At 41.1% G+C, this 243,793-nt stretch overlaps 2 protein-coding genes, 1 long non-coding RNA gene and 7 pseudogenes across 47 annotated transcripts; 2 read left to right on the top strand and 8 right to left on the bottom strand.

The window, feature by feature from the left end:
* Window positions 1–1,725: 1,725 nt before the first annotated feature.
* On the bottom strand, window positions 1,726–108,792 carry C2CD5 (C2 calcium dependent domain containing 5). Of its 41 annotated transcripts, XM_065031657.1 has the most exons (30): window positions 108,621–108,791; window positions 108,340–108,449; window positions 104,131–104,217; window positions 59,967–60,138; window positions 57,586–57,681; window positions 56,881–57,036; window positions 54,262–54,460; window positions 51,495–51,646; window positions 48,452–48,646; window positions 45,985–46,070; window positions 45,020–45,052; window positions 40,226–40,334; window positions 38,328–38,393; window positions 28,013–28,127; window positions 25,335–25,523; window positions 23,546–23,737; window positions 22,196–22,382; window positions 21,003–21,167; window positions 20,547–20,687; window positions 17,421–17,484; window positions 14,059–14,120; window positions 12,820–12,918; window positions 12,318–12,407; window positions 11,448–11,535; window positions 10,303–10,389; window positions 8,866–8,916; window positions 7,746–7,847; window positions 6,716–6,906; window positions 3,912–4,058; window positions 1,726–3,238 (listed from the first exon to the last, which is right to left on the bottom strand). In XM_065031657.1, exons 2-30 carry the CDS (start codon window positions 108,427–108,429, stop codon window positions 3,107–3,109), a joined length of 3,543 nt encoding a protein of 1,180 aa, XP_064887729.1. In that variant the 5' UTR covers window positions 108,430–108,449; window positions 108,621–108,791; the 3' UTR covers window positions 1,726–3,106. The 41 variants fall into 41 exon arrangements, 40 of the variants coding, with proteins under 40 accessions (XP_064887729.1, XP_064887733.1, XP_064887686.1 ...); XM_065031661.1 differs by lacking the exon at window positions 104,131–104,217 and having other exon boundaries at window positions 108,621–108,792; XM_065031614.1 differs by lacking the exon at window positions 108,621–108,791 and having other exon boundaries at window positions 7,746–7,817; window positions 108,340–108,555.
* On the bottom strand, window positions 63,685–67,920 carry LOC135578284 (uncharacterized; annotated as a pseudogene).
* On the bottom strand, window positions 68,102–71,953 carry LOC135578283 (uncharacterized; annotated as a pseudogene).
* Window positions 76,799–80,019, bottom strand: LOC135578282 (uncharacterized; annotated as a pseudogene).
* On the bottom strand, window positions 77,180–88,086 carry LOC135578281 (uncharacterized; annotated as a pseudogene).
* LOC135578280 (uncharacterized) lies at window positions 87,262–92,119 on the bottom strand (annotated as a pseudogene).
* LOC135578279 (uncharacterized) lies at window positions 96,329–100,186 on the bottom strand (annotated as a pseudogene).
* Window positions 100,378–102,244, bottom strand: LOC135578278 (uncharacterized; annotated as a pseudogene).
* A 975-nt stretch (window positions 108,793–109,767) lies between the features above and the next one.
* Window positions 109,768–120,726, top strand: LOC135575565 (uncharacterized). The gene is made up of 3 exons (XR_010466549.1): window positions 109,768–114,376; window positions 115,346–115,453; window positions 120,536–120,726. It is a non-coding gene; the product is annotated as an uncharacterized LOC135575565 (long non-coding RNA).
* An 11,399-nt stretch (window positions 120,727–132,125) lies between these two features.
* On the top strand, window positions 132,126–166,994 carry ETNK1 (ethanolamine kinase 1). 5 transcript variants are annotated; one of them, XR_010466548.1, is made up of 9 exons: window positions 132,542–132,964; window positions 144,331–144,590; window positions 145,428–145,568; window positions 147,547–147,689; window positions 150,995–151,029; window positions 154,291–154,374; window positions 156,092–156,252; window positions 158,851–158,924; window positions 160,079–166,994. XR_010466548.1 is itself a non-coding variant. In XM_005511328.3 (8 exons), the coding sequence occupies exons 1-8, from the start codon at window positions 132,343–132,345 to the stop codon at window positions 160,149–160,151; spliced, it is 1,092 nt and encodes a 363-aa protein (XP_005511385.1). In that variant the 5' UTR covers window positions 132,126–132,342; the 3' UTR covers window positions 160,152–166,994. The 5 variants fall into 5 exon arrangements, 4 of the variants coding, with proteins under 4 accessions (XP_005511385.1, XP_064887967.1, XP_064887970.1 ...); XM_005511328.3 differs by lacking the exons at window positions 132,542–132,964; window positions 150,995–151,029 and adding an exon at window positions 132,126–132,498; XM_065031895.1 differs by lacking the exon at window positions 150,995–151,029.
* Window positions 166,995–243,793: the final 76,799 nt, after the last annotated feature.

The following is a 243,793-nucleotide window of genomic DNA, read 5'->3' as shown; positions in this document are numbered from 1 at the left end:
GGAGGGGAGAGGCACTCCAGGCGCCGGAGCAAATATTCCCCTGCAGCCTTTGGTGCAGATCATGGTGAGATCGGCTGACCCCTGCAGCTCATGGAGGTCCATGGTGGAGCAGTGTTCCACCTGCAGCCTAGAAGGGATCCCATGCTAGCGCAGTCTGTTCCTTAAAGTCTGCACCCTGTGGAAGGGACTCACGCTGGAGCAGTTCATGAAGAACTGCAGCCCATGGGAAGGACTCATGTTGGAGAAGTTCATGGGGGACTGTCTCCTGTGGAAGGGACTCCACACTGGGGCAGAGGAGGAAGGAGCAGAAGAGACAATACATGATGAACTAACCACAACCACCATTCCATGTCCCCCTGTGCTGCTCGGGCGAAGGATGTAGAGAAAATCTGAAGTGAAGCTGAACCTGGGAAGAAAGGAGGGGTGGGGGTAAGGTATTCTTAGGATATGGTTCTATTTCTCATTATCCTACTCTGATTTGACTGGTAATAGATTAATTTCCCCGATTTGAGTTTGTTTTGCCCATGATGGTAACCAGTGAGTGATCTCTCCCTGTCCTTATCTTGATCCATGAGTCTTTGGTCATATTTTCTCTCCCCTATCTAGCTGAGAAGGGGAGTAATATAGCAGCTTTGGTGGGCACGTGGTGTCCAACCAGGGTCAACCCGTCACAGAGCAGAGCACAGGGTATCTTGCATTAACTGCTCCCATTTCAGCAGAAGCTTCAATGATCCTCCCTCAATCAATACTATGTTATTACGTCATGACTAAAGGGGTAACAGTCATTAACGCACGACGTACCTTTGTACCATTTGCAGCCACTCTGAACTCAGCAAGGCACATCAATCAGCTTAAGTTGTGGGCACACAGCTCCTCAAAGGTGTTTTGGGCACTAATTACTTAAATTTTTAACTCATGTTTTACTTTTCCTTTCCTTTTATACTTTAATAATTTCTTGAAGTTCATCTTACATTTGTACAATCCTTTTTTGCCTCTGAGAAATGTATGAGGTTTGATGTTCCAAATGACAATGGATTTGCACAAACCCTTTTTTTTTTTTTTACACTGGAAAAAAGAAAATAACAATCAAAGCAATTTAAGCGTACAGCTTCCTACAGGTTAAATGTATCCAGCTAGATACATTACGAAAAGCTAAATCCCAATTAGTAACAGCTAAAAATCATGTTTGTCATTTCTGGAATATTAATTAAAGAGGAACTAGAATGTCTAAATAGGAAGGTTCTTCCTCTACGTCTAATGAAATACACTAGAAGAAACTGTGACCATTTAAGCAGCTAGAAATGAAAAGATGGCATTGATACTTCCATAGAAGCTATCAAAAACCCCCACTACACACACAGAAAAAAGCAAGAGCAGCTATTTTAATGTCCTACTTCAGAGAATATTTCCATGCTTAATACTTATGCTGAAAACAACTTCTTGTGCCAGATCCAAAACCTTCTGAAGTTATTAATATTCTGCCATCAGCTTTAAAGGGAACAAGATTTGCCTTGCAAAGCAACCAAGAAAGCTACAACTATTTACAAGGTGACTTAATTTATGGCAGGTTCGGTTGCAACAGCTACAGAACTTAGAAGTACAATTAACTGTATGAGTAGAGTGTTCTGGTAAGCACCCAATTCAAACACTTTCAAGATAATTAACTCCAAATTTTAAATAACCAGGTTGCAACATTCTACATTAAAAACATTCTTCTGAGGAGAATGGAGGCAGAATATCTTTAATATGCATCCAGCATACACATTTAACTATTACACATATAAAAAGGCAATAAATTTTATACAGAAATTTATTGTGCAAGAATGATCTTCATGCTCATTTACAATAAAATAATTAGTTTTAACAAATAATCATGCCATTGCTTAATTTCAACACTAAGCAGAATATTTACATTCAAGTTTACATGTTTGTTCAAGTTCCATGTATGGTATTGTCAGAATTAAGTCAGAATGCATCTTCAGATCAAAGTTTGCATTTTTTACATTGAAATATCACTGCCTTTCAGATATTTACTGGAAATCACAAATTTCCTTTCTTTGCAGTACCCTCATTTCCCAGCTACTGTACTGGAAAAAAAAAAAACAAAAGCTAATTTGCAGAAATCAGCATCACAAACATACATCAATCTCCAACTTGCCAGGCATTTCCAACTTGTTAAACGGAAAGGAGGCTGGAGCAAACCTCTGTGTAACTGACTTGGAGGACTGTTTATGTCATCCTTGCAAGAGATCATGAGTTAAGAAAACAAGCTTCAGGACAGTTCTGTCACAGAATTTTGTATAAAAAAGGGACGTTCTGTCAATATGGAAGTGACCGTGTATCATAGCACCTAACATTTTGGAACTTTTCTTTTTTTGAGCCACAGGGATGACTAGGAAGAGAGCATCATGGTCTAGCAACTTTTAAAAAATAAAAATGAACCAAAAAAACCACAAAACACCCACCCAAAACATATGCTGTATGGTAATAATTAAAAAAAAAAAATCAGTTTACAAACAGTTGAAAAATATTTTTAGTGCGCAGAAATTCGAATTGTGACTTTTTGATGCTGCTTCTTCCTCTTCACACTCCAGGATCCAAGAAAAATTCAGACTTCACCTCATATTTTATTAGCCTGAGCACCAATCCCTTGCTCCTTTTTAGCAAATGTTGCTAATACAGGCTTCTCAGTTACCTCCCACCCACCCTGATCCCTCTTTTATTTTTTAAACTGAGCCGAGAATCAGCTAATACAATATGCAAACCCAGAGATGGTTATCTTAAATAGCTGCAATTGCAACAGAATTTTTGTTTAATTTCACAGTTCCATGTGATGCCAACTATTTTAATCCACATTTTCGTATCAGTGCTTCACCTTCTGTCTAGGTTTGAAAGGGGCCTGTAATTATAACAAAAGAATCAGAACATACTTGCCAATATGCTGCCCTGACTATATTACATAAAACTGAAGGACAAAGTATAGTGATTGTCTTGGATTTTGGCTATTAATGTTATCGGACACACTGATTTTGAAGATGCAAACCTGAACATTCCCACATTTTAAACAATCTTCATATTTGGCGGAGACTATTTCGCTCTTTTGTCTTCACGTTGTGACATCTCCTCCAGAACTTGTGGGCTGAGAAACAACCGTGGAAGGCTGTACTGGTAACATTTCTAGCTCAGATTCACGTACAAAGATGACTGCATCACCACTCACATTTATTAAACACTGGGCCTGAAAAAAAAGGCCAACGCACAGTTACCAAACATTACAGAATTACGTATTCTATGTTCACTGACATCTGCTAGATGTAACTACATACACAATAGAAAAGACAACAGAGATCAGAGAAGGACAAATTATTAAATATATTAGTGAGGCAATCCCTACCACATTTCCTTCTATATCCACTCACTTGTGTGCCATCAAACACATAGACAGATTCTCATAAGGCTATCACAAATCAAGTATCTGTGTAGCTGTACTTTCTTTTTCACTACTGTTTTGAACAAATTTCATGTACCAGAACAACCACATTCAGTTGTTGCCCTTACTAATGAAGTTTTGTCCCTTCATGTCCAAAATGAAGCATTTTATATCAGCAACTCCACGTGAAAATGATGAAAATCCTAACACTGCAACACTGGAAAAGCTAAGTACAGCTGTTTCCTGCAATTTACTCCATTCTAGTGAACTTAGACCCATTTGGGGATTTAGGAAGCATATTTGTAATTTCGTGCTAACTCAGGTGTTCAAGAACACTCTTGGCTTCTTTAAACAGACATGATTATGAGAGATCCACAAGTGTTACACAAACATGGCTCTACAGCGTTCCTTGTTTTTTAAATACACGTGTATTTGTGTCATACTGGTCACAATAGCATTGCTATTTCATATAATTATTTACCTGATTTTTGTTTGGATTCTCCATGAAAACACACTGCTTCATTATGTATGAGACAACGGCATTCCCCCCTAAAGCTGCAACATGAGCTCTCACCATTGCAAATACTTCAGCAATAAATGCATGGAGAAAACCACTGACACCACCCTCCTAAAATGGAAATTGAAAAATACATTTGTGTTAGGGAGATGCTGAATACTTTTTTTACATTTTCACCAGCCGAATATTTCAGTGAATCCTAAATAGTATATTGTACAAAACTTAAAAGCTATTTACTGTTTAACGGGTCACAGTTGAAAACCAGACCAATGGAACTTACTGTTTGAGTAAAAGATTCACAAGTAGGTTATTCATTTGTGACTGGTATTCTTTGCAGTCAGTATATTACACATAATCATACTTTTCAGACATTCCTACACCTCTGCAGGAACATGTAATACTTCACTGACAGTTGAATAATAGGTTTTTCTTTCATCCAGAAGGATACTACCCATTTTTTGAAAACTGGGAGGCAGATAAAGGATAATTTCTACTAAGAATCAGAAGAGATTTAGTCTTCTTGGAAATTACTGGTAAGTAGTGGCTGTTACCTTTGGTCACTGGCAGTTCACGTATGCTAACAACTGTCATGAGTTCTCAATGTTCACTAAATAAATGATCCCTCAAAATACAAGGTATTTTGACAGAGACTTGACATCAGCTATTCAAGCTTTTTTTTTCCCCCTTGAAGCCCAGAACTTCTAGCCATCCCATTTTGTTAAGTTTTTTGACTTCATGGTGCTTACAGGGGATTTTTACTTCTTTAGTGCCAAACTGAATAATTTAAATTGCTGTGAAAGGAAAAGGGAAACAAAGAAGTACAGGGTTTTTTTCTACACAATGTTTAAGAAAGAATGTGAGCTACTACATTAGGGGAAAAAAATACACAAAAACCAGGCAACCTACACAAAAAAAAAAATCCACAGAAAACTGAGGAAAGAAACTGATGAAACAGAGCTCACTATTGGTTCAAAACGTCTGTAAAATTTCAAAATGAAAGTGAAAGGCAGGACCACTAGACTTCTCACATGTGTGTGTGCCACTGGAGAACATGAGAGAGGCAGGCAGAAGAAGAGGCTAGCTAAGGTGAACTTCAGCAAATACTGACTGCACTCATATCTACCAGAAAAAAGTATAATACATCCTAAACACACTCATAAAGACATTAGAAAACATATCTTAGATGAAAATTAACAAAAGGGCAAGTATAATTTCACTGCTCCAAGCATAACCCAGGAATGAACTGCAGCCAGAAATCAAAATTTCAATACAAGTTTGTAATTCCTTGTGAAATTTTGATTTTTGTCCAAGTGTTTTAACAGTCACAGCAACTTATGGGGAAAAAAAACTGTAATATTATAAACCTAACACAAAATGTGATCACAGCAGATAAGATTTTAAGTATCTACCCGCAAACAACAAAACCTAAGAGCAATGGATAAATTTAACTTAAAATTATCATTAAGTTTTAAAGCACAGCATCTGATATAAACTTCAGCTTATGAAAGGATTCATAAGGCCTCAATATTCTGTAAACTATCATAAGCAAAATATAAAGCAATACAAACAAAAATGCTGCTAATTATTTTTTCTGTAGAACCTGGAACACATTGCTTGAGTTTCATACAATGACTATTCTGTTTTGACTGCTGGTGCGTCAGGGCAATACTGTGCAACTCGGATTAAAACTGGTTTGTGACTCAGCCTACACAGCCGAAATAGATTTAAGTTCACTGCCCTGAGATCTGCTACCACCACTACCAAAGCTTGCTTATCAGCTATTTTTATCTACAGAAGCTGCACTTAGTACAGCAATCTCACGTAACCACTTCCCTGATCCTACCATATACATCCTTTTGAAAACATTGCCCTTCTTACATAGATTTCTTAAGTTAAAAGGGGCTGTAACTTGCTAGATCCAAAAAAGAAGTTTGTCCAATCAAAGTTTCTCTAGAGAGATCGCAACTCATGTTTACAAAGGCTGATCATTTTTATAAAAATCTGCTCTGTAATTTTACCAATGTGTAATTAGGAACAAACAGCATACTCCTCTGCATTAACAAAGCTGGCAAGAGGTACACTTCCATGGCCAGAAATTGTAGCAGAAGGATGCAGCTACTTCCCAAAAGAACATGAAAAGTATAATGAATATTTCTTGGATTTTTTGCATGCTCAGAAGAGTACCTGTTGTCCAGATCTAGACTAACGACCAGTGTTTAAGTACCAGTAGCTACAATCTCTAAGCTGCTTGTGTGATTATATACCCTACGACATTCTTTTTAGACATTAATCACACATAGCTGTGTTACTGAAAATGCACAAAATGTAATATTAACCATCAGCAAATACACAGTGAAAATTAATCATTGAGCTTGCTAAAAGAAAGAAGAATTGATGTTTTTTGTTGTTGTTTTCACTTAAATTGATCTCAGTTTTGGATTCAAAGGATCCCAACTCACACTGCTGGCCAAAGACCTATTTTTTCCAAATAATTCTGTTTAAGAACTCACTGATTTAGTGTTATATCCAAGTCCAACAACAATGGCACTGGTTAAGTAGCCCCTTCCGAACATCACGAAACACAAGGCAGCTCTAAATGCTCTATAACAAGAGCAGTACAACGCCACTTTCTCTCCATTCAGTACCACCTTCAAGCTACAAAAGCTCCATTCACTTGCTGTGCCATACCTCAACTCAAACCTCTTCAGATATTTACCTCTGATTATAATAAATAAACAAGAAGTGCTAATCCCTGATATAAAGCTCACCTCACGCAAAGAAGTGGTTTCTCGTATAAAAAACATGTTGATTATCCCAAGATATTTGGTTATTTTTGCCCCAGGTAGAAAAGAAAGAGGTGTCATCTTAACAACTGAGACAGTAGAATTGGTGCATGATGGAACAGAACGGTGCCGTAAGTATCCCTCAGCCAATGGACTTGTTTTATCAAGTGAAGCAGCTAAAAAGATGGGAAAAAAGAAGAGAAAGTAACTATCAAGTGAGATCGATTACCGTTTCTCAAAACACAAAACCTCTTCTTTATGGTTTCCAAATAGCTTGGTGACAACATTCAGCTGCCTGTGATGCTCAGCCATACCACGTGAGAAAGGAAATTATCATGCAATGCATGCAAAAGGAGACAAAAAGCTGAAATGGAATTTATTTGGAAGAGTGGCATTCCTGCAAAGGAAAACATTGAGGCGAGTAGCTGCACATACAACAATCAGTTATAAAGTGAAGGTAAAGAAAAAAGTGCCAACATTTTGAAATATGTATTCTGCTGGAGGAACAAATTACAGAAAGTGTGAAAGTTGTTGTGTTTCCCCAGTGCAGCATTTTTCATTAAAACAGATATTAATCTCTGCTAATTAAAGCAAGATAGTCAGACCTGTGGCCAAAGCACTACTGAAAAATAACTCACCACTTGCTAATTTAGTGACCATTGCCTTGACTGTCACCTTGGTGATTGCTTCCTGTTTCTCACCAAAAATTTTCCAAGATCATACATACACCTACATCCATGCAGTGTATGTTACATAATTAGTAGGCGTACACATTTATGGACAACTAATTTTTACTAAGTGAACAGAAATACTGTATTTTGCTTTTTATGATACTGGTTCATAAACCCTAAAGTAGCTTACAAAGTTATGAACAATGTCGGCAGTTTTCACGCTCAGGTATTCATTCTACATGGGATCTGCAATATTATTGCTGGGCAGGAAACTCCACTATTCACCACTGGGAAATCAGAGATATGTCTCAGATTATCATAACGTGGTAGAAACAGCCGCCTACTTGTCTTAATTGATCCGCGCCTTATGGTCTGAGCTTTCAGTTTAATGAGCTCTATCCAGCTGTTGCATCTGTCTGCAAAGGAACTGTAATCAATTGACGTTGCTGAAAACACAGACAGAAAAACAAAAGAAAAAAAAAACAAAGAAAAAAAATATGGATGATGTCTCTTGCTCATCTCAATGCTCCGTTTGAGGAAGCAATTCTCTGTGTCTGAGAGAGAACAAACATCCCTTTCCAGGTCCATTTAAAAGAAAAGTTACAGTATAGGTTTGGACAAGTCCACTTTGTTTCTTTGGACAGTATACCGATTTCTGGTCATGTCCCAGCTGTGAATAAATTGCCTGACTGGGACTTCATCATGAAAAAACATGCATATACAGTCATTAACGACTTACGCTAGATTTTTTTAAAATCTCATTTTACGTATTAAGTTCTGGTTTCTTTAAGTTTCTTTAAACCTTGTTTTAATTTTCATTGCTATTCTTTTCCTCATGATGAACTGCTGATCTAGACTTAATCTTCCTAACTATCTTTATCAATATCTAACCTACAGACTGAAGAAAAGCTTTGGTAATGAGGACAAGAGTCACATGCTGAAACAACACCTCAGTTTTAAACACAAATGAATTTTCCTTACAAAACACTGTCCTCCTTCCCCCAATGTCCCCTCTCCAGTACCCCCTTCCCCTGTTATCATTACAATGACAAGTAGAGTTGTTTCTGCTATGACTTTTGGTATTAGTTGCAGGGGTGTTTGCACATCTTTAAAGAAAAAAAAGTTTTGCAAACATTGTTTCTTCATTACCCTGAAGAAACGGAGGAAGACATGCTAACTTCAAAATAAGACAAGCAAAAAAGCTCTCTCTCTCAGGGAACTAATTTTATGTCAGATAAAGAAGTATCAATATATCTGACAGACACTGTTATTATTAAGAATCTGATTTCTGTAATTAAAAAAAAAACACATCAAAATATCATGATATAGTTAAGCCACACCAGAGCATGCATTCTCAGTTAACTAGTAAACACTTCCTGGATTAAGACACATCCAAAAAGAGTATACCAATATCCCAAGAATGCTCTTTCTGTTCTGGCATATGGCTGAATTAAGTAAACTCACCTCTCTGAGCAGCAGGAATACCTGTGTGGGAAGTTGCACCCTCCAGGACTTCTAATAAGATAAAATGAATTGCATTCAGATAATATATGAGCAGAGTCATGTACTACAAGACAACAGCTTTCTTTTATTAAAAAATTTTAGAGTTAAAGATGAGAAAAACAATCTCTTATATATACTATACTATGCACTTTGAGCGCACATAATAAATAGGTATAAATAATTAACTTTGTTAAATCTGTCTTGCGAATTATAACATTTACTGAAGGTCATTACAGTATAAGGTTGAATACAAATATTTTTTTAAATAACAACCTTACAGAAAAGTATGTTAAAAAAGATAATATATTAAATTAGCTGCTAAGTAAATGTAACTACAATGAAACCTTGAGTCTACTTGTGAAGAAACGACAGATCAAATAATTATTTACGTGAAAGCCTCTGAAGTGATGTACAGTACAATATGGAATGTAAAGAACATCAGGAAAAGTGATACACGTGAACAAGCTACCCTCTACTGGTCAGTGCCCATTATACAAGTAGCACACTCCAGTAACAGTGAAGAAGACATCAGTCAGAAATTTCTGGATAGCTCCTCTTTTTGGAAATGAAAGTTTAACAGTATCATAATGTGACCAATTAGAAGTTAAGCACACAAAAATGCATAAAAAGAAAAAAATAGAAAGCAATAAGAAGATTGTTGTTGAAATTAAACTGACCTCTGAAAATACAAGTACATGCGGCAGACACTCTCCTTTATACAACATATGGAATGGGGAAAAAAGGAAGCTGATTTCAATGGATGATGACCTAATTTTTATTGCAGTCATAAAAGAATTATGACAATGATTCTTGAAATGCAGGTCTATCTCGGATAAAATCAAGGAGCTGTTTAACAGCTAAAATGTGCTACACTGTACAAATAGTTTATAATGCAAGTTTAGGCTCCTTTCACTTAAAAATAAATTGCATGCAGTTTTGCTCAGCTGAACAATCAGTATTTGCTAATTAAATATTTCCCACCGTGAAAACTATTAGCTTAACTATTTGAGGCTGACAATAAATGGAGTTATTTTATGTGGGCCTTTTACAGAAGCAAAGCAGTATGAAGCAAGCCTAATTATGGAGTAATTTGTAATTCTTTAAGTCAAATGACACCCAACACCTAGTGGTTTGCAGCATTTTAAAATACTCTAAATGCAAAGATAGAAGAACTACAAAAAAATCTTAAAAAGAATACATACAGAACAATTAGCCAGCCAATCTTACGTGACTCTCAAAAAAAATGATTTTAAGAGTGAAGAAAGCCATTATGCTTAGGTAGCAAAGAATATTTAAAGCACATGAAAGTACAGATATTTTAAAGCTACTGCAACAATGGAAGAGCAGGACTCAAAATCGGTAAAACAAAATAGTTCAGCATTCTTCCATTTCACTGACCTTTCGCTGGTAAGGATGGTTGAGAAGCAAGGGGATCAGGGCAAAGTTCCAATGGAAATTGTAACTGTTCTTCATTGTCTGTAGATGCTTCAAAGAGAAGATACCCAGTTGATAATTAACCCACAAAACAAGATTTGTGGGCAGTAAGAAACACTGCAGATTCAACTTAGGCCTGACTGCAACAGATTTTTTCAGCATATGCATATAGTGATGCAGTTCTGCAGGAACAGTTATATGTCTGACACTAAATCCAGCTCCAAAATTGAACAGAAGCCATGTTCCATCAAACAGGATCTGATTTAGTATTTTCGGGAAAAAATATTAAGTTCAAGTCATGTGTTTTAGATTTGATTCTGCAGCTGGAACCAAGTTAGCTTTACATTACAGTAAAAACTAACACGATTTATTTCACATATAAGAAAACAATTTACTGTTACTATTTAAGATGGTATAAATAATGTTTTAGAAACATATAGCTCTGTTCTTCTACCTAATTCCATTCTTCAGAATGCAGTATCTTCAAAGCTCTGTCTACATTCCCACATCCAAATTGCATACATACATTTCTAGCATAAGATGGTACTTCATTAGCAAGATGATACACACAGATTGCAGCATTCTCTTCTATTACCTCCATAGTGCTATATGCTTTACTGACCTCCAAAAATATTACTGATCTACTTAAGGGGTTTTTGAATATTTTTAAAATATTATTAATAATTTTTTTGCTGCCTTCTTGAAGTAAGGATGAAATTTGCTACTTATAAAGAACAAGTATTCTCTAATGACACACACCATGTTTCACAATACAATGGAAATACTGTCAGCTGTCCCACCAATTCTTTAGAGAAAAATATTCAAAGAAAGATAATACATAGAATAAGGAAATACCCAAACTATTTTCATGTTACTGTAAGTTTGTTTTTTACTTACAAGAAAATACCTAATACTTGTTAAATGATCCTGCTGGAGGTCACATATATTAACTCTAAAACCCTCTATGTTATGACTTTACGATTTTCTAGAACTTTCCCATAGAAATCTGCATATGTAACTGAAATGAAAAAGGTGACTCATTAGGTATTAGGTGGAAAAAATGAAAGAAAGATATTATCTCTTATCTTTACATGCCTCACAACATTTACCTCTTTGCTGTGATTTTTCTGTAGGGGCTTTGTTGGCTTGTAATGTTTGGTTTTTGTCAAATGTAATGGCAACAGCTGTGACTGCAATCTGCAAATCAGAAATATATGGCATATTAGGTAATCTAATCTCTCATGTAATCCGCAAAAATAATTTTGCAAACAAGCAAGCTTTTTAGATAGAAAAATAATACGGAAAAAATAATTTAAGTACGTATACTAAAACCCCTTCACAGCGCAGCATAAAAGGCAATACTAAGGTCCACTGTTAGAACATATATCTGACAGTGTTTGTCCAAGGTTTATGATTTTGTTCATCAGTTCTTTCCTTCTTCATTGGTGAAGTGACACAAAAAAGAAACATAAAAACTCACTATCCTTGTATTTTTAAGATAAAGAAAGAGATGTTTAATTGATCACAAGAATGGTGCTATGCTTTCTCAATAAAACACTTTCTTTATAAATAATGAAGTATATTGCATCATCTTGAAATGGCAAGAAAAAAATTAGACAATTTTAATGACAGCATATTTAGGAAACTAGTGTGCCATATTCTTGTAGTGTATGTGGTAACAATTTTTAATGGCTATTTAGTCAGGACTTGTAGTTTCCTACATAACTAAAAAGATACATACTACTAAGATGCACTGTGTTCATGAGAAGCCACACAGTTCCATGATTATCAAAACTGATAAACTCAATAGGTCATTTTTTTTCTTGAGCAAACATTATGGCCTTAACTTTTACTTCAAAATTATTCAGAAATACTAGTAAATCAAATCCTAGCCTAGTTTACTTTGAGTAGCAAATATTCATTAAAGGCCAACAGTGGCATGCCTATCCGCTGGAAGTCAAAAGAAGCAGTTCATTTACCTGGACTAATTCATCCTCCGGTAAAGCAACTGTAAAATTCACATGACAAAGGCAGCAGGGAACCATAGATCGTAGTTTAAAATACAAGCTCTGTTGAAGACAAGACATAATTTGTGTTAACTCCAAAAAAAAAAGTAGGGTTTATTTCAGAGAAATTAAAGATCAAAACTTTTCATAGTAGAAAACATCTAAATCATATTAATTTTTTATTGCAGAAGAATTAGAAGTGTGGAAAAGTCAGGATAGATTGCAGCCTTTTAATTTCTGATTCTAGAGTACACCACCAATCAAAGGACGCATTCAGATTCAAAAAGCTTTAGAAATCCTTAATACATTAAGGCAGCTGAATCTATCTCTAGAGCAGCTTATGAACTAATTACAGACACTCTGTAGTCTAATTCTGAAAAGTAATTACAAAGAAAATGTTATTTTCAGCACAGCCTGATTTTACTTTGCTTTTCTTTGAACAATTCAAAAAAAATGTTTGAAATAAGATTCTTACCTTCAAGAGATTCTCACAGAGATCATTAAAGTTTTTATTAAGTGTTTGATTTGTTAGGTTAATGTTGCTTAATCTGGATACTCTTACTGCTGTGAACATCTGAAATAGAAACACACGCTTATTTATTTTCCAACAGATGCCTGCATGTTATATTAAAACCAAAACTAATTCATAAAGGCAAATGATGCCTAATATGGTATAGGCTGGGAAAGGAAGAAAGAGAAAGAAAGGAAAAAAACTATAGCAATAGTACATGAAGTGCTTATTGTTCATGAAATTTTACAAACAAAAGGCAAATTTTCTGTGAACTAATGCATATGAATGTATGAAAAAAGTGATTAAGCGAGATATTAAATACTCTTATGTCCTTTTTACTTGCTTCATAAAGGAGTCATTCTACCTGCTATGTATTTTCATATAATCACAGAAGAGCTTGGGTTGGAAGGGACCTTCAAAGGTCATCTAGTCCAACCCCCCTGCAATGAGCAGGGACATTTATTTTGTTAACTGCTGTTAAAAAGTATATCTTGTTCACAGTAATGTAGACAATAACAGAATGTCATATATAGGTACAGAGGCAATCCTACCAACCTGAGAGTATGCAGCTGGTAGAGTCATATTGTTTTCAGGTTTGAGCTGTGCCTCTGCCAAAGCACAGTCTTGTACTGTGCTGATTAGCTGTGAAAGCTCATTTAGATATAATACCTCTGTTTTAACTCTCGCCCTATGAGACTGAATTGTGTTGGATAAGCATGACCAAAATGTTTAAACTTAATTACAAATGGAATTTTTCTCTACTCACTGGACTGGCTTTATCTAATTCTTATTTATCTTAACCTATTAATGTTATCATATTCAGAATCTCACACTAAATAACAGTCAGCAATTTACTTCTTTTAAGAGGCTGTAAAATCTAGCCAAGTTCTCAAAAGTGCCCCAAATCTTAAAGTTCATATTTACTGTAATGATTTTCTAATATTTGTATTTTTGTACCAAGTTCTCTGTAACATTAATAACATTAAAACAAAACAAAAAAACACACCAAAAAAGCCCCACGAAGAAACATGTTCTCGTATCCTATTTTTCTTACCAAAAATACTACATTTATTTATAACACAAGAGTATCCTTTTAATTTATCTTTAAAAATTAGTGTTCTCTTAATATATATTTAAATTACTACATCATATTTCAATACAATTTGGGAAAAAAAAGTTTTAATTTACTTTGAATAAGCTTACTTGAATTTCTGGTGTCCAGTTATTTATACCAGGCATAATTTCTGTGTTGCAACTGTAAAAACCTGCAAAGAAAATATTTGGGGAAATGTATGTTGCATACTGAAATATAAAAATACTTTTAAATGAACTGAAGTGACTTGACCTGATGTTTTGCAAGTATTCTCCCTCCTGTGTTTTTGAATATTGAATAAGACCAACATTCAAAAACCAAATGTAGTATTTGAAGAATACAATATAACATACAAAAGCAGTGCATGCTTTCTGTTATCCATACTGCAGTGACAAAATTGATAGAAAAGATGGAACTCACCACTTCTAAACCACTAATTCAGTACAGAATTCTTATGCTGAATATTTCTTGAACCGCCGAAAAGCAAGGCCAGAAATGGTATAATGTTGTGGAACATGAGAGAGGCTACAATGGCATGAAATGCAACAGTGACAGTTGCTGCCCATGGAGACAAGGGTAACTCATGTCATCTGATGCCAAGACTGATTGATAAGAGGCTCCCTGACTGCTCCACGGAACCTCTCCTTGTGGAACCCCACAAACCAACAAACTCCTGACTAGTTGGTCCTGAGCATGAAGAAGCATTCAAAGAAATTGTAGGAAGCGTAAACACCCAAAATCCACTACTGCTCTGTCTAGCTTCTAACAGACAAACTACATACGAATGAGGAAACCTATTAAAAAGGTGATATGGGAAAAGCTAAAAAGCTAACCTTTGACAGACAGCATACAGATGCTTTAAAGATACTACCTAGAGACTGAGTGCAAATATGTAGCACTTACTAACAGAGACTTGAAAATACTAAAAAAAGTATAAAGAATAAACAGCAGGGTAAGAAAAGTTATAAGCAGCAAACAGGCAATGTTGAAAATGTAATGACATAGCTAAATGAGCACAAAAATGAAAAAACTGGTAGGGCCTATGTAAATACACAAAATAAGCTAGAAAATAAATTGTGTAGCAGCTTGTGGAAGGTATAAATATTAATAGGTTTTTCTTTCGGAACATCAAAAGCAGAAATCTCAGTGAAGAGTCAAATAAGATACAGAAAGAATACACAGACATGACAACACAAGAGTGGAGAATATGCTTTTTTATTTTTAACATGAGTGTTGACCATGATAGTGGAGCTTTCCACAATAGTGAAAAAACCCTTGTTTTCCATCAGAGAACCTGCCTTAAACAAAAGTGTTTGAAGGAGATATTGAACAAATAGGCAACTGAAAAATAAGCATTCCTGTAAACAACAGGAAAGGTAAAAGATTAAATAGCTGCCTAATCAACACTGAAGTCTTAATTTAAAATTGCCCCACTATCAGAGGAGAGGATTTTTTAATCTTCAGATAGTGAGGTGCTTTTAGTGACTGAGACCTACTGATTTGCCTAGTACAGATATCTATATTAATGGCTTGTATGTGGTTCATGGGCAGATGGAAAAAGAAGACACTGCAGAGGAGCTGATACCACCTTTCTAAATAAGAGTCACGGCTCACAAGCTGCCAACAAGCATGTAGACAAAAGGCTGATAAGTCTACTTCAGACACCAAAAGAACTTTAAGAAACTAATACGCTGAAGGGCAGAATGGAATACCACTGCAGGAAATACAATTATTGTAAGACTGGAAAGAGAGAGTCAAAATAAATGCAAAATTTTCAAAGTGGAGACATCCGTAACTCAGGATTGTGTGCTTCAAGCATTTGCATAACTTATCTGCAAAAGAGGATGAAAGAAGGTCACTGCTGATGGCCTTATTTTAGGGTAGTAAATTAACTGCAGCAGGTCCTAGCAATTGTTAATCGATGAGGCATAAACAATTCAGTGGTAATAATAGATAATTATTACAAGGACAGTTCTGAGCTCAACAGTACTCAGAATGATAAACATTGATACCAATTGTAGGGAAGGGAACAGATACGTGCTCAGAAGGAACACAGGGACACTCACAAAGGTAAGAGAGGGAGAACAAGGACAATCAAATGTACAGAGCAACATCCACATAATGGACAACTACTTTACCCTCTTATCCACATCCACGAGTTCTATGGAGGAGGATATGACAGATACCTATACAATCACCAATATCCTAAAGAAGACTGGTAAGAAGCAATGATTCACTGTTCTTCCCAATATAAGAAAAAGGAAAAAGTGCTGATATCAACCAAGCATAAGAAAGTGACTCTTACATGGGTACAGATGCTGATGCAAAATTCTATGAACACTGAAGATGCACATGGGCTCAAAAAAACAACAGCCAAATGCACAGGAAAGTCCGTCAAAGCCTGTTGTTTACAAAGACAGTACTTTTCCTTCTGGATGTTGTCGAACTACTAATATAATAACTGCTGGCATGTTATTCTGTGGGATTTCCCCCTGCCTCATTCTTACATTAATGGAACATGCAATCTTGCCTGATCCCTATCAGCAAGCAAACGTTGAGTGATTCGGTACACCTCCCCCTGTATCGGATTCCTAAATGATTTTTAAATACAGACAACTAAATAGACATCTCACAAAGTTCTATTGCCAGCAATGCAACCCCAGCATTCATATTCACACGGTGAAGTAAAAAGAGACTGATTTCAAGTCGTATGATTGAATTTTGAACATTATTCACTTTAAGCAGTTTTAGTTCTCAAGTTGCAACATTTTAAAAAATACATCTATAAAAAACTCCTAAGAAATCAGAAACTATTTCTATTATTTGACTTTACTGCCTTCTACAGAAAATGACCAATACTGACTTGGGTAAAAATATTGTGAGTGATTTAAGAACTCCAAATCATTTCAGACTTTGCTTTTTTTTTAAACAGCAAAGACTACAAATTAGTGAACACAAAGGTTTTAAATGACAGTATGGTACAATCACAAAGCAAAGAAAATACTTCATAAGCAAGAGTGCTGGAAGGGCAAATTGCTCACTTTAAATAACATTCTTGGATTACAACACCAATATGTCCCATTATATAGCTACAAATACTTAAAGGTCATTCTGTTCTCTATATTTCTACTTTCACTGTCCTGAAACCTACAAATTAGCCATTCAGTCTAAAAAGCTTCAGAAGCTGGGACACTAGTAGAAAAGATCCAATTGTTATACCCACATGTAGTAACAACAAATTTGCAACAAGAGCACACATCAGTGAACCAAATGCCACTCAAATACTGTGTTTACGTTAGTTTTCAATAAGCAACAATCCCCGTAAAAGGCTTAATGACTTTTCACATGTATATCTGACAAGCTAAACATTTCAGGTATATTTTCACTGTTACTCTTGAACTTTTTTTCCTTTTAATACAACCATTCTATTTTGTCATTTTTAAAATAAGAAAAAATACATTTTTAACTATACCAGAAGGTGGTGGAGCATCTGTCAGTAAAGAATGTACATCTTCCATTGCATCTGTATCATCAATCTGGAGAAAGGAATAATTGATAAAAATCATGTTGCTGTTCCAGTCAGAAGTCTCAGAAAGAGGTAAAAACTTTGTCATCAAGAGATCTACCTCTGGCAGGTAAGTTACAATTTTAAAAAAGGATTCCATCAACTAGACGTCTGAATCCTAACCAGCAGCCTATGACATGCTTAACACTTGAAAAATAGTTCCCTTAATTAAATTGTATTAAAAATGATGCAATAAGTACAGAGCGCACAGAAACTGCAGTAGATCAAGAATGATAAACAGAGGATTTTTAGAACAGTTTAAAATGCTGAACGAGGTTCCACACAACTTACAACTTCTTCCAGCTAAGGACCTTTGGTTACTAGAGCTCTCATAAGGTCTGTTTTACACTCATGTGATCATTCTCTGCCTATTCCAATGACACACAAAAATCTTTCCAGGATTTTAAAAACCTCGCTTAGTAGGAACAGCAGAAAAAATCAAATAGGAAAAGGTAAATTTCTGGATTATTAGTTTTTCCTATCCAAATAACCTCTACTCCGTCCAATCTTTAAAGGCATTTTTTATTTTAGATCAGTCTGAGAACATGTCTGCCATACTACTTTCTGTGAATATTTGTGTGTCACGTGTCTTTAGGTTTATTCTACCTTATTGATCTGCAAGAGATCCAAGTTTACCTCTAACTTCCAACATTTTCTTAACAAGTATTTTGGAAATTGTTTATATTTTAACTCCAGTATTCAAGTGTTCCCTGACAGGTATTGTTTCTCCTTCTCCTAGTAAGAGGAGTCTTTTTTTTTTCCCTTCCAAAAAATACAGCCAGCCTTACCTCTCATAATTGCCTTCTCAGCATCTCCTAGCATTTCCTCATCACAGAGAATTTTCTACCACTTTTTCTTACATATTTGCAGTGAGCAATGATTTTACTCTCAAAAAGTCAGAGTCAGGAGCTTCACTAAAACTCCTGGAATACTGTTTCTGATATTCAGTTTCTTAACAAAGACAGTAGTAAGCGGTTTCACGTATGAAAGGTCCTTTTTTCTATAAATAAAGACCGAACTACTGAAACACAGGGGAGCATATTTTAGGACCAACATATTCACATAATGTAAGCCAGTAAATGATGGTCCTTAAAACATCAGATCTTATTTTTCTCTTTATCACCATTTATAATGTACTCTATAGTACACTACAGTGTACTTATGTTTTCCCTTACACACGGAGATCTCCTCCTATCCTCCCAAGTGCATATACTGCAGTTAATAAATAAAGTAGAAGAATACTCCAAAACTGTAAAAAAATAGCTGAACTCTGTTTGCAATATACAATGCAGTCTTTAAACAGCTGAGCTTCACTTATAACACATCAAGCCTCTTTATGAGGCAACTGGACAGAAGTATGCCAAGCTTTTATGATTGCTCTCTCTCTTCTATTAGACAGCCTTTAGAAGTGAATTAGAAACTGGGCTTATGTTTTTCCAATTTTTTTCATAATTTGTCCAAAGGGTGTCCTGCCATATAACAGTCTTTGGATTGTGTGTTTTGGTTTGGGTCTTTGTTGTTGCTTGGTGGGTTTTTTTGGGGTGTGTGTGTTTGTTTGTTTTGTTGTTGGGGGGTGGGGGACTGGTTTGTGGGGTTTTTTTTGTTGTTGTTTTTTTTGTTTTGTTTTGTTTTTTTTTTTTTGTTTTTTTGTTTTTTTGTTTTTTTTTTAGTGTTTTGGGGATTTTTTTTTTGCATTTTTTGTTCAGCTTCGGGGTTTTTCTGCCTTACACATTCTTCTGCTTTTCGCAAAAGCATTCAACCCTTTTTGCATTTATCCAAGTATTTTCTGATTGGCTCATTCATTTCAATACAGTGCCTCAGAGAACATCTATCCTAACTTTTGTTTTGAGGGTACAATTCCAATCCTGTCAGCCTACAGAGATGATGATACTAAAACAAAACCATAAGCCTGTTAAGACCAGCTTACAAAAAATACTTGATGAAAACTGTCCTCATTTCTTTTTACTGTGAAAGCTGATCCTGGTATGCCTATAATGCACTGGAGAGCAAAAATTTACTTGAAGCACAGAAGCATCAACCAATCTCAATTTATTATACCAGCCTCTCCCAACATGTTATTTTTTCACTGTCTTTATCTCTGTTTTCAAATTAACTGCTGTTACAGCCCTCTCTCATTCTCCCTATCTATGACCTCTTCTTCCAGATTATTTTTTATGAAGATAGTGATTTGTGAAGATCAACATAAAGGAAAGCCCTTAATGTACCTTAGCCTCAATTACAGGCTGTAATTTAATTCAATTGTTTTCTTTTTCTTAGATTAGAATCTTGTAGATACCTGTATCTACAAGAAGATGATCAAAACTCTAGCCTTAGTTAGTACTTGGCTCTGTCAAAATTGTACAATGTTAAAATCACATCTTTGAATTTTAGTGAATGAGAGGTTAAAGAAATCTATTTTCTTTATCTATAGGTGTTGTCTCTAGTTGTAGCTGTACAAAGAATTTGAAGGTATTCTCTGAAGTTTCAAATACTTTAACTCTAAAAAGTAGCAGCTGAACTGAGGAAAGCAAGGCTTTCACATGCTCTCTTGACACGGGTTTTTTTGAATGCTTGGACTACTACCAGTTCTGGAAACTAGTAACTAATTATTCAACTATAAGAGTGTTGAAATGGGAAGAGTATACTAGATTTTTCTTTGCTAAGTGTAAAGTGTGACAATACAGAACCTCAATGTTAATAAAAAATATATCTAAGTTTTGGAACTGCTGCTTGAAATAGGCAGACGGGCATTTCCTACAGTCCTCAATTGTTATTCTAGATATTGCTACATGCTCACAAACAGCACAGTGATCTTTTCAGATATTGTCCCTAGCATAATACAGCTATGCTTGAAGCAAATAGAATAAGAGAGAGACAATGCAAAATCCAATACTTAACATTTTCTATTCATACAAAGTGGAAACATTTATATACAATTCAAGAACTGTCTTTGGGCATGAGTAAGAAAACTTTTCTCAATTTTTTTAACGTATATTTCAGGAAAAGTATGAAAATGAGTACAGAAAACATCACCTCCAAGACAAAAGCATCCTTCTTCCCATGTGAAAGATCTAGCTCTGTAACTTCATCAGAGCTTTCTGACTGAGATCTTAACAACCTGGAACGTTGTCTTGTCTCTGGAATGGGAGACCCAATGATTTCTTCAGGTAGCTCCTAAGAAGGATACAAAAAATAACAGTTTTTCTAGGTAACTTAGAAATAATTTCAATTATAAGCAATTTGTTCCGAATGTTAGACTTGTTAACATTCTCAAAATGATTTTACTGAGAAATAAATCTAAATAAGTACAAACTGATTTGGATATGTGGCTTAAGAGATCTGAAAACTCCAGTAGGTTCCCAAAAAACAATGAAAAGAATCTATCTAGTAAAAACCAAGTTATGTTCTGAATTATTCAGTCAATAAAACATGGTGTATATCTGCCTGACTCAGAATGGTTTATTTTTAAGAATACAAAAGTTTACTTACTGGAGGATTAATCTCATAAAGCTCCTTGTTTTTTGCAATCGTATCATTTATTTTCTTTTGCATATGAGATATATGTTGCTCATAAGTGCCATCATTCGGAGTCTTCCCAGCAATCTGAATACCACCAGGTGTTGGCAAAGCTGCCAGATACACGCCTGTTGCAGACTTTAAAAAAGGCATTAAGAAAAATGATAATTACATAAGCACGTACATCCAATATTTTCATATGAAATTTTCCACAATGCTTATGCTCTAACAGACAGCATTGTACCATGCACATGACAGCATGATCTCTTTCCATAACAAATGAATCTCTCTCTCCTTTCACTTATGAAAAAAACCCACTACTCTTTTTAATAAACACTCTCCTCCTCCTGGGTCTTTTCCATGGTGGAGCTCTTAACTTACCTAACAGTTCCAAAGTATGAATTAAAACCTCTACCTTAGTATATTTTGCATAGGCAAGGGATGGTTTCAAGGATTTAAAATGTGGCCAAACCATTTACAGTATCACTGAAGTTGTGACAATCCCATTTCTATTTACAGAAAACGGATCATCATTTCAGACAAAAGAACACACAAGTCAGTCAACATTACACAAGCATCCTCTTACACCGAAGCAGAAAGAAGCAGCATACTTCACTATTCTAAATCCGTATGACAGAATAAGGCTAGAAAATATTGGTAATGGATACTTCTTGCTTATCTCTAAGACACTTCCAATCTATCACTTATTTCTTCAGTGCCATCGAAGAGGCAACAGAATGTCCTTTTGTTGGCAACTAACCAAAAGATTTATTGAGGACTTAACTGACATTATTGTCATAGAAATGTATTGCAACTTAAGGAACAGGGATATCTTTGGCAGGACCTTTAAAGAACACAGTCCCTTTTCTAAAACTTATGCCATTAAACCATTTGATGTTTATTTTCCTCTCATTCCCTTTTTAATAATCCTGTCCTCTAACAGAATTTCAAGAGATTTGAGTCTTCTTTTTCTGGTGCTGAAAGACAGTCTGCCCTGATTTGCCAAAGAATTAGACATCTCATTCCCTTCCTACACTTCACTTAATTCTTAAAATGACATTTTAACGTCTCTAGTTACTCTGCGTTCCATAACACTCATACATCTTTGTGTCCTGAGAAAATACTGTAAGAAAGCAAAAGAACCGCAAGATTAAAACTGTACTTACTGCCAACCCCATTAGCATATTTTCACCCACAGTGATCTGAATTCTCAACCCAAACAGAGCATTCATTCCTCTCAGCTTAAGTTTATTCATCAGTTGAGTGTGCACTTCATATTCCATAAATGGCAAAAGATTACTGATAGATGTCGCATTTGCTTCAGCTTGAGCTTTCTTTTTTAGACGGCATAACCTGACAATATGAAACAGCACATGACATCAGCAGATAAACAGTTTTAATGGACTGTTGAACATCAAGAGTGATCACAGGGTATTTTGATTCCCACCACCCCCACCCCCCCCACTGCATAAGCTAATTTAATCAGTTTCTTTTTAACGTATTTTAAAATCCTGTAAAATACTAACTTCTCATCAGGAAGATCAACGCAGACTGAGGTACTGAGTCTCAATAAATAAGATTAGATTTTCATTTTTAATTGGAAACTGTGTATTTATATTAATAATAAAAACAGATAACATAAAAAGTAAAATTATAAACCAGAACAATACATAGCCTTCAGCAACATTCAATAATATTCCCTATCAAAGAAAAATACAAAATTGCAAATACTGTATTTTTGTAAACCACTGAATGAAATCATGTCTCCTTTCTTGAAACATGCTCCAGCACTAGAAACAACATGCATCACATGGGGTTTTCTGTCATAATAGCCTGACAGCACTGAATAACTACGCAATATAAACACATTTTCTACAGATCCCAGATAACCATCTAAAAGTATTAACACTCCTGTCATACAGCAGCAACTGCTGTATTAAAAAAAAGTATTAACACTCCTGTCATACAGCAGCAACTGCTAAACACTTGCCCTGCTCACTTTTGTCAAAGCAAATACTGAAGACAAACACAACTTTGCTACTGCAGATTGTCCGGCATTTGTTAAACACTCCTCCATAAAAACAGATTATTCAAGGGACAGTTACTGCAGCCCTTTTTGGTTGAGCCTCAGAACTGATGAGGTATATTATTCTAGATTGCTGCAACTGTAAAATGAAACGCCAGTTCTTTAAAAGAACTCCTTGAGACTATCTTAAAAAAATTTGTATTTTCAGCTTTTCTTCTAGTAAGATGTCAAATGCAAACATCTATTTCTGCTGCAACAACCCTCTTAAACACTTAACGTACAAGCACAGTAAACTACATCAACTGATACGACACGTAACACAGGTGGAGGAATAGCCTGTCCTTCTCCTCCTGTACCCTAATACACTGTCATTAACTCCTAGCATTTAAACATAAAAATTTAAGGTTTAATGACATACTGGATTTTAATAGCAACAGGAATTTTTTTAAATATCTCCAAAACTTTACTAAGAAAACATTTTGATAGATACCTGGCTTGAATGAGACATCCCTTCCCAATAACTATTGCCTCTACAGGAAGATCAATTGTGGTGAAAAGGACATCAGGAACTTTTTGCTTCCTGCAGTTGTAACAATAAGTGAGGTGAGCAGGGAATGGCATGTTCAATTCATCATATGGTATATGGCAAAATCCACAACCTGGTGGTGAAGCTTCTTCAATCCTAAAAATACATGATGGAGAACATACTTAAAACATCTGCATCTTATTAACAATGATCAATATGTGCACATGTGTATAAACAGCTACAGAGACCTACTTAAATCATACACTGCAGCTATACTCTGCTCCATTACACCAATGTGACAAGTATTACATTTTATGCATTAGAAGAATAAAATCAGTCTGCACACTAGTAGCTAAAATACTATAAATAAAACTTTCATTTAAACTTGTTATGCAGGGATTAAGAAAAAGTACATACAATGACTAACAGCTTATATAAACCTAAAACATTACTGAGCTGGCTTTAGGAACTACGATTTCTTAACTAGTCCATGGTACAACAGTTGTATGGAGAATTTGCTGTACCAAATACAATGAAAAGACTCTTACATGGATTGTGTCCAAAAACATACACTAATCAATGTAAGCAACAGAGCAACCATCCTACTGAGAAGCAGCAAAATATATATAAACATTGTAAGAAGATTATTTCCTAAGATAAGGTATTAGGTAAAACTTGTTATTTACTTAGAACACTTAGTCACACTAATACCCTGGAATGCCCACTATAAAGATATGAACAAGGAGAGCATAGGCAAACTGCATCACTGCAAATTGGTTCTGTTTCACATAAACAATTCTTCTCAGTGAATTCTGAAGAAATGCTTAAGCAAATCTGACAGACTTGGAACATTAGTTATCATAGACTTTGGCAAATATATTTTGTCTCAAACATGGGCTTTGTCTATTTATCTATGCCAAGACTCTTAGTAGCATTAAAATACACACCTTCATAAAATGCAATTTTCTTCACATTATGAACATGACATTTCTTTCTCTCCATCATATAGTGAATATGGAAACAAATATTTTTGTTCTAGCTACAGTTTTCAAAAGTCTATCTACACAAGAAGATAATTGTCTCCTGCTAACCAAGTAAAATAATAATAAATAATACTACGTTGGCAGGGTTATTATGGAAAGAGTAACTCAAGTGCCAAGGTGGAATAAATAGCCTTAGTTACAACTACAATAATCCCTTGAAATATTTTGAGTATCCTGGTGAACACATAATAAATTACCAATATACATTAGTTAAGCTAATTATTTTTTCCCAAGAATAACTGTTTGGGAATAGTGATTCTTCAAATTTCATTTGCAAGAGCAGAAAGAAAGGGAAACTTCATGTTTTTCCTTCAGTTTCATGATTTTGTTTACAATCTTAAACTAAAACATACATCTTTAGTAAATACCTGGCATAATCTTTTTTTTTACAACCAAGCTATTTCATTTACCATGCAGCTCTTATACACACATTACAGCCACAGCAGTTTTTGGCTTACGTAATTCATCATACACCTATCATTTTTATAGTGTGATATAAAGTTCAGAAAGATACCTGAAGAGTGGCAAAGAAAAAAACTGAGTTATGATCTGTGGTTAGTAGTCAAATGTGTTACCTTATTCAGACTGTTAGAAATAAAAACAGAATATCTAATTTGGTGCAGAGTTCCATTACTTCTGTTGTTGTTGTTGTTAGTGAAAAGCAGTAAAGTGGTTGGTCCCGCATCCTGCACTGTAACACTGTAACCTACCCTAATAGAGAAGAACTATCTTGGCTCTGAGGAAAAAAATCAACCTCTCCCTTCTCTGACCCTATGGAAAAGAAGCCAGGCTGCCAAGACAACCTTTGTTCCAAACAGCCTTCCACGGTGCCATCCTGAAGAAACCTAGGGTTCAGTACAGCTGCTGTGCCAGACGCGGACAAAATACAGACCTCTTCACTATAAGAGAGAAAAGAATTACAACAAAGTGAATTCCTGCTACTTGGTGCTACTTTTCTTTAAAACTATTACATTAAAAGGCTGCTACAAAAGTCTTAATTAGTTCAATATAACTACTGATTTTGTGCATTTGTGCAATTTTATCCATTAAATCTCACAAACAATCCTCTTCCGATTTTAAACCATTGTGTAAGTAGGAGATGCAGAAGGATTGAATAGAGAGACTAAAGAGCTCTGCCCCATGTTGGAAGTAATATGCTATAACATCACAAAGGCTAACCACGTTTACATATGGTTTTCAGCACGAGGGTTAATAATGCAAAGAAATCAAGCCAACCAACACAAGCAAAGAAACATTAAAAAAAACAAGCTGTAATTGTTTACCAAAGAAAAATGGAAGTTGAGAGCCTCATCATCTTATAAACATTCACTCTCAAAATGAAGTTACAACACAACACTGACGAGGATGCGTCTTGGTGGATTTAAAAGTAGCAGAACAGTATAATTTTACTATGAACAACTACAATAATGGTACATGTAAAGTAACTGACCATATTCATGATTTAGTGAAGTTAAAGCTCCCAGAAGTGCAAACTATGATCACAGAGCTCTTAATATTTCTGAAACTGTTAAATAAGAAACAAATCTCTAACATTCAGTACTTAAAATACTAAACTGGAAAAAAATACAGAGAAAAGCTTTCCCACATTTTCTAGAATGACACACGTGCCTTTTTAATATGCTGTGTCTCCAGAATAATTTTTTCATATATAACCCGTCTGGTAGACCAGTACTTAGAGTTTTGCATGGAATACAGCTGAACTGATAAGTAAGCAGGGCGACTCTAATAAACTATTTTATCAGTGATCAAATACTACCACATTAAATTCCCAAAGAAAAATGAAAGTGTGAAATAACCCAATAACTGACTGCCTTTCTACAATCTGTACAATCCTTCCACACAGTTAAGGCAGAAAAAAAACCCCCAAATATTCATGCTTTTTACAAGGAGACTAACAGTCAAAAGAATAAATTTTCCATTTTTGGTGTAAGTTAAGCCCTCATGAATGCAAACTTCCACATTGCAATTCTGAGGTAAATATGATCTTTAGTACACCAAGCAAGACAAAACATAACCAGACAAGACAGCCTAAGGAACATAAACTATGCCTTGTCCGCAAAGTAAGTTCTTGTTTTCCTACTCCCCTAGCACAAGCACTCGACTTCCAAAAATTGTTTTAAAGTTTTGTGAAAGTTCAATATATCTGGTGTTAACCTGAAGCGATGCAATAAATGTAAAGGAGCAACATGTGAAGTAATCCATGCTGTGGCTTTCAGACTGATCACTTCCAGTTATCTTACTACTTTGCCAACATGTAGAGTGTACTCATGAAAGCACTGTATAACTCTGTATTACTTTCTTCTCCTTAATCAATTGCAAAGTAAAATGTAACTTCTTTTTCTCACTTCTCTCTTTAAAAAAAGCAAACCCTTAGTGCTTTTTCTTTAAAGTATTTAGGCAAAATCAACTTGACAGAAAATAAATTTAGATGTTCTGAGTTTGCTTCAGTTACTTTGCTAAAGCTACTCAAAGCCAGTAGGGAGCCAGAGTACTTTTCTGTTCGCTACCAGTCAGACACACTTGGCCACAGGAAGAGCTCTTCATAGATTACTTTCTGGAGCTAGAAAGAGAGAACCTTGCCTGGGCAAGGACAAGTAGTTAGATTTATCCAAATTACTTTTCCCAGTCTCTGAGGCTTTCACAAAGTTTGTTATTAGGCCACCAAAATACATGGAAATTTTCTTAGTCAAGATAGATTGGAATCTTCTTAGTCCCATGGAATACAGTAAGACACTGGAGTTTTGGCCTGAATAGGATGCAGGGCTGGGGAACTCAACCTCAAGACCAGTGCAGAGCTCCAGTTTAATTTAAACACTACTACTGAAAGATAAAAGTAATGACATGCATTTTACAGAAAGTAATATAGAACGTTTGCACCTAAAGTATTCTATATCTATCAGGCCACATATTCTCCTTTAATTGAAAATTAATACATTTCTAGTAAAGAATCATGCTTTAAGTTTGAAGTTTACCATTTAAGTACTGGTCTGCCAGCTGTTACCCAATAGTGAAACTGCAATAAATATACTTTTAGGAACAGTCTTAACTATTTAGGTAGATTAGCTTTAGAAAATTTCATAGATAAATTAATATTGTTATTACAAAAGCAAATATGTAAGTTTTAATTTTTTTAAATTGTTAATTAGAAAAAAGCTTAAAACCCTATCAAAACCCAAACCAAAACATTTTTTTTTTTAAAAAAAGCAGCAGAATATTGAAATTAGAAAGTTACTTTAACAAACTCTCTGAAGTAGGTATACTAGACAGTACCAACAACTGTGTTGAAATAGTTCATAATTTTTAATCCACGGACGATGAAATAAATTTTCTGTAGCATTTTGAAAATGAAATCATCATCATGATTTACCAAATGCTAGTTGATTCACTGTAGCCCACTACAGCATGACAACCCAATGCCTTGGCATGGGATTTTATTTCTTGTCTGATTTCTGCCCACCATGCATCTCGTGTCTCTGGTTCATCTGAAAGACAAAGTATAAATCAGTTCACTATTCTGCACCATGTCAACATCAAGCTTCATGCAGTTAATCTGATAAGTCAAATTTTTCAGATTCAAGTGTTTTGTTGTATCTAGACATTTTTTATTTCCTAGCTATCACACTTCAGGCAAACACTATGGGGCTTTTTGGTTAATTTTCTTGTTTATCACCATGCGAACAGGTTCTGACAAATTACTGCATTCTTGCTGTTGTCCATGTGACAAATAACACCAACATACTGTAGATGTTCCAGTCTCTACCCACTTGAAGACCACACTGTCAGTGTCCAACACCACAAGAGCAGCGTGTAACTTGAAACAAAGCATCACAATTACTCTAATATTGAAAACCTAGTAATGAAACAGTTTTTGCAGTAATAAAGTAATATTTTACTTTTGTATACACTCAACATCTTTGAAATAAACTCAACAGTTTTTCCTACTGCAAACAGTTCTGGTAACCAGATTTTTAAAATATTTGTTCAATACTCTATCACTCATCATATACACAGCTCTGTAGTTCTTACTTCAGCACTTCTAACTTTGAGAAACCATAGGTATTCAAAACTACTTCTACAGTTACAACATCATACAAGATCTATGTTGACTATACATCTGTCAATACTTTTTTGCTTCAGTACCTCAGCCACCACACCTTTTTGCTTCCCCATCTTCCCCCGCCCCCCAAGGATTCTAATTACCTTTATAGTCTTGGGGGTTATATGATAGAATGTACCTTGCCCACTTTTCTTGAATACTACATTAAAAATGCAAAAAAGAATGCTACTAGAATAAGTTTTTGCAATCCATTTATTTTAAATGTTCAGCAATTACTTTCCCGGAACTAAAGCTCTTGTCTCACAAGCTTTTTACAGATGAAGTCAATGAGTATTACAGTTTACAGTTAGAGTTTGTCAACTGTTTCTCCTTTCAAAATCGCTTACCTGTATCAATGAATTTAATTTAAAACTACATTAATTGTGGATACATAAAATAAGGGAAAAAAACAAATAATTCTTTTCAGCAAAATTGTGTGAGTGCCTGTTATCGCATGATGTCCTGAGTTGGAAGGGACCCAGAAGGATCATGGAGTCCAACTCCTACCCCTGCATGTGACAACCGCACAGTTCACACCATGTGTCTGAGGGCCTTGTCCAGTCTCTTCTTGAACACTGTCAGGCTTGGGGCCGTGACACCTCCCTGGGGAGCCTGTTCCAGTGCTCCAACGCCCTCTGCGTGAAGAACCTTTTTCTTTACCCTTTGAACTTTGCACAGATACTTCTAGCCACTGAGATCTCCTTGCTGAATCATAATTTAAAATAACCATGTCAAAACTTGAGATCCACTGGGAATAAATTTTGTACTGTCAGGAATATTTATAAATGTAGTGTATGATAGCCCCGTATCATACACTAGGTTCTCTGATAACATGACAAACAAAAATGAAAGATGCAGATATACACATATTTTGAAATTTACCGAAACAAAAATATTGTACAGCAAGATGCATTCATTTATGAATTTACCTCAACTTTTAATTTAGAACTAGGCTTTTTTCTTTCTGAAATAAACTAATGATAATTTTCTAAATTAAAAAAAAAGAGCACAGAGGTATGTACATTCAACTGTACCTAACTCTAGATGTTAATGCTTTTGTAACTCATAGCATTGTTGCTGACTAACAGCAGCCTTGGGTGTCCAGACTAAAGTTTACCCAACCTCTGAACAGGAGAAAAAAAAACAACCCTACAGTGATAGTTCTTGGGGAAGTTCTCCAAAATCAAGACAAAAATATACATATTAAGAAGCAAAAGAGACTAAGGATTTTCATGAACTATTATCGATCATGTAGCATTATATCCGACTTCAGATTCAGCATGTTTCAATGCATTACTAGTAGAATCTCATGGTGCTGCGGCCTCTTAATGTAAATCTCACGGCCTCTTAATGTAAAAACACTGCTGAAACACTTGCACTGACCAGTAAAATCAAATGCTCTAGATGACATATGGTGACCCTGACTCAGAAGACTGGAGCACCTGCTAGCATGGTCTCACACTTTTCAGCTTTCAAAAGCTACGAATCATGCAGAAATAACCCATCACACCATAGGGTTGGAGATTCCAAGCTCAGCTATGAGAACCATTAGTGGTACACAAAGGAAACTGGGAGGCAAAATGTCTTCTCTTTTGCATATAGATGTCTGAGCAGAGGCTGCGGTTGCTGCCACCAGTTAATAGCAGTAGCGTTAGGGGAACAGAGCAACTTCGGAAATCCATTTTAAGGCAAAATGGAGAGCTGTACGGGAGATGTGAGACCACAAGCACATTCCATAAATGCTATCGCTAACTCTTCATGGTGGAAGGGACATGGATCCTGGGAACAATTCGTCTTTGCCCATCCACTCACAGACAAGGTTGCTTATCAAAGTGTGTTTCTCTCTCAAACAAAAAAGTTTAAGTAGTAGGAAAAGTGGTTCACTGACTACACAGAACAATTCTTGCTCAATTCGACTTGATCGCAGGCAGCAAGCTATAAACTCTGACTGAACAGCCACACAAGTTAACACCTGCAAAGGAGAAATAACCTTTTCCTAGACATAAACAAGGACAAAAAAACACAGTTTTACTAAATCATCATTTTTCACACCTTTAGGGATCATTTGGGCAAAAACTCCTACTTTTCATCAATGACCTTTCTACGACAAAAAGTGCAAGAAAATGAGAAATCATAACGGAGTTGAAAGTGAGCAACAGGTGAAGTGACTGATGGTGAACAGGGAAAGCTCTGGGGAATAAAGGGTAAGATTACAAACAAGAATATGACACTGAAAAGGTATGTTGTCACAGTGAAAACTGAAACAGAATGAAATGTTGAAAAGGAAGAGATAAGCATAAGGGGAACAGAAAAGGTAGAAATAGTGACGGGTCCCAGACTCTGTGCAAACCTTTCATCCATGAAAACGTATAGTTTAAATTGAAGTTTAGGAACAAGTTCCTAAGAGAGTTAACACAACTTTCTTACCTAACTTATCTATGAGAACACTTTATCATAATGGAAAGAACATATTATCGTGAGGTTGCTCAGCACTATGTCTTGCTAAAGCAACAATCAACCCTTTGCTCTGTTCAACATCAGAACTAACAAAACTATTAACTACAGTAATATAATGGATCATTTTCTTTCTTATTAGAGATAAGAACAATTTTCCAGCCATCATCTTCAGTGTTAACAGGATCAGGCCCAATATCTTTAAAAAAATCCAACAAAATCTTATTGCACAAGTTCAAAAATTTCTATACGAGCCATGCATGCATAAACAAGTGTCTGTAAAGAAGATTGTGTCCTCTGTTTAAGACATTTAATCAAGTATTTTTTCTTCCAGAGAGGGGCCAAAAGTACAAATCAGTATGTTTATATAAAAATACTGTACATTCACAGTTTACATGAACTTACCTTTGCATACTAAAACACAAAATGATTGTCTACAATTAAAATCAAACACCATGACATTGCAATAATAAATTGATACAAAACACTGAATGCAGTGCAATGTGTAGCATTCGTATTCTTCTGACAAATATTTTCACAAGCAGCCTTTTTTGACACATGAGCCACACAATTTCACAGGGGGATGCCATTGTAGCATTTACAAGTTTAGTAAAGCTAAGGATTTACATAAACAATCAGAGGAGTTAAGGAAGCAGGATGGCATGTGTCCAGTACACTCCATAAGAGTGTCTGTTGTTGGTTTTTTGCTAAGGCAAAAGCTTAAGAACTAAGGGTTTGCAAAGCAGATTCAGCAGACAGTAGCCAGAAACAGTGGGTATTTTGGCGCATGCTTGGATCAGGTGACAGTACAGACTGAAAACTATGGCAGCTCACTGAAATGGTTACAGAAAGTAATGGCCCTGGATTCTAGGTGGAAGCAAAAAGGCAAGCATACAGAGCACTCAGTCACAAGCTTTTCTAGCAAATCTACCAAGTAGTTTATAGCAAGGTTTATCTACAATTTTAAGCAAAGAAGTTTGCAAAAATTATACTGCTGCTAGGTGTCTTTACTGGGAACCAAAGACTGAATATTAAACCCACTTTTATAAATGTTTCAAAACTGGCACAGTATTTATAACGAAGTGGAAGCTATGCACACTCTTTCTAGAGCTGAAGACTTGAGAAACAGAAGTTGTCAACAGTACAGTATTCTGTAAAAATTGTGCCAACTCAAACCTCCTCCAACCAAAAGTTTCCAGAATTATTAAACAGCTTTAGAAAATACAAACAGCACTGCATTTATTTTGTGTCCTGAACGTCTTTGAGTCAGTTCTATCCACCACTAGTTCACCTATCTCTTTCCTTCAAAATGAGAGGCTGACTTCCCTGAGGCTGTATTGTTATTGATAGGAAAATGTCCTGTCCAAATCTTCCATCTGGAAAGAATCCTAGACACTATCAATACTTTCTGATTCATAAGAAGCAACACCTTTCCAAAGTTATTTATAGAGGTTCACCTGTACACGGCCTTTCAAGATTTAGCCAGAATCTGCATTATTATAGGTCTATATAGATTTTTAAAAACAGGAGAAAAAGACAAATGGTCTCTTGATTACACAGACCATACTCAAGAGGTACTGTTTTTAAGCTGAATCCCTAGACACCCTGAGACAACTAGTTTTAAGTATGAACTATATGGTCCAAGCTATTTTAATATTGTATAATTCAGGAAATATTTACATTTATAATGTAATATTCTGAAATGAGGAGGACAATCATCCTATGAAAGTTTTCACAATCTCCAAGTGACTCATTGTTCCGTTGTCTCAAAAACAGTAATGGAGACACCAATAATATTCTTTCAAATACTATCTTTGAGTCTGTCACTAGGCAGAGCCATTATCCACACCTTCCTTATCTCCTTATTCTTCTGTCTTCTTCATTGCAACCTATTCAACAGCTTCTACAGAAAAAAAGAGAGGGATTTTTGGTAGTTGGTTTTGTTGTTGCTTTTTTCATGTGTGGGGTGTGGTTTGTTGTTTTTTTTCTTTTAAAGAGAACCCTTTGTTAGGTTTACAAGCACCCTTCCCTGGACCTTAATTTAATCAGCTCTGGCTATACCATCAACATTGATATTTCCTATAATGTTTCTAAAATATTTAACAATTAAATAAGTGCACAAAAAGCCAAATCATCTTGTCTGTAAAGTTTAAATACAAAACTTGTGTAGCAAGTAAGTAAATCTAGAACAGACTAACCTAAAACTCTCAAAAAATTTCCAAAGCCACTCCATCCTTTTAAAAAAATTACTCCCTATATTCATCTTAAAGACTAAAAGATATGAAAATGAAATGAAGTAAATTACTGGGATTTATCAAATGAAAACTAAGATACACTAAACCAGCAGAAAACAGTGCAACAACATCACCGAATAGAACAGGTACACTTACTCCTAAAAAGCTTAAACTAAACATTCAGCCTGTAGAATAATATTGAATTTGTGCTTTTCTGCTGCATGAGGTCAGAGCACGTACTTCACTCCTCAAGCCCAAACTGCTGAATGTGCAACAAAGCAGGTTTAAGTTTGGATGTTGAAGAAATTCTTCAATTACAGAAGAAACACTTTTAAGAACATTTAGGATTAAAACTGCATCCAGCTTTCATGCACATACAGGATGAGCTATTTCAGCTGACTGACTGAACACAAAGCAGGGCTAGTTTTCTATTGGCTCAGTCAGGCCAAATCACTATATGACCACCAGATGACTGCAAGAGCACACGGCAGAAATCATACAGAAAAGCGGCATCATTCCTCTTAGTGGCAGCTCACTATTGAGGAGCATTAGCTTTAATATCAAGATATAGCCCAAGATGGAGAAGCAGCAAAGTGTTCCTATTCATAACACTCCCATCAAAACTCCTGTATTCTTTCTTATATTCTGAATTCCATGGAAAACAAACAAACAAACACACAAAAAAGCAACTTAACAAACCTCTATCACTCCTAGGAGGCTAGAGAATACTCTGGTTTTTTCTTGCAAAAGAAAAAAAAAAAAAAAAGTTACTTTAAGTTTAAACAGAATTAACAGAATCTCCATAGAGATTCTGTATCTCTGATATGGGGGCATGTATTTGTAATTTAGACAGAAACACATGGAATTATACTTCCATTAAGGAATTCTACAGTGGATCTGGACATGTTTTTTACCTATCTCACCCCTAAAAGGAAATTACAAAAATCCTACTTCAAAGTTGGGCTTTTGGACTCCTACCTTAACTCACAATGAGTCATCTCAGCCATATATTCCTGAACAACATGATATTCTCAACATCACTGACAGCAAGCCCTGAGAGGTCTCCCTGCATTTGTTCCTCAAGTTCCTTGAACTGTTCCTTGAACAGTTTAAATGTTCAGATACCTAAAGATTAGCATCTTGTAGGCCCTATGACTGGCATTTCTGAACACAAGTATTTCACAGTCAACTATGACATAACATCTGTGACATAAAATAACTCAGTCACACATTGCAAGTTATATATGTAATTGATCTCAGGAATAAACATGCAAGAATCACTTTGACAGACTACAGTATAATTTATCCCTTTCTAAATATTAGAAGTGATCTTTGACGCAATAACTTTTGATAAACTAGTTCAAGAAAATCTGCTGCAAATACCACCAAGCATTAACTACACAGCCGTAACAGTAATACATCCTAGAATTTTTGCTTTTAATTGTAGCTGAAGATCTCATAGGAACACCACAAGCTGCAAAACAGTTTCATCTAAAAAAAAAAAAATAATCCTGCAATAATAACACAACTGCAGTAACAATTTAATTTCTAGCTAAAGGAAACCACTATGTGATACGACTTAAATAAATTTTTTAAAAACTATAATAAAATCAAAAGATACAGTATTTGAAGACAAAAAAATGTTCATAGTATTTATATATTAAAAATTAAACCTAAAATTAAACTATGAAGATAACACTTAAAATACAGATTTACACTTCACCAACTTCCTTAGAATTATAAAAGCTCAAAAGTACTGCCCAGCCACAACAAAATATTAAATATCAAAAATTATTTTGTCTCTGGAAAATAAGTGTGCCAGGCCTAAATAGGTAACTGTTACTCCAGCTTTTAGTTATTATTTCAATCAGTCATTCACCCAATAACAGTGAAGTCCGCCCAGCTGTGCATAAGGTTCCTCTGATCATAAGATGAATGGGACACTAAAGAAGATCCAGGAATCTGGTTTAATTGATCCTATTACAGTAACAAGGGCAAGGTCTGACACTTTGAAGAGCTGCTGGGTAATAAAGAAACTACTTATTCTACCTTGTATCTCTCTGTTGCTTTGTCATCTTGGCACAATAAATGCAACTTATTTTAAAACATGAGCAATCTTCAAAGGACATCTTTAAATGACAGTTACAAAGGGGCTATTACCCAAGCCTGGAGACACTATGCTATAACAAGACAGGTCTTCTTAAACCACATTTTATCTATTTTATAACTAGTATCACAAAACGAACTAGAAGTACTATTTAAAGCTTTAAACAAGAAAAACTGGCTGGGATCTTAAAACCAGCAATGATACTACTAATTTATCTAACACAGTCCTTGAAAGAAAAACATACAGAATTTTAAACAAAAAAACTCTTCTCTCAACAAACATGGATGTTCACAGACAAGACTGCTGCTTTCTTGCTGTCACACAGACTCTCTACCTCACTGCACAATCGCAGAAACGGGATGGCATTATTTGGCACAAAATGATACTGGCCCTTCTATTTCCTAGTCATTGTTTGCACTCCTCAGGCTTTTACTTATTACATCCACAGAACCTCTGCATTCATTATTTTTGTACACTCACAACTGTTTATTTTGGTTTAAGACAAACTAGTCAGAGAAACCTCTCTGAACTTCTAGATCCAATGAGCCCTTCCTACAGTGTCTTCTAGAGTGAATTCAGGATCTCAATGAGACCACATTAATAGAGACCAAAACTCAAAACTTACAAAAACACTGAAAGTATTAGTGCAAAATGCACAGTTTAACAGAATCCAAAGTGCAAACTGCATCAGAGAAAAAAAAATAACAATGGTATTTCTTTATAAGAAACATGGCATACTGAGGAACTTTAGTCAGGACTTAGAAGGAAAATCTCTTGCACCTAATTCAGCTCAGATAACGATCTTAACCATTAACACGTAACCAGAGTCATTTCTAAAATCCTGTTACGGTCAGTTAGAACTTGTGTTATCTGCTATCTTCCTACAATTTTGTCCGTACCTACTTTAGGTGAACATGTTTACCTGTAATTACGCAGTAGTTAGGACAATGTCCTTTCAAACAGAAACTTCTAGTTTTCTTCTAACCATAATATATTTTGAGCCAGGCAAGAAGTGCTATGACTATATCTTTGCAACCACAGTATGACACATCACAAGTCTGAGAAAACTCTTTGTAACCCATTGAAGATATTGTTTTAAGATAATAGTTTTAGGCAAGCCCCTTATTTTGAAATTAGGAAGAGTTAAGTGCAATAACAACAATTTTCCATAAGACCAAGGTCCTCTCTCTTACGTACTATGAATTAGAAACCAAACTGTAGTCGTGCAATAAGCAAGCAACAGCTTTACTGGAGCATTTGTGCACAGAAAAGTCTATGATGACTTTCAAACCGTAAGCCAAACTTCAGGGAGGCTTATAGCAACGTGAATAAATTGAACGGCATTACTTACTATTAGACAAAGAATTCTAAAACAAAGATTTTAAATACCAAGTTTGTTAATTTATGAATCTTTAACAGAACATACGAATACTATTCTATACTCCCTCACAGTGACCACCCTTTGGTCAGTTACATAAATAGCTACGCAGGACTCTGCAACAGAAAAATAATGCACAGTCCCAAAGAAAATTATTTCATTAATACAAGGGCACATGTGCTCCAAAAAAGAATATTCAAACACTATTCATATTAACCATAAAAACACTTAGGAATATTCAGTCCTCTGGAAACATTGCAGCAAAGTAGAGTAAAATATTACTGAAAAACTTGACACCCTCACTCTGTTCAGAAAAGCCTCTGACAACTGCTTTAATCTCCCATTATCAACACACACTGATGTACAAGAAGTCAACTTGGAAATTCTCCCAAAAAAAGGCAAAAGGTCAAGCTTAAACGTTTTTCAACTAGTTCTGAATGATAGCCACATCAGACACTAGCAAAAACATGGACGTTTTCTACTGTGTTCTTTCAAGCACCCCACACTACACCCAGACAACAGTATGAAATGTAATTTGCACATTCACTGTATGTTTATATTTCTGTGAAAGAAAATAATTCAGTTACAGAACCAAAACATATTCAAGCTTTATATCTTCCCCTATACGGCTTTTATGTAGACTGCATCATCAACTCATCCATTCTCTCTGCAGCTACACAAAGAAGTTACACACTTTGATCCCTAAAACTGCATTAAAAATAGAATATTGGGGCTTTTTTCAAGTTAGGTGTTAAAGTGATTAAAAAGTTCGAGCAATTATGCTGTAAGTCCTGCAAGTTGGTTGCACTTTACAATACAAGATTTATGAAACAAATCCCAGACTAAACGCTATTCTTCTCTTTAAAGAGATAGTCCTCTTCATCTATGTTCCGTTCTCTCAGACAATTTTTGTATCTATTATTTAGAACATACACATTCATCAATTTCCTGAAATTAACAGAAGTACAGTCACCTTTGAAAAAAGTGCAAGCTCATGCAAAGCCAAACCAAAACTAAGCAACAGCCCTCCCCAAATCAAACCAACCAACAACAAAAAAAAATTCACACCTGATATGATTCCAACTGTATAAATAAGAATCCATTATCTTTCCCTAAATTACTTGCTTCACGGACACTGAGCTGAAAACTACTACAAAATAATAATCTGAACATTCCTCTTTCCAGATTGATATTAAATTATTCTTAGCAATACTATTTTATACTTGAAACAACATTTTGCAATTTTAAAGAAAGCCTTTAACAACATTAAAACAAGACATTTAGGCATTTTTGATGATTAAACAGATTTCAATTTGAAGCATTAACCTAAATATCCTACAGCATTTCTAATAACTTCACTGAGCTGCCATAATTTCTGTCAGCATATGTAGTACTGAATGACTAGTAAAATACCTGAATTGAAACTATTCCAGTCTAGCAGTTTGTATGATCTTGTGTTACCCATAATTCCGACAAAGGCTGAGTTCAAAACAGCAAATTAGTAGATCAGTTATAGGAGCAGAATAGTGAAAAAAAGAACTACCAACAAGAACACAATTGACAACACCACTCCACAGGAACTGGAAAGACACAGACAGCAGAGTTAATAAGAGGCTGAAATAGAAAGGGAAAAAAGGAGCATGCTATAGCAATCTAGCACTAGGCGTGATCAAAGTGTACAGTATATAGCAATTATCATCTTATTCACAAGTTCTCAATCCACCTTCAAATGTTCTTTCCTCTTTCACATTCCTGTTTATCCGTTGGGCAGTTTCTTTCTTTCCTTTAGTATTTTACAGACTTATTTGACTCAAATGCTTAGTATGATCATCACTATATCAGAAATTCTTTTTCTACTTTTTCACTTTCCCTCCCATAGCTATGTGCCTTCAGTTCCCCCCTCCCATTTTTTTCTTCATTGTTTTGCAATATACTGAGTTCAAAGTCTCATGCATCTTACAGTCACTTGTCAGGAGCAATCTATATGTCCCACAAAAACACTGCAAAGACCAATTTAGTTGTGCAAATATGCATCTCTATCTTCTCCTATTTCTTATACTGCTTTCAGTCAGTTGGTAAAAATAAAGGAGTGCATAATGCAAGAAATTAGTTTTTAGACCTTCTGAGCAAAATTGATTTTTTTTTTTTGTAAATAAATTTATCACACATTATATTTTGCACATATGTGACCTGTATCAGAAATCCATTGAAAATAGAGAAGCCTAAGACAACTAAGAAAAGGAGGACTCACATATAAATTATACTTCAACATTTCTCTGAAATCTTTTCTCCACTGCACAAATAAATTTTAGAAATATGAAAAAAAAAAAAAAGATACCGTATACTCATATGCTTTAAAACCCCCTACTTTAAGGGACTTTTAAAATTCAAATTAAGTCTCAGATGTTACCTTATGTTGTTAGTTTACTGAATCTTTAGATCAACAACAATCTATCTGCTTGCAGAATTACTTGCCTTGGCCCACATGAAGAAGAAAGAAAAAGGTAAAAATATATATATATTTTTAATTGCTTTTAAAAGATGCATTTGCACAAACTTTGTTTTATTACTCCTGACTAGTGCACATAAAACCACTACAGGTGCTATTTTTCACTCTCCTCTGTCTGCATTTTTAAGTGGGCTGTTAACTCCAACTTTTTACAGAGTATTCTTCCGCTTCTCTCAGTGAATACAACAACAAAGTCTTAAGAGTCAAAGGTCACCTAATTGTGATGTCAGAACTAGGACATGCAAAATCACATGTTCCAGTACTGGGGTTCCCAGGTAAATACCAAATAAAATTCTTAAGGTCCTGTTGAGTACATGTTTTTAAGAAGACAAAGCAAGCTGCAAAGGTAGAGGTTAAGAATATGTACTGAGCTAAATTGTAGTCATTAGTCTTTAAGGATTTCAATGAGCTGAAAATTAAAAAACATTAATAGTTAGGATCAAGTATTTCATCTCATTTTTGTTTGAATGGAAAACTTGCATCAAGTTTTAATATTAAAAAGTAGTAAAAAAAATAATTAACCCCTCAAAATTCAAAGACAGCTTTTAGTGCAGAGTTACTGCATTCACAGTACTTTATTTCATTAGCTTGCTGAAAAGTTTCTCACTAAAAACATACCCACTGAATGACTACTACTTGTCAAGTTTAAATGATTGTCTGAAAAAATATTGCTTTTAATATACACTGTTAGAATAGATTTTTACCTATTCAAATACTGATACGTTATCAAGTCACAAAGATTAGAAGTACATGATCATTACAACAGGACTTGGGCAAGGAAGTTGTTCTTGTGTTAACATACCAGGATTGTGAATGCGATCCAGAAGCTTCACGGACCGTGCACTGACAACACCACCAACGTGGACAAGAAAGCCTGGTGGAAAGGTCGTCAAGGTAAAAAATGGAAATTCCTGTTATGATTAAAAACAAACATCAAATGACTGCTTACCAACCACTGCTAATTGCCAACAAACATGCAGTGAATTGATAACTTCCCTGAAATACAGGCAAAGCAACTACATTAGGCCAAACGCATCCTGCAGGCTTACTAAGCACTCATAACCATACGTCTTCATATACCCACAGTATAATAAAAGCAGAAGTATTATACAATGTAAGAATACTTTTCCCCCATAGAGTTGTATCTCAGCACAATATTAATAAATAATAAATACCTGACATATTTGTTTTAACAAAGCCTCTACTGGTCCACTTTTAGGATGGCAACTAAACAACATAATTCTACTTTCATTAGCTAATACAAATAAAGTAACATTTTTCTCCATTTTTTAGGTCTTATTATTACACCTGACTGCAGTTTGATCCTCAAGCACAGGGTAAAACAAACTGCAGTCTTGCAAGAATGACAAATGTCTTAAAACAGGAAAACATACCTAAAAAATATTATCAGACTGTTCTGCTAGTGTCATAAGCTCTAAATGTAACAAGTAAATATCCATCTTCTAGGATAAAGCATCAGTCTTCAATATACAACTTTAAGTTCTTAAACTAGGGAAATTTACTTCCAAATCATTTGCATAAATTAGTTTTTACCAATTCATAATCAAAATGAAGAATTAACAAGTTTCAGCAACTACTCAAAAATGCAGTCCATACAAGAGGCAAGGTAACAGTATTTTTTCATTACACAAGTGATAAAGTAAAACAGTCATATTTAAAGGAGGTGAGCCCAAAACTGGAAGTTTTTATTTTCTACAGACGTTTCATGGAACGTCTAATAAACACGTAACAGCACATTTATGGGGGAAAGGTAATAGATTTATGTTCATCAATAGTAAATGCATAGAGAAAAAAAAAGAAAAATCATGCAATAATGGTTTGTATAGTCATGATGATTGGCTAAATGTTTAAAATAAACACCATAATTTTATATGAGAGAAAGTATAGTATAGATTCCTTTCTCACATACTTAAAGCACTTGCAACAGTACAGTTCAACTGAGCTTCTATCTTAACAGTATATATGATGCAGATTAAATGAGGATCGCAGTTCTTCCAGCAATACATGGCATGAAAAGTCCTCTTAAACTAAAGCCCAATGTTGATTTTAAAATTAATACTTCAGACTTCTTACTGCTCTAGTCATTAGAACTTGTACAACTTTTAAAGGTCCTACAAACTTCAAGTTTTCTGGATTTTCGTTTGGCTTAGACTTTCGAAATTAAGAGAAAAACTTCGAAATCAGCAATTATAGGATCAACAACCAGGACTGGGAAAAAAAAAAAAAAAGCCCCAAAACCCACAAAAGTCCAGAAGTTGTGCCTTATGCACATGCAATTAAAAAGCAGGAAGATTTCACCATAGGACTCTGCAAACCTCCTTGACTAATCTGTGTGCAGGACCACTGATGGATCTCTAGAGAGGACTACAGGAAAGATTCCCCTAGAAGGTTCTAAAAGATCACAAAGTGCTTTGCAATTTATCAGAAGTCAGAAACCTCTGACTACAATACGGTCTGAATGCCTTTTCTGTACGTCTTTCAAGCTGCAAAATGGAAAAAATGCAGTACATCAACACTTTGTTGGAAACCTCTTTCACTGTGGCTCTGTTATATCAACTGTTTAGTGATTCACAAGTATACTAATATTTGTCCCTGTATAATTCCATAATACTCATTCTGCATAACTTGTAACTAAATATATAACATACATGCTTGCTCTGTCCCTTGAATATAGTTACCCACATTGATATTAAAAATAATTAGTTTTCCACGAACTATCAAAATCAATGAAATTCTACCTACATGAAATTCCATTAAGCCTATACTACATTTATATTTTATACATACATATATACTCAACACATTGTGCTAAAGCAGTATGTAGTGAACGATACTCCGTGCTCTAAAACATAAGCAAATCTGATGCTTTTTAATCTATATGGAGATTCAGAAATTACTTTCATTTTTTGTTCATTTTCATAAGGCTAAGTATTGCAAGTAATTTTAACATGTTCAGACTTCCAGCTTGCCTGATTGCCTACACTTCAAACCAGGAATAAAACTTTGCAGTAATAACATGGTTTTATCTCAATCAATATATTGACACTCGTAAGTCTATACTACCATACACACTATGTCCTATCAGTTAATTTCAGCCACAGACACATCTAGCTGACTCACTGAACCTTTCTGACGTGCTCTTACTCCATTAGCAACACCTCATTCATTCTCACGCAGATGGAATTCCATCAGTTTCTATGATGGGTTTGTTTTTTTTTTTTTCCCCTCTTTTTCTATTTTTTAAGCTCATTTAGATGTTTTGGAGTTTTAAATATTATGTTACTCAAATACAAGTTCCAGCTTCAACTACATGTGGTATGCTGTCATACTTCAAAACCATAAAGCTATACTTACTCCATGGAAGGCAGATGGGAGTGTTTCCACATTATAGACCTCCTCTGCTACTGTAATTTGCAAAGGACTATCCTTACATCAAGGTGATGCAAGGACAGAATATTCCCATGTGTGAGAAGCCACGATGATCTTAAAGTTTCTAAGCTACAACTGAAAATGGTCAATCATTTTACAAATACCAACTCACAGTCACTGACTGCACAGACCATGAAAGAACTGTCACTGGTTCAAATCCTTGCAACTACAGAGATTTTACAGTTGGCATTTGGGGAAAGTCTGATAAGGTTACAATAAAATCCTCATATATATTCATTTAATACAATGCTTTAAAATGATTTTGTCTATGCATACATGTATTGCTAGTATTCCTCTTTTTTAACTACATTTCATACAAAGACACACAAAATAATGCAAAAGCACATGGAACAAGGCTACACACACGTATCATTTGGTGTTAGTGCCAGCTGAAGCAGTTCTCAAGATTCCCTTCCAGCCACTCACTCATTCCCATCGTTGTACCACTCCCTCAGACAATGCTCACAATACTCAGGTATGTTCATAGAGCTTTTGGGGCTGAACCACAGTGGGGAACTGGTCCATGTTAACATACTGTTAATTTCTTGGTTGAATTATTTGTACTCTAAGCACATTTACTGTGCCATCTCACAAAATGGCCAAACAACCTTAGAATTTTTCTTTGACTGAACTGAGGGGATGGGCTGGATAGTAACAAGAAGTTGCTGGGAAAAAAAAAAAGCTGCTGAAATCAGCATTTCAACCAAGAGAATCAGAGAGAACTGCACTCTAACACAACAGGTATCTAGCAGTGCTCTTCAGAGATGAAGATCAACAGATCTCCATTTTGAAAAGGCAGCAGTAAAGATCTCTCAAGCACTTGCAGAATGCAAATGTGGAGGAATAAGACAGCATATGTCCAAGTTGAGGTCAACAGAGATACAAAATACCATCCAGAGCAGCATTTGGCCATTGCTACAAAACATAGGCTAAGTTTTTATGAGTAAAGTAAGCTCAAATTTTCCCACTGATGGAAATATAGTGTATACATTTATAGATAAAAATATAGACAAACATAGTTGTGCTATAGCTACACTTGTTATCAACAGGCATCCTGGGAATTGCTAAAAATATATTAATGTACAACATAACACATATGTGAGTTTTCCACAGCTGGTGTATTTTCCCTGGAAGAAATGGAGTAATATTACCCTTCCAACAATATCTGTTCTGGTTTGCATTTAGGGTTATATAAGTAACACATTAAAACCACATTTAATTAAAAAAAAAAGCAGCTGTGGAGACATCCAGTTAAATGAACTGGCTTTATATCTTTATATCTTCATATCTTAGGTAATTTACCATATACCCAAATAAACTGAACTAAGACTCAAAAGAACTTATGATATATCTAAAACATGTGGAAATACATGTTTGAATTTATTCTTTGTTTTCCCGAATAAGTGCTACCCTAACTAATCCAGACAAGTAACTAGAGTGCACTATTTCTGCGTGAAACACTAAACCAGACAAAATAACCTGTGTTATTCTTTCTAGTTAAGTAACTCAACCTTAAGGTAAACATAAGAGGTAACCATACCAAAACACATCCAACAACAGATTTTCAGAAAGACAGTAGGAACATATTTTTTGTATCAATTAACAGTCTGCATGCTTTTCTGCGTCATCAATAACAGGCTCAACATGTTTCCCATTTTACATATTTTTTTTCCACTAGACAATATACAGGCCTTATCAAAACAATGTGCAAATAATTCAAGCTCTACATATAAGTGCTCTTAATTTAAATTTTTAATTATTTTAAAAACCTTCCTAAGGAAATGACAGATCAGCCATGAAATGTCTGAAATGCTAGCAAACCCAAACGTAAACAGAGAAAAGGCTCTTTTTAAAGCATTTTTTTCAAACTAAAACACTAAAAGCAAAAAGCCATGAATTTGTATTTAAAAAGAAATTAAAATTTTAACTGAAATGTATCAACATGCAAAATATTAAGCAAAAATATGTCGATCTGATAAATGTTCTTAAAAATAACAACAAATATTTTTAAAAACCTGCATAAACAAGTTTACAAAGAAATGTGCAAAACCTCACAAAAAAAAAAAATATTCAAATAATTGTTTAGAAATCCTCAACACAAGAAAAATGGGCTGAAAAAAGAGTCACACAATGTTTTGGAACATACCCGCCTTCTACAGAACCTATGAGGCGATCCTCCCTTAGAAATGGATAACACAAAAAATGAGAAGAGAATCATCCACTTACTCAAAATAGGAGCTATTCACTTATATTTCACAGATGTAGCTGATTTTATTTTCAAGAAACATATATGGTTCTATGTGAGTACTTCAGGTATTCAGACATTGTAATTAAACTGGAATTTATTTCTGAATAGGAAACATTCACATTTCTTCTTTCAAGACATCTCCCTAACAACATTTTCACAAATACAGTATATGATCTATTGAAAAGAAAAGTTGCAAAGGCTCATTTCCAAAATTTAAACAAACAATTAAACCCACCATTTTTATTATACAGTCTATTCAGCATAACAACAGATGGCATTTTTAGTCCTATAGAGGTTCTTCGAAAAGCTGTAAATTCATGAAACCCTTTTATTGCTTGGGAAGTGGTTTAGGTTTCAGTCACCATTTTTCAAGGCTACATGCACACCATTTCATGTAGTAGAATGAAGCCAAAATTATGCACCAACACTTTTTCAAAACTGAAAGTTTTTGCAATGATAAATGGGATTTTCATCTGTTTAAAGCTATTCCAATGTTTCTGTATGTGGCTTCCGTAAAAATTTAACTAAATACATGATGGTAAAGTATTAAACTTCTACATGCATCTGTGACTTAGACTAAATAGCAGCAATTTTTACTATATGTTTCTTATAACACCAACTGTAATCACTTGAGTGCTGTGCACATTGCGGTTGTTGCTCCACTTTTCTTAATGATTTAGTAATATATTAAAATTTAAATAATTTGTGTATAAAAGGGTTATTAAACATTCAACATTTGCAATAAGTTTTCAGACCTTAAAATTACGCATATTTTTAAACAGACAGTAACAGGAAACATTTAACTTATTACAAGCTAAATTTTCACTTTAGTAGATCAAAAATATAGGTATAAAATGCCTTACCCTTTGTTCCAGAGCTGACTGAGTCTGTTGTCTCAAAAGAGTTTTAAATGGCCCCCCTTCTTTTCCAGCACTCCCACTGCCCATTCCTGAAGAGTATCAGTACAAATGACATTCAAAGAAACATATATTATAATTTGTCATCAAACTTTGATTTAAACTTATATAAAATCGTGATTGAAAACAGTCAAATTATCCCCATCATTTTAATTTTCAGAAGAAAATGCTGAGCATCACAGTTTAATTTGGGGGACACACACATGGTGTTCTGGGGTTTGGTTTTCACATGACTAGCAGTGTTTTTTTAGCATTTGGACAAAACCTCCCGATCCAAGATCTTTTTCTGCTGTTAACCTGAACTAAAAAAAAAATACAAAGACAAAGATCTGGGCTTGCAATTATTGCCTATAACATCCAACTCCCATTTTTGTTTTCCTGTTACTACTGGGAGTTTTGCTGATGATTTCAAGATAGATCTACCTCTTCTGCTGTTCACAGAAAGTTTCTACATAATCACATTTTCGCCCCTTATCAAAAAGGGCTGCAAAGTCATCATTAATTCCACCCTGTTGAATGATGCCTCTCTGCTAGATGGCTCTACAGTCAAATATCTCTGTCTACTATCATTTTTTTAAAGTAATAAAAATCTGGCTGAGAGTTTCAGAGTGATTAAATCAGCTTTCCTAACCACTAGGAGGAGACGGTACACATAACCACAGCAGTGGCTATATAATGCATAATTGGGACCAAACAAAAAATTGCATAGGCAAGGCACATCCTCTGACTGGAAATATAAACTCTGAAAACAAAGACCAATTGTTTTTATTTTCTTTAATATCTATGCAATGAAATATTCACTCATCTGATTCATTCAAATAAGCTAAGGACTACTGCTCAGCATTTAAAATTGCCAGACTTACTTGATTACTCTATTTCCACACACATAACCTGCAGATTATTTGTAAATGAAAAGAAATAAATTCCAATTTTGCATAATATGGGTAATTATCTCTTTCCTTCTTTCATGTATCTTGCTCCCACTCCTACCTCCCAGTACAGGAGCTTTTCTGAAGAGATGGAAAGTTTATTAGATACAAAAATATCTTTGCTGTTGAATTATCTGTTATCAAGGAACTGTACTCTTAACTGAGTGTGTCAAGATGCAGGTTATATGTATGACAGTAAGTTATTTGCTCTACGGTTATAAATCACAAAAGTAAAAAATAAACACATACCAAGATTGTGTTTTTCCTAAAGTAAACACAATGCTGGTGAATCAGATTTTCTTGGTAATATTTCATGCCTAAAAACATACTATAATTGGTATTTCTTGTATCTAAAATCATCAGTGCTAACTTGACAAAGCAAAAATAAACACCTAAGTTGTATAGAAAATCACAGGATAAAGAACAAAAAATGTGTCAGGAGCAGTATGAAATACAAATACCACAGTGCAAATAGTTATGAATGAAGCCAAGATTTTCTTTTACAGAATCTGTAACTACTTTAATATAAGATCTCCTTGCTAGTTTCATTCTTCCTCTGATCAAGCATCTAATAAACATGAATTAGATTGTACATATATATCAAAGTACTGGTTTTTGTTTTAGCTAAAGACTAGGAGAGGTGGAAATAATACCAGACAATAATGTATGTTAATTCATTCCTAACATTTTCAAAACATTACTAGGCTATCATTACCATATAATTATATATAAAACAAATATTTTTAGCTGTTCTTGGATAAGGAAACAAAAATATTAGTACGTGTATAGTCCCATTAAACAAGATTAAATTGCTTTTACTATTTGACATTGATTCTAGACATCATTGTCAGGGACTATACAATATTTAATACAGACAAACATAGCATAAATACAGGACATAAAACAAACTAAAAAAAAATACAAACTGATCAAAATAGTTTCTACAGAAAAAAGTAGTAATATCAACCATTTACACTATGAAAATAATGCATGTCAGTGAAATGGAAAAGGAGGCAGTAAAAATAAAGTTTGTATGGGCTTTAAAAATTTTTTAAAAGCTTAATTTTAAGAGCAGAGTTGCTAGCCTTTTGATAGCCATTATTTCAATAAATTATGAATGAATTAATGAGCAAGTGCTTGTTCCATGCAAAATACAGGAACAACAAAGTGAAGGGAATGAGAGGGATTAAAAAAAAGAAATTATTTTAGTTAAATTACCAAAGGAAATTTTGCAAGGGAAAAGGAGAAAGTTCTGTAGCATGAACTACATACGTTTCAAATCCTATAAGAAGCTCTGAAGCTGTTTTGAGCTTTTGGGGCAGAGGCACGAGATGATATGAATAGTCATGTAGCCAGCAGTTTTCAGAGGCTAACTGAACAAAAACATAGGGTTATAGAAGGCTGTGTGTTAAATGCCCCCGTATCAAATAACAACAACATTTTCTTAAAAGTTTGCTTAAAAGGCCATAATAGATTGATCCTACCAGAAGCAGCCAGAAGCAGCTCTTCAGTGAAAGAAACACTTTTCCTCAGAACAACTGGGCTGACATGGCTAGAGTGTAGAGGGTTAAGGGCAGACCCCGAGAGGAGGAGACAGGACTTTTTAAGATGTGGGGAATCACAAGAGAGTGTAGGGGAGCTGGGAAACAGGAAAATCCTAGGTCCCTGTGGGGAAGGTGCTGTGGAGGAAAGTAATAGAGACAAAGAGATGTAGATTCAGAAGATGACTAAAGAAACAGACGGAAGAAATCAAAATGAAGCATTTTTTTCTCCAAATGAACCAGCCCTTACTGCTAAATTATTTCTCAACATACAGAGAAATGGAATGACAACACAACTCCACAATGTCAATGAGAAGCATGTTCTCAAAAATCATGACCTGATTAACTTTATTTTGAAATTATTTTTTTTAAAGCCATGCTAATCTAATATGTATTTTAAATGTTATACAAAATTTGATAATAAATACTATGGAGTAAAGGCCAAATAACACAGTCTTCTCACATATTTAATCTATGTTTTATATACATATGTTATATATAGGTTTTTTTAATATATATGTATATCTTTTATATAGGTATAAAAAGATATTTTCCAGAGAAGTCATGGATTTGTTTTATGATTTGAGAGTTGTAAATCTTGCAGAATTTTAAGTTCCCACAAAGAAAAGGAGTTCCTACCTTCTCAATTTCCTCCAAACATATACTATATCACATCAAAATGTATTACCTGATTGCAATATGACATGCTTTTTGTCAGGTTAATATTTTGTTAGTTTGCATTGGCATAAAATACATCACTATTCACAGAAGTCTGACTTCAAACCAAAACAAGCTTTTTCATCACAGAATGATTTCTCTTCATATTTAGACCAGATATAAACCAGAATAGATAACACAATCACAACTGTACTTTACAAACGATATTATGGCAATATTATTCTGATTTGGAGCTATTGAAAACTAGATACTTAGGCAGATCCAAGCTTCAATCTCTTCTATTTAGTTATTCATATTGTGAAATTGTGGTATCTGCACTCTTTTTCCAGTTTAGTCTCCATCTCAAACACATGAACACACTAGCTATCTGACTGAGAAATAGAGGTAATATACTGCGGAAACATCACCAAATACTTCATTTTTCCTATCAGCCAATCTGAGTAATGTGTATAGCAAATTTGATAATGTTTAATATGCCACATGACGTTTGCCTTTTTTTTTTTTCAACTACCACCAACTTTCACATTGAAATATTCCAACTTAATAAGTCTTAGGAAATGACAACAGATGCCTAAACATATACAGTGAATTATTTAATGATAACATACTGAATTTAATATGTTATGAAAGTATCTTCTGCACATCATCAAATTTTTGGTAAAATATAAAACAAACAGCTCATTTGCTCTTAAGCTAATAAGATTCAAATCTAGTATGTGACATCAAGATACGAAATTTTTTAATGCAGCCACCAAATCCTCTTAAAACAAGTTTCAGTAGAGTTACAGCTGCTACAAAGACAGTGCTAGCAAGCAAAGGTATGCCCACTGTTGGTTTTGATACTAAAAAGATAGTGAAAAGGTATCTTTATATATTTGAAAAATCCCTAAGAATAAGAGGTACCAACTACTTTCACTTCTGAATGAACTGACTAAAGACAAGAGGGTCCATCCATCTACATAACGTTACCAGGAATGATGCAAGGTTGTGGCTTTAAAAACTTGACAAATTCACAGTCAGCTGCCACCTTCATAAATCCAGAACCTTGATAAAGACGATCATCTGTGTTACATTTAAATCCTTACCACAGGTTTTCAAATATTCAGGAAAGCCAAACACATGAATTTGTGGTTCTCCTACATAATAAGCACCCAGTTATACTTGTAGGTCCTTTAAACAGGGGACCACTACAGGTTATCAACAAAAGTCTTTATGTACACAAAAGGACTAACAAAAAAAGTGTGCTTTTCTTTGTTTAAAAAGGGACAGAGAAGATAGTACTAAGAAAGATAGCTCCTCACTGGGAACATTTTTTAACAGATACCAAGGGAATAAACTGGGTAAAATACTTAATATAACTGCATTTGGATGCAACATTTAGCTTATCTGCCTGCAAAAATTATTGAAAGGTGTGCTACCAAGTAAAGCTGAATCAAATACTTTAACATGCTTTAAAATTGTCTAGATTAGATGGAGACAATAATGCTCTGAGCTTCAAATACCACAATTTAAAACACCATTTAAAAAGCAATCAAACTTTTATAATAAACAGTTCTGCAAAATATTTTGCCCTAGAGTAGCAAAACTCAGTGCATTGGTCACATAATGGAGAATAAACAGGCAATAATTCTTTGAGTTGTGCTGACATTGTTACTGATATGATTCTAACCACAGACTAAAAAATAAGGAGGGAGGAAACAAGAAGTTGAAGAATTTATGATAGACCAATGGAGAAAGAAAAATGCTTTTTGAAGATGGCTGGAGTGTAATTTAAGTTACTTTCAGAATGCATACTGCATATGTAAAGCCATTTCCATATACCAAGGAGAATAAAAAGACAGCAGCTGCTACATTTCTAGTATCACACTTGCAAAAAGGAGTTAAAAATCACAGAGATATGTGTACAATATACTTGTGGCACAACATGTTAGGTCTGAAGACTACATAGCTTTAGTAATACTGCCATTAATACACTGTGGTTGGAAATGTTCTCCCATGATTTGTAATATGAAATGGAGGAAATAAGAAAAAGGCAATTACTTAGAACTCCCTTAACACTGAGATGTTCTATTTTGACTTGAATAGAGTTGCGTTACAAATGTCATTTTAATGTTATCCAGAATAGTGGAAATATAGGCAGGATTTAAATTTTCACCTTACAGAAACTCTTTCAAACTCGAAGTGTGCTACCTGAAGTCTCCAATTCCACATCATTTTGATAACTCAATGTCAAAAAGCAAAAAGGGGTTGAATGAAAATATAAGAAGAGAAACACAAATTAAACAAAAAGTGGGTGGAAGCGCCTTACCAGTTTTGGGTGTCAAACTCAAATCTGTGTCAGAAGAAGAGGACTGTCGACTGTAGGACTTGAAAGGTGAAAAGGAATAGGTTTGGTTTTTCAGAGGGGTGGAGGGTCCTGATGAATGAGTATTGGGATTGGGATCTTCATTGAAGGGAATCCTGCCAGAAGAAGGTGGAAACATGTTCAGTAATCCTGTGCCAAAGGACCTGGCTGACAGCAGCATGATCCAAACACCAGGATGGGATTGGGGCAGGGCCAGCAGCTATTCTTTAGGTGCGAGACTGGGGATGAGGCCAGAGGCAAAGAAATTCTGTTTTACCCATTCAGCATTCTGCAGATAGATGCTGATAATCTACAATGAAACAATTAAGCCAAATGAAAGGCATGAGATGTCACCAAAAAAAAAAATGCAAAAGAAAAAACTGAAAAAGAGTTTATGGCTTAAAAATCTGATCAAATACACAATGCCTTGAGTTAGTTTAATAAAGAAAAAATGATTTCAAATTATATTTGTGTTTATACATATTCATACATTTATGTATGTACACACATATGCATTTTAAGAAAAAAAAAAAATGTTTCCTTATCCTATAGCATCAGCAGCATGCCACAGCTAAAAACAGAGCAAAGAGGAAAATCTTATGGGAACATCTATATTGACAAACAGTTCACTTATGCACAGATTGACTTACCTGCTCTCTAAAACCATCTCTTCCACAAATTGCACATACCCTTCCTATAACCATTTTAAAACCTAAATACCATATCTGAGTTGTGCTTGAAAGCAATTATGAACTCAAATCAAAATGTGATTTCCTCCAATTATTGTAAAATAGTGAATGTTCCCCAGATACACCAACTTATTTTTACTTAATTTCTTAGGAAGTACACATCAAAAGAAATGAAGAGTGTGTCTTTGTGGAAGAGACTCCGATGCATTTTCAAGAAACTATCGCCTTTGTTTCAGCAGCTGCACATAAAGGAGTTCTTTACTGACAACAGAAGGTGTCTCCATGAGAAAATGAGGGAGAAAAGATGGGTGGTACCTGCCTACACTGCCTGCCTGCCTGCACTTTGTGACCACTGTGCCTGTGGCCTGCCTCTCCCCAGCTCTTGAGTCTGAGCAGTCTCGTACCAGTGTAGATGAGAGTGGGAACAGACACAGAGAAGTTCTGAGTAAGTCGTGAGCCAGTAGCAGTGTGAATTGGGCTGTTGTGAGTCGAGCGGCATCCATGGCTTGGCGGATGAACCAGCGGAGACCTGAGAGAATTTGCAGCCAAGGTGGAAGAAAAGAAAACAATACATACAAACAGGTTGCAAAGTTATGTTATAAATGATTTCAGGGAAGTTTAGCTAGAGGAGATCTCTTACTTTAAGCAGACTCAGAAATCCCTAGCATGCAAGAGTCCAGATGAAATAAAAAGAGAGAAAGGAACAGCTTAAGCACTAGCTTGTGAATGCCTAATTGATTCTTTGGCAACAGGGCATCAAGTTAGTAAAGCCAAGAACAAGAAGTATTAGTTGATTTTGCTGGCTTTGAGAAACATTCCTATATTTTGGACTGAGAAACAATGATTCTGGCAATACACACCCCCAAGCTAAACATGGGTTAACTGAGGGATGGAATTTCCACATTTTGCTCCAGAGTGAAAGCTACTGATTTATTTATGAATGCTTTTTAAGTTGGTAGTTACTAGGTCCACCTTTTTTTTTTTAATCACCACTGTTATTTTATGCTGCATTGTATCCAGAAGCTCTTTTGATGGAAAATTTTTAAAATTCAAACAAGTTAAACAAGTTATGATTTGAAATAGAAACAAGTAATTTTGAGAAGTCAAAGCACACTGATGCCTGCATGACAAAAAAGCCTAATTGCTATTAATGACACAACAGTGCAAGTTAATGAAAAAGGCTAATTAAATTGATACCTCTAGAAACAAAGCATAAGCAGTATACTTTTTGATGCTGCTTTTTTTCTTCCAGAAATTAGATCACTCTACCAAACAGAAAACAGCAAATTTATTCAAGCAACAAAGTAGTAACAATTTGAAGACTGCAAGTATTTTTATATTAATCTGTACGCACAATAAAAAAAAAATACATTCAAACTGAGTTCGGTGCTTCAGTAGATATAACAAAGATCAATAAATTCTACCTCTCATCGTAAAAAGTTTCTCTGCAAGTACTCTGTTTAGCTGTACCTGTTTTGCAATAGCACTACTTGTTTTGCAACAGTAAAAAGCAAAGCACACAAGAAAAGACGAGACTTCTTCAAGGTCATTCTCTAAACCACTGACAGTACTGTGTGAATTCAAAATGTACCTTTTCTTATATGCTCAGCATAAATGCTTAAACCTGACTGTAACGAACTTGAAATATCTTGAACAGAAGGTATATCATAAGAAGCCCTCAAAAAAATACTCAGTGTACAAACACAGTCAAGACAGAACTAATTATAAGTTAGAAAACTGGTGGATCACAACCCAAGAATAACAAATACTATTTCTGTATAAACTCAGAAAAGTCATTTTAAGGTTTACTACTCCAGCTTCAAAAGAAATAATGTAAGTAATCCAAGCTAAACCATTTCAAAATTGTAGAATATAAACTGACTTGCACACAAAAAAAATACCAAAAAAAATACCAAAAAAAAAAAAAAAAAAAAAAAAAATCTGGGGAAAAAAAAGAAATCACACTAGTTATGTAAAACTGAATGAATATGAAAAGAAGAGAGATGAAAGTTGTTCCCTACACACTATTAATTCATACTTACTCCTTCATTTCTTTGGATGGGGAGTTACATGCAGGTAAAAATGCCGATGTGTTACTTAATTTATCCAACGTGCAGACTGTTCCTATGGCTCGCACTACTAGTCCAGACTCTCCCTCCAAATCAAAGCACTGCAAATAACCAACAACAGCATTTCCTCTCATTTCAAGTACCTTCAAGCCAATCTTCCTTTGCAATTCACCTACAAAACAAAATGCAAAGAGCTCATAATTGCAGTGAACTTTCCATATTCTCTTTTGTGGTCTTTGGCCTCTGCTTTTGGAATTGCCACCCAAGTCAGTAAAACAGGTAACAGATCCAATCTTACAGAATTATGCCAAGCAACTGGTCACAATCTCTTGCCTCCTATAACATACTGTGATATTTATGATTTGCACAGCTTTCTTCCTCTTTGTCTAAATCTATTCTGATTGCCTAAACAACATGTTATTTCAGAAATGTTTTTCTCTGAGTTTTATTTTCATTAGGTTTTTTTCCCCTTTTTTTACTTATTTAGACAGAAAGAGATGAATAAACATGTGCTGGAATACACATAAGTTGCTAAATACTCCTTCATACAGTTCTGAACAAAGCAACACCTTTGAAATCCATGTGGATAGGCATCTGTAATTTTTTCACTTACAAACTTATTCAACCTAATTCATTCTTTTTGCTCTTTTTAATAGTGCTTAATACAGCAGCCTCATCTACAAACTGTAACACCAAATAAAACAAGATAACAAATATGCCACTCAGTGCAAACGAAAGACTGCCTCTTCTGTATTAGCTGCATACAAAGACTGGAAGACTGTAGCTATAAGACAATGGTCTGCTATAGATGCATACTTAGCAGCATGTTCTAAAAAAAAAAAAAAAAACAACACATTGATCTATGTAGCTAGATAGCCTTGGTAATACTAGGTGGAAAATATAATCTCTCTTCTGATGAAAGATTTCCAAAATCCTCTGTTAACAAACTGGAAAAGCCTCACTGTCGCAGAGGATAGCCTAACAGTTCCAATGTCAATGATGTTAAGAAATAAGTGAAGTGATCACTACGGCTTTCTAGAATTGGTTTTAAAATTACCAGAACAGGTTCCTATTGTAAACTTCTTAACAGAGGCTGAAATTATGCCTGTACTGGTCTTGAAAAATCTTTAAGATTGAGTTAGAGTATGAAATTTTCTAGCTGAGTGAAAATTGCTATGGATTCTCTTCAAGCCAAAGTCGAGACTGAATTATTTTTTACATACACAACATGTAATATGACAGATCTTTGAAACAGCTCGGGTCATTCTTAGAAGTTACAGATTTCTTCAGGATTCTTTAGGTGTGGCCACCAGTAACAATGCCTGCAATGTGCAGTATTATATTACATTACATGAAACAGTAATTCTATGAGGTCTGGTTTTTTTTTTTTCCCTCTTAGCCACTGCAATGAATCAAAATATTAATAAAATCTAGCAGAATACCACACGTGTTACTTTATCTACCTTCACTATTTATGCAAGGTAAAAGATACGCAAATATTAATCTTATAACTGGACATACCAGGGGAGCCATATTAAAAACCTTAGAAAAAGTGAACTCATGTCATTTATGACAATATTGTTTTTTCACATTCTTCCTCAAAATGTGCTGGCTTTCCTAATGAAGATACTGGATAACATTTACATGATCTCTTTTATGTTGCCCCACTTACTAAAAATCTCCATACATGCTTGCAAAACTCAACTCACTTTTTCTTTTAGTATATTCCTCAAAACAGAGCTGTGTGTACAAAAAGCCTCACCTTAAGAGCCCATCAGAGAACTGACACCACTGCCTATCATTCTAGTGGTTATTCTTCATAATTTATTAGTATTCCTCACACCTTCAACATTGTCCACCTCTATTACCTGATTTTTCTCTTGTCTTAGTGTGCAAGTACTCTAGAGTAGCACTGTTTTGTTCTGTTCTATTGGCACTGAAATAGGGTAATCTTGGTTCACAACTGCTGTTTGTAAGCATCAGTAACACAAAAAAAAAAAACCTGTGAAGATGCTTTATACTACCGAGACATCAACTGACGCCAATCACTGGTCTCTCAAGGAACTGCAAGTGTCCTGCAGAATCCATGCAAGGCAATAGAGAAGTATGCTTGAGAACAAACAAACCAATCTTGACTTTAAAAAGATGGGATGAGTAAGATAAGTATTAGTACACGTTGTATCTAAGACAGTGTATATTTGTTCACATACTTCACAGTAGTTCAAAGAGGGCAGAGTAGTTCATTATTTTAACTGTTTGAGTCAAAATTCTAGTAATACTGCTCATATAAGTTAAGAACATCTTCAAGAACGTTCCACAGGTTTCTTTGATCTTGCTAAAAACAACCAACAAATTCAACAGCAGCATGGCCTCACCAAGAAGGAATTTTTATTATTTTTTTTAGGTCAGTCATACCGGCCAACTGGCCATCAGTCAGGACAATAGAACCTTCAGAAACAGAAGACACTGTGAAGTGAAAAAATAAGCATAATACCCAAAATCACAGACAATCTTGTTTTAAGCAAGTTGCTTATTTAAATCATTAATATTTCTAAAACCAGCAATAAGCATTACAGCCTACATGTTTAATACCTGACATGAGTGAAATAAGTCTTTGTCTAGCCTCATTCGATGCCCTTGGTGTACGAATTCGGTCTATCCACTGGTATTCTGGGTCTTCATTAACTACAAGTTCTTCCACAAACCCATGGATTATTACTGCTCTGTAACACTTAGGAATAGATGTAGCTGTTAAAAAAAACACATATATATATATATAAAATACATAAGGCATGAGTCTATGAGGCAAGAATTTCAAGAAAAACATAAAATTACACAGAGAAAATTATGTGAATGATTCCAGAAAGAAATCCTCATGATTTTCTACTAAAATGTGGACATACCCAAACAGTTTTGTTCAGGGAGATCCTGGAACATTGATAACTACACAGTGTATCAGTTATAGCATGTACTGTTACAAAAACTTTCCACTTTGTGCCTTTTTAACAGAATATGTACCCAAATTAGCACAGTGTGCATATGCACATGCACTGAAATGCAACTTAAGAAAAAGGGAAGAAAAAACAATTATTTACATTGTTCTGAAATACAAACAATAAAAATTTATTTAAAAAAAGAAAAAAGAAAAATAAGCTAAACAATTTTCTGTGTTACTGTAATCTCCATTGGGCTTATGCACCGAGCTGGTGAAAGAAGGGAAACTGACAGAATAGGCAAAGAAAGAAAAGAAGGGAGGAAAACGTTTTCTGTTCAAATAAACTTTTTTCCTCTACTTACTGCAAAAAAACTTGACTCCACAAGATGACTGCCTAAATCTGTTTAAGTCATTGAAGAGATCTACTTTCACCACCACATTGATCTCCCCACGAATACCTATCAATAAAAAACATGAAAAATGGGAAGCTGTATGAGAAATGAATACAAAACTAGCCCTGTTAATTATTACCTGTTAATAGTAATTAATGCACTATTACCAATGAGTTAGTTTTTCTGCAAAGAAAGTACTATAACCCTACTAGAACCGTTTGATCCAACAGGCAGTTCACATGTCAGGTCTAGCCTGGGCCAGAGGAGCAGGAAGACATTTCCTGGCCTCTCAGGTCTGCTGCAGAGGTACCATCTCAGAGGAGGTTTCTAGTTCTGCACCGCCTTCGAGGCTGAAGCAAGCAACAGTCCTCAAATACCTGCTGCACAGAACAGGACTTCAGAAGACGGGATTGGGAAAACAGAAGTCGTCAACCTCATGATACTGCAGTGACCTCCGCTGCAGTGAGCAAGTGCTCTCTCTGATCCTTTGCCCCGCTCCATCGATGCACGGAGGGTATAGAATCAGTATATAAGTACCATGACTGTCCCAAGGTACCCTTCGCACAAAAGGTCAGAAGCACTAACTTTCAGTATAGATGCCTTCCAACTGGAATTCTGTCCACGTCAAAAAGCTCTGACCAACACCAAAAAGCTTCTACATTTTCTCCCTGAAATGGTTTCCAAATCACAGTAGGGCTACTCTCTGAAGTCCAATCCAATGAGAAAATGTATGGTTCTTTCTATAACCACTAAGTGGTACATAAATGTTTGTACAATACATTGACTGTGAGAAGAAATATACAAAAAGTAAGGTATTACAGACTTCTTAGACAAAGCTTTGGTTTTGGACACAATTAAACCTTACTAATAATGGACTATTTCCCCCACACACAGCCATTCCTTTTTGATTTTTCTACTTTCCTCTTCTGAGCTTTTTCTTCTTTTTCCCCAGCCAGCTGCGAAATCATTTCACATATTATAGGTTCTGACATATTGAGGACTAAACTTCTTGATGAGTCTGATCTCTCGTGTCTTCAGAACCCTTTATTACATAAGTATATGACACAAAAAAAAAGCATTAGATTTGTAGATCAACTCTGACACTACTGCAATAAAGTCACCTCTATCTATCTTCCAAAATGCCAATAGAAAGAAGCCTTCAGTTACTATAACAAGAAGGGCCTCAGGTTCAGGTACTTTCACAAATAATCATGCTGACGGACGTGCAAAAAAAAATTGTAATAAAATACTAAAAATATTATATTATATTTTTTTCAAGGAAGCATCGATTATTGTTTGCCAAGGATCAAGATAAATAGAATCTACCACTTAAAGTATGAAAATATCACAATTATATTTTCACTTAACTAGAAAAAAAAGCTTTGAAATACTAACATCTAGGAAAATATAGATAAATACAATTCTCTCTGATGCAGAACTTGTACATATCATGACACAAGTGTTCACCTAATTTAACTTCAAAAGAAAATATAGGATAGGAAAACTTGAGTAGAATAAAAGGGTAAGTAAGAAAACTACATGCAATGTTTTTAAAAAAACCTCTTCAATAGAACTGTTTTAAAAGTAAAAAAAATGTTGCATCAGTTACAATGATGATCAAGTAAATATCATTAATTATTTCAAATTATTTATAATTAGGTTTTATAATAACATAGTTTGGTTATTTAATTCATACTGGACAATGAACAAGCATGGTAATGACAACCACACAGATGTTCTGCAATAAGGTATTCAAGCAGCAAGCTAATTGCTGTAAACTGACCTTGACTTTCTGGGGCAAAATTTGTGTCTCATTAAAATCAAAGGTAAAAATACCATTAACTTCATTTTCTCATACCTTCAAGATATTCTGATGAAATCTACCTAACAATTAAGGTACTTCCTGCAGGGAAAAGGAATTTCATCCTGTACTTTATTTTGAAGTCCTTCCTTCCATCTCAAGTGAAGTTTATCCAACATCCCAGCAAGGCACACCCCAAATGACTTCAGGAGAAGTATATTCTTTTAGTAAACACATGGTAACTGGAAAACCATGTCTGGATCTCTTTTTTTTTTTTTTTTTAATCTTAATTTTGCAGTAACTACTTTAAATGCCATGCATAGATTTTTTTCCACTTGTCACAAGTTCTATGGGCTGCACTATTCTGAGCTACTACGCCAGAAAGTTTCTCATGCCAGGAATAAGGAAAAAAACTGCCAGAAAAGTAGCCTTGCACCTCCCAAGGCTAAACTTATTACAAATTTCTGAAGACAGATTACAGAAATGAAGATTGCAGGAAGCAGATTACATTTCTAACAAATTCTTTCACTTAAGAATTAGCAAATCTTACCATGAATGGTATCATAAATTGGAAACCATCCTGAAATGACTGTAGCTGCTTCGCTATAGAGCAAAGGATCAATATCTATGTACACTTTGCCAATGGCATCATTAGCGCTGTAGGTATCATGATCAAGAACTGTGATCTGGAGAGGCTCATCTTGTAGCTCTTCATCGTCTACCTAGAAACAAACATTAACATGGAATCTGAGTAATTAAACAAACAAACAAAAAAAAAACACACACAGAGAAACACTGCTAGAAAACAAATGCAAAAAAAGAGGAGAGTTAGTTATGTACAGTGACCTGACACAGATAAATCAGTAATTTTTATTTCTTGTATCTAAACAACACATTCACTTGCTTTTATTTTACCCTTCACAGACTGGTGGGATCACAGAACCACTGTTATCACTGGGAGAAAACCAGAAAAGCAAGATTACAGTGAGTACACATTTTAAAATTCCACATGATTTAAGTCACATTCCCTAGATTATCTGCCCATCTCCACAATACATACTTGCCAAGAAAAGAAAAAGAAAAAAAAAAAAAAGAAAATTTAAGATAAAACATCTCAGAAGACTATTATACTTTGCAATTGTCATAGAATAATTTCAGCTGGAAGAGACCATCAGGATCATCGAGTCCAACCATAACCCAAGCTAACTCTAGCACTAAACCAGGTTCCTAAGAACCCTGTCTAAAGCCTTTCAAACACCTCCACTGATGGTGACTCCACCACTTCCCTGGGCAGCCTGTTGCAATGCCTGACAACCCTTCCCACGAATAATTTTTTCCTAATATCCAATCTGAACCTCCCTTGGTGCAAATTGAGGCCATTTCCTCTTGTACTATCACTTGCTGCTTGGGAGAAGAGACCAACTCCCTGCGTGCTACAACCTCCTTTCAGGGAGTTGTAGACAGCAATGAGGTCTCCCCTCAGCCTCCTTTTCTCCAGGCTAAACAGCCCCAGTTCCTTCAGCTGCTCCTCATCAGACTTGTGCTCCAGACCCCTCACCAGCTTTGTTGCCCTTCTCTGAACTCTCTCTGGTACCTCAACGTCCTTCTTATGATGAGGGGCCCAAAACTGAACACAGAATTTGAGGTGCGGCCTCACCAGTGTTGAGTACAGTGGCACAATCGCTTCTCTAGTCCTGCTGGCCACACTGTTCCTGGTATCAGCCAGGATGCTGTTGGCCTTTTTGGCGACCTGGCCACACTGCTGGCTCATATTCAGCCGGCTGTCAATCAACAACCTCAGATCGTTTTCCCCCAGGCAGCTTTTCGGCCACTCTTCCCTGAGCCTGTAGCACTGCCTGGGGTTGTTGTGACCCAAGTGCAGAACCTGGCACTTGGTCTTGTTAAACCACATACAGTTGGCCTCAGCCCAACGATCCAAATCCTTCTGTATGGCCTACCTATTCTCCAGCAGATCAACACTGCCACCCAAGTTGGTATCATCTGCAAACTTACTGAGGGTGAACTCAACCCCCTCATCCAGATCATTGATAAAGACATTAAACTGAACTGGTCCCAATACTGAGCCCTGGGAAACACCACTCATGACCGGCTGCCAACTGGATTTGGCTCCACTCACCACAACTCTTTGGGCCCGGCCATCCAGCCAGGTCTTTATCCATTGCAGAGTACACCCACCCAGGCCATGAGCCGCCAGCTTCTCCAGGAGAATGCTGTGGGGTACGGTGTCAAAGGCCTTACTGAAGTCTTAAGTACACAAGATCCACAGCTTTTGCCTCACCTACTAGGTGGCTCACCTTGTCAGACAGTGAGATTAAGTGGGTCACACAGGACCTGCTTTCATAAAGCCATGTTGACTGGGCCTGCTCACTGGGTTTTCTCGTATGTGCCGTGTGATGTCACTCAGGATGATCTGCTCCACGACCCTCCCCAGCACCGAGGTTAGACTGACACGTCTGTAGTTCCCTGGATCCTCCTTCCAGCCCTTCTTGGATATGGGCGTGAAGTTGGCCAACTTCCAGTCAACCAGGACCTCCCCAGATAGCCAGGATTGCTGAGAGACAATGGGAAGTGGCCAAGTGATCCCTTCCGCCAGCTCCCTCAGCACTCTTGGGTGTATCCCGTCTGGTCCCACAGACTAGCGGGTGTCCAAGTGGGGCTTCATTCTGCTCGCCACGCCTGTCTTCTGGCTCAGGGGGCTGGGTACCTGCAACACTACTCTTCTGACTACGAAAGGCTGAGGCAAAGGAGGCATTAAGTAGCTCAGCCTGTTCCTCAACTTCTGTCACTACGTTTCCCCCCACATTCATCAGGGGATGGAGGTTCTCCTTAGTCCTCCTCTTCTTGCTAACCTATTTCTAGAAGCATCTGTTGCTGCCTTCCACAGCGGTGGCCAGGCGCAGCTCTGCTTGGTCTTTGGCCCTCCTAATTTCCTCCATCCATAACCTCACAGGATTCTTGTGTTCCTCTTGAGTAGCCTGCCCCTCCTTCCAAAGCTTATACATTCTCTTTTTATTCTGACGTTCCAGGCGCAGCTCCCTACTCAGCCAGGCCAGCCTTCTTCCCCGCTGGCCCGCCTTCCGGCACACGGGGACAGCCTGCTCCTGTGCCTCTAAGATGACCTTCTTGAAGAGAGACCAGCCTTCCTGGACTCCTTTATCCCTCAGCCATTGCTCATCACACTTGTGCTCCACACCCCTCACCAGCTTTGTTGCCCTTCTCTGAACTCTCTCCAGCACCTCACACAGTGGTCAAACTCTGAGGCTCGGTATTCAGTCAGGCATTGACCAAAATGGTGTTCTAGAAAGTCGTGACCAGTAGAGGTGGCATGAACCACTCCAGCACTAGGAAAATGTAGATTTGCTGTCTTTCAAGTGGCCTCTATCCAGTCGGGCAGCAAAAAGCTTCATGAAGAAAGCCTAAGGTGCCAGAGAAAGTTCCAGGATGGTGCCCTGGTGTCTGTCAGGAACCAGAGAGCTCTGAAACTCCATGGGAGTCCAGCACCCTGATCATGCGGGCATGACCTCCTGTCTTAGCAACACGAGTACACCTCCCTGCAAAGGCATGAGTGGGACCATCTCACTACCTGGTTAGACCTCCAGGGTACAGTGATAGCTACTGGCCCTGAGGTAACATTGATAGTTTGGAATCCAAAAATACCTAGGGTTCCATGCTATTTCTAGGATCATTTTACTCCCTTTAAAAAACTATTATCCAATTATTGATGTTGCAGCCTTAAAAAGCCACCCAGAATGTAAGGCAGCAGCAAAGCAGGAAGGTGGGCATGGGAATGGAAAGGGCCTCCTAGTCAAAGACAGGGACCAGGAGGTGTCACAGGAGCGCAGATGCACTCACCAAGGTGTCAAGTAAGCTTGGACAAAAGAGTAAAAGATTTTTTTCTTGTCGTTTATTGTCTGATTATGAAGGTGTGGAGGATGGGAGTGGGGAGCTGACCGGGACCTCCCGTGACGCTGTTTGCCACCACGTCACGCACGGGAGCCTGATGGCTGGGGAAATGCCAGATGATCCCCGTGGCAGGTGGAGCCATCGCCACGGATGATGGTTATTGAGGTGGATCCACCTCCATGGGCTCCTCACTGTCCTGTGGTGCCTGAACAGACAGTGGCCCCACGCCGTAGTCTGGTGGATCCACCTCCATTGGCTCCACCTTGTCCTTTGCGGGGATGTCACACCGGGGCCTCAGCAGATGCAAGCGCCGCGGCCCCATGCAGTTCCCCTGCCTGCCCACAGCTGCTCGCTGCATGATGGCATTCATGAGAGCGTGGGCAACGGCTCTCACGGCACGAGGGGGAAAGTTCCTCTCCCTCCTCTGCTCCTTTGCCTTCCCCAGGCTCCTGGGAGGTCCCAGTCGCACAACCCATCTCTCCCATGTCCTCCGCCAGCGTGGGCAGCCACCCACCTGGTTGCTCAGCATCCTCTTCATTCCAAGCATGCTTGGTATCCGAGGGCCTCGCACTGTGGGCCAGCTGCAGGGGCCCCCGCTTTTATAGGGCCGGAACAATGGGCAGTGACGTGGCTGGTGACAGGCATGATGTCACAATGGTGGCGATTGTGACGTCAGAGGTGGCAGGTGGGGGCCTGTGTCCTGAAAGATGCCTGAATGTGGGAGAAGGAGGAGGGTGTTTGGGTCTGATGGCCCCTCTCCTGGGGCTCGCTCCTGCCTGTCATGCTTCTTGCCCAAGAGAAAGGACACCCATTGGGCACAGGGACTGCCTGCCACCTCGTCTCATGAGCCCTGGGCTCCAGCCCCTTCTCATCCCATGCCTGGGATGGTCTTGACGAGACGGTGGCAAGAACGTTCCAGGAGGGTTGGGGTTCCTCAGGGACCCCCCCAGTGACCTCACACCCTGCAAGAGCCGCAGCCCCCCGCGCTCACCAGTGGCTGAGAGGGAGCAAAGCATCCAGAGATCCCGCTGGTGGGAACGGGAGGCCCAGCCGCCTGCACACGGTCTCCTGGCGCTCCATAAAGGAATTGCTGTCTGCCAAGTGTTGTGTGGACTCTTTTTTCCCTAGGGATCCCTTGGCCCTGCCCCCAGAGCGTGGCCACACGCCACCTCTTGTGCTCCGTGCCCCGGGGGAGACAGGAGCAGAGGGCCTGGTGTCCTTTGGGCTGTTGCGCCAGCCCGACACAAGGAGCCTGTGGGAGGCCACCAAGAGAGGTCATGGAATCACAGAATCATAGAATTGTTTTGGTTGGAAGAGACCCTCAGGGTCATTGAGTGCGACCATAACCTAGCTCAGGCACTAAACCATGTCCCTAAGCACCTCATCTAAGTGCCTTTTAAACACCTCCAGGGATGGTGACGCCACCACCTCCCTGGGCAGCCCTTCCCAGTGCCTGAGAACCCTTTCCGTCTAGAATTTTTTCCTAATATCCAATCTAAACCTCCCCTGGCACAACCTGAGTCCATTTTCTCTTGTCCTATCGCTTGCTCCTTGGGAGAAGAGACCAACACCCTCCGTGCTACAACCTCCTTTCAGGGAGTTGTAGACAGCAATGAGGTCTCCCCTCAGCCTCCTTTTCTCCAGGCTAAACAGCCCCAGTTCCCTCAGCCGCTCCTCGTCAGACTTGTGCTCCAGACCCCTCACCAGTTTCGTTGCCCTTCTCTGAACTCTCTCCAGCACCTCAAGGTCTTTCCTGTAGCGAGGGGCCCAAAACAGAACACAGGATTCAAGGTGGGGCCTCACCAGCACTGAGTACAGGGGGACAGTCGCTTCGCTAGTCCTGCTGGCCACACTATTCTCGATACAAGGCGTCTCGATACACTGCTGCCTCATGTTCAGCTGGCTGTCAATCAGCACCCACAGATCCCTTTCTACCAGGCACCTTTCCAGCCACTCTTCCCTGTTGTTACGACTCAAGCGCAGGACCCGGCACTTGGTCTTGTTAAACCACATACAGTTGGCCTCAGCCCAATGATACACCCAGTCCAGATCCCTCTGTATGGCCTTCCTACCCTCCAGCAGATCAACACTCCCAGCCAATTTGGTGTCATCTGCAAATTGACTAAGGGTGCACTCAATCCCCTCGTCCAGGTCATTGATAAAGAGATTAAACAGAACGGGGCCCAACAGTGAGCTCTGGGGAATACCACCTGTGATGGGCCACCAACCGGGTTTGTTTCCGGTCACCACAACTCTTTGGGCCTGGCCATCCAGCCAGTTCTTTATCCATTGCAGAGTACACCCACCCAGGCCATGAGCTGCCAGCTTCTCCAGGAGAATGCTGTGGGGTACGGTGTCAAAGGCCTTACTGAAGTCTTAAGTACACAAGATCCACAGCTTTTGCCTCACCTACTAGGTGGCTCACCTTGTCAGAGAGGGAGATCAGGTGGGTCAAACAGGACCTGCTTTCATAAAGCCATGTTGACTGGGCCTGGTCGCTCGGTTTTCTCGTACGTGCCGTGTGATGTCACTCAGGATGATCTTTCCACGACCCTCCCCAGCACCGAGGTTAGACTGACACGTCTGTAGTTCCCTGGATCCTCCTTCCAGCCCTTCTTGGATATGGGCGTGAAGTTGGCCAACTTCCAGTCAACCAGGACCTCCCCAGATAGCCAGGATTGCTGAGAGACAATGGGAAGTGGCCAAGTGATCCCTTCCGCCAGCTCCCTCAGCACTCTTGGGTGTATCCCGTCTGGTCCCACAGACTAGCGGGTGTCCAAGTGGGGCTTCATTCTGCTCGCCACGCCTGTCTTCTGGCTCAGGGGGCTGGGTACCTGCAACACTACTCTTCTGACTACGAAAGGCTGAGGCAAAGGAGGCATTAAGTAGCTCAGCCTGTTCCTCAACTTCTGTCACTACGTTTCCCCCCACATTCATCAGGGGATGGAGGTTCTCCTTAGTCCTCCTCTTCTTGCTAACCTATTTCTAGAAGCATCTGTTGCTGCCTTCCACAGCGGTGGCCAGGCGCAGCTCTGCTTGGTCTTTGGCCCTCCTAATTTCCTCCATCCATAACCTCACAGGATTCTTGTGTTCCTCTTGAGTAGCCTGCCCCTCCTTCCAAAGCTTATACATTCTCTTTTTATTCTGACGTTCCAGGCGCAGCTCCCTACTCAGCCAGGCCAGCCTTCTTCCCCGCTGGCCCGCCTTCCGGCACACGGGGACAGCCTGCTCCTGTGCCTCTAAGATGACCTTCTTGAAGAGAGACCAGCCTTCCTGGACTCCTTTATCCCTCAGCCATTGCTCATCACACTTGTGCTCCACACCCCTCACCAGCTTTGTTGCCCTTCTCTGAACTCTCTCCAGCACCTCACACAGTGGTCAAACTCTGAGGCTCGGTATTCAGTCAGGCATTGACCAAAATGGTGTTCTAGAAAGTCGTGACCAGTAGAGGTGGCATGAACCACTCCAGCACTAGGAAAATGTAGATTTGCTGTCTTTCAAGTGGCCTCTATCCAGTCGGGCAGCAAAAAGCTTCATGAAGAAAGCCTAAGGTGCCAGAGAAAGTTCCAGGATGGTGCCCTGGTGTCTGTCAGGAACCAGAGAGCTCTGAAACTCCATGGGAGTCCAGCACCCTGATCATGCGGGCATGACCTCCTGTCTTAGCAACACGAGTACACCTCCCTGCAAAGGCATGAGTGGGACCATCTCACTACCTGGTTAGACCTCCAGGGTACAGTGATAGCTACTGGCCCTGAGGTAACATTGATAGTTTGGAATCCAAAAATACCTAGGGTTCCATGCTATTTCTAGGATCATTTTACTCCCTTTAAAAAACTATTATCCAATTATTGATGTTGCAGCCTTAAAAAGCCACCCAGAATGTAAGGCAGCAGCAAAGCAGGAAGGTGGGCATGGGAATGGAAAGGGCCTCCTAGTCAAAGACAGGGACCAGGAGGTGTCACAGGAGCGCAGATGCACTCACCAAGGTGTCAAGTAAGCTTGGACAAAAGAGTAAAAGATTTTTTTCTTGTCGTTTATTGTCTGATTATGAAGGTGTGGAGGATGGGAGTGGGGAGCTGACCGGGACCTCCCGTGACGCTGTTTGCCACCACGTCACGCACGGGAGCCTGATGGCTGGGGAAATGCCAGATGATCCCCGTGGCAGGTGGAGCCATCGCCACGGATGATGGTTATTGAGGTGGATCCACCTCCATGGGCTCCTCACTGTCCTGTGGTGCCTGAACAGACAGTGGCCCCACGCCGTAGTCTGGTGGATCCACCTCCATTGGCTCCACCTTGTCCTTTGCGGGGATGTCACACCGGGGCCTCAGCAGATGCAAGCGCCGCGGCCCCATGCAGTTCCCCTGCCTGCCCACAGCTGCTCGCTGCATGATGGCATTCGTGAGAGCGTGGGCAACGGCTCTCACGGCACGAGGGGGAAAGTTCCTCTCCCTCCTCTGCTCCTTTGCCTTCCCCAGGCTCCTGGGAGGTCCCAGTCGCACAACCCATCTCTCCCATGTCCTCCGCCAGCGTGGGCAGCCACCCACCTGGTTGCTCAGCATCCTCTTCATTCCAAGCATGCTTGGTATCCGAGGGCCTCGCACTGTGGGCCAGCTGCAGGGGCCCCCGCTTTTATAGGGCCGGAACAATGGGCAGTGACGTGGCTGGTGACAGGCATGATGTCACAATGGTGGCGATTGTGACGTCAGAGGTGGCAGGTGGGGGCCTGTGCCCTGAAAGATGCCTGAATGTGGGAGAAGGAGGAGGGTGTTTGGGTCTGATGGCCCCTCTCCTGGGGCTCGCTCCTGCCTGTCATGCTTCTTGCCCAAGAGAAAGGACACCCCTTGGGCACAGGGACTGCCCGCCACCTCGTCTCATGAGCCCTGGGCTCCAGCCCCTTCTCATCCCATGCCTGGGATGGTCTTGACGAGACGGTGGCAAGAACGTTCCAGGAGGGTTGGGGTTCCTCAGGGACCCCCCCAGTGACCTCACACCCTGCAAGAGCCGCAGCCCCCCGCGCTCACCAGTGGCTGAGAGGGAGCAAAGCATCCAGAGATCCCGCTGGTGGGAACGGGAGGCCCAGCCGCCTGCACACGGTCTCCTGGCGCTCCATAAAGGAATTGCTGTCTGCCAAGTGTTGTGTGGACTCTTTTTTCCCTAGGGATCCCTTGGCCCTGCCCCCAGAGCGTGGCCACACGCCACCTCTTGTGCTCCGTGCCCCGGGGGAGACAGGAGCAGAGGGCCTGGTGTCCTTTGGGCTGTTGCGCCAGCCCGACACAAGGAGCCTGTGGGAGGCCACCAAGAGAGGTCATGGAATCACAGAATCATAGAATTGTTTTGGTTGGAAGAGACCCTCAGGGTCATTGAGTGCGACCATAACCTAGCTCAGGCACTAAACCATGTCCCTAAGCACCTCATCTAAGTGCCTTTTAAACACCTCCAGGGATGGTGACGCCACCACCTCCCTGGGCAGCCCTTCCCAGTGCCTGAGAACCCTTTCCGTCTAGAATTTTTTCCTAATATCCAATCTAAACCTCCCCTGGCACAACCTGAGTCCATTTTCTCTTGTCCTATCGCTTGCTCCTTGGGAGAAGAGACCAACACCCTCCGTGCTACAACCTCCTTTCAGGGAGTTGTAGACAGCAATGAGGTCTCCCCTCAGCCTCCTTTTCTCCAGGCTAAACAGCCCCAGTTCCCTCAGCCGCTCCTCGTCAGACTTGTGCTCCAGACCCCTCACCAGTTTCGTTGCCCTTCTCTGAACTCTCTCCAGCACCTCAAGGTCTTTCCTGTAGCGAGGGGCCCAAAACAGAACACAGGATTCAAGGTGGGGCCTCACCAGCACTGAGTACAGGGGGACAGTCGCTTCGCTAGTCCTGCTGGCCACACTATTCTCGATACAAGGCGTCTCGATACACTGCTGCCTCATGTTCAGCTGGCTGTCAATCAGCACCCACAGATCCCTTTCTACCAGGCACCTTTCCAGCCACTCTTCCCTGTTGTTACGACTCAAGCGCAGGACCCGGCACTTGGTCTTGTTAAACCACATACAGTTGGCCTCAGCCCAATGATACAGCCAGTCCAGATCCCTCTGTATGGCCTTCCTACCCTCCAGCAGATCAACACTCCCAGCCAATTTGGTGTCATCTGCAAATTGACTAAGGGTGCACTCAATCCCCTCGTCCAGGTCATTGATAAAGAGATTAAACAGAACGGGGCCCAACAGTGAGCTCTGGGGAATACCACCTGTGATGGGCCACCAACCGGGTTTGTTTCCGGTCACCACAACTCTTTGGGCCTGGCCATCCAGCCAGTTCTTTATCCATTGCAGAGTACACCCACCCAGGCCATGAGCTGCCAGCTTCTCCAGGAGAATGCTGTGGGGTACGGTGTCAAAGGCCTTACTGAAGTCTTAAGTACACAAGATCCACAGCTTTTGCCTCACCTACTAGGTGGCTCACCTTGTCAGAGAGGGAGATCAGGTGGGTCAAACAGGACCTGCTTTCATAAAGCCATGTTGACTGGGCCTGGTCGCTCGGTTTTCTCGTACGTGCCGTGTGATGTCACTCAGGATGATCTTTCCACGACCCTCCCCAGCACCGAGGTTAGACTGACACGTCTGTAGTTCCCTGGATCCTCCTTCCAGCCCTTCTTGGATATGGGCGTGAAGTTGGCCAACTTCCAGTCAACCAGGACCTCCCCAGATAGCCAGGATTGCTGAGAGACAATGGGAAGTGGCCAAGTGATCCCTTCCGCCAGCTCCCTCAGCACTCTTGGGTGTATCCCGTCTGGTCCCACAGACTAGCGGGTGTCCAAGTGGGGCTTCATTCTGCTCGCCACGCCTGTCTTCTGGCTCAGGGGGCTGGGTACCTGCAACACTACTCTTCTGACTACGAAAGGCTGAGGCAAAGGAGGCATTAAGTAGCTCAGCCTGTTCCTCAACTTCTGTCACTACGTTTCCCCCCACATTCATCAGGGGATGGAGGTTCTCCTTAGTCCTCCTCTTCTTGCTAACCTATTTCTAGAAGCATCTGTTGCTGCCTTCCACAGCGGTGGCCAGGCGCAGCTCTGCTTGGTCTTTGGCCCTCCTAATTTCCTCCATCCATAACCTCACAGGATTCTTGTGTTCCTCTTGAGTAGCCTGCCCCTCCTTCCAAAGCTTATACATTCTCTTTTTATTCTGACGTTCCAGGCGCAGCTCCCTACTCAGCCAGGCCAGCCTTCTTCCCCGCTGGCCCGCCTTCCGGCACACGGGGACAGCCTGCTCCTGTGCCTCTAAGATGACCTTCTTGAAGAGAGACCAGCCTTCCTGGACTCCTTTATCCCTCAGCCATTGCTCATCACACTTGTGCTCCACACCCCTCACCAGCTTTGTTGCCCTTCTCTGAACTCTCTCCAGCACCTCACACAGTGGTCAAACTCTGAGGCTCGGTATTCAGTCAGGCATTGACCAAAATGGTGTTCTAGAAAGTCGTGACCAGTAGAGGTGGCATGAACCACTCCAGCACTAGGAAAATGTAGATTTGCTGTCTTTCAAGTGGCCTCTATCCAGTCGGGCAGCAAAAAGCTTCATGAAGAAAGCCTAAGGTGCCAGAGAAAGTTCCAGGATGGTGCCCTGGTGTCTGTCAGGAACCAGAGAGCTCTGAAACTCCATGGGAGTCCAGCACCCTGATCATGCGGGCATGACCTCCTGTCTTAGCAACACGAGTACACCTCCCTGCAAAGGCATGAGTGGGACCATCTCACTACCTGGTTAGACCTCCAGGGTACAGTGATAGCTACTGGCCCTGAGGTAACATTGATAGTTTGGAATCCAAAAATACCTAGGGTTCCATGCTATTTCTAGGATCATTTTACTCCCTTTAAAAAACTATTATCCAATTATTGATGTTGCAGCCTTAAAAAGCCACCCAGAATGTAAGGCAGCAGCAAAGCAGGAAGGTGGGCATGGGAATGGAAAGGGCCTCCTAGTCAAAGACAGGGACCAGGAGGTGTCACAGGAGCGCAGATGCACTCACCAAGGTGTCAAGTAAGCTTGGACAAAAGAGTAAAAGATTTTTTTCTTGTCGTTTATTGTCTGATTATGAAGGTGTGGAGGATGGGAGTGGGGAGCTGACCGGGACCTCCCGTGACGCTGTTTGCCACCACGTCACGCACGGGAGCCTGATGGCTGGGGAAATGCCAGATGATCCCCGTGGCAGGTGGAGCCATCGCCACGGATGATGGTTATTGAGGTGGATCCACCTCCATGGGCTCCTCACTGTCCTGTGGTGCCTGAACAGACAGTGGCCCCACGCCGTAGTCTGGTGGATCCACCTCCATTGGCTCCACCTTGTCCTTTGCGGGGATGTCACACCGGGGCCTCAGCAGATGCAAGCGCCGCGGCCCCATGCAGTTCCCCTGCCTGCCCACAGCTGCTCGCTGCATGATGGCATTCGTGAGAGCGTGGGCAACGGCTCTCACGGCACGAGGGGGAAAGTTCCTCTCCCTCCTCTGCTCCTTTGCCTTCCCCAGGCTCCTGGGAGGTCCCAGTCGCACAACCCATCTCTCCCATGTCCTCCGCCAGCGTGGGCAGCCACCCACCTGGTTGCTCAGCATCCTCTTCATTCCAAGCATGCTTGGTATCCGAGGGCCTCGCACTGTGGGCCAGCTGCAGGGGCCCCCGCTTTTATAGGGCCGGAACAATGGGCAGTGACGTGGCTGGTGACAGGCATGATGTCACAATGGTGGCGATTGTGACGTCAGAGGTGGCAGGTGGGGGCCTGTGCCCTGAAAGATGCCTGAATGTGGGAGAAGGAGGAGGGTGTTTGGGTCTGATGGCCCCTCTCCTGGGGCTCGCTCCTGCCTGTCATGCTTCTTGCCCAAGAGAAAGGACACCCCTTGGGCACAGGGACTGCCCGCCACCTCGTCTCATGAGCCCTGGGCTCCAGCCCCTTCTCATCCCATGCCTGGGATGGTCTTGACGAGACGGTGGCAAGAACGTTCCAGGAGGGTTGGGGTTCCTCAGGGACCCCCCCAGTGACCTCACACCCTGCAAGAGCCGCAGCCCCCCGCGCTCACCAGTGGCTGAGAGGGAGCAAAGCATCCAGAGATCCCGCTGGTGGGAACGGGAGGCCCAGCCGCCTGCACACGGTCTCCTGGCGCTCCATAAAGGAATTGCTGTCTGCCAAGTGTTGTGTGGACTCTTTTTTCCCTAGGGATCCCTTGGCCCTGCCCCCAGAGCGTGGCCACACGCCACCTCTTGTGCTCCGTGCCCCGGGGGAGACAGGAGCAGAGGGCCTGGTGTCCTTTGGGCTGTTGCGCCAGCCCGACACAAGGAGCCTGTGGGAGGCCACCAAGAGAGGTCATGGAATCACAGAATCATAGAATTGTTTTGGTTGGAAGAGACCCTCAGGGTCATTGAGTGCGACCATAACCTAGCTCAGGCACTAAACCATGTCCCTAAGCACCTCATCTAAGTGCCTTTTAAACACCTCCAGGGATGGTGACGCCACCACCTCCCTGGGCAGCCCTTCCCAGTGCCTGAGAACCCTTTCCGTCTAGAATTTTTTCCTAATATCCAATCTAAACCTCCCCTGGCACAACCTGAGTCCATTTTCTCTTGTCCTATCGCTTGCTCCTTGGGAGAAGAGACCAACACCCTCCGTGCTACAACCTCCTTTCAGGGAGTTGTAGACAGCAATGAGGTCTCCCCTCAGCCTCCTTTTCTCCAGGCTAAACAGCCCCAGTTCCCTCAGCCGCTCCTCGTCAGACTTGTGCTCCAGACCCCTCACCAGTTTCGTTGCCCTTCTCTGAACTCTCTCCAGCACCTCAAGGTCTTTCCTGTAGCGAGGGGCCCAAAACAGAACACAGGATTCAAGGTGGGGCCTCACCAGCACCGAGTACAGGGGGACAGTCGCTTCGCTAGTCCTGCTGGCCACACTATTCTCGATACAAGGCGTCTCGATACACTGCTGCCTCATGTTCAGCTGGCTGTCAATCAGCACCCACAGATCCCTTTCTACCAGGCACCTTTCCAGCCACTCTTCCCTGTTGTTACGACTCAAGCGCAGGACCCGGCACTTGGTCTTGTTAAACCACATACAGTTGGCCTCAGCCCAATGATACAGCCAGTCCAGATCCCTCTGTATGGCCTTCCTACCCTCCAGCAGATCAACACTCCCAGCCAATTTGGTGTCATCTGCAAATTGACTAAGGGTGCACTCAATCCCCTCGTCCAGGTCATTGATAAAGAGATTAAACAGAACGGGGCCCAACAGTGAGCTCTGGGGAATACCACCTGTGATGGGCCACCAACCGGGTTTGTTTCCGGTCACCACAACTCTTTGGGCCTGGCCATCCAGCCAGTTCTTTATCCATTGCAGAGTACACCCACCCAGGCCATGAGCTGCCAGCTTCTCCAGGAGAATGCTGTGGGGTACGGTGTCAAAGGCCTTACTGAAGTCTTAAGTACACAAGATCCACAGCTTTTGCCTCACCTACTAGGTGGCTCACCTTGTCAGAGAGGGAGATCAGGTGGGTCAAACAGGACCTGCTTTCATAAAGCCATGTTGACTGGGCCTGGTCGCTCGGTTTTCTCGTACGTGCCGTGTGATGTCACTCAGGATGATCTTTCCACGACCCTCCCCAGCACCGAGGTTAGACTGACACGTCTGTAGTTCCCTGGATCCTCCTTCCAGCCCTTCTTGGATATGGGCGTGAAGTTGGCCAACTTCCAGTCAACCAGGACCTCCCCAGATAGCCAGGATTGCTGAGAGACAATGGGAAGTGGCCAAGTGATCCCTTCCGCCAGCTCCCTCAGCACTCTTGGGTGTATCCCGTCTGGTCCCACAGACTAGCGGGTGTCCAAGTGGGGCTTCATTCTGCTCGCCACGCCTGTCTTCTGGCTCAGGGGGCTGGGTACCTGCAACACTACTCTTCTGACTACGAAAGGCTGAGGCAAAGGAGGCATTAAGTAGCTCAGCCTGTTCCTCAACTTCTGTCACTACGTTTCCCCCCACATTCATCAGGGGATGGAGGTTCTCCTTAGTCCTCCTCTTCTTGCTAACCTATTTCTAGAAGCATCTGTTGCTGCCTTCCACAGCGGTGGCCAGGCGCAGCTCTGCTTGGTCTTTGGCCCTCCTAATTTCCTCCATCCATAACCTCACAGGATTCTTGTGTTCCTCTTGAGTAGCCTGCCCCTCCTTCCAAAGCTTATACATTCTCTTTTTATTCTGACGTTCCAGGCGCAGCTCCCTACTCAGCCAGGCCAGCCTTCTTCCCCGCTGGCCCGCCTTCCGGCACACGGGGACAGCCTGCTCCTGTGCCTCTAAGATGACCTTCTTGAAGAGAGACCAGCCTTCCTGGACTCCTTTATCCCTCAGCCATTGCTCATCACACTTGTGCTCCACACCCCTCACCAGCTTTGTTGCCCTTCTCTGAACTCTCTCCAGCACCTCACACAGTGGTCAAACTCTGAGGCTCGGTATTCAGTCAGGCATTGACCAAAATGGTGTTCTAGAAAGTCGTGACCAGTAGAGGTGGCATGAACCACTCCAGCACTAGGAAAATGTAGATTTGCTGTCTTTCAAGTGGCCTCTATCCAGTCGGGCAGCAAAAAGCTTCATGAAGAAAGCCTAAGGTGCCAGAGAAAGTTCCAGGATGGTGCCCTGGTGTCTGTCAGGAACCAGAGAGCTCTGAAACTCCATGGGAGTCCAGCACCCTGATCATGCGGGCATGACCTCCTGTCTTAGCAACACAAGTACACCTCCCTGCAAAGGCATGAGTGGGACCATCTCACTACCTGGTTAGACCTCCAGGGTACAGTGATAGCTACTGGCCCTGAGGTAACATTGATAGTTTGGAATCCAAAAATACCTAGGGTTCCATGCTATTTCTAGGATCATTTTACTCCCTTTAAAAAACTATTATCCAATTATTGATGTTGCAGCCTTAAAAAGCCACCCAGAATGTAAGGCAGCAGCAAAGCAGGAAGGTGGGCATGGGAATGGAAAGGGCCTCCTAGTCAAAGACAGGGACCAGGAGGTGTCACAGGAGCGCAGATGCACTCACCAAGGTGTCAAGTAAGCTTGGACAAAAGAGTAAAAGATTTTTTTCTTGTCGTTTATTGTCTGATTATGAAGGTGTGGAGGATGGGAGTGGGGAGCTGACCGGGACCTCCCGTGACGCTGTTTGCCACCACGTCACGCACGGGAGCCTGATGGCTGGGGAAATGCCAGATGATCCCCGTGGCAGGTGGAGCCATCGCCACGGATGATGGTTATTGAGGTGGATCCACCTCCATGGGCTCCTCACTGTCCTGTGGTGCCTGAACAGACAGTGGCCCCACGCCGTAGTCTGGTGGATCCACCTCCATTGGCTCCACCTTGTCCTTTGCGGGGATGTCACACCGGGGCCTCAGCAGATGCAAGCGCCGCGGCCCCATGCAGTTCCCCTGCCTGCCCACAGCTGCTCGCTGCATGATGGCATTCGTGAGAGCGTGGGCAACGGCTCTCACGGCACGAGGGGGAAAGTTCCTCTCCCTCCTCTGCTCCTTTGCCTTCCCCAGGCTCCTGGGAGGTCCCAGTCGCACAACCCATCTCTCCCATGTCCTCCGCCAGCGTGGGCAGCCACCCACCTGGTTGCTCAGCATCCTCTTCATTCCAAGCATGCTTGGTATCCGAGGGCCTCGCACTGTGGGCCAGCTGCAGGGGCCCCCGCTTTTATAGGGCCGGAACAATGGGCAGTGACGTGGCTGGTGACAGGCATGATGTCACAATGGTGGCGATTGTGACGTCAGAGGTGGCAGGTGGGGGCCTGTGTCCTGAAAGATGCCTGAATGTGGGAGAAGGAGGAGGGTGTTTGGGTCTGATGGCCCCTCTCCTGGGGCTCGCTCCTGCCTGTCATGCTTCTTGCCCAAGAGAAAGGACACCCCTTGGGCACAGGGACTGCCCGCCACCTCGTCTCATGAGCCCTGGGCTCCAGCCCCTTCTCATCCCATGCCTGGGATGGTCTTGACGAGACGGTGGCAAGAACGTTCCAGGAGGGTTGGGGTTCCTCAGGGACCCCCCCAGTGACCTCACACCCTGCAAGAGCCGCAGCCCCCCGCGCTCACCAGTGGCTGAGAGGGAGCAAAGCATCCAGAGATCCCGCTGGTGGGAACGGGAGGCCCAGCCGCCTGCACACGGTCTCCTGGCGCTCCATAAAGGAATTGCTGTCTGCCAAGTGTTGTGTGGACTCTTTTTTCCCTAGGGATCCCTTGGCCCTGCCCCCAGAGCGTGGCCACACGCCACCTCTTGTGCTCCGTGCCCCGGGGGAGACAGGAGCAGAGGGCCTGGTGTCCTTTGGGCTGTTGCGCCAGCCCGACACAAGGAGCCTGTGGGAGGCCACCAAGAGAGGTCATGGAATCACAGAATCATAGAATTGTTTTGGTTGGAAGAGACCCTCAGGGTCATTGAGTGCGACCATAACCTAGCTCAGGCACTAAACCATGTCCCTAAGCACCTCATCTAAGTGCCTTTTAAACACCTCCAGGGATGGTGACGCCACCACCTCCCTGGGCAGCCCTTCCCAGTGCCTGAGAACCCTTTCCGTCTAGAATTTTTTCCTAATATCCAATCTAAACCTCCCCTGGCACAACCTGAGTCCATTTTCTCTTGTCCTATCGCTTGCTCCTTGGGAGAAGAGACCAACACCCTCCGTGCTACAACCTCCTTTCAGGGAGTTGTAGACAGCAATGAGGTCTCCCCTCAGCCTCCTTTTCTCCAGGCTAAACAGCCCCAGTTCCCTCAGCCGCTCCTCGTCAGACTTGTGCTCCAGACCCCTCACCAGTTTCGTTGCCCTTCTCTGAACTCTCTCCAGCACCTCAAGGTCTTTCCTGTAGCGAGGGGCCCAAAACAGAACACAGGATTCAAGGTGGGGCCTCACCAGCACTGAGTACAGGGGGACAGTCGCTTCGCTAGTCCTGCTGGCCACACTATTCTCGATACAAGGCGTCTCGATACACTGCTGCCTCATGTTCAGCTGGCTGTCAATCAGCACCCACAGATCCCTTTCTACCAGGCACCTTTCCAGCCACTCTTCCCTGTTGTTACGACTCAAGCGCAGGACCCGGCACTTGGTCTTGTTAAACCACATACAGTTGGCCTCAGCCCAATGATACACCCAGTCCAGATCCCTCTGTATGGCCTTCCTACCCTCCAGCAGATCAACACTCCCAGCCAATTTGGTGTCATCTGCAAATTGACTAAGGGTGCACTCAATCCCCTCGTCCAGGTCATTGATAAAGAGATTAAACAGAACGGGGCCCAACAGTGAGCTCTGGGGAATACCACCTGTGACGGGCCACCAACCGGGTTTGTTTCCGGTCACCACAACTCTTTGGGCCTGGCCATCCAGCCAGTTCTTTATCCATTGCAGAGTACACCCACCCAGGCCGTGAGCTGCCAGCTTCTCCAGGAGAATGCTGTGGGGTACGGTGTCAAAGGCCTTACTGAAGTCTTAAGTACACAAGATCCACAGCTTTTGCCTCACCTACTAGGTGGCTCACCTTGTCAGAGAGGGAGATCAGGTGGGTCAAACAGGACCTGCTTTCATAAAGCCATGTTGACTGGGCCTGGTCGCTCGGTTTTCTCGTACGTGCCGTGTGATGTCACTCAGGATGATCTTTCCACGACCCTCCCCAGCACCGAGGTTAGACTGACACGTCTGTAGTTCCCTGGATCCTCCTTCCAGCCCTTCTTGGATATGGGCGTGAAGTTGGCCAACTTCCAGTCAACCAGGACCTCCCCAGATAGCCAGGATTGCTGAGAGACAATGGGAAGTGGCCAAGTGATCCCTTCCGCCAGCTCCCTCAGCACTCTTGGGTGTATCCCGTCTGGTCCCACAGACTAGCGGGTGTCCAAGGGGGGCTTCATTCTGCTCGCCACGCCTGTCTTCTGGCTCAGGGGGCTGGGTACCTGCAACACTACTCTTCTGACTACGAAAGGCTGAGGCAAAGGAGGCATTAAGTAGCTCAGCCTGTTCCTCAACTTCTGTCACTACGTTTCCCCCCACATTCATCAGGGGATGGAGGTTCTCCTTAGTCCTCCTCTTCTTGCTAACCTATTTCTAGAAGCATCTGTTGCTGCCTTCCACAGCGGTGGCCAGGCGCAGCTCTGCTTGGTCTTTGGCCCTCCTAATTTCCTCCATCCATAACCTCACAGGATTCTTGTGTTCCTCTTGAGTAGCCTGCCCCTCCTTCCAAAGCTTATACATTCTCTTTTTATTCTGACGTTCCAGGCGCAGCTCCCTACTCAGCCAGGCCAGCCTTCTTCCCCGCTGGCCCGCCTTCCGGCACACGGGGACAGCCTGCTCCTGTGCCTCTAAGATGACCTTCTTGAAGAGAGACCAGCCTTCCTGGACTCCTTTATCCCTCAGCCATTGCTCATCACACTTGTGCTCCACACCCCTCACCAGCTTTGTTGCCCTTCTCTGAACTCTCTCCAGCACCTCACACAGTGGTCAAACTCTGAGGCTCGGTATTCAGTCAGGCATTGACCAAAATGGTGTTCTAGAAAGTCGTGACCAGTAGAGGTGGCATGAACCACTCCAGCACTAGGAAAATGTAGATTTGCTGTCTTTCAAGTGGCCTCTATCCAGTCGGGCAGCAAAAAGCTTCATGAAGAAAGCCTAAGGTGCCAGAGAAAGTTCCAGGATGGTGCCCTGGTGTCTGTCAGGAACCAGAGAGCTCTGAAACTCCATGGGAGTCCAGCACCCTGATCATGCGGGCATGACCTCCTGTCTTAGCAACACAAGTACACCTCCCTGCAAAGGCATGAGTGGGACCATCTCACTACCTGGTTAGACCTCCAGGGTACAGTGATAGCTATTGGCCCTGAGGTAACATTGATAGTTTGGAATCCAAAAATACCTAGGGTTCCATGCTATTTCTAGGATCATTTTACTCCCTTTAAAAAACTATTATCCAATTATTGATGTTGCAGCCTTAAAAAGCCACCCAGAATGTAAGGCAGCAGCAAAGCAGGAAGGTGGGCATGGGAATGGAAAGGGCCTCCTAGTCAAAGACAGGGACCAGGAGGTGTCACAGGAGCGCAGATGCACTCACCAAGGTGTCAAGTAAGCTTGGACAAAAGAGTAAAAGATTTTTTTCTTGTCGTTTATTGTCTGATTATGAAGGTGTGGAGGATGGGAGTGGGGAGCTGACCGGGACCTCCCGTGACGCTGTTTGCCACCACGTCACGCACGGGAGCCTGATGGCTGGGGAAATGCCAGATGATCCCCGTGGCAGGTGGAGCCATCGCCACGGATGATGGTTATTGAGGTGGATCCACCTCCATGGGCTCCTCACTGTCCTGTGGTGCCTGAACAGACAGTGGCCCCACGCCGTAGTCTGGTGGATCCACCTCCATTGGCTCCACCTTGTCCTTTGCGGGGATGTCACACCGGGGCCTCAGCAGATGCAAGCGCCGCGGCCCCATGCAGTTCCCCTGCCTGCCCACAGCTGCTCGCTGCATGATGGCATTCGTGAGAGCGTGGGCAACGGCTCTCACGGCACGAGGGGGAAAGTTCCTCTCCCTCCTCTGCTCCTTTGCCTTCCCCAGGCTCCTGGGAGGTCCCAGTCGCACAACCCATCTCTCCCATGTCCTCCGCCAGCGTGGGCAGCCACCCACCTGGTTGCTCAGCATCCTCTTCATTCCAAGCATGCTTGGTATCCGAGGGCCTCGCACTGTGGGCCAGCTGCAGGGGCCCCCGCTTTTATAGGGCCGGAACAATGGGCAGTGACGTGGCTGGTGACAGGCATGATGTCACAATGGTGGCGATTGTGACGTCAGAGGTGGCAGGTGGGGGCCTGTGTCCTGAAAGATGCCTGAATGTGGGAGAAGGAGGAGGGTGTTTGGGTCTGATGGCCCCTCTCCTGGGGCTCGCTCCTGCCTGTCATGCTTCTTGCCCAAGAGAAAGGCCACCCCTTGGGCACAGGGACTGCCCGCCACCTCGTCTCATGAGCCCTGGGCTCCAGCCCCTTCTCATCCCATGCCTGGGATGGTCTTGACGAGACGGTGGCAAGAACGTTCCAGGAGGGTTGGGGTTCCTCAGGGACCCCCCCAGTGACCTCACACCCTGCAAGAGCCGCAGCCCCCCCGCGCTCACCAGTGGCTGAGAGGGAGCAAAGCATCCAGAGATCCCGCTGGTGGGAACGGGAGGCCCAGCCGCCTGCACACGGTCTCCTGGCGCTCCATAAAGGAATTGCTGTCTGCCAAGTGTTGTGTGGACTCTTTTTTCCCTAGGGATCCCTTGGCCCTGCCCCCAGAGCGTGGCCACACGCCACCTCTTGTGCTCCGTGCCCCGGGGGAGACGGGAGCAGAGGGCCTGGTGTCCTTTGGGCTGTTGCGCCAGCCCGACACAAGGAGCCTGTGGGAGGCCACCAAGAGAGGTCATGGAATCACAGAATCATAGAATTGTTTTGGTTGGAAGAGACCCTCAGGGTCATTGAGTGCGACCATAACCTAGCTCAGGCACTAAACCATGTCCCTAAGCACCTCATCTAAGTGCCTTTTAAACACCTCCAGGGATGGTGACGCCACCACCTCCCTGGGCAGCCCTTCCCAGTGCCTGAGAACCCTTTCCGTCTAGAATTTTTTCCTAATATCCAATCTAAACCTCCCCTGGCACAACCTGAGTCCATTTTCTCTTGTCCTATCGCTTGCTCCTTGGGAGAAGAGACCAACACCCTCCGTGCTACAACCTCCTTTCAGGGAGTTGTAGACAGCAATGAGGTCTCCCCTCAGCCTCCTTTTCTCCAGGCTAAACAGCCCCAGTTCCCTCAGCCGCTCCTCGTCAGACTTGTGCTCCAGACCCCTCACCAGTTTCGTTGCCCTTCTCTGAACTCTCTCCAGCACCTCAAGGTCTTTCCTGTAGCGAGGGGCCCAAAACAGAACACAGGATTCAAGGTGGGGCCTCACCAGCACCGAGTACAGGGGGACAGTCGCTTCGCTAGTCCTGCTGGCCACACTATTCTCGATACAAGGCGTCTCGATACACTGCTGCCTCATGTTCAGCTGGCTGTCAATCAGCACCCACAGATCCCTTTCTACCAGGCACCTTTCCAGCCACTCTTCCCTGTTGTTACGACTCAAGCGCAGGACCCGGCACTTGGTCTTGTTAAACCACATACAGTTGGCCTCAGCCCAATGATACAGCCAGTCCAGATCCCTCTGTATGGCCTTCCTACCCTCCAGCAGATCAACACTCCCAGCCAATTTGGTGTCATCTGCAAATTGACTAAGGGTGCACTCAATCCCCTCGTCCAGGTCATTGATAAAGAGATTAAACAGAACGGGGCCCAACAGTGAGCTCTGGGGAATACCACCTGTGACGGGCCACCAACCGGGTTTGTTTCCGGTCACCACAACTCTTTGGGCCTGGCCATCCAGCCAGTTCTTTATCCATTGCAGAGTACACCCACCCAGGCCATGAGCTGCCAGCTTCTCCAGGAGAATGCTGTGGGGTACGGTGTCAAAGGCCTTACTGAAGTCTTAAGTACACAAGATCCACAGCTTTTGCCTCACCTACTAGGTGGCTCACCTTGTCAGAGAGGGAGATCAGGTGGGTCAAACAGGACCTGCTTTCATAAAGCCATGTTGACTGGGCCTGGTCGCTCGGTTTTCTCGTACGTGCCGTGTGATGTCACTCAGGATGATCTTTCCACGACCCTCCCCAGCACCGAGGTTAGACTGACACGTCTGTAGTTCCCTGGATCCTCCTTCCAGCCCTTCTTGGATATGGGCGTGAAGTTGGCCAACTTCCAGTCAACCAGGACCTCCCCAGATAGCCAGGATTGCTGAGAGACAATGGGAAGTGGCCAAGTGATCCCTTCCGCCAGCTCCCTCAGCACTCTTGGGTGTATCCCGTCTGGTCCCACAGACTAGCGGGTGTCCAAGGGGGGCTTCATTCTGCTCGCCACGCCTGTCTTCTGGCTCAGGGGGCTGGGTACCTGCAACACTACTCTTCTGACTACGAAAGGCTGAGGCAAAGGAGGCATTAAGTAGCTCAGCCTGTTCCTCAACTTCTGTCACTACGTTTCCCCCCACATTCATCAGGGGATGGAGGTTCTCCTTAGTCCTCCTCTTCTTGCTAACCTATTTCTAGAAGCATCTGTTGCTGCCTTCCACAGCGGTGGCCAGGCGCAGCTCTGCTTGGTCTTTGGCCCTCCTAATTTCCTCCATCCATAACCTCACAGGATTCTTGTGTTCCTCTTGAGTAGCCTGCCCCTCCTTCCAAAGCTTATACATTCTCTTTTTATTCTGACGTTCCAGGCGCAGCTCCTTACTCAGCCAGGCCAGCCTTCTTCCCCGCTGGCCCGCCTTCCGGCACACGGGGACAGCCTGCTCCTGTGCCTCTAAGATGACCTTCTTGAAGAGAGACCAGCCTTCCTGGACTCCTTTATCCCTCAGCCATTGCTCATCACACTTGTGCTCCACACCCCTCACCAGCTTTGTTGCCCTTCTCTGAACTCTCTCCAGCACCTCACACAGTGGTCAAACTCTGAGGCTCGGTATTCAGTCAGGCATTGACCAAAATGGTGTTCTAGAAAGTCGTGACCAGTAGAGGTGGCATGAACCACTCCAGCACTAGGAAAATGTAGATTTGCTGTCTTTCAAGTGGCCTCTATCCAGTCGGGCAGCAAAAAGCTTCATGAAGAAAGCCTAAGGTGCCAGAGAAAGTTCCAGGATGGTGCCCTGGTGTCTGTCAGGAACCAGAGAGCTCTGAAACTCCATGGGAGTCCAGCACCCTGATCATGCGGGCATGACCTCCTGTCTTAGCAACACAAGTACACCTCCCTGCAAAGGCATGAGTGGGACCATCTCACTACCTGGTTAGACCTCCAGGGTACAGTGATAGCTACTGGCCCTGAGGTAACATTGATAGTTTGGAATCCAAAAATACCTAGGGTTCCATGCTATTTCTAGGATCATTTTACTCCCTTTAAAAAACTATTATCCAATTATTGATGTTGCAGCCTTAAAAAGCCACCCAGAATGTAAGGCAGCAGCAAAGCAGGAAGGTGGGCATGGGAATGGAAAGGGCCTCCTAGTCAAAGACAGGGACCAGGAGGTGTCACAGGAGCGCAGATGCACTCACCAAGGTGTCAAGTAAGCTTGGACAAAAGAGTAAAAGATTTTTTTCTTGTCGTTTATTGTCTGATTATGAAGGTGTGGAGGATGGGAGTGGGGAGCTGACCGGGACCTCCCGTGACGCTGTTTGCCACCACGTCACGCACGGGAGCCTGATGGCTGGGGAAATGCCAGATGATCCCCGTGGCAGGTGGAGCCATCGCCACGGATGATGGTTATTGAGGTGGATCCACCTCCATGGGCTCCTCACTGTCCTGTGGTGCCTGAACAGACAGTGGCCCCACGCCGTAGTCTGGTGGATCCACCTCCATTGGCTCCACCTTGTCCTTTGCGGGGATGTCACACCGGGGCCTCAGCAGATGCAAGCGCCGCGGCCCCATGCAGTTCCCCTGCCTGCCCACAGCTGCTCGCTGCATGATGGCATTCGTGAGAGCGTGGGCAACGGCTCTCACGGCACGAGGGGGAAAGTTCCTCTCCCTCCTCTGCTCCTTTGCCTTCCCCAGGCTCCTGGGAGGTCCCAGTCGCACAACCCATCTCTCCCATGTCCTCCGCCAGCGTGGGCAGCCACCCACCTGGTTGCTCAGCATCCTCTTCATTCCAAGCATGCTTGGTATCCGAGGGCCTCGCACTGTGGGCCAGCTGCAGGGGCCCCCGCTTTTATAGGGCCGGAACAATGGGCAGTGACGTGGCTGGTGACAGGCATGATGTCACAATGGTGGCGATTGTGACGTCAGAGGTGGCAGGTGGGGGCCTGTGTCCTGAAAGATGCCTGAATGTGGGAGAAGGAGGAGGGTGTTTGGGTCTGATGGCCCCTCTCCTGGGGCTCGCTCCTGCCTGTCATGCTTCTTGCCCAAGAGAAAGGACACCCCTTGGGCACAGGGACTGCCCGCCACCTCGTCTCATGAGCCCTGGGCTCCAGCCCCTTCTCATCCCATGCCTGGGATGGTCTTGACGAGACGGTGGCAAGAACGTTCCAGGAGGGTTGGGGTTCCTCAGGGACCCCCCCAGTGACCTCACACCCTGCAAGAGCCGCAGCCCCCCGCGCTCACCAGTGGCTGAGAGGGAGCAAAGCATCCAGAGATCCCGCTGGTGGGAACGGGAGGCCCAGCCGCCTGCACACGGTCTCCTGGCGCTCCATAAAGGAATTGCTGATTGCCAAGCGTTGTGTGGACTCTTTTTTCCCTAGGGATCCCTTGGCCCTGCCCCCAGAGCGTGGCCACACGCCACCTCTTGTGCTCCGTGCCCCGGGGGAGACGGGAGCAGAGGGCCTGGTGTCCTTTGGGCTGTTGCGCCAGCCCGACACAAGGAGCCTGTGGGAGGCCACCAAGAGAGGTCATGGAATCACAGAATCATAGAATTGTTTTGGTTGGAAGAGACCCTCAGGGTCATTGAGTGCGACCATAACCTAGCTCAGGCACTAAACCATGTCCCTAAGCACCTCATCTAAGTGCCTTTTAAACACCTCCAGGGATGGTGACGCCACCACCTCCCTGGGCAGCCCTTCCCAGTGCCTGAGAACCCTTTCCGTCTAGAATTTTTTCCTAATATCCAATCTAAACCTCCCCTGGCACAACCTGAGTCCATTTTCTCTTGTCCTATCGCTTGCTCCTTGGGAGAAGAGACCAACACCCTCCGTGCTACAACCTCCTTTCAGGGAGTTGTAGACAGCAATGAGGTCTCCCCTCAGCCTCCTTTTCTCCAGGCTAAACAGCCCCAGTTCCCTCAGCCGCTCCTCGTCAGACTTGTGCTCCAGACCCCTCACCAGTTTCGTTGCCCTTCTCTGAACTCTCTCCAGCACCTCAAGGTCTTTCCTGTAGCGAGGGGCCCAAAACAGAACACAGGATTCAAGGTGGGGCCTCACCAGCACTGAGTACAGGGGGACAGTCGCTTCGCTAGTCCTGCTGGCCACACTATTCTCGATACAAGGCGTCTCGATACACTGCTGCCTCATGTTCAGCTGGCTGTCAATCAGCACCCACAGATCCCTTTCTACCAGGCACCTTTCCAGCCACTCTTCCCTGTTGTTACGACTCAAGCGCAGGACCCGGCACTTGGTCTTGTTAAACCACATACAGTTGGCCTCAGCCCAATGATACACCCAGTCCAGATCCCTCTGTATGGCCTTCCTACCCTCCAGCAGATCAACACTCCCAGCCAATTTGGTGTCATCTGCAAATTGACTAAGGGTGCACTCAATCCCCTCGTCCAGGTCATTGATAAAGAGATTAAACAGAACGGGGCCCAACAGTGAGCTCTGGGGAATACCACCTGTGACGGGCCACCAACCGGGTTTGTTTCCGGTCACCACAACTCTTTGGGCCTGGCCATCCAGCCAGTTCTTTATCCATTGCAGAGTACACCCACCCAGGCCATGAGCTGCCAGCTTCTCCAGGAGAATGCTGTGGGGTACGGTGTCAAAGGCCTTACTGAAGTCTTAAGTACACAAGATCCACAGCTTTTGCCTCACCTACTAGGTGGCTCACCTTGTCAGAGAGGGAGATCAGGTGGGTCAAACAGGACCTGCTTTCATAAAGCCATGTTGACTGGGCCTGGTCGCTCGGTTTTCTCGTACGTGCCGTGTGATGTCACTCAGGATGATCTTTCCACGACCCTCCCCAGCACCGAGGTTAGACTGACACGTCTGTAGTTCCCTGGATCCTCCTTCCAGCCCTTCTTGGATATGGGCGTGAAGTTGGCCAACTTCCAGTCAACCAGGACCTCCCCAGATAGCCAGGATTGCTGAGAGACAATGGGAAGTGGCCAAGTGATCCCTTCCGCCAGCTCCCTCAGCACTCTTGGGTGTATCCCGTCTGGTCCCACAGACTAGCGGGTGTCCAAGGGGGGCTTCATTCTGCTCGCCACGCCTGTCTTCTGGCTCAGGGGGCTGGGTACCTGCAACACTACTCTTCTGACTACGAAAGGCTGAGGCAAAGGAGGCATTAAGTAGCTCAGCCTGTTCCTCAACTTCTGTCACTACGTTTCCCCCCACATTCATCAGGGGATGGAGGTTCTCCTTAGTCCTCCTCTTCTTGCTAACCTATTTCTAGAAGCATCTGTTGCTGCCTTCCACAGCGGTGGCCAGGCGCAGCTCTGCTTGGTCTTTGGCCCTCCTAATTTCCTCCATCCATAACCTCACAGGATTCTTGTGTTCCTCTTGAGTAGCCTGCCCCTCCTTCCAAAGCTTATACATTCTCTTTTTATTCTGACGTTCCAGGCGCAGCTCCCTACTCAGCCAGGCCAGCCTTCTTCCCCGCTGGCCCGCCTTCCGGCACACGGGGACAGCCTGCTCCTGTGCCTCTAAGATGACCTTCTTGAAGAGAGACCAGCCTTCCTGGACTCCTTTATCCCTCAGCCATTGCTCATCACACTTGTGCTCCACACCCCTCACCAGCTTTGTTGCCCTTCTCTGAACTCTCTCCAGCACCTCACACAGTGGTCAAACTCTGAGGCTCGGTATTCAGTCAGGCATTGACCAAAATGGTGTTCTAGAAAGTCGTGACCAGTAGAGGTGGCATGAACCACTCCAGCACTAGGAAAATGTAGATTTGCTGTCTTTCAAGTGGCCTCTATCCAGTCGGGCAGCAAAAAGCTTCATGAAGAAAGCCTAAGGTGCCAGAGAAAGTTCCAGGATGGTGCCCTGGTGTCTGTCAGGAACCAGAGAGCTCTGAAACTCCATGGGAGTCCAGCACCCTGATCATGCGGGCATGACCTCCTGTCTTAGCAACACGAGTACACCTCCCTGCAAAGGCATGAGTGGGACCATCTCACTACCTGGTTAGACCTCCAGGGTACAGTGATAGCTATTGGCCCTGAGGTAACATTGATAGTTTGGAATCCAAAAATACCTAGGGTTCCATGCTATTTCTAGGATCATTTTACTCCCTTTAAAAAACTATTATCCAATTATTGATGTTGCAGCCTTAAAAAGCCACCCAGAATGTAAGGCAGCAGCAAAGCAGGAAGGTGGGCATGGGAATGGAAAGGGCCTCCTAGTCAAAGACAGGGACCAGGAGGTGTCACAGGAGCGCAGATGCACTCACCAAGGTGTCAAGTAAGCTTGGACAAAAGAGTAAAAGATTTTTTTCTTGTCGTTTATTGTCTGATTATGAAGGTGTGGAGGATGGGAGTGGGGAGCTGACCGGGACCTCCCGTGACGCTGTTTGCCACCACGTCACGCACGGGAGCCTGATGGCTGGGGAAATGCCAGATGATCCCCGTGGCAGGTGGAGCCATCGCCACGGATGATGGTTATTGAGGTGGATCCACCTCCATGGGCTCCTCACTGTCCTGTGGTGCCTGAACAGACAGTGGCCCCACGCCGTAGTCTGGTGGATCCACCTCCATTGGCTCCACCTTGTCCTTTGCGGGGATGTCACACCGGGGCCTCAGCAGATGCAAGCGCCGCGGCCCCATGCAGTTCCCCTGCCTGCCCACAGCTGCTCGCTGCATGATGGCATTCGTGAGAGCGTGGGCAACGGCTCTCACGGCACGAGGGGGAAAGTTCCTCTCCCTCCTCTGCTCCTTTGCCTTCCCCAGGCTCCTGGGAGGTCCCAGTCGCACAACCCATCTCTCCCATGTCCTCCGCCAGCGTGGGCAGCCACCCACCTGGTTGCTCAGCATCCTCTTCATTCCAAGCATGCTTGGTATCCGAGGGCCTCGCACTGTGGGCCAGCTGCAGGGGCCCCCGCTTTTATAGGGCCGGAACAATGGGCAGTGACGTGGCTGGTGACAGGCATGATGTCACAATGGTGGCGATTGTGACGTCAGAGGTGGCAGGTGGGGGCCTGTGTCCTGAAAGATGCCTGAATGTGGGAGAAGGAGGAGGGTGTTTGGGTCTGATGGCCCCTCTCCTGGGGCTCGCTCCTGCCTGTCATGCTTCTTGCCCAAGAGAAAGGACACCCCTTGGGCACAGGGACTGCCCGCCACCTCGTCTCATGAGCCCTGGGCTCCAGCCCCTTCTCATCCCATGCCTGGGATGGTCTTGACGAGACGGTGGCAAGAACGTTCCAGGAGGGTTGGGGTTCCTCAGGGACCCCCCCAGTGACCTCACACCCTGCAAGAGCCGCAGCCCCCCGCGCTCACCAGTGGCTGAGAGGGAGCAAAGCATCCAGAGATCCCGCTGGTGGGAACGGGAGGCCCAGCCGCCTGCACACGGTCTCCTGGCGCTCCATAAAGGAATTGCTGATTGCCAAGCGTTGTGTGGACTCTTTTTTCCCTAGGGATCCCTTGGCCCTGCCCCCAGAGCGTGGCCACACGCCACCTCTTGTGCTCCGTGCCCCGGGGGAGACGGGAGCAGAGGGCCTGGTGTCCTTTGGGCTGTTGCGCCAGCCCGACACAAGGAGCCTGTGGGAGGCCACCAAGAGAGGTCATGGAATCACAGAATCATAGAATTGTTTTGGTTGGAAGAGACCCTCAGGGTCATTGAGTGCGACCATAACCTAGCTCAGGCACTAAACCATGTCCCTAAGCACCTCATCTAAGTGCCTTTTAAACACCTCCAGGGATGGTGACGCCACCACCTCCCTGGGCAGCCCTTCCCAGTGCCTGAGAACCCTTTCCGTCTAGAATTTTTTCCTAATATCCAATCTAAACCTCCCCTGGCACAACCTGAGTCCATTTTCTCTTGTCCTATCGCTTGCTCCTTGGGAGAAGAGACCAACACCCTCCGTGCTACAACCTCCTTTCAGGGAGTTGTAGACAGCAATGAGGTCTCCCCTCAGCCTCCTTTTCTCCAGGCTAAACAGCCCCAGTTCCCTCAGCCGCTCCTCGTCAGACTTGTGCTCCAGACCCCTCACCAGTTTCGTTGCCCTTCTCTGAACTCTCTCCAGCACCTCAAGGTCTTTCCTGTAGCGAGGGGCCCAAAACAGAACACAGGATTCAAGGTGGGGCCTCACCAGCACTGAGTACAGGGGGACAGTCGCTTCGCTAGTCCTGCTGGCCACACTATTCTCGATACAAGGCGTCTCGATACACTGCTGCCTCATGTTCAGCTGGCTGTCAATCAGCACCCACAGATCCCTTTCTACCAGGCACCTTTCCAGCCACTCTTCCCTGTTGTTACGACTCAAGCGCAGGACCCGGCACTTGGTCTTGTTAAACCACATACAGTTGGCCTCAGCCCAATGATACAGCCAGTCCAGATCCCTCTGTATGGCCTTCCTACCCTCCAGCAGATCAACACTCCCAGCCAATTTGGTGTCATCTGCAAATTGACTAAGGGTGCACTCAATCCCCTCGTCCAGGTCATTGATAAAGAGATTAAACAGAACGGGGCCCAACAGTGAGCTCTGGGGAATACCACCTGTGATGGGCCACCAACCGGGTTTGTTTCCGGTCACCACAACTCTTTGGGCCTGGCCATCCAGCCAGTTCTTTATCCATTGCAGAGTACACCCACCCAGGCCATGAGCTGCCAGCTTCTCCAGGAGAATGCTGTGGGGTACGGTGTCAAAGGCCTTACTGAAGTCTTAAGTACACAAGATCCACAGCTTTTGCCTCACCTACTAGGTGGCTCACCTTGTCAGAGAGGGAGATCAGGTGGGTCAAACAGGACCTGCTTTCATAAAGCCATGTTGACTGGGCCTGGTCGCTCGGTTTTCTCGTACGTGCCGTGTGATGTCACTCAGGATGATCTTTCCACGACCCTCCCCAGCACCGAGGTTAGACTGACACGTCTGTAGTTCCCTGGATCCTCCTTCCAGCCCTTCTTGGATATGGGCGTGAAGTTGGCCAACTTCCAGTCAACCAGGACCTCCCCAGATAGCCAGGATTGCTGAGAGACAATGGGAAGTGGCCAAGTGATCCCTTCCGCCAGCTCCCTCAGCACTCTTGGGTGTATCCCGTCTGGTCCCACAGACTAGCGGGTGTCCAAGGGGGGCTTCATTCTGCTCGCCACGCCTGTCTTCTGGCTCAGGGGGCTGGGTACCTGCAACACTACTCTTCTGACTACGAAAGGCTGAGGCAAAGGAGGCATTAAGTAGCTCAGCCTGTTCCTCAACTTCTGTCACTACGTTTCCCCCCACATTCATCAGGGGATGGAGGTTCTCCTTAGTCCTCCTCTTCTTGCTAACCTATTTCTAGAAGCATCTGTTGCTGCCTTCCACAGCGGTGGCCAGGCGCAGCTCTGCTTGGTCTTTGGCCCTCCTAATTTCCTCCATCCATAACCTCACAGGATTCTTGTGTTCCTCTTGAGTAGCCTGCCCCTCCTTCCAAAGCTTATTCATTCTCTTTTTATTCTGACGTTCCAGGCGCAGCTCCCTACTCAGCCAGGCCAGCCTTCTTCCCCGCTGGCCCGCCTTCCGGCACACGGGGACAGCCTGCTCCTGTGCCTCTAAGATGACCTTCTTGAAGAGAGACCAGCCTTCCTGGACTCCTTTATCCCTCAGCCATTGCTCATCACACTTGTGCTCCACACCCCTCACCAGCTTTGTTGCCCTTCTCTGAACTCTCTCCAGCACCTCACACAGTGGTCAAACTCTGAGGCTCGGTATTCAGTCAGGCATTGACCAAAATGGTGTTCTAGAAAGTCGTGACCAGTAGAGGTGGCATGAACCACTCCAGCACTAGGAAAATGTAGATTTGCTGTCTTTCAAGTGGCCTCTATCCAGTCGGGCAGCAAAAAGCTTCATGAAGAAAGCCTAAGGTGCCAGAGAAAGTTCCAGGATGGTGCCCTGGTGTCTGTCAGGAACCAGAGAGCTCTGAAACTCCATGGGAGTCCAGCACCCTGATCATGCGGGCATGACCTCCTGTCTTAGCAACACAAGTACACCTCCCTGCAAAGGCATGAGTGGGACCATCTCACTACCTGGTTAGACCTCCAGGGTACAGTGATAGCTATTGGCCCTGAGGTAACATTGATAGTTTGGAATCCAAAAATACCTAGGGTTCCATGCTATTTCTAGGATCATTTTACTCCCTTTAAAAAACTATTATCCAATTATTGATGTTGCAGCCTTAAAAAGCCACCCAGAATGTAAGGCAGCAGCAAAGCAGGAAGGTGGGCATGGGAATGGAAAGGGCCTCCTAGTCAAAGACAGGGACCAGGAGGTGTCACAGGAGCGCAGATGCACTCACCAAGGTGTCAAGTAAGCTTGGACAAAAGAGTAAAAGATTTTTTTCTTGTCGTTTATTGTCTGATTATGAAGGTGTGGAGGATGGGAGTGGGGAGCTGACCGGGACCTCCCGTGACGCTGTTTGCCACCACGTCACGCACGGGAGCCTGATGGCTGGGGAAATGCCAGATGATCCCCGTGGCAGGTGGAGCCATCGCCACGGATGATGGTTATTGAGGTGGATCCACCTCCATGGGCTCCTCACTGTCCTGTGGTGCCTGAACAGACAGTGGCCCCACGCCGTAGTCTGGTGGATCCACCTCCATTGGCTCCACCTTGTCCTTTGCGGGGATGTCACACCGGGGCCTCAGCAGATGCAAGCGCCGCGGCCCCATGCAGTTCCCCTGCCTGCCCACAGCTGCTCGCTGCATGATGGCATTCGTGAGAGCGTGGGCAACGGCTCTCACGGCACGAGGGGGAAAGTTCCTCTCCCTCCTCTGCTCCTTTGCCTTCCCCAGGCTCCTGGGAGGTCCCAGTCGCACAACCCATCTCTCCCATGTCCTCCGCCAGCGTGGGCAGCCACCCACCTGGTTGCTCAGCATCCTCTTCATTCCAAGCATGCTTGGTATCTGAGGGCCTCGCACTGTGGGCCAGCTGCAGGGGCCCCCGCTTTTATAGGGCCGGAACAATGGGCAGTGACGTGGCTGGTGACAGGCATGATGTCACAATGGTGGCGATTGTGACGTCAGAGGTGGCAGGTGGGGGCCTGTGTCCTGAAAGATGCCTGAATGTGGGAGAAGGAGGAGGGTGTTTGGGTCTGATGGCCCCTCTCCTGGGGCTCGCTCCTGCCTGTCATGCTTCTTGCCCAAGAGAAAGGCCACCCCTTGGGCACAGGGACTGCCCGCCACCTCGTCTCATGAGCCCTGGGCTCCAGCCCCTTCTCATCCCATGCCTGGGATGGTCTTGACGAGACGGTGGCAAGAACGTTCCAGGAGGGTTGGGGTTCCTCAGGGACCCCCCCAGTGACCTCACACCCTGCAAGAGCCGCAGCGCCCCGCGCTCACCAGTGGCTGAGAGGGAGCAAAGCATCCAGAGATCCCGCTGGTGGGAACGGGAGGCCCAGCCGCCTGCACACGGTCTCCTGGCGCTCCATAAAGGAATTGCTGATTGCCAAGCGTTGTGTGGACTCTTTTTTCCCTAGGGATCCCTTGGCCCTGCCCCCAGAGCGTGGCCACACGCCACCTCTTGTGCTCCGTGCCCCGGGGGAGACGGGAGCAGAGGGCCTGGTGTCCTTTGGGCTGTTGCGCCAGCCCGACACAAGGAGCCTGTGGGAGGCCACCAAGAGAGGTCATGGAATCACAGAATCATAGAATTGTTTTGGTTGGAAGAGACCCTCAGGGTCATTGAGTGCGACCATAACCTAGCTCAGGCACTAAACCATGTCCCTAAGCACCTCATCTAAGTGCCTTTTAAACACCTCCAGGGATGGTGACGCCACCACCTCCCTGGGCAGCCCTTCCCAGTGCCTGAGAACCCTTTCCGTCTAGAATTTTTTCCTAATATCCAATCTAAACCTCCCCTGGCACAACCTGAGTCCATTTTCTCTTGTCCTATCGCTTGCTCCTTGGGAGAAGAGACCAACACCCTCCGTGCTACAACCTCCTTTCAGGGAGTTGTAGACAGCAATGAGGTCTCCCCTCAGCCTCCTTTTCTCCAGGCTAAACAGCCCCAGTTCCCTCAGCCGCTCCTCGTCAGACTTGTGCTCCAGACCCCTCACCAGTTTCGTTGCCCTTCTCTGAACTCTCTCCAGCACCTCAAGGTCTTTCCTGTAGCGAGGGGCCCAAAACAGAACACAGGATTCAAGGTGGGGCCTCACCAGCACCGAGTACAGGGGGACAGTCGCTTCGCTAGTCCTGCTGGCCACACTATTCTCGATACAAGGCGTCTCGATACACTGCTGCCTCATGTTCAGCTGGCTGTCAATCAGCACCCACAGATCCCTTTCTACCAGGCACCTTTCCAGCCACTCTTCCCTGTTGTTACGACTCAAGCGCAGGACCCGGCACTTGGTCTTGTTAAACCACATACAGTTGGCCTCAGCCCAATGATACACCCAGTCCAGATCCCTCTGTATGGCCTTCCTACCCTCCAGCAGATCAACACTCCCAGCCAATTTGGTGTCATCTGCAAATTGACTAAGGGTGCACTCAATCCCCTCGTCCAGGTCATTGATAAAGAGATTAAACAGAACGGGGCCCAACAGTGAGCTCTGGGGAATACCACCTGTGACGGGCCACCAACCGGGTTTGTTTCCGGTCACCACAACTCTTTGGGCCTGGCCATCCAGCCAGTTCTTTATCCATTGCAGAGTACACCCACCCAGGCCATGAGCTGCCAGCTTCTCCAGGAGAATGCTGTGGGGTACGGTGTCAAAGGCCTTACTGAAGTCTTAAGTACACAAGATCCACAGCTTTTGCCTCACCTACTAGGTGGCTCACCTTGTCAGAGAGGGAGATCAGGTGGGTCAAACAGGACCTGCTTTCATAAAGCCATGTTGACTGGGCCTGGTCGCTCGGTTTTCTCGTACGTGCCGTGTGATGTCACTCAGGATGATCTTTCCACGACCCTCCCCAGCACCGAGGTTAGACTGACACGTCTGTAGTTCCCTGGATCCTCCTTCCAGCCCTTCTTGGATATGGGCGTGAAGTTGGCCAACTTCCAGTCAACCAGGACCTCCCCAGATAGCCAGGACTGCTGAGAGACAATGGGAAGTGGCCAAGTGATCCCTTCCGCCAGCTCCCTCAGCACTCTTGGGTGTATCCCGTCTGGTCCCACAGACTAGCGGGTGTCCAAGTGGGGCTTCATTCTGCTCGCCACGCCTGTCTTCTGGCTCAGGGGGCTGGGTACCTGCAACACTACTCTTCTGACTACGAAAGGCTGAGGCAAAGGAGGCATTAAGTAGCTCAGCCTGTTCCTCAACTTCTGTCACTACGTTTCCCCCCACATTCATCAGGGGATGGAGGTTCTCCTTAGTCCTCCTCTTCTTGCTAACCTATTTCTAGAAGCATCTGTTGCTGCCTTCCACAGCGGTGGCCAGGCGCAGCTCTGCTTGGTCTTTGGCCCTCCTAATTTCCTCCATCCATAACCTCACAGGATTCTTGTGTTCCTCTTGAGTAGCCTGCCCCTCCTTCCAAAGCTTATACATTCTCTTTTTATTCTGACGTTCCAGGCGCAGCTCCCTACTCAGCCAGGCCAGCCTTCTTCCCCGCTGGCCCGCCTTCCGGCACACGGGGACAGCCTGCTCCTGTGCCTCTAAGATGACCTTCTTGAAGAGAGACCAGCCTTCCTGGACTCCTTTATCCCTCAGCCATTGCTCATCACACTTGTGCTCCACACCCCTCACCAGCTTTGTTGCCCTTCTCTGAACTCTCTCCAGCACCTCACACAGTGGTCAAACTCTGAGGCTCGGTATTCAGTCAGGCATTGACCAAAATGGTGTTCTAGAAAGTCGTGACCAGTAGAGGTGGCATGAACCACTCCAGCACTAGGAAAATGTAGATTTGCTGTCTTTCAAGTGGCCTCTATCCAGTCGGGCAGCAAAAAGCTTCATGAAGAAAGCCTAAGGTGCCAGAGAAAGTTCCAGGATGGTGCCCTGGTGTCTGTCAGGAACCAGAGAGCTCTGAAACTCCATGGGAGTCCAGCACCCTGATCATGCGGGCATGACCTCCTGTCTTAGCAACACAAGTACACCTCCCTGCAAAGGCATGAGTGGGACCATCTCACTACCTGGTTAGACCTCCAGGGTACAGTGATAGCTATTGGCCCTGAGGTAACATTGATAGTTTGGAATCCAAAAATACCTAGGGTTCCATGCTATTTCTAGGATCATTTTACTCCCTTTAAAAAACTATTATCCAATTATTGATGTTGCAGCCTTAAAAAGCCACCCAGAATGTAAGGCAGCAGCAAAGCAGGAAGGTGGGCATGGGAATGGAAAGGGCCTCCTAGTCAAAGACAGGGACCAGGAGGTGTCACAGGAGCGCAGATGCACTCACCAAGGTGTCAAGTAAGCTTGGACAAAAGAGTAAAAGATTTTTTTCTTGTCGTTTATTGTCTGATTATGAAGGTGTGGAGGATGGGAGTGGGGAGCTGACCGGGACCTCCCGTGACGCTGTTTGCCACCACGTCACGCACGGGAGCCTGATGGCTGGGGAAATGCCAGATGATCCCCGTGGCAGGTGGAGCCATCGCCACGGATGATGGTTATTGAGGTGGATCCACCTCCATGGGCTCCTCACTGTCCTGTGGTGCCTGAACAGACAGTGGCCCCACGCCGTAGTCTGGTGGATCCACCTCCATTGGCTCCACCTTGTCCTTTGCGGGGATGTCACACCGGGGCCTCAGCAGATGCAAGCGCCGCGGCCCCATGCAGTTCCCCTGCCTGCCCACAGCTGCTCGCTGCATGATGGCATTCGTGAGAGCGTGGGCAACGGCTCTCACGGCACGAGGGGGAAAGTTCCTCTCCCTCCTCTGCTCCTTTGCCTTCCCCAGGCTCCTGGGAGGTCCCAGTCGCACAACCCATCTCTCCCATGTCCTCCGCCAGCGTGGGCAGCCACCCACCTGGTTGCTCAGCATCCTCTTCATTCCAAGCATGCTTGGTATCCGAGGGCCTCGCACTGTGGGCCAGCTGCAGGGGCCCCCGCTTTTATAGGGCCGGAACAATGGGCAGTGACGTGGCTGGTGACAGGCATGATGTCACAATGGTGGCGATTGTGACGTCAGAGGTGGCAGGTGGGGGCCTGTGTCCTGAAAGATGCCTGAATGTGGGAGAAGGAGGAGGGTGTTTGGGTCTGATGGCCCCTCTCCTGGGGCTCGCTCCTGCCTGTCATGCTTCTTGCCCAAGAGAAAGGACACCCCTTGGGCACAGGGACTGCCCGCCACCTCGTCTCATGAGCCCTGGGCTCCAGCCCCTTCTCATCCCATGCCTGGGATGGTCTTGACGAGACGGTGGCAAGAACGTTCCAGGAGGGTTGGGGTTCCTCAGGGACCCCCCCAGTGACCTCACACCCTGCAAGAGCCGCAGCGCCCCGCGCTCACCAGTGGCTGAGAGGGAGCAAAGCATCCAGAGATCCCGCTGGTGGGAACGGGAGGCCCAGCCGCCTGCACACGGTCTCCTGGCGCTCCATAAAGGAATTGCTGTCTGCCAAGTGTTGTGTGGACTCTTTTTTCCCTAGGGATCCCTTGGCCCTGCCCCCAGAGCGTGGCCACACGCCACCTCTTGTGCTCCGTGCCCCGGGGGAGACGGGAGCAGAGGGCCTGGTGTCCTTTGGGCTGTTGCGCCAGCCAAGACACAAGGAGCCTGTGGGAGGCCACCAAGAGAGGTCATGGAATCACAGAATCATAGAATTGTTTTGGTTGGAAGAGACCCTCAGGGTCATTGAGTGCGACCATAACCTAGCTCAGGCACTAAACCATGTCCCTAAGCACCTCATCTAAGTGCCTTTTAAACACCTCCAGGGATGGTGATGCCACCACCTCCCTGGGCAGCCCTTCCCAGTGCCTGAGAACCCTTTCCGTCTAGAATTTTTTCCTAATATCCAATCTAAACCTCCCCTGGCACAACCTGAGTCCATTTTCTCTTGTCCTATCGCTTGCTCCTTGGGAGAAGAGACCAACACCCTCCGTGCTACAACCTCCTTTCAGGGAGTTGTAGACAGCAATGAGGTCTCCCCTCAGCCTCCTTTTCTCCAGGCTAAACAGCCCCAGTTCCCTCAGCCGCTCCTCGTCAGACTTGTGCTCCAGACCCCTCACCAGTTTCGTTGCCCTTCTCTGAACTCTCTCCAGCACCTCAAGGTCTTTCCTGTAGCGAGGGGCCCAAAACAGAACACAGGATTCAAGGTGGGGCCTCACCAGCACTGAGTACAGGGGGACAGTCGCTTCGCTAGTCCTGCTGGCCACACTATTCTCGATACAAGGCGTCTCGATACACTGCTGCCTCATGTTCAGCTGGCTGTCAATCAGCACCCACAGATCCCTTTCTACCAGGCACCTTTCCAGCCACTCTTCCCTGTTGTTACGACTCAAGCGCAGGACCCGGCACTTGGTCTTGTTAAACCACATACAGTTGGCCTCAGCCCAATGATACAGCCAGTCCAGATCCCTCTGTATGGCCTTCCTACCCTCCAGCAGATCAACACTCCCAGCCAATTTGGTGTCATCTGCAAATTGACTAAGGGTGCACTCAATCCCCTCGTCCAGGTCATTGATAAAGAGATTAAACAGAACGGGGCCCAACAGTGAGCTCTGGGGAATACCACCTGTGACGGGCCACCAACCGGGTTTGTTTCCGGTCACCACAACTCTTTGGGCCTGGCCATCCAGCCAGTTCTTTATCCATTGCAGAGTACACCCACCCAGGCCATGAGCTGCCAGCTTCTCCAGGAGAATGCTGTGGGGTACGGTGTCAAAGGCCTTACTGAAGTCTTAAGTACACAAGATCCACAGCTTTTGCCTCACCTACTAGGTGGCTCACCTTGTCAGAGAGGGAGATCAGGTGGGTCAAACAGGACCTGCTTTCATAAAGCCATGTTGACTGGGCCTGGTCGCTCGGTTTTCTCGTACGTGCCGTGTGATGTCACTCAGGATGATCTTTCCACGACCCTCCCCAGCACCGAGGTTAGACTGACACGTCTGTAGTTCCCTGGATCCTCCTTCCAGCCCTTCTTGGATATGGGCGTGAAGTTGGCCAACTTCCAGTCAACCAGGACCTCCCCAGATAGCCAGGATTGCTGAGAGACAATGGGAAGTGGCCAAGTGATCCCTTCCGCCAGCTCCCTCAGCACTCTTGGGTGTATCCCGTCTGGTCCCACAGACTAGCGGGTGTCCAAGTGGGGCTTCATTCTGCTCGCCACGCCTGTCTTCTGGCTCAGGGGGCTGGGTACCTGCAACACTACTCTTCTGACTACGAAAGGCTGAGGCAAAGGAGGCATTAAGTAGCTCAGCCTGTTCCTCAACTTCTGTCACTACGTTTCCCCCCACATTCATCAGGGGATGGAGGTTCTCCTTAGTCCTCCTCTTCTTGCTAACCTATTTCTAGAAGCATCTGTTGCTGCCTTCCACAGCGGTGGCCAGGCGCAGCTCTGCTTGGTCTTTGGCCCTCCTAATTTCCTCCATCCATAACCTCACAGGATTCTTGTGTTCCTCTTGAGTAGCCTGCCCCTCCTTCCAAAGCTTATACATTCTCTTTTTATTCTGACGTTCCAGGCGCAGCTCCCTACTCAGCCAGGCCAGCCTTCTTCCCCGCTGGCCCGCCTTCCGGCACACGGGGACAGCCTGCTCCTGTGCCTCTAAGATGACCTTCTTGAAGAGAGACCAGCCTTCCTGGACTCCTTTATCCCTCAGCCATTGCTCATCACACTTGTGCTCCACACCCCTCACCAGCTTTGTTGCCCTTCTCTGAACTCTCTCCAGCACCTCACACAGTGGTCAAACTCTGAGGCTCGGTATTCAGTCAGGCATTGACCAAAATGGTGTTCTAGAAAGTCGTGACCAGTAGAGGTGGCATGAACCACTCCAGCACTAGGAAAATGTAGATTTGCTGTCTTTCAAGTGGCCTCTATCCAGTCGGGCAGCAAAAAGCTTCATGAAGAAAGCCTAAGGTGCCAGAGAAAGTTCCAGGATGGTGCCCTGGTGTCTGTCAGGAACCAGAGAGCTCTGAAACTCCATGGGAGTCCAGCACCCTGATCATGCGGGCATGACCTCCTGTCTTAGCAACACAAGTACACCTCCCTGCAAAGGCATGAGTGGGACCATCTCACTACCTGGTTAGACCTCCAGGGTACAGTGATAGCTACTGGCCCTGAGGTAACATTGATAGTTTGGAATCCAAAAATACCTAGGGTTCCATGCTATTTCTAGGATCATTTTACTCCCTTTAAAAAACTATTATCCAATTATTGATGTTGCAGCCTTAAAAAGCCACCCAGAATGTAAGGCAGCAGCAAAGCAGGAAGGTGGGCATGGGAATGGAAAGGGCCTCCTAGTCAAAGACAGGGACCAGGAGGTGTCACAGGAGCGCAGATGCACTCACCAAGGTGTCAAGTAAGCTTGGACAAAAGAGTAAAAGATTTTTTTCTTGTCGTTTATTGTCTGATTATGAAGGTGTGGAGGATGGGAGTGGGGAGCTGACCGGGACCTCCCGTGACGCTGTTTGCCACCACGTCACGCACGGGAGCCTGATGGCTGGGGAAATGCCAGATGATCCCCGTGGCAGGTGGAGCCATCGCCACGGATGATGGTTATTGAGGTGGATCCACCTCCATGGGCTCCTCACTGTCCTGTGGTGCCTGAACAGACAGTGGCCCCACGCCATAGTCTGGTGGATCCACCTCCATTGGCTCCACCTTGTCCTTTGCGGGGATGTCACACCGGGGCCTCAGCAGATGCAAGCGCCGCGGCCCCATGCAGTTCCCCTGCCTGCCCACAGCTGCTCGCTGCATGATGGCATTCATGAGAGCGTGGGCAACGGCTCTCACGGCACGAGGGGGAAAGTTCCTCTCCCTCCTCTGCTCCTTTGCCTTCCCCAGGCTCCTGGGAGGTCCCAGTCGCACAACCCATCTCTCCCATGTCCTCCGCCAGCGTGGGCAGCCACCCACCTGGTTGCTCAGCATCCTCTTCATTCCAAGCATGCTTGGTATCCGAGGGCCTCGCACTGTGGGCCAGCTGCAGGGGCCCCCGCTTTTATAGGGCCGGAACAATGGGCAGTGACGTGGCTGGTGACAGGCATGATGTCACAATGGTGGCGATTGTGACGTCAGAGGTGGCAGGTGGGGGCCTGTGTCCTGCAAGATGCCTGAATGTGGGAGAAGGAGGAGGGTGTTTGGGTCTGATGGCCCCTCTCCTGGGGCTCGCTCCTGCCTGTCATGCTTCTTGCCCAAGAGAAAGGCCACCCCTTGGGCACAGGGACTGCCCGCCACCTCGTCTCATGAGCCCTGGGCTCCAGCCCCTTCTCATCCCATGCCTGGGATGGTCTTGACGAGACGGTGGCAAGAACGTTCCAGGAGGGTTGGGGCTCCTCAGGGACCCCCCCAGTGACCTCACACCCTGCAAGAGCCGCAGCCCCCCGCGCTCACCAGTGGCTGAGAGGGAGCAAAGCATCCAGAGATCCCGCTGGTGGGAACGGGAGGCCCAGCCGCCTGCACACGGTCTCCTGGCGCTCCATAAAGGAATTGCTGTCTGCCAAGTGTTGTGTGGACTCTTTTTTCCCTAGGGATCCCTTGGCCCTGCCCCCAGAGCGTGGCCACACGCCACCTCTTGTGCTCCGTGCCCCGGGGGAGACGGGAGCAGAGGGCCTGGTGTCCTTTGGGCTGTTGCGCCAGCCCGACACAAGGAGCCTGTGGGAGGCCACCAAGAGAGGTCATGGAATCACAGAATCATAGAATTGTTTTGGTTGGAAGAGACCCTCAGGGTCATTGAGTGCGACCATAACCTAGCTCAGGCACTAAACCATGTCCCTAAGCACCTCATCTAAGTGCCTTTTAAACACCTCCAGGGATGGTGATGCCACCACCTCCCTGGGCAGCCCTTCCCAGTGCCTGAGAACCCTTTCCGTCTAGAATTTTTTCCTAATATCCAATCTAAACCTCCCCTGGCACAACCTGAGTCCATTTTCTCTTGTCCTATCGCTTGCTCCTTGGGAGAAGAGACCAACACCCTCCGTGCTACAACCTCCTTTCAGGGAGTTGTAGACAGCAATGAGGTCTCCCCTCAGCCTCCTTTTCTCCAGGCTAAACAGCCCCAGTTCCCTCAGCCGCTCCTCGTCAGACTTGTGCTCCAGACCCCTCACCAGTTTCGTTGCCCTTCTCTGAACTCTCTCCAGCACCTCAAGGTCTTTCCTGTAGCGAGGGGCCCAAAACAGAACACAGGATTCAAGGTGGGGCCTCACCAGCACTGAGTACAGGGGGACAGTCGCTTCGCTAGTCCTGCTGGCCACACTATTCTCGATACAAGGCGTCTCGATACACTGCTGCCTCATGTTCAGCTGGCTGTCAATCAGCACCCACAGATCCCTTTCTACCAGGCACCTTTCCAGCCACTCTTCCCTGTTGTTACGACTCAAGCGCAGGACCCGGCACTTGGTCTTGTTAAACCACATACAGTTGGCCTCAGCCCAATGATACAGCCAGTCCAGATCCCTCTGTATGGCCTTCCTACCCTCCAGCAGATCAACACTCCCAGCCAATTTGGTGTCATCTGCAAACTGACTAAGGGTGCACTCAATCCCCTCATCCAGATCACTGATGAAGAGATTAAACAGAATGGGTCCCAACACTGAGCTCTGGGGAATACCACCTGTGACCGGCCACCAACTGGATTTCGTTCCGTTCACCACAACTCTTTGGGCCTGGCCATCCAGCCAGTTCTTTATCCATTGCAGAGTACACCCACCCAGGCCACGAGCTGACAGCTTCTCCAGGAGAATGCTGTGGGATATGGTGTCAAAGGCCTTACTGAGGTTCATCTACTAGTTGGGTCACCTTGTCATAGAAGGAAGTCAGGCTGGTCAAACAGCATCTACCTTTCATAAACCCAGGTTGACTGGGCCTGATCATATGGTTCTCTTGAAAGTGCTGTGTGATGTTATTCAAGATCATTTGTTCCGTGACCTTGCCCAGCACCAAGGTTAGATTGACAGGTCTGCAGTTCCCCAGATCATCCGTCTGGCCCTTCCTGTAGATGGGCATCATGTTAGCCAACTTCCAGTCAACTGGGACCTTCCCAGTTAGCCAAGATTGCTGGTAGATAATGGAAAGTGGCTCAGTGATCACCTCCATCAACTCCCTCAGCACCCTTGGGTGTATCCCATCTGGCCCCCCAGACTTGTGGGTGTCCAAGTGGTGTAGCAGGTCACTAACCATTTCCCCTTGAATCATTTGGGCTTCATTCTGCTCCCCATGCCTGTCTTCTCGCTCAGGGGGCTGGGTAGGTACCTCAAGCACAACTGCTAAAAACTATTAAAAACTGAGGCAAAGAAGGCATTTAGTACCTCAGCCTTTCCCTCATCCTCTTTCACTATGTTTCCCTCTGCATCCATCAGGGAATGGAGATTCTCCTTAGTCCTCCTCTTGTTGCTAATGTATTTTAGGATTATCAGTGCTCTCACCCATCCAAACTGGTCAGTGGCTTACAAGACTTTATACAACCCGCTTAAAACTTCAGTAGTTTCAGACATGCGCTTTCCTAAGTAAACACAATAAGCCGCCTGCAGATACAGCAACAATTTTTTAGCATACACATAGACAGACATTCCACAACTTTTTGTGTTGAACATCACAAATCAAGAAACAGGTATGCTAACTGCAACCGGATGACTCATCTAAGCGTTTGCAGAACTGTAACATGCAGTCTTGCAGAAAGATTGAACTACACATACACACACATAATTATGATGTTTTAAGCAAATAGTGTTTTCTCACTCTTTAAAATGTGGATTTTTTTTTTTTCCCCACAGTGTTGCTGTTTGGCTCTTTTCGTTCCCAAATCTATTTTTCCATGCAAAAAGATAAAATTTTGAGATTTCTGTTATTGTTAATAAACCTCTTTCTCTATGAACAGAATTAACCCTCCACAAAGATCAACTCTTTCCCCTCCCTCAAAAAAACTACTCCAGGAACTGAAAGATTAAAAAAAAAACAAAACAAAACTGATTTCAGCACGACAGTATGACTTTCTTAATCAACATGGACTGACTCAAGCATTCCATGCTGATTAATAATCTACCTAACATTACTATTTTATATTTGCTCTAAAATATTTCTAACATCATCAGCTATTACATCACTCACTATATGCTCGTATGTTTACAACCATGTTTATACTGTGATATTATCTTAAAACATTATAAAGGAACCAGTAAAGTATATGCAAATGTTTTAATAATTAGTCTATTCTAGATACCATTACATAATTTAAAAAAAAAAAAAAAGTAATAAAAAATGCAGTAACAAGAAAGAATATTTAAACACTTGTTCAGGGCATAATGTCAAAGGACATCAATGAATCAGATACTGGAAAGCAACAAGCAATTACAGGAAAATGCTGAGTGCCCTCATTATTACATAAGGAAACGGCAAAAGCAAGTGTCCGCTAATTGTTGTCCGTGCTCTTTCTTCTGTAATTTTCCAACAGGAATTCCCCATTTTCTTTTTTGTCAAGTGCATTATTTTTGCAACTCAAAGTCACATTTCAAATATCAAATAACTTCCCTTACTGAAAATTATCGCTTTAAAAAAATACAAGCATACCCACAGTGATATCTGAAAGCCTGATCCGTAATGCTATTTTCCCCTCACTTTCACCTCTCTCATCTTTTTTAGTATTACCAAGAGTAATATTTGAATTGGATCTACTCTGGCAAGAATTTAACTTTACAAGCAGTCCTAAAAAGCGAATGAGACACCTTTAGCAAACGAGGTCTAACTGTAGATAGGTTTGCTGAAAAAGCTTCATGTGTATATAAACAAAAATACTCTTCTCTCTGCAGAACTCATTTTCTGCCTGAAATGAAATTATTTAATTAAGGGCATCTAAATCAGAGTGTCTATATGAATACAGGCAAACTCTTAGTACTTACTTCAAATTTGAACCACTCGGAATTCCACTGAGGATTAAGTGATTTGGGATACACATCTGTCTTAAATGTTGTATTTCCAAATTTTACCTAAAAGTATAAGCATTCAATTATTAATAATAAATATAAATAAATTTAGAAAATCATTAAATCTATACCTGCAAATAATTTCAAGTACATATTTCAATAATATCAACAACTTTTCAGTGAGAGTGACTTTTTAATGAATATACACATATCAGTAACTTTCAATGTATCAACACTTCTATTAGATCTCTCCCACTATTAAAATTGTTTCTTTTCCTCCTCAATCACTTGAGAGGTTAAAAAAAATCACTTATATTGGCTATTCAAAGTTACTTGGTATACTCTTTTTGCCTTCTGTTTAGAAATACCGTAAGCAAAAATATTCTGTCTAAATACTGATAGTTTATGTCTTATTACTGTTCTCCCTAGGGTTTCCAAATAAGCTTAATGACAATTTATAAAAGAAACACAGAAATAAAATTATAACATTGGTAAATTTATTTGTTAAATTTAAGAAATCTCCCCAGATACACACCAGAAAATAAATGAAACCATCTCCATCAACTGCAATCTTAATATGCTGGACAGATATTAGTAAATTCAGAGCATCAAGGGGAAGCACCTATCAGTTTCTACTCCTTTCTTAAAATATAGAAAACTCCAGAAAGCTTATAGGCAAAAAAGCTGGAGGGACTACATATCTATATACACACGTCTAGATATCCCTGTAACCTCCAGTTACTGAAGATTAAATATTCTCCACATTTCTACTGATTAATGAACCTTCAACCACATAATAGCCTATTTCAGGAATCTCCATTTGATCTCCACAGGAGTCTATTTCAGGACACCCCTTTTTTGGCGTGTTTTTGTTTGTTTGTTCGTTTTTTAAAAAAAGTGAAACTGAATTTCTGTGATGCCACAAACATCAAGAAACTATGCTGCACAATGCAAGAGCCTTTATTTCACTGCAGCTTTCATTCCAAACCATTTACAAACACTTGTATTTCTCTGAATGTTGCCTCTAAAAATACTTAGTACTTGAACTCATACCAAGTATCAGATACTTACTAAATACCCAGACTTATGTTTTTTAATTTATTCAAGACTCTTAAGAAAATAATGAATGTGCTGATATAAAGGAAATGCAGCAAGCAAAGACAGTTGTTGATTTTGAAGTAATTTTATTTTTAAAAGTCTAAATGGATTTTGGAGACTAAATTTAGACTTTGCTTTTGAAACTATATAGCAATTTTTGAAGCACTTTTGCTCCAGAAAGCATTGAACAAATGCTTTATACGTTTCAGTAACAGAGCGATTATTTTGCATAGGTGCATACTCCAGCTTTAAAGAAATTATGCACTCGCTTAAGTACACTCAACTCAGTTAATGTAAAAAGCCTAAAGCACTGTGGAACTGGACTATGAGTTGACACTGAGTCCTGTATATATAAAGGTACATGCCTCAGTCAGCAGAACTCTATACAACATTCATGACCAAAGAAACAAATTAAAGAACAGTGGGGCCAGCTATTTGATTCAATAAACAATTCTTTTTGAAAATTTTCAATTTCAAAATTTCTTTGAATTCTTTTTTTTTTTTAATTCAGAATTTCTTTGAATTCTTTTTGAAAAGAAATAACTTCAAAGTAAGCTTTAAAGATAAAAGCCAGAGTGGTATGAAAACACCGGACTAAGCAACCTTACTGTAAAAAAAATCACCTCACTATCAGAAGGTGGATGCGGTCTATGTGCACACTGAAAACTAACAGCACTGCCTCTTAGAATGTGTATTCACCACACAAAGCAGTATAACAAGGTGATACTGACAATTGTTTCAACATTAAATGCCAGAAGCTGCCAAGAAGCAGCAGTGCAGAGCTCCACCCAATCTATTTTTATATGTTATCTAGGGAGTAAATTAGTTCTCTTGGAGCCTCAGGCAGCTATAACTGAACTTCTCCAGTAGTCAAGCTAGTTGATTAAAGCTAGTAGAGATAATCAAGCACTACACTGCTGTCCACTGTAGAAATGTAGAAACACCATTACAGAAGAAACTGTGCTGATTTGCATCAGATTGCACATGCTGGCAAAACCCAAGTTATGCATAATCTGAGTCAAGTGGAAGCTCTAAAGCAAGGATGTCAAACTCATTTTCACCAGGGGCAACATCAGCCTCGTGGTTGCCTGCAAAGGGCCAAATGTAATTTTAGGACTGTATAAATGTAACTACTCCTAAAGTATTACTCATTTTCTTTTCTAATTTTAGATTTATATTAGAAAATTTAAAAAGGAAATTAAAGGCTTGTAATCAACTAGTCCCTTAACATTACTTCCGCCTTTCATTTTTATTTAAGTGAAAATGTTTTGTAAAGGTTTTCAACAACCTTACACTGAAAAATAATACAATTGTTTGAATCTTATTTTAACATAAATCTCACCTGCTGCTGATTTGCCTACTCCGCATGTGGAAAGGGTAGTTCCCACAGTCTAAGTAACAATTCTAACACCAATGCCCCATCTACGTATTTCTTTAACCTTATTTGTGCCAAGACATTCATGAAACTGCACATTAACCCAGCTAAGCCAATTGATCTTTCTGAAAAACTTTCTTTTCCTTTTTAGCTAAGGTAGTGTTTAACCAGATGTATTTCCAAATCTATTTTGCTACATAGCTATTCAGACAGTAGGGCTGGCACAGATGGAGCAGGGCTGAGAACAAGCGACCACCAGTAGAGGAGAGCTGTTTCTCGTCAAGGCAGCATAACAACAGGCCAAACGAAACTCAGAGAACTATATTTCCTGTTTTAGTTTTCTGTGTCTCCTAGTAGCACACATCACATTGCTGTAGGCTGCCTATTACTCAAATTTAAAATTACAATAGAAACGTTTGTAAATTAAAAACTGACTGATGAAACACGTGAAACCAAACATTAAAATGTTATGTTAAATGATTATCACTCATGAATAAAACAGAACTGTGTCCTATTTCAGCTTCACTGAAAAGCACATGAGAAATATGTTTTCATTTTGTTGCCAATTTACTGTCCCACTAGACAATGCTTAGTGTCTAACGTAAATCAAATTTACCCCAAATCTATTTTGATATTGATATCACCAGACTTTTCAATTTATACAGTCTTAGAAAGACACTCTGTCGTCCTACCTTAATTCCAGTATTGCACCAACCTCAATTACCATTTGTGGTGTAAGCATTTATTCACATAGCATTCCATTTTTAAACAGCTCTTTGCTTTTTCCGAGAGTATGATTTCTGAATCTACAGCACATTACTGAAATTTCCTAGTTTATTCATACTAGAAATAATGAATCATAAAACAGAAGGATCATGTTGACTTTTTTTTAATACGTCTTCCTGGGAAACACCCTGTATATTGCCTGTTAACTATACGACTGTAAAGAAGGTTGGGGTTACATACTTCCGGTGCAATAAACTGATTTAAACATGTAAACAATATTTTTGTCCAAGAAAAATCCCCTGCGAAAGTATTTTATTATTTCAAATACTTCAAGTAGAAATATGAATATTTGCCTTAAAATAAAAGCCTGTACAATTCTGCACTTCAGAGATACAAATGACTTAAATGTACTTTTACTGCTTCTCTATCCCACTCACAACACGTCAAACGGAACCCTGAAATGGATTCCATTCGGCTGCCGTATCACCAAGAACCATTCATCAACAACCTTCAGCCAAGAAAGGCTGAAAAAAAAAAACAACCCCATAGAATATTTCTAAAATGCCATTCAAATTCTACACGGTTGTCAGCTAAAAATCACACGGAGGTGTAAACCAGAAGCCGCTTTAGACACAGCCCCGCGGACAGGGGCTCAAGGCGCTCCCTGCCACTTCCGCAGCCCCCTCTGGCCGGGGCCGGCCCATCCTCCAGCCAACAGGGCAGCGCTCAGGCCGAGCCCGGAGGCGGACAGGTCGGGGCTGCCGCGGGGACCCGGGCCGGCAGCGCCCCGAGCAGCCTCGGCGGCGACACCTGCCACCGCAGCGCCGCCGGCCAGCAGGGGGCGACCTGCGCGCCCGCGGGAGCTGCGCCCCCCACAGCCCCGCCCACCGGGGGGCGCCGCGGCGGGGACCGGCAGGTGCGTGGGCCCCACGCGTGAGCCGGCAGGGCCACCCTCGCCCTCCTCTTCCTCCTCCCTTCCCACAAACCTCCACAAAGGCGTCGGTCAGGTCACTGGCGCGGTCCATCACCGGCAAATGGCGCCCTGCCACAATCTTGACCTTCAGCTTCCCCGGCATCTTACCCGGCTGCCCCCCGGCTGCAGGAAAAAAACAACAGCGCGTGTCCCATGGAGCGGCACGGCGGAGGGGCGTGGCGGGGCAGCGAGCGCGCATGCGCCGCGGCGAGCAACGGTCCGCAGCTGCCTGCCCGTGCCCGGCGCCGCAACGCAGCGGGGTGGGAACGGCAGTTGGGCGCATGCGTTACTTACCGGGTCACCGCCGCACGCGGCTGACGAAGCGGGGATGGGAGCGGGCAGGCCTTCGCTCCGGCTTCCGCTCCGGCCTCCGCCCTGTCCCGCGGGCGGCAAGGCCCCGGGGCGCCCGGCCGCGCAGCTTTCCCCTTGCCAGGATCGCCCCGCCCCTACGCCAAGATGGCGCCGCGGGCACGGAAAGTGCGCTGTAAGTCGAGCGCCGACTCCTCGATGCTTTCCGCGCTGGCGCTGCGGCAGCGCTTCCAGGAGATGTCGAGGTGCCTGAGCGCCGAGTCATCGATGCGTGGGGAAGCGGCGCGGGGCCGTCTCCAGCCCCCTCCCAGCCGGGCCGGCACCGCGACCGCATCTCTGCCGCCATCCAGCCTTGTGTCTGCGGGGAACAGAGCTGGGTGTCGTTGGGCTGGACTGCTCAGCGTCCCTGGCCGCTGCGGAGTGTCTGTTCTGGGGCAGCTGGCCAGGCCCGGCCCGCTGGGAGAGCCCTGCCAGCGGCTCCGGTGGCTCGGACTTGCTGTGCCTCCAGGCTCCCCGGAGGAAGGAGTTGATGCAGTGTCAGGCTTGGGTGCTCAGTGGGCGAGTCCTTTAAACTACTTAAACCTCACGGGTTTAGATTTGGGTGTTTTTTTCGTTTGTTTGGTTGTTTTTCTTAATCAAGTAGAAATACTTTAAGTATTTGAGGGATTATTAATAGATTAAATGGAATTTAGTTATCAGAAGTAGGATTTGATATGGTTCTTGTAGCCAGGTTTTGACTTTTTGATGGAAAAGCTCTTTGTTTAGGAAATAGTGCTGTGGAAGCTTGGGGGAAACCAAAGCTGGGCTGGTTAGGAGTTACATCAAGTGTGTGCCTATGGGTGGGAGTATGAAACAAGGTTGTGTGAGAATCTGTGGGTCACGGGTTGGACCGCTGGTATGGTCTTGAACAAGAATATAGAAAACCCCTTGTGTTTTGATTAAGCAGTGCGCAGATGTTGAGCCAAATAGTAGATCTGGTTGGATTATTTTTCCTTCTTTCTAATCGTACAAGACTAAATAATGGTATGGGCCAGAATGTGATACTTAAAACACAGACTACATGAATGAAATACAGTAGTGTGTGGCATAGCAAATTAACGTATAGATATTTGGCTATTTGTCCTCCAGCTAGCTCAGGGGTGTCAAACTCATTTTCACCCGGGGCCACATCAGCCTGGCAGTTGCCTTCAAAGGCATTACAGTCCTAAAATTAGATTCAGCCCTGTTTGAGGGCAACTGCCAGGCTGATGTGGCCCCGGGTGAAAATGAGTTTGACACCCCTGAGCTGGATGTTTCATTTCACTAATATAGCATTCCCTCTCTTTAGCTTGTTTTGAAGTTACCTTCCAAGCAATTCATATTCTTGCTAGTGTTCATATTCAAATGAATTATAAACAGGCTATTAGATGTATGTTTCTTGCTCATCCATCCTTATTTGAGTGAAATACTGGAATAAGGCTGCTCCCAAGGCAGGATAGCTGTAAAGAGCAAAGACCCAGGAAGGCAATCAAAACTGGAAAACATGCTGCTAACATCAGGGTTTTAGTTTAGACCAGAAACATGCTTTTTGAATCGAATTTCCTGATCTCACCTGCTTAAATGTTGTTTTGGCTCACATAATCGAGTAGTTACAGAGCATTTGAACTGAATATGTCATCTGGATAAGACTGAACTGGATCAGACTAGCATACCAGCAGTAAAAAGTCTTAATCATTTATGCAAAATCCTAGCAGTATATACACGCCCTCAGGGTAGTCCCGTAGGGCTAATTGGTTACAACGTTTGCATATAAATTATACAACCGTATTCTTAATACGTGTGCCCAGTGAGTAGGGGGTCTTCTCCTGGAGGCAGGTAGCCTTTGATGAGGAGGTGTGGGTTTGTATTCAAATCATATTATAACGAGCAAAGTTTAGTTGAAGCACGTCCACAAATTTTGGCAGTAATCACTAGACAGTCAATCAACTGTTCATGGTTGACTTCTCAATTCCCAGATAGGCTTTGTTCTACAATTAAAAAGTGAATTGATGCTAGACATCTCATTTATTATTCATCTAATATTAACTTTCTAGTAGGCCCCATGGTCAGGTCTTTTGGCCTCTCTGGCAACATTCGGGCTGAGAATTTTCTACAGTAGCAGAACGAGACCTGTCTTTCAATAAATTAGTGTGTTACATAACACATTTCATGCCAATAGTATTCCAGTTCTCTAGGGCCAGCAGGAACTTATGGAAAGGGACACATAGAAGGCACTCAGCTGAAAGTTTAGTCAAAGCCCTAGAATATATAGACTATTTGAGGCATCTAAAGTAGCATTAGATTTCCCTCAGGTTTAGGCAAATGCTGCTCAATATAATGAATATACTTGAAACTAAAGCTGTAGTATGTACCTTCTCAGTAATATGCATGGCAGAAGTCCACAGAAAAGTGGTGTATTTTCATCATAAGGAAAAAAATAAAGATGTGACATCTGACTTGGCACTTTAGTATCTGCTTTTTTTCTTGCTGAGTTTTTCCCCTTCTGCTTAAAAGTGACCTTTTAGCAGGTTGTGACAATAGAAGTGTTTCAGCAAGACAACAAGTGTGATATGCTTAAAGAAAAGCAACATCATATTTGAGCAGGTATTGTCATATATTAAATGGCATTGTAACCCAACTATACAAACCAAGAATATTGCTAATGGAAATATTAAAGATAATATTGTATGGAACGAGTGTCATCAAAATAAGGGAGTTTTGTGTGGGGAAGCTGGGAGATTTTACCATCTGAATGTAAAGATCCACGTATCCTTTTCCAGTTGTTTTAAGTATGATAGGATTTTGTTTTTTGTTTTGTTTTCTGCTTGACTGCTAGCTCCGTGTATGCTTAGATTTAAAAAAAAAAAATAAAAAAAAGATATTTCCTTTGTGATAGACGTGTGTGTTGAACCCTTGGTTTAGAAATTGATACTCCAAAGAAAATGTTTTCCCCATAATTTCCGTCTACTGACTCCTGACTTCAGGGGAGGTTTCAGTTCCATTACTTTACTAGCTTTCTTCAAGGTACAGATTAGCAGATGGTAGCCCAGGCTTTCCTGAGGTTGCAACATGTCCTAAGATCATAGAATCATGTGGTGGGCTGTGTCTTAACCATGGGGAAAAGTGCTTTTTTGTTTATATTGCATTGAGTTGATTTGAACAAAAATGAATGAAAATGGTTTTTTGTTTTTTTTTAGTTTTTTGAAACACACCAAAGATACTTTTTATCAGCCTGTGCTTCTTAGCATTCACAGAAGATACTGGCTCAATTTCTACTGCAGTTACTGTCATAAGTAGTCTTTGAAACAAGAGTCTTTGTCAGCTGTTACCAACAAAGAAAACTCTGCAATGCCAGTTTTTTGCTTCTGGAAAAATCCCAGTATTTCATTGTAAAACTACACATTTCAAAGCAACCTGGCTGAAATCTAGAGGACACCAATCTCAAAAAACTTTTATTAATGCTCAGAGACGTCCTCTGTCCAGAGTAAAATATATATATATGTATATGTCTATACCTATATCTCCTTACCCTGTTCCCCTGAAAATAAGACAGGGTCTTACACAATTTTTGCTCCAAAAGATATTCACATATAGCTGCCTGGACACTATTTCAATTAATTTTTTAAATGAACTGTAACTAGGGCTTATTTTTGGAGTAGAGATTATATTTTGAGCACCTTCAAAAATCCTGAAAAATCATGCTAGGGCTTCTTTTTGGGGTAGGTGTTATTTTCAGGGAAACAGGGTAGTAAAAGACGCCTACATCTCAGAAAACAACCACTCTGACTATATGTGCTATGCTGTGTGCTCCTAGTGAGGGTTTAGATGGGCAAAATCCTGATCACTACTATTTGTTATTGCCTGTATGTATTTGATATGGCATTGCAACCCCTAATCCCTCTTGTTAGATTAAAAGATATGGAGTGAAATCCTGTCTCAATAAAATCAGTAAGGTGAAACTCTCACTGAAATGAAGAGATGGGTTTTATTACAAACTCCTGTGGGTAATAAGGGTTCATTATTGAGATTTCTGATTTACACTAGAGGAGCTCACTGTAGTTAGCCTGTTTAAACGGGAGATAAAGAGCAGTATTAATGTCTATTACTGTCTATGGGAACAAATTCCTGCCACCATAAGGGTCTCTAATATAGCAAGCATGGTAAGGAAAGGATGAAAGTCTGAGCAGGACAAATTAAAACTGGAAATATGTAGACATGACTAATGGAAATGTGGGTTATTGAGCAAATTATCAAATATAGGCATTTTTTAATTCCCTGTAATCGTAAGTCATTTGGAGCACTTAGAATCTGTAGTTCCATCACTGAGACTGCCTTTTGTCCTGACCTGTGAGTGAGAACAAAAAAGAAGAGGCCCATGGCCTTGGAAAGATGAGCACCATGCAGAGGAAGGTGACTCTGGGCAGGCTCCAGTCCTCCACAATTGTCCCCTAGCTGCTGGGATGGCTCTCTCCCTGGTCATGCCCATAGTATGGGTGGAGAGTGAACCTGGGGACAGTGGCATAAAGAGACCACGAAGGCAGTTGGGAGATGTTGGCTACCTAGTACTATAGCCAAAAGTTTCACTTTGATTCTCAGTTACTGGTGGAGAATCTTAGGGGCTCATTTTGCTGGCTTTATCCTACTTTGCCTAAACCTGATTCTCTCAATAATGCTTTTTAATCTTGATGCTGTAACTGTTAGGTAAAAATCAATTGATTGTAATAAGTGATTTTCCTGATGAAATTAAATGAGTAATGGTATACACTGGTGGTTTCCTTCTGTCCTGAATCTGTTCAAAGTTGTTCCCCAGCTAACAGAACTAAGTCAAGCTGACATTGGTGATAGATGATTATACAGTCTGTTCTTTTATTTTTTACAGGAGTTGAATACAGAACTTGTTTGGACTTTAAAAGGACACAGTATCTTGGAATTAATTTTTGAAGTTAAATATTATCAGGGTATTTAAATACTGTACTACTGATACAACAGATAGTCAGATCCATATAAATGCGCTAATAGTCTATAATTTGTATGGAAAAAAGCTTATCCAATGAAAACTCTTTACTGCCAGTGGTATTCTAAGATATTCCCATGCAGATCTAGTGAATTGAATAAAACCTGGTTGTTCTTTGAGGAAAAACAGAAGCCAAGAATTATTCACAAGGCTTACATTAAGAGTGTAAAAATAACCCCAAATATGTGTTAGGACTAAAATTATATTTCTGGGTTGTTTATGTACACTTGTTTCCTGGATCTCAAATGGAAGTATTTCCTTTGGAAATGAGATCTCATCACTTCATATTCTTTTGAACGTGACTTCTTTCCAACACTCAAATCAATCTTCTGTTGACTTCAGGAGTTTGCGAATTGGTCCATATCAAATGGGTCGTAAGAACAGAGACACATCAAAGTATTCCATTTCATGCTATTATTGCTGTATGCAGGTCTCAATTTCCATATAGACTTAAAAGAAATTGGATAAAATAAATATTCACTAACATGGGAATGTATGCAATTACCTGCTGAGGGAATCAGACAGCTGGATCTGATGTCATATTCTCAGCTAGTAATTAGATATCATTTATCTTTCTTACAGTTCCATGAGGGAAGTAACATTGCATATGACTTCGTGCGTTTTTTGAGCAATGAGTGGCAATGGCATAATTGGGGTATCAGTTCACAGAGATTGCAGCAGAATCCTGTGTATACATGCTCTAGCAAAGGTATTTAGTTACAAGCAGTATAATAATAATAGAGATTCAGAGTGCTTCACACTTACAAAGCTCTAGTTAATTAGTCGACACCTAGTTAATAATTTAATTAAAGTAATCGTCAGCACCAGTGTTTATATAATTAGAAGATAATTAGTACTTCAGTGATATTTTCAACATTTCTGCCCTTCTTCCTTTTAAGGATTGAGACAAAGAAATGAAATCTTTCACTGTGATTGTGATATGTATTAGACTTCCACAGTTACTAAAATGGTTATATTAATATTTGCTGGTTTTTTTTAATTCTGCTTAGCATTGTTGGTATTTTCTCTTTCCATTCCTGTATAAATGTAACAAATAGATCATTTATTCAGGTCCCATCCAAAAACATGGAAATATAAATGAATGTGTATATTTATGTATTGAAATTGCTGTCAGGATCAAAGATGATGGTTCTGAAATTTTGAAGTAGGTTAATGCTTATTTAAGCTACAGTCCTTGTAGTCTGTCTTGTCAACAGCAATGGCACAGGCACCGAGACGACATACATACTGCTCAGCAAGTCAGTCCATGTCTCAGAGGAGACTATTTTAAGTATAGTAACTCTGTATAAGCTATCTATAGAATAGTCTTCAAGATCCTTCATAAAATATGCAAGTTATTTGCTGGTGCATTAGAGAGATTAAATTGGATTACAATGAAAACAATAAATCTTTGTATTCTAAAGTGTGGAGTGAATGCAGTTCTTAATACCCGTGTGATGCTTTTGCTTCTTGTGCTCCATTTGGAATAGACATTATGATGTTATTCAAGTTTTCATGTATAAACAACAAAAATACATTAATGAAGCAAACTGGCGGAGTTTTGTTTCAGCAGCATATAATGCCTTATGTTCAGCTTCTTATAAAAATGTCTGGACTGTGATACTCCTTTGCTGTCAAAACATCTGACGCAGAGGGGTTCATGTTGTTTTTTTTTCAGAGTTTAACTTTCATGCTGAGCCAGAGGAGACAGAGAGGCTCCTGAACTGAATTCTGTCTCCTCCCTTAGTATGTGGAAGCAGAAAAGCTGGATTCCCAGCTCAGGCTGGTAAGGTTAGAAGCTTAAACTATAAACCAAAAGTAACGTCCTTATAATTTGCTTTCCATCACCATTCAATTTCTTGTGAAAAGTATGTTCCACTGCTGCAGAAAGTAGTAATCAAGCTCACCTTAGCAAAGTGGTCATGACACATCATGTGAATAAAATAGGGGGAACTGTGATGGATATGAGATGAAGCACTTCACAAGCTAGAAAGAAACTTTCCCTCCAGCCACACAGTGGTGGGGAAAAGGTGGACAAACAGGAGAAACTGTCCCCTTCTCATGCAGACCTCTCAGGACAGAGGGGTGGGCAAGTCCCGAGTTAATTTTGTGTTTTCTGCAGAGAATGTACATTGTGACTTTTGCTGTGTGGCAAGAGAAAATGGTGCTTGTGCTACAGGATTTGGGGCTCTGTGCTACGGAGCAGCTCTATGTGGTCTTAGCAATAAAATCTTAGTCTGTATAAGAAGCCATACAGAAGTTCCAAGTTAGAAAAGAGTCTTCTTATCCATGGCTGGTGGGTTATTGAAGGAATCAAGATTAATACTTCTAACAAAGCAAATATTTTTTTTAGTCCTATCATGATTCCTGAACACATTCCTGAGTCCAACCTGTAGTCAGAAGGAAGCACCCATTCACAGAGCAGAAAATTTCAAGACCTGCAGGATAACTGAAGCACCATAAAGCACACTTAAAAAAAAATCCTGATTTATATATAGTCCTGGATGTGTAGAACTGAATTATGTATGGTGGAAAGGAGAGGAGATGGATGGTCTCAGTACTGACCCCTTATTTATTATCCAACTTGAAATAATCCAGTTCACTCTCTTGATTACTAGTCATTGAAACAAACTGTTTATATTCACTATTTGCCACTTTATTTCTAAAGTAAAAACTGTTATAATAAGAGTAGAACCTGGATCACTCAAGTAGGATCCTGTCATCTGTACTTGTTCACTGAGTACTATCTTAATTCATTCCTGACAGAGTTGTGTTCAGTGCTGCATTTGACCCTGTTAACAGCAATATATTGAGCTTTGGAAATACAAGGACAGTGTCTTCAAACTGCTTTCAAAGTACAAAAATTCTCATTCATCAGGCTTGTTTTGCTCTTTCTTTGCTTTTATGTATGGAAGAATTACAGTTGTCACCTTGGACTGTCTTGACAGCAGCTGAGGGAGGTGCTGCTTTGATTTTATTAGCAAAGATGATTATGAACAGCACAAGGTGAAAAATACATACTAAATACATTGCTTAATTATATGTTATAATTCTGCAAAATGACCGAGCATCTTCCAATGCATCAAAATTAAATACAGACTTTAAGTAAGCAAGCAAGCTAGGAGATAAGGGTGACATCAGGCAGGGGCAATATCACCCACCAGGGTGCAGTCCCACAGCAACCAAACAAGAAGAGCTGAGTGGGTCCAGTGTTGATAGCAGAGTTCAGCAACTAGCCATCAAGTCTATAGTAACAAGTCAGGTGGAGAGTCAAGACAAGGCAGGCAGGTGAGGCCATGATCTACAAGGCTGGATGGGGTCAACCCAACCAAGCTCTCAGGCAAGGGCTAAGAAGCAATGGCCTGAGCCGACACTCAGCTTCCCACCAAAGAGCAGAAGCTGCAGTAGCCTCAGGTGAGAATTTTCTCACCACTTACCTATTTTCACAAAAGCTATACAGCTGTGGTGGATTAGTGCTCATCTTGGACACTGGCCGCTAAAAGCTGGGGAGGGAGGTAAAAGGCATGGGGAAGGAGAAAGTGGGAACAGGCTGGTGAGGGCAGTTAGACCTGGTTTAATTGTGTTGGTATGTTCAGTGCCCCGATGAGAATATGCCATTGAAGCTGGATGTTAAGATAAGTAGGCTGGTAGCTAACATCAAAATTTCTAGCAGCTAGGAAAATTCTGTTAAGATAAATAAATGTTGTAATACACAATAAGGAGACATACTGCTGTATTTTTAAGGAGTAACAAAAAAATCCTCTCTACAGTAGTCCAGAAGAGTTTTCATGTGTGCAAGTATGTGATTGCCATCCTATAATAGCTGTATCCTGCAGTTTAGCCTTAGGATGAAGAAAGATCTCTGCTATCTTGCCATTACTAAATATAAGGACTAAGTACAGACCTGCCTAGGCCAATTTTAGCAGTGTGAAAGAGGCAAGGAGGAATAATATTCCACATCCTCATTTTTAGACACATTCACTAGCCTTGTGTCTTAATTTTACACTCACAATCTAGAGATGTCTTGCAAATGACTTTAAATAATATGAAAATCTACTGCTTTTCCTGCTTTTTATTGCTGTGTCTCCTGAAGCCTCCACTGAGCAAAAGCAAGCAAAATTGATATAATCAGGTTGCAAAGACAATTTTTTATATAATTTTAGTGAAGTTCAGCTAATTCCAAAATTCATTGCAAAGTGTAGCTGCATCTGTGTGAAGAAAAGGCCTTGAATTTTTGAAGACCTAATGGTCACACGATTCTGAATCCGAAGAGTTAACTGCTGTTACCTTTAGTATCATGTTTTGTCCCTGGCCTTCCTTTCCAGTGATTTTCCATTTATGCTGGGGATTATCTCAAGGCACTCTGTAAATTTCAGTGCTTTAAACGAACAGATTAATCACTTCATCAGCCTTCACTTCATTTTGGAGGATTGTTTTGAAATTAAGACAGACTTAATATTATTTTAACCTTGTTATTGTTTGCCTGTGTGGAGAAACAGCTTGATAGCATTGAATTTCAAGTTTAAAAAGGCATGGACTGTCTTGAATAACATTAGAAACGTTTTTCTTGTGATATTTCCAGTGTAAGATCTTACATTATGAAAACAAGCACATAGTGCTGGGTTTTGATTTTTAGGTGTCACTGAGATAAGACAAGGTGTGAACTATCACAATTGTTTGAGTTCTACTGCAGTTCACTTATTCCAGTTAACCTGTAGCCACTGATATGGGTCTGGTAGTTGGTGTGGTCAGGCTACTTGTCGTGTAGAAGCAGAGTCAATAGTCTAGGGGGAAGCTAAGCTGGAAGTGTACTGCATACTCTCCATGGGTAGTGATGCTAATGCATGGGTTATTAAGTGTTTGATATGCACAGGTTTTATCTGTTTGACCATCATGTATTCTGATATTCCTCTGAGCCAAGGATTCTTAGCCTGGTGCCTTAGACAGACCAGAGCATGGGTGAGAACCAAAAAGTGAAGGCAAAATCTCTTGGGAAATGGTGCTGCCAAGCTAAGGGAACTAATAAAGTGCGGAAATGATGATGAACTCCCCCTGTAATTCTAGATATTTGCCTGTCCTTTGTAATTCACATCTTGCAAGTTTTTTTTTACTCATCAGCAATTGTTAGATAAGCATACAAAATTGTGTCCATGCACACTTTTTTGTGTGCAGCAAAGAATTTAACAGCTTGGTCTTTCAGATGCAAACTTTGCAGCTGTGATCTTTTCCAGTCTCAAACTGAGGCTTTGCTATCAGAGCACGTTGTTACAGAAGTTATATTTCAAATCTGTCTGTAATACTGAATAGCTCCCAGAGGAAATGGAACCTTCAGCTCATAAACCAGATATGTGTCACGGTTGCATTTTCTGTTTTTGATGGCTGTATACATTTTTTTTTCAGACAGTCACTGAAAAGTACTTTGATATGTTGGTAAAATGCAATCATTGCTCACGGCTTCGTTAACTGGCAGTACCTAAATTGTGGTGAATTAAATCAGCTAGTTGAAATTGAAGCTGATAAAAAGTAATCTGGAAAAATAATAATTCTGTTTTAGCCACATTTGATAACCATGTGGTCAGATACAAAGAAGAATCAAAAGTACTAAGTAGGGGCGAGCTGGATGTAGAACTGGGTTATGCTTCTGTGCCTAACCCTGCTAATTCCAAATGGCCACAATTGAGAACAGTAAGAGGCTGAATTTAAAGTACGGCTAACTGGCTCTTGTTCTCCACTTCCTTTTCTGATGAGAATAAACTCATGGGAATATCTGGTATTTCTTAGAGATAAGATATGACCCACATTAAGAAACCGAATATTTTTGATTCAGTATCAAAGAGGACAGAGGTATCAAGTTTCCTGTGATTTAACTATGCTTGTTAAAATAAATAAATAAATAAATAAATCAAAGATATTTTTTGTCCCTGTTACTAATATTTGAAGGCTGTTCCAGAACCTTCATGCATGATTAGAAATTTTCAGCTAGAACTCCAGTATTCGTGCCTATTTTGTGCACACCAATATTGGTTTTTAGCCTAAATGAATCTTTTCCCTTTAGTATTTATCTGTCCAGAAACTTTTGTGATGGGCAGTCCTGTACATATACAACTTTTCTTGTACTCAGTGGAACTAGCCAAGATCCAGAGTTCTCATACAAGAGAATGGGGCTCTCCATTTACCTAATGTTATTATCTTTTGTCCATACCTGTTTCGTTTTTCAATATATGGGTCCAGAATTGTACATGGTATTTCAGATGAGACCTCAACAGTGCTTTGTACTATAATCCCCCTGCTTCTGCATCCCGTGTACCTCTGTATTTGCAGGTACTTCTTGCTGGGACTGTCTTGCCTCATACATCCTAGGATTCTTTTTGCCTTTTTGACAAGCATGCTGTATTTGTGCCCCACAGGCATGTTTATAGAGAGAGAATAATGCTCTATCAGGGCGCAGTTATAAAAATAGAGGTATAGAAACTAAAAGTGAATCTCTGTGTGTTCTACACACGCAGCACCAGTTGATATGCAGCTGGGCTTGTGTACAGAAAAAGCACTGAGAATCATGCAGAGCCCTCTGAGGACCCGGATTTCCCCAGCAGCTTGTGAAGGGCTAGGGAGCTCATTAAGGGAGCAGAAAGGCTCCGTGGCACAACTTTCTCTTTCTCTCAGATCTCCATGCCAATGTGCAGCAGCATGTCTTCCAAATACTCAATGTAGAATAAGGTTCTAATAAGGTTCTAATTCTTAAGGAGCACCAAGCTAAAAAATTAAAAGTGTAATGAAGATGGCTACATTAATGTTTTAACATAACTTTGAGTATATAAACAAAACAATACATTGTTCTCACTATGAATTTCTGCTTGTGTGTTTGCAGGCCGTGTGGGTTTTCAGCAAGGACACCAAAAATTATCTGCTGCCTGATGATATCACTGTTTCACTCTCCTATTGTCAGCCATATCCAAGAATCAGAGGCTTACAAAAGTGGGTGAACATATTGTAACGTTCCCTACAAATATACAGAGCGCAATAATAAATAAAGTTTGGGAAAAAAAATTCCCTCCTGGATTTGCCAGTTTAGTTTATACCCTACAAGAATAAAATTTAATTACCGTTATCTTAATTATCCTTAGCTTGGTATGTGCAGTAACTGCAGGTATTATTATCAGCCATAAAATTATTCAGCCACAAAATTTACCTAAACTGCCCAAAGCACTATTTTCCATACACTTATCTCAGTTAAAAATGCTTTTCTTCAATTTATTCTAAATTCATTGGACATAAATTTTATTGGAGTGAATTCCATGTTTTGCTGATAAAGGACATAAAAGTAGTGATTAGTTTTTGGAAAAGGTTTTCATAGGGTATGCCTATGGAAACAGCTTATCTTCTTTTTTAAATGTCTGTACTGCTTTCACTCACCTTGCATCCACAGGGCACATGTAAAACTGGAATTCACTTCAGGGTCCTATAAAATTGGGTCAAAGACTAAGAAATTTATCTCCACAGCTAGTTCTGCCCCTGTTTCACCTGCTTCTTGAACTTTGAGCCTAAGCTTCTCTATCACACAGTTTTTCTATAATTTCCTTCCCCCCTCCTAAAATTAAGATTGTGTTTCCCAATACAGTATTCAAAAAAACCAAACCCTGTACTAATTACATTTCATTTTCTAACCTTTTTCTGATCTTGTTTACGCTTTCAGCAGCCACATCAAAAGTGTGCTTTGTTCTTTTACATGTGTTCTGTTCTGTGATCCTTCCCATATGAAATTCAGATTTTGCCAGATTCTTTTGGCCAGGTAAAACCTCTTAATTGTGAGCTTTTCTTTCTAAGAGAAGACTCACTTTTTAAATGAAAACAACTAGTGAATTATGAGGATCAGATTTGAACAGCTAGCTGAGGAAAGAATGCCAAAAACCACCACAAAGATATAAAAGGGAAAGTTGAAATAAACCGGAAAAGAGCAGAAACATAGATTTCTGGAAACAGTTAAGGAGTTTGCTTTACAAAAGAGTAAGCAAGGGAGATGTTATTGTTGGAAAAAATACCTTCTGCCAGGGGTTTGGTTTCTGGCATCAGCTTTCATGTGCACACAGGATTAAGGAGAACTTTTCCTGGTGGAAAAGTTGTCCTCCATGGTGGAGGAAAAGTAAATCTCTGGCTGGCGGAAAGTGAACTACAAATAAGCTGTGACCTTAAATTTGTCAAAGGGGTTTTAAAGGTGATTTTTTTTAAATGGGTTCTGAAGGTTCAAATGTGGTTTATTCTACTTTCGTCATCACAGGTCCCTGTATGGTAGTGGCTTGTAAGATAGGATCTGGTTGAGTCTGTGGCAAAGCTGGTTTGGGGACACTATAGGAATGCCATAAAAGTTGACCTTGAGCCAGTGACTTTATGCAACCTCGCAAAGCAAAGTGAGACAATGATTTATTGAAAAAGAAGCGACCATCAGATAAGAGCTATCTCATGGGTTTAACTTATCCACCACTAAGGATCTATGCATGGTATCACAACTGTTTTTATAAATACATGATCTGGGCAAATAATCCATGTGATTGTAAGATCAGTTGATCTACCTTTCAAACATTCCTTCAGTGTTTCTGCTTTTGTATACTTAGGCTGAATCAGCAGGAGCATGGCCAACAGGCCAAGGGAGATGATTCTGCCCCTCTGCTCTGCTCTGGTGAGACCCCACCTGGAGTCCTTCATCCAGTTCTGGGGCCCTCAGGACAGGAAGGATATGGACCTGTTGGAGAGGGGCCAGAGTAGGGACAGAAAAATGATCAGAGGGCTGGAACAGCTCTGCTGTGAGGACAGGCTGAGAGAGTTGGGGTTGTTCAGCCTGGAGAAGAGAAGGCTCCAGGGAGCCTGTAAGAAAGATGGGGATGGACATTTTAGCAGGGCCTGTTATGACTGGACAAGGTTAATGGTTTGAAACTAAAAGAGGGGAGATTCAGACTAGACACGAGGAAGAAGTTTTTTACAATGAGGGTGGTGAAACACTGGCCCAGGTTGCCCAGGGAGGTTGCAGATGCCCCATCCCTGGAGACATTCCAGGCCAGGCTGGATGGGGCTCTGAGCAACCTGATCTAGTTGAAGATGTCCCTGCTCATTGCAGGGGGTTGGACTAGATGACTTTTGAATGTCCCTTCCAACGCAAACCATTCTATGATCCTATGATTCCTGTTCCCAAAGACAATGGGAAGCAAATACTTGTAAAGGTAAGCAGAGAGTTCAGTGTTCAATGAATAAGGTTTTGGAAATGTCTTTGTCATTTACTCATCGTAATGAGTACTATGTCATTTACTCATCGTAAATTGACACCTTTTGGCATTGCTCTTAGCGATACATTTGATTACATGATCAATAACTGCAATAGTAATGGCTTCCAAGTGTTTCTTTCCAATGTAGGTAGTTGCTCTGGGTGCCAGAAAGATTATTTCTGGTAAAAAAAGAAGGCGGAACAATAATTATCAGGAAATGGTATTAGAATGTAACCCATTTTGAGGAACTTGAAAATTCTTTTAAGTTCCGTACTTTTTTTTCTTTGCAATTTACTTGTAAAAGAGATTCAGAAAAGCTGCCGACTGGCTGCTTTGCTTACTCTAGGCAAAGAAGATTAAATAAATACATTGTTGCAAAAAAAGCATGAGAAAGCGATTTTATTATTTTTATTACAGAAGAGGGAGTTGGATTAGAAAAAGTCCTTCCCCTGAGAAGTAACACATCCAAAATAATCTTGCAATGGAAAACCAAACCAAACCAAAACTAAACTAAACTAAACTAAGAATGGTAATTAACAGAGCTAGTTAACATGCTGTTCTTTAAAAGTTAAAGATGTACATCAGTTTGAGACAGGATATCAAATATCAGTAGGGAGAACAGCAGGAAACTTTTTCCACTGGATGAAAGGGATAAAAAGAAGAAAAACAAGCCTCGGTTGCACTAACAGCTGACTAAGCTCCTGACGTACTCAAAGCACAGCCAGTTGTAATGAATACCAGGGAAAACAGTATCTTCTAAACAAAAATGCTGCTTGTTTAGAAACTTGAAGTAAAGATAAACATGTAAATCTCAGAATAACGTTGAGGCAGAAGATACACCGATCACAGTGAAACACAATGTTGCAGTTGCGACCTGCTTGCAAAATATTTTCTGCTGTACTCTGGGTGAACCTGAGCCTTTAGGGATTGTGGGCAGGGAGGCCCAGCTGGCATAGAAATGCAAAATTCCAGTGTGTGAGAAAGAACAGGAGGCATTACTCTGTACCTCTGGGCTTTAGAGAGAGGGAGGTGAAGCCGGAATGAATATTCTTTCCTTTTCACATGTGAAAAACTTTGCGAGTTTAAACAAAGGAGAAACGTTGTCACATTGTCAAGTGTAAAGACTGCAGAGTTAAATCTGCTGCACAAACCAGAATATTTTAAGGGAAGATGAGAAAGAAACAGTATTTAGGAGAGCTGGTAATGATTAAGAATGTGTGTTTGCTTACCGTTCTCTTTCAAGGTGTTTTCGTAAAACTTAAACTCTGAATTCCACTCGCACTGGGAGCTTCTGAGTAAGACACGATGTTCTTGCAGTAGCAACTCTTGCTACCTTTCTGCTTGATTACCCTCCTGCTTACTTATTGTCCAAGCTGGCAGGAGTTGGGGAAGCAATTTTCCTGCCCTGCAGTCCTCTCCAGTTCTGTGGTTTTTGAGCTCTACAGCCCTATGGAGAGGAAGACAGAGACTTTGGCAAAATTAGCCCTTTACCCTTAGTATATTTGCTGTCATTTTATTGTCCTTAACTTTTCCAATGGGAAAACATAGTTTTATTAGCCCTAAACTTGAAATGTAATTTAATTAATGTTCCAGGCTCTCCCTTAACAAATGAAGCTGACTAATTCAGTGATTTCCCATGCTTAGCAACAGTTGCAAACAGAGAAATCTGTAAAAGGTATTTACAGCATATGATTAAATATCAGGCTGTTTTGAGCCATTCTTCCCTTCTGCCCACTGTACTTCTTTGACAAGCTCCCTAAGATTCAACACCTCAGGAGTAAATAAAACCTGTAGGACTTTCTAAAGCAGCCTGAGATGGCGACGTTACATCTTGTAGGTTTGGAGTGGAAACATGAGTCAACCCCTCTGAAAGTCAGATTTGCTTCTGCCCTACCCCCTTGAGAGCAGGTTGTTTTCCTCCAAAGTGGCACTAGGGGGGCTGCTGCCAGGCCCTGGGGCACTCATGGGCTTTAATGGCCCTGCCCAGCCTCCCCAGGACCCCATTTCAGCCCAGCCTGCCCTGCCCCTTGGCTGAGGTTGGTGGGGTGAGCCCTGCCCTGCTGCCCCAGGGGGAGCCCCAGTAGCCCCCAGCCCCCAGGGCATCTCTGGCTGCTGCACCCCGAGCGGTGGGTGGAACATGAACGTGCCTCGTCACTGGGTGAGGGCTGACGGCAGCGAGGGAGCAGAACGCCGCTCTGAACTTTAATCCAGGCTCATGTGACTGTACAGACGTAGGTGGCCTGTTTCACTTCATTTGGCTCCTAATGAAGTAAACGGTCGTTTTCCTTGTGACGGCAATGGAAGATGACTGGGCTGCTCAAAAGATCTGCTCCTCTGGCATAGCTGATTTTAACCATGCTGGTATACAACAAAAGAAGGTGAAGACCACAAGGAAACAGGAATAAGCTAAAAGCAACGTAAACCACGAATCGCCACTGGAAAAACAAAACAAAACAAAAACAAACACAAAACACAAACCAAACCAACCAAACAACAAACAAAACCAAAACAAGATAAAATGAGCACCACAACAACAGAAAAACACACAAGCAAAAATAAGCGTGTCTATTACAGAACAAAAAGAAAGGCTCCAGAAAAGGAAAATTACTGGAGAGCCATGGACTAATTTGGGGTGCCTTTACTTTTTCCTTGAAGACAGTGCAACTCCTTCACTAAAGAGCTTCCACTCTGCTGTCAGGAAAGGAGTAAAACATGAAAACACTGTGTGAGAAAAAAGGCAGGGGGATCAAAAGAAAGAAAAAAGAGGCAGAGTCTGAGCAGGAGATACTAAGATATAGGTTATGCTAGGCAATTTGAATCCAGAGGAAGTGGGATTAGGCACATTTCAAAAGCGAAGAGACCTCACCCCATCTACTCAGCTGAGAAACGGTAAATATAGAGACAAAACCCAAACAATTTACTTCATCGGCAGCCAGAGAATGGATAAAAACTTAGCTCAACTGTTATATTTTTTTTCAGTGAGAAATAACAGTGATTCTTTCCACCTGTTCTGTAATCCCCAGTTACAGGATTTAAAACTGTCTTTTGATTGGGAGTGGAAGTCCCAGTGAAATTCGAAAGTCCCTCCTCCAAGTTATTAAGGGAGGACAGACACAAAGTCTGGTCACATTAACCTTAGTTGTGTAGGAAATAGGCTGTAAACAAGGGTGGAGGTAAGACGTAGAGAAGATGCACACAGGGGCACCAAAAGAGCATCAACCTTGGAGTCTACTGGGCACACAGGCCTTGATACACAAGCTCTTGCAATACGTATAGAAAGGGTACAATGGTGTTGCCCCAGAGTCCTCCTGGTTATCCATCACCTTGATGTAAAGGAACTGGATATAAGGACAGGAAAGCAGCACAATTTCTGCATAATTTTGATGGGTTTTTTCCAGTCCTTTATTTCTTGAAACTACCAAGAAAGTTGCTGGGAATGTTTTCTTTGTGAGGAAGGCACCATGTAGTAATTTCTTCTCTCATTGACACAGAATCACAGAATCCTGCTCTTTCCTTCCCCTTCTCCCTCTCATCTCCCCTCATTGCTGCCTTTCTTTGCCTTTGCTGCTTCTTTATTATTGATTCAGGCTGAATGTGAACTGGTAGTCATTTAAATGTGACAACCGTACTCTCAGTCTCTCAAGATGATTCTGTAGACATTTTTTGATTGTTTTAATTTAGTTCAGCTAACTCCCACACACACTTTTTAATGCTATAAAACTGATTAGAGACTTCTCTGGAGACTACAGAATGACATTCTGATAGTACCTTAAAAATAAGGAAAAGTATTCTAGACTTCTTTTACAGACAGGCTTACATAACATTTAAATGTACATTCGATATTGTCTTTGTTCACAGGTAATGTTTCAACTTGCTGAGGTTTAAACTTTTCTTCATAGGAGTATGTTTGATTAGTCAGTAAGATGTCAGAAAAGCTTAAATTTCTAGAAGTTATAAAAGCCACTGAACTAATCCTCTTACATTGCTGCAGGTGAATTTATTCTTGCATGCAAGGCATCCTAAATCTGTCTAAGTAGACTCTTTTGGGGCTCTTACACAGTGTGTCTATGTGTTGTCCTTGAGAAAAACACGAATATGGTAAATCATTGGACGTGTGTATAGTTCAAGTTTAGTCGAGGATCCGTCAACTTGTAATTACTCTTCATATTTTAAAATACAGATGAGTCTTTTAAAATAAATGCTGATACTGGCCTTAATTATAATTTTGTACTGATGTATTTAATCTGTATTTTTGAGTAGTGTAATTAGTACAAAGATTTTATCTGTTGTCTTTACACCCAGTGGCTATAATGTTTTATATATAGCCTGAAACAAATGTATAATTCAGCCCCACCAGCATGGAGACATCACAGAATTCCTTGCTAAGCTGCTCATTTTGATTTAGGATCTGCTTAAGCATAAGCATGTGTTTGGTTCTACTGACTTAAACAGGTTTTGCCAGGCTTTTTCTCTTCACTGAACTGAGATTAATGAACATGCATATTTAACCATTTTCCTTATTTTGCTTAGGTTTTCTGAAGGGTGTGTGACTGGATAACCACTCATGGCTGTTCAGCCTACAGCTCATGGACTCAAAGCTAGAGACAGCACAGAGGGAAGACACCTGTGTGTTCATCCAAAGGGGCTTTGGAGGTAACCAAGCCTATTGGCACAGATATCCAGACTTCCACTAAAAACTTCTGGGGTTTCCAGGTGAAATCCTGAAAAGCTGAAAGATCTGGAAACCCCTAAGCTATTTAATTTGTAATCACGTCTGTTATCACATTACATTATGCACTGCACCACTCCCATGTTGTCAGAAGTAGGGGTTAGATAGTCAGGAACTAGGTTATCACATGGAACGTGTCAAGTGAGTGTTACTAATTGGTAGCTACTAGAAAATTAAGCCATAAAACTGCAGTGAGCATTAAGATTTTTACTCTGCTATTGTATGCAGCTTTCAAAATATACTTGAAAAAGCTATAACCTATTATTCTGTCAAGCAACTTGCTCAAGTGAGTGTTTTTACCACTTCAACAACATATATCCAGTATTCATCTTAGAGAAATTTGTAAACTGTCAGGATTTTTTAAAATAATCTATTTCAAGCTAGTCTTCACCAAGATTAAAATGAAATCTGTTTAAAGAATACAATAGACATATGACAGAACCATAAACTCTGCGTGTCAAGAGTTGCTGGTAAATCAATATGGATGCTAGGGCACCAGGCACTCTACAAATCAATATAATACATAAATAAGAGTTGAATTACAGTTTAACACTGTGTGTACAGACATGTGATTCATTTTGACACAAGTAAAACATGCTGTGTAATCAACAGAGTTGACATGCTCTAAAGCACCAAAGAATGCATGTAATCAAAGGATTGGAAGTCAAAAATTATTTGCAGGCCTGCTGACTGGCTGGTCTAATGGCAAGTTTAACCTTCTAATGACTCAATTTTTTGCATTTGTGAGGTTAGGACAAGTATTTTGAGATGCTCTGCTATGCAAAATGTTATTAAAATTAATTATGGCTAGGAGGGGTACATTTCCCATTTATAGTCACATTTATGTACTGAGTTCTTCTGAAGCAATTACTGAATTACTAGGTTTGGAAGGCTTCCCAGGAGAACTGCACCTGGGAAGTTAAAACTGGTTCTGAGTCTGATGTTGCTGTTTTCTTTTGCACCCCTTTTTTTTTTTTTTTTTAATTTTTTATTTGGTTGGTTGATTTGGTTTTGGGGTTTTGGTGTGTTTTTTTGGTTGGTTTTTTTGGTTGGCTGGTTTTTTGTTTGGTTGGTTTTGTTTTTGTTGTTTGTTTGTTTTTTAAAGAGCTTACAAAGCATCCAGCACTGACCTAAAGGCAAGGTGAAAAATATAGGAATAAATGAATGAAATGGTGCAACCCATTCCCTGGTTAGCAAAAGAAGGGAAAGACAATGGCAGAACAGTGACAATAAGCAGGTCAGACAGGCTGTTACGTAGTCAGTACCCAGCTTGCCTGGTAGAGCACAGGCCTGGGAGAGAACTAAAGCTATGGGGGGCTACGGTGGGTCTGTGGATTCCCTGATGGAGGACATGGGAACAGAAATTAGCCTTGCAGATATTAAGGCCTACCCATGAGAAAGATGGGAGTAAAGGAGTATCTGGAGATGTTAAGGATGTACCCGTGAGAGAGAAGGGAGTAAAAGAGTAACATCAATGATAGCAAAAATAGCCAATGAGATGTTACTGCTGTAACTTGTAACCAATAGTGAAGAGACACATGAATTGGTAAAACTGTATAAAAATGCACTTGTGGCAATAAATGGCATCCACTATTTTCATCCTGGTAGAACTTGGTCTATGTCGTTTGTCTGTCTCAGCCACGACATAAAGCATCCTGTTTTCTTCAGTCCCATGTTGTGTACATCTATGATCAGCCTTAAAATTGCTTTAATTTAGTATGGTGTACTTACAAAAATATCGTGCATTAAGAGAAAACACATTCTCTTTATTACTGAACTATGGCTGACCTGAGCACTTTGTAGCCTGTGAGGAACCCACTAGAGTTCTTATTAATTAATTTCACGATTTGTAGGGTATAGCTGACAGGAGAGGCAAAAGAAAAAGGAAAATACATTTTTCAAAAATGAAAAAAACGCTATTCTCGGAAACTTGAGAAAGAGTCCCGGTCTTCAGAAGGTGTTTTCTGGGATTTGATTTGGACATAACAAACATTTGCAGGAACTAAAAGGTTAAAAGGAAAGGAAACAGGGTGAGTAGCTGTCTATAACTTGTATTGAACTGTTTTCAAACAGGAATTAGGAATTCCCAGTGCACCATGAGGACAAGCAAAAAGGATGTGTCTTTATACTGTGACGAGAAATACAAAGGTTCTACTGCCTAAGTGTTCTTAGTTCTTTCATTTTTTTGATAAATATTTTGTAGGCAGAAGTTCAGTTCCCTTAATTCCCAAACAATCTAAGTACCATGACTTCTCCAACTACCCCACTTTATATTTAAATATACTCACAGACATCTTCTGGAAATTTAGTCAGACTTGGGTAAGTTAGCAAGGCTTCTCAGAGTCAATAACTGAAAGATACTGGTAGGAGTATTATGTTCAACATGAGCAAGACTGAATCTCTGTTCTTGTTGAATTTAACATACGGAAGCTGGAACATTCAACCTTTGATATTTTATTTCAACAAAAATGTCACTTTGCCCTTAATCCATAAATAAGTCCTGGTTTATCATCTACCAAACTACCTAAGCAGAAGCTGAGGGCACCATGTATTATGTGCTTGATCAGAGAGAGTGATAGTCAGGCTGTAATGGTAATACTCACTTATAGGACTGAAAAATGTATGAAGGTGAGTGTGTTTAAAGAAAGGCTTTTTTCAAATTAAAAAAAAAAAAAAAGTTTGACTTTTAAAATGTCCTTTTAAAAAAGAAAAATCGGTGTGTGCTAGTGGAAGAAATAGATAGGTCCAATCAGGTGAAAGGGAGAAAGAAGATTTTAAGTAATGAGTCCATGTATACAAAAGACAGATGCAAAGTAGCAGGAAAGAGGGTTATAAAACTTGAAACAGGTTTTTTTTTTTTTTTTTAGGAAACATTCAAACAAAGACAAGTCAAAAGCATATTACTACTAGAAATGTACCCAAGTTATAACACTTAGATCTGGAAATTTTGACATTTGAAATTTGATTCAGACCTCTATATTCTTACCCTTTTAATCCTTGATAGAAAAAGGTTTCTTAATATGGGATAACATATTTACACTAATAACACCAAACCATACACATTATGTTTTCATTTAAAATACAACAGAAGGAAAGTTTGTTTATTGATATCTCACAAAGGTAGATTTGTGGCTCTAAAGATCTTAAACACTTGGTCTGAACCAAAGTTTAGACCACAAAGAATACTAATATAATGGTCATGAGGAATGAGAGAAAAAAGTTTTAAGAAAGAAATTACTTGAAAAATTGTTGACAAACTGTTCCAAGTGTTTAATGCTGTCTGAGGGGGAAGGTGTACAGGTGGGTGAATGAAGAAGAAACATTGGGATAAGGTGAGGTGTTCAACAGAAATAATGGAATTGATGATGTACTTACATAGTGAGGTCATGCAAAACCCTTCAGTGACAAGATAATGGCAAGTTTTTGGTAAAAGAGAAGACACATTCACACATAGATAGTCACGGATGACACAGTGGAAAGGTTACTAATGCACAGCACTTTTGGAGAGGAATGCAAAATCAACGAGAACTAAATCTGTAGGACTAGCTGTTTTCTTCATGGTATTGTTCAATCTGAGAGTAAATTATGCCCCTTATCCTGACCTGGGTCTACTTAGAGTAACAAGTCTTCAGGGAAGACATTGGCCGTTATTGCATTTGCTTAGTTCTTGTGTCTTAGGCTAACTTAATAAACTTGCTTTATAACAGAGAAACTTCTTGAGTCTTCCATGTTTCCTACATGTGAAAATCACAGAATGTCACAGGAGGCAGGTACTTACAGGAATATTAGGGGCAGCATAAAAATATTTCTTGAAAAGACAGAAAAGACAGGATCTTTTTTTTGTCTTGATTGGTAGAACGTTGTGGTACAGTCTGGGCTTTTTTTTTGTCTGAAAATAACTAAAACTTGAAAGCAGTAACGTTTTCAGGATAAAACAGGAAAAAAAAGAAAGGATGTAACTGTTCTGTACTACTTATGAAAAGGATGATCTTTATGAATATATTTAAATTAGGGCGGGCGTGGAGCGTAATACTTTCTCAGTGCCCTAAGGGGCCACAAGCGGCATCAAACTACAACCGGCTGAAACTGGAAAGCGGAGCAAGCTGGTTGGCAGGTACACACCCTGCAGGGGAGCGGAGAAGCAAAAAAAAAAAAGGGGCGTGTTACGAAGAAACTGAAAGACAAAAATTAACCGCAGCAGATAACTCAGAGCCTGATTACAATCAAACATTTGCTCGGTGACCGACCGGGCGGCGCCCCGACAGCTGCCGGCCCCGCATTCCTTCACGCCCCGCCCGCCCCGGCGGTCGGGTGGCGGCTGGGGGCCGCTCTCCCTTCCTCACGGCTGCCCTTCCACAGCGGCCAGGAGCTTTTGTTAGTCCGTCTCCCCCCTGGTTGCCCCACGGCCACGGGCAGGTGGAGGCACGGGAGGGGGCTAAGGAAGAGGCGGCCGGCGGGCAGGTGAGGGGGGGGGAGGCGAAGGGCAGGGCGCCGCCAGGCCCCGCCTGCTCTCCCAAGCTGCTCCGCGCCGCAGCCGAGGGGGAGGTGGAGCTGCTTTATCGGGAGCCGAAGTGGAAATTTCCCCCTCAGTTGCCGGCTCCGCCGCGGAGGAGACGCTGAGGAGAGCGAGCCGCCCGCCCTCGCCGCCCAGTGCTGCGTCCCGTCCGTCCGACCTACCTACCGACCGCCGTCATGTCCAACTACATCCATGTCCCGCCCGGCTCCCCGGAGGTGCCCAAGCTGGACATCACTGTCAGCGAGCGGGAGGGGCCCGGCTACCGCCAGGGCGCCCTGCAGCTCCTGCGCCGCCTGCGGCCCCACTGGAGACCCGAGGAGGTGACGCTGCAGGTACGAGGGGAGGCCGGGCGCGCCGCCGGGGCCTTGTGCTTTAGGTCCCCGGTAAGGGATGCGGCAGCCTGGGCTTGGGCAGGGAGAGAAGAGAGACAGAGAGAGGAAGGAAGGGGGGAGGGCGGGCGGCCATTGTGCGGGGGAGCTGCCGCCTCGCTTCCTTCCCCTCCCCCTCCCCGCTCGCTTTCCGAACGCAGCCCCCTGTGCTGAGCCCCATTTGCTCGGCAGCCTGGCGGCGGGGCGTGTCGGCGCGGCAGCATCCCCTGCCCCCTCCCGGCCCTCCTCCTCCTCCTTCCCCCACCGCTCGCTTTCCTCTTCCTCCTTTCGTGCACTCACCGCTGAAACTTGTCTTCCCCCCCTTGCCCCCGTTATCGGCGGGGAGATCTCTCCCACCCGCTCTCGGCTGGCGGCCCCGCCGCACGCACGACCCCCGCTGCCGGCTCGGGGGGTGAGGGCTGCGGTACCGGTGAGGGACGGGATGGGCCAGGGCCCCGTGAGCCGGGCAGGGGTGTTCGTGAAGCGGTGCGGGGGCTGCCCACCTCCCCAGGGCAGAGCGGGAAGGGGAGGGGGCGGCTGCTGAAGTAGCGGGGGCGCTCGGCCGTCGGCCTGGGAGCCTCGGAGGGCTCTGCCCGCGCCATCGCATGTTAATAAATACAAATACACGCCTTGGGTTCGTCGCGGAGTTTTGGTTTTTAGGCTGACGGTATCTCGGCAAGTGTCAGCCCCGTTAAGGTCGGTGCTCGCATCTGTTAGTCTCGCCGTGCGGGGAAGTATCGCCGCTTAGTGTCTGGTATTCTCTAGGTGAGCGATCATTCATATTTGACGAGTCATCTGCCTGAGGATTGGCTGCTTTTGTGCTTCTAGAATATACGTAGCCTGGCCTCATGCAAGTCTCCAGTCAATTTACCTGGCTAAAGTAGCAGTTCAGTTGCAGCCTGTGTTTAGTTGAGCGTTTTGTTACACGCTGTTAAGCTGCCTTACTCAGCAGCTATTAGTATGTGGAAGTGTTTTATTTAGTGAAGTTCCTCTGAAGAAAGCTGCTGGAACTAATTTATATAGAAAAACTGAGCACATTGAGGTAATAGCACATAAATTGACTGATATTTTCTGAAGTTTCTTGGTGGGAAAAGAAAGTTGACGTACGCCAGTCCAGTAACTGAAAATAAAACTTACGAGGTTTTTCTAAGTAATTTCTATAAGAGGTGTAGGCATTAAGTTAAGCATAGTCCCAACATCTTGAGGTGCAATGAAAATAGAATTACAATGTGTAATTTTAAACAGGGTTCTTAGAGTTCATAGAATATCTTGAATTGGAAGGGACCCAGAAGGATCATCAAGTCCAACTCCCTGCCCTTTGCAGGACTACATAAAATTACCCTTGGTTTTGTTCTTTCAGTTCTCTGATGAGAGTACTTATCAACAGAACGTTTTGCTTTCTTTTCCTACAGGAAAACTAATAAATGAAAGTGAAACATTTTCTTATCCGGGAGGGATGACTCTAATCTTGTGGGAAAGTTCTAGTAGGTTTAAAGAAAAAAACATGCTGCTTCCTTCCTCTGTCACCCTCTTCAGAAGAAGCAATTAACAGAATAAAAACCACTGGTACCATTGGTGTGAAACAAGGACTAATTTGGCTGGTCTTGCAAGTGAAGTGATAGTCTACAGCCCATGGTTAGAGGTTTCTGTCTGAAAATTGTTGTGAGTTTTGTTTCAGCCAAGTTACTTTAAAACTCAAACTTTTCGACTAGTTGTATTATTATTATTATTAATAGTAATTTTGCTTTTTTGGACAGCAGAACATCCTATTTATGAAACTCTTTAATAACCTTTTATTTTTATTTCTTTAGTCTGTGTTTAAACTGCTATGTGCATTTAAAAAGCAAGAATGCATGTGCTTTGAAACTAGTTGTATCATCACCATTGCTGCATTCTGTTAGTTGCACATGCATCATGTACAGTAAAATGCTGAAAGATTGCCGGTTTTATTAAGAGGATGGAGCAAACAGAAGGTCTGCCTTGGAGCTGTTTCACTAGAGGGGCATACATTTAGGAGGGAAATGAGAACGACAATCATGTTGCATGGAAAATATGATTGAAACAACAGTATCATGGCAAAGTAGACAAAGAACATTGATAGGTGGAACAAACTACTACTTCCTCTGAACTCTGCTGTTACTTGCCTTTGCTCTTAGTGCCTCTTGGGTTGAAACAATTATTAAGAAGTTGAAGAGTTCAGACTTTGACTTTAGAAAGTTAATTAACTTTCCTCACAAAAGTTTACTATTGTGTGTCAAAATTGTTTAGTCAGCTAAAAATTTTAAAACAGTAGTTAAAGTGAGGATTAAGCATTAAAATTTTCTATCTAAGATTTATAAGTATTTAAAATCAGGAATATATTTTAACATTTTAAACTTTTTTTTTTTTTCAGAGAACATAAATGTAGGACAGAGGGTACAAACTTAAATCTTTAGTTCTCTAATTATCCTTTTATTGCATTATTTAACGGAAAGTTGATATTAGCCATAAGCATTTCCAATTATTTGTTGAATCACAAGCAGTTCTACTGTAATCTGTCTTAAATTATATGTGAATGTTATCACTACAAACCAGTACAAATATTCAAGTTCTTTTACACTGATAAAGAGAAACAAAGTTTTCCTGTCTAGGCACTGACCTTCATGTAGATACTTTCTGCAGTTGTCATCTGAGGATGTAATAGGAGCTGCATAGAACTAGGTATTGTATTTTCTCACTCTTGAATTCCTGAAGCTTGGTTTCGCTGCCTTACAGTAATACAAAGCAGTGTCGTCAAACCCAATCTGTGCTTTTTGCAGTAGTCACTTTTGATTCTCTAACAGGTAATTTTGGTAATAAAATTGTAGTGTGGTTCAGGTTGGAAGGGATCTCTGGAGATCTCTCTCACAACCCGCTCGAAAGCTCACTGCTTGCTGAATTCAGAAGTTGTTTGTGGTGAACATGAGAAAATGTTCTTTTGGATTTCATAAACAAAAATGCTCTTCAAAACCCATTCAAACCCTGTTTTGAGTTAGTGAACAGCTTGAATTGTGACAATGGACATTTCAAATTTTATATTCCGAATAATTCTTTATTAATGAAAGATAAACTCTTTAATTATTTGAAGAGGTTCTGTCATCCTTCCTAATGTAAAAATACAATCACAGTTTGGAATATTTTCCCAATCTTAAGAATTTTTTTTATTCTTTTAAGGAGATTCATTCATGTTAGTAATTGAAGATCAATGTTCAGTTACAGTATAGGAAGGCTGGTTACCACTTAAGTACGTACAGATTCGGGATTCTTTATCTCATGGCCTGTTCTACATCTTGCAAGTCTGGTCATAATGAAGGATTCAGTAGGTTAATATGCAATTTCCTTTCTGCAGTGTAATATTATGGTGCAGGAAAAACAATGTGTATTTCTTTGCATTCTGAAGTAATCTTTAGCATTGAGAATAAAAGCTGCTTGTTTTTATTGGTGAAAAAGCTTAGTATTAATAGTGTCAATTTACACCATTATTTGGATAGACCAGCATGGTAACTTGTGTGTGGAAAAAAATCAGCTGCAAAATCATATAAAATGTAATAAACATTATGTTCTAGCAAACAGTGCTCTTGTCCTGGCCCAAACCTAAGGAGGAAGGGAGGTAGGGAATCAGTTTTACAAAGGGGATTGAATTCTTCAATAAGACTTCCCTTCCTCCCCTCCCCAAATCCTGCAAGCTCCTATGATCTCCAGATCAGTCTAATTATTTTGGCTTGTGTGGTGTGGTTTTGGGCTGGGTGTTTTTGTTTTCTCTGGAATAATTGGACATTGCTTGATTTCTGGTATTGTGTCTTTGTTGGCAAGATGTATGTCTTCGTATGACTTTCCTATTGCAGTATTTTATAATTCTTCGCAAAAATTTATTCCTGTAGCTATGAAATGTCAACTCATAAGACAGAGCCATGCTTATAAAGAACTGTAATTTCACCATGAAAACAACACTACTATCAATTTTTTTATATATGAGGTTAGCTTTTTCCCTGTCATTTTGCTTTTTCTTCTGAACTTGGGCTTAATAGCTTTGCTTCAGGCAGTATTTTCTGACTGCTGCTCTAATTTCTTTGCTTGTATGGATTTTAGCATTTTCTTTGTAACAAACTGTGGTTATGTTCAGATTTCTCAACTAGTTAAAATATTTCACAGTTTATTTAAAGAGACTGAGTATGGGATTTAAAGCTTTGAAATAAATTACTGGTAACAAAATGTTAGTCTTGGAAACAAAGTAAACTAACTTTATATTTTGTATCTCAGTGTCATTTTTCAGGAGAGGTCTTCATTGCTTAGCTGTTTTTAGGACATGTTCTTAGCAGTTGTAAAAACAGTCACGACATAAAGAGGAATCACTGATTTCACAGATTAACATTCTGAAGTGCTAATATCTCTAAATGAAGAAGTGATGAGTGAAGGAAAGAATAAGAAAAGTTAGAGTTTCAGAATGGGTTGTGCTGCTGATGTGTTGTGGAAAAACTGTAATTTGAGGTGTGCCTTGAGCATGGAGTCACAGTGAGTGGGAAATGTGGGCAGTATTGGATGTCATTTGAGGCTGGGTTGGTTTCTCCATTCTTATTGAGCTTCTGATACAGCTCGATAATCTCAATCCCTTGTTGTAAAGGGTTTTTGTGATATCAGCAGATGAGGCAGCAATCATATATGTGGTGACGTTTTATGTAATTTATGTGCCACGTCACAGTGTATGAGGTCATCCAGCTATGTACAGTGTAGGTGTGTTTGTATTGATGACTCTGGTTCTAATTATAGAGAATTGGTATTTGTTTAGACACGGCTTGCATCTGGCTAGGTAATAGCATATAACTTATGCTGTAGACTTGAAACACTGGAAATGAAGGTAGCTTATCTAAGATGTTATAGTTCCTGTTTGCCCTTTCCCTCTGCCCCTTTTCCCACTCCCCCCTTTACACAGATATTTCACGTCAAAGTCTTCCAGGGTGAGTAGCAGCAAATTCATTCTTTGAGTTTGAATGAAATTTTAGGCTACTTTTGTATGAGCTTAATTTTTTTTCTGTAACTGTTCTTATCAATATCACAAAATCTGTAAAAAATATCTAAACTAATTCACAACTTTAGCAGTCTTAACTAGTTATCTGATGTTGACTGTTTTGAGTTAGGAAGGATATTCTTCAGAAACAAGATGAAAAATATGTAATTTCTCTTTGAGGTTTTCTTCTGACAAACAAAAAAGCTTTCTCATCTTGTCACGCATTTAGATCAGAAACAGTCCTTGCAAGTGGTGACATATCTTTAGCATTTATAGTAGACTACTGTCTGAATTTTTAAATGGTATTTATATTGAGAATATGGAGGATGTGAAACTTCAGTTAAGACTTTGAGAGAGGAAAAAAACCCCACAACAACCCACAACAAAAAACAGAAACAAAACACACACCATGGGGGGATAGGGGGAACCCAAACAAAAAACCAAATCCGAACTTGAATTCTTCCTTGAAGTGGCAGTGTTGATAGTTTGGTAACCAAAAAAATGCTTAAGTGATACTATGTAGCATAGGTAGTGGTGGTATTGCTTTCTCTGTGCTGCTGCATCCCAAGAGAACAGTAGAAAACTATTAGGTTGGTGCGAATGTAATTGTGGTTTTGGACCGTGAATTTTAAATCATTATAACTAGGTTCAAACACATATTTATAGGAACCATTACAATCAACAGTTTTGCCAATGAAAAACGAGTTTGTTTATTCCTGTAGTGTAGAAATCTGTGCTCTGAGATTTGATGAACTCTTGGAAAGCATTTTCTGCATCCTGCTGGTTGTGGAAGCATTTTCCTTGCAAAAAGTTGAGATGCTTGAAGAAGTGGTAGTCGGTTGCTGAGAGGTCAGAGGAATATGGCGGATGAGGCAAAACTTTGTAGCCCAATTTGTATGACTTTTGAAGCACTGGTTGTGTGACGTGTGGTCAGGCATTATTGTGAAGAAGAATTGGGCCCTTTCTGTTGACCGATGCCAGCTGCAGGTGTTGTGGTTTTCAGTGTATCTCATCAATTTGCTGAGCAGACTTCTCAGATGTCACGGTTTCACCAGGGTTCAGAAAGCTGTAGTGGATCAGACCTGCAGCAGACTGCCAAAGTGCTTTGGAGGTTCTTCTTGTTCAACCACTGACCTACCTGTTCATCATGTGAAATCCACTTCTCATTGCACATCACAATCTGATTGAGTAATGGTTTTTGTTGTTGTGTAGAATAAGAGAAGACAACATGTCAAAACAATTATTTTTAAATTTTTGGTCAGCTCATGAGGCACCCACTTCTCAAGCTTTTTCACTTTTCCAATTCGCTTAAAACACTGAACAACCATAGAACAGTCGACACTGAGTTTTTTCGGCAGCTTCTGGTGTAGCTGTAAGAGGATCAGCTTTGATTGCTCTCAGTTGGTCATCATCAACTTCTGATGGCTGACCACTATGCTCCTCATCTTCAAGGCTCTTGTCCCCTTAGGGAAACTCCTTGACCCACCACTACACTGTAAATTCATTAGCAGTTCCTGGGCCAAATGTGTTACTGATGTTGCGAGTTACCTCTGCTGCTTTATGACCCATTTTGAACTCGAATAAGAAAATAGCTTGAATTTGCTTTTTGTCTAACATAATTTCCACAGTCTAAAATAAATATACAACATGTAATAAGTCAGTAGCAAATAAAACATAGCTTGAGAAAAGCACATTAAAGGATGTGTAACATAACCACATTTAAGAATGTATTCAAAATCAAAGGGCAAATTTCAACAACGCAAGACCCGCAATTACTTTTGCACCAACCTAATAGTTTTAGATTTGTACTACCTCACCTGAAAGTATTTACTACAATGTGATAAATACATATCACAGTAATTAAATTTTTGCAGATTACAAGAGTAACAGAAACTTGCTGCTGGATTTTTTTTAAGGCATTGTGTCATGTTCTTGACTTCTGTCAGCTCTTTGTATTTCTTGATTTCTGTCCATAACTTTCTATATGCTATTCATAACAGTTTTTGGATTCTTCCATCTTCTTCCACATGGCCTTGAGTTTACTGATTATCTTATCTGTGTCATCAGAGTCCCTTTGTTAATGCTGCTGAACTGATTATTTTTTTATATAACTCCTCTTTTGCTCTACTCCATCTTGGGTTACATTTCAGGCAAGAACTGATTCTTTAAATGCCATAGTGAAGGCATTCTGAATAAAAGATTAAAGTGAAATTATATTATTTTACTGGTAGAAAGATGTTTTCTCATGATGGAATATGGAAATTTTCTATTCTGCATAATGTTATTAAATAGAAAGTAAGCAAACCCTTCTGCCTTTTTAAGAAGAAATAACTGAAATGCTCCTGGGTGTAAATAATTACTTAGAGCAGCATGTTACAAATAGATGTTAATAAGTAGTAGTTCCTAAATTATCAGTTGAGGTAGTCCAATTTCCTTGTTGTAGATTTCTTTTTATTAACACTAATGAGATTTGTTTTAAAGGGATAATAGGCCTGTGCAGTATGACAAAAGCTGTACAGTGGCCAGAAGTTTCAGTTTAACAGTATAAGCAAGTAAAATTCTTACTGTTCCTTTGTGTCAGCACTGCTTAATGTCTGTGGGTTGTTTGTGGTTTTTTGTGTTGCTTTTTTTTGTTTGGTTGTTGTTGTGTTTTGTGTTTTGGTGTGCATGTTTGTTTTGTTTTGTATTACCACTATTTCTGATGACCATAGAGCCTTATATTTTTCATGGTGCCATTTTGTATGCATAGAAAGGCAAGAATCATTAGAGGGTTGTTTTATAAGAAGCAGCGGCAGCATAGGTTCCAGTGATTTGCAATAGTGAGGTTGTATGTTTGGGATTATTGCCTGTTTTGTTTGCTGCTTTTGCCATTCAAGAAAGACAATAGACTTATTTTTTTTCAGGGGGTAATGGATTTTGTACTTATTGGTTTTGATCCTTCTTAGTTCAACAGAACTTTTACTTTTTGGCCTTGCAGTGATAGGATAAGAGCATTTCCTAATGCTACATTTCAGAAGTTTTCATTTAAGTGTGGCAGACAAGATAACCTTTTATCTTGATTGACAGCTCAACATAAATAACTTTCAGCAAAGTGCTCTTTAAAATTTTTAATCAGTTAATTATGCTTTTATGCTTAAAATGTACGAGAATCAGTACTTCTACATTGATTTGCCATATTAGAGTGTTGTGTCCCATTCTTGGCTCCCTAGTATGAGAAAGATCCAGGCTTGCTAGAGCAATTCCAGCAAAGGGCTGTGAAGATGATTGAGGAACTGGAGCATCTTTCATATAGGGAGTGTCTGAGGGCTGGGGCTGTTTGGCCTGGAAAAAAAAGAGGGCTTGCAGGGATCTTATTGATGTGTATAAATACTTGGTGGGAGGGAAAGAAGAAGAGGGACAAAATAAAACCACATGCAAAATTCCTTCTGGAACAGGTTGCCCAGACAGGTTGTAGAGTCTCCAGGCTTTCTGGAGATTTTGCTGGACACAGTCCTGGGCAACTGGCTCTTGTTGGCCTTGTTTGAGCAGACGGGTTGAACTAGATGATCACAGGGAGGTCCCTTCCAATCTAAGTGGTCCTGTGACAATACACTTACAAGGGAGAAGTTTATAAATTTATAAATAAAGTTTATGTTATAATATAAAGTTGTAATTTGTGATTCGCAAGCCATACTTGAATCGCATTTAAGTACTGCCTGTTCAAATTAGGTAGCACCTTTCAAGCACATCAAACTTGTCTTGATACAGCATGTACATTGTTGCAGCAATATGCTCATGTGCACAGAGAAATCTGAAAACATCTACATATGTGTCAAGCAAAAGAACAGGGCAGTTATATACAGTTGTATCCATTTTAAAATGGATACAGTTGTATCCATTTTAACGAGAAAAGCAGTATCTATCGTGCAAAATGGTATCGTTTTCTTAGTTGTGCTGATTAACATTGTAACATTTAGTTGCTGTGAAGACTGTTTGAGACAAGATTCTTCATGGCTTTTCTCCTGTCTGGGTTATTGAAATAATAGCTAGTAATAAAGTGTGCCTATAAATTGCAAAACCTTCATTTTGAGTCAATCAAAGAGGCTTTGTAAGTAGGTTTCTTATGAATTTATGGTTGCCCTGTGTAGATGAAAGTTATGTGATTGCCGAACCTACTTCTGGAAGTTTAAGTGTTCTTAACTGTTTAAAAAAAAAAAAAAGGGAGTACGTTCAAATCCTTTGCTATTTTGCATCTCTCCTCAGGAATCTTGAGCTGTGTCTTGTTGAGTTTATTTACCTTGTAGCATAGGAGTGCTGTGGAAAGCAAGACGTAATAGCTAAAACACAGCATCTTCCACTGTAAGTCTTGTCATTTCCGAAATGGGAGACTTGACTCAACTTCAGATTTTTTTTTTTTTTGAGGGGGTGTGTGTTTAAAAAAAAAAAAGCGCTTCTGATGCTTGATTTCTCTATATCTCTGAGATTTGGAAAAAAGCTGTCACTTGTGTTTGAATGATAGTACTTTACTTTTGAAAATAAAGGCTGCCTCTTGGAGGGGCATGGGGAAGTCCAAGTTTCTGAATTGTTTGGTTTTCAAAAAAACCCAAAATTGACCAAGGCCCAAAGGAATGATAGTGCCTGTAGAGAAGTTCACCTGTTGTTGACATGTATCTTAATAAAAGAAAAAACATTAATGTTTAATATAGGTCTGAAATGCAACAGACCTCTCAATTTATCAGTATTTTTGCTCTGGGCCTGACTTAGAGTTTGAGGGAGGAGAAATGCAGGAAGATGCGTGAATAAGGAATTGAAACTGTTGTCATTGTACACTTAGTATTTGAATTCTGATAAATAGGTTTCAAGTTTTAGCTGATTTTTCTGACATCTGTTACAATTATGAATTAAAAATATATATATATATACACACATTAAGAGTCTTCATGTTGCCTTTAAATAAAAGCTGCTTCAAGGACCTGCTTCAAGGTTGTGAAAGTTCTGTTAAAGGTGATCAGACCATATGTCCCATTTGTCTGTCACGCATATGCATGTGAATAACTAAATGAGAATTAATGATAAAAGCACTTTGTAACAAAATGTGTCACATTAAACTTGCAAGATGTTTGTCCGAGGGAAAATTGTGTATGTTGACCAACTTGAAGCTACTTCCTGCTGCTCGGTGCAAGGTCCTGAAAGGAGCTTTTGTTCTTCATGTGAGAGTTTATTTTTAAATTGAGTTTTAATTCAACTTTTGGGAGCAACAGAGTGGGAGAAAATGTATGACAGTAACTACTAAAAAAAATTGTACTTGAATATGAATTACATTTGCTGTAATAACCTTGACTTTAAATTGTTCACTGCTTATGCTTAAGGCTGTGGGCAGCTGTTCAGTAGTTATGAAAACATTGGCATTCTTGCTTGTGATACTGCTTGTCACCTGAGAATGTTAATGTCTTGCCTGTTGGTCACTCACCTAACAGCTAGAGTTAATATGGGTAGTGCTCATCCAGCAAGTTCTTAAGCATTCAGTCTGTGTTGACGAAGTACAAAGAATTTGAAAGCACCAAACATCTGTTTTCTGCTTTGTAAAACTGTCCCAGACTGTAGGATATTAAGAACTGCTGTGTTGCTCTTGCAGGCACTGAGCTGGATTTCAAGTGCTTGACTACATGCAGCCCAGTAACTTGGGATTTAGTCTGCTTGTCAGGCAGTGTTTGCAAGAGTTCAGAGTGTATAATGACTGTTTTGGGGCTGGGCTCGTTATCAAATGGAAAGGAGAAGCAGCAGTTAAGGAGTATTTGTTGTTCGTGTGTGTGGTGTTTTTTTTTTTGTCTACCCTCTGCTTTTTCCATGACTAGGAACTTGCAGTATCCATGCCTCCATCATTATTTGAGAGGCAGGGAGTAGGTTGTCATTAGATGTAAACATAATGCCCAAATAATGTTCTTACTTTTGTAGAAAGTTACTTGCTTTATCTTCAGGATGTTCAGGCATCAGTGACTTGACTGGGCAAAGCCTAGTAAATTACAGGGCTTTAAATGTTGTGTTTATATTTGTCTTAATGATAAGGACTTGAAGTGTTGTGGGTTTTTTTTTCCTTTTTCCTTTTAAATGGCATGTACCAGCTACGAAGTAAAGTGGGAGGATAGTGGTCTGGTCTGAAGCTTTAAATTTGGAATGGTTCTTGAGGCTGAAGACGGGGGTCTTGCATCTTAAGCACTGTCTCCAATGTGTAGAGGAGCAAAAGTGACTTTAGGAATTGTTCTCCATCAGTAGAACATCAAGGCTGGTGGGAAGATTATAACCACTGAACTTGAACTGTTTCTGACCTGAATTTAAAAGGAGATAGTTTAGAACTCCAGGAGTATCTTTTACCAGTGATGTACTGATCATCAAGTACTGAAATTCTGAAGTGCATCAAAACTGTTTTTGGTTTTGTGCTGCCTGTATTCATGACTGTTTTTCTGTTTAGGACTGACTGGTTTAGAATTCCTGCCTTGTTGGGGCTTTGCTTTTAGCCATTTAGTCTGTCAGTTTCAGAGCGGTTATGTGGAAGCTTATTTTACAGTATTAGGCTTTCAGTTATTGCCTTTTACAGGTAGCATTTTGGTAGTTTACAGTACTGTAGCACATTTTCCTTTTTGCATTTTGTGTTACTGGGAAAAATCCTTGCAATTTTCTCCATGATTTTCTTGTATCTTAAAGTGTTTTCATGAACTAAAGAATAGCCCTGCATTCATTTCCTGCATGTTGAAAATACAGATCTGAGTTGCTTCTGCATTATTTTTATTTTTCAGCTCTTCACTGATGGAATCACCAATAAACTAATTGGCTGCTACGTGGGTGATATAACAGACGATGTGGTTCTAGTTAGAATCTATGGCAATAAGACCGAGCTCTTAGTAGATCGGGATGAGGAAGTGAAGAGTTTCCGCGTGTTACAGGCTCACGGCTGTGCACCTCAACTGTACTGTACTTTTAATAATGGCCTGTGCTACGAGTTCATGCAGGGAGAAGCACTGGATCCAGAGCATGTATGCAATCCAGATATTTTCAGGTAACCTTTTTTTATTATTATTTCATTATTCAAGTTCTGTGCTGCATTTATAGTGTTCTGTCCGTCCCAAAGGATCTCAAGCTTAGTTTATGAGCAGGCAGAGAAGAAATATTTCTATAACTCTGCAGTAAGTTGATGTTCACACTCACGACAGCTTACGGTCTTCTGTCTTAGTTATCATGGTGTTTCAGTGCTGAACAAATGATCCTTTCTGCCTCCCCAGAAAGCTATATACTAACTAGAGGTCTGTTAATTGTGAGTATTTAATACTTGCATATTACTGTTAGGGAGATCATTTAACATGATGGAGTTGTGGGGGGCTGGACTTGATTAAAGCTAGTACTCTCAGCTCTGTTTCTAATACATTCCTTTTGTGAATAAGTTCAAGGTAGGCTTCTATAGAGACAGATTTTTTTTTTTAAACTATTAGCAGTATACAGAAAGTGCTGATGTCTTAAGATTTTAGCTTTTCATATATGCACTAAAATGTATTTGCCTAACAATGGCAGCTAATTTAAATCAACTTTTCTAAAGATAAGCAAGTTGAGGAGTAGACTGTAAATACAGGTGAAGTATGCATGCTGTGTCTGAACTCCAGTCCTTCCTGCCTCCTCTCCCTTAAGTAGTGCTGCTAATGACCTTTTGAGCCTTTACAAGTGCTACCCTATATCTGTGCTGCTCTTGTTTAAACCTCTTTGGATTCCCTTGCTGCATTTTTTACAGTTTTTCTGTTAAATATATTGTAGTTGTCTTCTCTTGTTGCTAGGAAAAATATGACAAAGACTATTATATCTACTGCAATTATAACATTAATTTTAAGCTTTTTTTCTTTTTTAGACTCATTGCCAGACAGCTGGCTAAAATCCATACTATTCATGCACACAATGGATGGATCCCTAAATCTAATCTGTGGCTGAAGATGGGGAAATACTTCTCTCTCATACCCACAGAATTTATGGATGAAGAAGTAAATAAAAGGTAGGTATTTCATTATGTGATTTCCAGATTTCCCATTCTTTCTAGTGGAGAGGTAGAAGAATGTTTAAAAAGAAAAGTTTGGGTTACCATGTAGTGTAGAAAGTGTGTAAAATTTTGAGTTTAGTCAAGCTCTTTATAATGAAGTAGCTATGTAAACGTCAAATATGGTAAGGAAAAACTTTAAATTCATTTGGTATATTGTGTACATAATACATGCAGTTCTTGGTTTGATTTGGCACTCAATAGCGCAGGGCAACGAAGATGATTAAGGGAGTGGAGCATCTCCCTTATGAGGAAATGCTGAGGGAGCTGGGTCTCTTTAGCTTGGAGGAGACTGAGGAGTGACCTTATTAATGTTTACAAATATGTAAAGGGTGAGTGTCAAGAGGATGGAGCCAGGCTCTTCTCAGTGACAACCAACGGTAGGACAAGGGGTAATGGGTTCAAACTGGAACACAAGAGGTTCCACTTAAATTTGAGAAGAAACTTCTTCTCAGTAAGGGTGACAGAGCACTGGAACAGGCTGTCCAGGGGGATTGTGGAGTCTCCTACTCTGGAGGCATTCAAACCTGCCTGGACACCTTCCTGTGTAACCTCATCTAGGTGTTCCTGCTCCGGCAGGGGGATTGGGCTAGATAATCTTTCGAGGTCCCTTCCAATCCCTAACATTCTGTGATTCCGTGATTCTGTAGTTTACTCTTTTTAAAGAACCACGGTCAAGTGAAATATTTCTTGAGGTAGTTGTGTCTCAACAGCTTTTAAGAGATCTATCAGTCTCCCAAACTGAGACCTATGTTCTGGAGTGAATACTGAAAGCATATTTCCTGGGGTTGCAGGAGTACTGCTTGTTGTTCATTCCCATCTGCACCTCTTAGCTCTCCTGTATTTGTCCAGTTTATCAGTTTTTCCATAATTGCATGGCATAAAAATTAATGAAAGGCTGTTTTGTATGATGAGATGAACTCCCAAAGCATTTTTCAGAGGAGAAAAATGTATCAGCTCGTTCTAGACTCATACAATCATGCAGTTTCACATGGGTTTAAGGATTTAGTTACATTTTGTTTTTAGCATCCTGGTATAGCTCTTGTATTGTCCATCAAACTTTTTTCTTAGGAGCTTAAAAAATAAGATAGTATTTCTGAAGGGTGCTAGCATCAGTCACTGGAAGATTTGGATAAGAGGAATGGCAAAGCTAGGAGCAATATTTTATTTTTACATTAAGTTTCTGTGCTGTAATCTAAATCTTGAGTTTAAGACTTTTTCAGGGATTTGAGATCAAACTTAACTTAAAACTGTAATTTAGAGCTGTTTGTACAATATAATAAACTTCATATCACTCAGTAAGCAGATTCCAGCTTTAAAACATTCTTCATAGAACTTGGAAATCACTGGTGCCAACTTGCCCTTCTTGCTGCATTGTAATTAAAGAATGATCTAGCAAAGTTGTTTGACATTGTTTCTTCTACAACATAACATTTGTAAGAAAACTGACAAAATTTGAGTAGTTAATTGAAAGTCTAAAATAGAAAACGCATACTGAAGCATGTTTACTGTGGCTAGACCTAAAAATGAGTCCTAATTTCCTTTGTATAGATACATATAGTACTTGCTATACATTCTGTTTGAAGGTGGTAATGTAGTGTGAGTGAAGTGAATGAAATTCATGCTACAACACTTGTAATCTTTACTCCTTTAAAAAACGTGCAGGATAGTGTTCAAGTTCCGCTCCCGATTTTTGGACTACTGTCAGTTTTACGGCACAAACGATCTTCAGAGAATTGGGATGACAGAAGGGAAATTATTGTTGTAATTTGACTGCCTTGGTGCCAGGGGAAAGAGTGCTCTTGTTTGGGAGAAGGTCTATTGAATTATTTGAAATAAGAAGGTAGTGGAAAATAACAAGTTATTTTATTACAAATACTCAGGATGGAAATAATTTTACTAAATATTAACACTCAAACTTCTTTTACCTGAAAAGGTTTTTAAGTGACATTCCAAGTTCTCAAGTTCTTCAGGAAGAGATGGCCTGGATGAAGGAAAGGCTGTCAAATTTAGGATCCCCAGTGGTACTCTGTCACAATGACCTGTTGTGTAAGAATATTATTTACAACAAGAAACGAGGTAGGTATTGAACTGAACAGTAAGTAGTGGATTAGTTTGTTTATGCTGTGATTGCATTTGTTACATCACTAGTGTCATTTTACTGACTTTAACGAGCAAACTCAATTTGAGCTTTCAAGACCCAATGTAGTGGTAGTGATACCTGTGCAAATTTTAAGTTGCTTAATTAACTAATTTTCATCTATATGTTACTGTACAGATGAAGAATGTTTGTGTTCCTTGCTTTATTTTAATGAATTTGTTTATCCCTAGTCTGCCTGTATGACTAGGCTTCAAAGTGTGTATTTGTTTGTTAACCCTATTCTAGTCATATAAAGCTTGTCAGAAGAAAAGTCATACAAGCATAGAAAATAACGTGAAGATATTATCTTCTATAACGTGTGTGTTGTTCTGATTTTTTGATTGTTGGAAGACACCTTCATAATGAAGTATCTTAATGATACTTAAAACTACCCTCTGACTCAATTTATTTCCTCCATGAGGTACATAGGCATCTTAAAGATTTCTACTGTAAATACATAGTTTAAGCAATTGTAGGCAGTACATGTCTTAGCAGAGATGACATACTTTTTGGTTATAATAAGTTTAACTCATAATTCATGTTATTATAGAATGCTTTAACTAAAAATCTATAAAGCTTCTGTATAAACCCATTTTTTTATTCCTGGATTTTAGTGGTTTGAGGTTCGGTTACTAAATAAATCAATTAAACAGGTTATTGAAACAAACTCGTGATGCTAAAATTACCGTGGTGCAGTAAGCATGCACAACTTTCCTCCCATCTCAAATACCTGATCTCAGCTGAGTGCAACAAATTATTCAGGCTAGATGAAGATGTTCTTCTGAAGTGAGGATGACACATTCCTTCTAGTAGCTTCATATTTGTTTGTGACAGTTTGATAACACTGTTGGTATGTAAGCCAAAAGCATATGAAGTAAATGACTATGAATTGAACTGGAGTATTCTCCATCAGTCATAATTGGTCTTTGACCTTTTAAGTTTATATGCCTTAATTTCTAAATAAAAACTAAAAAACTAAAAACTAAAAAAAAAAAAAAAAAAGCTGGAGTTGGTTCTAGTATGAAAACTGGCTGTGTATATGTAACCAATTTCTTCGTCAGATACGTACTGAATGCATGTAAATTGAGAAAATAAAGTCTTTTAGTGGCTTGTATACAAGTTTCCCCCTAGTGATACAATTCTGAAGGGAATTGCTAGCACTTCTATAGGTATATACATATGCATATATATACACATATACCTGTACAGTGCTATTAACAGCAGTATTAATTCTAAGAATTCAGTATGTAAGTTCAGCAGTTTTATGTAGTTACAATGGTAAGTTATAGTTCTGCTTAAAAAGAGGAGGGTGGGGAAAGCATGAAAGGTATGCAAAAAAAAACCAAACAACCCAACAAACAAACAACAAAACAGCTTGTGGTCTTAAACACATTGAAGTTGTGATACTGTGGTACCAAATATAAATCTATTGTTTCTTTCAGTGCTGAAGCTACCTTGAGTTTTAGCATTCCATAACAGACCTGTTGAGGTAAAAGTAACTTTATAGTCACTTTTCATAGTAGAACCATGCTGGGGAAAAAAAAAAAAATCAAGGAGTTCCTTTGGAGGCTCACTATCACAGTCAATGGGCTTCAAGTTCCTACTTGTAAAACAAATGCTATATGCTTTTCTTTTTGTAAACAGAATGGAGGAAAAAACAGTGCCAGCAGTGCATCACTTATGAGCAATCCTACAATAATGAGTGTGTGAGTGCTTAGTGTTTGGGGACAGGGTGGGGAGGAGGGAGGTGCATAAAGCACTCTGGCTTCAAGCTCGCTGTAAACATCTTGGGGAGGGAATTACTTGGCAATATGAAACACATATTTATTAAACTTCAGTTTGAATGTTGCACATGTACTGTGTTGTAGAACTTCTACTACCTGGGTACAATAGGTACCATTTTCATAGTAACCAAACCTCAATGCCATCTGTAGAGTATTTGTTGCTTGAAAGCTGTTTCTTACTTTTCGCTCTGTACAACGTAACTGTATCAACCTGTCAGTACAATTTTGAGATGAGGAACATGATTTTGGAACTGGAACCTTAGCTTTTAACTGTAGATAAACATGTATTGCTGGAATTCTACTTAGGAGAGCAAAAGTTTTTATTGGTATACAAATAAATTTGCAAGAGCACAAAATAGAATCTTTAAAGATGTACTTCGTTAAGTATGGCATCAAACAGTATGAAGGCAGTTCAAAGCTTTGGTGATGCTGTACTCTTACTAAGTTTACTCTTTCATCTAGAAAGGCTCATGTGTATCAAAAAGACCTTGGTTGACCCTAAGCTGGAACTAAAGAGAAGGATCAGTCTTCTAGATCAACTACTAATTTTTTTTTCTCCCTTCCCAGTAAAGTTTGAGCAAAGCTGGTAGCATCTATCTGGCTTTTCAGAAGCTGACAAAAAAGAACTCACTGTATTTATAATTTTGTTTGTGAATGCTTAATTTGCACATTTACTAGGCGTGGGGTGGGTGTGTGTATGTATTTTTTTTTTAAGTTGCAGACTATTGATACATACTAGGACTCCTGTCCAATGCAGTTAGAATGATTGTGGTTTGTCCCAGTGCTTTGCTTTAGACTTGTACTCTGCATTAAATTCATGCTAAATTTGCAAACCTGAAAGAAAAATCATGGTTTTGCCACATGCTGCTTTTATGAAGAATCAGTCTCTTTTCCTTACATTTTAGTTATGAGACTGGAATAGAATGTTGAGTGCTAGCTTCATTTAATGGAGTGTCACTCGTCTTATTTGAGTTTGTTCATGCTGTGGCTTAGAGGACTCTGCCTCTTGCTGTTTTGTTAATGTCCGCTTGCAGTCACTCAGGATATGAAAATTTGCAAGTGTTACTTTATATAACTTACAATTATCAGCATGAACTACTCTTTGAAGGATACAACTAAGAGCTTCACGTGGCTCTTAATTACAATTTGGGCATCAAGATAGTCAAAATATGCTTGATGCTTGGTACTGCTTCTTTGTAGACCTTGTGTTCTGATGCTTTTAAAGTTTGGTATTTTTTTTTTTTTCAATATGACTTCGAAGTTTCCAAAAATACCTGATGTTTTAAGAGTATTCAAATACTTGCTATTCAATAAAACCAAGTATCAGTATTCTTTTGTCAATATGTTTGTGCTCTTTTTGAATGTATTAAAATCACCTGCCAGGAAGTTAAGTGGTAGATGGCTAGTTTTGTTCTGTTTATTCCCTCTGCCTACCCAATGTTTTCTATGATCTTTGGTAGGAGTCTGTGGGTGCTCAGTGCTTCTGAAGACTGAGGTATGTTTAAGGCTTCTGGTTTTGATCTAAAAAACTTTTTTTTCCTTTTTTTTTGCAGAGGTATATTGGGTATTTATAGCTAAAATTATTCTTTGGGTATGTGACCCATTTGTGAATTTTCGAGTATGTTCATAGCATAGATCATTGTCTTTACTGAAGCTGTCTTCTAGGGCCTCAGTGCCTCACCTGATGAGCAGGATGGGACGGAACTCAGGATACATCATTCTGCTGTGGTAACTACAGCTGGGACTTGCACGTCGGAAGTGCTTACCTTATTAAACCGTTAAAAATGAAGAGCAGCTAGAAAGAGAGGTGTCGTCGGCCTCCTGTCTTTCAGTTCACTGAGGAGATCCAGCAGATGTCCTCTTGACTACTACTTGATCTATTTAAAAAATGAATTTCTGGCATATGGAACACAACATGTATTCCATTTCATGTATTTAGGTAGTTTTCATGGATTACATTGCATGTTGTCTACATTAGCAGACCCCTTGATGAAAGGAGTGCTTTTCAGCTTGAAATGTTCAATACTCTTGATGTCTCTATTCCTGTTGATAACAGTAGCTTCTCCAGAGAGTTGATAGAGCTTAATTTTAAATCACGTCCCGCTTCAATAAAATACAAATGCACTTTGACTAGTGTCTGTTGGTAGTCTGCCTGCTCCCTGTGAAACCAGCAGGATGTACAAATTCTTTGTACTTAGTAAAAACTCCAAAAGAAAAGCTAGCTGCTTAACTACTAGTGTAAGCCATATCTTTTAGGAGTGGCTTTCCTATATATAATCTACATATGAATCCTATATGAACTGCAGTAAATTTTAAAAGCAACTTCTAATACTGTAGATACTTAAGTAATCAATGCAGAGCTTCTTCTGCTTCTAAAACAAGGTAGCTGAGACATGTATGCGTTTGTGAAGTGGCAGACTTAGAGTTTTTGCTTTCTTTCAGTTTCACGAAGAACTGTGCATCTTTGAGCGTTTCATACAAAAATTAAACTTTGGGTTGAGTTCTGCTGTAGCCTAAGTCTGAAAGAGATCAGTAAAAATGCAGGACTTTTTAACTTTGAACTTCTGTCTTACTGAATGTGAGTTTGCCAGATTTTCTTCATCTGCTAGAGATAAGTATGCTATTGTTGCTACCATGGGGTGGTACATACTGTGCTGCTTGTACACTGAGTGGAGGTTTATCGTGTCACTTGTTCACACGCATTTCCCCATGGAAGAGTGCTTGGTGACAGCCTCATGTGTATCTTGTTAGATTCAATTTCTTATTGTGCATAATGTTACTTATATCTGCAATTAAATTTTAAATGTTAGGTGTACTTAAAAATGCATGAATGCACATAGGTATAGTCAAGATGAAATTTGTACATAAAAGAAATTCAAAGTATTTCTTATGTTGATATCTTGCAAGTAGACTTTTACCTGTATTTTACATGGGGGAGAAAGGAAAACCTTCTGAATATGAGCAATATCAAATGTTTGTGTGTGTAGGGGGGGAACTTCAAGAGGTCAGCTGTGTAGCAGAATACTAACCAGAGTTGGGCTGTAACTTTCAGGTGTTTATTTTTAAAAGTAATACTAAAGAATGGGTAGGAAATGCAAGCCCATGTGGTACGTGAGTCTGCCAGTCAAGCGGTGGCAGAAGTTAATCTTTGACAACATTATAACATCTTGGCTGCAGCTGCTGTAAAACTTCTTGTCCCTTCAGAGTTCTAGAGAACCTCAATTTTCTGTTGCCAAGAAGATTTTCCTGGGAGGAGCTTGCCATTCTGCAGGCCACTTTCATGTTTGTCAGAACCTAAAAGGTTTAATCTCATAACCTTGGTAAGCAATCCTCTTTCTGTGGAAGTAAGGGTAAGCTCTGACTTAGAGGATTGTGACTAAGTGATTTTGTTCGTGTTATGGGGTATAACTAACATTATAAGTGCTCAGGCAAGAGGATTTATCTATCTGGAAAACATTGTGTTAGTATTTCAAATATGGTAAAGATGAACTGTGTGTATATATATATACATACAAGAACACTTCTAACAAAGTTGTTCTGTGATAACTTTGGCCAGGACATTTGTCTGGCAAAGCTATTGCATTTGATATGTGCAATATCCATTAATCATAAAGAGGCAGTATGTTAGACACTTAAAATCCTTAGTCTAGGAAATACTTAACATTATTCTTGATATTTTTTGTTTGTTTTTGTTAATTGGAGTTACGATAGTTAGCATTAGTATCTGTTAGATGCTTGCAGTCCTGCTAAGATGATGTTCATTGTAACAGAAGGAATATGTTTTTGTTGAGTAAATATGCAGCTAGTCATTGAAAGAATGGGTGTAGTGAGGGAGAAGGATGCAACTGTGAAAATTACCCATTTCTGCCTAGCAGTGGGAAATAAAAGGTTTTACATTTTAATGTTCTAGTGTGAACAATGCTTAAGTTAACCCATTGCTTCATTTTCTGATATTTTCAGTAATTTTGCTGGTTTCTCTTAAAATACAAGAGTTCTAGTTTTACCCAATCCATCCTGTTAATGTCTTGACCGATGTACTGTAGACATTCTTGAGTAGGTTCAATGCTGTTATTACCCTGAGTGAAGCATTTTCCTTAGCTTTGCTATAGGTGAATGCATTTTGGAAACATTTAGGGCTATTTGCTGCTTTACCAGTCCTTGTTTACATAACACTATGTAGTTTCAAGGACTTGAAGATTGTCTGCTGGTTTCTTGAAATTAGTTAAAGTCAGCTAAAAAAAGCAACAATTAATAATAGTCTTGCTTTGTGAGTGTGACTGGGGGAAACAGGAAATATCAACATGTTGCAATGTGTTAGTCCACTGTGGTTTTATACTTGTTTCAGAGTAAACAAGACTGTTCTTTAAGCAGGAGATGAATTTATCTGCTGTTTCTACATAAAGTTTGTTTAAAGGATCCTCTACTATATTTCTTGTTTTGAAGGTAAGGGATGCCCTCATGTGGTAAATGTTAAAATTGAAATTCTGCTATTCAGAGTTTAAAAATTGAGAACCGTAATCTCCAGGTAGCTATTTAAGAGCTTTCTTGAATGAATATTCAAGGAAATCTCATATAATAAAACGCACAGCCTTACCCTGGAATGTCTGAGTGTACACAATGGGGCATAAGCAAGATGGGTGTGTGGTTTAGTTTAGTTTTGTTTTTTTCCCTGAAAACTTCAAAGGACAACAAAGGATTAGGGCTGTGACTTCATTTGATATGAGTTCTGATGTTGCTGCTCTTGTGTCTCACATAGGTGATGTGCAGTTCATAGACTATGAGTACTCTGGATACAACTACCTGGCTTATGACATTGGAAATCACTTCAATGAATTTGCAGGTAAAAAATAGATTTCTGAGGTAAAGGTAAACTGATTTTATAAAAAAGTGTTTGTTCCTGTAAATTCTTTTTTTTTTTTTTTCCCTTTGTATATCTAGATATGTTTATATAGCTGTTCATGTGATGGTATCAAATTGTGTTAGTCTCATCTCGCAGGCCGATTAATGCCCTTCCTTTGCAGCTCTGTTAACCCAGAAATGGAAGCATCATGTCCTATATTTTGGCAGTTAGGTAAATACAGAACCCATAGCTTTCACAGTATCCTCCTGTGAAATGACACAGCAGGGTCTCAACCCACTGTAATGAAATACTACTGATGTAACTTTTACAGAGTAGATATATATTGAGAATATGCTCTGTGGTTCCACCATTCCAAATGGTAGACATGTGGTTTTTGATGGCTTTGCATGTGTGTACTAAGTACTTGTCCTGGGGTCATGTCCTAAAATGAGAAGTAAAGGTTAAGACTCCGTGGTAGGAAAAAGGTGGGATTTTAGGAAAAAGGTGTTGGTAGATTCATTCCTTTACTAGTTCAAATTGTTTGGTGAATGCTCATTCCATTTACTCCATTAAACAGAAATAACCTTGTGTATGCTGTATTATTTCAGAAGATGGGGCAGCAGGAAAAAAACCATATATAATGGTTTCTATAGTAGGAAAGTGCAGTATGGTGAAATTAGGAGCCGTAATCTACCTGTCATCGTTTCACAAACAATGTTAAGTCTAGGTAACTTTAAAAAAAATTCAGAGCGAGAGTATATTTTGTAATTTAAATATTTATAAAGTGAGTGCAGTTCTTTGCAAAATATATTTGAGACCTTTTGGTTTTTTTCTTCTTGGACTTCTTCTAAGAGTCTGACAACATCTTGATAGAGTTAAGTACAGTAAGATGGCTAAACACATACTTTTTTTTGTGGCCTATGAGGAACAGTTGTACTTCACCTCTGCTATTTTTTCCATCCAGTAAAAATCTGTTGATTTGCTTTAGGTTTAAAAAAAGAAGTTAATCTGGCACAGGAAAGAGTTTAGGTGATAGGAGATTGCACTGTTCATAAAATAAGACTTAAGGAGAATTCTGAAATCCCCTGGGAATGATAGCTAGGGGAAGCAACTGTGATCCACGTTTGGGACTCCTGACAGAATCCATATGGTTTGTGATTAAGCATCTCCAGTACAGGAAGAAAAATATAACGAAAAAGAATGTTTATGGAGATAAGACTTATAATTCTACCAGTACCTTGTAGAGAAGAGAGGTAGACTTCTAATAAATTTTTAATCTCAGAAATGTGAGCTTGGTTTGTGATTGTATATAGGTCTGGATTCAGATTTGGATATTGTTGTGTACAAGTCCATTTCCCCGTGAAATGTGTAATACTTGATATGGGTGGAAGGGCTTTTGTTTCATAGTACAAATGGTTTTAGTTGAGGCTTTTCTCAGATCCAGACTTGTTGAATTTCATAATTCAAGTAGAACATGTATGTGGCTGAAAACATATACAGGATAAATCTTTATGTTGAATGTTCTGATTCATGTGTGAGAAATTCTTGCCAACATTTAACTGATAAAATTGGGTCAAAGTAAAACCACTGATGTTTGTCCACATCAATTTGTGCATGTGTGTTGGGGACAAGGAGTGGGGGAAGCAGTCCAGTAATGTGATCCTAGTGATCTTTTTAGACACTGTAATGTTCTAATAGATATTTTTTCTTTCTCTAGGAGTAAATGAGGTAGACTACAGCCTCTATCCTAACAGAAAATTACAGGAACAGTGGCTGAGATCTTACCTTGAGGCCTACAAAGAATATAAAGGATTTGGCACAGAAGTCAGTGAAAAAGAAGTGGAAGTTCTATATGTCCAAGTCAATCAGTTTGCACTGGTAAATAACAAACTGTCGATTAGAATATATTAAATGCTATAGAGAAGTTTGCTACTCTACGGACAAATGTAATTGCCAGTTTCTCACTGAGTGCTCCTTAGCTTATTCTATGGAACCTTTGTTATGTTGTGTGTTAAAAAAAAAAAGTCTCTGTGGAATATTCTTGCTGAAAGAGGCAGTGAGCATTCAGAAGATGAGACTAGCTTTTAGCGAGTATTTCTACTGACTGTTTATTGATCTGGCAAGTTCCTGAGTTAGCTCGAGCTTATGGTGGGTTTGTGTTGAACTCTTACAAGTAATGGTAAGAAGACAGAAGAAGAGCATGATAGTGCTTCATAAAGATATATAGACCTTATGACTCTGAAAGCCTTTTTAAAGATGATAAAATTTTGTTAGAGTGAAACTAGGATACTTTGTGGTATTTTTTTTTTTTTTTTTTTTTCAGGTAATTAGGTCACTCGAGATTTTCAGTGCTACCTTAAATCTTTCCTTGCCTGCAGTGTCTTGACAAGCAGGGAGTTGCTTTCAGATTTGTTTTTTAGTCGCCTTAGTGGTTTAAGTTGTAGGGAACTGCACATGTAGTCTCCTGTAGCTCCCCAGAAGTTCTGCCTGTCTGTACAGTGTGAGGGCTGGCTGTTTGAGTCTGTTCCCTGTTACTCCTGTATCTTGTGCATTATAAGCTGTCTCCTGCCTTTCATTCTGTCTTTCCCAGACTTTGGATGTAAAAGTTTCACTCCCTCATTTTTTCCCTTTGAAAGGATGGAGTGAGTTCAATTTTGATCTGCCTTTAGAAAATTCCACCTGGCTGCTTTGCCTCATCCTTCAGAGAGGGGAAAAAAAAAGATCAGGTGTAATTCATGGAGACAGAATAAGTAGTCATATTGGTGTGTTACTGAGTCCTTGAATGCCCTGATTATATATACTGTTAAAAGCAGGTTGAAGATGTCTTCTCTTCCCCCTTCCCCCAGCTTAGTGCAGTTCCCAAAGGTAATTTAGAGGTTCAGGTTATTTTTCTCAGGTGTCTTGTTCTGCCTAGAGGATTTAACAAGAAATTTTGCAGCTAAAGTGCCTTTTACCCAACAGCTAGATAATTTGATTTTGCTTTTTCCTTGAGAATAAAATACCAAACTATTCATAGGAGGACTAGGGCTAAGAAGCCAGCTTGGCCTTATTTCAGTCTTCTTTCTGACTAATCCAAGCATACCTGTTCCTGCAATAACTTGGATTTTCTAGCAAAAAGGTAGTGGTTGCAGTGAGGAAATGCAGTTCACATTTTAGGAAGATGATTATTAAACAAGCCCTTAAAAATACCAGCTTTTTTTTCCCCTGTTATTCTTTAAAAATCTGTATTATCAACTGTTACTGTTAAATTCAGCTGTCCCATTCATTTAGGAAAGTTAGATCTGCAATTAAGCAGGCTGGTGGTCTGTTTCAAAATATATAGCATTGTTTTGTCAGTTTTAAACTATGGTCCTATTAATGTTTAAGAGGATAGAGTTCTGTTTAGAGAACAGCTCAAGGCCTGCCTGTAGACCACACATTACGCACAAATGCTGACACAAATACTCTTGTGCCAGTTGATGTGGGAAGCTTTGTTAAGAGTAAATATGAACTAAAGTTAATGTATGCTGGTGTAAAATCCCAAACTGCTCACTATGAGGTGAAGTTATCTAACGTAGAGGTACAAGAAAGATTCACATGTACATGTAATAGTTGCCATTTTAAGGTGTTTTCAGGTGTGTGTGCATGCACATCTCTTCTACGCTTCTGGTAAAGTGTTACATACAAGGTTCAGGAGGCAATTTAGGTAATTACTGTAAGCAGTTATTTACTGAATGGAAGTCTGGAGTGTATCACTTGTAACCTGGGTGGTCCAGAAATGACTTCCACAAGGAGACTCTCAACCTCATATATTTGTTGATTTGAAGTATATTAACAGTCATATCATTATTGTAATCCATAGTTTCAATCCAAAACTGAACATGGGCCTACAGACTAGTTATCTGGATTTTTAATGGAAGTAAGTTGGGAACGGATGAGAAATTTGTGTAAATGCTGATGAGTTAGAAGTCCTCTTACAAAGCTACAGATCATGTATCTTCGTCCAAGTCAGTAGTGAAAGTGAATTGTAGCTATGGCAGAAGGGTTGTAATCAAAGGTTCAAAAGGAATTTCATGTTTACACTAGAGCTGAATACAGGTAAATAATATGTTTAATTAGCAGCACCAGGAATGAGCTAGTTGTGCTTCTGTACATTTTTTAACACTGTGTATATAGTTGGACAGTGGTCTACTTAATAGGTGTCCTTTTTCATAAATGCAACATTTAATAGGTGTCCTTTTTTGTATATGCAACATTATTTTTCTTGAAAATGATGCGTGGGGAGTCAGGAGGAATAGAATTACTCCTCTGATTGTCAGTAATTAATTCTATAATACTTGTTTACCAGTCTGCTTTGGTAAAGAGACACAAAATAACTTTCCAAAAAGATTGGGTTTCGAGAGTTCTCTTATAGATAACTTTTTTGTGTCAATGTGAGAATGCTTACAAGTTGGATTTTATACAATGTTAATCTTTCACTAACTTCTTTTCTTTCAGGCTTCCCACTTCTTTTGGGGATTGTGGGCTCTAATTCAAGCCAAATATTCCACCATTGACTTCGATTTTCTAGGGTAAGTGTGCTTACTGCATATAATCATAGAATAATTGATGCTGGAAAGGACCTCTGGGCTCATCTAGTCTAGCACCCCAGCTATCAGAAGGTATGAGGTCTGAGGAACAGATATGAAGGATCTATGTGATCCTACTACAATTCTTAACTTTTAAGAGAAAACAGGACAGTAAACACCGTCTATGCTTTTTGTTGTTATGAAAAGCTCTCAAAATTAATATGTGCCCCTGGGCTAAAACACATGGTATAACAAACAAGGAACATAACTAGAGGTGTCTTGTTGGAGAGACAAAGGCATAAAAGCCAAGTTAGTCAGTGTGCTCAGTTATCTGTCAGACATAGGACCTATGTTTCCAATGTAAGAATCAAGAAATGGAGCTCTTGTACAAAAGAGCTTGTTTAGTCTTATTGCATGGAGTATTGTTCTTGGAAGTTACTAATCCCTTTTTAGACTCTTTGTAATGCCAATGAATGTTAAGTTCTGTTTCCTGAGATGCTAGCCAGTGGTGTTCTGTTGCAGTTAGATGTTTCTTTGGCATTTTTTAAAACCGTCTTTCATGGTAACAATCAGAGGAATTAATCTCTCTATTGAGGACTGGGCAAGGTTACAAAATTAATCATTTTGCCTGGTAAAAGTTCCCACTTAAGAATATTTTGTACTGACTAAGCCAGTTTACTGAGTTTAAGTGTCATTCTGTAAAAGAGAAATCTGAATTTCTTCATGGGATGAATTATTCTAAAGTAGAAGTACTTATTAGTAACCACTAGATGGCACTAAACCCAAGTTAAAGCGCAGGTGGTAGAGCCCAGAAATGTGTCAGTTTTGAATAAAATGTCATTCTTGCAAAGATCAAGGTCAGATTTCTTTGGAATTGTAGTTGTCAGTTGTTGGACAGTCTGTTAAGATCTATTAAATGGGAAAACACTACTTTTGATAATTCCAGAACAGCTTCTGTTTTGCAAACTGTAGCAAGCTGAGAGATGATGGTGATGGTGAGGAAGTTCTTAATTTCTTCCTCTGGCAGCTGCTAAGGGTCAGTGTTGGAAATGGAGTACTGGGGTAGGTGGGCTTCTGACTAGTCCTACCTAGCACGGCTGTTTTTATGTAATAAGTTACCTGCTCTTAACTTTAAATCTCTCCTTCCCTTTGCATAGGTATGCAATTGTCCGGTTTAACCAGTATTTCAAAATGAAGCAGGAGGTCATGACGTTAACTCTTCCTGAGTAATGAAGAGGAAGAAACTTCCAAAGTGGATAGACAACCCCTGAATCTTCTCTGAGAACAGATACTGGAAAAAAGATAAACATTTGTTGAAGTTCTGTAATGCTCACTTGGTGGTTCTTGCTTTATAAATAATGCCTCTGAACAGTCCTTCAATGTTAAATTTTAATATGAAGAGCATACATACTGCTGTTGATATAAAACAGATTAGAAACTTGCTAAATCTATAAAAAAGTTGTAGAAATTGCAATTTAATCCTTCTTTGTAATTTAACATATGTTGTATGTGAATTATTTATTATAAGTTTAACATGATTCCATTGCTGCTTTCATCAGTTTGTGTAAAAGTTGGGGTGCAGACAGTGAAGTTGTTCCAAAGGATTCACTTAGCAAGTTATTTTATTGAAGTTGCATTAACTTATATTAAATAAAACATGCTCAGAATATTTTAGGTGTATACAATCAAAATATGAGTGATAAGAGACTTGTGAGGTCACCAGTGTGCTGTAACTAGGGAAAAAGGTTAGGATCTTTATTTTTCCCTCTTTTTTTAAAAAACAAAAAAAGAGAAAAAGAAAAAGGTAGCTTTCCCTGCAATGGTACTTTTCTTTTGTATAAGAATCAACCAGCTTTTTGAAAGGTAGATAACATTTTGATTTTTCCTTCTTGATGTATTAATCTGTAGAAATGTGGAGGTTCTGTAGACACCAGATTCCTTGAGGATATGTACCATCGTAGTGTTAGATGGACAATGTACCATCTCCGACATCTGTGGGAAAGCTACTTCTTTAAGTGTACCTTTAAAGACCACTATTCCAAATATGTATTCATTTTGAAACTTTATTCTAAATTTGAACACTATTCTGGTCTCTGTATTTGATGTGCTTCAGCAATATCTAGTGAAATGGACTATTGACCTGAAGATTAGTGAACAGAGATCCTGTTGCACTGGGGAGCAAGACACTTAGGTTTACAGTTTGTGTATCGTTGACATCTTTCTGCTTTGCCATCTTCTGATGTTGGAGTCTAGTCTTAAATGCTTGGTCCTGTAGTTGCAGGTTCTGATACGTCTTTTTTTTTTTCTGTGGCAGCAAATTACTTATCAAAGGCTCTAGTTTGAAGGATAATATGGACAAATATATAACTTGAACAATGGGGCTTTGATCATCACACACACTTTCTTATTTCTTAAAGCTATTATACTAAGAATGGTCTGAATTACAAAATGTGAATTGAAAAGAAAATGTTTACTTAACAAAACAATGTATAAGTCTGAGTGGAAAAGAGGCTTTAAATATCAACGAGGGTGAGGGGGGCAAGAGGGGAAGAAACCCACAACAGAAAAATAAAACCCAACAATGCAGTGTGGAGTTGGGCAGGCATGTACTCAGCTCTGATCATACTCTGAAAAACTTTGCACTTCGGTCACATAAGTGCCCACGTGTACAAAGTCTGTGTGTGTGCATATACACATGCAAACACAAACTTACCTGAAGAGTAAATATTATGGGGAGTCTGTTGTACAGACTCCAGCAAAAATATTTATTCAAAATTGCTTTATGGCACACTGTGTGTGTATGTGTGTGTATGTGTATATACACACACATATATGCATACATGCTGTACAAAAGCTTGGATTGATTCAGGACAAAGACAACTGATGTGAATGAAAAATTTTCACCTTGTGAGACCATTTTGAATGGCATTCTGTTATTTTACAAAAGCAAGGTTTGTGAATTTTTTTTTTTCCTCTTGTTTATTAATCTCTGAATGTTTCATTTTTTTTTTTTTAATTTCCTTCAGTCAAATGCTTAATCCTAATTCAAATGGGAGAACTGGCATTTTTTGTAACTTGAAATTAGGTAACCATTTTTGTTAGCATTTGTTAGCTGGAGGCTACTATACTGGACAAATTTCTTGGTAGTTAAATAGAAACAATAGCTAAAATAAACATTTATATTTTCCTTTGTAGCAGTTATCAAGGATGTTGCTAGAGCTCAAAGCACTGAGGACTTTCCGTACTTTCTCCCTGTTGACATTCTTGATGTATGTTGCATAATACCCTTCTGTCTTGGTAGTCCCTTTAAGTTCAGCAAGATCTGCTTGGAAGTAAGATCGCTGAAGATTTTTGAACTCGTATTACTGTTTTGTTGAAGTGGTGGCTTTATTTCTGGCAGTGTTGCTTTGTATTTGTGAAATATTTGAAAAAGACTGTGAAGTTCACTTTGTCTTGGAAAATCCAGCACTTGACGGATCCTAGTTTTCCCAACAGTCGGCAAAACACATTCCCTTTTCAGGTACCAGTACTATTTAAGTTTGGATTCAGTGTAATTTTTTTTCAGTAGTATTTTTGTTTGTATAGCTCAAGTAGCAATAACTGGAGGAGTGGAAGCTTGCTTCTGCAGAACCAAAGCTCTTCATGAGTGCAGCTCAATCTCATTCTTGTGGAGTGAAGCTCCACCAAATCCTGTAAAAGCACTTTGAAGCAGATAGTAAATACTGGAGGCTTTTCCTGAGCCACTTTGAAGAAGCACAAGGACTATAACAGGTTACAGCGGTTGACTTTGTAGTACTGGTAGAGGCTTTAATTTTGCATGTTGAAATTCATTTTACACACTTAAATGCTGCTTTGAGTCAGCTTTCTTTCAAGACAAGTGCAGATTAAAATAATTCCTGATAAGTTCTGAGGAAATACTGTAAAACTTTTTCCAAAATGGAACGCCAGTTACCTTGAGCCTTGTTCCACATCCTTTTGAGCCAGTGGCACTCGGACATTCTCACTTGCTAAGGAGTATCTACAGGTGCATTAAGTTGGAAGCACTAGTTTGCAATAGCAGTGTAGATTATAAGGTAGCTTGAAACTGTGAATACAGGACATTCTGAATGTAAAGTTAGGTACTAGGGCGCTGAGCTAGAGAACATGTACTTGTTTCATTTAATTTATCTCAGTCTTTTTAGTAGCATTGTTAAGATATTTGAAGGAGGACAAAAAGAAATTACTGAGCTCTAGAAACATCCTGTAGTAGTTTTGACTGTGACTTGCCAAGAAGACATTCTGTTGCCTTTATGTTAAGCTAAGGGCATGAATGCCAAAATTAATAATTCTTACTGTAGTTAAACCTATATTGTAAATATAAAGAGGATTATTAGTAGCGGCATTCTTGCATAAGTAGCATCAAGTCAATAGACCATAGTGGCCTGGTTGCTTTTGTAAAGCAGAATAGTGTGAATTTTTTTCTTCTCATTTCTGCAGTCGGATCTGGCTAATCCATGCCTAATTTCTTAGGTCACCTAAACATTAAAGATCTCTCAACAATAAGTAGTCTCTGCTCGCATAATTTTAAATTCCTCCATTTACACATCTTGATTTGAATTTTAAAAAGACTTGCCCAATTTGCATTAACCAGGTCTGACTGTATATGTATATACAACAGTGTAAATAACCATTTGTAAATTAGTGTGAATTGTACTGTATCTTGCATTTATGGACTTGTGTATTGCATTGTATTCTCTCCTATTTTGTAGAAACTTTGATGTAAAGAAATCTGACTGTGTGTGGACTTCTTTTGTTAACTTGACCTGTAACAGAGCATAATAGTTTTATGTTAAGGTCTCCATTTATAGCCTTGGGCATCCAGTGTCTTTTTTTCCCCTTATCTCGCTCTTGGGAATGATTCTGGGAACAAAGGAATTTATACAGTACTAAGATGAAGAGAGAGTATGTCCTAACAGTAGGGCAAAACTGTGTGTTAGAAGTCCATGCAGTACCTATCGTGTAGGGAAGGCTGTTAAAATAGTTTACTTAAACTTCCAAAAATTTCCTACACGTTCTTGAATGCTGGTGACTTTTAAACATAAGCATGCTGAAGTATTCCCGAAGTGTGTGCTCCTGTGGTGACAGCAATTTAATTTGTTGTAGAAGTCACCCAACTTAAATGGTTTTGGTGGATATAGCCTTATACTAGGGTTAGTTGCTCACTTGTAAATGCTTACAATCAATGCCCAAGTCACCACAATAGTTCTGCCAGTCATGCTTCTCCACACTAGAACTACTGGCAGCCCCTTTAGACTATTGGAAACTTACCTGAAGTATTTTCCCTGGTTGCCATTCCCTCCCACTCCTCCCTGTGCCTACAACCCCACTTCATTAGGAGAAACAAGGATGTAAAAAGCTTCCTTTCTATACTTAATCACCATTATTTCCTCTCTAAAATAGTGTTTTATCTGGTCAGTGTGCGACTTCTCATCAGAATTTTTTTGTGTAGGAAGTCCCTTTCTGAGGAGTCCTTTCATCTTGGAAGCATAGACATGGTGAAGCGTAGTTTTCCCTAAATACCCGACTGTATTTCGTTACTGTTGCCTTTCACTGTTTTGAACTCAATAGTGTCCTTCAAGCTGTTAGTTTATTCTTGTTACTACTGTGTTTAATAACACTGCTGGAAGATACTGGTATGCAAAGCTCATTGTCCATCTGACAAATTGATCTTGGTACGCTTGGTATGTCCTGTCAGCTTTACCTGCACTGGAGGGTGCACCTGCTTTTTATCAGTGTTGGCACTTCAAGTTACTAGGGTCCTGGGAAGTGAGCTTATCAAAGAAGTACTAGTCAAGAGGAGGGATGGGCTCAGTAAATACAAGTAAACGGAAGTCATTCACATGGAAACTCAGGCTTAAGCTTTTGATGTAGCAGGGTGCCGAATATGCTTGTTTACTTGTGTGGTTTAAGGACAAGAGCAAATTGTAAAGGGAAAAGTTTGTTTCAAAATCAAGATTTCTTTTAAAGCCTTTGGTAGCTGACAAAACCTTACAAAATGTTCTTACCAAAAGAAATCAAACCAAATGTTAGTAACTTGCTGATTAAACAAAGCTTTATTCTATAACCCAATCTCTTGCTTGGGGTAGTCCTTCCTCTAGTTTGCAGGGGAGGTTGATCACAGCTGAGTTTGCAGTGGCTGTCTATTCTTGATTTGTTGTAATGTTTTTGTATAGTTCACTGTGTTCTTGGATGCCTTCTAAGGTGTGCTAGGTTATTAAACTACTGGAATTAGCTACTGTCTCATACCATTTCTTCCATGCCAGGCAGGTTGTAATTACAGTAATAGAACAGAAAGCATCTGATCAAACCTTCAGGTAATGCAAGGCAGATGTTGAGCAGTCTTACAGCTGATTTTTTGTCCCCCTTTTTATTGCTGTGGGCTGCAAGCTGTTTCCATTGCTTGTGAAAGACATGAAAAGCCATGACCTTTGGTCTTGTGCGAGGCAGGTGTTCTGATAGCCAACCACACAATGTTTAAGAAAAGGGGCTCTCAGCAGTGAGAAACCACACAAATTCAGGTGGAACATCTTGGAAGGAACCAGCCTTTGTGGTTTATAGACCTCTGGAGTGGAAAGGAAAACGTGTGAAACATTTGTATGTGCCAGTTATGAGGAGGCGCTCCATCTAAGTGATGTGGTGAGACTTTTTTTAAAGTGATTTTTCCAGTTGGTCTGATCTGTAGAAATTAAATTCCTGTGATTAGGAAACCAGTCAGCTTGGGGGAAGAGGGAAGAAACATTCCGAAATATTACTAGAAGATGTAGGCTGTTGCTTAATTTGCAACACTTAGATGAGAGTTGGGCATTTCTGTGTATCTATTACTGTAGGCAGTGTTCTGCACTGGATTATTTAGTTAAGGGGTTTTATTATTACTATGAAATATCAGAAAACTGACTGGAATGGGCCTGAAGCCCATTATGATCTTAGAACAGGTGGCCAGACTTCACCAGATCACCGAACTTCTGGTTCAAGGTTTTATGTTAGCTGATCCCGTAGCCTTCTAAACCTTTTGAGCTGCTGTCTTGGGTTGCCTATGGTGTGGAACTCTCATGGACTTCTGAATAAGTTTGATATTCTGCTTATAGACAGATGACATAAAGAAAACCTGGTGGAAATCAAAAGCTGTGTGAACATTGAGAAAGCAAATGTTACTTGAAATCTAACAAACTTTGAAAATAGATGCTGAAATAACTTCAGGTACTGCATCAGCCTATTTTTGTGGTATTGCGACTGTTTTTTCTATGTTAAGTGTTTTTATTTTTCTCCACATAGAGATCCATTTAAAACACAAGATGAAAGAGACCACGGAAGAGAAACATGAAAAATGTATACAGTGCCGTAAAATGCAGCATAAACTGGAAAAAAAGTGTATGTTTCTAAGCTTTTGGTGGTAGTAATTATTAAGTGTTATAAAAAAAAAGTAGGTGTCAAGTTTTCAGTGTATGAGAGAACTTTTTTTTTCTAGAAATGTTCCTTTTAACATTTTGTATCTCAGTTGCAGTCTGTGGTAGTTAATAATGCTGCTTTGTACACAAGTGCTTTGAATAGTCTCAGCACTGAGAATGTATCCAATCTTTCTTAAAAAAGACTTAAAGTTAGATTCATTGGTTCTGTCTCAAGCCTCTTAATCCAGCTATCTAAAAACACTTTAAATACTTGCAGAAACAGGGCTGTAGTTTATTAGGGATTTATTCCATTTTGTGTCTTTTTTTTTTTTACTGCCTATTTTCTAATGTTCTTTTAAACATGAGTCCATTTGTCCTGTGAATAAAATAAGCTCAACTTATAAATAAGCCTTTGTCATCTTCCAGCACTGTCATCGTCCCAAAAGTCCCCATGACTCATCTTGTATGTTGTGGAGTTTAGATGCATCATTTATCCATTGGAGTGAATTGTGTTTCTTTTGAACTAAATGTTATTGAAGCTGTTATAAGGCCTTCTACCACTGATTAAATGAAGTAATGTACCTTTCCAAGAGATTTATATTGTGTAAATAATTTCAAACTGCAACAATAAAGTTTGTTTCCAACTGCACTTTTAGTATATATTGTGATTATTTTGCTTTCCTCAGGTTTAAAAGCACTTGATATGGAATACTTAAGAGCTCTTAAAGACTTGTGTTCAAATGCGTACTTCTTTCTGGGATTAACAACCCAGCTAAAAATTAGTAGTTGGAACCAGTATTTGGCTTGCACAAAGTTATCTCCTAGCAGTGCTATGCATTAAAGAGGTTTGGTCATTGACCATTAAAATGTCACATCTGGGAGGCAGGAATTAGGTGGAGAGTGACTGTCAGTAGGCATCGTTACTGTTGAGGAACTGGAGAAAAACATGCAAAATCTGGGCTGCTCAGAAATTTAATTTATGTACAATAAGCACCAGGGACCCATTTTACAGGCTGATTGATCCATGATGCTGAAGAAAGGTGCTGCATCCACCCTGAAGGTGGTTGAGCTAGATGACCTTTAAAGGTCCATTCTGACCCAAACTATTTTATGCTGGTGTCAGAGTGTTAGTTGCTTGGGGGTTGACTGGGATGTTTTGATGTACATCAATAAAACTCTTTGCTTCCTCCATCTTGGTTGGGTACCCTAAAGAGAATTATTTCAGCAAGGTACAGATTTTACTTGTGCCTGAGTTACCCTGTGCAGTTGCCAGCAGTGAATTTATGGAGGAAAAGATTCCTTAGGCCAAAGTCTGCACTCTTCTGTGCCTGCCATACTTGTCACTGAAAATAGGGATTTCACAGAATCACAGAATGTTAGGGATTGGAAGGGACCTCGCATGACCATCTCGTCCAATCCCCCTGCCGGAGCAGGAACACCTAGATGAGGTTACACAGGAGTGTGTCCAGGCGGGTTTTGAATGTCTCCAGAGAAGGAGACTCCACAACCTCCCTGGGCAGCCTGTTCCAGTGCTCTGGCACCCTCACTGAGAAGAAGTTTCTTCTCAAATTTAAGTGGAACCTTTTGTGTTCCAGTTTGTACCCATTACCCCTTGTCCTATCATTGGTTGTCATGATTTCCTGCATACACTGAAAACAAAATTTTGGTCTTGTTTGTAGTGGGCTTGATTAAGGCTTTATCAGAGTTTATGTGTATGTAGTAAGGGACAAATAGAACAAGCAAATAAAGGGAAGTATTTTTTTAAAAAAGTTCTGATGAGTGCAAAAGCAGAATAACCCTTGGGTTATGAAAAAGTACTGACCCAGCATTATAGGAGACTGGAGCCCTGTGCATCTTTTCATAAATAGGTTTTTGTATATAATAATTCCTTCTTAATTTGCAAGGCATCCACCTTTTAACTCTGACTGTTTTCTTCAAGTGTAATGATCACAGGGTAATGCTTTATACACACAACTTATGCAGCATGAGATTCTCAAACACTCCGAGCATGACTGCTTCTTGTTGACCTAACCACGTGGCCTATTTCCTTTGGGCTTTTTGCTGCTTAAGTACTACTACTACAGAATGGATGAGTTGAAGAATTATTTTTCAATTTAATAGAAAATACTCAGACTGTGACTGGATATCTGGGGTGACTTGTCCCTGCTGAATTGCTGCTTAGAACCAAGAGCTGACGTTTCTCAGGCATCTCCTGCCCAAATCCTCAGAACTTTCCACAGGGCTAAGTTGTGGCTAGTGGTTGTTCACTGTTGTAATTGCAGTCAAATTGACATCTCCTGTGCTGATAAACTAATCCACTGTAACATGGAATCTTCCTTTTCTTCCACAAGTAAAACTCCTTTTACATCTTGGCTGGAAAAAGCAGAGCAAGCCCTTGCTAGCCTAGAAGTTGTCTGTGGGAAGTAATGACAAGGGTTTTTTTTGGGGTCACCCCAGAAAATACAGTCCTGAATAGTTTACCTGTTTTATTCAAGATAAAGAGCAAGCTACATACATGAAATAGGAAGGAAAACAATGGCACGTGTGATGGACTCCACTACATACTGTGTTTAAATGCTGACTATACAAAATGTGCATTCCTGGGAGTTTCCATGAGTGAATTCAAAAATAGCACATTTACCCTTAATAACAATAGAAATCTGATTTGTTTTACATAGGATGTATACAGGTTTATAGGTTAATAGATATATTAAATAGAAGGCTTGATTCCCATTAGCGCTGCAGAGCCAAGCAGTGTGAGAGTGCATGGGAATTTGTTTTCCGCACATCCAGGGGCGTGTGCTGCTGACAGTCCCCTCTCAGAACTGGCACTTGCTACTGAACATGTAGAGAAGGTTTTTTTTTTAAAAGCCCCACAGTGTCCTTTATTGCTGACACATAGTGGCAGAAATATTTCTTTCATCAGGAACTGGCTTTGAGGAAGGAGTGTGGACCTCTTGTTGCACACTCTATTGAAAGCCTTCCTTGAAACTCCGGACCGAAGGTGCTAACCATATCTTATTTCCTTCCCATTCCCTGTTAATATTCTCTACAATTAATCTGCAGTTCATCTTCATCCTGCTCTCTTGCTGTGTTATTTAGAATAAAGCTGCATGTCTCTCTTTTTTTCTTTTTTTTTAAAATTTTTAGGAGTGTGAAAGAAGCAATACATAGAATTGTTCAAATAATAGCAGTCGACTGAGAGGCCGAAGGTGGTGTCTGCTTCAAATGACTTTATGACTGACTGAGTCAAGCCAGAAGCAAGGCTCACTCTTTGTTGTAATTATTTTCTGTTGATACCTTCATTTCTCTGTGCCCTGGGAAACAGAGCGGGACGACAAACTCCAGCACTTACCCGCAGGTGGCAATGGAGCTGCAGACTGTGTCTCATTGTTGAAGAGGCTTTTTCAAGACAGCTTATTTTTTGTAGTACAGCATGTCATACATCGAGTTAAACAGGAAAAAGGGTATTCTTTTATCTCTCAGTGAGTTGCAGCCAAGATCTGTAATTGCCTTGCTCTTAATGTTGCGTAACTGTTAGCAAGACTCAAGCCAAGCATTAATGAATTTCATCAGAACTTCATTTTTTAATGAGCATCATTAATCGTTAGTCATGCGTGCTGCAACCTACACTTTTCTAAAGTGGGGGTTTGCCAATCGTATTGCACTATAAAAACAGCAGCATATTTTCCCCAGATTTTATCAGTAAAATAACAACAAGAAAAGACCATGAAGGGATTGAGACCAAAAAAACTAATTTATTTGACCTTTTAAATACTTAAGATGTTCTCTGAAATTTGCTCCGAAGCTTTAGCTTGTGAGCGGCTGTTGCCCTGCTTTCTTTTCTCTGAGCTGTGGTAATACTGTGAGAGCTCTGGTGAGAGCTGGTGGGGACTGAAATGGATCTCACCTACCAAACTTGAGTTATTCCAAGCTATAGTGTTGACTTGGCCTCTTAAGATGGTCTCACTGGGCTTCCTCCGGTGCTTGTTACAAACTTCAGTTCATTTTTTTAAGGCGAAACTTACGTCCAGGCTTGTAAAAATGATGACTATTGATCTCCTGGCTGGTCTTTACTGCTTTGGATTGCGTAGCTAGATGTGTCTGAAAGCTAGAAAGGGAACGTCGGGTTCCTGACCATCCTTGTGCACTTGCTCAGATTTAGAAATTCCAGTAACTAGTCGGTGGCGAAGTTTTATCTGCACCAAACTCTTGCAGCTCATTCATCCTTCCCCTGTAATCAGGTGGAGCTGACCAGCTTGTAGAGGTGGATGAACTAGGTTGTCACACAGATGTCAAACTGTTAGAGCTTTACAAGAAACAAAAGCTTTTCGCCGTTGTGTGTACTAGAGGTGTGCGACTAATTGTAACTCTGGCCCAAATAGTGCAGCCTCTCACTGCAGATGCTGATTAGTACCAAGATTTCAGAAGCAGATTAAAACAAACTAAACTAATCAAATTGTGCCTAATAATACTGCACAATGATGAAAAAGTATTTTCTGTAGCTTATGTGCTGGACCAACAAAATATTTTACCTTAATCTTAACCTATGTAAACACCAATGTCTGTGGTTAAAATGGAGGAGTTGTCTAAGGCAGTGGCAGGTAGGGGGAAGAGTAAAAGAAGAGATCTTCTTTTGCAGGGACCAGAGAGAAGAGTGTGCCTCTCTGATGAAAGGAGGAGGAGGAGGCAGCATCATGGAGTAGAAAGATGAAGAAAGGATTGTGAGGAAAGAATGGAATACAGATGGGAAAAGAGAATGGAAAAAAGAGCAATTAATGAAAAGGTATACTGACATGGGGGGACAGCAGAGGGCTAGAAAATGGGGACATGAAATAAATGGAACATCCAAGACGAGGAGAAGATATTGAATATAGTGGCAAGAACAAATCAGAGGTTTGCTGCAAATAATCAGTTTGCAGCCAAGAAAAAAAATGGGACCTCCTTTTGAAGGTGTCATAGTTAATTTCCTTGTTTCTCTGGCATATATTATCAAAAGCAGTAGTGATTTTGGATGTTTTTGTTTGAATGTCTAATTGGAGATCCAGCAGTGTTCAGGGCAGCTTGCTATGGTGTCCCAAAACCAGGTCTACTTGCAAGTTCTGAGTTTTGTGATTTGGAAGTGTATTTATTCATTGGATGCGGGGTCCATTTCAGCTGCTTAGAATTCTATAGTCCAAAAAAACTGAGAGGAAAAAATAGAAATGCATGCAATAGATATTGTTCAGTGTAACTGCACATTGAAGTACGAGAACGACTCGGAATAAAACTCAGTTGCTGCTGTTTATGTTGTGCTAACATGAATCTGAAGATTTGTACTCAAGCTTTACCTAGCCCAAGTGATTATTCAAAAGTTTGAGGATGAAATAGAAAGGTAAAAAAATGACCTCAGGGGCCACCGAAAAGAGGTGCAAACCAATAATATTTGGTATAAAAAGGTTTCTCTCTTTGTTTATCTGGTCTCTGCTTGAGGTGCAGAATAGGGTTGCAGAATTCCTCCTTGCCTGTTTTCTATGGCTAAGATTAACAAAACCTGCTGCGGTTGGCTTAATGGACTGTGAATTGGGAAGAGTGAGATTTGAATAAGTTGCTGGTTAATACCTACAGCAGCATATCTGTGTGCATGGTGAGAGAGCTGTAAATACCAGCTCTTACTTCATATAACCTGGTCCTCAGCAAGGGAGGCCAGAGAAAAATGGCAGGGGGAGATGGCTGAGAATTTCAGCTTACAAGAAATAATATACGGATTGTGTCAGTGAATTGGTGGGACGGAGGCTATGGAGCTCACTTTTTCATGCCAAGTTTTTGTAAGTCGTGGCATTCAGTATGTCGATTTATGGCTGCTTCACTTGAGAAGTACATGCTTGTGTTAGGATATTGCAGGTGGAGAAATACTTGGAGTGGTAAAAATAAGTCATATTTTAAACTTTGCCACTGACTAACATTATCATTGCTACGTTATGTTTCATAATGTTTGACCAAATAGGATATTACTGCTGCTTCAAATCTTCCTTTGGGCTGTGAACAAATAGACATGTTAATAGCTGTGTTCACTAGCAGGAATGTGTATCTGCCTGAGCAACTGATTCAGTTTAATACCTTGCTCCAATTCTAACCCGATTTGGGCCAATCTTGTTTTCTCCATTTCTCTTTTCCTGTTGTATTTTGTGTATTTACATTGCCAAAGTCCTAGATTTGTCCTACATACTGATAAACAACGGCAGGATTCCCCTGTGTCAGAGATAAAAACAGCTACTACTATCACAATTAAAACAAGCAAATCCTTTTCTTTATATGGAATTATCTAGATCAAATCTAACACACAAAAATAATGCAAACAATGTAAACTTAATATACCTATAAATATGTTAAATATTATTGAATGTATTAATATATATGACATAGAATATATATTATTCTGTATGCTATACTAAGTCTATTACTATGCATTACATTATATATGTATTGTATAATGTGTTTTATAATAGCATGTAATTAATTAAATTCATTGAAAGCCATCCTACTCTAGAAGCAAAACAAAGACTTCTAAATCTGAAAAGCATGATTAGGTCTTTGAGAGCTGAAAATACAAGAAGCTGTTACATGATTTTCTATCATTGTATCTGTTATTAGACTTAACTGTGAACAACATTCTACTAAAAACATCAGTCCTAACCAGTATCTATCACATGTATATTAAATGGAGCAAAACACCCAGCTGGCTGGGAAATATCACTTCCTTGCCATAGGAAATGATCTGAAATTGCAAAACGTTATCTCACAGTCATATTGTTCTGCAAAGAAACACGTGGCGTAAAATAATTCCATTCCTTCAAATAATTCAATGTTTTATTTAAATATATAATATTCATGTAATGGATGGCAGATAATATCTCTGGGTTGTACTTTCTATTGCAACTGTTGACTACATTTTTAAAAATAGAGCAGTAGAAGAACAAATATTATTTATGCCTCAAATGAGCTCAGACACCCAAAGCTGTTTTGTTTTATACTTTGTGTGTAAACATAGACATACAGGGAGATATTTCTGCCCAAGGACCTTGCAATAGAAATAAAGGTAGAAGAAGGTCATATTCCCATTTTACAAGTAGAGAAGAACATAATACAAATATAAATTACAAACCTAGCTTCACACAATGAGTTTTGTAGCATGAACGGGAATTAAACACAGATATTAAATTGATCAAACTTTTCTAATACCTTTTTTTTTCCCCCGAGAGAACAATGCTCACTGAGACTGAAATGTTTCTACAGTTATGTTCTGTTTGCAGAAAATTTCCTGAGATCTTGAGCAACGTATGAAGCAGCAATGAAGCTTTGAACCAGGAAGGAAAGCAGGCATTCCTTGCATCTGCATGAGTCTCCCTGGCATCAGGGTAGTGATTCTAGATCGGATTTCTTCTTCCTACCCTAAAATGAAGGTTAAAAACTCAGTCTCTTTAGAATTAATACCAACATTTTGAAAGTTGGAAATGTTTTTGTGAAACGATGTCCAGGACTGTATTTTAAATCCAAATATCTGCCTTCGACAACTGTTGACAACATTGATGATAAAATAATGATTTTCAGCATAATTTAAGATTTGCTGACAATTTCCTGGCTATCTCCAGATTATCTACCATGTGCAAATAATTAATGCATAAATTCACCTGGATTTAAAATGTAGTGGATATTAATAGAATACTTAGTCTGATCTTTTCTGTAATTCATGTCATGAAGTTCTTCCTCCTATAGCCATGCTGAACCAAAATAACTTGTGCATTCAGTAAAACAGCCAATCTTGATTTAAAGAGAGCTTGAAATGGCAAGTTCGCTGCTTTGACTAGTACCGTGTTCCTATGGAGAGTCAGACTCACCAGTAGAAACAGTTGCTTCATCTTCCCTCTGAATTTCTCTGCTGTATATTCCTTGTTATACCTGTCTCCACTTAAAGAAAAGGTCACCTTTTAAGCTCAATTTCCCTTGTCACCTTTCAGTCTTGTTCTGACAGGTAAAACTGAATGAAGCGTACCAGCTCGGCTTATAAATACCTTCCTCATCACGCTTTTCCATCCTGACAGTTTTACGCTGCTGATACCAAAGCGGGATACCATATTCCACTATTGGTCCCCTCTCAGTATCTCACTTGTTTCTCCCAGGCTTTCATTAACTGCCAAGTTATTTATCAATTAAAAGTCATTGATCCCTTCCTGCTAAGGCAGAGTTCCTATCAGGCAGCAGAGTCAACACCTTTGTTCGTGGGTGAAAGGTCCGGATCATTCCAGTTTGAAACGCTTGATTGTTTGAGTCACCAGTCTCCCAAGGTGATCACCATCACATTACCATGGCCCTGACAGCTCTGCCAAACTCCTTATTACAACAAAATTTGTCAAAAGAGGGTTTATATTCATTTCAGGATCACAGATGGTAATATTAAATAGCACTGGGCTGTGAACTGATCCCTTTCACCATCTATCTGAGGCACAGTAATAATTCACCGCTGACAACTATTTTTGAGATCTGTGAGTTAGCCAGGTTTTAATTACAGCTCAGTGAAACAATTCTTCTGTAAAAAAGAATTCTGTTTGTCAAAATCCAAATGTTTTGCAAGAATGTGTCAATTCTGACAAATATTTTTAACGAGAAAAAGTCAAAACATTTCATTTTTACTTTCTTGATTTATTTTAATAATATCAAAACATTTTGTTTTGATATAAGATAAATTTGTTTTGACTTTATCATGTTTTCATTTCATTTTCTTTCTATATTAAAGTATCTTTAACATGCTTCATATTAAATATACCAGCGAAGACATCATATTTACCACAAGAGAAGCTCAAATGGATAAACATTATCCAAATGAATTATTTGAAATGTGTTGGCTGTTCTAAATCAAATTGGAGACAATTTTTAAACCATTGTCGATTTTGAAGTCACAAAATTTTGCTCCAATTTGGAAACCTTTTCAGCCCCTCTCCATGTCTCTGAATTTTCTGCAAGGTAAGTTTGCATTCTGGATGCATTTAACATCTCCTTTATAAGCAAGAACCAGTTACTATTTTAATTGTAATGGTAATGTAATTACTACACCTATTAAAGTGACCTTGTTTTGTCACTTTCTAAAAGGAAAAATGTATATTTTAAAGGGTTTTTTTGAGTTTTAGCTGTGCAGGCTGTCTTCTTGCAGTTTTTGATTTGGGAGGGTCATGGATTAAGATGTTGGAGCTGGGACCCAGCAGATGAGCACTACAAACCGAGTGTTGAAAAATTTGAACCATTTAGATAAAACATGGCTATAAGACTGGGGAGTCCTCTTCCAAATGCTCTGGCAAATGTGTGCGTGACATGCAGCAAAGGCTAGAGCTGCACCTCTCACAATTTCCCCACTGACAGGAGCCTGTCAGCAAGAATCTGCTTGCAGGGAGAAGGGGGAAGCCCACCACAGAATCATAGAACAGTTTGTGTTGGAAAGGACTTGTAAAGTTTATACCTAGTCCAACCCCCCTGCGATGAGCAGGGACATCTTCAACTAGATCAGGTTGCTCAGAGCCTCGTCCAGCCTGGCCTGGAATGTCTCCAGGGATCCATTGACCACCTTTCTGGGCAACCTGGGTTCTTCCTCATGTCCCCAGTCTTGCTGCATCCCCAACCGTGCAGCTAGGTCCCCAAGGAAGGAGCCAGGGCAGCAGCAGCCTGAGCCCCCAGAGGCCCCACAGTCAACTTTTGGGAGCATTTAATTTTCAGCCAGGGCATTTTCTTGAGCCAGCTTACGGTGTGGGCATGGGAGCCGACATGCGGGAGGGGCACAGTGTGGGGCCGGCACCTGAGTTGAGGCCAAGGCTATGCTTTTGGGCAGCAGCCTGTAGCTAGATTGGGTTGCAAGTTTTGGTGGTGGTTCCTGTGCCTCAGCAGCTTTCTGACCACTGACCACTGATGAAACGCTGCAGGGCAGTAAGGGCATTGCTACCCAGATGGGTGGGGAAAGAAGATGGAGCCTGGTCTGTTGCAGACCTCTGCCCCGGTGGGTAGTTAGGCAATAAGGGAATGATTTGTCCAAGAATGACTTTTCCAAGTTTCCCAACAGCTGGAATGGAAGAGAAGAAAAAAAAATATAAATTGAATAGCTGGGAAACAGACTTTGAAATACAGTTGTGATTAGAAGGAATAACAAAAAAGAAATGAAAGATGAAGGCATCAAGAAGAAAGAAAACTAACTAACGAAAATGTCATATATGAAGAAAAATATAAGAATGTCCTAGTGTTTCCCTTTGCAGGTAAATAATTAATATGAGACTTATCATGAAAGCGGGGCAGAGATCTGCAGTGAACACATCAGGGATGTTTATGTTGCAAAGATGCAGACCTCAGGCTTCTGGGAAGGCGCTTGTGTGTCCAGGGCCACAATAAAGTTGAGTATTGTTCTCCTCTTCTGTCCCTCTGTCAGTTCTTTCACAGTGTACCTCCATTTTGGGCATAGCAAAATGGAGCTGGTCTGGATGAAACTGGTAGAAATGTTGCAAAAAGATTGAAGATCTTTCATTTTTTACAGGCTTCAAAAATAGATAATAATTTCTACGTAGGACATGGGTAGTGAAATTGTGGGCCAAAGACATCCCTGGGAGAAATTCATGTTGTGATTCACTCCATGTTGCTCAGGTCAGGAAGAGGGATCTTGTTTTCAGTCAAAATCCTGTGGAAAGGTGTGAAGATAATTCTTTATCTAAGTTGAAAATATTCAAGGGAATTACTGAGGCTTATTTTGTAAAATAACTAAATATTCAAGTAGAGCCTGTGTTTGCATAGTAAATAGCAATAGCTAGAACCAAGCTGATGCTGTCTGTCGGTCCATCTACCCTGGTGCACGGCTCTGGTTGGTCCCATTGCACACCCATCGTGGGCAGGATACAGAAGTGCCCTTGACATCTCAAAGTACCTCACCTATCTGAATATCTGTGTACATTTCAAAAGAACAAATGAAAGTCTTACAGATCAATAGGGATGCTAAAACTCTGGGCTTCTCTTGACCTGGAGTTTAGATTGTGTTTATAATTTTGCAGTTCATGTATGGGTAAAGGGAGACACAAAAGGTAGGTGGTTTGCCAAAGCTCACTCCATAAAGGAGTACAAATTAAAAGACAAATTCTGGCGCAATGGGGAACCTGTGGCAAGACTCCAGATGACGTTAGGCAGCCTGGCTTGCCTGACATCCGCTCACAGCCCTCCCTTCTCTTTGGATGTCTTCCCTCCCTTAGAACTAACAGAGCACGATAATTTTTATAATGAAGGGCCAGGTCGTCAGCTTATGTTCAGCCACCAAGCTGTGGTGAAATCACTGGAGACTGGCAGGTTTTATACCAGCTGAAGCTCCAATACCTGTCATTTCAGTCCCAGTGGTCCAGGATCCTTAAGGCAGCTGGAGACCAGCGTTGCTGGTTGGGAGTCTGAGCAGAATAGACTAGTTGAAGCAAAAAATGGGGATTTGCACTTTTCTCTCAATCCCATGACTGGCTTAATTTACAAGCCAGCACAGCGTCCTTACCCAAACAACACATCAGGTTTTTGTCAGTGAATTTGAAAATAGACCATCAGGCACAGTCCTGCTTTTCCTGCAGTTTTTGGCTTATGTATAGATTCTTTATCTCAGCTTCTTTTTCCATCTGCCTTTTCTCTTTTACTCCCTTCCTTTTGTTAGGGTTGCCGTGTGGCTGAATATCTGCCGGTGCACAAGTGAATAATCCCATTGTCCAGTCCACGTAGGATGGCGGCATCCAAATCCACACCCGTCCCTGCGCAGCTGGTGCTGGCAGGCAGCCACCCCGCAGCCGTCGGTGCCCAAGGAGCTCCAGCCGCCTCTTTTCCTACCGCTACGCAACATTGCAAGGACTGGCTGGAAAAATCAGGTTAAGCCTCTTGCAGAATAGCTGACTCTTCATACAAGGCCCTACAGGTGCGGAAAAGCATGTCAAGGAGAGGCAGCCCTGTACCCACCTTTCAGGAGTAAACGGTGTTTTAAATGACTGAGCGATGTATAGGAAAAGGTCGAAGATTTCACTCGTGCAGAGGAGCTGAAGGCATCTGCTTGCTAATAAATGTGTGAAGGAAGCAATGGTTTTTGCTGAGCTGCAGTGGAAGACAACTCGCTTTAAAACCAGTGAGTCATAAATAAGCTTTGAGTGAAGACTTTTTGTTCCCAGCGACTAGCAGGCAGATGCCCAGACCCAATGGGGTGGGTGCAGCCAGGAGTGCTGCCACCCCAGCCCAACGTGGGCATAATGTAAAGAGTACGCAATTATAATAGAGCTAATAGAGAAATAGTCATAAAACTCCTCCTCCACCTTGTGTGTAGAAAAACAACTGCTTGGTCAAAATGGAAAATTTGATGAAATGGTCGTTCCTGGGGGAAATGTCTGTTTTCAATTCTGTATCATGCACAAAGACTTAGATCTGACACTGTTTTGGTTTTCTCAACAAAAAATATTTTCTTAAGAAAGTGCTTTTTTAAAAAAAGCAAGTTCTTTCCAAAGTACAGCTGAACTTTAAAACTTTTAAATAATAGCCATGAAGTAGCCAAGCTGGTGTAATATTCGGCTGAAAAATTACACATGCTATTTTCAGCTTCAGTGTTTCAGTCTGTACATGTCCAAACCTTGATGGTTTGAGATTTTGGACAAAATAAAATTTAAGAAAAAATGCTGAAACAAGATTGTTTTCCATGTCAACATTTTTCATTAAAAGAAAAAATAGATCTTCTACTGCATTTATGCAACTGCAGTCCCCGTGTAACAGGAAGGAATATTATACCCCCAAATATACTTTCCTTACTGTACAGTGGTGATGTTACTGGAAATTACTAATCTCACTAGAACTCAAAGTCTTTTTTCCATCTGTAAAACCAAGATGTCACCTCTTAAGGAGAAATAGCCTTAACCCAAGCTACTTTAGAAATACAAACACAGTGTTCCTAAACTCTTTGCAGGCTTAGATTCTTGAAGTGTAATTTTACTTCATTAAGTAACTACTTAATTAAATGAGCAAAAACCCCCTTTCCTTATCAGCAGATCTTCTGTCTCTTATTCTGAGTCATATTCCAAGTGACAAAAATTTATTGCCTTTTTTTCTCATTAACAGTGCAGATAAATAGTAGCAATGACTGACCTAAATGCTCTTCTGCATCAGGAAGAGAATTTTACTAAGCTTTATTCCATTTCTCCCATGCAAATTCAATAAAACACATTTTTAACAGAGAGCCTAATTTTACTTGAAGAACTTTTAATGCTAGTGACGCATAAGGAAGACCTTTTTTTACAGTACTTGCACAGTAAAGAACACTGATGGAACAAGATAAGTGGTTAGATTTTGATTCAGGTTGGTTGAAATAGATGCCTAAATATTTAGTCCTTTGTGCTTAAGACAACATCTTTAGGGCTTGGAGCAGTATGCGTGAGCCTACTGACAAACTCAGTGTAGTTTACAAATACACAATACTATTTCTTTCTTTGATTGCTTTATAGAAGATAAATTAGTACAAATTATAAAAAAAAATATAAAAAAGACAAAGGTGAAAAACGTTTTGCTGAAAAGTTCATATGGAGTACATACGTGGGAAAATATATAGTATGGATGCATGTGAAACGTAGTATATATATACACTATTCTGTATGTATGCTATAATATGCATAATATGGGTGTTACACAAATAAAATAATAGAATCATAGGGTATCTTGAGTTGGAAGGGACCCGTAAGGATCATTGAGTCCAACTCCCTGCTCCTCACAGGACGATCTGAAACTAAATCATATGACCAAGAGCATTTTCCAGATGCTCCTTGAACTCTGACAGGCTTGGTGCTGTGACCACTTCCCTGGGGACCCTGTTCCAGTGACTGACCACCTTCTCAGTGAAGAACCTTTTCCTGATGTCCAATCTGAACTTCCCCTGACGCAGCTTCATTCCATTTTCTCATGTCCTGTCACTGGTCACCAGAGAGAGGAGATCAGCACTTTCCCCTCTGCTGCTTGCCCTGAGGAAGTTGTAGACCATGATGAGGTCTCCCCTCAGCCTTCTCCAAGCTGAACGAGCCAAGTGACCTCAGCCACTCCTCATAAGCCTTGTCCTTGAGGCCTTTCACCCTCTTGGTTGCCCTCTTCTGGACACTCTCCATTGGCTTTATATCCTTTTTATCCTGTGTTGCCCAGAGCTGCACCCAGTGCTCCAGGTGAGGCCGCACCAGTGCAGAGCAGAGCGGGACAATCACCTCCCTGGCCCGGCTGGCAATGCTGTGCTGGATGCACCCAGGACACGGGTGGCCCTCTTGGCTGCTGGGGACACTGTTGGCTCATGTTCAACTTGCCATCAACCCAGACATCCAGATCTCTTTCTGCAGGGCTGCTCTCCAGCATCTCATCCCCCAGTTTTTATGTATAACCATAAGGTGATTAGTGTCTATAGACTATTCACAACTTATAATTGGTTATTTTTTATTTTTCTGGTAGATATTTTATGTCCTGTCTGGAAGTATTCTTCTGGCTTGTATTCAGGTTCAATAAAATGTTGACTGAGAATTTTTCATTCCTTTGATCAAATACATTTTGTACTCAGAATTCTCCACATCTTGGAGTTTTTTAATGAGTATCTCCTGTATCTGAAGAGGACACAAACTCTGCTTTTCAAGCTACATTTTACAGAAATAGATAAAAAGATACCTCACAATATTTCCTGCTTAATTTGTGTTCCATGAAGCAATGCCTAACATAAATTTAAAAAATCCCAGCAAAACAAGCAAACAAAAAACAAAAGCAAAACCAAACAAAAACAACAAAAGACTAAAGAGCAAAGGAGAATTTCGAAAATCCAACCTAATCAAACCAAGCCACTCAGGTAACAGTAGATACTGAAGAAATATAGAAGAAGAAAAAAAGTGCAAGCAGCAAAATGTCAACACCTGGAAGCATTACATGTATGAAAATCATGTACATTGTTCATTTTGTGCTTTATCCTCATTTTAGCATGAGCACGTAGATACCATTTTCTTCTTATACTCAGGAAAAGCATCTAAGGAGGATGCTGTTCTACAGCAAGGACTTCACGGGTGGCCATAATACCGTTCAGTTCATTACTCCAACAGAGAAGACCCAACAGGCAGCCTGTGGTGATCGCTGTTATCTATCAGTTGTATTTTTGGAAACTGTTCTTCTGCTGCCTTTAAGCCTGTTGAGCTTGTCCTAGGAGAGCAAAAAAGTGTGAAACAGAAATAAAAATTTAATTCTAAACAGAAACTCTGCCAGATGCTGCCTAAGGTTTCCGGGCAGTTTAAGGGCAGAATCAGTATTTTCAGATGGACACAGAAGAGAGGAGTTACAAATGAGAGGACATGTTCCGTTTAACCAAACTGAAATATTGGCTATGCCTGTATACAGGACCCTGCGATTGTGCAAGACATGAATACGTAGGGAGAGCTGCGTGGGCAGAGCAGTTTATTTCAGAAAGAGTGCACTTGCATATGCTGAGGGCTGCATGTAAGAACTTGGGCTTTTCAGCTTGGGCACGTTGTGTTGTGTGTTGCACTAATAACATCGTGCCGACCCCATCTGGTTCCAGCAATACTCACCTGGTCTAAGAGAGACTGGTAAGCGGCAATCTCAACAAAGTAAATATTAATTTACTGTACAGTATGTCCACCTCTCCTGTTAGCCTCTACTGAGTACCGCTTGCCCGTTGGTATTCACCAGAGAAAATGGATTGACACCCTTAAACGACAAGGCTGGTTGAACCTGCCTGAGCGAGGGTCGAAAACCTGGTTTAAACTATAACTCCCTTGTTTCCAATGTCTCTAACTTTCTCAGACGGTCACCAGTTGGATTGGAATTTTCCATGCCAGTTCTGCATTCAAAGGTGATTATGTATTTTAAAAGATTATTATAACCAAAGAAAAGAGGAAAAGAGGAAGCTTTTTGTTTGTTTGTTTGCTTGCTTGTTTTTTAAGAGTGACTAGATTACTTTCATTTTTTGAGTGGATAGCTTTGCTTTCTGGAGGAGAATACCACATTTTTCCTTCTCTCCATGCAGACTTTTCTGGAGTTAGGTTTTTCAGCACAGTTACTCACTGCTAAATCTTGTTCAATGGGATGATGAATTCAACATCCTCTAGAAGACAGGACTAAAGCCTGAGGCAAACTGACTGACATTCCCAAACTTCTGCAAAATTTGTACAGGAATCTTTCTTCCTACCCGTGCTGGTTTAACTGAAAGTGAGTTAGTTTTCTTCATGCAGTTAGAAACCTTTCTTTTTTTTTAGTTTGAGAACAAGAAAAGAACACCCCGGGACAGAGCTAAAGTTTTTAATTGTTGCTGTCTGGAGCTAAGGTCTTTCTGAGCTCTCTGCCCACAGGTGTGAGGCAGCTGAGGAGCGGGGCATAGATGGGGCAGAGCTTGACTGACAACCAGACTGAGCAATAGGAATATTCCATGCCACTAGTGTAATGCTTTATATTTAAGGAGAGTCGGGATCTTCTGGCTAGGAGTTGCAACAGAGTCAGGACGGACAGGGTTGGAGATCTCTTCTAGTTCTGCTCCATTTTGACGGAGTTCTGTTTGGGAGTTTCTTTAGTTCGGCCTTTTGCCATCCTGCCGTTTGCAGAGGCCTCTGGGCCTTTCTGCCTTATCTCTCTCTGGGGTCAGCTGTTCAGAACCAGGTGCTGCTGCCTGGGACTGGCTGCTCAGTGCGGATGGAGTTTGTGAGGAACTGTATTGAGTATCTTTTATTTAATATTCTACTTCCGTTTTATATATATTATTATTATTAGTAGTGTACTAGTGTTATTTTGTTATTTTATTGAACTGTGTCTATCTCAATCCACAGGTTTCTACCTTCCCTTTCGATTCTCTCCCCTATTCAGTGGTGGGAGGTAAGGAGGGAGTGAGCAAGCGGCTATTGTGGTTATATTGCTAACTTGGGTTAAATCACAACACTACCTAATTTAGGATATGACTCTGAATGTGCTTTTCAAACTAATCTTTTATTCTACTCTACACAAAATCTGATGGCAGTTTGTGTCCTGCAGTGGTTTGAACAGCATGTAGGAGGACTGCGCTGTGCTACTACTCCACTCTATTCATTTGCTTATGTGGCTTATTCAGATTTCTTATCTATCATCCACATGTCTTTTAACTGGAAGCCTCCGGGGCAGGCTGAGTTGTACGTATATAGCAAGCTGCACAACAAGGTCCCTTCCCAACTATTACGCTGCATCTCAGCCATTGTGGCTGAAAGTTATACACAAATGCAATCAGAAATACAATGGCCTGATGTCTTTTGTAGCAGCTTGTGTTAGGTGTTAGCTAATTGCTGTTGTCACATAAGCTTTTTTGGTAAGTCTGTTTCCTCTATGAGTTCAACTGCAGCCATCTCAGTGGCTTTTTGACCAGTGTCATAATATTGATAGTAGATTTGCTCATGACACAGACACCAAATGAGTAGCCCCTCGTCTTCAGTTACTGTGCTTTTTCATAGATTTTATTATTCCTCTGGGCTATCAAGCTCTGTGCTAGATTGCTTCAGAGCAGGGCCAATTATTTTGTTACATCCTTTAGATATCCATGGCAAAAATCTAATTATTTGGATTATCAAATTAAAAATTAACTGCCTAAATCTGATTATTAAAATTTATTGCAAGTTTTCTGAAAATTATGCAAAATACAGCCTTAATAAATTAGGAAAATATTAATATTGCAGAAGTGATTGAAAAAAAATGGTTTTAGATAATTTCATCCAATTGGAAATAGTTAATGCGTAACATTACAAAGAACATTTAATTTTTCACCCTGCAATAAAACACTAAACTACATTTCTCTTTCAGCACATTATTTTATTGAGATGTTTGTGCTCTCTTCTGTTCTATAAGCAAGGGTCCCTAGAGGATCATATCTCCCACAACGCGGTGAACACCTTCTTGTGACCAGGCCAGCTGTTGCACAACAAGTAGGTAAATCCTATGGGGAAAATGGAGGCATTGGGCTCCTGAACGACTCTCATGGAGACATTGCATCAAAGAAAGCGAGTACTGAATACCCCAATCTGTCTCAGAATAGCATGTTACAGATCAGCTTAACACACTGAAATGAAATAATTGATTTGGAGAACATCAGAACAACTGTTATTTCTTTCTGAAGACATAAAAACACCAGAATTTTCTTGGGTGTATTAATTCTACACAAGCAGCAACTCTAGTCTGATGTCTTTTCTTTGGACTCAGGTCCTAGGAAGTGCAACTCATTCAGTGTTGTTTGATCAATCTCCCCAATTCCTTTGCTCTGACTCCCATATTCCCAGTAGCCTTTATTCTGGAACTTCATGTAACTACTTTCACAGGCTTGATAGACATGATTTTTCCTGTGTTTTCCCTTGTGTTACTTCAAACCATGAGTCAGAGTTTTCAATAGGGATTTTAATTTGTTTTTATTGCTGAACACCTCTTTTTCTCACAGTAATTTCTTCTTTGCTATTCCCTGCAACAGTGTGAGCAACCTTCCTCATGAAATACTTAGAAAAATCTGACGTGGAGGGGATGCTGCCAGAAGCAACTGTGGGAGGTTTAAAGGCCCCCAGGGAACGTGAGTGACCCAGCCATGGTGACCAGGCTGTGGCACTTCGCACGGCAGCTGAAGCAGGACCGGCCCTGTCACTTCAAGCAGAGGCTGAAAGTCACCAGCAAGGAGCTGAGAACAGCAGGAGACATGGCATGTACCCAGCAAAGAGCTGTGCCTTCAGTATCCCTCACAGCCCCTCCGTCTGCAAGAACTGATGTAGCCACCCAAACTGAGCTTGTGAGGGAACGTGGAGCAGTCCTGGTCCTGGGCTGCAGGGTGTGCCTGAGTCTTTGTTCAGTATCTGATGGCAAGATCGAGATCACCTGTGGGTGATGTGCCCAAGTGAAGGAGCTACTCAGCCGGGTGACAGGGCTTTGGGAGAGGTTGTCCAGGTTGAGGTGTATCAGGGTGTCAGAGAAGGAGATTGGCCAGGGGAATCACACTCTGCCATCCCTGAGACAAACGCAGAAGCCAACCATGGCACAAGAGACAAAGGACCTATCATCTTGTCACCAAGCAGAAGAAGACCCAGGAGATGGAGGAGAATGGAAGCAGGTTACTGCTCAGGACATCAGGTGAATCCACTCTCAGCCTGCCCCACCTTCCCAGGTGCCTGTACACAACAGGTATGAGAACTTGGAATTGGATGGGCACACAACTGATTTTGTGGATGAAGGCCCCTCTGGGATGGAGGGGTTGTCTGGGCAACCTATATAACCTGCATCAAACCCACTCATGTTAAGACAAAAAGAAGGGTAGTTGTCATAGGTGACTCCCTTCTGAGGGGAACAGAGGGTCCGATATACCGACTGGACTCAACCCCCAGGGAAGTCTGCTGTGTCCCTGAGGCCAGGGTAAGAGATGTGACTAGAAAATTCACTAGGCTGATAAGGTCCTCAGACTATTACCCACTATTAGTTCTTCATGTTGGGAGAGAAGAGGTAGCCAAGAGGAGGCTAAAGGTGATCAAAAGAGATTTCAGAGCCTTGGGCTGGTTGGTCAAAGGATCAGGTTCTCAAGTAATATTTTCTTCCATCCTTCCAGTAGCAGGGTAGACTATAATAATAGAATGGAACAGGTGTGCCAGGAGAGGTTTAGGTTGGACATTAGAAAAGATTCTTCACCCAGAGAGTGGTGGAGCACTAGAACAGGCTCCCCAATGAGGTGTCATGGCCCCAAGCCTGACAGTGTTCAAGAAGTGATTGGACAAAACCCTCAGACACATGGTGTCAATTTTGGGTTTGACCTGTGCAGGGACAGGAGTTGGACTTCATGATCCTTGTGGGTCCCTTCCAACTCAGGACATTCTTTAGCATGATTCTATGTGGAAAAATCTTTGCATAGCTGTGATATAAAAGACACCAAGCGTACCCTAAAGAGCAATGGAGAGTAGTAGTTCTGAGACTGAGCTGCAAACAGGACATACACAGTTTTCCCCAACAGGTCCTGCAGGGCACAGCCAGTCATACAGATGGATCTTAGGACAGTCCAGCAATGGCAGCCTGGGCAGGCTAATATAGAAACACTGGGTTACCAGCACAATGTCAGACCAGACGATGCTTTCTCTGAAAGTTTCAAAAAGGTGTGCAGGAAGGGGTGTCATGGGTTGTGGAACTTTCCCCTTTCCTGTTGCTCAGGGTCTTTCTGAGCTGGAGACTTGTGGCTTTGTGTTCAACAGCCCTTGATATTGATAGATTTTCCTCCATGAATTTGTCAAATTACATTTTAAACCAATTTATACTTTTGGCTTCCAGAGTTATCTGTACTTGAGCTTAATTATGTGCCACACGGAAAAGTGCTTCCTGTGCTCATTCCAGTTCTGTTGCAAGACAATTCATTTCATGTCCTTAGGTCTTAGATGCTGTGAAGAAGTCACAAATCTCCCCCTCCTGCCCTTCGCTGCAGTCACCAGCACTTTGATGACCAAGTTCTTTCTTCTCCAGGACAGAGTGTCCCAGTGTATCTCTCCATTCCTTGCACAGATTCTGCTCTGTAACTGTGATTGTGGCTGTTGCTTTATCATTTCTATATAATTTTTGTCATTTTTAAGAGGAAAGGTAGGGACTTGAAGCAGATGTGGGCAGTGTGCAATTCTCATTCTGTTCTGTTGGCTCTTGTTCCCTCATGGTTCCCAGTGTTCTATTTGCCTTTTTGATCATCATGAAACACAGACTCAAAGTTCCTATGGCACTATCCGCAGTGACGCCAAGTTCTTTCCTGAATGATAATTAGTGACTTCATGCCCGAGCACAGTTCTTTGCTTTTCTTGGTGTTTATGTGCTTTTCCTGGCTACCTTATCACCTACTCACCCAATAACTTTCTCCCACAGATGGACCTTTGGATTTCCGAGATCCTGCCTGTGCCAAATAGTTGTGCTGCTGGCTTGTGTCACAGTCCCAGCGTGGGAGCTGCACTTGAGATGTTTGGGAGCTCAGCTTGGCTACTGCTGCCCTACAAGAAGTTTCCACTCTGTTTTCACTCTTAGTTTTGAAATTATTCTCAAATGTTTCTTAAAACCCCTTGCTACCAAGTGACTTCATGCGTGTGCCTCCCCACAGCTCCCTCCTTCCCAGCTCTCCTGTTCCTGTAAGAAGACTCATTTGCAGACTTCTGCATTGTCCCTTTCAAAAAAGCACAGTTGTTTTGTATTCATTTAGACCTGAAATGTTTCCTTTTCATGGCACAAATCAGCAAGCTCACTTACATTCCTCGATCATCTAGTTGAGCTTAGCCAAGATTCAAAACTCACTGTTGAACAGAACTGAACTTTGACATTTTTTTTTCCCAGCTGCTTCTCTGAGTTCAAAATGAAGCTATCTTGAAGAAGAGTCCCAGAACAGACCTGCTTTCTCTTAACCCTGAGCAAGACACTTTTACCACCACATGAAGAAAACTGCACTATTTGTAAAATTCCTCTTTCTGTCTTCCAGGGTAAAGTGATCCACAGACCTCTCTGCTCAGCGGAGGGCGACATTTCCAGGAGAACAGCCTGCGCACCCGTAGGGCTGCTCGGGCAGAGGAAGCAAAAGTTGTTGTGCCCTTGTGTGAAAGGTTATGTCTGAACTCCCCATATCCATTAGTCTTCCCAAATACACAGAATCCCTTGCACTGTAAAATCACAGTAGCATATACTCTAGTTATCTTACCTGTGGCACAATGGCTGAAAAGAAGGCACTGGGGCACTGCTGGGCCTAAGCTCAGTAATGAAGAGGTCTCTTCCACAGTGCTTGCTGATACTAGTTGCCACTACACCTCATTGGGACTTACGGATAGAACAATTACTAATTTGTGCTGTGGCCTCCTTTCCAAAAAGGGAAAAAGCAGCACCTATAGAGTTGTTTTTGATTTGATCAACAAAACTTAGACTTAAGGGTACTTTTGCTGCATGCTTATTACTACTGAAGGCACAGTGTACAAGTTACTGGGGATCTTACACTTCTTTAACCAGTGTGCCAAACCAAACTCTCTGAAAGAACAGAAAAGTTGTAACAATTAATTCACTGCAGCTGGTAATGTTAAAAATCCTACTCTATGTGTTAAGCTCATCATGTGCCTCTGCTATTGCTGGTTTCCCACATTCCAAAAACAATATAACAGTCTGTCTTCATGTTAAGCACAGTAACAGTGCAATGTTGCCATGACTAGGAGCAATTGTTAAAGAGATTTCCTATTATACATAATTACCTCACTGTCTAAGCAAGCAGCCACACAGAGCAGCTTAATTTTTCTTAAATTTAATTGAAATCTGACAGTATTGCAAGCTTTCAGAACACTGTAACAAAAGGGCTTGGTATTCATAAAGTAATTTGTTGCTAATTTTGTTCAGTGCTTTAAAAGGTTGCTGGAAGTAGGGGACCACAAAAGTGAATATACTGCTCTAAGCTGGGATTTTTATCACTTTATAAATGACACAGTGAATGACAGGAAAAAGCGGCATGATAGTGGCTGAGTGAGTATTGATGGCTGCTGCAGTGCTAAATGATTCATTGGCACTGAAACATAGTGAAAGAACAAATCATCAGTGACTTTTCTATTTTATTCATTCAGGAATAAAAACCCACATCAATAATTGCAAAACCTGAATCAGATTTCTTAAAAATAAATAGCTAAAGGAAACACGCAGCAGACAATCCTGGTTGTGTGCCCACGCTCTCTTACCAGAGCTGCAGCAGAATAATAGGTGAGGGGCTCTGAAAAGCATAAGGACAGTTTTGAGGAGATCACAAAGCTGACAAGCTCTGGAGCATGGCTGGAAACCTGCAGGAGGTAAAGAACAAAACAAAACAACTGCATGGGAAAGAACGGTATTACTTCTGCCCACCTTTGTACACCCAGGTCTGGTGCTAGCATTAAAAAGCTAGTCTTCCATATCTATGGATGCGAACAAACTCTTCCAGCTGCTTATGCAGAGCAGGCAGAAAAAATAGGTCCCTCTGATCTCTGCTGTCCAAACCAGACTGAATGCAATGCATGATGCATAATAAGCATAATACCGGGTACTTTGTCTAATAGTAAGGCAGTGAACTGGGGACCTTGCAGAACACTGCACAAGTATTTCTCCATTTTATGTTAATACATTTTTAGTTTGAGAAGTGTTACCAATTTACTTGCCCTGTGATTTAGGTACCCAGAGACACTTAACCCATGTCAACCAGGCACTACCAGTGCATGCACTGGTGTTTGTGAGTTAGGTTCCCAGGCTGGCCAAGTGCAGCCCTGTGATGCATCAACAGCACAAAATGTGCAGAGAGTAGGTGGATCTAGATTTTTCTTTAAGCAGAGAGGGTCCAGGGACTCATAAACAATGTCAGCTGGGGGGCGGGCTGGACTGATGAACAGTTTGGAAATTCCTGACACTCCGCGCCCCTTGGCTGGCAGGGCTGAGCTCAGTTCCTGCTAAAACCACAGTGCTTGTGCTCCAAAAGTACGAAGAGTGTAGGATTAGAAAGGAGATGACCTCACTGATGAGATCTGGACTCCACCCTCCTTTCTCTATGGGGGGTGATAGCTGCCCTGTGAATGACTGCAAATTCCCCACATCCCGACGTGGTCTGGACATGATCAGTGACCTCATGGGCTTATTATTGCTTCTTACTTCACTTGCATTTTTTCACTTACATTTTTCATTTACCCATCCAATGTTTTAATTCTCTCAGTATTTCTTAAGCTACCCTTGGGTCTTATTATCAGCAAAAAAACGGGAACTAAGAATAATCTTTACTTACTCTACTTGGGTAGAGTTCAGTCTTTGGCAGCAAAGATGTTCATAGTACAAAAATTACTTTTAAAAAATCACTTATTAAAAAAAGAAAAAGCAATCAACCAGGTCTCATATGTACTAAGCAAAGTGAGAGTTCATCTGCAACACTCATTGTTTTAAGAGGTCTGTTTTCTGGCAGCCCTTTGAGGGGATATCACAGCTGTGAGAATGGTCATAGACCACACTTACATGTGGAAGGGAAGAGCCAAAAAAATCCAGCCGTCCCTATATACTAGGTTGTTTCTTAGGGGAGCAGCTAGAACAATATGTCTGAAGGAGCCGAAGAAACAATACTGATGCAACGCCTACACCATTAGTAAGCAGCAGGCTGGGAGATGGAAATGATTATGTTCAAGCAGCACTAGAGAGGCTGTCCATGCTCTGTGGAGTAGGACTGTTTGAATAACCTTGGAGCACACTCAGCCAACCGCAATGCATGGAAATAATGCATGGAGAGAAAGGCAACCACCTTTGTGGCATAGATGTGACCAGAGAAAGGGATTTTAGAAATCACTTTCTTCTATGGAGTGCCCTGTTTTAATCTGGCTCAGTTAACCAGTGTCCTCACAAGAAGAATTAAGGGTACATGTCAATAAAAGTGAATGAGCATCTACAACTTGGGTAGGTCAATAAACGTTTCATAAATCACTAGAGTTGCTTCAGTAGCATGTAGCAGCTCAGAAATTACATGCTCTGCTTTTAAGAGCTACATAGTTAAGGAAGCCATTGACAACCCAGGGATGCGTGAACCAACTGCATTAATAAACACTTAGCGTGCTTAGTGAAGTCAGTGCAGAACAGAGCATTGTACCTAAAGACGGTCCTTTCATGTGTCTCCTGGGTTGTGAGGAAACTGGAGCACTGCATTTGTGAGACAAGCCTGCCTGTTTGAAAAACTATGTGTACATTCATAAGAAGCTTCTGTCTTTTACTGGGTTTACAATTTTTAAATAACATTTTACACTGTATACCTTCTTGGTCAAGCACCAAAAGGGAGGCAGGGGCAGATTTACCCTGAAGGTGAGGTGGGTTTTGAGTCCCGCCACTAGTACTGTGCAGTTGTAAGGCAGTGGGTAAATCATTGAATCATAAAATGATTTTGGTTGGAAGAGACCGTCAGGAGCATCGAGTCCAACCATCACCTAAATCTAGCACTAAACCATGTCTCTGAGAGCTTAATCTATACATCTTTTAAACACCTCCAGGGATGGGGACTCCACCACTTCCCTAGGCAGCCTGTTCCAATGCTTCACGTTTTCCATGAAGAATTTTTTCCTAATATCCAATCTGAACCTTCTATGACACAACTTGGGACCATTTTCTCTTGTCCTATCACTCGTTAATTGGGAGAAGAGACTCACACCCTCCATGCTACAACTTCCTTTCAGGTAGTTGTAGACAGTGATAAGGTCTCCCCTCAGGCTCCTTTTCTCCAGGCTAAACAGCCTCAGTTCCCTCAGCTGCTCCTCATCAGACTTGTTCTCCACACCTTTCACCAGCTTTGTTGCTCTTCTTTGGACACAATTTGGCACATCAAGGTCTTTCCTGTAGTGAGGGGCCCAAAACTGAACACAGGATTTATGGTGTGGCCTCACCAGTGTTGAATACAGGGGCACGATCACTTCTCTAGTCCCGTTGGGCACACTATTCCTGATACAAGCCAGGATGCTATTGGCCTTTTTGGCCACCTGGGCACACAGGAGGAACCTGCACATAGCTGCAAAACCCTCAATACCTTGCCTACAGCTGCAAAGGGGTACCACAGGGACAAGAAAGTAGCAGTGCTACATAGGAACAACAGGCATGCCACCTTTCCTCATTTCCTAGTGAATTCATCATCCCGGGAATTTGTAACCAGCAAGTTGATTCAGTAAGCAAAACAAAAGTGAGTCAAAGCTGTTGGACAGCAGCACCATCATCTTGGCTCCAACTTGAGGAAGCCTTGACTCTAAAAAAAAGACTCAAACAGACCACTCACTTTCCAGAAAAGAGAACAAAATAAAGAAGTAACACATAAATTAGAATTTAATGTCCCCCATACTACAGAGCTTCATGGGGCTCAGAACCTAACACAGCAGCAGCAGAGCAAGGGGCTTTGGGTATTTGTGTTGAGATGGGCAGTGGGTGTGAGGTAAAGCAGGTGAGGGCAGTTAGAGGCCATGTCAGGGACCAGTGAGGAAAGGGAAGTTTTATATAGGTTATAGTGTGGTGTCCCAGGCATCAGCCCCCAAATTAGTTCTCTCAGGGTTTCCACCTGGAGCTTCCCTCTGGAAAGCTTGTGCATGTTTGCTTGGAGTGACTCTTAGTATGTATGAGGGCCTGGCCATTGTTCTGCTCCTAGCACCTGGGTGAGGTGCCAGGGTGAAGCAGCAGTGGGAGGCAGGCATGTGTCAATCAGTGGCTGGCATTGCAGTATCATTAGGCAGAAGAGGTTAAAAATAGGATTTTGCAATCTAGTGAGCGGAAATATCAACCAGATGGCAGAGCAAAAAGAGACATGATATTCCCACCTTCTAGATAAGAATTTTTGTTAAATCATTAAGTATCAGAAAGCTGGAGAGGAAGAAGGCACCATGCAGCCCTGTGCCAGCAGGGTGCAGGGGCTGCAGGGTCCATGAGTCTGAGCTCTCTCAGGAGGGTTGGTGTCTGTCTGTCCTTCTTGGTGTGTTTTGTGTGGGCTACCATGGTCCTGCTAAACATTGTGATAGAGGTGTGCGATGCAGCAGGCAACTTCTACCTGTTGCCATGGTGTGCCATGTCTACCGTGGGCAGTGGCTGAGTGGTGAGGGAGGAAAGTAGTGTTCTTCTGCTTGCTTGATGTCTGTGGGTGCTGTGCTCAGGTGGGAAGCTTTGGCTTTCACCTGAGGTGTGTGGATAGGTTCTTAACCAGACTGGTAAGTCTGAGGTTGCTCGGGTCAGGTGCCTCTCATGTTGTGTGGTGATATGTCATGAAGAAAGGTTTGGCTGGGAAGCCCTGGCACTGGGCCTCATCTTCCTGGCAGGTCAAGTCTGCTGTGAATCAAACATGCGTGAGAGAAAGCTCAAGTTGGTCTTTGTGTTGCTGAGTGGATAGTGACTTAACCTGCAGCAAAGGATCATTTCCTGCTACTGGTGGTGCTAGTAGGTCATGGCAGGCTTAGGAGGATGTCCCCTCTTGTTGAGAGGAGTGGGGTCTGGCCTGCTCTGTGCCCCAACTGGGTCAGCCTGCTGCTTTGTACTGGGCTGAATGGGGGTATGGTGTCTGAAACTAAACCTGTACCCACTGCCATGGTCAGGACAGGCGTTCTGTGCCTCTCCTTCCTTCTGCCCCCACTGCTGCTCCTGCTCCTGATCCTGAGGCCCCACATTCTCACCTGCAGTGTTTTTTGTTAAGCAGGCAGTGAACAGATCCAAAAAGCTATGGTGGGGCGAGGATCATTTTCTTTTCCAGTCTAATTTGTGTTTTATATTAAAATTCTCAGGTGTAAATTTGGACCTAGCATTTACCTAAAATAAATCCTTGGAATAAGGAAGCACTTTATGTAATAGGAGGAAGTGAAAGAGGAAATTATCACAGAATGTTAGGGACTGGAAGGGACCTCAAAAGATCATCTAGTCCAATCCCCCTGCTGGAGCAGGAACACTTAGATGAGGTTACACAGGAAGGTGTCCAGGTGGGTTTTGAATGTCTCCAGAGAAGGAGACTCCACAACTCCCCTGGGCAGCCTGTTCCAGTGCTCTGGCACCCTCACTGAGAAGAAGTTTCTTCTCATATTTCTCAAATTGCTACCTGGTAACTCCATTATAATATCTTGTATCTCCACATCATTCGGACACTTCACTCTCACTTCCCCGTCTTCTCCCTCAGTATGAAATAGCGTATGTGGTCATGGTGTTAACTGCTGAAATGGTGGGGGATGAGGCTGTCCTAGGACTTGTTAGTTGTATAGAAGGGTCACAGCTGGAAACAGCACAATAAATTAACTTATATTTTGAATGTACTTCTTATGGCTTTCTTTCTCTTGATTTATAATGGATTCACTCTATGCAAGTAAAGCTGTATAGTTGTGTGTGAAAAGGTGCTCTGATGAAATCAATGTTGACTAATGGAATCAATACAAAAGTATCTGATATTAATTTTCCAGCTACTATGATGGAAAATTGTGGAAGGAGGAGGAATCCTCTTGCAGATGGGCAAACCCTATGACTCCCTCAGTTATCCCCCACTTAAAAGCTATCAATTTAGAGCTGTCCTGTGTATTGCCCTGTGAATTGAACAAGGCTTTTCAGTCTTTAATTAAGGGTGACAAACTCTTTGAACATCACAGCATTCATCTGTTCATGTGTGGAAAGCCTGGTGTAACAAAAGAATTTAATCAAACTACAAGCCTAATAAAGACTACATTGCCTGAACTAAATGATGTTATTGCTGCTGCAGCTCATAGTTTTACATTTAAAAAAGCGGGTCAGAGTGTTCATTCATCTTGATTAGCAATGCCAACCTAATTACTTCTGGAGGAAACAGTAATTAGCTGGAGTCTCACCTCATTAATCATGACATTCTTCTAGCAGACTATTTTTATCTGATAAATGGCTTGGATTGGAACAAGGTGTATATTTGAATTCTAGTTAATTGTACACAGCTTGCTGCATAACATTTAACATTTTTATCATTTAACTGCTTCCTTCCTGTGAACCTCTCAGCCATTTTTGCAGGCTGTTCGTGTTGAATGAAAGGTGAATGGCCCACATAAGATATGTCAGCTTTAATTACAGATAGAAGTAACTGAAGGTGTGTTCCAACAGCAGGGATATGGTGGGTCCCTGCCTGCACAGGAGACTAAAGGGATCTTTTCTCCGTCAGAAACTGGTACACAGCTACTATTGCACAAAGGCTGATGTTGCTCTTTGCAGAAGCCTGGGCCAAGACTTCGAATGGGGACAGATGATTAAACACATCCTTACTCTTAAAGCCAAGTTCTTGGAGATGTCCCCATTTAGGCACCTCGAAGTCAGTGCACCTAAACTGCCATTCCTTTCTGACAACGTTGACAATGATGTTTCAAAATGTGTATTTCGGAGACTTAATATTTTGCGTGTATTAAAACCAATAAGGAAGCATGTACTGTTTTTTGGGGGGAGGTTTTTTTTTTTTGAAAAGTTGCTTTAACAATGATCAGAGGTGTTTCTTACTTTTACAAAGCATAATTGCCTTATTTATCTGAACTGTAAGAACTGGAAAACAGCAAGAGCCTGGAAGCTACAATTCCAGATTCAGTTTTCTAATAAAACCAACAGGTTTTAATTTTCTAGGGAGGATGATTATGAGTGTGTTGGTTTGGCAACATCAGACTATATATATATATATATATATATACACATATATGGGTTGCTTCTTTTTTTTTTTTTTTTTTTTAACAGAGATATAAATGGTTTGTTTTCCTTACTGATTTTTAAAAAGGATAGATTGTAGGTATATTAACCTGAAACAATGACAGAAGGTTAACAGCGAAAGAGAGGAAAAATTAAAGTTGCTCTTTCATTTTTATGTAACAATTTTTTTTTTTTATGCATTATATTAGTTGTATGGAATATTTAGTATTTTCAAAGCACACAAAAGTTAACACCAGCTTTTAATTTGCTTTGAATAAGCAGAAAAATTGGCTGTATCTGAAGAGTTGATCTGTGTTCTAAAAGCAGCTTACTCTTCCATAATCAAATAAGTTTACTCTTTGCTAATAGAAGTGGAAATTACTAGTTATTTCTGTACGTTTCCTGCAGGAATATTTAGCTATAGCTGCCCCGCTGACTGAGCTGCAACCCAGCAGCCAATGGAGTACTGTTTTATCTTGCCAATAGAAGAAATACTGTTGGCAATTTTTGAGAAACCATCACATCACTTTCATTTTAACAATTAAATGTTCTCTGCACTTTTATGTAAATATGGTTCTTTTAAAAAAAGTTTTCTTTGGGTCCTCTTTCCCTGTCTTTCAACTACAAAAACAAAACAGAAAACACAGGAGCAGAAAATCCAATGTCCCTAAAATTAAACAAACAACTCCCTCTCCAAAAACCCTGAAAAAAAATGTTTGTAAAAACATGTTCAATGCATATTTTTTTTCTCCTTGAAAAATAATTTTATGTAAGACACAACTTTCATTCTAAAAACATGTCCAATCACAATCAGCTCCACACAGTCCTGGTATAGCAAAACATTTCTTAATCTCTCTGGTAGAAGAAACCGTGCTTTTATGTAGTTGTGGATATCCACAGAAAAGAGGTGTATTTGGTGCATACATATACTACATCTAAGTGACTTTTTGATATTCAAATTATTAATTTAAATGTCTGTTTCAATAACTAACATTGTTTCTAATCATTAACTTTTTTATTAGGATCTAGTATGCTCTAGGCTGATATCTTTGATCGTAGGACCCAGTTACAGTGTTATGCTAGAGGCAGTACTTGTCAAATGTTAGAAATGTAGGAGTTTTGCTAATGAGTGTATATTTATGAATTAGTACAACATTAGTAAATCTCTAATGAAAATTGTAGACTCGTTTGCCTGCGTATTGCTTGTGCAGATATCGCTGTCTCATAATTTCAGTCATAGATTACTCCTAGATGATTTCACATATCTAGGGAAAATTACTTTACAACTTCTAAGAAGTTAGAAGGGATTCACACTGAGTTTTTAATATTTAATTAGTACTTTTAATCTGATATCTCAAAGAAATTTATAAACAATTAATTATGCCACTCTTGCTCTTCTGGTAGAGGTTGACATTGCAATGCCCAGTTTAGAGGAAGAACTGAAACCTAAGCTGGTTAAGGACAACTTTCTCAAAAGGACGTTAATGTACGTATGGCTCAGAATAACCAACTTTGTCTGTAGCTACAAATCAAAAACTCTGTATATCTTAATTTGAGCTTAGTGGCTTACCAGGTGAGTCAAGTGTACAACTGAGAGTAGAATACCAAAGCTCCCTTTTCCAAGTTTCGGATACCGACTCAAACTTTCCTCTTGATATAGCCTTCTCCACTTCCAGCAGAAATTTAATCAAAGAATCTTTAATTGAAGGGCCAGGCTTATGTGGTATCCCAACATAACACTATTTCTCACCCTGAAATCAACGATAGAGGGAACTGAGCATCGGTTGTGTAATTTCATTGATGAGCACTGTAGAAAAGTGGGGAATGACAGCCAGGTGTTTTGGCTTTCCAGTCCTTGTGACTTTAGAGGTCTGAGATATGTAGAGAAAAAAGCCCTTTGTCAGTTTGGGCAGGCAAAGCCAGCTTCCCAAGCGTTGCTGGGGGCTGTGGGGAAGGTGCTGATCATCTACAGGACTGGGACAGACAAGGTTGCTGCTCTGGGGGCTTTGGTGCATCCTGCTCCTTCCTGCCTGCTGGTGCAGAGTTCTAAGTACCACTTAAGATCTCCAAATTTCTTATTTTAGTTCCTTGTAATTTATGTCTTGATTCTCTTCTGAGAGGCCTGCAGTACAAAACACTTGCACCATGCTAGTAATCTGCCAGTCACAGGATACAAGTGCCATTTTTTTTTTTATGTTATATGCAACATCATTAAGTTTTGCATCTATCCAGTCTCATTGCTACCTCATTTAAAACATATGGTCCCAAGCTCAGGTATTGCCGTCTACAATAGGCTCTTCCAGGGTCTCATTCCATGTTTGATTTGAAAGGCCGTTCAGAATCTCTGGGGGAAAACTTTTAAAAATTAAAATTTGACTGCAAACTCCATTAAAAATATTCAAAACTGCTACTGCGTGGTAACCAGAAGACAAAAACAAATGCAGAGTTTCTAGATGGCAAGAGAGAAGGAATGAGTCTGGACCTATAAACAAAGGTAAGGGACTTGAGTGGCATAATTGCAGTTGCTGTCTATACCCTCCGATAGCTCTGTCCTTCAGGCTAAAACTGACTATATGGCCATTGAGAGATTCCTGCAGGTCTTCTTGCCCGTTCCCACAGCTGAATGGAAAGCCAACAGAAACCAGGGCAAACTTTTGAGCAATATATATATATATATATATACACATATTTAATAACTATTGTTCTTCTGTTTTTTTTTTCTAGCACCATAAGGTGGACAAAATATGGTACAGTGAGCAACTGGTTAGTAGTGAAAAATAAAAAATCGCAATGCAGAGGCATGGTGACTCTGCATTAAAAATGTGGATGCCCTCCAGGTATAAGCATGCATTGGCATGATGATAATCACATTTTAGTAGAAAACTCTCTTCCGAAAAAGGCAAGTTGTTTGATATTTCTGCCTGCTGAAGACTAACTTGTGTGTCCTAATTTTATATTGGTTTGAACTTATCTAACCCACATCAGAACATACACATAGTAAAACAGATATTTTAAAAGTTTCTAACACATTTTAAAATAAAATCAAAGGCACAACCTTATGATTGAAAGATTAAATCCTGTCCTAGCCAGTAAAAATAATTAAAAAAAAAAAGAAACTATTTTAAGCACAGTGTTGGCTGTACTAGACAAATATAGTTAGGTCTGTGTCTCAGTCTTGTCAGAGATTAGCATAGTCCAGAAGGCTGCAGTCAGTATGCCAAAAAAATCATAACAGCAGGGGTGATTTAAAAAAAAAGCATTAAAAATTAATAGAAAGCCAATGGCTATAAATAAAATGAGACAGTAAACCTGTACCTGGAATCTAGAAGTAAGATAAACCTCATAAACTCTTCACAGATGAAAAATAGAAGAAACTCTCAAGGACAGCATCCAGTCCTGTTGAATGCAGTGGGAATTCTGTCACTTTCATCTTCTTGGCCAGGATTTTTTTCGTACAGAAGAGGCCCCCAGCTGGCACATGCTGTTGCAGTTTACTGGTTTTCCACGGAATTATGACATGTTTTTAACAATGTAAAATGGACTCTCCGAGGCTTTGCACCTTCTTCAGTCCTTTGTATCCCTGAAAATTTTAGAGGAGAAAGGAAAATGTGAGATGCCCTTGCTGCTGTAATGGTTTTCATTGGCAACAGAAAAAAAAAATAAATAGGCTAAGCTTTGAATGCTTGCTACTCTTATTTTTCCTCTTTTAGTTTTCTGTTTGTTTGCTTTTATGCATGGGATTTAAAAAACTAATTTGGGAAGAATTTGCAGGTGAACTGTCTTGTTAACCACTAATGGTATCTAAATAAAAAATACAATATCACTACACAGGAACATACATGTTGTTGTAACAGCCTCATTTGTGAGTAGACCCTCACAGTGTACACACTTCGGAAACAAACATGGTCTCAGTCCCAAAGGCTTTACAGCCACAACCCAAAAAATGAGACATGGAAGTGTCCAAAGAGTTTGCAAGGGTAGAAAAACTCACTGTGTATGATCTTAGATTGACTGTGTTCTCAGCTGAGTAAGAAGTAAATTATTTTTTTTACTTTTTTATTTTTTTTAACATAGTGGATTTTAAGACTATCCACCAGTTTGAAAAAAAGAGGATTTTCAATCCAGAATTGTGAAATCCTGAAGAGCTGTCATGTCTCATTTCTGGTGGTGTGCTGCTGTTCCAGGTACTGTTACATCCATTTCACGTCAGGCGTCACTCATGAAGGGCATGTTGTTATACCACAAACCCCCAGGGAAATTCTTGGTGACTATTTCTCCTTGTAATAGCATATCTTGGCTCAGGCTTTTGCTCTGTGAAGTTACGTGTATTTTCAGTTTTTCTGGGAGAGGTGAAATGGTAGCTCTTCTGCTGTTTTTGATTTACATCATATGCAAAATATTTCTGTGTATCTTCTCTCTTTCTGACTTCGAAGCACCTCGGAGCTACTGCCATACATTTGAATTTTGGCTTGATTTGGTTATTCTATTCATTTGTAGACAGTATACTGTAATTATTCTTTGCCCCAGGGGTTTGTTTGTACTGAGTCACTGAAGCTGAATAGCCCTTCCTTATGCATATTTTCTTTGGAGATATAATTTGCTCACTTGATTTATTAGTGTGTTTATGCTACTTATGTTTGATCTTGATGATAAAAAAAAGTGCTCATTGTTGCCCTGAGTTGTAGATAATGCCTGGCATCCATTAACCAGCTTAATTTAAAGTGTAATTTTAGGCTGATTTAGTAAATAGGTAGAAGAAGTGGTGTATGCTGAAGTGCTGCAAATGAGCAGCTATTGCTTGGGGTTTAGCACACTAGAGAACATGCACAAGTCCAGTACTCTCGTGTTGTTTGGTTAGCTACTGTGAACTCAGCTGCTGTTGACCATGTGCCTGTGGTTTGGGCCATAAAAAGCACTTGGGAAGGAATGAAGGGGACAGAAGATCTAAAGGGAACTATACTTTAAACAATACACGAGGTAGCCCTACAAGACTTGCAGTTGTTTAAACTGTTTTGAGAAGATTTGGTCTGAGGCTGCGGTTTCATGTGTGGCAGCTTTGCTTGCACCTGCCAGAGGGAGGCCTTGGTGCTCTTAGTCTTTGCTCTGCCTTTCCCTCGCAGATGTTCCTAGAGAGCTTGTGGTCCTGCCTTCTCCTCCTGCTGAGTTTGGGGCTGTGAGAGCTTGCTACCCTGCAAAAAGCATTTTCTTTTTTTCTTTTGGATGAGTTATTTTTTCTGTCAGGTTAGTGATATACACTGGCTCCTGGAAGAACTCTGAGGACCTACAAAAGCAATGGGAGATCAGCTCTGTGTGTTACCACCATAACTACATACCAAGTTAGTGCTTGGCCAGGTTGACAGGTGCTCAACACACCTGTTTGAGGCTGGTGGTACTTCACTGTTTCAGACTCTAGCACTGTGAAAGGATCAGGCTCAGACAACTGGACTCTAGCACAGTGAGTTAAATTCACCTCTGAGAGGGCCCTGCTGAGTTCCAGAAACAAGCTTGACCAGGTGAACCTGACTCTTGTGTGCAGTAATGCCACCTCACACTGCTGTGGCCTCCTTGCAGGACTCAAGCAGCAGGAAACAAGAGGAGCAAAAATGAAGATGAGACTCAGCATGTACAGACTTCTGTATCTTTGTTCTCATCTGGCATAACTAAATCTCTGTGTGCAAAGCACATAAGATTTTGAAGTGTCAGTTTGACTTTGGGTAACATTCAATAATCTTTCTTTACTCCCATTTAAAAATCTGGTTTAATTAAAATGTACATAGTGTTCCCACAATGAATATTGTTTCTAAGCTGTGTGTGTCTTTCGAATTCCCAGTACAAACAAACCTGTAAATAGGTAATTAAAGCCATCTGCTTCTTGGTAGCCCAGTTACCTTTGCATCATCATTTAAATTTTTCTCCCCTTTAAATTGAGGAAACTAATTGCCATCAATTCTTTCTCTAGTGGATGAGCCATTACAAAAAAATGCTCGTGGCACACAATTTGTCAAAAAGAAAATACATTTTCTAATAAATTTCTTTTCCAAACAAACTGCTCTTCATGGCCACACAAAATTGTGCCTTCAGATGATGAACATGTCCATAAAATTTAATCCAGCACAAGACACTTAATGCAGTTAATGTTTCTGATCTTATATTCCTCCTTTTCTATGAAAATGCTACTTTTTATATTGTCGTCAAGGGTAAGTACTGAGGTCTGTGGAGCTATTTTGAGCCAAGGGTCTGGCGCCTGTTTTTTAGACCCATTTCACAGAGGAGTAAACTGAAATTCAATTTTTGAGATCATTCTTGGAAGCGAATAATAACAGGGTTCTGCCACTTGGTCACCTCTTTTTAAGTGAAAGAAAATGAACGTATTTTGCAGCAATATCACTGACAATAAGATTATAGGGAGAAGATTTAAATGCATTGAGGTAGCTGCAGGAGTCTAGATCATACTGCCCAGAGGTACTTGTTGAGGCCCTGAAGGAGATGTATGAGAGGATGAAAGCACACCGTGTGGATGTGAGCACACTGATCTTGATGCTGAGCTAGTTGTTGGGGGTTAGTGCTGGTATCTCTGCAAAGCATTGAGCTGTGTTGCTACCAGAATAGTTTTTTTATTTCTCTGCCTCAACCATGTGTGACTTGGGTTATGTGATAGGGGCTAATCAATGGGACAAACCCCATATCCTTAACAGATGTATTTGTCGTGGGCAGGCTAAAGTAATTGGAGGTAGAAACGGTACAGCATTTTGTTCTCCTTTCTAAAGGTCTTGGTGCTGTGGCTGCCCTTGTTCCGATTGTCTCAAGGGAAGGGAAAGGCAAGGCAGAAGAGCTCTGGTCTCTGGCCCCCTTGGGAGGTGGGACCTGAGCTTGAGGAAGAGAGAAACTGGGACTTCCCCAACTTCTAGTTAGAAAAAACAGCAAAAGGGACCATCACCGCCTCAGAGGGCGCTGTGAGTTACTTGTTCCCAACAGCAGAGAAGGAAAAAAATGTTGCATTTTTTTTCTTTCTGAGTTTTTTTTCTATTTTATGTTAAGCTTCTGGGAACTTCTGTATTATTTCTGTGACAGGAGAAATGTTCTCTCTATTTATTTTTTTTTATTGCCTTCAAAATAGCAAGCTCACCGCTAACTATTTACTTATAAATTCTGGATTGACATTGTAAATACTGGGACATTGCCATATTCTGTCTGACTGGTGTGTTTAAGAAGTGAAGTCCGCTTAAAAAAGAGCGGAGGCCACTTGTCACCACAACCCATGCAGAAACCTGGTAATTAACCCTCATTGGCTCAATGGCACTTCCTGAAGCCAGACTTCACAACTGAGCCCAACGCACTTTCAACCACAAAAGAAAGCTATTTGAGCTCTTTAGTCATTTACCTTCTTTTAGAGAACAAAGCAAGCAAAATTGTTGCAACATTTGCTATTAAGAGGATTTATTCTGAAACTGGAGAGGGGAAAGGAAAAAAAAAAAAAAGAAAAGAAAAAAGAAACGAACAACAAAAGCCCAAACCCACAGGAGAGCAACAAGGTTCTGTTGACCTCGAGCTTTCTTTAGAAGTCAAGGTGAAGCTTGCTGTTGAAGGGAGCTGGTTGTGCATAGGTATAAAAAATACCTTATTGCCACATTGGAGAAGCAACACTTGGAAAACAATATCAAATGTCCTTGGGATTTAGGAATACTATTAATCACAGAATGGTTGAGGTTGGAAGAGACATCGAAGATTTTTCATCCTGCATTGTCAAAACAGAGACAGCTAAAAGTGGTTACTTGGGACTGTGTTTACTCAGATTTTTAATATCTCTAAGGATAGAGACACTGCAACCCTTTTGGAAACCTCTTCCAGTGTTTGATCATCCTCATGTTAGGAAAACAAAAACAAAAACTGCCTGTGTTTAAATGGAATTTAATGTATTTCACTGTGCCCATTGCTGCTTTCCTTTTAACTGTCTACTAGTGATGACAGTCTGGCTTGGTTTTCTTTATTCATTGGGTATTTATTTACACACACTGATCAGATCTGCACCCTTCCCCTCAGGTTGCCTTTTCTCCAGGGGGAACAGTCCCACCTCTCAGACTCTCCTCACATAAAAGGTGCTCCATTCCCTTAATTCTGGCCCTTTGCTGGACTTGCTCCTGTAAATCCATATCTCTCTTGTACTGGGGAGCCCAGAACTGGATACAGCACTCCAGAAGTGGCCTTGCTGGTGCTGTGCTGAGGGCTAAGGATCACCTCCATCAACCTGCTGGCAACACTCTGCTTAATGCATCCCAGGATGCTGTTAGCCTTTTTGCAGAAGTGTATTCATTGCTGCATCCTGGTAAACTTGTCCACTAGGAGCCCCAAGTCTGTTTCTGCAGGTCTTCTTTCCAGTGGGTTGTTCCTCACTCTGTACTGGTACATGTGGTTATTTCTTCTTCAGATGCTGGAGGACTTTGAGTAACCCTTTGAACTTCATGGGGTTCCTTATGCCTATTTCTCTTGCCTCTTGAGGTCCCTCTGAATGGCAGCACAACGATCTGGTCTATCAACCACTCCTTCAAATTTTGCATCAACTGCAAGCTTGTTGAGAGCAGCGTACCCTGTCATCCAGGTCATTAATGAAGAGGTTAAACAATATTTGTCCCAGCACTGACTGCCTTGTGGCACAGCACTAGTGGCTGGTCTCTGTCTGGACTTTGAGTTGCTGTCTATGATTTCTTAAGTCCATCAGTTCAGCCAGTTTTCAGTCCACCTCACTGTCTATGTAGCCTGTACTTCATCAATTTGTCCAAAGATTTTTATGGGAGACATTGAACACCCTATGAAGAAGCCACCTACCTCCTTTTTCTTTTAGTATATTCTTTCACAAAAGGAAAAGCCCATTTTGTGGGAATAGCCCACTTCACTTGGGTACTAAAATGGGAGTACTCAGGCTATGAATAAACTAATAGAGTGGTACTTTCTATGACCACATAAGGGAGAATTGTTAGTGAGATGACTGCGAGAACAGAACCATACCACTTGGTGGTGATATAAAATTTTGTACTTGAAGTGCTTTGAAGGTTTTGTTGTTGTTGTTGTTTGTTTGTTTGTTTTTGTTAAGCTTCAAGGCTCCTTCCCTGACTTGCTAATTCCACATCCCTACCAGCTTAGACCAACACCATACATGCAGGGGAGCAGGACCCTTGCTCCAATGGTTGGACGTGTTGGGTTCCAGCTAGTGCCCAGATTGCCACATCTGGTGAATCCGCTTCAGGGTCAGCCTTCTTTATGAGATGTGTGGATGGTGTTCCCCTTGGCCCATGGCTGGTGTCTTAGGTATCTATTGATTTCTGTAATAGATTGTTGACATAAGGCATCGGTAACTTTGTTAATTATGTAGCCTCAGCCCAAAGTCTTTGAGTGTCTCCATGTCTAGGGACATAAAAGATTTCTCTGTCATCTCTATCACTCTTTGGTCTTTGACCCAGATGTGGTTGAAAAAGCATGAAGTTAACAGCACTTACGTAACAAAGTTTATCTGCTGCTTTCTTTTTCAGTTCATACTAGGTTATTCTAGTCAGGGCTGGGTTGATACAGTCAAGGTCTCACTTGGTCGGGTGGCACTTCTGGGTACACAAGACTCAGTTGTCTTCTAGAATCAGGTCCTTACTACAAGATTTATGTGGCAGAGACAGTAGAGTAGGAAATGTGCCATGGATGGATTCAATGATAGTACTGTGCATGCATGTGAAGTACTGCATTATTGCAATCCTTCCTCTAACAACAACGACTGGAGTCTTCCAGTTTTTCTCTTGCCTGTTTGTTTTTAAGCCATGATTTTGCTACCAAGATGCCGGGTCACCTTGGCCCATGCCCCTTCACATTGCCTCTGTATCTGTAAGTTGGATACACTGATGCTTTTATAAAGTTCTTGGAGATCTCTGTGTTAAGAAGCGTTGTTTAAACACTAAGTATAATTAATAATATTTTTATTGTTTTAGAGATCAAGGCATGACATACTCTAGTTTTAATTATTTCATGCTGTAGTTTGTTACTGGTACACTTCAGGTGAGTTTTTTGGTTTTTATTCAGTAACTACTTAAGGCACTTGAAGTGTGATAGTAGCTGAAAACCTTTAGGAAAATAACTTAGTATTGCTAATTATGGTTATTGTCTTAGGATGGCGATATCAACAGGCAGGCTGAATATTTATAGCCTTAATCCTGAGTCAGTAAAACTTTCTCTTAAATTAACAAAAATTGGAAAAGTAAGGTTAATTATTTCTATTAAATAAGGAATCCCATAACAACATTTTTATGGGTTTATACAGTAGATTCATTGGCAGATTTTTTAAGACACATGTAGGATATTATTGTATGACTGAGCCATTAACCCAGCATTGTATGATAATGTCCTACACTTGTATTTTTTTTGTTATGACCAGTTGAAATTATAATTAGACTTTGTTCGCTACGCCAGTAATATAAAATTAGCTTTTGGATTTGCACTTTAAGAACTTGTCCATAAATTTTTAGTCTGGTGGTCTTTCTGTTCCATACACAATTTTCTGTAAGAATATGTCTTGCAGGCACCCTGCATTTCATTTAAAGAAACCCTGATCTTCTTCAGTTCCAGTTGTTACGGTTTGGCTTAGAGATAGCTTGGTGGACTTTTTCTTCTCCTCCTGAAAAAAAAATGAAAATGCTTTTGACGCTTAACCATAACAGGTAGGTTGAGTTGTAGAGTGTGGAGTTTTCTCAGGAGAACAGGCGCATTGTTGGCTGTTGCTACATGTGCAAGGATCTCTTGCAGGGTTGGAGGGAGGAAAGCTGCAGGGCTGCCTCAGAGGCTCTGAGAAGCCTCCTCTGAGAACACATAGCAGTTCTTGAAAGGCAGGCAGAGGAAAGCTATTATTATTTACCCCTCACCTCCCCCCTTGCAGCTTTAGGATCCATGTCCTAGAAGTGCAACCTGCATTAAGAGATAAGAGCTCTTCTTGCTGACATTACTGGTAAAACATTTGTAACGGGGGAGTGAAGGGTGCACTCCCAGTGAATGTCATCTCTTGCTGGGGAAGATGGGGCTCTAGGAAAGAGCAAGTAGTTTAGGTGAAGGCCAGGAGCTGGAGGTGTGATTTTTAAAAGGAATAAAATACTGTTCTTGATTGATAGTGAGGATTCTGTGTGCATATACACATGCAGACACATTTTTATTTTTGTCAGGGATAGTAGCGTTTTCCTTTTATATTCAAAGCTGAGATACTCTTGGAAATGTAACCAGGGATTTAGTTACCTTAGGGGTATTGGGAAAAGTAATTAGTTCATAAAACATTCTGAGGATTAAAGTTCTTTTGTAAATCCTACCTCCGTTGTTATTCTCACCGAGAATGCTTCTAGGAATGCTATTCAGTTTGAGAGCAAAATCTTCAACTGCTATGAATTAGCACAGCTACATGCTTTCTAGTGAAGCTACTTTTGATTTGCATCTGCAGAAATTCTGTCTTTCTTGATTCAATGATGTTACAAACTTCCTTTGTACATTCCTTTTTAAAGACTTTTGCTTGTATTTGTAGCCAAATAATTTGTTTTCTTAATGATATATACAAAAATACATGGGCCAAATTCTCTCTGTGTTGCCTCACTGCAAATCACAGTCATTGTATTGCTGTCAGTAAATTTTATCTGCTATCCAGCTGTGTAGCTGAAAAGAGAGCTTGATCCTGTTTGTCTGTAGAGTTTCCAGTGTGGGGTTCTGCAAATATTTTTGCTTTGTAACCAGTAAGCTTTTACACATTGGTTTAGTAACCCCGACTACAGTGGAGCTATGCCTCTTTACACTTATTTGCACCAAATTTGTGTAAAGGTTCTTGATATTATTTTATAAACATGGATGTTTAGGTTTTATAGCTAGAAATGGGATAAATACAGATCTTGTAAGTGGGAGCTCCAGCTTCTTTGAGGGAATCATGTGATTAAACTCAATAGTATAAATTGTATTGTCTTCTGTATGTAAAAGAAAAAGACATTTTTTTCCGACTGTTCATATTGAATGTAATTTTCCACTAAGGAGACTGCAGCAGCCTGCCAGAGTTGTCACACGCCTTGATGTCTTTGAACTTCTTCCTTGGAAGCTGCTGAAATCCTTCATGCAACTGCTCCACTTGGGCGTAATCCAGGAAGAGCTTTCTCCAGCTGCTTTGGTTTATTGTGTATCGGCTCCCAGAATCTGAGATCGCAAGTCAAGCAAAAAGGCTAAATGTAGATGCATACAGAACAGCCGGAGCTCTCCGAGTCAGTGCTCCAGGAAGCTCCCCTGATCTGTTTTCAATGTTAATGTTCCCCAAGTTGCTTTCAAGACCACTGGGACTTTGGCTGTTGATGATAACAGGCCAACAAATCTCATGCTGCGTTTATAAGACAAAGGAAAAACACCCTCCTTTTCTTCTATATTCACTGTATGGGGAGAGGAGCCCATTCCACATATCTTCCCTCAATAGCTAGAAAAGGAGTGCTAAAGTTAAAACCTTGGGACTTGGGAAAATAAGCAAGAGGAAAGCTGAGGTCCAAAACAATCAGATACACATATTTGATGCAATAAGACTATCCTTGCTATTGCTTTCTGTCGTGCATATTCATTTGTATGCTTTGGATAGTTTTTTTTTGTTCTGCAAATTCAGAGCATTCAAGCTTATCAACACTTCCTTATTGCAAAGAAGATCCATCTTTCAATTTGATAAAAAAGACACAGCTTATTCCAACAGCAGAACTGTCAGGTAATCAGATATGACTGAGGCGAATAAAGTTTATCCAGGTTAGAGTGGGCTCCCTGTTGCTGTGTCTATGGTGGCTATATGTCTCTAGTCCCCTAGAGGCAACAAAACGGGTATTTTTCTGCCAGACTACAGCATCTTCTACCCATCAGCCACCAGGTGTTGGCACTCAGGTCTGTCTCAGCTTTGTCATCTGAGATAGAGATTAGTCAGCCTGGACTTCCTTCCTCTCCGTTTCTTCCTTCCTCTCCATTCCTGGCTCTCCCTCTTCATCTTTCCACCCCAACTTTGCAGTGGTGTGTTGTGGGATCAGCCAGATGAAAAAGAAATAGTTGAGAAGGATGGTATTTGTTCTTTATTGCATCACAAATCCAAGCCTGAGGTAGCATAGAGAAACATAACAGAAAGGCTAAGGTTGGGATCATAGTGTCTGGGTGAGGTGGCCCCAGCAGGGAAAGGCCGTACAAGCACATGTGTTGGTGGCTTGCAGGCCAGCAGCCCAGTGAAGCCCCAACACACCTACCTGTAGTTTCACAGGACATCCAGCTGTGCATGGAAAGAACTGTGAACAAATTCCAGTGACTTGCAGAAATGGGACAGGATGGAGACACTGGTCGCTATCAGCTCCAGAAGGGTACGAAGAGCCACAAACCTTGCACACACATGGTTGCCCACCAAAGAAGAAACCCAGAGGCATAAGGTGTCCCTTATTCTTCCTGGCATCATAGTGCGTCTTGCACCTAATAGCTGAACACAAACATTGTTGTGCCCAACAACTTGATGGACTTCTTGGCACTGGCCACAGTCTGGTGTTTTCTGAATGTAACAGAGTAAAAACTGTTTAATTTCAGTTTTTATTATAAGATAATCTTCCCTTATGTTGCTGATACAGTGTTGTAGCAGTATTTCCTACAAGATGAGGACCGTCAGGAATGAAAGATGTCAGGATTACAGAGCTCTAGGACTCCAACTTAGGTCCAGCTAAGTGTTTAGGCAGATGCCTCCTTTTGCAGAAAGGAATAATCTCAATTAATTAAGAACATTCTTAAGTGCTTTCCTGAAATGTGTCCTGCAGGATCAAATACACTTTCTTCCTGGAGCTCTGATTTTTTTCGTTTTCATTTTATCTTTTATGATTTAAGACCAATGCTTGAAAAACAGCTGCTGTGAAGACTTAAAGATCCTCTATAATTCACATGTTCTAAACTCAGCAGTCCTAGGATGCTTATGTTCTTTTACAAAGCAGGAGGAGGAAAGGACATGCAAAATCCTTAAGATGCTATTTTGAAAAAGACTTCAGAGGAAAAGGGAAATTTTTATCCTTTCATAGCTCAGGAAAAATATGCCAGACTTATGCAGATAATCAAACATCCCTTTAATACTTTTTTTTTTTTTTTAAAGACATCAGAATGTGATTGCTTTTTCCAGCAACATCTAAACACTTTCAGAACTTGAAAATTTGTTGTCATGTTTTTATATGTATCATGGGGAAGCTTAGGACAGTTAACCTTAAATAGTGTATGTACATTTTATGAGATGTTGTATTGTTTAGCTGTAATAAAATAAGTGGTTCCTGCATGTGATCTTCAGTGAATGGTATTTTAAGTGTGTCAGAAGGGACTAGTAATGTGTAATTCTTGCAAAAAATCCTATATTTTAATTGAGTGGAATTGGAGACCTTCATACATACCGTGGTGTGTGTGTGTGTGGTGCTTTGTTTTTTTGTGTGGTGTTTTGTTTTGTTTTGTTTTTTTAAACTTTTCAAATCTTAAGTGAAACAGGTCTGCCTTCGAGCAAATAGCCCCCTTTGGGAATGGTGGTATTTTCTAACTATACACAGGACTTTTATATGGGACATCCCTCAGTCCTAGTCTGACCTGCTAACTATCACTCTTCTGATTTTGATATTTGCATCCCTGACCTGACGAAAAGATTTTGCCCTTGGGTAAATGATATTTTGCCACTCACTTATGGTTCTCATTCTCAGTGTCGACATTGCTTTTTTTGTTTCTGATTGCAGTTGTTCAGCTCCTTTTGTTACAGTTATTTTTCCATGTTTACAGGGTTGAATTCTAATAACTAATATTTCTCAAGCCCATATGGTAATGTAGATGTGCTAGCTATTCTCCCTCACCCCCATTTTACTTTACAAGATAAGGCCACTGCCCTCATCTTTTTGCAAACTATGCTAAAAGCATGCTCTGTGCTCAAGTGTGGTTATTTTTTAGAAATACTTTACATTTATGAGAAACACCACAATGTAGAGGACAAGCACAGGATCTGGATGTGTGAATACCCATATTTTCCACAGTTTTGCTGCTGTTGGACTGTTGCACCTTAGATAGGATCTCTATCAGGATTTCACATCTTGTAGAAAAGGCTTCAGACTTATGAGCCACCCAGGCTTCTACAAACACTAATTTGTATACATATTTATACAGCATTTCAATGTGTAGAGACAGAGTGTGCACCAGTCATGGATTTTTACCTTCTGATGTACTTTCCTTAAATTTAAAACTACTGTGTATTGTTATGAACTTCACTGCTAGAGGACTGAAACATTTTCTTCTGCTCTGTTAAATAATTTTAAGCATAGGTTATTTGAATTGAAGACCTGTTTTTTATTTAGTCGGTCCATGGAGTGGTTAGTGTGTGTTTTAGCTCTTAGCTTTGTTTTCTCAATAATTTTTCAGTTTTGCATGTTGCTGCACCTTCAGACTTCAGCCGAAGGGTTCCAATGCAAAAACAAAAGTCACTTTTAAGGTTGGTTTGCTGAAGCTTCTCTGCATAGATGCTCCTGGGAGCAAGCATTTTGGACCTGTTTTCCTGTATTTTTCAAATCACTCATCTTGGAACATTTTCATGCTAGTTCTGCAACAAGAGCTCTAAATAATGAGAATAAAAAGCTAACTGCAGATATCTCCTTTACTATTCTCTGCTTATTTGTTAAAGCCAGTTCATTTTTGCCTTCACCTCAAACGCTGCTTTTTCTTGTGTTTACACAACCAAACTTTTTCTTCCATGTGGCTGGTGGAATAACTAAAACATATAATGCTGCTGTGAATTAAGACAGTTGTTTCTAGGGAAGTATTTGTAGTATTCCCTTGTTGCACTTGCTGATGAGACAGTCTCTAAGGGTAGAAGTTTTCCTGGTCCTTAGTGTGACTAGCTGCAAGAGAATGAGTATAGTATGCTGTATTGGGTTCAACAAAGGTCTTGGTGTGTTATCTATGTTATTATTTCTTCTGTAATGTATTTGCAATGTAAAATTTTATTAGGAAATCAGAAGGACTGAAGAGTCCATAAAGGTGGCAGAGCTGCTGCCCAGAAGCAATGAGCAAAGCCCTGTGGGTGAGACTTTGCAAAGCCCTAGCTTTGTGCTCTTTCAGCTTTTTTAGGTGACAGAGCTGCTGCCCAGAAGCAATGAGCAAAGCCCTGTGGGTGACTTTGCAAAGCCCTAGCTTTGTGCTCTTTCAGCTTTCTTTAGGTGACAATAGAGAATGAGGCCCATGCTTTCTGACTACTTAGGGACCCAGGAAAAAAATCCATTATTAAGGGACAGGACTGCAGCAGGCTATAAAATAATTCTAGTTGAAACCAGTTGTAGTCAGTACTTAGCTTTTCTTTCTTGGCCTGAGCCTAAAGATGTGGTCCTATACATAAAATTTACTTGTCTTATAGGTAAAAAATCCTTCTTTCCTGTCTGTGTTAATGATGGATGATGTTCAGCTCCCTGGCTTGCAAAAATGTTATGCAAAACATTTCCTGTTTTCTAATTAGCTCCAGTTCTGAGCTTGGAGAAAGTTTTAGGCACCTCTCAACTGTGGAATTCAAGAGCTACCCCGCATTGTTTTAAGACCTGCTTAATACGCAGGGACTTGGAAGCAAACGTAGATGTAAACCAGGTTTTTAGGGAACGCGGCTTTACCTGTGTGTTCGTTCTTGTTATTTTGGCTTTTTTTTGATTTCTTCTTTGCTAAGTTTGCCTGAATTCAACAATTGATGTGCTTTCCAGACTTTGTAACTGCTTACATCTTGTGTTGACTGCTGTTGGTGGTAGCACACTCTCAATTTCAAACAGCCAGTTTCAGATATGTCTAGTCCAGCACTCTCTCTGTCTCAAAAATAAGGGATGTCCCACTCCCCCGAGTCATTTTGAAAAATATGACACCTAACACTGAATGAGTTGGGGCTATGGTGTCTGTATATATGTGGACCCTTAAAGAGTTCATTAGTTAGTCCTCTATAACTATAAAGGTATTTTTTGTGATACAGTAATTCTAGCCCTACTTGAACGGGAAGTACAGAAAATCAGTCTCATAAGAAATAAACGTTTGCAGTATTTCTGTGTTGATTTCTAATAGAAGAAAGCTGACATTGGGAATGTGCTCTGTCAAGCTTCTAGATGTACGTTTAGGAAAGCAGGAACCTTCGTACTTGTTTCTGACCAGCAGTCTATTCATTATAGGGTGTGGGCATGGCAGGCCAGGAACATGGCATTCCAGCATCAATTCCAGAAACTCCAAAAGAGAATTGTTGCATAGTCCTGCCCATAACAGACTACATCTCTTCTTCCTTGCTAGTGAGTGATGGATGGCATTAACCGCAAGACTTTACTTACTCATACTGGTTTTAACATCTGTGCCTCAGCAACACTCGCAGCAATGCACTCTGCAGAATAATGAAGCATTTTCCTTTGCTTGCTTTGCTGTCTGGGTGCCTTGCCACACCAAACCAAACATGTGGTTCAGCCTTGTGTAAGACTTGCAGATGTGACTCACTGAGATGCCTTTAACTGTGGTGAACCAGAAGTGAGCTGTGAGGCTACCCACGTTGTTCAGAAAGCCAGAGAAAATGAGCTATTAAAAGCTTTCTAGGATAAGTACGAATCCCAGTCTGAAATTAAGATTTAGAAACAATGCAGATCACTTCAAGTTGAAAATGAAAAAGGCAAAGGTAGCACGAGCCACTGCAAGGGATACAGTACAGATTTCTGCAGCTGTGCTCTAGCTGATTGCAGGTTATTTCCTTTGTGTAACTTTCTAACTTGATTACACAGCTGATCTACCAAGCCTGAGCAACCAGTTAGAGTTGATGCATGGATCCCAAAAGTGTTTTTTTTTTTTTTAAAAAAAACAAGAGCCTACACAGTAATTTTGTTGTAATGGGCCAGAAGAGAGGAGTATGTGTGAGTGCCCAGGGTGAAAACTGACACCAAAGGTGTAGGTTGCTGTTGCCATGTAGTCTTTCTTCCAGCTTCCTCCTATGTCAATTCTGCCACTGCAGGGACCCTGACATTAATTTCTGTGTCAGTCAAAGGGTGTAAATAGTTCAAAAGAGGCCCAGTGTACTCCATTTTACCCATCACTCCTGAATTTGGCCCCTTGAATCCTTCTGAAGAGCTTCGATTTGTAGGGATGACTGAGGCCATCTGTCCTCCTTCAGAAACCACCCCGCATGTGGCACACCGCGAGACGGAGCTCTGTGCCTCTCGGTGGCTAAAACGGGGACAGGTGGGGAGCGTCTTTCACCAAATCTGCTGAACCTACTGCTGAAACGTGCTGTGACAGCCCTTCTCAGACATACGGGCACATACAGGACACAGGCTAATCCCTTGAGTTGCTTTGCTCCTTATGGCATGTTTTCACCATTCTGTCCTATTTTAATCTTTATTAGTATCGCTGTTTATGGTTTTAATAGTATATTATTAGGGATAGGACTCTTGTAAACCTGACATCACCCGTACCAGCCTGCACTTTCACTCAGGCCAATGTAGGCAGAGAACTGTGTCGCAAGCGGTCTGAACACAAATGGTCCCATCAGCCCTGCCAGGCTAGTGGTAGGTGTCCTTGGGGAGCCCCAGGGACATCCTGATGACCTGGGCATCAGGTTAATACAGTTGTTAGAAGTTAGTGCTTAAGTGACAGACACAATAAATTATGAAGAATCAATGAAGTCACCAGAGAAATTTCCCAAAAGTTCTTAGGATAGGTAAGGAATAAAGTCTTGACATAATTGCCCAAATCAGTCATGAAAACATTGCAAAGGAGATGAGTTAGTGTCCTTGTGGATGATTTTCAGCGGTGTGTGAGTAGCTTTAAACAAATCTTGGAGGTTAGAGCAGATAGACTCCGTTTAAGAGTAACATAACCACAAGTGATACATTGGAAATTATAATTCATGTCAGAAATTATAATCCATGCCTCTGCCCAGTAAGGGCCTCTGTGAGCCGTAAAACTGTTTTCCAAATGTTGCATGAGAAAAATTATGAATCAGCTGTGTTGGTGTAAGGATACTGCATTACAAGTTATGAGATTCTTTAAAATAACAAGTGTGGTGTTTTCCTTATTTGCCCTTTGAGCCTGAAATATTGCTATTTATAGTAGATTTAACATCTTCTTATTGTAACTTTCTGATAGGGGAGCAGGAGGGAGGAGTGGTTTTAGCTGTGCATGTGTTGTGGGGTTTTTTGTTTGTTTCTTTTCCTCCAGTAGCACCCAATTATTCCTTCCCCTAATCTTGCAGTGTGGCATGCTAAAAGAGCTGGGCTTTAGGTTGAACACCCCTGTTTAAGATCTGTTGTAAAATTGCAACAATAGGCAAAGCTTCAAAGCCATTTGAAAGAAAATCGTCAAAAGCTCTTATTTTTGTGTGGATTCCCCCCAAGAGGTTTCTCTACTGGGATATGTATTATGCTTTGCTTTTTGACAGTGTTTTTTGGTTATCAAAATGCTGGTGTTTTTCAAAGACCATTGTAGTCTGCTGTAGAAATGCTAGGTTGGAGTTAAAGGAAAACTGGGGGGCTGACAGTGAGACGACAGTGAGGCAGCTGCCTGTTTTCTGGCCACTTGGAAACCCCACTCTTTCCTCTTTCTACCTTAATTTTTCATGCAACTCCCTATCTATGGGTGGGATTCACTTGACTTAATTTCAGCTTTCTAGCATGCAGCCTAAGGTAGTCATCTAGATTCCCTCTGTAGTTAAGGAGAAGAGATAAGCACCTCCAGACAGTGTTTTATCTCAGAAAGGTGAGATAAATCAGCTTTTGGAGACGCATATCCCTTCCCATTGACAACAGAAGAATCACCGAGAGAGGTTCAGGCTAGATGTCTATCTTTAGAGGGCTGAAGTTAGGCAGGATATTAACTACTTATCTCAGGTATTTTTGAATCAGGCTTTCTAGCTATGGATTGAGAGCAAGGGAAACAGTTCCTCTAACCAGTACCCTGGTACATTATTGACTTGGAGTGATGCTTCAGGTATTTTCATAGCGGCTGGCTGGGCTGTGAAGCAGGAACAACAGCTTACATGGGGATAGGGAAGATGATCCCATGACTGCAGCACTGTTTTAGGCAAACGTGCATTTGGCCCCACCATGCAGTTCCAGACTGACCTGGGGCTCGTCTCCCTGACCCCCACAACATTGCTCAGGCAGACAATAATGTTTTACCTCTCTGGACAAAGTGCTTGAGGAAGTAAGGCTCTGAGGTCCTAAGGGCCCACAAAACTGGGGGACAGCATAACTAATAGGAGAGGTAGGAGTACTGTGAGTGGGCAGGAGCTGCGAGTCACTAGCCCAGATTTTCAGATGCTTTTTAGTAGCAGGGATCACATCCGTATAGAAATTAGAACCTCTCCAACCCATTTATAGCACGCCCCTATGACAGCTAGAGATTGCTTACAGGGAAATTAAGAAAAGATGACTTTGAGGATGCCTGTGATGGGAGGCAGCCACTTTTGATGGCAGATTGCATGTGACACTTTGCATCAGATCTCCAAAGGCACCTGGGCACGTACCCCCTTGGCTGTCACCCCTCAGTGCCTCCACTGATCTGGTGCCCAGTTATCACTGAACATGCCACGGATGAGCGTGTTAGCCTGAGAATTGCTGCACAAGTGATTATTTTTCTCAGTCGAGAGTAAACACAGACTTTTCTTGCTGAGAATATAATAAGACCAGAATACACAGAAAAATAAGTGTGTGAGTATGTAAAGATTACTACTGCATACGCATCTGCTACCATTCACTCTTATGGTTGGAAATTTTCAGCTCTATATCCCATGGCATTATACAGTAGAATATATCTTTTCATGTATTCTTTTTATCATCAGGACCTCTGTAAGCTAGCTGAGCTGCTGGAAACATACACAGTTTATTTACAGCTTCTATGTGTTATTCTATAGTCACAGGAAATAGAGGGGAAAAAAGTGGAAAACAGGAATGTGTTAAAGACTGCTCCTTCATTTTTATTAACATTAAAGCAAGAGTAACTGCTCCACAGAATATGAAGAAAAACCAGAAATTTACCATCCTGTAGTATCCATTAATGCCTTTACTTCTATGTATATAATTTAAGCGGATCCTGAAAGGAGAAATTCAAGAGATGTGGGTTTTGGGAAGGCATGTGCAAAATGCTAAAGAATATTTTGAAATGAGTCTTTAAAAGGCTGTATTTCAGATCATTTAAAGGTGAATTTCCCAAACCAGCATAATGTGACAGAAACACCCATCTTCACGCTAAATAATTGCAGATTATAAAGATAAAAAAGTGTCCATTAAGAAATTAGTAAATTCACTATTAAATGTAATGTAAGAACAATAAATATCGAACATGACTGGCAAGAGGAGTATTTAAAAATGTGCTCTTATATTCCAAATTTCTAGATTACATTAGTAATGGAATACTAGCCAAGATCACAACTCTTTCTTTGCAATTGAAGTGCCTAAGTGATGTTGATGTCTGCACGTTGTAATACATTAGTTTTCCTTGCACGTTTTTGTACTACCAAGAGGTAACGCAGCAGTGAGCAGCTGTGGGCATCAAACCAGCAGCAATGGGTAAAAACACCCACTAGATGTCACTACTAACCTGGCAAAACCGCTGCCAAGCTCCGAGACAACGTGCTATTAATTTATAATAAAAGGTATCTGACAGCTTTATTCTGCTGAATTATGGGAATCCAAAGCATAATTCCAAGTCTTTGGTTTATAAATTGTCATTGATTTTAATGTTCTTTGTAAAGTTGTGGCACGCAACAAATTTTCCTGCCAAAAGCTGTTAAATAAATAGTCATCCTTTGCTCCGAATAGTACATTGAACTTGTTAGAGTGATGAACAGAACGAATTGATGGTTATCCATAAACCGTTTATGACAGAACGCACAGCAGCAATTCCAACAATTATTGAATGCATTTATTATAGGGTTGTTTTTTTTTTTTAATGCTTAACCGAACCAAGAGGAACAGGCACAGGTAACAGACAGTGGCAATTCCTCACCGTTGTTTGCCTGACGCTTCCTCTTGAGTGACACATGGCTGGGGCTGCAGCAGGATTTCTGAGCGGAACATCTGCCTCCTCCCTGGAATTGTCTTATATCCCAGTGTAGGAGATCTGGCACCATAAAAGTATATTTCACACCCTCCTGAGACAGACAGTTATTGTAAAGACAAGCTTATTTTCTTTTCTGAATGTTAAATGCAAGCTCCTGTATTTTATTGAAAAGCTTAAAAAAATGGATATAATATTTGCAATTAATTTTGAACTCAAATTTGTTTATTTTGGAAAGCATTATCTGTAGAGCCCAATTTGTGGAAAATGTATTTTTTTTCTTACGTAATGTCCGTCCTTAAACCCAACAATCACACAAAATTACCTTTGGAGGAAGAAAAAATAAAAACAACAAATTACCAACACCTTCTCAGACATTTGCCCTTTTTCTAGATCTGAAGTGAGACCAAGTTCCTCTTAGCAATTTAAGCAGCTAGCAAAGTGTGTAAGGAGTTTGGACATGGAAGGACTGAAAGACTCTTCTAAAAACAAAAAATCAGGTTGCTTATATGATACTGCTAACCAAAAATAGAAAGTGGAGGTGCTAGAAATCTTGCAAGTAAGCCTGGTAAAGTTTGCAGCACCATTTTGTAGAGACACGGACAGATCCCCAGATTATATAAATCAATATAGCTCAGACTTCAGGAAAAAAATGGCTTACAGGAGCTGAACACAGAGAGCTAAGTGTATTTTAGAAGTCCACTGGAGCTACATGTACACATCCAACTATGCTTGAATAAATGAATTATAACCTTAAATGTCGAGATTTACATATTCCTGTTTTCTACAATTGTGGCAAGGTTTCAGTTCATATGTGGAAAATCAGATGAAGCAAAGTTCTTGTCTGATGTTTTTGCTTTTTGCAAAAGCATAACTGAACGAGGAATTTTCTGTGTTCTACAGATTCATGAAACTGCCATTTACAGATACACAACATCAGCCTTAAATTTGAATGTATTTTGTCTGAGAAGCTACCACGATGTTTATAATGTGAACCTTTTTCTTTTTTTAAGAAAGTATAACGAAAGGTAGGAACAGAAATACAGAAACAATCAGAAAGTTTTTTGTAAAGCTGATTCCTACTGACAGCTTCTCTGGAAGCATTGTGATCTGACATATAAACACTGTGTTTACCAACATTTCAAAATGCAGCCTGTAATCCGTGTACACTTGTTATTTTAATAATGATTTTTATTGCAAGCTACAGACAAATAGACAAATGTTTGAATACAGGCTATACAATGTGGCTCAAAGGTATGGACAGATGCCGACACACTTCAAAAGCTTTTAGTTGTATAGATTCAAATACATTTGGATTTCAGTTCTGCCAAACTGCAGCAGTGAGGGAGAAAGATTTGTCAGTATACAGTTATGCAAATTTTAGTGTATGGAAGGTTTTGGTAAACATGTATTAAAACTGAAGTTTTTTGACTACACTCTTACCAAATGCTGTTTGCCTTTCCTAGTGTGAATCCTAGTTCTAGTCCACAACAGGTACCGTTGGGCACTGGAAGGTGCTCTAATGCCAAGGAAAGGGAGATTCTTCGTTGTTTTGGGGAAAGGGGAGAAGTTTGCACTAACACCAAATGCTTTGCCAGTAATTCGTCTGCACTTTGAACTCGAACAGAGAATAGGTTTGTGCAAACCATTTCTAAAATACCGGCAAGAAAATGCGGCTCATTTTCCCAATTTAACATCAGAAAACTAAATAAACAGAACCTTCAAATCCTTAGACATCTAACCAATGTTGGCAAAATAAACAAAATCCACAAAGCAGACAGGTTGAGTGAGACATGACTTCTAGAATCCGAACCTCTGAGGAATACTTGGAAATATTAGATCTCACTTCACTGTGCAGCTTTTAAAGGAAACGGTCAGGGCAAGATCGGCTGGTGGTATAAATCATTCTTGTTTCTTACAAGCTAGTGAAGCTAGGATGATTTACTCCAGCCAAAGCTCTGTTTTCCCTGAATATAGTCAGATTTGCCTGTGAGGCTTTCAAGTTCAGAAAAAAAAAAAGAAAAACCCAAAACATTAAAGATTCTATATATGTTTTTCCATTGCATATGGAAAAAAATGAAGAACAAAAAAAGAAATGAAAGGACTCTCTACCCCCCCACCTGAAAAAATGTTCCACGCAATTTTTATAGGACCTCTGAGGACCTTGAATTTTTAAGTAATCTTTTTTGATGATTTTAGGCAGACCATTAAGCTGAGGATAAAAGTCCCTCTGTTCAATATCTGGATACATTAAGCATTAGGCTTAAAATTTACAGCTTTCAGTTTGACAAGGAAAATGGCACGTTTGGTCTCAAGCGCTACCTTGAACTGTTTTTCAACATTAAGATAGGTTGTCAGTCCGAGGGGAGGAGGTCTCTGCACCGGTGGCAGCTGCTGCTGCTCTTGCTGTGTGTACATGCGGAGACACAAAGATGCAGAATCACTGCCCATCAAGAACTGCAACTCGAGGATGCTTTGTTTTTTAGAAAGGTAAAAAAATATTATGCTCATCTAGGGGAAGGCACAAAGCAAATGGGGTATCATTTCTGACTGCAGAATGGGTGCTTTATCCAAATATTTGAAAGAATCAAAGTCAGAGGAAGAAGGAAAATTGTGAATCATATTTCCAAGAAAGCTTTGGGGATTAGAGTAATGAGGAGTTTCACTTCCAGCTTCCCTGGTGCCGTTATTCCAAATCTACTTTGTCTTCCCAAAATCTGTGGGGATATTTTACCATGTAGAAACTGCTTTCAGTTTTGTACTCTATCTGAAAAATGGGGGGAAAAGTAGACACATTTATTGGAGGCATCTTCAGTTTGCTAATCAGGAAGATACAGCAAGATTCGGTTAGGAATCAGAAAGAGATGCTTCCACTATATTAATTCAAAGCACAACTATGTACAGCTGGCTTTAATAGTATTTTTTATGGGGAGAAAAGCAACCTAGGCCATTCAGTAGTGGAGGATCATATTTGCTGTCTGGAGGCATTTGTTCTTTTGAGTTTACCAAGGCTAGCAGTTACTTTTGATTTGGAGGATTACTAGGACCTTCAATAATCTCACTAGTTTCACTGACTGGGCAGGGGTGTAGTTACAGAATCACAGAGTGTTAGGGATTGGAAGGGACCTCGAAAGATCATCTAGTCCAATCCCCCTGCTGGAGCAGGAACACCTAGATGAGGTTACACAGGAAGGTGTCCAGGCGGGTTTTGAATGTCTCCAGCGTAGGAGACTCCACAACCTCCCTGGGCAGCCTGTTCCAGTGCTCTGGCACCCTCACTGAGAAGAGGTTTCTTCTCAAATTTAAGTGGAACCTCTTGTGTTCCAGTTTGAACCCATTACCCCTTGTCCTATCATTGGTTGTCACCGAGAAGAGCCTGGCTCCATCCTCGTGACACTCGCCCTTTATATATCTGTAAACATTAATGAGGTCACCCCTCAGTCTCCTCTTCTCCAAGCTAAAGAGTCCCAGCTCCCTCAGCCTTTCCTCATAAAGGAGATGCTCCACTCTCTTAATTATCTTTGTTGCCCTGCGCTGGACTCTCTCCAGCAGTTCCCTGTCCTTCTTGAACTGAGCGGCCCAGAACTGGACACAATATTCCAGATGTGGTCTCACCAGGGCAGAGTAGAGAGGAAGGAGAACCTCTCTCGGCCTACTAACCACTCCCCTTCTAATACACCCCAGGATGCCATTGGCCTTCCTGGCCACAAGGGCACAGAACTGGCTTATGGTCATCCTGCTGTCCACCAGGACCCCCAGGTCCCTTTCCCCTACGCTGCCCTCTAATAGGTCATTCCTCAACTTATTCTGGAACCTGGCGTTGTTCCTACCCAGATGCAAGACTTTACGTTTTCCCTTATTATATTTCATTAAATTTTTCCTGCCCAACTCTCCAGCCTGTCCAGGTCCCGCTGGATGGCAGCACAGCCTTCTGGCATGTCAGCTACTTCTCCCAACTTCTTGTCATCAGCAAACTTGCTGATAGTACACTCTATTCCCTCATCCAAATCATTGATGAATATATTGGGTAATACAGGCCCCAGGACTGACCCTTGAGGCACTCCACTAGATACAGGCCTCCAACTGGACTCCGCCCCATTGACCACGACTCTCTGGCTTCTTCCCTTCAGCCAGTTCGCAGACCACCTCACTACCCAATCGTCCAGACCACACTCCCTCCGCATTTCACTGTGCAGGATCGTGTACTTCTCTTTGGAAAGGCACAGGACTGTCTCGGTCTTACTTGCAGGTGGCAAGCCAGGTTTGCTGGACAACATCACAGTATGCAGCGCTTTCTGTTTCAGTGAGGCAAGTTTTGAAGCAAATTTCTAAAATGTTTAGTTAATTTATGGTAGTGGGCAAAAGGAAGAGACTACTCCAAGATTAGCCTTTTGTTGCTCAGTTGAAGTCAGAGGGTTTAAGGGAACAGAAGTTAATCCATTGATTGACCTTCATCCAAACAAATGTAGAACCAGAAAGTAAAATAACTGTAGAAAAATGCCTCTGGGGCTTTCCCATGTGAGCAGAACTAGCAACAACTTCCAGCATATTATGTCCTGGTAATCATCACAAATCTTAGGGCAAAAAAACTTTGATAACCACAGTCAGTATCTCAGAAAGATCTGAAGTACCTACACAACTACATCCTATCTAGCTGCAGGAGACAACACATGATTAGGCCATATAAAAGCAAGAAGCATATGACTGATTTGCTGGCATTTATCTTGTTTTATTGTCCCTGTTTTTATTAACTTCAAATGTCTTGTGATATATCTGGTACTTTAAAAGAAGGACAGCAAACAAAAAGAGTTGTTGTTTGTTTTTTTGTTCTTTATCTTTTTTTTCTTGGAGGCAGTGAAATATTAACTCAGTGGAAGGACACTAGGCTGTTGTCTGTGATTCTTCACACAGTCAGACAGAACTGACCTACCACCACAAATAACACTCACATGTTTTTCAGAAACATTAAATAGGAAAATACCATCTCTCAAGTCACAAGAGAGCTGAGAAAGCAAGCCGTAACAGGGTCAATTAAACAGGCTTAATTACGATGGAACTTGTGAGCACTTGTCACCCGTTGGGTTCAGGCTTGCAGCCTGATTCAGGATCACAGATTGGGTCAGACTTATAAATACTTCCATGTAAAAGCTGCAATTTGATGATCAATAATTCAAAGCAAAGAACACTCACGCTGTCTTCTTCCTTTATTTCTAAAACAAGACAGAAAATATCTAAATGCTTTAAAGGCAGCTGGACTTGGTGAACCTCTTCACAGGATGGAGGAAGCAGATGCAGAGCCGTCACTGTCTTATCTTGGAGAACTGGATGAGGCACCAAAGTTCTGGGAAAGGCACGTGTTTTGTCAGCACTTGCATTTGGGGGAGAAAAAGACCATTTTGGTCCCGTTGTCTTTCCTTCAACTCCCAGAAAAATTTTGGAACAAGTAACCGATGAAATGCTGTGTAAGCACAGAGATGTTAACATGATGAATAGCAAACAAATGGATTTGTCAAGAACAAATCATGTCAAACCAATCTAATTTTCTTTTGTGTGAAGGTAGCAGAACCTGTGAGTAGAGAAAAAGCACCAGATGTCATATTTTCATTGTTGTTAGGCTTTTGACACTGTCTCTAGTGACGTTTTGATAAGTAAGCTAGGGAAACCTAATATTGCTGAAATTACTGTAGATTGGGCACAAAATCAATTAGAAAACTGAATGTGGAGAATTATCGGGGGTTTGCTGTCAAAATAAAAGGGTGGATTGAGGGTGTGCTGCAGGAGTCTGTCCTGGCTTCAGGACTATTCAATATTTCAATTGTAATTTGGGTGATGAAACAGAAAGCATGCTTATTAAATTCCCAGATGACATGGTGCTAGGAGAGACTGACAGTACATTGGAGAACTGGATTAGAATAAAAAATAACCCTCATCAAAATTTATTCGTAGTTTGAAAGAAATTAAATGCAATTTGATAGGAAGAGCTACAAGTGTCTCACTTGGGCATATATGACTGGCTGCAGGAGTGCGGGATGGGGAAAAAAAGTCTTTAATAGCAGTTCTGTATGAACGCATCTGAAATACATGGTGGAGCATAAGCCAGATGTAAGTCAACACTGTCATGCTGTTGTGAAAAAGGCAAATGTCATACTGGGATGCATAGACAGGAGTATAGACTACATGACCCATGAAATTTTCCTGCTTTATTTAGCATCAGTCAGACCTCAGCTTTAAGGCTGTATCTGTTTTTGGGTAGTGCAGTTCAAGAAAGATGTGGACTGACTGGAGAAGATCCAGAGGAGAACAGTGATAATGTTCAGAGATTCAAGAAATGTGACCTACAAAGAAGGAGTAAATGAATTTTCTTCTAAGATAAAGAAGCAAGAACTGGGGAGGACATGACAACTGTGTGCAACTACATAAAAGCAGAGGGAGTACACAGAAGGGGTTGTGGAAACACCATAATTTGATCTCTTACAGAAAAGTTAGACAAACTTTAGGAATGATACAAAGGGGGTAGATCTTGCCTTGGTACAGGAAGAGGAGCAAGATGACACTGCAAGGTCCCTTCCAGCTCTGTTCATCCATGATTCTTTGAAAGTGATCACGATGTATTCAGGAAATTCAGGATCAGGGTCAAATACAAAAGGATTCAAAGATGCGGAGAAAGAAGTATGTGCTCTGAGCAAAACTGTGATGACCGAAGGTGCCGAGAGAATGGCAGAGAAGGAACGAGCAGTTTAATGGGTGCCATTGTGGCTTTAACTTAGTTGGAATTTTCCAAGGTCAGCCAAGAGTTTGTTCTATGTCAATTATTTCTGTAACTCAGGAGAAAGGGTGATATCACAGCTCTTTTATTTTTTTTCTTTTTTACGTATTACAGAGGTGTCATATCATACTACCACCACTGAATTCCTTTTCTGTTAATACTATTTGAAATGTAAGTAACCTTTTCTCTCCTGGGTGCATCCATTCTTCAGCTACATAGACATTCATACTCTTCTTTTTGCTAGGTTGAAGACACTTTTCTAACTTCAAAATACTGGTGTTATGTGTAGGATGAAGCATGACTCATTTAGCTTTTTCTTAATTATCTCCCACAAATAATTGTTATTGTTACTTTTTTTTTTTTTTTTTTGCATTCATATTTTAGCGATATCTAAAACCTGTGTTGTACCAGTCTTTTTTTTTTTTTCCCTTGGTCAGTAAATCTTCATAGATCATATAGAAGCTAGCTTCTAATCATTCTCTCACCCCAGAAAGCAAGATGAATGTGGAACCCCTGACATAGCCAACAGGAAAAGACAGAGGAATATGGCAAACCTACACCTTTTCCCTCAGAATTACTTTGGTCCTTAGCTCTGGACCAGAATGAGATATTTTTTCCACTATCTGGGGTACTTTGTCAGGAAACCTTTCTTGCTGCTTGCTGACACTGTGCCAGCCTTCTGTTTCAGCAAATTCAAAAAGGGTTTAGACAAACATGCAGCCACCAGTTCTGTAAACATGTGCAGAAGGGCATGCAGAAGGAAATGGTCTGAGAAGTTCCTACTAACATTGTTAATATACCAGTTAGGGGTGCCAGGCGAGTGCAAGGAGTATGGGTGGCAAAGTGGCCTGGCTGGCATGCTCTTCCTAAACAACATCTACTCTTTCTGTTGTTGCAGATTGAATCCTGGGCTGTGTGGCAAGGCATTTTGTAGGCTCTCATGTCTCACCATCCTTGAAAACTTAAGGGAGACCTTCCTTATCCTCCCACGTTTCCCCAGCATGCAAGCTGTAGGATGGGTAGGGCAGTCAGTGAGCATGGCTGAGTTGATCTGAATATCAGTATCTATTTTAACTGCAAATAGTGAAGACATAAAGGTGGGTTTCCTACAGCCCAGCAGCAGAGCTATTAAATAACTCCATACATAAAAATTCCATAGCCATGGGGCTCTTCAATAATAATATGTATATACATGTGTAAGCATTCAATTTTACTAGGTCCTAAAACTCCCTGAGTCTGTTTATCCAAATTTTCCCAGGTGGCTTGATTTGGTGATTATGCTCTGAGGACAGGTATGAGCATGGGACCTCCATGTGAAACAGGCAGGCTCCCTGGCAAAGGCTGGAGAATACAGCATTAGGTGGAAGCTTCCCAGAGACAGGATTTCAGTCATGCGTAATTGTTGCGCATTTTAGTTTTTAGAAAACATTTGGGTTGTCTCATTTGAGGACCCAGTTGGACCTCCTAGTTCACACAGGTAAAGCAACAGGTGACACCATGAAAAATCAGGAAAGCAGTGACATGCAAGATACACATATACAAGGGACTAACAATAATCTTTAATTTCCAGAAAAAAGCCTTTAGTTCTGACAGTTCTGTAGCTAAAAACACAGTTTGGAAGTTTCCGTGTGTTTTAGTTTTACACACTTAAATATTGCGGAGTGGAAAATAATGTTGAGCAATGTTGATATTATTTATTTTGCAATAGTGGTCACAGGTCTGACCTACACAAGGGCAGAAAAAAAAGAGGATTTGTAATCCAAAGAGGGTCATATTTTTAAAAAATGCTCTTAAATTCTGTTTTCAAAAGCAATTTAGACAGTCAGGACCCTACACTCCATTGAATTTCAACTTACTTTTGAAAGCAGGATGGAGATGGGATATCATCTTTGAATGTATTGAGAACAGTGGGAATAAGCTCCTGCAGTCCCTTTAAAGGCAAGTGTTTAGTTGTCTAGAAGTTCTTATTTGCCATCCAATTCCAGACTGACACTCACAAGAGAATAAAATCAAAGAGAGTGTTGAACAGCAGATGAGTGTAACTGAGGGCTCTAAATCACAAAATATACACCAAAAACTGTGAGTAGCACTTACTGTCCATCTAGCTGTGATTTACTGTTTGACAGTTTCGTTCTAGCTGCTGTACGACAAGTGGTCCTTGTTGGGAAAGGCAATGGGAGAGGCTGGAAGAGATTTCTAGATCCCCAAGGGTATTTTACAGAAAAGGTGAGCCTAGAGACAAAGTTAAGCAAAAACTAGCAGAAGTGGTAAACTAAGCAGAGTGTGAGATAGGCAGGATACAAAAATGCTGACAGCTGAAGAATCAGGATTTTTTAAACTGGGGTTCTCCTTTGCAATATCATCTTCACACTGTAAAGGGTAGGAACATAGGAGAAAGGGAAATGGCTGTGAGAATGGACATACGGGCAGTATCAAAAGACAGCAGCAGACTGTTCCACAAATGAGAACAGGAAGAAAGTGGGAAGACGAGATTTTATCTAGAGCTGATTGTATTGAGATGTAAAAAGAGCTCCAGAAAATTAAAAAGGAGGAGGAGAAAACCTGGAAAAAGAAGGGGCATTTATGGGAAAGTTAAGAGGAGAGGAACTCAGGGCTGAAAAATTAGTATTGGAAACATATGAGTTGAAATGATTGACATATAACCCAGTGAAACAGTCAATCCTTGTCTACCTTCACTGGGATTTAAATATGTTGTTACATGTGTTTGTAAGTGCCCTTTCTGTATTGTATAACTGTTGTCTCTTCATTTGATGAACTGAACTGCCATGGGTTTTCTAAAATTTGACCAACACCAGATTAAGGAAGCCAGAAAATAAATATCTGTTTCACAAACATGTCGGCATGTCAGACTGTTATTACAGCAACCAACATGAAACTCTGATGCTTTTTAGGAGATGTGGTTGTGGTACAGATCTGCAGCAACTTTGGACACGACAGGAGAAGCAACAGCACATACTCCTGCAACTTGCATTTGGGTGAAGCAACCAGCCTGAGCAAAGCATTTGTCTGCTTTTCTCTCTGGGTTTACTTTTTTTCTGATTTCATTGAATACAATATATTTGTGCTTTGGACAAAAAGATGGGAAAGCTGGAAAAGTTTTAGTGGGCTAACCATCAGTACTAAGTAGCAAAGAAAAACTAACTTCAAGCCAAAATGCATTTCAATAAAAAATGAAGAGGAAAGACATGAGTAGTTTACTAAGGTTATGGAATAAGCAAGAGAGAGAAAAGTAGCTAGAGTAGACAATACTTTATTTCTAGTGTTTCTTAGTCAATCCAAAGTGTGGGAAACAAGTTTTTAGAAGCTGTGTCCTTAATTAGTGGGAAATTATTATTACACAGGCTGAGCATTTTAGAGCCGTATTAAATGATGCAGGTCTCCATCTGAGTGATTGGCTTAAATCCAGGCGATTATGTGGGAAACATACAACCTCACATATTGTAGCTAAATAAGCTTTACAATATAATTCTGAGGGAACAGAAAAAATGCTATTTATTTTGTGTGTGTGAACTGAGGAAACAAGGTTGTATTGCCTGTGGTTGCACAGTGATTCAGACAAGTCTGAATGGAAATGAATAATGGTGACTGCTCTATGGTCCTCTTCCAGTCACTAGGCAGCTCTAATTCTCACAAGTACTATGTAGTATCTTCAAACAAAACCCAGTTTTGAATATTATAATGAGACTTTCAAAGAAATTTGCAGGAGTTAAGCATTCATAACCCAAAGAAATGAAAAGACTCTGGTTACTTTGAAATTCCAGCTCTCTCTCCTAAAGATAGCAGTTGTGTCATTCTTCTGAAATGCTAAAGGGGAATTTGTGAATCTGGGTATCACACCAGGCTGTTAGAATCACCTGTATGTTTCCATTTCTGCTCACTAAAGGAGGATCAGGGCTATTAGATATCTTTCGAGGAGACCTTTCATTACCTCAGTACTTTTTATATTGCATTAATACTTTCACTGGTGCTTTGCCTTGCTTTTTTTCCCCACTCTTGGATCTTTAATATTACCCATCTCATTTCTTGAGTGACATCTTCTGATGCAAATGATAGGAGGAACGATAATAACTTGTACTGCAATGGACATATTTAATGATTCAGAGTGTCTCTCCCAGATCAAGTTAGTACCTTATTGATGGGTGCTATGCAGGCTGGCATGTTCAAGTTAATGCTATTTACAGTAGCTCATGTTGATGTACTCAGAAGCTGGAGATGCCAGCTTTTCCACAGATAATATGTGGGTCTATATATGTATATATATAGGCATATGTATATTTATATGTATGTGCGTTTCTATTTGGCTCAGTAAGAATACCAGTGTACTGCTTTTTGTTCCAGTTTTTGGACAGCGGTAGTAGAGAAACCTTAAATAAAACAGAGCTTTTGCTTGCAAGGCTAGTGACTCTGCTCCTGAAAGCATGATTTGCCTGAAGAAAGGCAGAGAAGGAAAGAAAGCTCCTGTAGGAGAAATAAAAGAGATGAGTGAAGACATGAGTCTCACAATCCAGAAAAGGCTCCCAGGTAGCCTTCTTTTCAAGAGATTAATCATTGGCAAGCTGGTACACATGCTGTGTGAGGCAAAAGAGTTGGTGAGGGAACCTGCTGTCATAAATGGGTTACTGGTAGAAAGCTCCAGTTGAAAAATTGTGTGAAGCAGGAGGAAGCAGTAACTATGGACACTCTGAAGGGGCACACAAAGGCTGCACTGCGTTAAGGAGCAGCAAGCCTTCCTGCACAAGCTGAACATTTGTGTGCTTCTCGTTTTCTGTGCATGCAACTGTCTGACATGTTTAAGAGTCATTATTCTTGGGCATCAGCATCTACACTGATTGCTCAAAATGTTGTTTATGAGAGACAGCTTTCCACGCTCTGTGTTCTGACTTCACAGCCCTACCTGCAGCAAATGTTGCTAAATCAGGCCTCCTGCTAAGGAGTAGGAACTACAGAGAGGTAGCTGATAAGTTCTGCAGGTGGGTTACAGGTCAGCTGTGGTATCATATTGTCCATGTTTCATCTCACAATTCAGCATATCTTTCTCTTCCATTCCTCCCTTGCATGTAAAATATTTAAGGGACATTTTCTCTTCAAGCAGGTTGAACACTGTAATATCACTTCCGTTCACGGACCAATGAGCACTCCAGCTTGTCAGTAATCAAATTGCTATCAAACTGTTTAGCTCACTTGCTGATCTCTTCGTGCTAAAGCAAATTAAATCCTAATAGGAAAAGTGATATATCACTTAGATGAAAACAAAATGAAAAACTGTAACATAACCACCTCTATTCTACCTTTTTTTTCTTTTTCCAGAAATGAGGGAGGGGAATGGCAGGCAGTTCCCATTTTCATGTAAAAACATATGTACTATTACAATCATAGGATCATTTTGATTGGAAAAGACCTTTAAGATGATAGAGACCAACTGTTTACCTAACACTGCAAAGTCCACCACTAAACCATGCCCCCAAGAGCCTCATCTATGCATATTTTGAACATCTCTAGGGAGAGCGACTCAACTGCTTCCCTGGGAAGACTGTTCCAATACCTGAAAACCCTTTTCCATGAAGACATTTTTCTTAATATCCAATCTAAACCTCACCTGGTGCAACTTGAGGCCATTTCCTCTTGTCCTGTCACTTGCTACTTGGGAGAAGAGACCAACACCCTCCATGTTACAACCTCCTTTCAGGTAGTTGTAGATAGCAATAAGGTCTCCCTTAGTCTCCTTTTCTCCAGGCTAAACAGCCCCAGTTCCCTCAGCTGTTCCTCATCAGACTTGTGCTCCAGGCCTCTCACGAAGCTTCATCACCCTCCTCTGTACTCTCTCTAGCACCTCAATGTCTTTCTTCTAGTGAGAGACCCAAAACTGAACACAGTGTTTGAGGTGGGTCCTCACCAGAGCTGAGTACAAGGGAAGCCAGGTACAGGGGGATATATTCTTACAATTCTCTGTACTAGCAAAATCACTACATTTTACTGTAGGGAAATGGAAATTTCTGTAGCTGCAGGAAAGCCTAGTTTCAAGGGTGGAGCATGGGGATGGGAAAGGAAGTGGAAAACAAAGGAAGAAAGCATACAGGAGAAGAAGAACATATCTCTAGAATGTTTTGAGCCAAATGGGGAGCTATTGCAATTGCTTTGTCAACTAAAGGAGGGCTGATGCTCTGTGCAAGTCCCTCATTCCTTTGTTTGGTTCTGTTTAATTGCCCAAGTTTCCTAGGGGAGGGTCTGTCCTAGTCTGGCTGATACTCGGGTTATTGATAAAAATAGAATAGAGAATATCTCCTTGTTTTCAATCTATTTGCATAGTTCTTCTTGGAGCAGAATAGTCTTTTCTTCTTCCATCAACAAAGGGACCACTTGTCTTGGGCTCTTGACTTGTTCTATGAGGCTTTCAATTCTTTCCCCTTCTTTTTACTATTTTTTTTTCCCTTTCCCTGACCCTTCCTCTCACTGAGTTGTAGCACACTTGCCTCTGGCTAGGAATATTAATGAGCATTTCTTTTCAAGAGCTTATGCAGATTCCACTCTGTGAATCAGCTGGCAAGAGGTGCTGTCCAAGTAACTTACCCAGAGTAGTGCCCAGGGGCAGAGCATATGAGTGCATAGCATGCCTCATTCCCCGGCCTGAGAATAAAAGGTCAGAGAGTCGACTTTCAATGTGGGGTGCCTTGTATGGCATGGATGGCTCAGACAGAGCCCTTCATACAACAAAGGTTATTTAAATAACTCTAAATTGGGAATGGCTCCTAAAAATGTAAATTTGCATTAAGACAGGGAACTGAGTGGCTCAGGTGGTTCATTATTAACTGCATGTGCCTTTTTCTTTTACTAGTTCAGATCTGCTCCAAGTCAGAAAAGACACAGAACATTAAAACTGTCTAAGTAAGGTTCACTGACAGGCATTAAATTATTTTAGTTGGCTAAACAGGAGTGCATTTTCTGGTAGAAGACTCTTGACCACATTGTGCACTTCCATTGTAGATAGACAAACTCAGTCAATGAAAATTAAAAAATCCTGAGCAGACTAGATCACAGAAATGGAACACTCCAGTCTTCTGGAGAAGATGGGCCATTTGAGATGAAGGGTGTCTAGGTGACAGTATAGAGAAATGCACACTGCTTCATATTTGAATACAAATTGCTTTCTGTTTTCTAATGACATTAAGCCATGCTCACTGTCCTCCTCTGGATCCTCCTGTAATCTCGGTGTTGTTGGTGGTGGTTCAGAGCACCAGTCTTTATGTTAGAGACCTTTTCACAGGTGGTAGGTTCTGCCCACCACTCCCGGTTGTGGCATTGGTCTTGCACCATTCAGCTCCCAGTTGACACAAAAAGTCTGAAAGGACAGACGCATAATAACGTTCTGGGAAATCTTTCTTAAAATTAAGCCAAATATGATTCTAAGTTATGTGGCAGTTTAAACTGTCTCTGTTAATCCCTCTCACTGGGAAGAGAGGTTAGCATACTTTGACTGCAAAAAATAGGTAATATTTTGCCTGTAGGAGTCCCAAACAACCATGCGCTAAGTTGAACCACCATGATTTACTTTATTTAAAAAATAGACAAGATTATTGTTAAAATCTGCTTTGTTGAAGGATTTACACAGTTCCCTCTTCTGTCCTGGACAGGATTATGACAAAAACTGTTGTTCCCACTGAAAATTGAAAAATAGAGATCCATTTTTATACAGAAAAGACTGCAGAAAAAAATGTTAAAACTGAACTGTAACAGAATCACAGAATGGTTGAGGATGGAACAGACCTCTAGAGATCATCTAGTTCAACCTACCTGTTAAAGCAGGTTCACTTAGAGTAGACTGCACAGGAATGCGTCCAAGCAGGTCTTGAATGTCTCCAGAGAAAGAGACTCCACAACCTCTCTGGACAGCCCATTCCAGTGCTCTGTCACCCTCAAAGTAAAGAAGTTTCTCCTCATATTCATATAGAGTCTCCTGTACTTCATTCTACGCCCATTGCCCCTCATCCTGTTGTTGGGCACCACTGAAAAGAGTCTGGTCCCATCCTCTTGACACTCATCCTTGAGATATTTATAAGCATAAATGAGGTGCCCTCTCAGTCCACCAGGACTCCCAGGTTCTTCTTTGCAGAGCTGCTTTCCAGCAGGTCAGCCCCTAACCTGTACTGGTGCCTGGGGTTATTCCTCCCCAGGCGCAGGACCCTACACTTGCCCTTGTTTAATTTTATCAGGTTCTTCTCTGCCTAGTCCTCCAGCCTGTCCAGGTCTCACTGAATGGCAGCACAGCCTTCTGGTGTGTCAACCATTCCTTCCAGTTTGGTATCATCAGAAAACGTGCTGACAGTGCACTCAGTCTCTTCATCTGGGTCACTGATGAACAGTATAAACAGGACCAGTCCTAACACTGACCCTTGCAGAACCCCACTAACTACAGGCCTCCAACCAGACTTTGCACCATTGATCGCAACCCTCTGAGCTCTGCCATCCAGCCAGTTCTCAATCTACCTCACCATGCATTCATCCAGCCCACACTTCCTGAGCTTGCCTATGAGGATGTTGTGAGAGGCGGTGTCAAAAGCCTTGCCGAAGTCAAGATAGACAATGTCCACTGCTCTTCCCTAGTCTAACCAGCCAGCCACGCCATCGTAGAAGGCTATCGGGTTGGTCCAACATGATTTCTCTTTGGCGAACCTATGCTGACTTCTCCTGATAACCTTTTTTTCCTCCATGTGCTTGGAGATTATTTCCAGAATAAGTTATTCCATCACCTTTTCAGGGATGGAGGTGAGGCTGACTAGCCTGTGACTACTGGAGTTTGTTTCTTTCGTTTACTTCCATCTACCAGTATGGGTGAATTCCTGTACAAACTCTTCTCTTTTGCTCCTCGGCCAGAGATGTAAGTCTTCTCCAAATTGTATTAGGTTTTCAGAAAGACAACAGGTACATTCCTCCTTTGCACTGTTAGAAGGAGAGAAATGATGATCCAAGGACCGGACTACTTGGCAGGCTGTGGAAAAGAAAGCTTTAGTTCCTGGTTCTTCCACAATTTTGCACAGCTTTGGGCACATTACTTAATCTCTTTGATGATGCATCTCCTGCAAAATTAAGGTAATAGCATAAACAGGTATGTTCTGAGAGTATATATAAACTTTTCATCAGGAATTGATTTACATTAGCAAGCCTCAGACTTAAATTTAAGGAGATTTCTACTAATATGTTACCTCAAGCCCTATACTGAAATGAGCAAAAATCATACTTCTGGTACTCGATGAATTACTTTTTCCCAACTCATGAACATGAGTCATCGCTTTAAAAATAGTATTATTTGGAAGGGAGAAAAGAGAACTCCATAAAACCTTCGTAGCCCTATGCTGGAAGCTATTGCTGTCCATTTGGGTGAACCCTCCCTGGGCTCACTCACACAAAATTACTTGACCCAAAGCTCATTGCACTTCTACAGTTAGCAGATTTTCTTCACTTCATGGCATAAGTAGCCTTTTAACAGAAATGCCTCTCTGATTCTTTCCACTATTCCTTCATCTTTGTTGGTTCATATGGACTTTGCTAGGACAGGTATCTGAATGGATGACCTTTTTGTTTCTTTTCCTTGTAGAGTTATCTTTGGCAAGTTACTCAGCTTCTCTGCTGTTTCTGCATTTCTAAAATGGGGAAAAACTTTCTCTTCACAGTATTTCACAGTGCTTTGCTGGAATTTTCAATATGTTCTGCCATCTCCATGTTTTAGAAATTAAAATTATTATTACATTCAATATTTTAATACAATTTATCAGCTAGCCTGCTTAGACATTGTTTTTAAAATATTCAGTATTTCAAAATATTCAGTAGCAATCTCATACATGGAGGAAAAAAAATTTTAAATGCCTTTAGTGTTGGTTTAATGTTTTATTCTTCTGCTTTTGCAGCAGCAGAGGTAAACTGACACAAAAAACTAATTATGCTAAGGAAAAATAGTTCTTGGATTGTGGCTACAGTAGAAAGTACAGCATAAAAGGTAAGCACAGTGACTGAAAAACATGGTAAGAGTTCAGTGCAGCATGTAAAGTTTAGATGTCTCCTAGAGAGGTGGAAATTAAACATACCAGTAGTTAGACTATGGGAGAAATACCCTTGATGTAACTAGCCCTTTCCAGAGCTGACTTTGTTCTTGTTGTACTTGAGAACCTCACCCTTCCTTCCCCATCTTCAGGAGACCGTTCTCTAAGGAAAATGTCTTCCTTACTCCTACCCCGGATTCTTCAGTCTATGATTCAGTTACTCCTTGTGGAGTACCAGGAGCATCTCAACTGAAAGACACTTTTGTAGGTGTGAAGGGTTTTAGCTGTCAGCGTAATATACCAGACTGGAATGACTCTAAAAATATTTCTTAGCATGATGTAAATTTGCTGTAACTGATCATGACACTCAGGTCTCTGAAGTTATTGTTAATTTCTCCCATTTTGCTGAAAAGCAGTAACAGGAAAACTGATCACTGTGGTGTCTGGTAACATTTAGGAGCTGTGTTTTATTTTGTTTCACGCTGTAACGCCAATTAACGTCAGCTGAATCATACAAGTTAGAGAAGGAAAACACCTATTACATAATGTCAGGGCATGACTGTTCCCCCAATGAATTCTCAAGTGCTTTGTCTCATCTAGTTTTAAATTACTCAAGCAATTGAGGTGTCTCTGGGGAGGCTATTCCACAGCCTAACGTACCTTGCCATTAAGAAATATTTCCTCCTGCTGAGACTAAACTTCCCCTTGGCTTATTTTTATCATATGGCTGTTAGTTCACCCCTTACTGTTGGTAAGATATTCCCATTCCTCTTGTGTTTATGCTTTTTGGACTCCAGGCCATAAATAAACATTCCCATCCTTGTTCATTATATGTCTATACTCCCACCTATATTTCTTTCTTTTCATGTCATCTTGTAATACACACTCTTCTGGGGTCCTCTTCCTGATGTCAGGCAACCCAAACTAAAATGGTTATTGTAAGAGCAGGCTCATCAGTGCCCTGCACAGATAAACTATCATGGTTTGTGGTGAGATATCATTTTGACTGACGTTGGCATTTCTTGCTCTCTCATTGCCTCTGAACGTAGGCTCTGTTCCTGTCACCATTGGTCATATGCTCAAGGTCCCTGATGCATTGTTGTGAGAAATATGGGAAGAAGAACAGGCATTTTAGATCTTTATGAAGGAAACAGGGTTGGTGACACAAACTGTACTTATGAAGGAAACAGGGCGAGGAACAGGATAGACACCTCTACACCTCCTTCCACTGAAAAAACTCGAGACATTTAAAACATAAATCAGTTGTGGAAGATTTCGAATGTTCTTATGAATGAATTAAGCACTTGATATTCAATTATAGTTTAAAACAGTTGCGTAGAGATCTCTTCCAATGTTTGCAAAGAGACTACAAATATTGGCTGGCTGATTGTTTGGATGCTGAACTTGAATCAGTTGTCTTAGTCTGAACACCTACTGTGAAGCTCATTTGCCTGACACCATCCAAGATGAGGACAGGGATTCAGTGTCAGGTTAATCCTAAATTGTCTACCTTGTGCAGCAGACAGAGATAACAGGCCTGCTTCCATGACTGAAAGTCAGCCTTTCTGTGCAACCTAGCTTGGCTACACTAGCATGGTGGAGTAGCTGCACAACGCACAGGCCTCCATGCTGGCCCTCCCTTTCTTCAGAGTGCTGGGTTATGCAGGAACTGAAGGCTTTACTGAGCTCTCCTGCTGCACCTTGTCCCCAGCTGGTAACACACATCTTTATTTCTTTATTGTTTAAAATGCAACCAACGTCCAGATTCAGGGCTTGAACCCTGAACTGCTCATCAGAGATTAATAGAGACTGCGGTTAGACCCTAAGGTGACAGTTAAAGCCGAACAGCAGGTTAGAGCTAATTTTTATAAATCTTCTCTTTTATTTTTTTGTTAATGAATGACAAATGTTTGTAAGATTTATTTCTTGCTCCTCAGATCCCAGAGAAGATTAGTACTCGGCTGACTTAAAAATCCAGAAGTAACAGAAGCAGTAATAGATTATTTTTTTTCCCTGTTTTATGGCAACAAGTTTTGTTCTGTCCTGTTTTCTTCATCTGTCCTTACTTCATTCTGAGTGAGCAAGTATGTTCTGGTGCTGTATAACATTTTATATTGTCCTTAAAATAATAAGACTGGGGAAATGCCTATATGTATTGTGTGCTAGTCTTCCTGCCTTTAAAGTATACAAAGCTCCTCTAAAGTTAATTGGGAAACGACTATATTTGTTAAGAAAAATGGAACTCTGAAGCGTTTTTATTTTTTCTCTAACTTTTACTCCTAATAACGGTGGGACGTTAGGACGTTTCTAAGGAAGGTCCCAGATGATCTCACGGACCATAAGACTGGAGTGGTGGTGTAAAGCCCAACACCTGCACTGGCAATGGTGCTGGATTGCTCTCATTCAGGCTCCTAAGTCCCCCTGCAGACCCTTACCCTGGGGCAAGAGTATGGCAGGGTCCTCTGAGGAGCTGCTGTTCAGTCCTTCAGCTGGAGATGGCTCTGCAGGAGGCGGACATGAGGGAGCTGGGCTGGAGGAACTTGGGTCTTTTCTTAGCAGCTGGATGAGGACATCCTGCTTGGAGACTGGGAATAGGAAAGAGTGGGGAAGGGTATGAAATACTTTACTTGTGTGTGGAATGAAGAACATGTTTGCTTTTTGTCCTCTCACTGGACCTTGGAAAAAGTCTGGAAAAGTGTGCTTTTGTAGAAAGAGGTGGCCACTAAAGTTGAGTGCTTACAGTTTACTTGGTGAAAGGAGAGCAAATGATTCTTCATTAATTTAAATCTCTGTCTGAATGCAGGTACTTACCCGCAAATCTTGAGAAATGTCAAATATAGTGTTTTGCTCATTGCTGTGGTTCGTTTAGGAAGAGAGTTTCATGAGTCTCAACAGCAGTAACTTCAGCTAAACGCAAAATTAATCAAGAACTGGAGGAGGCTCAAATTAAGTGAATGAGCTCTGGATAAATAACTCTACTCCTAGTTTACATCCCAAGCCTAAAGCCATCTCTGACCCCTGTAGATTTGCTTATCACTGGTTGCTATGTTTCAGAATTAAAGGGTTTTAAATTATGTTCATTATCCTGATTTTTGACTTAGGCAGGTATGACTGTGTGCAGTGTTGTTAACTTCAATAATGCAGTGTAAATGGAGAAAGAATCCACTTTTTTGTCTGCTCTTGGTTTGCACTTCACATACTCTGTGTGCTGTGTCGAGGCTAGATCTAAATTCTGCATCAAGGCCCTCTTGTTCCAGTGGCACCCTGGGGAATCCTGTGATAAAATGGGAGTTCTGTGGCAGCTACAAATAAATTCAGGTTCAGTTCCTTTTTACTGAATTAAATATGTACATGAATAATACAATTGGTACAGTAATCCTTGTAGTTTACATTATCAAATGCAATTTTTTAATGTGTTCCCTACATTTTCTACATGCCACAAAACTTTGTTGTGATAATGTGGGTCTGCATTGTAAAAGTTTTCAGCAGAAAAAGATCAGGGTTCTGTGCAAGATATACTACAGATTCATTACATCCAGTTTGTGAGATAATTTGGGTTTGGACACCTGGCACATATCTTCTCACCCTCCTTCATTTGCTTTAGGTCAAAAGTTGCTTCTTTTGGTCTGTGTGAACTGACAAAACCCAAATGTTCCATCTGCAATGTTCAATACCGCATCTTGAATCAACAGTTTTCTATTTGTTCGCAAATGTGAAAATAGTTAACGCTGACATTTAAATAGCCGTAGTTCACTTCTAGTCCTAATATTGTTTGTATTTTGCAATTTTTTAAGAGACTGTTGATGTAGTACATACAGACCCTGAGTTAAGGTGGGCCTGGATCCCAGGAGTGACCCATGTGTAAGCTCACTTCCTGTAGAAAGTCTGCATGGAAAAGAGAAGGAAGGAGAAACATAGTGACTTGTCCACAACTGTGCAGCAGCAGAGCTAACTCTGCGCAGAGCTAGTGGTTTCAGAGCTTTCAGCATGGCTTGGATGGATGTAGTATATGCGGGCTAAAGAGCAGGCCAGGTGGCTGGGCCCAAAGAGTCGTGGTGAATGGAGTCAAATCTAGTTGGTGGCCTGTGGTGAGTGGTGTTGACCAGGGCCCAGTATTGGGGCCAGTTCTGATTAATCTCTTTTATCAACGAGCTTGACAAGGGGATTGAATACACCCTCAGTAAGTTTGCAGATGACAGCAAGATGGGTGGGAGCACTGATCTGCTTGAAAGTAAGAAGGCTCTACAGAGGGATCTGGACAAGCTTGATCATTGAGCCGAGGCCAATTGTATGAGGTTTAACTAGGTCAAGTGCCACCTCCTGCACTTGGGTCACAATAACCCCAGGCAGCACATGGAGAAAAGGATGCTGAAGGGAGACCTTATTGCTGTCTATGACTACCTGAAAGGAGGTTGTAGTGTGGAGGGTGTTGGTCTCTTCTCCCAAGTAACAAGTGACATGATGAGAGGAAATGGACTCAAGTTGCGCCAGGGGAGGTTTAGATTGGATATTAGGAAAAATGTCTTGATGGAAAGTGTTTTCAGGTATTGGAACAGGCTGCCCAGAGGGGTGGCTGAGTCGCCGTCCCTGGAGGTGTTTCAAAGACACATAGATGAGGTTCTTGAGGACATGGTTTAGTGGCAGTGTTAGGTTAATGGTTGGATTCGATGATCTTGAGGGTCTTTTCCAACCAAAACGATTCTATGATTCTATGATATGCAGTAGAGTGACATATCCTCTATTAGATGATTGTTCCTCCCTGCCCACCTCTTATCTTTTTAACAATATCTGATGTCTTTCACAATTGTTTCATTAGGGATAATTCTAGAACACATTTTGCAATGTAAATGGCAAAATATGTAGGAATATGCTTAAAAGTTATTAAAGCACCTCTGTGTATTTCCTAGTGGAAAAGATACTTAACATCTACTGAGCCACATAATTAATGAAATTTTCCCAGGTCTTCGTAATAGGGTCCATCATTTTCTTTCTGGTTAATAAGAAAATGACTGAACTTACAAAAAAATCATCTGGAGATCTCTGGAGCTGAAAGCACATTTTCGAGCTGTTCTTTAAGGTAAATATGAGTTTCAATGAAACACAAAAGCAGAACATGTCAGACCCAGCAATATAATCAATGTTTCACCTTGATAATTTATTCCATTAGACCAATGTCATTCTGGTTGTAATTCTTATGCCAGGGCAAATTACCCATTTAGGTTTCATTGTTCTATGTTTTCTAGTATCTTGGAAGCTAGAGGTGTAGAAGTCAGGTCAGGTCCCATTGTTCATCCTTCTTAATGTAAATAATAATTTTTATGGTGAATGTCTTCCTCATGTAAAGAAATCAGCCTCTTTTTTATATTACCATTTTAAATGTATCTTTAATCATTAGATTTAAATTTAGAGGATGAATACAGATGGACTGTTAAACTTAGTACACTCAAGCAGAAAGCAAGAAAGGAATATTGTTTGGTGTACATGTTGGAGATGTCTATATTGGGGTGTCTGTATCAGGATATATGTATCACAATCAAAATGCCTGGGGTCCTGTTCTGGTGTTGCTGTGAATGACTGGCTCTGTACACATAGTTTAAGCAGCTGTCTCTTGTTTATATGAGGTAGAAATATTTACTACTGGGGGAAAATTCATCCTTTGTCTCCATGGGTAGAACTTCCAGTGATTTCAGCAGGAATGCCCCTTGCCTATATGCGGGTGCCTTTTCTCCTTGGGGAGAAAGTTCTGGCAGAGAGTTTCTAAAGCGGTTTTTTAACAGAGCTTTGTATAACATTTTTACACTCATTTCCTAATGTAAAAGATGATACTAGACAATGGTACTGGCAGGACTTGCTTACACAGATGCTATTAGTGGTTTAGATAAACAGTAACACCTAGGATGCCAGATGTTGTGATTCATCCCTAGTGCTTGCCAAACTGTAATTCATATTACGTTAGAGGCTACTGGTTATTTATTTTTCAGCCCACTAGAAGTCTAATTGATGATTCTTCCACCTCTTTTCCCCCCTTCCCCCCCACTTTCTTCCTCTCATTTACTTTTTTCCACCTGCAATAATACTCATTTTGGCCTGAAGCATGGAGAAATCCTATCGGTCATTCAGGGTTCAGGTACTCTAGGCCAGAGTATCCTAGTTTTACTTAATGATTAGTGATGGCATCCAAATAATTTCCCATTTTTCTATTGAGAAGTGGGTGAGGGGAAAAGCTGGAAACCTTTGCCAAGAAGCACTCTGTGGTGGATACTAAAATAAGTCAGGTAGCAGATGTCCAATCCAAACTTTGGTGGGTAATTAGTTGATTCAATATCCAAAAGAAGCAGGTAATTGTTGTGATTTGTGAATCCTCTGCCAGGGCTGATACTTTACAGCTTACAGATATTCCTCTAATTAGGAGGATACCATGAGCTCTGAGCAGTAAAACACTGTTTTCTTAGAATTCAAAATTCAAAAAGAATGGCTTTTTTTTTTTTCTTTAGGGATGTTCTTGGCATAAACTGTTCTTGTTCTTTTCTTTGTTATTTCTTGGAAGTCTTCTGAAAACTATTGATGCAGCAGGAAATGTAATGTTATATAAGTGTAACTGGCCTTTTATTCAAAGGCGTTTTTCTTTCTCCCTGCATATTTTAGCCAGTTCTTGAAAAAAAAAAAAAAATAAAAGAGAAAAGGAAGAAGTTTAAACACAGTCATATATTTCTTCCAAAAGAAGTCAGAGGAAGATGTTATAAAGATCAGACCATAAAAAGAAATTGAGGAATTGGAGAAACACTAATAAAAACAAAAATATGGTTATCACTGGAAATGCACGGAACGGGACTGTTTCAGGAAGAAAAAATGTGCCTGGCTGTTGCTTTTCTAGGAGACCTAGACACAGAAAGAAGAAAACAGAAAATAAGAACGAAGCTCTAAAGCCATCTCTCCTCCCTTGTTTTTTTCAGTGTCATTCCATAAGCAGTGTGGGGAGAGGCAGAAGTGAGAGGAAGGGGGCCAGGAATCCTAGCAACCAAAATACTACAGATGCAAACACCTCAGAAATGTGCGATTGCTAGCAAAAGTTTTAGAGGATAGGTTCACTGCTTCCATTCCTGTGCTAAATAGAGCAGTGTATGCTCACAACAGCATTGTGAGTCTCATTTCCTCCACTTCCTAAAGCAAAAAGTTATTGCTTTCATATTTGCAGCATTTTGATATACAGAGGTGCCTATGCAATGTTGGGGAAGAGAGAAAACCCAAAATTAACAAGGGGGTATTGCTTGCATCACAGCAATACTTGCATGTACTTAGTTTGAAAGAAACAGCTGGATCAGAGCATGAGAGAAGGAAACAACATTTCGTACCAGTCATTAGCATTTGAGTTCTTCATTATACTGTGTCGGGATTTCCTTTTCCTCTCTAAACTCTATGTACTTTTTTCCACCTTTGTTTTGTTTTGTTTTGTTTTTGTTTTTGTTTTTCCTGTGAACCTCTTTTTATTGTTTTATTTGAAAACAAAACTCTGGAGAGAAGTCAAAGTAACTCCACTGAAGTCAATGGACTTTCTCTGGCATAAGAGATCGAATTTCCTTTGCTCTTCGCTGTCCTTGTTCAGTTTGCCCCATTTTTTGCTGTCTATCCCATACATTACATTCCCTACTTAGTTACTTCTTCCTCCTCTTTTTTCATTCTTTCTCCTTTTTTTTTTTTTTCTCTCAGCTTTATCTTTTTATCTCTTATCTTTGCTCATTACTGTCAAGACAACTAGCAGGCAGCTATTGGTTCCTTCCACTTCGTGACAGGAGGAACATTTTATGGCAGAGCCAAAAACCAGCCTAATAGTAAGCCTAAAAATGACCATCATGACCATCATAAGCACCCATGACAGTGAGAGTGTCAGTTACCTGAAGTGGTGGACTTGGAAGGAAGATCCTGAGGCATGGCTCACCACTTCATTGCAACGTGACAAACCGGGCCCCTAAAGTTTCTTCACCAGTGTCAGTATTTTATTAAAAGAGCAATAACATATCATAGTTTGTAACTGCATAGAAGAGGAAGTTGAGCTGTCCATATGGTGAAAATGGACACTGCAGTTGTTGCTTACTTTGAACAGGGCTCCAACTGCCCTCAAATAAATGAAGCGACAAGAGCAGATTTACATGCAAATCATCCCAGCTCAGTGTGAATGTTGATTTACTGAGGCTAATAAAAGTTCAGCACATTGTAACAAAGAATAATGGAAGAAATTTCTCCTGGAATGACAAAATTGAAATCTGCTCTAAGCCTTTTAAGGTCATATAAGCAATGGGTGTCATATTGCTAAACCACTCACATAATCTTCCACTCTGAATCCTAAAATTCCTCCTAGAACCAACTCTGTATTTCACTCATAACAATGCTTTTGTATTCTCAAGTTGCATAGAGGTACAAAAAGCACGGCAGTTCAATCACTACACAAATTAAGCCACATATTTAGTGCAAGTCATTTGTCTAACACCAGGTAAAAAAGAGCTAAGTTATTAGGAGTATGGTGTAGTAGTATTAGATTATTTTTGAAACAGTGACTGATCCAAGGAAAAGGAAGCATAATCTTGTCTGAGATGCTTTACTTTCCTCGAGTCTATTGCAAACAAATTTACCAAACATTTATCAAAAGCTAGTTTTAGGAAAGTTGCATTTGGGAATTAAGTGATATTATTGTTAGAAGCTGTCTGTTCTCCTTGTTTTCCTACCCCCTGTGTGGATAGGCCTTCCATATGTCACTCAGGGAAGGTTAAAAAATGACTGCATTTTGCCTAAAACAACAGTGAAGTGACAATATTACAGAAAAGAAACACTGTGGACAATATTGAAGTCTAACAGGACTAAAGAGAAGGGAGCATACTGGAAATAGATTAAACCCAGTTGTGGATTTAGGTTCAGTCATACTTTTGTCTTGTGACATGCCCATTAATAAAAGCCTCAGCTTTTCACTTTTTGTATTCTGAGTGGGTGGGAAAGCAAAGTTGTAAAGTAACTGCAGCACGATTGACATCTTGAAGGCACAATGTCTCCCAAACTGGTTCAGTTGCTGGGAACTGTGAAATACTTACTAGCAGCTTTTAATTCAACCCTGGATTAGGCAAAACAATTTTGAGAAAAGAAATGTAAAATTTTGGGTTCCTTTTTGATTTTAGGAATGCAGAAAAAGAGGAGGGAAAAAGGAAATTCTGGGTAAATACAGAATATGCAGAATAAGGACTTTAAAAAGAATGGGGGGAAATAGTTATTCTGATTTTTTGGTGCTATTTTTCCCCAAAAGTGAATCTTTCCATCACTAACCTTCTGTGTGGAAAATAGTTTTCGAACTGTGATCCACAAAAATGCTCTAAGAACACA

This window comes from Columba livia, chromosome 1 (assembly GCF_036013475.1).
Source record: "Columba livia isolate bColLiv1 breed racing homer chromosome 1, bColLiv1.pat.W.v2, whole genome shotgun sequence".
NCBI classification, from domain to species: domain Eukaryota; kingdom Metazoa; phylum Chordata; class Aves; order Columbiformes; family Columbidae; genus Columba; species Columba livia.
The sequence above is the reverse complement of the archived record's forward strand: the minus strand, read 5'-3'. Positions and strand labels throughout refer to the sequence as shown.

What these genes read in the sequence shown, in the direction of transcription:
- C2CD5 (XM_065031605.1), bottom strand. Translation starts at nt 108,525, where the DNA reads ATGCGCGCTCGCTGCCCCGCCACGCCCCTCCGCCGTGCCGCTCCATGG. An exon ending in GGATCGCATTCACAATCCTG is followed by an intron (nt 38,394 to 40,225) that starts GTATGTTAACAC and finishes TTTTGAACTCAG; the next exon opens with CCTTTGTCGGAATTATGGGT. An exon ending in TATTCCTGCTGCTCAGAGAG is followed by an intron (nt 7,848 to 8,865) that starts GTGAGTTTACTT and finishes CTGTGTTTTCAG; the next exon opens with CAACGTCAATTGATTACAGT.
- ETNK1 (XM_065031895.1), top strand. Translation starts at nt 132,557, where the DNA reads ATGCGGCAGCCTGGGCTTGGGCAGGGAGAGAAGAGAGACAGAGAGAGG. An exon ending in TGCAATCCAGATATTTTCAG is followed by an intron (nt 144,591 to 145,427) that starts GTAACCTTTTTT and finishes TTTCTTTTTTAG; the next exon opens with ACTCATTGCCAGACAGCTGG. An exon ending in GATGAAGAAGTAAATAAAAG is followed by an intron (nt 145,569 to 147,546) that starts GTAGGTATTTCA and finishes TTACCTGAAAAG; the next exon opens with GTTTTTAAGTGACATTCCAA.